The 274,948-nt window shown below is 57.6% G+C and overlaps 8 protein-coding genes across 11 annotated transcripts; 5 read left to right on the forward strand and 3 right to left on the reverse strand.

Annotated features, from left to right (window-relative positions):
• Positions 1-879: 879 nt before the first annotated feature.
• Positions 880-50,007, forward strand: SDK2 (sidekick cell adhesion molecule 2). 2 transcript variants are annotated; one of them, XM_086623899.1, is made up of 45 exons: positions 880-958; positions 20,664-20,823; positions 29,250-29,356; positions 30,575-30,722; positions 31,533-31,666; positions 32,718-32,829; positions 33,014-33,204; positions 33,371-33,454; positions 33,526-33,720; positions 33,948-34,064; positions 34,257-34,424; positions 34,695-34,797; positions 35,038-35,214; positions 35,293-35,429; positions 35,670-35,817; positions 35,887-36,027; positions 36,115-36,296; positions 36,557-36,672; positions 37,368-37,563; positions 37,826-37,924; positions 38,586-38,777; positions 38,857-38,978; positions 39,052-39,161; positions 39,251-39,401; positions 39,554-39,791; positions 39,873-39,988; positions 40,257-40,446; positions 40,645-40,743; positions 41,072-41,266; positions 41,344-41,545; positions 41,775-41,878; positions 41,990-42,060; positions 42,170-42,305; positions 42,998-43,054; positions 43,310-43,411; positions 43,644-43,759; positions 44,561-44,747; positions 45,278-45,415; positions 45,476-45,652; positions 45,792-45,917; positions 46,706-46,870; positions 47,180-47,320; positions 47,957-48,095; positions 48,451-48,577; positions 49,654-50,007. In XM_086623899.1, exons 1-45 carry the CDS (start codon positions 880-882, stop codon positions 50,005-50,007), a joined length of 6,549 nt encoding a protein of 2,182 aa, XP_086480025.1. The 2 variants fall into 2 exon arrangements, with proteins under 2 accessions (XP_086480025.1, XP_086480026.1); XM_086623900.1 differs by having other exon boundaries at positions 45,491-45,652.
• Positions 50,008-62,134: 12,127 nt separating this feature from the next.
• CDC42EP4 (CDC42 effector protein 4) lies at positions 62,135-63,061 on the forward strand. Its single transcript, XM_086624164.1, has one exon. The coding sequence runs from the start codon at positions 62,135-62,137 to the stop codon at positions 63,059-63,061; it is 927 nt and encodes a 308-aa protein (XP_086480290.1).
• A 3,575-nt stretch (positions 63,062-66,636) lies between these two features.
• On the forward strand, positions 66,637-69,876 carry CPSF4L (cleavage and polyadenylation specific factor 4 like). The gene is made up of 7 exons (XM_009992885.2): positions 66,637-66,739; positions 67,045-67,095; positions 67,575-67,727; positions 68,001-68,096; positions 68,426-68,523; positions 69,108-69,302; positions 69,808-69,876. Exons 1-7 carry the CDS (start codon positions 66,637-66,639, stop codon positions 69,874-69,876), a joined length of 765 nt encoding a protein of 254 aa, XP_009991187.2.
• A 508-nt stretch (positions 69,877-70,384) lies between these two features.
• Positions 70,385-73,665, reverse strand: MTNAP1 (mitochondrial nucleoid associated protein 1). Its single transcript, XM_086624096.1, has 4 exons — positions 72,462-73,665; positions 71,938-72,045; positions 71,618-71,734; positions 70,385-71,231 (listed from the first exon to the last, which is right to left on the reverse strand). The coding sequence occupies exons 1-4, from the start codon at positions 73,663-73,665 to the stop codon at positions 71,203-71,205; spliced, it is 1,458 nt and encodes a 485-aa protein (XP_086480222.1). The 3' UTR covers positions 70,385-71,202.
• A 242-nt stretch (positions 73,666-73,907) lies between these two features.
• On the forward strand, positions 73,908-82,869 carry VCF1 (VCP nuclear cofactor family member 1). 3 transcript variants are annotated; one of them, XM_086623874.1, is made up of 6 exons: positions 73,908-74,001; positions 75,543-75,639; positions 79,631-79,672; positions 79,947-80,009; positions 81,641-81,931; positions 82,766-82,869. In XM_086623874.1, the coding sequence occupies exons 1-5, from the start codon at positions 73,955-73,957 to the stop codon at positions 81,890-81,892; spliced, it is 501 nt and encodes a 166-aa protein (XP_086480000.1). In that variant the 5' UTR covers positions 73,908-73,954; the 3' UTR covers positions 81,893-81,931; positions 82,766-82,869. The 3 variants fall into 3 exon arrangements, with proteins under 3 accessions (XP_086480000.1, XP_086479999.1, XP_086480001.1); XM_086623873.1 differs by having other exon boundaries at positions 81,641-82,869; XM_086623875.1 differs by lacking the exon at positions 79,631-79,672 and having other exon boundaries at positions 81,641-82,869.
• A 41-nt stretch (positions 82,870-82,910) lies between these two features.
• COG1 (component of oligomeric golgi complex 1) lies at positions 82,911-91,967 on the reverse strand. Its single transcript, XM_086623872.1, is given in 15 exon segments — positions 82,911-83,078; positions 84,453-84,528; positions 84,634-84,743; positions 85,204-85,312; positions 85,867-85,897; positions 85,900-85,993; positions 86,292-86,453; positions 87,440-87,586; positions 87,910-88,695; positions 88,859-89,069; positions 89,941-90,094; positions 90,188-90,358; positions 90,714-90,895; positions 91,329-91,573; positions 91,662-91,967. Coding segments are annotated over 15 exon segments (2,925 nt in total). The 3' UTR covers positions 82,911-82,937.
• A 7,418-nt stretch (positions 91,968-99,385) lies between these two features.
• SSTR2 (somatostatin receptor 2) lies at positions 99,386-100,501 on the reverse strand. The gene has a single exon (XM_009977284.2). The coding sequence runs from the start codon at positions 100,499-100,501 to the stop codon at positions 99,386-99,388; it is 1,116 nt and encodes a 371-aa protein (XP_009975586.1).
• An 8,205-nt stretch (positions 100,502-108,706) lies between these two features.
• Positions 108,707-199,558, forward strand: SLC39A11 (solute carrier family 39 member 11). The gene is made up of 9 exons (XM_086624148.1): positions 108,707-108,814; positions 109,758-109,796; positions 117,442-117,600; positions 134,451-134,595; positions 159,304-159,474; positions 177,785-177,854; positions 197,919-198,017; positions 199,150-199,308; positions 199,480-199,558. Exons 1-9 carry the CDS (start codon positions 108,707-108,709, stop codon positions 199,556-199,558), a joined length of 1,029 nt encoding a protein of 342 aa, XP_086480274.1.
• Positions 199,559-274,948: the final 75,390 nt, after the last annotated feature.

Here is a 274,948-nt window from a genome sequence, read left to right on the forward strand (position 1 = left end):
CACCGGGGGCGCGCCGGCCCCCGCTCCCCCCGCGGCTCCGTGCGCGCCCGGCCGCGGCCGCTGGGTAGCGCTCGGAGCCGCGCCGTCTCCCCGCCTCCCCGGCTCGGGCTGCCCCCGGCTCCGCCGAGCCCCGCCGCCACGGCTCACTCCGCCGCCGCGTCGCGCAGGAGAAGCAGGCAGCCGGCCGGAGCGCCGAGAGGGGACGGCGCGGCGCCGCCAGCCCGCCCGCCGCGCACGGCCGGCGGCTCCGAGCGGAACCCTGCGCCGCTGAGCGCCGCCACCGCACTTTCGCCGGTTCCTGGCGGGTGCCGGGGCGCAGCGGGAGGCAACGGGGGGAGAGGCCCCCCCCCGCGTCGCCCGGAGCCACCGAGGCGGGGATGTCCCCAGACAGGAGCTGAGCGTTGGGAGGGGCCGCCTGTCGCCCCCTGCCCCTGGACCCCAAACTTTTCAGCGCCTGCGGTGCGCTCGGCTCCGGGAGCGGCGGGGGCCCGGCCCCCGTGGTGCCCGGGCGGGCAGGAGGGGCCGGGGGCGCACAGCCCAGCCCTTCCTGTCCCCTTCCCTGACGCGGGGCGCGACGCTTGGGGAGGAGCTCGGCTGCCGGCCCCGCTCCGGATTTGGGGGTCCTGGCTCCGCGTGTCCCCGGGGAAGTTGCACATGGTGAGGGGCTGGCTGCGGACCCCCCTCGCCCCGTGAGGAGCCTTTCACCCCATCGTCTTCGCCTTCCTCCGAGCAGCGCTGCTGCGGAGGTCCCTGCGCCGAAGCCTGGAGGACGCCCCGGTGCCCGGGCAGCAGCGGGGACCGGCGCCGCACCCGCCCGGATTATAAAGTCGGGGAAGTTCTCCCTCCCCAACCCCCCCACCTCCCCGTCTCGGCGGAGCCATGGGCCGGCTCGGGAGCTGGGGGCTGCTGTTCTTCGCGGTGCTCGCCCTGTCTAGCCCCCCGGGAGCCGGCGCCCAAGGTAAGAGGATGGGGGGTTGGGGCGGGGGGGTGCCCTTCAGCTCCGACTTTGATGCTGGAGATGGATTGCAGAGGGTTGAGGGGGTCCCCGTGCTCCCATCCTTCCGGGCTAGGGAAGCTTTGTGCCAGCCGGGGGGGCGGGAACCGAGGCGGCCCCGGAGCTGCTTCTGTAGGGGGGCCCAGCATCGATGGTGTTCAAGAAGCAACCCCGGAGCTGGGGCCCGGGGCCCGCCGGTGCTGAGCGCGGCCCGGTGTCCGGGAGGGCTCGGCGGGGGCGAGCAGCCCGACTCTGCTCTGCCTCCTCCGTCCCTCTGCCCCATAACTGCCCCCAGGCTGGGAATGGGGGAAACGTTGTTCAGAGCATGGGTTAGAGACTGCCCTGGACTGCCCTCGGGGGACTGAGCATCCCCCCAGGGATGGCAGGGGGTGAAGGCACCCATTTCACCCCCACCCGAGGGACCCCTGCTGCAGCACAAGACCTGGGTGCAAGTTTGGGGAGCTCCCTGGGAGCAGCTCTTGCTCAGGTGTTGGTCTCATCGACCTCCAGCTGGCTGGTCAGACTGGTCAGGGAGCTGGGGCTGGAGGGGGTTCTGGAGCCCTGATTCCCGGGGGTGCCCGGTTCTCCTTGTGCACCCAGCCGGCCCTTGGGGTGAGGCAGTACCGCCGGGCAGGGCGAGCTCCTCTCTGCTCCTCATCTCTGGGGCTCTGACAGTCTGGTTTTAGCTGCTTCGCTGCTGGAGAGGAATGTAGAAATAGTTTGTGGCCCTGTGGGGTGCAGCTGGGGTTCAGAGATGCCAGGGGGCTTTGGGGTCCCATCCCTTGCCCAGGAGCGAGGCTCCCTGCAGGGCTGCGGAGGAGGCTCCTGGCTGGCAGGACCATCGCATGGCCACCTCCATCCCCGCCGCTCAGACCGAGCAGATCCAGGCTGCGAAACATGGGGGGCACAGTGGGGCGCAGTGCCGGGGGTCCTTGCCCGCAGTGTTTCTTGCCCTTGTTTGCAGCAGCGAGTGGAGCCAGGAGTCCCTTTGCACTCCCGTCCTCCCGCTCCCCCTGAGCCTCCCCCAGCACTGCTATAATTTCTCAGTAATTAAGTTCAGAACATAACATCTAAAGCGGCAGTATATTATCCGGGCAGGCCCTGTGCGGGGAGCTCGGAAGGTCTTTGATTGATTCACTCCCTTGCTGAGTTTCTCTTCTCCCGGCTGCCGGGTCCCCCGTGGTCCGTTTCTTCCCCGCCTGCGAGACGGGCTCCTGGCATGACCGAATCCCCTTCCTTTTGTCCGTGGGGCTCCGGGGTCTCGCCGTGGGGTGGGAGCCAGGGAGCTGCCTGCACTTCAGCCCACCCAGGGCTGGGGAAGGGGCTTTGCTCCCCTTTCCCGCTGCAGGATCCCAGTTTTGCGGCTTCGGCTCCCTGCGGTGCGTGTCACGTCCTCGCGGTCGGCGTGACATTGCTCGGTGCCCGGCGTGGCGTGGCAGGCAGCGGCCACGGGCGAGCGCGAGCGGTGGCTGCCCGCCACAGAGTCGCGGTGGAGGGAACGTTGCCAAAGCCTGGCACGTGCCCGTCTCCCCAGCCGCGGATGGCACTGAGGACGCACCGGCAGGGTCACCTCTCTGGCTGTGGTGCCAGGCGTGCCTGGGCTGCCGACGCTTGCTGTTGCAGCCTGTTGGGGTTGACTGGGTGCTGGGGTGAGGGAGCTGGAAAAGGAGCAGGCGTGCGGGCAGGATGCCCGGCTTCGGTCTCCAGCTCAGCCCTGCTGTGGTGGGCCGGGCAGGGCGGCCCCGCGCTGGCATCCCTGCAGGGCTGGCAGCGAGGGGCAGCGGGAGCGGAGGCGGGCAGCGCTTTGTGCTGGTGCTATTGATTCAGGCAGCCAAAGAAAATGGGATCAATAGAGACGGGGAGGAGGAGGGGGGAACGGGGTGAGACCTCCCCAGCTGGGGTGCGGGGGCTCCCTGGGTGCAGGATGAAACACTTTAATACCTGCGGTTGGTAAAACAAAGGCCCCTCACTGCTGGGGAGAGGGGATGGAAGTTTAATTACAGCCCGTCTGTGCTGTGTAATTATTAATTACCCATGGCAAAAAATAACTTATTGATTAGGGGCCTCGCACTAATTACCCGGAGCCCAGTGCGGTGCTGGGTGGAAGGCTAATCAGTCAGCGCCGCCCGGGCGGGAGCCGTGTCGCAGTGCGACCTGTGCCAGGGCTGAGCGCCGGTGCCATGGCTGGGGGGCTGTGCCATGGCTGAGGGGGCACCGACAGCCCGCTGCTGCCAGCTTGGCCCTGGCCAGCCCACACCTGCAGCAAAGGCGCCTTCAACTGATGACGCAAGACAATAAATGGCCCTCCAAGAGTGGGGGGCTGGATGTCTGGGGAGGTCCAAGCCCTCTCCTCCCCACTTTTTGTTGATTTTGTGACCCCCAGGGATGCGGTTTTCCCCCCACCCAAGGCTGGGGGTGCAGCCCAGGACCCCCTGTGCTGGTACAGCACCTCTAATGGGATTGAGGAGGCTGCGGCCAGTCCCAGGAGGGATTTGGGAGGCTTAAGGTTCCAGATGGGATTTGGGGCAGGGGCCTGAGACGGGCAGCTTCCACCAAAGAGGCTTATTAGAGGCTGGAGCGGGGGAGCGCCGGCATCTTCTGGCACCCACGCGTGGTGCCTGGGCACGTCCGCATGTGTGGAGCCCCACGGGGCAAAGCAGGAGGAGGACGAGCCCCTGCTCCTTCCCGGGGATGTGACACTGGTGACAGGCTGGTGGCTTCTGTGGAGGGTGCTGCCGGTGCCCTCTGTGCCGGTGGCAACAGGGATGGCTGTATCTCCTGCCTTGGCTCCCCCTTCTCCGTGTGTGTGGCTGGCACGTTTGCTGGTGGCCTCGTGCAAAGCTCCGACGGGAAAGTGGCTTTTAGGGGAGAGGAAGGGAAGATTAAAATTTGATGCTGCTTTGGAAGCCATTAGTGACCCGGCGCGGCAATAAAATTTTGATGACCTGATAACCGTAACAGGGAGGGGGATCCGGTCCGATCCCCGCAGCCTGTGTCGCTGTGCTCAGTCCCCCGCCGGTCCCCAAAGGTTTGGGGTGCCAGTGGTCCTGGCCACAGCACTGCAGGGTTATGCCATCACGCAGGGCGAGGGCTGCCAGCGGGAAGGAGGGCAGCTGGGGGTTCATACCCACCTCCGATGCCTGGTGGTGCCGGAGCTGCCGGCATAGTTGGGCACACATCGATGGGCTGGGGGCAGCTGAGTGGCTCCCGCCCTGGTGCCAGCCAGGGGCCAGGGTGGCCGTGTCGGGTGCTGCTCATCCCTTAGTGATGGGAATTAGGCTGCGGTGGCATTTCTGCTCAGCGGGAGCGAATGAAGGAGCTGGAGGAGAGAGGGAAGGAGGGAGGCAGGCGGATGCAGGTTGCTTGCGAACATGGGAAAACGCTGATAATTAAAAATGGGAGGAGGGAGGCTGGCTCGCGGGGTGCCGGTGTGATGAGGAGTGACCCTGCGTCTAACTGCGTGGGTCTTTACAACCCGTGTCCTTGTCCCCAGCCCATGCCTGGAGCTGCTCCCTGATGTGGCTGGTTCCTGCCTGGGGATGAGCTCCAGCCACAGCACGTGATACTGTAGGCCCTACACAAACCGACTGGGAGCGCGTTGATGTTTTGCAGCAGCAGCGCAGGCTGGTACCTGGGATGAGTAGGGCCCTGCTCAGACTGGGGTGCAGAGCTGTGTGTGAGCAAAACCCTCCGGGTGCTGGGTCCCAGCTGGGATGGGTGAGTGCCAGGTCCCCGCACCTCTGAGCCCTCGTTACCTCCCCGAGCTTGTTAGTAAGTCATGTCACTGGGTGAAAAATGGCCAGTGCCAGACTGGTCATAAATGCACTGCTGTCAGTGGTGATGTGATCGCGCTAACGAAGGGCGATCCGAGCCCCTGTGGTCACGCCGGGGCTGGTGCGTGGGCGCAGGGTGGTGCGGAGGGGCCAGTGGCTGCGGTGCTCTGCTGGTGCGTGGCACCAGCCCTTGGCTTTCTGCAGCACCCGTGGGCGTCCAGCAGCCCTGTGGGGCCGTGGTGGCAGTGAGTGCTGGGGACAAAGGGATGTCCCAGGAGGTCCCAGGGACGAGAGGAGATGCTGCCCTCCTGCGCAGGGTAGCGTTGCATGGAGCTGCTGGAGAGGGCATGACGCCAGGTTGACTTGGAGCGGCATGGTGGCAATGCCAGGGACCTCCCCCATCACCTGGGCTGTTGCTCTGTTTTGGGGTTCCCTCCCTCTGCATCCCCAGGGCTGTCCCTGGGGTCAGTCTGGACTCAGGGTGTGTTCCTGCTGCCCTTTTTCCTGCCAGCAGGCAGGAACGTGCCGGTCCTGCCCGGCATCCCTCACACCCCGGGCACGCTGGCAATGCCGCTGGCATGACCACTGCTCTGAGCACCCACTCCGTGGGGCTGGGGACCAGCTGTCGGGGTGCATCCTGCCCCCCACTCCCAGCGATGCTTTGGGGGTGCATCCTGCCCCCCACTCCCAGTGATGCTTTGGGGGTACATCCCGCTCCCAGCGATGATGCTTCACCTTTCTTCCCTTCTCCCCCGCCTGACGCCGACCACCTCCGTGCGGCCGGGCCGGCCCCGGCCCCCTCGGCGGCCTCTGCCCTCGCCCCCAGCCCCGCGGGGTGCGGGAATCCTGCGCCGGGAGCGCCGGGCCGGGCTCGGGTTGCCTGGGAACTGGGTAACCTGATCCCTGGGAACGGGGCCGAGGGCAGGGGACATTCCCGGGCTGCAGCTGGTCCCCGGCCCCTTTGTCTCCTCGCTCTGATGGGGGGTGGCTGCACCCCTGCCCTCGTCCCCCCCTCTCCGAGAAGGGAGACTTGGAGTGCGGGGGGCTCTTGGGGCTCGTGCAGGGGATGCTGTGACTGGCAGCACCGGCTGCTCCGAGTTGTCACCTCCCTGCATGGATCGGTGTCACCTCCTGGCCAGCAGCCACCGTGGGCTGGGGAAGGCCCTGGGTGCTGGGACCAGCTGTCGCCGTGTGCCAGCAGCTGGGCATCCCGGCCGGCGGCGGGGACGGCGTGATGGCGATTCCAGGAATGCCGAAGCCGCCCTCCTTGCCAGCAGGCATTGTCCCCGTCATCCACTTCAGAGCGTGGCAGCTCCAGGGAGCTCTCCCGCTGCCCCTGGACAGCTGGAGGGAAACTGAGGCACCGGGCAGAGGTGGCATTGGGCACGGTGGGCAGAGGACCGGGACGCTGTGCTGTGAGCGGCTCCGTCAGCTCTCATCAATCACTGCCCGCCCGCGCGGAGATGCCGAGGCCCCCGGTGTAGGGAAACCATGATGAGTTTGACCATTAGCAGAAAGAAACCGCTGAGCTAATTTTAGCTGTGATAACTAATTGCTTCTTGCGCTGCTGGGCGAGACGACAACCTGCAAGTCCTCGGCTGTAACCTTGAGCCCTCCTGGCTCTGTGCAGCAGCGATGCCCGGGGCCTGCCGGGCGAGGAGTGGGACGTGGGTGCCTTGGTGGGAGCTGGTCCCTGGAGGGGTGTCTCCAGGGCGCTCGGGTCGGTGTGCGAAGCTGGCAGGGTCAGAGTGCCCGGCAGGGTCCTGCTGCCCCTGACTTCCAAGGGCGAGTGTCCCTTGTGTCACTCTTGGAGAGTGGGAACATGTGTGGCACAGGGTGGGACTCTGTGGCCAGCAGGTCACCTCGGCCAGTGGGAGACCCAGGCTGTGGGGTGGAGCCCCCTGGCACTCAGCAGCATGGCTGCGTTCGTGGCTCTCAGCAAGTTGGTGAAGGTAAATGCTATTTTTAGAGCCCCTTCATGGATCAGGGCACGTGTGCCCACTCCTGGGCATGCGAATCGTGAGCTAGAGGGCATTTCCCTGGGTGAGAGCAGGGGCTGGGGACCCACCTGCTCCCCTGTCACACGTCTGCAGGGCTGGGGTGCGTTCACCAGGATGGTTGGAGGAGCTTGTCCCTCTGTCCTCATCCTGCCGGGCCAGCCCCCCAGCGCATCCCGGTTCACTGGGTGAGGAAACTGGGCTGAATCCAGGGCAGGGGCTGGGCATTAACTGGGGTTTATAGGGTCGTGTATGTTCCTTATTCATCCCTTCCAGGAGCCTGTGTCTCCCTGGTGAGGAGCAACCAAGCACTGGGCTGTGCAGGTGGCTGTGCCCAATGCTCAGCCTGTGCCCGTGGATCTTGGCATGGTGGGATGCTCAGTGCTTCCCCTCCTCCTCCTCTTCCTCCTTGTCTGGGCTCGGACCATGGGTCATACTGGGAGCTTGGGGAAGGCGAAGGGGAGCGGATCCTGCACGGGTCCAGTGTCCCCATCTCCTGGCAGTCCCCGAAGGTCTGGCTGGGGCCATTGCCGGGGCGGGAGCTGGGTGCGGACATGCTGCCGGATCCTGGCGCAGCGTGTGGCCAGGATGGATGGATGGACGGACAGAGGGGGCTGGGGCGCGGTGGACACAATAGCTCTGGTTTCAGCAACCCGCCTCCTGAATGCCTGAAAAACAGCTGATGGCCGTGAAAGGGGATGAAATGGGATTAGCTGCTGTTTCCAAAGGGAGCGCGTCCTGCCGAGCCGGACAATGCGCCCGCTGTGCCCCTGCTTCCCGCCTCGGCGCTGGCTCCTGGGGCTCGGGCGATGCCTCCTGCCCCACTGTCCCTGGGGGGCCTTGGGGTCTGCTGAGCCCCTGGAGCTCCAGTGCTGGGTGCAGTGCTGGCACCCGGGGGTGCTTGTGGGGGGCTAGAGACCCTGGGGCGGGGTGGGGGGCTTCAGCCTGCCCTGCAGCAGCCCAGAGGGGCTGTGACTTGGCTTCTTGCGCTGCAGCAGCAGCAAGCAGGTTCCAGGGGACCTTGCACAACTGGTGATGGGGGCTTGGGGGTCTCCCACCCCAGCAAGCAGCAATGCTGGGTGCCCAGCCTGGAGCCTCGCAGCTGAAACAGAGGAGCAGACCTCGTGGTGCGAGGGGCTTTGCAGGGTGGGTGCCTGCTGCCCCTGCACCCCCTCGGGGCCAGCCCGTGGTGGATGCTGGAGATGGGGCGCGGAGGGGACCAGTGGCATGTCTTGGGGGTGGGAGCCGCCCGCGGCCCCAGCTGCAGCGCTGCCGGGGCGTGCGCGCGTGCGGCCCCGCGCTCGGCGGAGTGAATTGATGTTTATTTTGATAATGAGTTCTCAATGCACTCGCAAACTAATAGAATCAACTCATTAGGGTGGTGTGTTTAATTCAGAGCTGTGCCGTTGGGAGAAGCCCTCCCCGCCAGCTGCTGGGAAGCGCTGGGCACCCGGTCTCTGCCCGCACGCATGGGGCAAGGGGAGGGGGGTGATGGGTGCCTTCATCGCTCCGATTTCTCCATTTTCCTCGCTCGCACGGTGGAAAGGAGGGCCAGGGCAGGAGCCGAGCTGTGCAGTGGAGGGTGGAAATGAGGCACGTGCGGCGAGCAGGGGCGATGTGCTGCCAGTGAACTTCACCTGGGGCGGTGGCGGAGTCTCGCTCGCTTGGCTTCTCCCCATAAGCTTCACGTCAGCTGGGCAGCGGCGCTGGCTTTGCCGCTGGAATCACTGGCCCGGCATCACGGCGTTGGCTGGAAAAGCCCCTCTGGCTGGGAGAGCCACAAGTGTGTAAATAAGTGCAATGCTCAGAGTTCGCTTCTCTGCCCTGGAAATTCAGGGCTGCGGTGGATGGCTGGGGAGGGGTTGCCAGGCTGCGGGTTGTTCCCATCCCCCATCTGCAAACAGGGGTGTCTGGGAAGGAAAAGCTCTGGAAAAGGCTTTTTCCAAGGAAAACTCGTGTTCGCTGTCATGCTACAGCTATTTATGTTTCAAGTGAGCAATGCAATGACTAATTAATAGTTTGGAAAAAGGATGTCTAGGCAACACCCCAGCAAATGGGCGAGTGCCCGGTGCCCGCTGGCTTGGGGCTGTGCTGCGGGGAGGGGGACCGCGGCCGCCGGCACCCTCGTCCCGCTCGGCACGGCAGGGTGGGGAGCTGGCGAAGAGTTTTCCATCCCGCGGGGCTGGCGGCTTCGTTGCGTCAGCGCCATGGGAAAGGCTGAGTGGGGTTTTTCTTGTGGTTTCTGCCTTCTGTTTTTCTTTCCCGCTGTATCTTTTTTCGGTTGGGAAATGCTGCCTTGTTGAGATTCTCGCGGCGAGCCTGGAGAGTGGCTGCTTGTCTGGCTGCGAGGGCGGCTGCAGGGCGAGGGCTGCGCGGAGCATCCTGCGTGGCCGGGGGATGCAGGGGGGATGGTGAGGAGGGGGCACGGATGTCCCTTGCAGAAGTGACACCCTGTCGGGTCTCTGGTGATGGCTTTCCTTTCACACCTCTCCTTGGCCACGGTGGCCCCGGGAGCCACCGCAGCCCAGGGCTGTGGTCGCTCTCCAGGAATACTTGGAGGATGCACTCGACATACTCTGTGGGGTCAAATCCAGCTCGGAGCTGGACCAGGCTTGTGTGCCATCCATTGCACACGGTGCTGGGACCACGCTGGGGTTGGGGTCCAGAGCTGCCAAGACCCCCTGCCTCGCTTGGTGGCTGGACATGGAGCCTGTTCCCCCAAACCCTCGTGGGAAAGCTCCAGTCCTGGCTGTGAAGCCTTTTGGGATGGGGCTGGGAAGGGCCCCTCCAAGGCTGCGGTTGTGGGGGGATGCATGTTCACCCCCCTCTCCTGCCCAGAGAGTGTCTGGCTGGTGGCTGAGGGGGTCTGGAGGTGACGTCTGTCTGTCCGTCCTTCTCCTCCTCGCTGTTTTGGAGTCTCTCCTGGGGAAATCAGCGGCAGGATCTGGCCCCTCTCATAGTGTTGAGTCACTCTCCGGGTGTCCGTGACTCACAGCAGTGACCCAGATATGGCGGAGCTGCGTAATCGCGGGGTCGGGAGGATTTGTGGCATTGGAAGGAGTTTCAGCCGGAGCTCGTTAAAGATTCCCGGCTGAGGACAGGGCTGTGTCCTGCTTGGGGACAGGGGTCATTGCAGCCCATGGTGATGTCTGTCCCCGCAGCCAGGCAGTCCTGGGGACATGCCCGTGGGCTGGGGGTCTCCTGTCCCCCCAGGAGCATCCACGCGTGGTCCCTTTGCTGGGGTTTCCCTGCAGCTCCCCATGTTTGGGGTTGGGTTTGGAGCCCCGTGCTGGGGTGCATGTGCTTGGGACCAGGTTTGGGGTCAGGCTCCCAGGGTCCGTGCACTCATGGCCAGGCGTGGGGGTCCACCGGGGCCGCTTCAGAGCACAAAGCTCTGCTTTTCGTCCTCCTTGGGCTGGGAACACGCGCCGGTGCTGTGTGAGCATCTGTTGGGGGTTTCCCCCAAGGGAAAATGTTGTTTTTTCCAGGTGGGACGGGCAGAGGGGCTGGGTGTGCGGGGGCAGGCAGGGACGGGCAGGCACACAGCCCCGCTCTGTTCCCGGCCTCGCCGCGGGGCTCAATGAAACGCTGTTCCCTGGCCAAGGCTGACGCCTCTCCCTTGGCTCCGGCAGCATCTCCAGCCTTACCTGGCCCACCTTGGCACCGCAGGGCACCCGGGCTGGGACCCTGGTGCCACAGGGGCTGGGTGCCTCGGGCTGCCGTCCTTGGGCAGAAGTGTGGGAGCTGCTGCCGTGGACAGAGGGGGAGTCGATCACCAGGTTTGGGACCCTCGGACAGCCAGGGATGTGTGCTGGGGGTCACGCCGTGTTTGAGGAAGGGATTGCAGGATCAGACCGCAAAGGGAGGTGGCTTCATCTCCAGCATCGCTGTTGGGAGAAGGGAGGTCTGGAGCAGGCACCGTGGTGCTGCCCAGCTCCATGTCTCTTCTGCCAACACCCCTTGTCCCGGGGGAGCTGTGCCCACCCCTCTCGTGCGCCCTGTCCCCAGGGGGTTCGGCCAGGCATGGCACGGCTGCCAGCTCAGCCTGTGGCCACTGAGCCCTCTGAGAGCCCGGCTGCAGAAGAGGAGCTTGTTATGGAGCCATCCTGCTTTTAATTAACAAATTAAAATCCTAGTTAACAATCCAGCCCCAGGGCTGTTGGAGGCTGGGAGAAGCTGGAGCGTTTGTTGTGGAAACAGCAGTTAATTAACAAATAAATAAATAAGGATGGGCCTGGAGACAGATGCTGGCCGAGGAAGGGAGATGGCAGGGGTGTCCCACCGGCTTGGCGGGAGGCAGTGTGGGAGGAGGGCGCCCGTCCGTCCATCTGTCCGTCCTGGGGGATGCCATGGCCCCGGCGGGCAGCGCCAGCCCTGCTCAGAACCCCTGGGTGCGAGGAGCTGGATGTGGCCTCGTGCTGGCTGTGCCATGGCAGGTCTGGCCGCGTTCCATGCCGGGGCCACCTTGGCTGGGTTTGGGGCTCCTGGGCTTTGCCGAGTGCCGCTGGCCCCAGAAATGGCACCCGCTGCCTCTCCCCCCGCCCGAGGCCGGGAAGCGCTGCTGCAGAGCTCCGGCGGAGATGGATGGAGTGTGACACCAGCAAAACCGCTGTGTGGTTCGCAGGTGACACCAGTGCCATGCTGGGAACTGCACAAGGAGGTGGGGGACATCGTGGGTGGGCTGCTCCGTGCGTCCCTGGGGGCAGGGATTGCTGTGACCCCGTCCGTGTGCCCTCTGCCCCAGGCTGGGGCTGTGCAGGGGCATTGGGGCAGGTCCCCTGCGCTGGGTGCAGCCAGGAAGGGGGGTGCTCAGGCTGTGGACCCCCCGGCTGTGCCCTGCAGCGGTCAGCTTGCATTAACCGCAGGGTTGTCACTGGGAGCCCCGAGCCGGTGCCTGCTGCCAGCGGGGATTATCGCCACGGGTGGGTGCTGACGGGGACGTGCCGGGACTCGAGGTCACCGTGCTGCTCCCTGCGGCGCTGCGGGTGCCCAGCCAGGTCGGTGCTGCCCAAGGTGGTGCGGTGTCACCCTGCCCATCTTGGTGCCCGCGCTGAGGGCAGGGGTGGCTGTGGGGATGGATGTGGGGACGTGACCCTGCTGCCACGGGGCCCTGCAGGATGTTTGCATGGGGTGAGGAGGTGGCAGAGCCCCCATCCCTCCCACAGCTTCACCTTTCCCAAGGCTTAAGGGAAGAAAAATCAGTTTAAAAGGCAGCTCTGCAAATCCTGCCAGTGTGACACGGGCAGGAGCCGTGCTCTGCTGAGCAGCTTCTCCAGGTCTGCGTCTCAGCCTCCCACCTAATCCAGTTAACGCACCTCTGCAATCGGCTTACGGCATGTAAGAAACCCCAAATCTCCTCCAAGGGGGAGGGGGGCAGCGGTGCTGGAGCTGTGTGTGCTGCCCAGTCCAGCCTGGCTCCTGGCTGGGCAGCAGTGCCGAGTCCGGCTCCTCTCCTTCACCCAACCCCTCTTGCCGTGAGGCTGATGTGCACACACTTGCCAGGATTGGGCCCATCTCTGAGGGCTCCCCCACCACCAAGAAGACCTTTTCCTCTGCGAGGAAATGGCTAAAGCAATTGCACAAACACGCGGAGGGTTGGATGGAGATGAAGATGTGCCTGGCTCCACCCGCGTCTCTCCGGGTGGGCAGGAGCCGTGGCCCGAGCCCGAGGGGCAGCGTGCCCTTGGCTGCCAGCCGGGCTCAGCATGAGGCATCGGAGCAAAGACAGATGCGTTTCGGCAGCGAGGTTGTTGCAGGGTGCGTGCCGGCGGCAAAAGGCTGGAGGGCACCGGGTGCCCGTGCAGCTTGGGAGCACCTCGGCTTCACCATCCTGCTCCAGCTCTTTCCCCGAGGGCTGCTCCGGTGCCCGGTCGTGGCAGGACAGGCATGGTACGTGGCACGGCTCCGGGGTTCGCTGCTGGAGGGATGCAGCTGCTGCGAGATGCTCCTGTGTGTGCCGGATGACGAACTGCTCCGCTCCCACCCGCGGCCCCCCTTTTGGTGCAAAAACCCGCCGGTTTTATTGGGCGATCTGGGTGGGACGGGGCTGAGCTGGGGCTCTCCGGGCTCTCCGCCAAAAGCCCTCGGAGCTCCGCTGTGCCGTCCCCGCACGAGCCGCAGCTCCTCTTCATCGTGGCTCCTGGCCGCAGCCTCCACCATCTCTCTGCTGCACAGGGCTTGGCTCAGGCCGTCGTGCTCTGGGGGGCCCCAAGCCCCAGCCCCCCCCATACCTGTCTCAGCCTGTGCAGGATTTTCCGACGGCGAAGGAGAGGGCTGTAATTAGCAGCCGTAGGGCACTGTTTTTGGGTTTCCCACTCATGTTTGCTGCCTGGGATCCCCTGGGACTGGGGATCTGCTGCAGCATGGATGGGGCTGGAGGAGTGGGATGGGGTCAGGGTCTGCTGCACCCCCATCCCAGGGAGGGATGGTGATGTCCATGGGGCAGGGGCTGCCCTGGCGTGGTGGCATCGCCCGGGCCGTGTGTCTGGGTCCCCATCATCATCATCCTGGGGTTGCACTCGCCCTTGGGAAAGGGCAGCACTGGGGGTGTGCTGGGAAGGTGCTGTGTGAAGGGGGAGAAGGGAAACCTGGTGGGACAAGGGCAGGGATGGGGGACCGTGCTGCGGGGAGCAGGGGGACGGTGCTCTCCAGTGTGCCGCGGCGAGTGAAGCACCATGAGCTTGCAGGTCCAAGAGCATTGGTCTTGGCTGACCCCGTGAGATGCTGTGCCGCGTCTGTGCCACCATGCCATGTCCGTGCCACCTTCCCGTGTCCACAGCCCCAGCAGGAGGATTTCCCGCGATTACCTTTGCGCCGCCAGCAAGCACCGAACCCCCCGGCTCGCGCTGTGCCCTCTCAATAATGCAAGAAGGCGAGTGCCATCCGCGGGGGCTGCGGATAAACGTGGTAAATGGCTGAGAAATGGAGTGTGTCTTTTGGGAGCCACCTCCGCCGTCGGTGTGCCAGGCCCCTCTCCCTCCCTCCCGGCCGAGGCGGTGCTGCCGGGCTGGCACAGGTACAGGCGCAGGCAGGAGGAGGAGATGGAGCAGAGCTGCCGAGCCCACCGGAGCATTGGAAATTGCATTTCACGGCCGGGCAGACTGGGATACCAACCCCGGCACCGCACGCCGGGTGCTCGGAGAGGAGATAAGATTTGATTAAGAAGGCCGCTATTAATTTATGGGAAGTACACTCATGATAGCGGAGAGGTTGCTTTTAATTAATAGCCAGAAGGAGAGTTTTCAAGCTCTTGGTCTCAGTAGGGGGAGAAGGGGAGGGAGGGGAAAAGCAGGGAAGGAAGGGAGCAAAGTTAGTTGTGAGAATTAATGGACACATCTGCAATTGTAAGTCTTTTTCTTAGTAAAAATAATAAAAAAAAGCCACATTTAAAGACACACCATGGGTAGGGGTGTGCGGGGAAGCCTGACTGATCCATGGGGCTGAGCTGGGTAGGATTGTGCCCGGTGCCTTTGGCACTGTTCTTTGTGCCATTGGGAACCGGGGCTGCCCCATGGCCACCAGCCCAGCCTGGGGTGTCCCCTGTGGCTGACCCTGCGCTCCTGGGCCAGCCCTTTCCGCTGGGATCAGGGCCGAGGGCTGATTCTGGCATGGATATTGGCTTTGGTGGGTGATGGGCTGGGGACGATGGAGCCATCCTGCCCCGCTGTGCGAGCCCCAGGGAGGCTGTGGTGCGTGGCTGGGGCTGGAGCCCCCTGGCTGCCCCCTTCCCCGTGGCACTGGGGGACGTGGGGATGCTCATGGCCTCGGGGCCACCCAGTCCTGATGCAAGCAGGAAGGGGAGTCCCTTGGCTCCCAGCTGGGTCCCTGCTCTGCAGCACGCCGTGCTGCTTCAGGGGGTGCAGAGGGACCCTCCGCCTTGGGCGTGGGGCCGGGGGTCCTGGCAGAGCAGGGCTGATGCCCCGTAAAGGGCATCTTCCCCCACTGCATCCAGTGCGGCTGTGCCGCCTTTCATCCCTGGTTTCAGCGAGCTGTAGTGAAGACTGCCATGCCATGCCATGCTGTGCCTCCCTCCTGCCATGCATGGCTCCTCCTGTGGGACCATGCTGCTGCCACGCTTCGCCGGCGGCATTCGTGTGAGCCAAGCAGATTAGAGAGAAGCGAAGGTGCTTTGGCACAGTGCCGTGGCACGCTGCTGTGGGGCACCAAAACCCTTTGCTGGTGGGTTTTGCTGACGAGCCTGTGTTTGCTGGGTGAGGAGGTGAAACCTGGGCTCTGCCGAGAGCCCCGTGCTGGGGAGGTGTCACGGAAAGAGGATGAACCAAAGGGGCTGCATTGTGCCGGAACATGGCACGGCACCGCGGCATGGCTCCAGTGAGGCGGGTGCAGCCAGGGGCTGCTGTCTGCCAGTGGAGCAGCCGGGCACTGGCAAGCAGGGACTGCATGTGCAATGAGTTTGGGGGGCTGTGCTCGGTTGCTTTGTGCCTGCTCAGGTGGGACGAGGGCGAGCGGGGCTCAGCCAGGAGGATGCCCATGTCATCTCGACCCCATGCTCGGCTTTGTCCTTGGCACCCCCCGGACACCTGGGTGCCCCCCAGGATGCCTGGGTCCCCGCTCAGCAGCACGTCATGCTCCGTGGCTCTCCTGGTGCTGGGAGCATTTGGCATTTCCATTCTGTGTTTGCTTTTTATGAAGAGGCTGAAGCCTTGTCCCAGGAATACTAATGGCTCCGGCGACAGCTAATCCCCCAGCACCTGCTGGCCACCCGCCCCGCGTGGCCCCTGCCACCGGCACCGCCCCAGGAGGGGACCATGGTGGGGACCCCAGGAGCTGTGTCAGTCGCTGCCATCCCTGCAGCAGGGCTGTACCCCCAGTGCCCACCGGGCCACGCCCCCGGTGCCCGCCGGGCTGTGCGCCGTTGAACCAGCCTGATGAATTTACCGGTGGCCACTGAGAAATTGGTGCCCCCCAACCGCACGCTGGTGGCCAACAGGTGGAAAATGTCATTTAGCCAAGGGATGGCTCCCCAGGGCTTCACCTGCGCCCGGCCAGGTCCCTGGGCATGGGGCCACCTGGCTGAGGTGGCCACAGAGGGCACATAGTTTGTCCCAGGGACAGGGTGCCTTGGCCAGGGTGGGTGCCCCAGGGCCCGTCTCTCCTTGCACCCAACCAGGGCTGTGACGCTCACCTGGGCGTGCAGGAATGCCATGGTCCCCCGTGGGCGCTGTGTCCAGGGGCCATGGGGTGCCCTGGGGATGTTAACCCCTTCCCTGCCGTGCTGGCGCAGGGCCCCCCCAGCTTCCCCCCATCCCCAGATGCGGAGCGGCTGCCGCGGCGCTGGGGAACTGCGCCGCGAATCTGTTACACAAATGAATAATAAAACAAAGGAAAATTACCCTCTTTATTGAAACTCGTTTTATGAATAAAACAATTATTCTGGTAATTGAAAAAATGTGTCGTTAAATTAAATGCAGTGGTTCCTATTAAAATTTTAGTGGATTTCTTCTTCTCTGTTTCTTTTTCCCCCTTTTTCCTTCCCTCCCTCCCTCCCTCCCTGCCTCCGCTGGCGGCTAAAGGCTGGTAATTATAGCGGAGGGTTTCGCTTTCTCTTTATTGTTTTTTAATCTCTTCGTGCTGCGGAGCGCCAGCGATAGTCTGATGCAGAAGAGATTTAGCTCCATCTCCCCGTGCTGGGGGGGCACCGGGGGCCGGAGTGGGAGCCGGGGGTGCTGCTCAGTGGCAGTGCCAGGCGGCTGTGCCAGCGCTCCCGGCAGGCTGCTTTCCTGCTATCTGGGCAGGGATGCCCCAGGAGGGATGCGAGGGGGCCCTGTGAAGCCTGGGGGACAGGGGACACTGCTCTGCCCCCCCTGCCATGGTCGAGGTGCGGTGCAGACAGCACAGCGATCCCTGCCCAGGGCTGCCCCGTTGGACCAAAGAGGGTCTGGTGGGAAGGGAGGAGGTGATCGGGTTATTTTCTCCGAGGCAGATGTCAGTGCTGGGTAGCCAAGGCAGTGGGCGTGGTGGTGGGCACTGTGCTGGGGACTGGTACTTGGTGTTGGTTGGGCTGGATTCAGGGCATCCCACCAGCACTGGCGGGTGATGGTGTGGTTGGGCTGCCCAGTGCATCCCACTGTTCCTCGCCCTGGTTGATGTCAGTTTTCAGGAACGGGCGCTGGGCTGAGGAGCTTTTAATTAGCGAGCTGGGGGGGGGAGCGGCTGGTTGTCACCCCCTGTCTGATGTGCAGCGGGGTGGTGACCCTGTGCGGAACAAAGGCTGAGCCCAAGCGTGGGGGGACACCATGTTGTCCCTGGGGTCACCGTGCCAGGAGGAGGGCGACCCTCCTTGCCACGGCAAAGGTGGGAGAAGGACCCGGCAGTCCTGCGAGCCGCTGCTCCTTCGTGGGGGTTGGGGGGGGACCCGTGGAGTCAGGCCTGGAGCCCCCATCCCCATCTCCTCTCCGCTTGCCGGGGTTCGCTGAGCACAGTGAGGGGGTCGCACCCTCCTGCCCCTGTCAGCAGCTGCCTGGCAGAGCCCTGCCCTTGGCAGGCATTCCGGGATTCCTCCTGGCTTAAAACTCCCCAGCCCTTCCCATCAAGAGGGATTTGAAGCTGGAGGGGCGGGGAGGGGGGCTTAGTTCCCATTACGCCCAGGAATTAGGATCCATTACTGCTCTTTCGGTGAGCCCTGGGCCCCCTGCCCTACATCTGCACCCCCTCCCTGGCACTAATGCGCCAGCTCCTGGCAGCCCTTATGTAAATAAAGTGCAGGGGCAAAGATTCTGATCCCATTAGGCAGGATTAGTGCCTTGCGAGGCCCTGGCATTAAAATGTCAGCGGCAGTGGAGGGACAGAGCCAGGGTCGTCCCCATTCCTGTCCCCCTTCCCTGTTGCCAGCGCTTGGCATCCTATTTTTCCTGTCTGTCGTCACTGGCAGCTTGGTGGGGCTCAGCGCTGGGGTCACCGGTGCTGCGGCAACCGATGTGGGCAGGATGGGGATGGCATGGTTTGGTGGCACCTCTCTGTGCGGAGGGGACTGTGCTGGGCTGGCAGAGCTGGCACGGCATGGCATGGCGTGGCATGGCATGGCACGGCACCGGGCCGGTGGCCCCGGGAGCTCAGCGCCAGCCCGTGCCGCTGGCACATGTGCAGATGTTCCCAGGGACGCTGCTCCCTGCCGCCTGTGTTTGGAAAGTGATGAATTTCTGCACCAACTAATTAGTCTCTAATTAGCAAGTGGAGTGTAAACAGTCACAACAGATGGGGGAGAGGCGGAATTAGCAGTAATGACCCTTCGTTTCGGGGGGACGTGGCTGTCATGCACCAGGAATCCTCCCGCCGGGTCTGGGGGATGGCAGCCCTCATCTGCGCTGGTGCTGCGGTGAGGTGGTGGGCACCCCTGTGCACCCTGGACTTGGTGGTGCCATGGCCTGTCCTGCTGCTGGGGTGGTGGGAGTGGAGCTGAGATGCCAGGAAGCGGAGGGAAACTGAGGCAGGGAGGGCTGCCGGAGGGGCTGGGATGTGAGGGGGTGCAGCGCTGCTCAGCAGCAGAGCTCCCACCCTTCTCCCATCCGAGCCGTGGCACGTCGTGCTGGTGGTGAGAGCTGGCACAGGCGGCTGTCAGGGAGCTGGTGGGCCAGTGAACACCGGGAACAGCCTCACTTGTTCCTGGATATGTTGGCACTAAAGCAGCCACGTTCCCCTCCTTGGGCTCCTCCGCTCCTCCTGCCACGCCGATCCCCCCGCTGGGCTGGGGTCCAGAGCTCGGTGCCACCTTCACCCCGTGCATGGGATGCCCGGTGTGCCTGGGACCCCCGGCCCCACTGTCCCCTGCCCATGGCTGGAGTGATTTTGGTTTCCCAGAGGAGTGGAGGAGCCAGTTTGGGGCAGGGGCTCAGAGGAGCCGCTTGGTCCAAGGCTGTTGCTGTGACCTTCGTGGGCGGGCAGCGATGGCACGATCGATAGTGGCATTAGGAGCCGCCTCCCCTCCTCTGCGCCGTTTTTCACCCCTTAATGCAGAACAGATGGCTCAGGCGCTTCAGAGCGAGATGAGCCTTAGCTGCTTAAAATCAAATTAGGATGTATGCAAGCGGCGCGCGGGCCCGGGGGAAGGTGTGCCAGGAGCACCCTGCCTCCCACCCAAACGCCGCCCAAACGCTGGGCTCAGTGCTGGGCATGCACCGAATACGCCAGGTCTCAGCCCCAGTGCGCTCAGCCGGGCCCCGGCGGCACAGCCCTGCGATCCGGCTCTCCGGTGCTGCCCGTGCGTGCGTGACCACCGCCGGTGCCCGGGGATCAGCCCGTTCTGCTGTGGGTCCTCGCGGCGGCGATGCGTTGGCTGTGTCTATCCCAGCCGGACCCCGGGGCTGCTCCATGGCTCGTTTACTGGTTCTCACGCACGAGGTGTTTGGTGCTGGAGCCCGTGCTTGGCTGTGCCACGGCCCCAGCCGGGCGCTGCGGTAATCCCATGTCTCCAGCCTGCCGTGGGCGAAGCCCCAGCGATGCAGGTCGACCTCCTGCCACGCCGTGGTGGGGCCACGTGTGCACGCACACGCATGCAGAGGTGGCACATGCTGTGCACAGGCACTGATCCTGCACCTGGACGTTCCTGCGTGCCTGGCTCAGTCAGCCCCGGCAGCACTGTGTGCCCGGCTCCTTGGGCATCCCGAAAGCCGCGGCTCAGCCACCGCAGGGCTGCCACGAGCTCTGTGGACCAGCAAATCGCACGGCCATAGACTGGACTCACAGCCAGCCAGCCTCGGTGCCAGCCCCCCCAGCTGGGGCACAGAGCTGCCGTGGTGCCTGTGGGCACCCCTCTGCCCCTGCAGCGTCTGGGGCTCCCTGGGGAGCTGGGCTGCTGCGGCGTTTGGCCCCGCTGCCCTGTGTCTGCATTTGGAGGTGCCCTGATGCCCGGATCCAGCCCGGACCTGGGGCAGGGGCACTGGGATAAGGACTGCCCATGCCAGTCAGAGCTGCTGAAGGTCAGAGAGGAGAATTAAATTAAGGAGCTGTGAGCTGCTCCATCTCTGCCCAACAGCTCTCCGGGCATTTAGCACCACCGTGCCCACCCTGGGGACAGGTGGGACAAGGCAGCTGGGATGTTTCCATGTGGGTGCAGCGTGTGGGCACCCCAGGGTGTGCAGGGACTGGGCACTGCCAGCCAGGAGGGGAGAGGGACCCCCAGTGTGTGTCTGGCAGTGTCTGAGTGCCTCTGAGCTCCTGCAAACTCATCACACCCCTCCCCAGCGCAGCGGGGCACAGGAGCAGGCTGAGCCCATGGGCATGGGCACAGCTTTGGTGCCGACTCACGGTGCGGAGAGCCGTGGCAGGAATTCAGCTCGCGCACACAAGACGGCAAAGCCTTACCCCAAAGAAAAAACCCAAAGCCGTGATTGAAAGCGCACTTGAAAGCTGCTGGGGAATACGAATGTGTCTTTGAAGTAAAAGGGCTTCCATTTGTTAAGCAGAAAATGGAGCTGTGTGTTTCGATTTATGGTTTTACTTAGCAAATAAACCAGGAGAGGAGTAAGTGTTCATGTCTCGTTCCGCTCCCAGCCCCTCCGCCCCCTTCGCCCCCCGAGTTAAAAGCTCTGTGCTTCTGCAACGCTGCAAGGGCAGCCAGGAATAAAGCAAAGCAAGCAGCTTAGAGGAGCCCTCGATGGGCTAAGCTCCGCTCGATGGGCTTGTGAAATGGCTCGGTGGGGAGGGGGGAAACACCCAGTGGAGGGGGCCAGGGACCCTGGCTGCACAGGGGGATGGGGAGGTGGCCACTGGCATCCCCCTGCCCACGCGCTGCTGAGTTACGGGTCTGTGTGATGGAGCGGTCCTGATGCTGTGGGGCTGGCAGGCCATGGGGCTGGTGGGCTATGGGGCCAGCAGGCCATGGGGGTGGCAAGCTATGGGGCTGGGCATGTCTCTCACCCCCTCTCCCTCCTCTCTCCGCAGACGATGTCTCCCCATACTTTAAGACGGAGCCAGTGCGGAGCCAGGTCCACCTGGAAGGGAACCGGCTGGTGCTGACGTGCATGGCAGAGGGCAGCTGGCCCCTGGAGTTCAAGTGGCTGCACAACAGCCGGGAGCTCACCAAGTTCTCCCTGGAGTACCGGTGAGTCCCCGCCACCACCGCCACCGCCAAGCGGCCGGGGTGAATCCCGCCAGTCCGCGCCGGCAGCCGCTGCGGCACAGCGGGCATCGCTGGTCCCCCTGCCCGGGGATGCCGTGGCGGGGAAGCGGGCGGCGCGGCGGCAGCGGTGAGCGCGCCGGGAGCTGCCGGCTCTGTTTGGAGAGCAAACGGTGGGTTTAAGCAGGTCAACACCGGGGAGGAGGCGTTTGCCCAGAGCGGGATTAACACTGCGCTGCGGATCACGGCGGCTCGTGGCTCCTCGAGAACGGCTCGACCGGGGGAAGGAGCAAGAAGGGGCAGGCGGAGAGATTGCCCAGGTTTGGGCATCCGGCCTCGTGTGCCAGCCTGCCTGGAGCTCGCCTTTAAATCGAGCCGGGCACCTCTCGCCATCGCTGCTGTCTGCGTGTGTCACCCTCTCTGTTGTGATCAATAATTCAGCCCGAGACAAGCCGTTCCCGTTTAAAGGCATCAAATCCAAAGGCTTCGTGTTGCTGTAGCAACGCGGGGCTGCTCCGGGATGCCGGGAACGTAGACAATGTGGCTGGGTGACATCCCCTCCCTGGCACCGTGTGCCATGCTGGATGCCCTCCCTGCACCATGTGCCATGCTGGGTCCCCTCCCTGGCACCATGTGCCATGCTGGGTGCCCTCCCTGGCACTGTGTGCCGTGCTGAGTCCCCCCCCCGGCACCGTGTGCCGTGCTGGGTGCCCTCCCTGGCACCGTGTGCCATGCTGGGTCCCCTCCCTGGTACCATGTGCCATGCTGGGTCCCCTCCCTGGCACCATGTGCCATGCTGGGTGCCCTCCTCGGCACCATGTGCCATGCTGGGTCCCCTCCCTGGCACCATGTGCCATGCTGAGTCCCCTCCCCGGCACTGTGTGCCGTGCTGGGTCCCCCTCCCCAGCACGGTGCCATGCTGGGTGCTGGCGCAGTGGCCATCCGTGGGGACCCTGGGGGCTGTCCCCCACCAAGCCGTGGTGGCTGCAGCACTGCGATGTCCCAGGCTCGATGCTGGGTGTTTGCACTGGTACCAGGTGCCCTGTGGGATGGGTCCCTTGTCCCTCGCCCGCATGTCGATGCTGTTTGGCCCTGCAGCTCCCGCAGCTCCCACCCGTCAGGAGGCACCTTGGCTGTGGCGGGAACAATGCAAAATGTCACCCCTTAAGTGGGATTTTGAGGACGGTGGTGACAGCAAGGTGGGGGGACACAGAGCTCGTGCAGGGGCTCATCCAGGACAGCCACACAGCACTGGGCAGGAGAAAGATGTGAGGACCGTGAGCCCGGGCACTGCCCCCATCCTCGGAGCGGGTTGGCGTGCCTGGAGGGCACCTCCAAACCCAGAACAGGGACTCCTGGCTTCCTTTTCTGGGTCTCCCCCGGGTTTGCTCTGTGCCTCAGTTTACCCTTCTGTAGGAAAGGTGCCAGTGCTCGTATCTCTGCTCCGGGATGCCCAGCAGCCCCGCGTCCCCGCGCCAAGGTGACTCCCTTTCACCAGAGCCCCCAGCCCCCACCTCCAGCTCCAGCTTCCAGCCAGAAAGGATTAGGGAAGGAAGCGAGAAAACAAACAAACGCATGGGGAAAACCCGGACAAACCCAGGCGCAGCTAATGAAGCAAACAGCCTCTCTGCAAACCGCTGCCTGGCATGAACCCGCCCGTGCCACGGCGAGGACGCAACCTGCTGGCATCAGCCTCGTCCTGCCCGGCGCAGGCTGCCTGTCCCCGGGTCTCCGCGGGGATTTAATGTGCTGTGATGAGAGTTTGGACGTCTTGCCTGGAATTGAAGGCTGCTGGGGAGGAAGGCGACGTACCAAAATTAGTTATGATGGGCAGAAATTGAATTTTAATAGAGATGTCGGTGGCACGGAGCCAGCCTGCTCAGGCAGTGGGAAGGTAGTAATTAAAAGTTAACGAGTTTAGAAACAGAGTAATCCTTGGAGAGAGGAGGGCTGGTGCTGATGGTCAGGGAGGCTCAGGGATGCTCCTGTCTGTGCCAGGACCAGGGATGGCTCTGGGTGCATCGGCAGCGTAGGTGAGAGATGCGGGGTGCAGCCAGATCCCCCCAGCTCAGGGCTGGCACATGCCCCCCCAGCATGTCCCCACTCTGGGGGCAGCAGGGACCTTCCCCGGGGCTTGGCCGTGCCTGTGACAGGGTGCACTGTGCTTTGCAGCAGGGCTGGGTGCTGCAGGGTGCCTGTGCCCGCGGAGCTGGCCGGAGGTGGCATCACCTTGAGGTTCCTGGCCAGGATGGCGTGTCACTGAGTGTTTTGGCCTCAGCATCCCCTCCCGCAGCCAGGCACCCCGCTGGCACCACCGGCTGCTGTCACCCTTGCACACTGACCTGTTTTTTGGGGGGCTGCAGGCTGGGGCTCGCACCCCCTCGGCCCTGTGCTCCCCACAAGCTGCCCTGGTTCATCCTCGTCTGTTGGTCGGAGGAGCTCCTGCCGTGTTTGAAGGGAAGGAGCTGCTCTCCCAGTTTGGCAGCGTGTTTCCATGGCGACCGCCCTTTCCTTCCCGCAGCGATTCAGCCGCCAGCTTGCCACCCGAGCGACTTGTTGGCGTGTGGTGAAGGGCAAGTGGGCAATGGGCTCGGCAGGTCCCTGGCCATGGGCCAGCGAGGGCCAGGGCAGTCCTGCTGCATGCAGGTGGAGCCGACCCCTTGGGAGCATCCCTGGGGACCACAGTGAGAATCAGGGACCAGCTTGGCTCCATGCACATGCAGAGCCATCCTCCCTCCGGAGCATCCCTGGGGATCGAGTGTGATCAAGGACCAGGGAGGGATCAGGGATCAGCCTGGCTCCGTGCACACATGGAGCCATCCCCCCTTGGGAGCATCCCTGGGGGCCGTGTGGGATCAGGGACCAGCCTGGCTCTGTGCATGCATGGAGCCATCCCCCCTTGGGAGCATCCCTGGGGACGGCAGGGAATCAGGGACCAGCCTGGGAGCATCCCTGGGGACCACCCTGCCTTCACCCACTTGCTGCCTCCATTGCCTGCCGCTGGCATGGGTGTGGGAGAACCTCTCCGTGGGACCTCAGCTGCCCCCTGCTCCTGGGGACCCTGCAGCAGAGCCCCGGCCCCGCCGATGCCCAGTGTGACCTCCGTCACGGTGGCAGCAGGGTGGGCAGGCGGTGGAGGCTCGCCGGCATGCTCCGCTCCCATGCCCTGGCACGCCGGCACACTCTGCTCCCATGCCCTGGCATGCCGGCACCGCGCTCTCCAGGGCCAGCTCTGTTTTTCCATGCATAATCTCTCCGATGCCGGGCTCTCCTGCGAGCTCTCCGGAGCCTGACTTCTTCTCGTACGAGGAATCACAACATGCAAATCAGGCAGCTTGATGTCTTTAATGAAATCCTCGGAAGGAAAGCGCTTCTCTGGTGAATTGAGGATATTTATTTCTCATACAAGAAATTTAACATGCAGATTAGTTGGGGCTGGTAATTTATCACCCGAGATTGTCCTATTAAGGGGTGCATCGAGTCCTGCTGCCTTCAGAAATTACCTTACACATAGATTACCTCTGGACAGACTCCCATCTGTAGAGATGCATCTTCTACCTACTAAATCAGCCCTCTTTCCTCTCCCCACGGCCCTCCGCAGCTGGTGCCGGAGCCCAGCAGCTACTAAAGGATCCCCCGCCCCTTCCCGAGAGCCCAGATCCCCTTTGCCAGGAGCTCGGAGCTCGGGAAGGTGGAATTACATCTCCAACACTTGCTGGCTTTGCCGCCGCGGTGCTCCCCATGCCATCCCCCAGCAGGGCAGGGTTTGTGTGCCTGAGCCTCCCGGCGCTCCCCGGGGTTTCTGGGGCACCGTGCAGCCCACGGCTCCTCGCCAGGCCCCTGCCAGCCCTGCGGCACCATTACCCATCCCCGGCTGCTTCCGTGCGTGGGGCGGTGGGCAGGAGCCGCCCTCCGTGGGCTCACCAAGGAGGGGCAGATCTGGGGCTGTTGGGATGTTTCGGGGTGTGTTCCCCAGGGATGCGGGAAACACGGGATGCTGCACGCGGGACCCCACCAAGCCTTGATGGCCTTTTGAGGACCCCAGGTGTTTGATGGCTGTACTTTGTCCCCAATTATGTAAAATATGATGGCAGGACCCTCTGAAAACACGGATCTGGGGGCAGATGGGGTGGCTGACCCCCAGCTCCCTGCTGGGACCCCGACCTGTGCCGCTGCTTGCCGGGAGCACGTCCCTGCTCAGGCTGGACCGGCACTTTGCCAGCCCAGGTGTGGAGCACAGCCCTCATCCCTGGGGAGCTAATTGCCATCCAATACTATAATTAACCGGGGCTGATGAGCATCAGAGGGGTTGCAGCCAGGCTGTGTAGGAGCCCAGCAGTGAGCTCCTGGGAGCTGTGCCTCCAGCCTGGCTGGCTGCCTGTTTGGCATTGCCGTGCATGGCAAAGCCCCCTGGAGTGCTGGTGAGACAGTGCCAAGCGGGTGGTGGGCAGCACTGGGTGGGCTTCGCTGGTTGCGCTTGTGCTGCCTCCTGCCTCTCCCTGTGCCTGGTTTGGCTTTGAGGGGGACACGGTGGGATTGGCATGAGTGAGTGGTGGTGATTGCCGGGCACAGCGTGGTGTTGCTCAGCAGGCACGCGGGCATCGGTGCTGGTGGGGGAAGGCAATGGGGGAGGATTTCCTTGCTGGGACCTTACGTGGGCTCAGGCAGCTGTGGGAAGGGGGCCCTGAAGGTGCCACCTGAGCTGGGCGGTAGCAGTGGCCAAGCTCCTGGTGAGGGACGTGCTGGGACCCTCCGGATGCTGTGAGATGGATTGAGGCTTGTGTGCTCCCTCCCCTCCCCGCTCCGCAGGAAGGTGGCAGATTAATACGTGGGTATTAATTATTAAATGGCTCATTGTTCTGGCAGGGCCAATTGAGGTGACGATTTACAGGGCCACCGGCGCCCGTGAAGTTCCCCTGACCGAAGGAAAACACTTCTGGCAAGTGGTGAGGCAACAGCTTCAGCCTCGTGGGTCAAAACGGAGCCCTTTCCAATCAGGAGCTAATTGAGATCCGATAATACAGTTAACAGGGGCTGATGAAATACTGGGGGGGGTTATTTAAAACCCTATTGAGCGGCAGCCCGGCGCGGCGGCTGGGCGCGGGCGGAGGCGCCGGGCCGCGCGGCTCAGTGCTGGGAGTCGTTAAACCTTGGCTAAGTGTGTTTTAATGCTCACTTGACATTTCATTATCGCACGGGAACTATTCAAATCCACGTCCCCTCTAGAATTAATTAGTCGTTATACAGGATATTAATCAAAGGGGACTGCGCCGATGCGCTTATATCCAAAAGCCGATCCAGCTGTTGCTGTTACTGGGCGGCGTTGGAAGGGCCGTCCAGATTTCTGCGCTCTTTTGGCTTTTCAATTTGATGGATCAAATCCTTTGGCTGGTGCTTTTCCCGGCCCCTCTCCACCCCCTCCATCTAATAATAATTCGGCAGCGTCAGCCCCACGCTTCTCCGCAACCCTACAATAACAGAGCCAGGAGCATCAGGCAAGGCTGGGGCACGGCTGTGCCGGAGCGCGCGGCCCCCGTGGCACCGCCAGAGACCCTACAATAACAAGGCGGTGCGTGCAGCCTGTGTGCCAAGCGTACTGGTGCTGCCGGTGCCTTGCTGGGGTTGCATGGCAAGGGGGGGGGTTCCGGCTGATCTCAATGCCCTGCCCGGCCTCGCCACGGCGGAGCTGCCGCTGGGAACCGGGCCGGGTGGGTGGGTGGATGGATGGATGGATGGGGAGGATGCGGTTCCTGACCTGCAGCCCATCCATCTGTCAGATCGATCCGGTGCCAAAGCCTTCCGCCGGCTGCTTCTGCAAACCCGTCAGTCCCCGGCACCGGGCTCCTGGCTCCAGAGCCCCGTCCTGACCCCGGGGCCAAGCGTGGCACAGCCGCTTCCTGACTGAGCCTGGACACCGCCGCTGTTTTCCATCAGCACGTTTTTTTTTGAAGCGTGGGTCAGCCCTTGCTTCGGAAGTGCTTTTCCCCACAGACGATGCTCTGTCAGCCCATCTTTAAAAACAAACCCCTGAAACAGCAGCGTTAGCAGCGCGGGCTGCACTGGGAGCGCGGCCAGACCTCCGCCCCGGCTCCAGCGGTGCCAAACACGCCAGCAGGCTGGTGGATGGGCAGAGCCACCCGGTTTGGGGCAGTGCCCACGGGCACCGGGCGGCAGCATCAGCCCCGGGTGCAGGAGCCGCTTGGCTCGGATGGCACGGTGGAGCCAGGAGCTCCTGGCCACGGAGGAGCAGCCGTGACCATGGCTCGTGGCCGTGGCTTGTGGCCGCTCCTGCTTGCTCAAAGTGGGGGGGCTGCGTGGGGCGCTGGGGCTGCGCTCTGCGCCCCTCCTCCTGCCCGCAGCACGGGAAATCGGTCAGCACTGTGCCCGTACAGCCGGGTTTGATGGGGGGGGGGAAACCAGACCGGAGGGATCTTGGCTAAAAGCCTGCCTGGGTGGGAGCCGCGCGGCGGCGGCGAAGGACGTCTCTGCTCGTGTTTGGTTAATGACTGCGGGCCAGGCTGCGCCCGTCATCGATTCCTGTCTCCCAGCTGCTTTCAGCGGCTTAGGTGTGTGCGGGAGCTCGGCTCCCCAGTAGCTCCTTCAGCTCCGGGGGGCTTCAGTGGGAGCTCCGTTAATTGGGGCTGCAGGGGTGTCCCTGCCTGGGCGGGGGGGAAGGCTCCCCGTGCCCCCAGAGGTGTCCCAGGCCCTGGGTCCCAGCACGCAGGGACAAGGCGCTGCGGTGGGGCTGAGCGCCCGTGGGTGCTGTGTGCGCGGGTGCACGTGAGCCCCAAGGGTGGGGGCGGTTTGGGTCCCGTGGGGCGGCTTGTGGGCTGCGCCGGGGGCTTTGTGCCAGCCCCTTCCCGGGATGGGGGTTCAGAGGGGACGTGGCAGTGAGGATGGGGCAGGGGGGTGTGGGGGGGGTCCACGTGTGCCCCCCCTGCCGCTGCTGAGTGGGTGGGTGAGCGTCAGCGAGTGTCCGTCTGTCCGTCCCTCTGCCTGCACGTGTGTTCAGGAGTCACGGTGCGTGTGATTTATTAACGAGGACACCGTAAGGAGAGCGGGGCCATCATTCCTGGTGTCCGCATCCGTTCCTGACAGCTCCGGGGAATTGAAATATCTTATTTAAAGCCTCTGGGGATCATTTTTAAATATCAGCCACAACGCTCACGGACTCGTTCCCAAAGGGCATCCTCCCTTCTCCCGCAGGGACAGGTGCCCCCTGGCACAGCACAGCCTGGGCGGGTGTTGGCAGCGGGTTTGATGCCAGCTACGCCGTGCCCACCGTGGCTCAGCAGTGCCGGTGGGTGAGGTGGGAGCCCCACACCCCCGGCGCCATCTCCAGCACCAGGGGGGTGGGCACAGGGACCCACCGCGCTTCCCGGCAGAGAGAATGTGCTCCTCGTGTCTTAGGAAAGTTTAATTTACGCTCAGTTATCGAAAGAACAAACAAAGCTCTGCCGAAACAGCCCGCGGCGCGTTTTAACGCAAGATTAGATTTTGGGCGAGGGGGGCTGTGCTTGGTTATTTATTCCCTCTCTGCTTTCTCCGGGAGCATTCCCCACCGGGGGAAGAGCGATGCTGCTGCACCTGCCCAGCCCCCCGAGGGTCCCCCGTCTGCCAGGCCAGTGGGAGGTTCAGCCTGTTTTGGGGGTGATGGAGCAGCGGTGCCTGCATCCCTCCTGGGGCGGGGGCTGCTCAGGGGGGTCTGGGGGCTGGGGTGATGCTGGAGATGGTGGACGAGTCCAGACATGGTTATTTCCTTTATCTGCTTATCAGCTGCTGGCGCTGGCGGCCGATAAGAGCAGCCGCTGGGGATGATAAGGCGGCTCAGCCGCGGCTAATCGGAGCGGTGCTGGGCTCGGGGCTCCAGGGCTGAGTGACACCGGTGTGCCTCTGCCGCGCACCGCCGGAGCTCGGTGCCAGGGTCAGGACCGCGGGTGCCACGTCCCCGGCAGCTGCCTCTGCTTTTGGCAGCTCGAAGGCACTCGTCCCGCATCTCCTGCTCGCGGCGCTGAGTCACCGTCCCCCCAGCACCGGGCGGGCGATGGCCACCGGCTCGTGCCGCGTGCGTGGTGCGGTGGAAGCCGCTCCTGTGTGCATGGCCACGAGTCCCTCTGCGGCAGCGAGGGATGCTGTGTTGTCTCCTCAGCGTGCACACGCGTGTGTGTTTGCACACACACGTGCGTGCATGGACACGCACACCCGTGCACACACACCCCTCCAGCAGCTGCTCCTTGGCGAAGGAGCTGGCACCCGGCGCGGGCGTCGCGGCGCAGCAGTAAGTGGGGGGCTCGTGTAGGACCTGCAGCCTCTCCCGGGGGCTGTGATGGTCACTTGGACGTTGCCCCCCACCTCGGGGGTGGATGGCGGGGGGTCACGGCGTGTGCTGAGGTGGCTGGTCTCTCCCGCAGGTACATGATCACGTCGCTGGACCGCACGCACGCCGGCTTCTACCGCTGCATCGTCCGCAACCGGATGGGCGCCCTGCTGCAGCGGCAGACCGAGGTGCAGGTGGCCTGTAAGTGCCAGCCCTGCGCGGCGAGGGTCCAGCCGGGGGCACCAGCCCCGCGGCGCTGCGGCACGACCCAGGCGTTGGTGCAGCCCACGGCTGGCACACGCGAGGCCGGAGCATCCGTGGGGTGACGGTGGCAGGGATGGGGCTGTCGGTGCCTCTGGTCAGGCCGTGGTGGTTGGGGGTGCAGGAGGGCAGAGTGGGGGGTGCGGGCAGAGAGATCCGGGTCTGGGCAGACGGCTCCAGCTCCCTGGAGGGGTGAAGCACTTTGCGGTGTGGAAGTGTGGGAGCGGTCCCGCTCCCCCTGGCTGCAAACACCGTTTATAATCGTTGCTGAAAGCAAACAGGAGCGTGCGGGGCCGGGTGGCTGCATCCATCAGTGCGGGAGCAGCGGGGCTGGCAGCTCAGTGCCCATCTGGACCTGGTGGGTCAGACCTGGGGGGTGATGCTGGGGTGTCGCAGGGCAGGAGAGTGCTGGGACGCGGGCTCTGTGCCCCCGGGGACTCACCCCTTGCCTTTCCCTCTGGGACCGCCCCAGCCCCGTCCCCTTAAACCCCTTCCTGAGGAGCACTGACAAATCAGGGAGCTAATGAGAAATTAATAAGGCAGCTGTGCTAACAACTAATGATAATGGCAAGGTCGTTAAAAAAAGATTCTTTACATGTTTTTAATTACAGCAATTAAGGGAAGTCAATAAAAATCCCCTGCCCCCCCTGCTCCGTGCACCCTGCTTCCTTCCGCTTCCCTCCACCGCTCTGCACTTCCAGCCTGCCAACGGCCGGGCAGGATGGAGGCAGCAGGTGCCCAGCCTTGCCCATGGAGCCAAGGTTGTGCCGGGATGCTCCCAGTGCTGGGCTGTGGGTCGGGGCAGAAAGAGATGCTGGGGAATGCTGGGACTGAGCCCTCCTTGCTGCGGCTGCACCCCGTGCTCGGCAGGGCACGCACAGGGGTCCCCAGTCCAGCAGGCAGGCGCGGGGGCTGCGGGGACGGATCCTGGTGTAAGTGTAGCTCTGAGCACGCGGAAGCAGCCCGTGAGGTCTGAGTTACCCCACCACCATCCGCACCCAGGGCAGAGAGCAGCCCCTGGGGCAGCCCCTCTGCATCTGCTGGGGGAGCCCATCCCCGTGGCCTCCAGCCTGCTCCCCAACTGGACACTGCTGGGTGCCCGGAGGGGTTGCTGGCCCCTGCCCAGCCCCTGACACCGCTCTCCCGCTCATTTCACAGACATGGGAAGCTTCGAGGACAGCGAGACGCAGCAGAGCGTGTCCCACGGGGAGGCGGCCGTCATCCGTGCGCCCCGCATCGCCAGCTTCCCCCAGCCCCAGGTCACCTGGTTCCGGGATGGCCGGAAGATCTCGCCCAGCAGCCGCATGTGAGTACCCCCAGCATCCCCCCGGCACCCTCCCAGCACCCCCCAGCACCCCCCGCCATCCGGAGGGGCTGCGTTTCCCTCGGCTGCCGTTGTCCTTGCGATAAGGATGTTTAACAAGCGTCTCGAGCGCATCGTGGTAAAACCTGGGGAGAGGCTGTGCGACTCATGGCTCTGTTTGTCCCTGGGGAAATGAATTTTTTTAAAAAAAATGAAAATAAGAGGGAGGAAGATGGGTAAAAGAGGTACAGCACATGCCGGGGTGACGGAGCCGGGCACGGCACAGGCGTGTGTGCCAGGTGTCCCCTGGCGCTGGGGAGATGCAGTGAGCCTGGCGCTGGCAGACGCAGCGTGCGGGAATTGAATTTGTAACCCACATTATGCGGGAATTGAACTGGTCTCCTTTCTATTTGCAAAGCAGGATTGAGGAGATAAAACTCCTTTATCTCATATTTAATGGTAAAAAATATATTCCCCAAACCATTTTATGTTTCCAGCAGATTAAATCGTTCCATAAAAAATAAAATAAAATAAAAAAAAAAAAAGTCCTATTAATCTGCACTGTCCAACGTGCTCCTCCGCGGGGGAGTGTGGGGCTCCATCCTGGCACGGTCCCAGCTTCTGCCTGGGGCCAGGGCTGAGCCCAGCCTCTGTCCTGGGGCTGGTGCCAGGGGCAGGCGGGAGGAAGGCTGGGGGTCCTCCCCATCCTATGTGGGTGCCCTGGGGCCACTGTGGGTGCTGGGTGGGAGAACAAGGGTCCCTGCATTGGTGTCCCTGTTGGGTTCACATCCCCATCCCTGCTTGTCCCCGCAGAGCCATCACGCTGGAGAACACCCTCGTCATCCTCTCCACGGTGGCCCCGGACGCGGGACGTTACTACGTGCAGGCGGTGAACGACAAGAACGGGGACAACAAGACGAGCCAGCCCATCACGCTGACCGTGGCCAGTGAGTGGGGGGGGTTCTCCCCCCCAGCCCCGCTCCCCCTGCACCGCCTGCCTCCCCCCGCGTTTAATTTGCAGTAAATCTCTTCAGAGGCTCCGGCTTCTGCTGACTTGACAGTTCAGCTGCCTCAAAATTTATTTAGGCGCTTTGGGCTGTGCCGCTGGTGCCAATTGTATGACGGGCAGAGCCTCCCCCTGTCCCCACTGCTGGTGCTGGATCTGGCCGTGCGCTGGGACTGGGCATGGGATGGGATGGTGCTGCCAGACACCCTGCCCCGCTCCTGCCTGTGATCCCCTCTGAGCCCACGTCGCTCCGGATCAGCCCCTGCCTGAGGAACACCCCTGTGGCCGCATCCCTCCGGTCCCCTTGGACCCTGCAGGACCCAGCCGAGGGTCCCCCGGCTCCGACTCGGCTGATGATAGCCCATCCCAGGGAAGATGCCCCAAAGTGGCATCAATCCTCCTGGTACTCTCATCCCATCTCCCCTCCCGCTTCTCCTTGGGGAGGTTTATCCCTTTCCAGGAGGGCTCTGCCCATTCCCCTTCCCCTCCTGCCCCCTTAATCTGTTTTCCCGTGTCTCGGCATCCCGGTGTGCAATAAACCACCTGGAGCCCATGTTTATGGATTCAGCTATATCAGCAGCTTTCGAGCCGATCGCGTTTTTACAGCACCTACACGAGGGTTTTTTATTGTTGCAATCATTTTGCTTTATATACTCCCCTGCTCCCTCCTCCCTGCCAGCCGGCACTGCCACACAGGCCAGGGGCCGGGCCGGTGCCACGGCGTGCCATGGGCTCCCTTGGGGCGAGAGGGCTTAGGGATGGCTGTGGAGGCACCCTGATGCCGAGGTGATGGGCTGGACCTGCCTGTCCTTCCCGCGGGAGCGCGGAGCCTGTGGCCCTTTGGTCCCTGCCACCTTTGTCTCCTCCATGGCAGCAGGGGAGGGCAGAGGGCTTTGGGTGCCCCGTCAGCCTCGCTGGGGGCTGGGGCATCGCCGGGGCGAGCAGGGGGCAGGGTGTGCTGATGGCTGTCCCTCTGGCCTCCTTCTCCCCAGATGTGGGTGGTCCGGCTGATCCCATCGCACCCACCATCATTGTCCCACCCAGGAACACCAGCGTGGTGGCCGGGACCTCAGAGGTGACCATGGAGTGCGTGGCCAACGCCAGGCAAGTAGCGTTGGGGCTGATGGGATGGGGCATCTCCCCCTTGGCATCGCCCGGCCCCAGGGCTGGGTGCCCCTGGCTCCCCCCAGCTCCCTTCCCACCAGGCTCCCAGGAGATGGAGTGAGGTGGGATTCGGTGGGGTCCAGGGGGCTGGCGCTGGCTCTCAACATACTCCTGGCCCCCCCAGGCCGCTGATCAAGCTGCACATCATCTGGAAGAAGGACGGGGTGCCCCTCTCCAGCGGCATCAGCGACTACAGCCGCCGGCTCACCATCCTCAACCCTGCGCTGAGTGACAGTGGCTACTACGAGTGCGAGGCCGTGCTCCGCAGCAGCAGCGTGCCCGCCGTGGCCGAGGGCGCCTACCTCTCCGTCCTGGGTGAGGCCCTGGCCGCGGGCAGCCCAGAGCACACATGCAATGAGTTGGGGCGGTCTCAGCCCCAGGGCTGAGGTGGGAAGCAACAGGCGGGAGTCACCGGGGGTGGTTTGATGGGGGGTCTGGAGGACCCCAGCTCTGACGCCCATCACCGGGCTTCCCCTTGCAGAGCCGCCGCAGTTCGTCAAGGAGCCGGAGAGGCACATCACAGCCGAGATGGAGAAGGTGGTGGCCATCCCCTGCCAAGCCAAAGGTGAGTTGCTCCCCAGCCACCCTCCCCGTGCCACCATGGCCCCGTGCCTGACGTGGCCATGGCCCTTGCAGGTGTGCCCCCACCCGAGATGGCCTGGTACAAGGATGCTGCCCTCATCCGCCTGGAGAAACTGTCCCGCTTCCAGCTGCTGGCAGACGGCAGCCTGCAGATCAGCGGGCTGCTCCCCGACGACACCGGCATGTTCCAGTGCTTTGCCCGCAACGCGGCTGGCGAGGTGCAGACCACCACGTACCTGGCCGTGACTAGTAGGTGCCAGCCCCCTCCCCTGCACCAGAGCCCAGGGTGCCCTGTCCGGGCAGTGGGTGGGATGTGCCAAGGACCCCCTGGCTGAGCTCCACAGGGGGTTAGGGACCCCAGGAAGTCCTCCCGTGGAGATGGGACACCCCCCCCCATGCCCTGGGAGCATTTCAGCTCCAGGCTGGGCACCAGAAAAAGGGCGTCAGGGGTGGCTGTGTGTCTGTCTGCCTCGCAGGCATCGCCCCCAACATCACCAGGGGTCCCCAGGACAGCACGGTGATTGATGGCATGTCCGTAATCCTCAACTGCGAGACCTCGGGGGCTCCGCGCCCGGCCATCACATGGCAGAAAGGTAAAGGGGCTGAGGGCACCAGGGTGCCAGCGAGGCTGCCCTCCCAGCCCTGCCTCTGCCCTGCTCATCCCTATCTGCCCGCACGGCCCCACGGCATCCTCTGCCAGCTACGTGGCCACTGGGCTCTGTAGCCACCAGGCTCGGCCAGTAGCCAAGGCGCTGGGAGCTGATGGGGCTCCTCGTGTGCCCCAGGGGAGCGGGTCCTGGCCAGCGGCTCGGTGCAGCTCCCGCGCTTCACGCTGCTGGAGTCGGGCAGCCTGCTCGTCAGCCCCGCGCACCTCGCCGACGCTGGCACCTACGCCTGCCTGGCCACCAACTCCCGCGGCGTGGATGAGGCGTCTGCTGACCTGGTCGTCTGGGGTGAGTAAGGCACCTGCCAGTGTGCCCAAGGCACCCGCCAGCATGCCTGTGTCACCCGGCTCTGCCCGCACCCCTGCTTGGCTCCACGGGCAGCGGATGCTGCCGCTCCCGCCACACGTGGCATGGGATGGAGCTCTGCGGGGATGCTGAGGATGGCCTCTGGCACGTGGCTGGTCGGTTCGGATGGGTGCAAATCTGGGCTGTCCCCTGCTGATGCCACCCCCCGCAGCCCTCTGGGCAGTGCCAGTGCCTCACCCTGTCCCCCTGCAGCGAGGACCCGCATCACCGACCCACCGCAGGACCAGAGCGTCATCAAGGGGACCAAGGCTGTCATGAGCTGTGGGGTCACCCACGACCCCAGTGTGGACGTCAGGTGCGTGCGATGGGGCTGGGAGGATTGGGGGGTCTGGGCACCCCCAGGCTGCCTGCATGCCTGGGGAGGGAGGGGGCACATGGTAGGTGCCGCCATCCTGAGCACTGGCCTGGTGGTCCTGCAGTGCCACCTGGTGCCCTGCGCACGGGGAGCCTGGCACACTGGTGGGACCCCTGGTCCCCTCTCCTTGGTGGGGGGCTGCAGGGTGCCAGGACTCCTGGGTCCTCCTCCCCGGCACAGGTACATCTGGGAGAAGGACGGGGCACCGCTGAGCCCTGAGAGCGGCCCGCGGGTGCGCCTGGACGAGATGGGCACCCTCCACATCTCCCAGACCTGGTCGGGTGACATCGGCACCTACACCTGCAAGGTGGTCTCGGCTGGGGGCAACGACTCACGCAGTGCCCACCTCCGTGTCCGGTGAGACCCCCCTCACCCCCGCTGGCACCCCGGGCTGCGCCCCCTCCCTAACCGCCCCCTCCCTGCCTCCCTGTCCAGGCAGCTCCCCCATGCCCCCGAGAGCCCCACAGCTGCCCTCAGCCCCCTGGAGAAACGGGCCATCAACCTCACCTGGGCCAAGCCCTTCGATGGCAACAGCCCCCTGCTCCGCTACATCGTGGAGGTCTCCGAGAACAGTAAGGGGGTGCTCCCCCCTCCCTGGCACCACCAGCCCCGGCAACTGGCACCGGGCAAAGTCTGGTCCCTGTCATCACCTGAGGATGGTGGGCAGGGGAGGATGAGGAGGAGGGAAAGGGGATGCTGCAGGGAGCTTGGGGACCATGGGACTCATTGGCCGGTGTGCCACCGGGCAGAGGACCCCGGTGTCCTGCAGGTCGGATCCTCCACCCCACTCCTCCCCCTCTCCCGCCCCGCAGACGCGCCCTGGACCGTGCTGCTGCCCAGCGTGGACCCCGAGTCGACGTCGGTGGCGGTGCGGGGCTTGGTCCCCGCTCGCTCCTACCAGTTCCGCCTCTGTGCCGTGAACGACGTGGGCAGGGGGCAGTTCAGCAAGGACACGGAGAGGTGAGCCACGGCCGGGGGTCCTGGGGGGCCAGTGGCCCTTGGTGCTCACCCCTGCCTCGTCCCCCTCAGGGTGTCCCTGCCCGAGGAGCCCCCTTCTGCGCCCCCCCAGAACGTTATCGCCAGCGGCCGCACCAACCAGTCCATCATGATCCAGTGGCAGCCTCCTCCTGAGAGCCACCAGAACGGTGTCCTCAAGGGCTACATCATCCGGTAGGCGCCGGCGGGGGTGCGTGGGTGCCCTGGCATCCTGCGGTGCTGGTGGGGACACCAGCAGCTCTGACTGCCCCTGGTCCGCAGGTACTGCCTGGCTGGGTTGCCCGTGGGCTACCAGTTTAAGAACATCACCAATGCCGACGTCAACAACCTGCTCCTGGAGGACCTCATCATCTGGACCAACTACGAGATCGAGGTGGCAGCGTACAACAGCGCCGGCCTGGGGGTCTACAGCGTGAAGGTGACCGAGTGGACGCTGCAGGGAGGTAGGCAGGGACGGGCAGGGGTTTGGCATCTGTCACAGCAGTGACAGGCTGTGCCACGGGATGATGGGGACAGATGGCAGGAGGACGGGTGTGGGGGTCCCAGGGGAACTGGGATGTGCTGGGGAGGGGTGGGCAGGGGCTGCAGGGCTGGCCCAGCTGGGGGCATCTTGGGACACCACCCTGGGTGCCTCCCTGCTGCGGGTGATGGAGGGGACCTCGTGGAGCCGGAGCCGCTGCGAGCTGTCCCTTTGTCCTGGCAGTGCCCACGGTGCCCCCGGGGAACGTGCAGGCTGAGGCCACCAACTCCACCACCATTCGCTTCACCTGGAACCCCCCCAGCCCCCAGTTCATCAACGGCATCAACCAGGGCTACAAGGTGAGGGGCGATTCCTGCGGGTCTCCCCAAAAACGGGGCAGCCAGGTGGGGGGAAACTCCTGGGCTGCCCTTCACCCACCGCCTGGGCTCCTCCTGGCAGAAACGCCGGCGTGTAACCGGTCCTGGCCTGACTGGTGAAGTCATATTTACTGAGATTTAACACTTGCATGGGCTCGGAGTCTCCCATGCTCTGTAATTAATTCCAAATGGCAATTAATTCAAATTTACGTTAATTAAATTGAATTAAAACATTAAACTTGTTTCTTAATCCACTCAAAAGCAGTTCAGGAATCTAATTGCCGCTGAATGAGATAACTGGAGCAAGTAGGATATTTAACTTTCTTATTAAATGCCACTTAGTAGTTTTGATTAGTATTTTTAGGGCCTAATTAGTGTTTAATTAAGTTGCTGTGGGCTATCTTGCACAATACCGATTAAATGCCCAAACATCCATCCCTCCTAAACGCGGGCGAGTGGGCGCTTCCGCGCCGCTATTGATGGCAGTTCGTCACAAAACATCAGGAAACACGTGCTGGTAGAGGCATGGAGCGTTCCCTGCTCCATTAATTGATATTTTACCAGCTCCAAATAAATAAGGGGAAGCTGGAGGTGCCCGGGAATGGTGTTTGTGGTACCACGTGTGCCACGGGGATGCCAGTACCCGGCATCGTTGTCCCAGCTCCTTCTTCCCGCAGCTCATCGCCTGGGAGCCGGAGCACGAGGAGGAGGCGACGGTGGTGACGGTGCGGCCCAACTTCCAGGACAGCGTCCACGTGGGCTACGTGGCGGGGCTGCGGAAATTCGCCGAGTACTTCACCTCGGTGCTGTGCTTCACCACGCCGGGGGACGGCCCGCGCAGCCCCCCCCAGCTGGTGCGCACCCACGAGGACGGTACGGGGAGGCTCTGCGTTCCCGCGGGACGGACCCTGCCCGCCCGCGGCTCCCGGGGAGGGTGGGAGCAGCCCCGAGATGGGGCACTTGGTCCCACTGGTGCTGCTGGTGGGGATGTGGAACGGGGGTGCCATCGAGCCCCAGAGAGACCCGTCCAAGGGGAGCCCCATCCATGCTCTCTCCTTACGGGGGTCCCGTGGGTGCCAAAGGCTCCTGCCCTTGGGTGCGTGGCTGCGTGCTGAGCCTGGGCATCTTTGGGCAGTGCCCGGCCCCGTGGGACATCTCAGCTTCAGCGACATCCTGGACACGTCCCTGAAGGTCAGCTGGCAGGAGCCGCTGGAGAAGAACGGCATCCTGACGGGTGAGGGAGCACCGGCGGGTGCCCAGCTCCTGCGTCCGTCCCCTCCCCACCCCGCCCCGCAGCATCTCCCACCGGTCCTTCCCCACCCCGCAGCATCTCCCACCGGTCCTTCCCCACCCCGCAGCATCTCCCACCGGTCCTTCCCCACCCCGCAGCATCTCCCACCGGTCCTTCCCCACCCCGCAGCATCTCTCACCGGTCCTTCCCCACCCTGCAGCATCTCTCACCGGTCCTTCCCCACCCCGCAGCATCTCTCACCGGTCCTTCCCCACCCCGCAGCATCTCTCACCGGTCCTTCCCTACCCCGCAGCATCTCCCACCGGTTCCTCCCCACCCCGCAGCATCTCCCACCGGTTCCTCCCCACCCCGCAGCATCTCCCACCGGTTCCTCCCCACCCCGCAGCATCTCCCACCGGTTCCTCCCCACCCCGCAGCATCTCCCACCGGTTCCTCCCCACCCCGCAGCATCTCCCACCGGTTCCTCCCCACCCCGCAGCATCTCCCACCGGTTCCTCCCCACCCCGCAGCATCTCCCACCGGTTCCTCCCCACCCTGCAGCATCTCCCACCGGTTCCTCCCCACCCCGCAGCATCTCCCCCTGGCCCCACTCGGCTCCTCGGGGTGGGCAGCGAGGGGGCTGACGGCACAGGGAACGTTTCAGGCTACCGGATCTCCTGGGAGGAGTACAACCGCACCAACACGCGGGTGACCCATTACCTGCCCAACGTCACCCTGGAGTACCGCGTCACCGGCCTCACCGCCCTCACCACCTACACCATCGAGGTGGCTGCCATGACCTCCAAGGGCCAGGGCCAGGTCTCCTCCTCCACCATCTCCTCAGGGGTGCCACCAGGTGAGCGCGGCGGCACGGGGACTGTGGCCAGTGCTGGGGCCGAGCAGCCGGTGCCACCCACCTTGCCCTCTCCCCACAGAGCTCCCCGGTGCCCCCACCAACCTGGGCATCTCCAACATTGGACCCCGCTCCGTCACCCTCCAGTTTCGCCCGGGCTACGATGGCAAAACCTCCATCTCCCGCTGGCAGGTGGAGGCACAGGTATGGGGTGCTGCGGGGGGTTGGGAGGATGAGGAGGTTCTGGGGGGCAGCTCACCCCACTCCCATCCCGCAGGTGGGGCAGAGTGGTGAGGCTGAAGAGTGGGGGCTCGTCCACCAGCTGGCTAACGAGCCCGATGCCCGCTCCATGGAGGTGCCCAACCTGAAGCCCTACACCTACTACAGGCGAGTGCTGGGATGGTGCCGTGGTGTCCTCCCCCAGGGGACCAGAGCCCTCTTGCCCCTGCCATGACCCCCACCCTCTCCTCTCTCAGTTTCCGCATGCGGCAGGTGAACATTGTGGGCACCAGCCCCCCCAGCGTGCCCTCCCGGAGGATCCAGACCCTGCAGGCACCCCCGGACGTGGCACCTGCCAACGTCACCCTGAGGACAGCCAGCGAGACCAGCCTGTGGCTGCGCTGGATGGTGAGGGGGGGACCGTGGCCCTGGGGGGTCTGTGCCCACGGGCACGGGGCTCATGCAAGCAGACGGGAGGGTGAGAAGCCGAGCGGGGATGGAGCTGGGGTGGCTGTGGGAGATCAGGAGTGACGGTGCCCGTCTCTCCCGGCTGGGGCCAGCCCCTCCTGGAGCAGGAGTACAACGGGAACCCCGACTCGGTGGGCTACAAGATCCGGTACGCGCGCTCGGACGGGCGAGGGCAGCCGGCGGTGCACGTCATCCACGACCGCGTGGAGCGGGGGTACACCATCGAGGACCTGGAGGAGTGGACCGAGTACCGGGTGCAGGTCCAAGCCTTTAACGCCATCGGCTCGGGGCCCTGGAGCCACTCAGTGGTGGGACGCACGCGGGAGTCAGGTACTGCTGCCCACCCCGTAGCACTGGGCACCCACCCCGGCTGGATCCGGGCACTGACCCCTACTCTCATCCCTCCATCAGTGCCCTCCTCTGGTCCTGGCAACGTGTCGGCGCTGGCCACCTCCTCCAGCAGCATGCTGGTCCGATGGAGTGACATCCCTGAGGCAGACTGCAACGGCCTCGTCCTGGGCTACAAGGTGAGCACCGATCCCAGCCACGGGGCTGTGGCTCTGCCAGCCTGCAGCCCTGCCCGTGCCCTGCCCATCTGCCCTGCCCGCCTCACCCACAGACCCAGGAAACATAACTTTCCCTGGGGGAATCATGCTGCAGACTGCCAGATCCCTGGTTGTGCCACCTTCAAGAGCTGGTGCCCATCTGTGCCATTCTTTACCACACTGCTCCATCCCGGGGGGTGTCCCAGGGGCTGCGGCGCTGCCCAGCTGTGTCACACGGGGTCTTTTGCAGGTGATGTACAAGGACAAGGACTCGGACGCACGTGTCCAGTTCTGGCTGGCGGAGGGCAATGCCTCCCGCAGTGCCCAGCTGACTGGGCTGGGCAAGTACACGCTGTACGAGATCCGCGTGCTGGCCTTCACCAGGATCGGCGACGGCGTGCCCAGCCGGCCCCCGGTTCTCGAGCGGACGCTGGACGATGGTGGGTGTCAGCGCCTGGGCGGGCAGAGAGCGCTGAATGTGCCAGGGGGGTCCCCTGGGTGCCCAAGGTGTCCCCATCCCATCCCTGTACCCTGGGCAATACCTCTCCCCGCTGCCTGGGACACCCAGTGCTCCTGTTCCCAGGGAACAGGAACTGGCAGTTTGCACCCCGCAGCGAACCTCATCTCTCCCCCTCCAGTGCCCGGGCCCCCCGTGGGGATCCTCTTCCCCGAAGTGAGGACGACCTCAGTGCGGCTCGTCTGGCAGCCGCCCGCGGCACCCAATGGCATCATCCTGGGTAGGTGGGGAGCTGTCCCGGTTGTGCCATGCTGGGATGCTGTGCAGAGGGGTGCAGGGGTCCCATGGGAGCAGGGATCAACACGGCGGGGGGCAGAGACCAGCTTCCTGAGATCCTTTGAGCATCTGGGAGCCCGCTGCCCCCGGGGCTGGGCTTCCCCCTCAGCGGGCTGTGCCAGATCCCTGGCTGTGGGTGAGCTCCCCAGTGCCGGGAGCCAAAATCCCCTCGTTGCTGGCCCCGTGCGTGGGCAGGGATGGAGTCATACACCAGGGGAGCCCGGAATGGCATCCCCTTCGCCAGCCCCACCGTGCCGCTCCCTTCCCCGCAGCGTACCAGGTCACCCACAGCCTCAACACCACCACGGCCACCGCGGCGGCCACGGAGGTGCTGGAGCCCAGCGCCCGGCAGTACACGGCCACTGGCCTCCAGCCGGAGGCCACTTACCTCTTCCGCATCGCGGCGCAGACCCGCAAGGGCTGGGGCGAGGTGGCCGAAGCCCTCGTGGTGACCACGGAGAAGAGAGGTAACGAGGAGGGGTCGCGGGGGGCTGTGTGTGCCCGCGGTGTGCCCACGGTGCTCCCGGCCCCTTGCCTCTCCCAGACCGCCCGCAGCCCCCCGGGAAGCCGCTGGCACAGCAGGAGGAGGTGCGAGCCCGCAGCGTGCTGCTCTCCTGGGAGCCGGGCAGCGACGGGCTCTCCCCCGTCCGCTACTACACGGTGCAGACCCGCGAGCTGCCCGACGGCGAGTGGGCGCTGCATTCCGCCTCCGTCAGCCGCAACGCCACCGCCTTCGTCGTGGACAGGTGAGGCACGGGGCCAGCCCTGAGCGGTGCTGTGGGGTGATGGGGAGCTCTGGAGATGATGGGATCTGCTTTGGGCCGTTGCCCCGTGCCTCAGTTTCCCCATCCAATGAGAGGTGCTGGCACCGAGGTTGGGAAGCACTGGCCAACGTGCCCTGTGGGAAGGAGGGAGGGTGGCTTGTGGGGTCACCCGCTGGCTTCGCCATCCCCATCCTGCTCCGCTCCTGCACAGGCTGAAGCCCTTCACCTCCTACAAGTTCCGCGTGAAGGCGACGAACGACATCGGGGACAGCGAGTACAGCGAGGAGTCGGAGTCGCTCACCACCCTGCAGGCGGGTCAGCGCAGGCTGCGGCACCGGTGGCAGGGAGAGGGGGGTGCCCTCTGCTTGGGCATCCCCCCGTGCCTGGGGCATCTCCAGAGCCTCACTGCCCACTTCTCCCCCCCAGCCCCCGAGGAAGCCCCCACCATCCTCTCCGTCACCCCGCACACCACCACGTCGGTGCTCATCCGCTGGCAGGTACCGTCACCTCCACTTGGGAGGTGGCACCGAGGCGTACTGGGGACAGCCATCTCGGGGTGCCAGGGAGCCCCGGGCAGAGCAGCCCCTCACTGTCCTCCCCACGCAGCCCCCGGCCGAGGACAAGATCAACGGGATCCTGCTGGGTTTCCGCCTCCGCTATCGCGAGCTGGTGTACGACAGCCTGCGCGGCTTCACCCTGCGTGGCATCGGCAACCCTGGTGCCACGTGGGCCGAGCTCACCCGTGAGTGCTCGTGGCCCCACCGAGCCTGGGGACATGTGGCTGGGGGGTGGCCCAGTGGTGGCGGGTGAGGGCAGGGCAGGGCAGTATCCTGCACTCCTCAGCCTCTCCTGGGTACCAGCCCCGAGCTGTCGGGGTCAGGCTGCGCCCCGTGGAGCTGTCACTGGCCATCTTGTGCCACCAAGCCTGGTGGTCCCTAACGCGCTTATCTGCGATGTCGCGGGCTCAGTACTGCTGTGCTCAGCCCCCGTGTCCCTGTGGTGCAGGTGTTCACGTGTCTGCACCTGCCATGGGTGCTGGTGCCTGCCCGACATCCCACTGTGTGTGTCTGGGTGTGCTGCTCTCCTCGGACCCCAAAGGGAATGGGGTCACATCCACTCTGGGGACAGCAGGGACATGAGTGACAAGGGCAGAGCCCTAGGCCAGACCCTGCCTCTGCCACAGTCAGACCCCCGTAGAGATCCCGATGCCCAGACCTGGTTTGTGCCACTCAGGGGCTGGGACTGGAGGATGGAAAGACCCCTTGGTGCTGTGACAGCCCCCTTGGCACTTGGGGGTGACAGGGCCCTTGCAATGGGCCCGTGGCCCGCCCTGGGGTGGGCAGTGGTGCTGGGGTGGGTGCTCAGAGGCGGGAGCCCCCCATGCTGCGTGCGGGACTAACAGGCTGCCTGCTCTCCCTGCCCGGTGCCGTGCAGCCATCTATGCCGTGCACAACCTCAGCGAGGTCTCCCTCACCCAGTACGAGCTGGACAGTAAGTCACCACTCTCCTGCCCTTCCCCGCCTCCCCGTTCGTGTCCTCCCCACTGCTACCCCCCCCTTCACCTCCCTCTGCCATGGGGTGAACCGAATGCCCTGTGCCAGGGGAACAACCTCTGCCTGTCCGCTCCTGTTGCTCCTGGGGGACACCCCTCTCTTCCCCAGCATGGGGGGCTCTGCTGGGTCCCCCGCAGGTAGCAGGGCCCCACAGGGAGAGCCCCCTCACCCCTTCTCCCCGTTGTCCCCCAAGACCTGAGCAAGCACCGGCGCTACGAGATCCGCATGAGTGTGTACAACGCCGTGGGCGAGGGCCCCCCCAGCCCCCCCCAGGAGGTCTTCGTGGGTGAAGCGGGTGAGTCTGCTGGCACAGCCCTGCCTTGCCAGGGGCTGCCACGGCTGGGAGCTGCGGGGAGGGGGCTCCACTGCCCTGGTGCCTCGTGCTCCTACATCCCCGTGGCCCCCATCCCCTCTAAACATCCGTGATGTGCCAAGACAAGGCAGTGCATCCCCCCATATCGGGGTGGGGGGCTTTCCCCTGCTCCGGTCCTAGCAGGGCTGTCACACTGTCCCCTCCTTTGGCACAGTGCCCACCGGAGCGCCACGGAACGTGGCAGTGCAGGCAGCCACGGCCACCCAGCTGGATGTCACCTGGGACCCGCCACCCGCCGAGAGCCAGAACGGGGACATCCAGGGCTACAAGGTACCGCACCGTCACCCGGGAGCTGGCACCGACCCGGGGCACAGGGACACTGGGTGCTCTGGGAGGGTGCTGGGTTCCTGGAGGGGCACAGGGTGATGCTGGGTGCCATTGAGGGGGTGCTGAGCTCCCCTGGGAGACGCTACGTGCGTTGTTGGATCTGGGGAGATGTTGGGTGCCTTGGAGATGCTGTGGGTGCCGTTGGGGAAGGGATTCTGGGCAGATGACGCCGGGTGTCCCCGGGAAGTGTCGCGTGTCGCATCCCGGTGCCGAGCGGCTGCGGGGCGGCAGGTGGCGCCGTCGGTCCGTGGATGGGCCCGGGAAGGAGCCGGGAGGGGGCCGAGGTGGAGCCAGGATGGAGCCGGGGATGGGGCTGGGCTGGAGCCCGGGATGGAGCCGGGGCGCAGCCGGGATGGGGCTGGCGTGGAGCCGGGCTGCCCAGCCCCATGCTCTGGGCACCTCCTTGCCCACATCCGTGGAGGTTCTCCCTGCTCGGCCCCATCCTTTGAGATATAGACACAGCTCAGGGGTGAGCTCAGCGTGCCTGATCTGCGATGCTGGACCCTGAGCCACCTGTGAGCTGGGGGCCGTGTCTGATGCCCAGCACAGCTGGAGCTGTCCTGGAGAAGAGGCCAGTCCCCATCTCCAGCATGCTCAGAGCCCCCAGCTGCTGTGGGACAGGGGCTCAGGAGCCCAGGCAGGGCTGCGTGGGGTGTCTGGGCACAGCAGAGAGCTGGGGCGGGGGGTGAGATGGGCCGGATCCGTGCATCACCCGGGTCTCCATGTCCTGTCTTCCTTATGCAGATCCACTTCTGGGAGGCTCAGCGCCAGAACGAGAGTGCGCGGGTGAAGACGCTCTTCCTGCCCGAGAACGGGGTGAAGCTGAAGAACCTGACGGGGTACACCTCGTACTGGGTCAGCGTCGCCGCCTTTAACGCAGCAGGAGACGGGCCCCGCAGCCCCCCTGTCAAGGGGCGGACGCAGCAGGCAGGTGGGGCCCGTGGCATGGTTGCCCCCAGCCCTTAGCTCGGCACAGTCGCATCCAGAGGCTCCTGGCTCTGCGCTCTGCTGGGAGGTGTCTCCATGGGTCCAGCTGCACTGAAGTCCATCTGATGCCCCTTCATCCCAGCTCTATGCTGGCTCCTGCAGTCCCAAGCAGAGACAAGCCCTGGGCTCCTCCCAGAGGGTTTGTGGGTTGGGGGGAAATGGAGGTGAAGGTCTTGGCTGAAACTTGAGAAGAATCATGCAATAATAGATGGTTTAGGTTGGAAATGACCAAGAATGAAGGTGCTGGGAGGAGAGATGGGGAAGAGACTTCTTCCCCCAGTCACACATGAAGCCCTGGCAAGGTGTTTGCTGCAGTGGGGGCGGGGGCACAGGGGGGTGGCACCAGGGTGGGGTGAGATGGTGATGATGAGTGCCCCAGCCCAGTTAGGGTGGAGGCAGGGGTAGGGGCTGGCTTGGTGCTGGCGGTGTCTCCCAGAGCCCTGAGCTGGCCCCGGCCACCCTGCTCCCTCGCAGCTCCCAGCGCCCCTGGCTCCATCCGGTTCAGCGAGCTGACCACCACATCGGTGAACGTGTCCTGGGAGCCGCCACCACTGCCCAATGGCATCCTCGAGGGCTACAGGCTGGTCTACGAGCCCTGCATGCCCGTGGACGGTGAGGGCACGGCAGGGGGAGGCTGGGGGCAGTGGGGGGAGCTGGGAGGACCTGGCTCAGCCTCCGTCCCTGCAGGCGTCAGTAAGATTGTGACCGTGGACGTGAAGGGGAACAGCCCGCTGTGGATGAAGGTGAAGGACCTGGCTGAGGGTGTGACGTACCGGTTCCGAATCCGGGCCAAAACCTTCGCCTACGGGCCGGACGTTGAGGCGAACATCACCACAGGGCCCGGGGAAGGTAGGGGGGGACGTGCGGGATGCTGGGCCAGGGCGAGGGAGGAGATGTGGTGGGGACAGTTCCCCCAGTGTCACCAAAGCTGGCATGGCCCTGTGCCAGTTGGTACCCTTGTGCCTCCAGCTCTGCTCTGGGTCCCCAGGTGCCCCTGGTCCCCCCGGCGAGCCCTTCATCTCCCGCTATGGCTCAGCTATCACGATCCACTGGTCAAGTGGGGACCCCGGCCAAGGGCCCATCACCAGATACGTTATTGAAGCCCGTCCTTCAGGTACTGCAGCTCCTCTGCTTTCCATCCCCACCTTGATACCAGTGGTGCTTTGGGTTCAGGAGCACGGGAAACTGAGCAGGGGGTGCTGACCTCTCCCAGGCCACCCAACAGGCTGGGTTGGGGATCAGGACCTGGCTGTCTGTTGTGTCAGCCACATACTGGTCCACGAGGACCGCGCTGCCGAGTGGGTGCTGATCAGGGCTGATGGAAAGAGGCTGGTGAGCCGTGGAGGAGCACCCATCAGTTCTGCTGCTTTTGTGGGCACGGAGGTCCTGACGCTCCCTCAGGCAGGCAAGGGGGACTGAGGGACAGCAAGGTTATCCCAAATCAGGAGGGCCCTGCTCCTGGGCAGGCAGGGCTGGCAACTGGGACTCCCCGTCCCCGCGGCAGGGAGCCCCAGGTTAATGATTTCTCGCTGCCGCAGAGCCCGCAGCTCAGCTGACCCAATCGATCAGTAACGGGGGTCGGTTACGCTCCCCACGTCGAGGGGCAGCACCTGGGAGGGGAGCCCCTCGCTCAGCCCATGGGGTGCTCTGGGGCTGCGGTGGGAGCAGGTCCCCAGGGAGCTGCCTTGCCCTCGGCCACGAGCAGGGCAGGAGATCGATCACCGCGTGCGTCACTACAGTTTTTTAATGATGCTGCAGTGAGCCAGCTCAGGGCCCGGTGGAACTGGGAGGGCTGGGCAGATGGCGGAGGGGACATGCTCCTGGATGGAGGGACATCAGCCTCTCACCCTGGGGAGTCCCACAGAGCCGGTCCTCTCCTCCCAGGCCTTTTCTCTCTTCCAGACGAGGGGCTCTGGGACATCCTCATCAAAGACATCCCCAAGGAGGTGACCTCCTACACCTTCAGCATGGACATCCTCAAGCAGGGGGTCAGCTACGACTTCCGCGTCATCGCTGTGAACGACTACGGCTACGGGACCCCCAGCACGCCTTCCCCCTCTGTGTCAGGTAGCTGGGGGGGGCAGGATGCGGGTGTCCCCAGGGGAGCATCCCACTCCCCAGCGTTGCACTGTTCCCATGGCCATCACTCATACATGTCTCCCTGACCCTGCCTGGCTCCCACAGAGCCCCAAATCCCGCTGCCAGTGCTCCCCTTGCAAAGCCTCCTGTTATCCCCCTTTAACCCCCTCCCTCACGTGGATCCAGGTCTCACAAAGTTCCCCAGGGTGACCTCATGCCCTGCAGTGAGGTGTCCCCGTCCATACCACGTTGCCCCGCTATGCCCGTCCCCCTCTGATCCTCCCTGCTGTGCCCCAGCCCAGAAAGCCAACCCGTTCTACGAGGAGTGGTGGTTCCTGGTGGTCATCGCCCTGGTGGGGCTCATCTTCATCCTCCTGCTCGTCTTCGTGCTCATCATCCGCGGGCAGAGCAAGAAGTACGCCAAGAAGTCAGACTCGGGTGAGCGCCAGGGATTTGGTGGGTGGTGACGGGACCCTTTGGGGTGCCATCCAAGGGGTGCAGATCCCTGACCCCTTAGGACTCTCTCTGGGACCTCTTTGCCTGCCTTTGGGGTCTGAGCGGGGTGGTGGGAGCTTGTCTCAGGGCACAGCTCCTCCGGAGACCCAGTGACATCCGATAAAGATGCTGTGGGCTTCCTGGAGAGCACTGGGAGCTAAAGATTAAATAAGCGACTTGTCCCGCTGCCGGCTGCGGAGGCCGGGCAGCCCCGGGGCTCGGCGGAGGTCACTGGGATTAGTCAAACGCAGCTCTGTTTGCTTAGCTGTATCAAGGGCTCAAATTGTGGGGAAAATCCAGACCCCCTCGTTAAGCAAACAGAGCCGGGAGCCGGGGCAGGTCAGGGGTGAGCCGAGGCGGGCAGGCTCGGCACAGCCGGTGGCACTGGGCATGAGGCTGGCGCATGGCCGCTGCCCCGGGGCCGGCACCTCGTGGGCATCCCCAGGCTTTGATGTCTCCAACACTGGAACCGGCACAACCCTCCTGGGCTATTCTCAGCCCCCCTGGGCAGGGTCCGGGCACCCCCACGCTGTGCTGCCTGGGGAGGGTCTGGGGGAGGCTGAGCATCCCGTCCCGCAGGGAACGGCTCCAAGGCGACCGCCCTGAGCCACGGCGAGATGGTGAGCCTGGATGAGGGCAGCTTCCCCGCCCTGGAGCTCAACAACCGGCGCCTCTCCGTCAAGAATTCCTTCTGCCGGAAAAACGGCATCTACACCCGGTACAGACCCCCCACCGCAGCCCCCTCCCTGGGCAGGGGGGTGGTTTCTCGGATGTCATGCCCGTCCCTCCATCGTGTGCTCGCTGTGGGACGGGTGCGGGGCTGGGGAGGGCTGGCACCCCAGGGGGGTGACCCGTGAGTTGCAGCCGCTGCACCGGCCCTGATGTGCCGGGATGCTGAACAGCCTGAAAAGCTGGGAATCTCTGAGAGCACATGGACCACGGGCAGGGTCTTGGGGGGCGCTTGGGACCGTTTGGGGGTGATCCCTGTGCATGCCCCGGGGCTCAGCTGGGCTCATCCCCACATGGCATGGCCCCGAGGGGGGACTCATGCTGAGCACCCACCTCTCCCCGAGGTCCCCACCGCGACCCAGCCCCGGCAGCCTCCACTACTCGGACGAGGACGTGACCAAATACAACGACCTGATCCCCGCCGAGAGCAGCAGCCTGACAGAGAAGCCCTCCGAGGTCTCCGACTCTCAGGTGAGCACCCGGGACTGCACCGGGGACTGGGGCAGGGGGACGCAGGGGCAGGAGGGGCAGTGCTGGGAGCCCTCCCTGAGCATCAGCCCCGCTCTGCCCACCACAGTGCAGGTCCTGGTGAGCGTTTGGGAAAAGCGATGCCAGTCCCGCTCCCCTGCCCCATCCTGTTTTTTAGGCAGTGGCATCCCCTGTGGCTTATACGGCACAGAGCCAGAGCGAAGCTGGCACAGCCCCTGGCCCGTGTGCTGAGGATGTGGCACCGCAGGGGTTCCCCAAGGGCTGCTGGGGACAGGGGATGGGAGGGCAGTGGGGTTGGGGACTGTCCCGCTGCCCGGTTGCTGGTGACAACGGCAGCGGCTCTGCCAACCCCGCAAAATGGCACCTTTGTCTCCTCCCAAAGAAACGGGCAGCTGTGGCCGGGCAGGAGCACGGCCACGGGCAGCTCCCTGGGGAGGCCATGGAGCATCATCCTGGGGACAGATGCTGGATGACATCTGAAAAGATGAGGCTGAAGCCCAGGAGAAGGTCCCGGGGGTCCCCACGGCTGTCCCCGAGCAGGAGGGGGACTGTCTGCAGGGCCCCCCATCGCTGCCTGCACCGGCTGGTTCTTTTGCCATCGTGCAGTGGATGCCAGCTCTGCTCCCTCTTGCCCGAGCGGGGCTCGAGTGGCTTTTGAGGAGCTGTGAAGAGCGGCAGGAGCCGGAGCTGGCGCGGAGCAGCTTCCCCACCGCCCTCAATGGGCCCTTTGTGCGCCGCGAGGAGAAGCTGAATCCAATTACCGGCAGTGGGGAGCCAGGACCGCCAGCACCAGCCTCCCAAAAACACCCTCCCCGCCAGCCCAGGGCTATCACGGCTTCGGGGACCCCCACCAAGGGGCCCCAGGACCTTGCAACCCTGTATGAGGCTTTATTTGGCTTTAGCAAGAGGCAGAAACACTCCAGCAACGCTGCAGCCATCCCAGCCCCTAAAGTCTTGTGGGATGTGCTCACCAGCATCCCCAAAAGATCCACAGCTGGGATTTAGGATTGGTGGGTGACACCCCCCCCATACTAACCCCCCACTATCCTGTTCTTTAGGGCAGCGACAGCGAATACGAGGTGGACCCCGGCCACCAGAAAGCCCACTCCTTCGTCAACCACTACATCAGCGACCCCACCTACTACAACTCGTGGCGGCGGCAGCAGAAGGGCATCTCGCGGGCACAGGCATACAGCTACACCGAGAGCGATTCGGGGGAGCCCGACCACGCGCCCCTCTCCAACAGCACCTCCACGCAGCAGGGCAGCCTCTTCCGCCCCAAAGCCAGCAGGACTCCCACTCCTCAGACCCCCGGCAACCCCCCCAGCCAGCCTGGTACCCTCTACCGCCCGCCCAGCAGCCTGGCTCCTGGCTCCAGAGCCCCCATCGCTGGATTTTCTTCTTTCGTTTGATATTTCAACAGAAGTGAAAACACAGGAGGAAAAAAAAAAAGATTAAAAAAAAAAAAAAGGAAAAAAAAGAGCCCCAAGAAATTAAGAAAAAAGAAAAAAGCAGCGAGGGGGAGAAGAGAGGCCGAAGGGCCCCGGGGCTGGCAGCGGTGCCATGGAGGCAGCAGTCCCAGGCTCAGGCTTGGCACCGCAGCGGGTGTTTTGCTCTCTCAGCAGCGCCGGAGCAGAACGCCGGGTGCTTTCCGTGGGACTGGGGAGCAAATCCCAGCTCCTCTGCTTGGCCAAAGCCTTCTGCGTTACGGACTCCTCGGCCGCCGTGAGCTGGGGGGGGCTCGAGGTGCCAGCAGGATTGCACCGGACTTTGCCCTCAGTACCTGCTGCAGCCGCCCTTGGACTGCTGCCAGTCTCACTGGGGTCCCGTGGGTGCTGCCAGGCTGGGTGCCACGTGCCAAGTCCTGGCCCCTCTGCTTGTGGCTCCCATGGGACACAGGGACACGTGGTGACACGGAGACTGACACCTGCGGGGGAAGAGGGGCTTTGCTGATTTAAACCCTCTGGACATGAAACCCCAAAGCTGGACCCCCCCTATTCCTTGGGAGAAGAGGGCAGCCACTGCGCCAGGAACGCCAGGGGCAATTAATTCCTCCCCTTGTTTGTGCCTGGCCCAGCACAGCCCCCCCCAGAATCCAGGACTTTAAACCCCAGGAGAGCCCCCCTGGGGTGCACGCGGTGCTGATGTCCCCCCTGATTTTGCACCCCAGGACCGTGCAGGGGCTCTGGCGAGGGCTCAGCCAGGGCGATGCGGTGACCGCAGCCCCACCTCTGCATTTCTGGGGGTTTGTTTTTTTTTTTTAACAGGGTTTTGTGCAGAGGCCTGGGAGCATTAAGGGGCAGGCAGGGGCGGCGATGCCCGGAGGGGGCCGTTTTGGTGGTCTCTGCATAGCAAAACCCCCGCAGTGCCTATGGGGCTGAGCCAAGGGAGATGCCAATAAACAGCCTGAGGATCAGCCCGTCTCGCTTCTCTGTCACCCGCTGCAGCGGTGAAGGGGCTGGTGGGATGTGTCCGTCTGTCCCGCTGCCCCTGGCTGGGCTTGTGTCAGCCCTACGACACTGGGCAAGGAGCCGGGCAGAGGGTGCTGGAGGCTGCGGTGCCAGGATAGGGCCCAGAGTGGTGCGGGGAGCCGTGATGGCCGTATCCCTGTGTGTTGCCATCCCAGTGGGGTCTGTAGCTGGAGGAAAAGGGGACCCGGTGGTGGGACAGGGGAGGAGGGAGGTGACCCCCACTGCACCGAGCGCTTCCGGCATCGCCAGCAGCAGCCCCGCATTGCGGCACTGGGGATTTCTCCTGGGGCGGTTCTGCTGCTCTGCCCGTCAGGCCTGGCAGGAAAATCTGGGTGATTTGCTCGGGTGTCATCACTGTCACCCCTCCGGCTGCAAACGGTGTGGGCTGGGGCCGACTCAGCAAAGCACCAGCACCCCCTTCCTTGGCTGGGGGCTGGCCCCTGCTGCTGGCAGGGCAGGGGCTGGGAGCCCCTTGCAGGCACATGGCTGGACCCTCACCCTGGCACGGGCAAGGGGCTGGGGCAGTTGGAGGGAGTGTTTTGTAGGTGCTGAGTTTGGAGACTGCTTGGAGCTGGGGGTGCATGACGCAGTGCTGCAGCCCCCCCCCTTTGCCCATCCCCTGGGCTGGGCAGAAACCAGGGACGCTGCAGTGGCATCGCTTCCAAGCCGCGGCCACTGGCAGAAGCACTGTGCCCACTTTGGCACGTTGCCATGGCCTCAGAACTGGCAGAGCAGAGGGCATTTCTGGCAGGTGACTCATCCGACCTACTTGGGAGCTGGCACCAAAGGGAGCACGGCACCCAGGGGTGCCCGTCCCCTCCCTGGGCAGCAAAGGCAGCCCCGACACCCCGCTTGGGCAGAGACATTTGCACAGGGGCAGAGGGGGGAGTCTGTGTTTGGCCGGACAAATCCTGCCCCTCGTTTGCAGCCCGGCTCCAGCCCCGGGCAGCCCGGCTTGCGCGAGGAAGACCTTCCTCGCAGTGGGGCTGGGGCACCGAGCCAGCAGCGGCGCAGGGCAGAGCAGGGCTGGGGAGTCGAGTAGCACAGGCAAGCTCCCCGTGTGAGGGACGCTGCTTGTGCGAGGGATGCTCCTCGTGCAAGGGATGCTCCTTGTGCAAGGGACACTTTTCATGCAAGGGATGCTCCTTGTGCAATGGACGCTCCTCGTGTGAGGGATGCTCCTCGTGCGAGGGATGCTCCTTGTGCAAGGGACGCTCCTCGTGCGAGGGTCGCTCCCCTCCCATGCAGGGCATGTGCCAGCCCCTGTGAGCAGCAACGACCCAGCGAGCACCGACACGGTCCCTGGGCACGTCCCCCGTTGCAGGGACGGCGGGACGCAGGGCCCGGGAGGTGCTCGCGCGGGGTCTGCGTGTGCTCCCCGGCATGGCAGCGTGCCGCAGCCCCCACAGCCGGGGCAGAGCAGAGCCCCAGCCCCCCTCGCCCACCCGGGCCTGGCTCGTCCCTGGAGGGTGCAGCAGGCAGAGGAGAAGCCGGAGGGCGCAGCAACATCCGCTGCAGGTTTGAGGTTGGCACCGTGCCGGGAGGCGAAGCTGCTGGTGAGGCTGTGGCCAGAGTGCCCGGGGCCCTGTGGCAGCAGCGGTGGTGAAGCCAGGACGAGCCCTTTCCATTGGCGGTTTCCCAGGGCTGAAGGATGCAGCACCCGAGGAAGTGGCAGATCCCACATCCCACCACCGTGGCGGGTTCGCCCACTGCTCCTCGGGGAACCTCCTTGGGACAGTCTGGGAGCCATACAGAGCCCAGCGTGGGCACAGCAGAGATAGGCTGAGCGCCAGCAGCACTGGCAGGAGCTTTCACTTGCCTGTGCTGCCTCAGTTTCCCCACGACACAAATGCGACTGGACCGGCTGGGCCAGTGAGGGAAGGTGTACAACCCAGCACAGCCACCTCTCTCCCACCTCAGCTTTCACCACGCTGCTGCCACAACCAGCTCTTTCCGAAAGTCCCTCCTGCCACTCCAGCCCCTCTGGGCAGGTCTGGGCTGTCCGTGCCCAGCCCCACTGCTGCCTGTGCTGCCCGGTTTCCAGGCTGCTCCATGTGGCAGACGGGCAGGGCGAGCTGTCGGCAGCAATCAGCCCACAGGGACCGAATCGACCTTGGCATATCTCCCCACCCCTGCTCGGCGGTGGCCAGCGGTTGTGCCAAGGGCAGAGCACCGCTCGCTTATCAGGGCTGGCGAGTCGAAGAGGGGCAGAGGGGAGAAGCTGCACCCCCAGACCTCGCCGTGCGGATGGGGCAGCAGCGGAGCGGTGCCCGCTCACTGCTCTGGATGTGGTGGGGAGATGTTCGTGTGCCAGAAACGGGGGTTGTGACCTGTAAAGCTGGGCTGAATTCTGTGATTTATTTTTTGTTTTATTTATTTTTGCCGAAGCAGCGTCAGTGTTGGAGGAGTCAGGTAGTAACAGTTTGTTCTTCAGGTTGAGATTAGACCAAGCGAGGAGCAACCAGAGCAAAGAGAAATGCCCGGCGTGCGGTGGAAAAGCAGCCCTGCACCCCGGGCTCCCCCTTTCCTCCAGATTTCCCCCATTCCCTGCCAGCTCCCGGAGCACAGCCGAGCGTCCCCACCTTTCCCTTGCCTTGGGCCGCGGGGACAGGGACAGCCTCTCCTGCCATGCCGGGGGCTAGATGGGACTCGGCGCATCCTCAGAGCCCCACATGCCCCGGGCACTGCTGCCTCCTGTGCCGTGCCAGGCTGCGAAGCTCACAGCACGGGCAGAGCTGCTGGCCGTGGGGAGATGAGAGCGGTGGAGCAGATGGACCCAGATCTGTGCACCCTGTCCCACAGGTGTGGGAGCCTGGCATCACCGCGGTGCCCTGGCCGAAGGAGTCCCAGTGCCGAAGCTGTGCCAGGGCAGAGGGTTTCCACTGGCGCTGCCAGCTGCGGTGGGTACCCGGAGCAGCCACGCTCCAGGTGGGATCCCCCGGGGGAAGCCGGGGTGGCTGTGCTGTGGCTGGGTGATGGGTTCCCGGGCGGGCGGCGGGTTGTGTGAGCCTGTTCCCCGGCACTGCCAGCCAGGGGAGTGTGCCAGGTGGGAAAGGCAGGCAGCTGTGGGGATAATCCACCCGCAGCAGGCTCCGACCTGTGCACGGCTTGTCCTGGCGCTCACCCGGGCACCCAAGGGTGCCGGCAGCCAGCGGGCAGCCTGGTCCTGCCAAGGTGTGCCAGTTAGCCGAAGAACTGCTCACTGCTGGGCCAACAGTGTGGGAAAGGGGTGAAACCCCATGTCTGTGGGTGCACGCTGGTGTCCGTGGGGGTTAGTGGGGCTGTCGGGGAGGTTTCTGGCAGCAGCCAGCACTGAGCCCTGGGGCTGGAGGAATTTGGGGGGGACTGTAGGGGCATTGCCCCATTGCCGGCACCCTGGGATGTCTGGATGGTGATCCCCACACCTCGCTGCAGTGCTGGGGCTCAGGGAAAGCACCCGCCTCGCTCAGCAGCATCTCCCAAGTGGCCAAGGCAGCGTCGGCAGACAAAGCTGGCAGGCACTGGCAGCAGGAGGAGGGGACGGGGCTGCCGGGAAACTCAGGCGCTTCTCCTTGCCCTGCTTTTCAAAGTGCTTTTCAAGCCTTTTCTTTTTTTCTTCTCTGCTTTCAAAAGCTGCTGAGAAGCAGTAAAAGGAACCAGCGACAGGTTCAGGAAGGGTAGGAGCGATGCAGCCACCCGCTCCGTGCTCCCGAGCCTCCCAGCACCCCGACCTCGCTGCCATCTCCCCAGGGCCGCATCCAGCCCCGAGGCTCTGCCTGGCCCGAGCTGCCGTGGGGGAGAGCGGAGGGGGCCCGTCTCTCCCAGGCAGTTTTTCAAGTTGAGTGGGTGCCTGCTCTTCCCAGCCCGAGTCAGGCCAGCACGTGGGAGCCTTCCCCAGCAGCTCCCACCAGCCAGCTGATGTTAATCCCTCCTGACTGTGCTGTCTCAGCCAGCGCCGTGCTCCCGTGACAGCGTCAGGTGAGGCGAGCAGCGCTGTGCCGGTGCCGCGCCGGCCTTCGATTAACATGTGCTGGCCCCATGTGAGTGGGTAGAGCTGCCAGTGGGGGGGCTCTGGGAAATCCTCCTCCTCCTCCTCCTCACCCATCGACAAACCACCATTGCATCCAGTGATGGCTCCCAGCGGACCCCCTGCTCAACTATGGGCATGGGGCTTTGCCTCTTGCCTCAGTTTCCCCATATGGAAAGCAAGGAAAGTAAAATTTGCCGAACAAATCGGCTACGAAAATAGCACTGGTGTGAGGCGAGGAAGCAGCACGGCCTGGGAAGCAGGCTGCTGGCATCGATGGAAGCGGGGTGGTGCTGGACACCCGGGCAGTGGGCAAAGGCCATGCCCTGGGTGGTTTGGCCGTGGTGCTCAGTCTGACAGAGGCTCTCTGCCATGCCAGCCCCAGCATTTCCGCAGTGCCACGCTCGCCTCTGCTGCCCGCAGGAGCGCTGGCTCTGTGGTTATGCCCCGAACGGAGGCGTCACCGAGGTTATCCCATGGAGGGAAGCGTCTGCACCAGATGAGCCATCAAAGTGCCTGGTGCTGCCCAGCCCCGGCTGCGGCCGCAACCACGGCCACCACGTTGGTGCTGCCAAACCCGGGGAACGGAGCTCCTTGCACCGGCGACGTGAGAAATCTTCATCTCCCTGCAGCGGCGTGTCCCAGCGCCCAAGGCCCCCGGTTCTCACGGGCAGGGCACCCTGGGACCCCACTCGCCCCTCCCTTACGCCCCAGCCTGGCTCCCTGCACAGAGACGCCAGACGCTCCGGAATATGCAAGAAACGCTGCATTAGGCAGATTCGGGATAATCTTGTCTCTCCCGCCCCTTTTCTCCCACAAAGGTCTCGCCTTAATCCCCGGGAGCGGCTATGCAGCGCTGCACTCTCCCTTTCAGCGCAGCGCGGGGGCCGGGGGGCCCCCACCATCGCGTCCCGCCCGGGGACCACCGAGCCGCCCCCCGTGGGGGATGCAGCAGCGGAGCCGGCTGGGGACGAGGAGCTGGGGGGCGGTGGGGGGCGCGGGAGGGTGCTGCAGCCTCGTGGGTGTCACGGTCACGAGTGGAACGGGCACATCGCTGCTGCCCCGGGGCTGAACCCGCCTCCTCCCGGCGGCTCAGTTCGGCTCGTAAATCCCATTAATTAATTAGAGTCGGTCACCCCCCACCCCCTCACCCCCGGCCGGTCTGCCAGGGGTGCAGCCAGCCCCTGCTCTGCCCCCGGGACCCCACTCGAGACCCCACCGAGGGAAGGGATCCGGGTCCCCCCACCTTCGCGAATCCCTGCACCCCGCCCATGGAGGGGCCGGGGACCCCACTCGTGACCCCACTCGGGGACAAGCCTCCCCCGGCGGGATGCGCCCGGGACCCCCCACGGCCGGGACCGCGCCCGGGCCACGGGCCGCCCCCCCCCCCGCCCCACTCGGGTTTGAATGGCGGGTGTGGGGCTGCCCCGTGACGTCCCGCCTCGCCATTGGCCCGGGCGGGGCGATGACATCATGCCCGCGGCGGCGGTAGTGGGGGGGGCCGCTTCGCTCCGGCTCGGCTCGGCTCGGCTCGGCACGGCCATGGGCCGCCAGCGGCTCCCGGGCGCGCAGGTACGGGGGGTCCGGGGCGCGCTCGGGCTCGGCCCGGCTCGGTCCGGCTCGGCACGGCGGGAGGCAGCCGGGCCGCGGCTCGGCTATTGTCCGGCGGCGGGCGAGCGGGCGGGGTCCCCGGGGCTGCCCCGAGCCCCGCTCCGGTAGCGGGCTGGGAGCGGCGGTGATCTCCCCCCCGCCCCCTCGAACCTCACCGCCGGACCGTGGGGCGGGTCCGCGGCGCGAGTGGGCGAAGGGGTTAACAGGATGCGGAGCCGTGTTTGCCCAGCGCGGGGCACCGGCCCGGCTCACCCCGCCCCGGCGGCGATCGGCGGCCGCTCGCCCGCGGCTCCCCGAGCCCGACGGGGAGAAAGGGGGGGGCGGTTCGCGGTGCCCGGAGCCGGCGGTGGCCGCAGCCGGGGCGGTGGCTGCCCGCGGCCCTTCTCGGAAAGGTTGATCCTCCCCGCGCTGGAGCGGGTCCAGCAGCACCCCTGGGCTGGCCGGGGCTGGGCGCAGGCGGGTGCTGAGTCAGAGCCGCCCGAAATCCCCCTCCAGCCCTTCCTGCTGCAGCCCGGGGCAGGGATGAGGGCTCCCGGGCCGGCCCCCAGCCCGCCCTCCCGCACCGCTGGCCGTCCCTGGGCAGCACACGCCGGCTCCCATGGGTGCCCTGGAGAGCGGGGACCTGCCCGGCTCTGCAAGCCTGGGCACGGGGCTGGCTCCCAAACCCGCTCCGGCGCCCGGAGAGCTGGGGCTGGTGGGCAACGACCGCTCGTGGGGAGCGGGATACAGCCCGCGCCGCCCTGATTTGACCCCGGCGGTAGCGGCGTTAAGTATAGATGTTTCCAAGTGCCGAATGTATAGATCAGGAAGGCTGTTGTAAAGGGAGCTGGGATCGTTAGTGGTCTGGGGGGGAAACTGAGGCACGGGGCAAGGGAGCATGGGTCTCTGCACCCCGGGACGGGGCTTTCTCCCTAGCAGGGCACGCAGTAAACAAGTCTGTTTTGGACACCGCTCCCTCGGAGATGGTGGAGCGAATCCAGCTGAGGTTTAGCACCCAGGAGGTTCGGTGGGTTTGGGTCCTGGCGGGGGAAGAAGAGCAGGGCTGGGCTGAATCGCCATCACCAGGGCCAGCCGCCTGCCTGTGCCATGGGCTGACCCGGCAGTGGGGCTCCCTCCGTGGTGCCGACGGGCAGCCCCGCTGCCGGCAGCGTTGTGCTGACCGTGGCGGTCTCTCCCTTTGTTCCCTGGGTTTTGTCGCGAGCGCAAACAGCCGCTGCAGTCATGGGCCCCCCGAGCCGGCCAGCCGCAGGGTGCCGGGCCCGTCGGCAGGTAGGGTGCCACGGCCAAGCCGTGGGAAGCCTGTTTACTTCCCGTCCACCCCAGCGAAACCACAGGAATTTGGAGCCCGGTGGAGGTCGCGAGGTCTGTTTAGCCCCAGTATCCTGTCGGACCCTGGCCAGCCCCTGTTGTTGGGAGAGATGGAGCAGGGGCCAGCAAGGAGATAACCTTTCCCCCCGGAAACGTCCCCTCCTCGCCCTGGAGAGCCGTGGGCTGGTTCGTGGCCCCGTAGCAGGATTTATGGTCCTGTGCGTGTTCTGGCGTGTCCTGCCAATAGTTCCTCGCTGAACTCTGGCTCGCTCCCGGTCGTCGGCAGTCCCTCGGGGAGCGCTGCTCTGCTTTTGGCACTGGTGTGCCGGCGCTGGGGCGCTGAGCTCCCCAGCTTGTTGCTGCTCGGCGTGCTGATAGCCCTGGCGAGAGCTGAGCTTCGCCTCCCGCCCTGGCGAGCTGTCTCACTGGTCCCAGCTCTGACACTCACTGCCGGCTGCCTTTCCGCTTCCAGAAGCGCTGCTCCACGCATCCCACGGCTGAACTGCAGTGGCATCCCAGTGCCAGCGACAGGACCAGACCTGTCACCCACGCTGGGGAGGAAGCAGTCACCGGGGTGCCTGGGCTGCCCGCACTAACAGGACTGTCTTCCCCCAGGCCCTGGGAAGACTCTGGGGTGCCCGATGCGAGGGTGTGACAGTGGGCTGGTCCCCTCCCGGGGCTGGCGGTGGCAGGGTGTGATCCGTGCCCTGTCTCCGACAGCTGTCTGCCAGGCACCAACATCAAAGGGCCGCCCGAGCCGGATCCCTGGGGGTGCAGCACACCAGAAAGTGGGGCTGAGCAGCCGGTGTGTCCTCCCTGCCCGGCGCACGGGTTCTCCCTGGCCCCGGGCAGCACGAGGGGGGCCCAACCGGTCCAGCACAGCCCCTGCCCCAGCGCCTGGCAGGGTGGGGAGAGCATCCTCTGATCTCTGGGCCGGAGGGTGCTGCCTGGGGTGCTCTGCACAGCAAAGCCAGGGAGGCTCGTTTGGAGCCGGCCGGGCTGGCCGGGATGCTTTCCCCCTCTGTGGGTTTGGCTCTCCCAGCCCACGAGCAGGACAAGATGGGGGCAGGACGCATAGAAGCGCGGCTGGACTCGGCGTTTCCCCTGTGTGCACCCATGCACTGGCCTCTTTCCTTAAGCCACTGGTGCCCTCTGGACCCGGTGGGTGACTGGTGCTGAGCAGGATAAGATGGGGAGGATGCGAGGGGTCTTGTGGGAAGCTTACACCATCGGGGCATGTGGTCCCCGCTGCCTGTCCTGCGCCCAGCCAGGGCTGTCCCACCCTCCATGCTGGCTGCAGGACCTCACTGTCCTGCAAACAGCCACCCATTCGCAGGGGAAATCACATCCCTGGCGACTTGAGGCACCCGCTCCTTGGAGCTCGTGGTCCCAAAGGGCTGAGAGCACGATCTGCTGGTTCGCTCTATCCCTCTTGTCCTTCACCCCCTGCTTGCAGGTCCCGTCCCCTCCCCTTTGCCAAAACCCTGCTGGGACTTGGCCATGCTCTGGGCTCGCTGCCCCGGGATGGGCAGAGCTGCCAGCCTGCCTGCAAAGTCTCTCGGGTTACAGAGCAGCTTTCCCTGGTACGTAGCTGGAGAGGCGGCATCGAAGCTGCCCTGGCCTGATTTCCTTTGTGAAAGTGCCGGCAGCGGGAATGTCACAGGATCCGCTCTCCTCTCCCCGAGGAAGAGGAGGAGAAAAGGGCTCTGTGTCCTGCTTCCCCGCGGGCAGGATGGGGCCAGCAGCGGGCTGTGCGGGCAGCAGCGTCCTGCCACGCTGCCGTCACCTCTCGGGGCAAGCTGGGAGCCACGCGTCGAGGGACGGGGAGGTTTTGGCCGCTATGGAAAGCCTTTGTGGGCAGGAGCGTCCGGGGGGCACACGGCGGCTTGTTTGGAGGCTGTGACGGTGACGGAGAGCTGCTGGCCGGGGCGGCTGCCGCGGCGCGCCGGTAACGCTCCAACCTCCCGGTGGCCCCTTCGCCGCGGCTTGCGAAGTATCTCACAAATGCTGAACTTGGCCCCGAAATCTAAATACAAGGGAGGGACAGTCCCCAGATGGCCTAAATCAGCAGCACGCTTGCCTGGCGCAGCTGGGGAGCTCGCCGGGAGTGTTTGTTTTATGTAAAACCAAAGGCTGGAGGAATGCCGGCCGGAGAGGAGACCTGGCGAGGGGAAAACGTCTGTGCCACGCGCACGGTACCCACGCTCGGCTGGGCGAGCGTGAGACCCTGGCGAGGGGAGCGGGCTCCAGCAAGCTGCTTGTCTGCGTTCGATCGGGACGTGGAGGGGAAGAAGTCGAGTCGCCTCCGCGTTTGAGGGTGCGGAGAAGGCGGCGCGGCTGCTCTGCCTCTTCCCGCAGCTGCTGGGGATAAACTGGGGGGTCCCCCAGCCCGACCCCCCAAGCGCTGTCACATCCCCGTCGGGTGGTCACTCTGCTGAGAAAGGCTCACGCTGCCGCTTCCGAGGGGTGGTAGGATCCTGCGTGGGGCTGGATGGGGAGCGTGGCCGTGTGCCACGGGGCACGCCTGCTGTAGCCGGCCCCGTACGGAAGCTGCGCAGGGGAGTGCCGGGCACCGGGACTTTGCACCCATGTAGGGTCAGAGTCCATCGATGCTGTACGGGACCGGCCCGGCCGCTGCCTGGGGCCCCGCTGCTGCGGCAGGGGACGGATGGGCACTGCAGGGCAGGTTTGGGAAGGGATGGGGGGTGGGAGCCCTCCCCCAGCTGTGCCGGGAGCTGCGGGGCAGATGCTGTGGCCTTTTGTGGTGTCCGGCTGAGCGGGTACAGCACTGGGTTGTGCCAGGACTGTGCTGCCGTTGCTGCCCGTGGGCTGTGGGGCCGGGACTTGCTTCCAGCCGACCCTGCGGAGCCGTTCAGCTGCACCCTGGGACTGGGTGGGTGACGGGGGGACGTGGCCCCTATGCTGAGGCTCACTCAGAGGAGAGACATCAGTCCCTTTCCTGTGAGTGTCACGGGGCCGCGGTGTCGCCGGCAGTGCCCGAAGGGAGGAAATGGGTGGCCACGAGCTCTTCCTCCCCAGCAGCCTCTCCCGGGACCACCTGGGGCTGCCTGGCGCCAGGGGAAGCGCGGGATGCAGTGACGTGGTCGCTGTCCTTGTCCGCTCCTGCGTGGACACAGGTGCTGGGCTGGACGAGTCAGCTGGTGGCACCCAAGGTGGCCACGGGAAGGAGGAACATCCCGGTCAGCCAGGACCCTCGTCATCCCTGCCGCCAGCTGCCACCCCTGAGTCACAGTGGTGACGGTGAGGTGGCCGGGGAGGGTGGGCACAGCATGGGCTCGGCGCCGGGGTCAACGAGGAGCAGTGTGGAGAGCTTTGGGGTGCTCGAGGGCAGCAGCAAGGCTGCGTCCCCACATCCCCATCCTGCCAAACGTGAGCGTGGAGGGGTCCCCGTGGGGTGCCTGCCTGTCCCCGTCCGGCTCCCCTCAGCACGCTGCTTGGCTGGCGGTGCCTCTCGGGGCTCTACGCCCTCCTCGCACGCTTCCTGCCGTCTGTTTCCAATTCCTCCTGGCGTCTGCTCCTCCCCACTTTCTTCCAATTAAAAAAAAAATCCCAGGCATCTTCTCAACGTGCAGCTCCCAGAGGCTCGAGCGCTGCCGTGCCCCGCTCCGGCGGGCTGGGGCAGAATGGGAGGGGGCAGCGGGTGCCCGCGGTGCCCCACATCCCTTTTGGTGCCCGTTCACGTGGGGTTGAGGATCGTCCTGCAACATCCCTGTGCCCAGGTCTTTCTCCTGCTGCCCTTTCTGTGCGTCTGCTCCATGGACGGAGTCTGGGACCCGCTTGTTTAGGGGGCATAGGGAGCTTAGGGGTGTCTGGGGACCCGTCCCCCTGGGAGCGATGCCCTGCATGGAGGCTATTCCCGGGGGAGCGGAGCTGCTGGTGGGCATGGGGTTGAGTTTTGCAGCCTGCTGGGGTGAGGGCTGGTGTTGGCAGGGCCATGCCCATCCATGTCCTCGAAGACTGACCATGTCCTTCTCTCCTGTCCCCTAGGAGTGACCCATCCGTGACACCAGTGGGAGTCCGGCTGCAGAGCACGAGGTGTGAGCACCGGCCGGGTCCGTGGGACGCACGGCTCCATCTTAGCCGCCCCGGCGCAGCGCGGCGCAGTCCCTGCCCACCGCGGCGATGCCCATCCTCAAGCAACTCGTCTCCAACTCTGCCCACTCCAAGCGGCGCTCGCGGGCCGACCTGACGGCCGAGATGATCAGCGCGCCGCTGGGCGACTTCCGCCACACCATGCACGTGGGGCGGGCGGGGGACGCTTTCGGGGACACCTCCTTCCTCACCAGCAAGGCGGGGGAGCCGGGGCCGGAGGCGGGCGAGGAGCCGGGTGCCTCCAAACCCAGCCTGCTCTCCCGCCGCTTCCGCAGCAGCAAGCGCTCGCAGTCGGTGACGCGAGGCGACCGGCGGGACATGCTGGGTTCGCTGCGGGACTCGGCTCTCTTCGTGAAGAACGCCGTCTCCTTGCCCCAGCTCAACGAGAAGGAGGTGGACAGGAGCGCGGCGCAGCTGCCCAAGAGCCTCTCCTCCAGCCCGGTGAAGAAGCTGCCCGAGGAGGTGAGCCCCGAAGAGCAGCAGCGCCCAAACGGGGCGGCCGCCGGGCCGCTGAGCCCCGGCTTGGACGAGCGTGACTTCGGGGACATCACGGAGCTGCCCGTCGTGGTGGCCAAGAGCGGGGCGGGCATGAAGCACGCCGAGTCCATCATGTCCTTCCACATCGACCTGGGGCCCTCCATGCTCGGGGACGTCCTGAGCATCATGGATAAGGAGCAGTGGGAGCAGGACGAAGACCCTGAGGCAGAGGAGAGCTGCGAGGAGGAGGCGGACGCTGCCCTGCCCGGCTCCCGTGCGGCAGCAGCCCCGCCGAGCCAGAGCCCGTCCCGCGGCGCCGGCGGCCGCGGCCCCAGGGACAGCAGTTCGGCGTCCAGCTGCACCTCGGGGCCGGAGGAGCGCAGCCCTGTCCCCGGGCCACCGAGCCACCGGGCCCCCCCGAAACGCCCCGATAAGGAGTTCTCGTTTGCCGACGAAGACGACGACGAGATCAGAGTATAAAAGGCGGCCGAGCCCAGGGGTCTGGTTCTCGTTTACCGTTGCTTGGACACGGGGCCGAACACCCCGGTGCTGCAACGAGTGGCACCGGGGGAGACTCAACTCCTCACTCCTTCCTCTCCCGTGCGGCGGTGGACGCGCCGCGGCAGGACAACACTCCGCTCCCGGTGCCGGGGCATCCCTGATGCCTCTCGGCCCCTGGAGAGCTCCAGCACATCCCGGGAGGGGGAAGCAGACTTGATTTTGGTTCTTTCTGTTGGACTTTGGATATTAGCTCTTTTCTTTCCTCCCCCCCCATGTAAAGCATTATAGGATCAAACGGGACGAGGCTTTGAAGTTTTAGCCCCTTTAGTAATATATGTATTTTTTTTTCCCGCTGTACGGTTTTTACTGCTCTCTGATTTGTACTTAACTTTCTTTACTATTGCTTTTGGTTTTAACGGAGGGGAGATTCCCCATGAGGAAGGACTTGGCTCCGGTGCTCAGAGGGGACCGTGGGCAGCTCCAGCTCCCCAGATTTCTTGGGGTCTTTCTGCCTCTGGCCTCGTGCCGTGGTGGGGGCTTGCTCCCCGTCCCTCAGGATGGATCCATCCCAGATGCCTGACCCTCCAAACAGCTGAGGGTCGCAGGGATGCTCCCTGGCCAGCCCTGCCACTGGCTGCTCCCAGGGATGCTGGTGGGACCGTGGGTCTGTCCCCCGTGGGAGGAACGCCTGTGACCCTCCATGAGCCAGGGTGAGCTCCAGTGTGCCAGTCGCACAGCCAGTGTGGCAGGGCTGTGCCAACGCTGGCCTGGTGCAGGCGGGTGGAAGAGGAGGGTTTTATACCATATATGTACAAAAGCAAAGAATAAAAGGAAACGGTAGTGACAGCATGGCCTGAGTTACTAGGGGATGAGACGCGGGGGAACGTGTGTGTTTGCACCCTGCTGCATGGGGGGGACTGGCTTTCTGCGTGCTGCCACCGTCCCCAGCCCCTGACTTCCTGCCCGGCGGCCGGTCCCCTGGCTGGCATTTTGGCACCTGCGGCGGCCGTGCTTTATCTGCCCATCGCGCGGGGCTGCCTGCGGCGGGAGGAAGCAGGCGAGCTCCCGCTGGCCGGATCTGGCTCCGGGCTGGGACCCTCCGGCCAGACCAGTTCCTGCCAAGGGACAGCTCTGCCAAGATGCCGCTCTGCTCCCTGCAGCCCTGCTCCCTGCCAGCCAGGGAGGAGGGGATGGTGATGGCGAGGTGGGACGGACTGTCCCCACTCCCACGGGCTGGGGGCTATGGCTGGGGTTGCCCTGGGTGCTCCCGGCCCCGTGGGGCTGCTGTGGCCCTTGCCCACCCCAGAGGGGGTGGATGGAGGGGCCACATCTGGCGCAGTGAACAGGGTGGGTCGCTCCCATCCCATGGCTGGCTTCCCAGAGCTCAGCCCCCGGTGCGAGCGGGGCTCTGCCAGCATGGAGGGTGCCTTGCGTCCCCGTCCCCACTGATGGAGCTGGGCTGTGATGGGGCAGAGCACTGGGAGCAGCCCTGGCGCCCTTCCCCGAGCGGGTGGGGAGCCTGGCTGTGCCGGGAGGACCAGCCAGGTTCTCTCCTCGCCAGTGCTGGATGGAGAGGAAAGGATTTGGCCCTTCCAATATCTCCTGGTCCTAGGAGATGCCGCTGTCCTCCAGGAGGGATCTCCCCTGGTAAAGCCGGTGGGAGCGGGTGAGCGCTGTGCCACGGCGGGGACACAATGGGGTCCTGTGCGAGCGCCAGGCCCGACACAACGCCCTGCGGTGTGGGACATTGGGCTATTGTCCGGGACGGGGAGAACAACAGCAGCTGCAGCTGGTGGCTCTGAGCTCACCGGGCTGCCTCTGCCCTGGTTACTGCAGCACAGCCCCCTGCCGTGCCAGGGTCCCGGGGCTGCTGCCCCCTGCCCCTGCTCTGGGCATCCCTCCCCTGAGCCGATGGTCTTGGTCCCTGGGAGGTCACTAGGGTCCCGGGGGGACCTGGCTCCTTGTCCCTTACTGATGCCATGACACAAAGCAGCGGGGCTGGGCAGGTCACTGGGGTTTGCACCCCTTTCCTGGGACCCCCGCACTCTCCACGGCCTCGCTGGTGCCGTGGGGATGGGAGAGGCCCTGGAGCGACCCAGCACCGGCCGCCTGCGACCGTCACTTGGCAATCACGATCTTTGTGACGCCTGTCGGCTCCAGCCTCCCGCTCGGCAGCACCGCGCTGCCGCGAGCCGACGGGGCAGAAAGCGCGCGCTGGCTTGCTGAGAACATGGGCGACACGGCCCTGTTTGATGGGATGGGATGGTGGCTCTGGCACACCATGGGCGAGCGAGCACAGGGCCAGCGCAACGGGTCCTGGGCTAGTGGGGAGTAACGCCAGCACCGCTGCAGTGCCAGCACTGTCCAGCCAGTGCCCACTGCATAGGAGGGCAGGTCGGCTGGGCTGCACCCACAGCCTCCCAAAAACCCCTCCATCTGCACGGCACGGGGTGGGCATCCGGTGTGGGACCCGGCGTGTGCGCGGGATGCAGTTGGCACAACCGCTCGGTGCCGGGTTGGTGCACAGCACCCAGTGCAGGGCTGCGGCCACAGCACCCGCAGGCAGCGTTCCGGCAGGCGGGCAGCGCTGGTCCAGTGCATTTATAGCTAGTGACAGAATGGGAGCAGGTCTCCATCCCCGATGTGTCAGGCCACGTCGCTCCAGGCGCGTGCCAGGGACACGCGTGGCTGCGGGAGCTGCGTGATGGAGGAGGGACGGAGTGTTAGGCTAAACCCGAGGGCTATGTGGTCTTTTCTAGGTGGGCTCCCGGCAGCCGTGGGAAGCAGCGTGGCACCGTGGTCATGCCTGGCACATGCTGTAGCAGCCTGGCATGCGTGCCAGCCCCTGGCCCAGCAGCAGGGACCTTCTCACCGGGGTGCAAGATGTGACCTGGCTGTTGTCACCAGGAGCCCGGGGACGTGAGTCTGTCCTGCCGGGCACCAGGCACTGGTCAGCGGGGCTGGGGACGGTGCTGCTGTGCACCCAGCAGTGCCCAAAGCCCTCGGAGAGCAAGGAAGCCCAGGCAGGATCAGTCCCTTGTGATCCAAGCGTTTAGTTACAGCACGCAGGCACATCAAGGCTGAGCAGCAGCCCGGGTGCGAGGGGGTTAAGGCAGCTCCCAGCCAGCCCTGGGCAGCCCCCGGTGCCCCCGGGGAGCCGTGGCCCAGCGGCTCTGCCCCAGGACCAGGGCTGGAGGAAAAGCAGCTGCCGGTGCAGAGCAGCGATTGTGGGGGATGCGATGGGGGCCGGGGGCTGAGCTCCCTGCAGCTGGGCGGCCGCACCAGGCAATCACGACTGCAAATTGACATCAGATGTGGGCAGCTTCTCCCGCCCTAAATGGAGGGCTGGGGGCTGCTGCCTGTGTTGGGTTTGCTCTGGCTTGGGAAGGAGGAGGAGGAGGGTTTTTGAGTGCTGCTGGGGCCCCGGGGTGGTTGTGGTGACCTGCAGAGTGCGGTGCTCCTGTGGGAGACCTGTGTTTTCCTTGGGCAGCCCCTTTGCAGCCGTCCTCCCTGCCTGGGCCAGGCTGGAGGTGCCTCTTGCCAGAGCAGGGGCCATGCAGGAGCTGGTGGCTGGTGTGGAGAAGATCAGGTTTGACTTGGAGGCTGATGTGGAGGAGCAGCGAGGAGCTCAGCCTCTGCCCTTCCCGGGTATGGACAGTAAGTTGGGGGCAGGGTGCTGTGGAGGGTGACAGGGGTGCAGGAGGTGTTGGGGTTCTCTTCCTCGCTGGTGCTCCTCGCTCTTGCTGCACCCACCATGTGCTTGGATGCTTCTTGTCCTGCCTCCTCCCTGGGCTCCTGCCTGAGGCCAGGCTGGCTCTGGGCATTGCTCCCTCGGTGATGTGCCTGGCACAGTTTCGTAGGGGGTTGCCAACAAAGAGGGCTGAGATGCTCTTGCCCTCGATGGCACACGGTGGTCCTGGCACTGGCAGGTGAAGCTCTCCCTGCCCTGCTTTCACCTGCAGAGCTGGGGGCGGCTGTCTGCAAGTTCTTCCACCGAGGGCTGTGCACCAAGGGTGAGTGCCAGGAAGGGACGGGGATGGGACTGACAACAGCCTGTGAGATCCTGGGGACATCAGGGAGCTGGATGGGGCCCCCCTCTCTGTTCTGTGACCAGCCCATGTCTGTGGCAGATTGTTCCATGGCCCCATGGCCAGTGGGTTGGCAGGTTTTGGCCCAAAATGCTAATGCTGCTGAGTCCATCGTTCCCCCTGGCCCTGCGGACGAGCAATCCTACCCCTCCTGCATCGGGTAACCAGACCGTGGCGGTTCCTGGGGGCCCAAGCCCCGTGCACCCAGTGGGTGCTGCGAATCTCATCCGTGTCCAGGAAGGCTCTCGATGGCACGTCCCGAGCTGGATGCTGGGGTGGAGAGTTCCTGGGTGCAGGCAGGGCTGGAGGGGCTGCACGGGGCACGTCCTGGCTGCTGGGGGGCTGCGATAGCAGGGGCTGCGGGGCACAGGCGGGCTCCGACAGTGGGTGTGTGCCGGGGCCAGGTGCCCGGTGTCCCTTCCGGCACGTTGACGGGGACAAGACAGTGGTGTGCAAGCACTGGCTGCGCGGGCTCTGCAAGAAGGGCGATGGGTGTGACTTCCTGCACGAGTACGACGTGACCAAGATGCCCGAGTGCTATTTCTACTCCAAGTTCGGTAGGTGTGGGACCACGCCCGGGACCCCAGCGAGCCTCTCCCACCCCAGCACCCATGTCCCTCGGGTCTGGCCTTGAGCAAGTGCTTGATGCCACCTCCTGTCTGTGGGAAGAAATGCCGCTGGCACCCACGCAGGGCCACTGTTCCCCGGGGCCATGCCTGGGTGGTCCCAGGGCACCTCTGTTCCTCCCACCCAGCCCATCCTCGAGCGTTTTCCACCGTGTTTGGCTTGAGCGAGCGTTGTCCCACCTGTCCCACCTCTTGCTCCCGCAGGCGAGTGCAGCAACAAGGACTGTCCCTTCCTGCACGTTGATGCCACCACCAGCACCGTGGGCTGTCCCTGGTATGACCGTGGTTTCTGCAGGCACGGTGAGCTCCTGGGATGGGTGCTGGGGTGAGCAGGGGCTGCCCATGTCCCCTCTCCACCAGTGATGGGGGGGTTCGGATCCCACTGCTGGCCACCCTCCTGCCATCTCCGAGGTGACCAAACCAGAGTGGGGTGAACCACAGTGGATGTCTGGGGACTGCCGGGGAGTGGGACCAGGTGCCTGGTGGGGATTTGGGCTTGGGGCAGCAAAGACCCTACAGAGCTGGAGGAGAACGGGGCTGCTGGGGAAAGCTGGGCTTCCAAAATCCCTGTGGGGTGGGGGGTGCAGTGCTGTGTCCCTATGAATGGGAACCTCTCCTCTGCGTGGCAGGTCCCCTGTGCAAGTACAAACACACGCGGAGGGTGATGTGTGCCAACTACCTCGTCGGCTTCTGCCCAGAAGGACCCAAGTGCAAATTCATGCAGTACGTACGGGGTAGGCTGGGGGGAGCTCGGCACGCAGCTGGGGGACAGCCCCCTCTCTGAGGCTGCAGAGGTGGCCGGGGCACTTGCAGCATCTGCGTGGAGGACCAAAGCGCTTTGGGTCCCTGTCTGAACTGACTGGACCCCTCTGGTCTCTGCTGGTGTCCAGCCTGAGCTGGTGACCGCAGGGTTTGCAGCAGGTGGGCAGGGGACAGCCCCAGTTCCCATGGGGGCGCCTGTACCAGCTGCCTGAGCCCCAGGACAGCCCTGGGAGGCTGTGGGAGCCTTGGGGGGATCTGGGGGTACCACTTGTCATGTCCCAGGAGTGACAGCCTGTCCTCTGTGTCCCTCTCCAGCCTCAAGGCCGGGCTGATGACAAACAGCACGGATCCATCCAAGGTAATGCAGGGAAGGTCCTCTGTCTTTGTCTCGAGCTGAAGCCCTTTTGCTCTGTGCCTCTGCTCATCAGGGTGACCCACCACCTGCTTCTGCCCCACAGCTCATTTCCTTTGCTTTTGCCCCAGCTCTTGTGGGAGCATATGGGGGATCAGTTGCCAACTGCCTCTCCTGCCCCATTTCCCCCCCTCCAGGGAGCTGGCTGTCCTTGGGGGATGGTACAGCTGGATCTGGCTGCTGGTGGGGAGAGTGGATGCAAGGATGTGCCAGCCATGGAGCCCCCTCTACCAGTCACCGGCACTACCCAGCACCTGGCAGCGCAGTCGTGGGACACCAACAGCTGCCCCCCGGGCCCACAGAGGCTGTTTGAAGGAGGCACCTCCTTCAAGGTGAGTGTGTTTGGGACTGGGAGGACTGGGAGCAACTGTCTTGCCTTGGAGGGGAGGGTAAAGTGTTACGGTGAGGGGCAGCATGTGGCACGGGGATGGCCACAGCACTTGTGAAACAGCTTCCTTGACTGGAGATGCTCGTTTTCTCCCTGGGCTGTTTCTTGGCCCTGGAGCCTGCCCTGCCCAGGCATCCGGGCTGTGAACCGGTGGGAAGGGGGCTGTACCTGGGTTAAATATAATCTAACTGCAGGCGTAGGAATGTCTGGGGTAATAAAGGCTTGGCATGCAGTGGAACAGCCCTGGAGAGCAGCGAGCCCCTCACGTCCCTCTGGGTCGGAGGCTTGTTGCAGTTGGAGGTCTAGGGATGCTGCTCACAGGTGAGACCTGCGCTGGAACAAAGCAGTTAGCCCAGTCGCTGGGAAACGATGTGAAAATAAACACGAGGTAACATGGCCCTGGGTTGATCCAGCACAAAACTGACACCTGCCTCTCCCTGTCCCCTCAGCACGGACACAAAGGTCACTACATCAGTAAGCGTGGGGAGACTCAGCTGGAAATCCTGCTGGGGAAGTGATCGGAGTGCTCCGGCAAGGACCTTGGGAAGAGGACACTGTAAAGCGTGATGGAGACAGCGAGACGGCTACCAGGGCAGTTACTGGACTAGAAAAGCCAGTTGGTTTTGCTCAGCACTGGCTCTCACAGCTCTTTTGCACAGCAGCAGAGAAACCACAGTTTCCCTAATGCAGCTAAAACTGGACCCTTCCCAGCTCCTGGGGGTCACTGCCTGTTCCCTCCTGGGCATGGACTGGGGCAGTGGGAGCAGTCATTGCACAGTCACAGCTTTGAGGGGTGTGGGACCAGTTTGTGCTGGGGTCCTGGGCAGATGAGGGTGTGATAAGCATTGCTGATCCCCTGCAGAGGGGAGCAAGAAGCACTGTTTTTTGAGAACACGCAGTACCAAGCAGGAAAAGAAAATTCACAAAAGGTTTTTATTGCTGGTGAGAGGGAGTTTTTGGTGAGACACCTCTGACACAGTACTACTGCACCGCTTTGAATAAACAGTTCAGATTTTTTTCCTTGGCTTTTTTTTTTACCCTTCATGCCTGTACCATGACCAACCCTTTTCCAGACATGTTTGGTGATGGCAGGCTACAACTAGCACCCCTGTAAGTGTCCTCATTTGCCTGATGCAGACATGGGTTTGCCCTCCGGGCACAACAGCTAATCCAATGGATTTTTCTTCTCCCAGAAATAGGGCGCTGCGGTCTGAGCGCTGCTGCTTTAGTGCCTTCACAAAGGTCCCTCCAGCACCGTGCTGACAGTGAAGCAGGGCCTGGGGGCCCTTTGTGGACCACCCTCCTCCTGCCAGTTGGTAGCAAACTCCATCGTGCTTGCTGTGGAGGGGTAAGTAAAGGATGGGCATTGTGCCAGGCACAACACTGCTGACTTAAAGGGAATGGTTATTCTGGCCTAAGCCCACCCTGCCACAACCCATCGCAAACCTCACTGCCAAACACTGACCACAACACACACGATGAATCTATAGTAACAGCCCAGGTCAAGGAGTTGTCCTGTAGCTGGTGTCCCAAAGGGAGAGATGTGGGTTTCTGCAGACTACAGGAGCTCTGCTGCGTGCAGACCTTTGAGGGGCAGCTCTAACTCCTTCTTTCAGTACTAAATACTGCCTGAACCACGGAGCAGTGAGCACAGGCTGTCAGTGTCACCCCGCAGTTTGCAGGAGGGTAACTGAAAAGCAGCACCCTGAATGATTAAAGAACTTGTCTCTGACTGTAAACAGGCCTCTGCTGATTTGAATCCCGGTTGGAACACTGGTCCTGAGCACTTCTGCTGACTCCGGTCAAGTACTTGTGACACTTCCTCAGGTGCTGTTCCAGCTTCTTCAGTGGTATTTACGCCAGCGATGACACTCTAGAAAAAAACATAACAGTGTCAGACTGTGCTATGCTTGGGGACTACCTTGTCAGTTAGGAGTAAATCCAGGGAATGGTTGCTCAGTGTTGGAACATCTCCTCCCTTTGCTTTGTGCAGGGTTTAAAAGAGCTCCTGACAGTTCCTGGTGCTCTCCAGAGAGAAGCTGTGAAGCAGCAACTGTTATGGCCACCTTTATTAGCTAAATTCCTCTGCCAACCTAAGCCAGGTCACAATGTTGTTCTCTGAGTTCTGGTATCAGTCTTAACTGCAATGTATTTAAACTATTTCAGAGTCTGAATTAACATGAATGGCAAATAGGCTTTCCACCTGCTGCAAAAGTGACAATTCCTGGAACAAGACAGGCACCAAGAAGGAAATCTTACTGATGTGCTGATAGTTCCAGCCATAGCTGAGGAGGCAGTATCCAGCCAGCAGCATGGAGATCCCAGCTGGTCCACCCCTCTTCACGTTGATGTATTTGTTGTAATAGCTGCTCCAGGCTGTTGGAACAGAAACGCAAGGGTCAAACATGAGCAGGTCTTAGGGAGTTCGCTAGTTTCCATGTAACTTTCCAAAGCCAAATGTTTGGGTCTATTTATTTACTTCTTTATAAAGACCCAGACTGGCCACTTGGACCAGGCTGAAGCAAGTAAACCAGGTAAGTGGGACAATTCTGCCCCAAGAGCCAGGAACTGAGCCTCACCTTTCTGTACTCCTCCACGCAGCCCCTGGAGAGACAGATCGCAGGTGGCCAGCCAGGCAGGCAGCTCCCCCAGCCTCACATCCATCAGGCGCCTTTCGGAGAGGGGACCTGTGCCGTGAGAAGTCAGAGTGGTCAAAGGCAGGAAAGTGGGAGCAAGGTCAGTGGTGTTTGTGCTCCCTGTGCCGGGTGGTGAGTGTGGAGCTGGTGTCTGGGACAGCTGCAAGTGGCCTGGGCTTGCGACTGACTGCTCAGAGAGGAAAAGCAAATCATGTCTCCTGCAAAGTGAGCTGGCTCTGCCAGCCCAAACATGCAAGAGCCTGTCTTAAACCTAAATAGAAACGTAAACCACTGGTTTTGCAGGCTGGAGGGTTGGACAGTTAACTTCCTTGGATCCTTCCTGGATCCCTTTCTGGGCAAGCCCAGCAGCTTAGTGTTTCCAACCCCTCCTCTCCTATTCACAGCAGACAGTTCAGCCTGACAGTGCAGTGAATCTCAGCAACAGAGACTTTTGTTTCTCACGTTACCTTGCTGTCCCTCTGAGAAATTGCCCTTTGGTGTCTTCATTGTGATCCCCATGTCTTGTTGGAAAGGCTTCCCTGGAAAAATACTCAGCCCATCATAACCAGGATATAAGTCTGGAAACCACTCCAAGCCCATGGCACCTGCGGGCGTGCTCCTGCCAGAGACCTGGGATAGACAGATGGGTTGGCTCTTGGAGGTGTGGAGCAAGAACTGGTCCAGTGCCAGCTTGGTGCCCCTCCTGGCATTCAGGATGGGCTCGTAAACCACCGCCATCTGCTTCTTGCTCTCTCCAAGCTTTTGTGTGCCGGTTAGGTAATTCTTGGGTGCCCCTTCGTTGTGACCCCTGAAATGATCCGTCACTGGCAGATGGAGGTTCTTGGTGTGCAAAGCAGAGAGAGAGGTTTTACATTCCACACCCACTTCTGGGTACATCCGCTTCTCTCCTGCCGCAGTTTTGGCCGTTCCCTCCTGCTGGCCGAGGTCACCGGGGCTATTTCTGCAGGCAGGGCCGGGGGGATCTCGGTTTTGATTTTTGATTTTCGTTGCCTTTGAGCTGTTTCCTTTTCCTCCCTTTGAGCTCCCGGCCGCCTTCTCCGCAGCTCCAAGGCCGCACGTCTCTGCCTGTGCGGATCCCGGGATGGCTGCCCGCTCCCGCGGCTCGGGCTGGGCTGTGTCAGCGCCGCCGCCTCCATCCGGCCGTTCCACCGCCGGCCCGTCGGTGCGGCGGCTCCTCGGGGGAGCGTCCCCGCTCCGGGCGCCGCTCCTCTCCCGCACCACCCGCGCGCGGTGCTTCTCGATCACTATTTCCACTCCACGACTCAGCGTTTCGGGAATATCCGTCACCTCCTCGGGGAGCAGATCGAGGGACTCGGCGACATCCCGGACCGCCGGCTCCGCCTGCCGCTCCGCGCGGCGTCCGTCGGGCCGGGGCCGCGGGCGGGGGCCCGGCTCGGCCGCCTCCTCCCCGGGCAGCCATGTGCTGCTCTTACCGGCCTCTCCCTCCCGCGGCCCGGCGGCGGGAGCCGCTCCGTCCGGGCCAGAGCCGTTCCGGGGCGCGGCGGCGCGGCCGGGGCTTTGGCTTGCACCGGGGGCGCTCCGGGGGACCGGGCTGGGCGCGGCTTTGCAGTGCGGGAGGTGGGAGCGGAGCCGCTTGAAGGGCCGGCCGCAGTGCGGGCACAGCTCCCGCCCCGGCGGCGCCGCGGCCATGACGGCGGCGCCGCTTCCCCCCGCCCCCCTCCCCCGGGGCCGCCCCCGCGCGCCATACGCATGCGCGCCCCGCCCGCGCCGGCGCGCGCCGTGACGCCACAGAGGGGCGTGGCCGGGCCGGCGCAGCGCGCTGCGCATGCGCAGGAGGCGGAGGCGCCGGAAGCGGCGGTGGGAGCGGAGCGGAGCGGAGCGGGGGCCGTCTGTCCGCAGCGGGGGGGGGGGGGGTCGCGCCGCGCCGGTGTTTTGCGCCTCGTTCCTTTCCGCCTCACGGAGCTCAGCCCGGCCCGCCATGAGCTGCCGGCAGCCGCTGCCGAGCGAGCGGGGAGCGAGACAGAGGTGAGAGGCGGACCGGGGTGGGGGAGGGGAGCGCGGCCTGGGCGCCCGCGGCGGTCGGGGAGGGGGCGCGGGGCGAGGGGCCGGGAGGACAGCCCCTCGGGCACCGGAGGGGGAGATTTCCGAGTGGTGACCGAGGGAGCGCGGCCGGGAGGAGGGGGTGAGGGTGAGGGATGGCTCACGCTGCCCTGGAGGGGATGGCGGAGTAAGGGGGGGCGGCAGGGGGGAGCTGCGGAGGTGGGGGGTGAGGGGAACGGCGGAGCAGCGGCCCCCGGATCCCTGGAAGCGATAAACTGGGGCTGGGGGCGGTGAACGTTACCGGTGTAGCCGGTTGGCCGCGTTCGCCAGATCAAACGGGCGGAGAGATGCGGAGGCGGGGGGGGGGGGGGCGTTTGTCGGCGTGGTGGGGAAGGACGAACAGGGAGGGCCCGGAGCTGGGGGGTCGGGGTGTGGGGTTCGCCTGTGGGCTGCAGGCGTTAAGAAAAGGAGGGATCTAGGAGGGAACGTCTGTTCTGAGAGTGGTCCCAGGAGAAGGAGGACCGGTGGGCTGTGGTGGGCAGCGGTTGTGAGAGCTGTGGGCATCCCAGGGGTGGGAGAACTGGGAGGCAGCTCCTGCTCTGGACAGCCGAGTCCGCTGCAGAAGCGTGTCTGTAAGAAAGGATTCGGTGAGAAACACGTCACTCGACTCTGGTTTGACTCATTTGAGTGCTTGTGAATTTTTAGCTACCAAAACAGCTCCATCCTGTGTTTTGGGTGGTGCTCAGCACGCTGAGGTCCTGGTTGACCGATGACGTTTGCGTGGGGGAAGAAACTGTATTAGTGTTGAAATTCTGCAGACAGTGGGAGACGTCGGTTCGCAGGGATTCGAGGTGGTGGTGGTTGCTCAGCAGCACTGATGTCATAAGAGGGTGGCAAATACATCAGAAACAGGGAAGGACTGCTCTTCCGCCAGGTGTTTTCTGACAAAACTCTGTTTCTGCGTGGAAAGTGACGTTGCTCAGGAATGTGACGTGACTTCAGACGCTGTCAGAGTGGAGAGACTAAAGAAAGGCGCTGTAGGTGCTAACTGGAGGCTCGTGTGAGCAAAGTGAACGTAACTGGGTGTTCATTGAAAGGGTGGTCACTGCCACCAGTGCTTTTTTCAGCCTGTCAGGTGTCACTCAAACTCCCAGGCTCGTTTTTAGACCTGCCTGAGTCCTGAGAGCAGTTGCAAGGCTGAGAACTGTCTGATGAGTTTATTTAGAGAGCTGCTCAGTGCTGGTTTTCATGTCAGTAGGTGTGAGTCCACGTCCCTTAAACTGACATGAAAACATCAGCCTGGCTGGTTCATGAGAAATGTGATTGTTTTCCCCCAGTTCTGTGGGGAACAGCTACAAAGAGACTATGAAAGTTCGCAGCACTTCAGAGGTTTAGGTGCATCCTTCGTTAATCTGTCAGGTTTTCCTGCTTTTTTTGCAGAGTTCCCTTTAGAGAACAGAACAGAAGGTGTGTCAGTAAGCTGATGTGTTTTTTTTTTTTCTCCTTTCCCCCCGAACTTTCTTCAGGAAGAGGAGACGGAATGGTGGTGAAGATGATGGTTGTGTTCCACAGACCAAGCGTAGCACCCGGAACACTGTCCTTCAGGACACTTGGGACACTGAGGTGAGAGCCTTCTCAGGCAAATTCAGTCTCCTTTACTGCTGGGTCTAAATAACGGCTGGAATGTTCTGTGACGTTTTATTTGTGGAGAGTAGCTATTGAAAACACTTTTTTTTGCTTTGTTTATGAGGCCGTGAGGCTCGACTCTGTTGCGTGCTTCAGAGATCAAAATCTGTAAGCTGTGGTTTGGAAATCAGCGTGTTTTCCAGGGAACCTGGTTATCTTTGGACTGAATGTTTCTGTTAATAGACCTCAGATACTGATGTGCAGCACCCAAGTGAAGACACAAAACCAGCATTTGCTGCCATTTCTAGTTTTTCTGTCTGAAATGAGATGTTGAAGTGTTCAAGGCCAGGTTGGATGGGGCTTTGAGCGACATGGTGTAGTGGGGGGTGTCCCTGCCCATGGCAGGGGGGTTGGAACTGGATGGTCTTTGAGGTCCCTTCCAACCCAAACCATTCTATGTAGCGTATCCAGAACTGAGGAGGTGACTGGGGTGGATTACAGGTGTGTGTGGTCGCTTTGCCTGACCATCCATCTACTCTTCCAACATTTCCTTATAACAACGTGGTTATTTGGGGTCGGGAGTTGGAACGCATTCCAACTAGTGCCATACACAAAGTGCCCGTTGCAGGCAGTAGTACTTGTCTGGTGTTCAAAAAATGCTCTGATAGAGCTTGATACTTCCAGCAAGACTCGCTCCTTCACAGCTGGAACACTTGAGCTCAAACTATTGGGTTTCTGCTCATGTTTGCCATGATCTTTTGCTGGACGTGGGATAAACTGTCCCTTATTCTCTCGTCGCTCACACAACAGGTGTTCCACGATGGTGCAATTTGCTAGCTATGAGATTCCTTTTTCTAAAAACCGCTGGTTTCCAGGCTGCTGCCAGATTTCCTGAGTCGTTGCCTGTATTAATCATCTGAAAATTCACTGTGTGCGTTTCTAATTAGCAATGTAGTCCTGTTACAAAACGTTCGTGGAGAAGAGCGTGCAGAGCAGAGGCTCTCCGCTGGGTTTTGTGTCTCTAGAAGTTAATGAAATGGGTTTCTTTTAAAGTTTTTGAAATATCTTTCTTTGTTGTACAGCCCCCTCACTCCAAAGATTGATTGCAGTGAGTAATTACAAACTATTGCAGTTTATTGAACTGTTAACTACACTGTGCTTGCAGAAAACGTTTTGTGCTATGTAACTTTGAGCAACGTATCTTTTCTCGTATGCTAAAGGCTTCAAATGTGTGTTTACATTTAAAATGATCCATGGCTCTCTACCCAACCATTTTTTTTGTGAGGGAGACTTTCTTTTAACCAGTACACCTTTACATGTAGCTGGTGTGATAGTGATATTGTATGGAAAACGCTCTTAACAGCCAAGATGATCCTCACGAAGGAATTTGCCGTGATGGAAAACGTTCCTGGTTCCTGTATTGCTGTTTTGCCAGAAGGGAGGCTCGCTGAGATGGAGTCAGCTTTGCTGCTTGGGTATAACGGGGAGAACCATAAATATTTGCTCATTGTCTGACCCTGCATCACTTGTCCAACAGGTTAAACACCTCTTCGTGTGTAGAGTAGTTAATGGCTGAACTCCCGTGTGGCGGGAGGAGGAAGACTTGAGTGTGGAACGAGGGATGGAAGTAGGAGTAAGGAAATTAAGCAAATCAGGAAAAACCTTCCTGGTGAGTGGCAGAAGCACCTTTGCTTGGCATTTGATGGGGCAAAGCCACTAAAATGCAGAGATAGAACCAGCCTTGTTGTAGCCACACAAGAGTGGGTTAACTCAGTCCGTGATGGCGGGTTTGTTCGGAGTGCCCACGGGGGGATGGCATGGGCACGGGCACCAGCCAGACCAGCGCAGAGCTTGGCTGCTGAGGCTGTTCCATGCATGCACTCGTGTTGTAAAAAAGTGTGTTTTAACACATTAAACCACGACTGTGGGCGAGGAGAATCTCTTGCTGTTGATGCCAAGTGGAGGAATGTGCCCACGGGACGCAGAGTTACAAAAATCAGTGTTCCCTTCTCAAGGGAAGAAAGTTCCCAACGTCAGCTACTGATGAATAAAGCTTGCTTTTTTTTTTCCTTTTTGCTTGTTTTCTTGCAATGTTGGATCGCTGGATTGAGCATGCCCAGAAATTCGAGCCAGGAGTTGAAATCAGTATTAGTTGAATGTTTCATTAAGGACTTCCTGCGCCAAATGGAGAAGCTGTTGTGCTTATCCTGCACAAGTGCTTCCGATTGATGTCACTTGGACATTTTTGGCCGTTTGTAAAACTTTTGTTCAGTTTCCTGACACTTTGCCATTTGCACAGGCAGCTCTTGCTGATGAAGAGTCCTCACTAGGTGTGAGATATTGAACTAGGAGAGAAGGGGGGTGTGTAGGTGCAATTTCTAACTTGAAAGAGTACAGGAGGAGAGAATTGCTTTTCGTCTGAGGGCGTGCACACACCTCCTTTTCGTGAGATATTAGCTGGAGTACTGAGTCCTTTTGCCTTCCTCAGTCGAAGTTGACTGTTTTCTCTTCCTGAGCGTGGTTTGCTTGAGAACACAACCTCGGTGTGCAAATCAGGCAGCCGTGTTACTCAACCTGAACCTGGATTTTGTCAGGATCTCTTTCCAATTATTTTTGTCTTCCTCTTCATAGCTGGCAGCAATATGTGTAAGATGAAGAGAGTGGTTTGGTTTGTCCTTAGTGGCGGGTCAAACGGGGGCTGTTCTGTGATGTTATCCCTCAGTCCTTCAGTTTGAATCCTACATGAGCTAGATGGGATGTAAGGGGGGGTGGAACTGGATGATCTTTGAGGTCCCTCCCAACCCTGACCATTCTGTGATTCTATGATAAAAGGTTTTTGCTGTTTTTTCCCGCTGGATTGTCCTTTCATTCAGGGTAAACATCATACTTGATGCTGACGGACTTTTACAGGAGGGAGACAGGTTCTCTTTGATCTGGCAGCGCTGCTTTTTGGCAGATTTCTGTAATGGTGTGCAATTTCTGCTCCCCTTGGAACAAACCACTCCCAGGCGACAGCTTCCCTGGGGATCACAGTGAACTTCTGCTTTGCAGTTCAGTCCGTGAGCAGCACGGGATGAAGAGGCTGCACTAGAGCTACGCTAAACATTAGCCAGGCAGAGCATTTCCCGCTGCATTTCGCTTCCTGGTGGGCCTGTCCTGCGTTTACCCAGAGGTTAGCTGTGGTGTTTTCCTTGCCACCTGCCTATAAATTCAGGAAAAGCCCTTTCTGCTCTCCTGCTGTTGCAGCTGGAGCTGCAGTGCATCCTCGGAGGGGCTGGCTGCAAGCAGCCGCTCCAGGAATTCCAGGAATCTGCAGTTGTGCTCTGCCACCTGGGGAATCACCGACGAAAAGCCTTTTGCTCCGATTTTCCCTGGGAAGGAAGGGAGTCTGCAGTGTTCTGACCAGCTCTTTTCCTTCCTGAAGAACTTTCTTTGGTAAAACATCGTTTCTGGTGGTTCCTCACTGTTGTGGCTGATGACAGGGTTCCCCAGAGCTCAGAAACACTGCTGTTTTATCCGGGGGGGATTGCTGGGGCACAGCAGCACTTGCTTCCCTCAAATCGAAGTTTTTTCTCCTTTTGCACCTGTGCCACTCTGCAGTAATACACTACTGAGGAAGGGCTGGTCTGAAATTCTGGTTAAAACCACGTTACACCTCTGTTAAACTCATCTTGAAAGATTTTTCAGAGCAGAGGGTCTGAATCCTAAGTCCCTGTCGTGAATGATCAAGATGCTACATCACACATCACAGACTAATACGTTTAACAGGACATTTGTTTGGAAATTATTTAAAGCTTCTCCGTAGCTCCTCAGCGTGATGTTAAGGGGGACAAAAGAGGTGAAGATATCCTGTTGATACTTGAAGTACTCCGAGACTTTCGCTGGGCTGCTCTCCTTTGCCCTTTTGCTGAGAACTTTGTTTCGTTGTGTAGATGCCTGTCGTTGCTGACATGATGACTTTAAGGATTCTTTTTTTGTCTGATTGTAGTCCAAATGCGTAACAGAATGTGCACCACAGCCTGGGGAAATGGTAGGTCTTCGACGTGCTTTGGGCAACAAACGGGCTTCACGTGCTAGTGAGTTTTTGCTGTAGAGAAATGGAAATAAAGAAGAGTGTGACAAACCAGGTCTGCCAACAGCCTTAGATGTAGGAAGCACGTCCCAGGACACTATCTCGGTGTTAAAAAAAAGTCAGACATGCACAAAATAATCACTACTAACAGCTCTAAAATGTTCGTTAAGATGTGAAACTTCAGCAGTAAGTGACGCTAGGTTCTCATTTTGATTTTTACCTTGATTTTCAGAAGGTGGCTGTAACGAAAACCAGTAAGGAACACAGACTAAAAGGAAACAAAGTGTCCTGTGCGGTGGGTTTCTCTCCAAGGCTGCTTTGGCTTGTTGAGCGTGACTTGTGCTTCTGTGCAAAATGGGGTGGGCTAGCAAGCACCATTTCGTGGCTCCTCTCCGTCCTTCTGGTGTTCCCCCCCTCTCTGATGTCCGCAGCATTAGGAAGAGGAGCTGGTTGCTTGTGTAGTTACGTCTGCTGCTTCCTCCAGAGCGACCTCCCCGTGTGTTCCGTGTTTTCTCTGCGCTAGCTGAAGCCAACGCCAGCGCGGGTGCCCCCCGGCGCCCCGGTCCTGCCCGCTGTACTGCGGCACAACCGGGGCGTTGTTGGTGCTTAGCAAAACAAGGCAGTTTGTGTGGCTGAATTGTCACGATCGGTTGTGGAATCAGTGCTGGGGGGTTTTCCAGTCGGCACTGGGATGTCATCCACCTCCGGGATTCCTGCAGTGCTTCCCGGGCCCTTCTGGCTGCTCGTTGATAGACGTGTCAGGCGCAGTTTGCGCCGGTCTTCACGTTCGCTCCAAAGTGGGGCCTTTCTGGATGTGGTGCTGACTGTTAAATTACTGTGGACTTCTTAAAATTTGTCTTCCTCTGCTGTGCCCACTGAGCTTTGACTTCTGTGGTTTTAGTTTATTACTTACAAAAATGTGGGGGAAGGTTTGACTGCTGTCACTTAACGCAGGCTGCTTTTGTGAATTTTCTTCCTATGGGATGGCAAAGTAGCCATTCTCTGATTCTTAAGCACCCAAATATTTGCAGTGTTGTCCTGAGCAGCATATCACACAGTAATGAAATATTCCAGCTGTAACTCATGGAACCTTTCATTAGCAGCCCTTAAAATGATGTAAACCAAACAGTTTTATGTCTTTGAAACACTGAAAATGATGGCTAATGCTTTTCCAGTCGTTACTGGGAAATGAGCCCTGTCCTCTCTGCGAGCTAAATCATGAATTCTCTTTTCTGCATGTGGAATCTTCGATGCCTGTCACTCTTTTGCTGTTGTGTGAAGTAAATTGTTATGGAAAACTACCAGTTACCATTGCAATCCCAGTGCTTAACTGGGAGGAGAGTAGTCGTACGTATGTCAAGGTGTTCAAAGACTTAAAACGGGTATTGTGTTGCATTTGATTTTAGCAGCCTGTTGCTTTAGATGCTTCAGGTATCATTTTAGAAAGATTGACTTGTAGGAAAATGCTTTGCATGGTGCTTACCTGCAACCTCTGCTGGAGCAGCAGCGATGAAGCGTTCCTCCTGCCCTGCCCGCCTTTCCTGACACATGCAGTCAGCAGGAACGCTCTTTATTTCCCAATTCTCTGATGAATCCAGCAACTTCACTAGTGCCAATGTGGGTCATGGGGGCAGAGCCGGTGGGCCTCAACCCGAAAGATTGAAATCCGAGGAACTGGAGGTCAGTGAGCCTCCGGGTGAAGGATGGCTCATCCCTTCAGCTCTGTTGTCGTGCGTTGGCAGGAACGGGGGTGACGAATGCCAAGAAAGCACTTGGTGGATTTACGTTAGTCCATCAGGCTGGATGTGAGCCCGAAAATCGGGGAGGGAGGGACTTACTGTAAAGATGGTTTGCTTAACTGAGGGGTTCATTATGGACAGGAGAGAAAACCGTGTGATTTTGCTCTTCGTCTTCTCTTCGTTTCAGTCCTCCTGCAGCGACAGCGGCAGCAGCAGCAGCTGCAGCAGCAGCAGCAGCAGCAGCAGCATCCACAGTCCCGACAGAGCATGTGGTGCGGACAGCAGCCTCCACCCGAGCGCAGCGGGCTCCAGCCCCGTCTCCTGCCAGTCGTTCCACGAGCAGTCCGCGCTCAGCCAGGGCCCCTACTTCCGAATTAACCAGATCCTGAAGGAAGCACATTTCCACAGCCTACAGAGCCGGGGGCGCCTGCCGACATGAGGGACCAGAGTTCCCTCCCTTCTGTGAAGGGACAGCACTGTGGGATTTGATATTTCAACTTCAAAGTTTGTTAAAATGAAATTGCACAAAACGCCTGTTGCCTTTTCAGTCTATATTTGAAATAACAGGTTAACAGGGAATTGTTTACTTGTGGTCTGCTGCACTATTGCAATGCAAAAGGGGCTTTGAAGCAATTTTTACAGGAGTCTTTTTTGGGGTGGTTCTAACAATACCTGTCAGGAGGAGACTGAGGAGTCCACATCTGTGTTATAGGGTTGCAAAACGTCCAGTTTCCATCAACTGCCTAATCTGTTAGCGATTTGTTGCTTTATGTAAAGTTCTCTCAAACGTTCATCTTAAGTTTTATAAGTCTTTTTTTTTTTTTTAATTTCAATAAACTAGTAAAAAATTTATTCAGTAACAATTTTTTTGAGCATTTAGAGTTAGTAAGACAGTAAGAGAAGGTGCTGTCACTGGAATCCCTTAGGACTGCCCCAGCTGTGAGCTTCCCACCAGCTTGGTGTGTGATGAGCCTTATCTTGCATGATCTGTACTGCTGCAGTACTGAAAAAAAATGTGAAAGTAGAACCAGGAAAGCTTAGGCAGCTGTAGCCAAAATGTCAGGTGCCTGCTGGGCTCACTGAGAGAGCAGATTCGTGGTGCCTATGGGGAAGAGTATAGAGTAGCCTGGGGAGGGGCTTTTGAAGGAGGAGAGGAGTCTTACATAGCTCCACTACCCCCTTCTAGCTGTAAAATGTTTTGGTTTCTGTTACAGTGTATAGTTGGTGTTTTTTTTTTATTTAATTTTACTTTAAGGTTAACAACTTCTAAGAAAGAGGAGGTATAAGTGTAGCTACAACTCTGTTTCAGCAGCCAGAGGACAAGGACAATCCTGACCTGTGCCTGGTTCAAGGGGTGTACTATGGTCTGGACAAGTACTTCTCTTCTGACGATACCCACAGAGGTGCCACCGGTCTCTGCCAAGGGGAAGAGAGCGATTTCAGTGAAGACAGATACACAGGCAAACTTCTTATTTTTTATTGCCTCACTTGGTCATGCCAGAAAGCCACCCCAGCTTGAAGAGAGAAGGTGCAGCTGTGTCTTCCTCTTCAGTTACAAGCTGCCTGAACAAAGAGCCAGGGCGTGATGCCTCGTCGTCTGCTCTTGTGAGTGCCGGAGCTGGAACCTGTCAGTTTTTAAAAACAGAAGCGTCAGTAACTATTACAGCGTACCTTTGACTTACTCTGTACCCTCATCTCTAGCAGCTGCAACAAGACGTAGACTACAGCAGAACAGCTCTTCCTAGGCAACTTGAGCTTGAACCACAACCTCAGCAGTGTCACTCTGGGGTTAGTGCCAGGCAGACAGAGGCAGCTGAGTGGCACAAGCACAGCGTCTGGCTGCTGTTAGCAACAGGTAACTTCCCAGATGTCGTTCAATGCTCAAAAAAAAAAAAAAAAAAATCATTCTGAACTGCAGGAGAGAGGCTGTTGTGCTCAGAGCAAGGGGATAATGGCACAGCAGAAGTACAGCTGCTGCCCTTGCAGAGAGTAACTACGTTCCTGAGTAACTATGGACTTTAACCTCTCCTCAACTGTTTGCATAAAAGAAGGAGCAAGCACCTGTCAGGGATTCTGAGGAGCGTGGCTAGTGCAGATCATACCTGTGCCACCACAGCAGGCGAGGGGAGTGGCAGGAGCGAGCCAAACATCACTGCACACTTCTACACTCTACTACAGCTGAGGTGTAAGAGGTAAAGAATACCTTTATGGGGAAGCTTTGGGCTTCTGAACAACCCTCATCCTATGTCTGGTCCTTAGTGCTTCTGAGTAATAGAGAAAAAGAGGTGCAGAGAAACTGCACTCCACTCTGATAAAACCAGACCTTCACTCTTCTGTCCCAGTTGAAAAGACATCACCACAAATGGATTATTGGGTTAATAATAGCTCAAGGAAACAGACTACTCATGACTGCTCCCTGTAGTGGTGAGGTATTCCTTAGCTCTCAAGCCTCAGCACAGAGAACTCCATCTAAGCAGATGTTTTAAACGGGGAAAAGCAGCAACATAGTGGTTGTCTACTGATAAAACTCGGAAACAGGACAGCACGGAGCCCTTGCAAGAGGAGCAAGCCACTCTGGTCACCCAGGCTTCAGTACCCAGCCAGGCTTCGGCAGGAGTTAAAGGTCAGCATCGCACTGGAAAGGAGTTCAAACAATTAGCCAGCATCCTTCAGTGTTTCTTGCAGCCATCTTAAATTAATTGTCTTTTATTGACCTCCAAACGCCTCATCTGCACGAGTCTTCCCTGCGTTTCCACAGTGGTTATTGCCTATGTTTTGCCACACAGCAGCGGGCCCCAAAAATGCAGGGGCCAGCAGAGTTTTTCTGAGGGTCAAGGGGAAATCCAAACCATCTCATGCTGTAATGATTCTCTTTTTACCGAAAATAAAAATCGGGTTAAATATTAACTGTTTGGCTACTTTCTTCTTTCCCCGCAAGCTCTACTGTTGGTGGGAGAACAAGTACTGGCAAAAAGTTAGTGCAGCTCAGTTTTACCAACCTGAACTCCTTCTGTGCTCCTGGCAGCAGACTTGCTCTTTCGTGAGCTCGACATACTCAGCGGCAGAAGGCCAAATCTTAAAAGGTGGAAGAAAGAAACGCAGCCGGTCACAGGGAAGCAACAATTCCAGACCCGCTTCCCAAAGAGACACAAAAATGCGCGGAAGAGCTGAGGACCTTACCTGATCTGGCTGGATGCTAACGGCAGGATGTTGTGGAGCTCCTGGGAGCTCAGTGTGCCACTCCTGCTCGTGTACTGGTTCTCCGTCCCGGTCAGCAAGCCGAAGAGAACCTGGAAGGCACGGAGGAGCCGTTTGTGTTGGGGGCAGCTGCAGAGGCACCCACATGGTACATTGCTGGCACATCTGCTGGCACGCCGCTTGGCTTTCAGGTTGAACACCAAGTGTCTCTCTTCCCCCTCTAACTCTTGCTTTTAATTGGTGCTGTTCATTATTACTGTAGCTGAGTTCTAGGCCTGTTTCAGCACTGCTTAACCCAACTGGAACCGCACAGGCTCCAGTGAATCCTCTTAGCTAAAGTTCAGCCAACTTCATGCACGATTATGTGTCATGCAGCTGGCTCAGCAAGCTCCTCTTATCTTCAGCTGGCGTTAAATACTCTTCCCGTTGCTGAGTAAGTGCCAGCAGTTATCTTTAGGCACTAAGCAGCTTATAAAGCCACCCCAGCTGCCCTGTAACAAGTGTTTGGCAGCCCTGCTTCCTCATCCATCCCTTCCTTTTCCTTGAGCTTACGGAGGTTCGCTGAACCAGCCGATTAAGGTTGCTGTTCAAGTGCGGAGTGAAAACGTCCAAGTCAAAAGGATCAATGTGTCCCTCCAGGAAGTCGGTCACCTTCTCGATCCTGCAAGGAGAGCAGAGTCCTGTCAGGGGTCACCTCCGAGGGACGGCTGCTGATGCCAACAGGGCAGTTTCACTGTTCCCTCTGAAACAGCGAGGGACTTGCTCCTAAGAAGTGACTGAGCAAAACAGGAATTACTCAGAAGAACAGCAGCTGCCCAGAGGGTTTCCAGCTATTACACAACCTACGACATCTGCTCCTGCAGAGGAGCCTCCTCCCTGTGGTGCACCTCAGAGGGAGATGCCTCAGGTCTCTCCAGGGGCATCCCCTAACAGTATCCCTGCCACCGTAGGGACACGCTGTATACGCAAGCAGAGGGGGCCACCCTGCTGCCTGCGAGCTCTCAGCCACAGAATCCCACCTCTCCTGTGTTTTGAGGATGAGCTTAGCGTCGGTGAAGACATCAGGGCTTAGAGTCTGCATTGCCTTCCTCCCGCAAGGCCCAAGGGCACCGCTCCTGCGGGCGTCCTCCTGGCAGCCGCTAAGGCTGTTGGTTTAAACCGTTTTAGGGCCCCACAAACTACTGCTGGTACCTGAACCCCAGAACTGCACCACACCTGGAGTCATGCTTGATCCTGCTGGTTTTGCTTCCTCGCTCTTCGCCGTCAAGATGATGCTCAGGTACCGCAGATCGTAGAGTAACTGCAGCGCCCTGTTCTGGGTCACGGGGAAGCCGCCGGCTTTCTGCAAACAGGACAGTCAGGAACAGGGCTCCTCGCTCACACAGAGGGCTGTCAAAGAACTGCCTCCGGGGAAATATTTAAACACACCAGCACTGAGAAACAACCACCCTACTCGAACCATTCTGAGCATGCAATCTGGTGTCTGATCCCCTTTTTTTTGCCTCGTTTTTGGAGTAGGGCAGGGGAAGAACGTACGCGGCCTTCCTGCACAGGCACACGTTTTCTGTTCCAAGGGATGGAAGCGTACGCATTGCCGTGTGCCCAGTGACCCTCCTGCCCCGCTGATCCTACTCACGGACCTTCTCCTGTTTCTCTTCCATGAGTTTTTCATAGGCAGCAAGCACCTCTGCCATGCAGCTCCTCAGCAGCTCCTGCAAGGTGACTTTCGGAAGAGTGTGGCCACCGACCCGGTTCACCTCTTGGCAGAGGCTGAAGAGGAGGCATTGGACGTACCAGGACGGCTGTTTAGGAAAACAGTGTTATTTTCACGTGGTCTGTAAGCCACGTTAGCTTTATCAGCAGCACAACATCGCTTCGGTTCTTGTGATGTGAGCTTCGAGCTTCCTACTTCCTCAGCGACCACAAAGCCCTGCCACCGAGACCGACCTGCCCCCATAGTATGGCTCAAGTATTTCATGGGTTTTTATTTACTGGCACACCACCCTTGTGGTTACAGCAGTCCTCAGAGTCCCACGAGTACTCTTACCAGAGGTATTCACCTGAGTGTAGTCAGAATAGAATTGCTCGTTGTGCCTTTTCTGTCACCACTGACTCTGCTCTGACCACCCACTACCTGGGCTCGTTATTTGCCCTCTTGCTCTTCTCCTGGGCCTCCCAGCTGTCCTGAGCACTCATCTGGCTGTTTTGTCCTTCAGAATCAACAAAATTCACCTTATGAGGTTCACTGCAGGAGGCTGTTGCCTTGTCCAGCCTCTCCCATACAGTGCAAACACAGAACTCGCTCTTGCCCTGACCCTCCTTCCCCTCCACGCGATCACCACCTGCTTTGTCACTGCGAGAGTCGTCCCTGCACCACCACCACGCCTACGGAACGCTGCCAGCCTCGGTTCTCTCAGGCTTTGCACTGCTGTTGCAGCCCTGTCCTCCAGTGCATCCAGCTTCCAGGAAATCTCTCTCCTGGGGACCTCTGTCTATACGCCAGGCACAAGTCCTTCTTTGGCTCAGTTTTACAGGATCTGGGCCAATCTTATTCATTCAAATATACAGCAGCAACTATCTAATTTCCTTCCTCTGACCTCTGTCCTTAGGAGGTGAGTATCTCAAAGAGCAAATATGAGCACCCGAGAGCGTTTCCCTGTGTTCCTGACACCAAGCAGACTCCACAGCAAGTCAGCACCATTTGACAAAGTGGTGATTTTGGAAACCAGCACTTGTCTCCTCCCAGCAGATCATTTCTCTGTGTTTACCCAGAGGACATTTCTCATACCTGTACGGGCAGCCGGATCTTTGACGTTACGCTGTTTCCAGACTCTGTCTCCTCCTGAATTTCAATCTCATCCCAGTTGGTGGCTGTGGCCAAGACAGAGCCAGCTGTGTCGAGCAGCAACGTGCGGGTAAAGCACTGGACCAGACCCTGGAGCACAGAACACGGGAGCACCCGGTCACAGCCAGCCAGCCCTAACGGAGCACCAAAAGACCAGCCGCCTGCTCCCACCAGCAGAGACCAACCTCCCGCATCCCCCTGCATCCCCCCCAGGTGAATTTATGGAGACCATCCCACTGGATGCCACCTCCCAAGCTACTGCCACCTCCTCTCCCTGCAGGCTGACTGAGCAGCATGGCAGCAGCACAGCGACCTCTCCGCAGCCAGCTAAGGAGCAGCAGCGCTGACCGCAGGGAGCCGAGCAAGCAAAACCCACGCAGGAAGCAGCTGTGATGAGAGCAGCAGCTCCTTACTTTGGTGACAGCTGAGCTCCAGATCTGGTAAGCGAACAGGCTCTGCTGCAGGAGCTCTGCCTTCACCTCCTGCCACTTGGCCTGCACGGGTGTCACTTCCTGGGCCTTCCCCTTCCCCAGCTTCTTGGCCGAGCGGGTTTCCTTCAGCGCCGTCTCCGTGCTGCCCGACTGGCCCAGGATACACTGCTTCAGGTGAGGGCAGAGCTCGGTCAGGGACTGGCAGAGCCTCGCCATGAAGAGGACGGCATTGAGCCTGGCATCACTGGGAGCGTCCACCTGCCCCAGCAGGCTCTGGGCACTCTGGAGCTCTTCCCGCACACAGCCCAGCACGTGGTGGATGCAGGCGACGCAGCGGTCGCGGAGCAGCCCCTCCACCGTGCCGGCGTCGGCGTAGCGGTCGAAGGCAGAGCGCGGCTGCGCTGTGGGAGCCGCCTCCTTGGCGGCCGAGGAGTCTGCGGGAAGGTAGGACAGGAGATCATCCAACTTGGCCTTCAGCTTCGAGTCCAGAGCCGAGCAGAAGCTCTGCACGCACGGCGTGAGCGCCTGCGCCTTCATGGACAGGCCGCTCTTGGTGAACGGGCCGCGGTTGGCCACGCTGACCCAAGCGGCGTCGGAAGGCAGGTCGCTGGAGCTCTCCGACCACAGGAACAGGGCCACGTTGTGTTCAAACTGGATGTGCTTGCTCAGCGCAGAGGTGCTGGGTTTGACTTCTAGTTCCTGCAGAGCTAAGGTGAGAAGCTGTTTGGAGCTGCTTGAGATGGAGTCAAACCCTTCTTTGGTCAGCGTCTGGAAAATAAATGAGGAAGGAGAAAAGAACCTTTTACACGTGCCTCCTGCCACCCAGCACCTAAAATACACACTTAGTGGTGCTAACAGGCACCACAGTCTGAGAGGGTGAGACGGGGCACGGAGCAAGGCTGCCCATGAGGTACCACGGCAGCGCACTCACCTCCAGCCTGTCCAGGAACAGCTGCTGCAGGAGGTCTTCCCAGAAGGAAACAGGCTTGTCCAAAAGGCGCCGGCACACTGCCTCCCAGTTCTGGCTAACGGACTCGCTCGTGAGCAGCTCCCACACCGCGTCGCGAATCCCCGCGAGGCCCTTCATGCTCTTCACGTAGACGAGCAGGTTGCTGACCCCGGCCCTGATGTCCTCGCTGCACCTGAGGGCAACGTTTCATTTCGGTCTGACTTGCTCAGGCACAGCCCCGGGGAAGGCCGGGAAGAACATCGGCTACATCGAGGTGGGAGAATTCTTAACCTGTCGGTAAGAGACTCTGCCTGCAGAATCACCTGCGGGGCTGAGGGTACCTCTGCCTCTCGGAGAGGCAGCTGCACCCTGGATCCCACACCAGGGCCCCACGGGAAAGCCATGTGCCCACCGGCAGCAACCCTGGGCTGTGGTGGGTGTCGAAGCCAGGAGCGTGGCACCCCAGGAATGCCAGCAGGCAGGGAGGGGAGCTGGGGGATCTAGGAAGGGTTGCTGGGAAAACATCCCATGGCCAGCGAGCACATCCTGGGGGGCTGCAGCTGACAGCAGGGACCAGCTGGCTCCAAAGGGTAAGGACACAGGACTGACAAGGGGCAGGCAGGGCTGCCAGGCTGTTTCCATCCGCAGGACAAGGCATGGTGGGAAGGGGTGGAGCTGGCAACGACACAAAGCAGGGTCTGGCTGCCCCACACAGTCCAGGGAAGAGCAGCGAGGAGGAAGGAGGTGCTGGACCAGGAGCCAAATAAGGGTTTTTCTTCTTATTTAATCTGGGCTTGTTTGCTGGTGGCTACGGCAGCATAAAGCAGCTCTGAACAAATATCTTTGTGCAGACCAGGCGGTCCGTTACATCGGAGCGTTACAGCCTGGCTGTTAGGACGGTGCTGGGGAGAGGGCATGCTGGGCAAGCAGCCAGCAGAAGGTCCAGCCGGGCTGGAGTGAGTGAGGAATTAGGTGAGTCTGGGTTTGCTCTGTGTGGCTGCCTTGGCACAGAGACTGTGCAGTGTCTGGGAGCACGCTGCAGAGGGGGAGGCTGTCACACTCACATGGCGATCCACTTCTGCAGCGTGTCTCTGAGGTAGTCCTGGCTGATGGGGTGTGCCAGGGTCCGCAGGGCTGGCTGGAACTCCACCACGGACTCCGGGAGGTACCTGAACCAGCTGCTCAGCTTCACCTCGTCCTCCAGAACTCCACCTTTCCCTAGAAGCACATAGGGTTGGGGGGGAACCAGCCTGGCACAGGAGCAGCCTCCTGCCTGCGCACCTGGGCCTAATGCAATGCCTGGGCACTCACCTGTTGGGTGCTGCCCTGTGGAGCTCTCCAGGGTCGAGAAGAGCAAGCCGCAGGGCAGGGCTGGATCTGGCAGCATCCCTTCAGGCACGGTGTAGAAGAGAGCATGAGCCTGGTACAGGGTGGTGGTTAGCAGCTCCATCAGCGAACAGACCTGAGCTTTTATCCCTGCACCTGCAGAGAAATGCCTTTCAGCCAGGGCAGCCCCTTCAACAGAGGCGCGAGCAGCCCTGCGTTTCAAGCTTCTAAGGAAACCTTCTGGGGAAAGGCTGGAGGACAAAGGACTCAGCCCCAGGCACCACCTGCTTCCCCATTACAGACGAGCTTGGCTCAAGACCTTCAGCACTGTTAATTTTCGTGTTGTTTTGCTGCTGTGGCAAAACGCTGCCAGCAGTGGTGCAGTGTGGCTGCATCCCCACCATCGTGAGCTTTATGGGACTCACTTATCTGCTCTTTTGTGGGGCAGGAGGGAGATGAGGTGAAGGGGGCTACCCTGACTTTAAAAAAAGAGGCAGCCCCTCGTACTGACCGTGGTGTGGCTGGTTGAGAAGCTGCTGAACGGCCAGCTTCCTGGCCAGAAGGAAGTCAGCAAGGGCCTGGCGCGGAGAGCTGTCCTCCAGGAGCATGATGGCACACAGGGCTTCCGCCACCGCCTGGTCTGCCACGGTCTGGCTCTTCAGCAGGGACTTGCTCTCCTGCAGGATGGTGGATCTGGCACGGGAATGAGGCGGACAGTCACTATTCCCGCTGCTGGACTGATACATTCAGGTGTGGTTATGTGACAACCCACCAAGTGAGGATGTTATTTTCCCCGGGCAGAAACGGGGCTCTCTGGGTGTTACGGGTGAGGTCCTTGTCCTGCGGCTGGCATGGGGCATGGCAGCTGGCAGCCAGAGCCCCAGGGTCTGGGGTCACAGAATGATCAAATGGTTTGGGTCGGAAGGGACCTCAAAGATCATCCAGTTCCACCCCCCTGCCATGGGCAGGGACACCCTCCACTACACCAGGTTGTCCAAAGCCCCATCCAACCTGGCCTTGGACACTTCCAGGGATGGGGCAGCCACAGCTTCCCTGGGAAAGTCTCCCACCGCCCGCCCCGTACAGCATCTCTTCCCGGTGCCCGCCGAGGAGCCCACGGGCCCACCTGAGGTGGCTGTCGGCGGCCACCTGCCGCAGCAGGATGGGGAAGCGGAGCAGGACGGGGCCGCCGCGGGCGCGGGGCGCGTCGAGCCGCAGCTGGCGGCGGAGGTGACGGCCGAGCAGGTGCAGCCGGGCGGCGGGCAGGTACCGGCCGGCCTCCACGGCGCCCCACACCCGCTCGGGGACGTCCAGCAGCAGCTTCAGCTGCGCCGCCGCCCGGTAGAAGCCCTCCCGCGGCGGCGGCCGGGCCTGCAGGAGGGAGAAGACGGGAAAAGAGGGGGTCAGCGCGGCCCCGCGGCCGCCCCCCCGCCCCGCCGCAGCCCCTCGCCCCTCTCACCGGCGCCGCGGGGCCGGGCCGCGCCGCGCCGCCCCGCTGCAGGCCCCGCACGGCGCCCAGGAGGCGCTCGGCGCTGAGGCGCATCTCGGCGATGGTGTCGGCCGCCTCGATGAGGTCGCGGTACCGCTCGCCCACCATCTGCCGCAGCTCCTCCCGCTTCTGCTCGATGCCGGCCCGCAGCCGCCGCTCCACCGCCCGCAGCTCGGCCGCCGTGTGCGCCTCGAACAGGGCCTCGGCCTCGGCCTCCGCGCCCCGCGCCGCCATGGCCCGCACCGGGGCCGGCGCCGACGTGGGCGCCGTCGCCATCTTTGCGACGGGAAGGGGAGGGCGCTTCCGGCTTGGCCGCCATCTTTGTGCGGGGCAGAGCCGCGCCCAGGCGTCGTTGCCATGGCGACGCGGCCCGGGGCAAGCGGGAGGCGGAGAAAACACCGATTTATTTTTTATTTATTTAGATTTTTTTTTTTTTTTTTGGTCCGTTTCCCGGGGAAATGGGGCCGGCCACCGCTTCCTGCGGGTGCCGCTCTCGCTCCGCACACCCCGCTCTCGCTCCGCTTCCCCTAACGGAGCGGGCGGCGGCCGTGCCTCAGCCCCGGGGAGCGGGGCCGGGGCCCCTGGGGGGCTCTCGCTGAGTCCCCGCGACCCCCGGTCTGCCCTGGAGGGGAACGTCCGCCGCGCCCCCACGCCCGCGACCCGCCGCCGCCGCCCGGCAGCGCTGGAGGGAGACAGCGGGATGGCGGAGGGCGGCGCGGGGCTGCGGGTGGGCCCGGCCGAGCCCCGCGGAGCCCCCGCTCGTCCTGGCGGTGCTTTTCGGTTTAAGAGGGCTCCGATCAAACACGGCGAGGGGTTTAGGCAGGGTCCGCTCAAACAGCTGCCTGGGAGCGCCCTCCGATAGCCCTGCTCTGCCCACCGAGGTTTCCCCCCCAAAAAAAAATGCCGCTGACCCCATCTGATGTGGTTTTAATAAAAAAAAAAAATTAAAAAGTGCTCCTTTGGCTCGGGTTTGGCAAAATCACGCTGAGTGAAAGCGTGCCTGCGGGGGGCACAGCTGGAATGTGCCCACTGGAAACAGAAAGGCCCCTCTGAATCGCGATTTATTTCTCCCTCGCTCTCTTTTTTCATGTCGCTCCACCTTGCAATACCTACACCTTCCATCATCTGGCATGTTTTCAGCCTATGGAGGCAGAAGGAAATCAGCATGCCCTGGTTTTTGTTTGCAAAAATCTTCCCTGGGCAGTTACTGACTTTCTCCTGTCAGCCTTCGTGTAAAGACTTAATATTTTCTGACTGGAAACGTACTGGTGCGTCCATATAGTTATTTATAAATCCGACCAGGAGAACTCCCCGGAGCCAACGTACCTCTTTGGGACTTCATGCTGACTTAGCCAGCTCCAACGCGGTGTAGCAACAAGCGTGGTAATGGTTTTCTTACAACCACTGGTTCCCAGAGGAGAGTCCTGCCCCAGCTCCCTGCTGCTCCCCCCGAGAGGCAGCTCCAGGGGCAGGGCTGGAGCATCCAGCTCCACGGGAGATGCTGGTGGGACCAGAGCGCGTGGTCTTGGGGGGAGAGGCTGTGCTGGGGCTTTGCTGGTAGAGGCTGTATTCAAATCCCATAATATGCTGTTTGTGCTGCAAATTGGCGGGGGGGGGGATGTGGAGAAAAAAATCATAGATGTTTTGGAGTGAAGGAAGGGGTGTATTTGCATGAAAGCAGCTGAGGGCAAAGCTGGCCTGTGCAGCTGGTCAGAGCTGAACTTTCAGTTTAGAGCAGAGCCAATTTCTTTACATCAGTGTGTTTCCCTGGAAATGTACTTCTGTAAGCACACACACCCCCCTCCCACCGCCTGTTTCTCCAGCAGATTAAACCTCCAGCACTTTACATGCCCTTGATCTCATCAAAACCAGCCTGGAGGTGCCATCTTGGGAAGAGATGCTTCTCCCGTCCAACTGTTCTGACTGTTTCTGCGACCCCTTGCACTCAAAGAGCTATTTGTGGTCGTGCTTCATCCGTGACCCACCTAGTTTAGGGGTTGACGCTGGCACAGACATGCCTGTACCTCAGTGCCGCGAGTCTGTGCTGACCAGGGAGTCATCTTGTGGGGTTTTTTTGGGCGAAAGCAGCCCTCCTGCTGCACGGACCCTCCAAAGCTGAGACAACCCTGCGGGTGGAGAACCGCACGTGTTGCTCACCAAAGGGGAGATGGATGCAGAGAAGAACTGGTTTTGTGAGAGGGACTGAGTGCCAGTCATCCAGTATTGGTGCTGCTTCTCCTCCCAGGGAAGAATCCAGTGCTGGGTTACACCCCGCTGCTCCCGCCCTGCTCCGACACACACACACACAGAGTCAGAAACTGTAGGAAAACTCTTTTATTTCCCTCCCACCCCATCTGCGGCTCCCTCCCCGTGGCACAGACCGTGGCAGTCGGGCGCCTTCGCCACGGGAAGGCTTAGTTCCACACCGAGACGCTGCGAAACAACTGCTACGGAGGAAAGCAAGACCTAAAGAAGAGAAATGCTCTCCGACGTGTTCCAGTGCCAGTGTGTCGCGCAGCAGACCCACGCACTATACAGAGCACAGCTATAGATACAGAGTGTATGTACAGGAGGTGGGCAGCACGGCGCAGTGCTGCTGGGGAGGGGGACAACTCCCGGATCGCTACAGCCCCGGCTTGGCAGGGAAGGCTCTTGCTTTTAAAAGCTCACCCTCCCTTGCCCTGCGAGATGCCTGTCAATGTGGGAGCAGCCTCCTCGGTCCCTTTTGGCTTGTGCACGGTGCCACCAGCCCCATGGCACACGGGAAGCCAAGGGACCCTCACGGGGCTGGGTCTGACTCGCTCCTGTGTGCACGAGGAGGGGCTGATCCAGCAGCCGCAGCAAAACACAGGTTGCAGAGCGTCTCTGCAGTGCCAGTGTAATGAACCCCTTCGCTGGCATGTCCAGTATATACATTTATGTACAATCACCCACCCCTTCCCTCCTGGCCGTGCCGTGTGGGGTGGGATGGCTGGGGCACCCAGGCTTTGCACCCCTTGTCTCCTTCTGGTCAGGACACAGCTTGAGGCTGAGCTCCCTGAAACTCACCGGAAGTCTGGCTGTCCTGCCCAGGCTTTTTGCAGTCCAGGTCCTGGAGCGAGCAGGGAATGGGGCTGAAAAGCAGCAGGAGACAGGAGCGCAAGGCTGGGGGGGGTCGGAGACTGGCAGGGAACAGCAGAGATGTCCTTGTGCCAGGAAGCAGCAGCTCTCGTTTCAGATCCAGTAGTGGGAAGGCTGGTTTGGGGTCTGCTGTGCCCTTTGCTCATGCCTTGCTGGCGATTCCCCCTTTGAGCAGCCCTGGGCAGGGTGTGCAGCCGGTGCAGCCCTGGCAGAGGGGACGGACACTCTCCCCGAGCGGTTTGAAATCAGCTCGTTCACAGCAAGAGCTGAAATAACCCCGAGATGTGAGAGTGGAGCTCTGCTCCGAAGCAACGGCACGGATCTGGAGCCTGGGAGCTCTCAGTGCACGGGACGGAGCTGGCTGGGAACCGCTGGCTGCACAACAGCCCACGAGGCCACCTGCATCCGTGTAGGTCTGGGAGCGAAGGGACCCCTCCATGGAGTCTCCATCAAAGAGAAGGCTCCTCCCGTGGAGATGGAGAGTCAGGGAAGCCCTCCAGAGACAGGACAGTGCAGTTCATCGGGAGATTGTTATTTTAAAGAAGTCCAAGGCAGCTTTGGTGCTGGTATGAGGAGCTGTAGAGATGCAACAGGAAGGCTCCAGGTCCAAACTCAGCCTTTCCCAGCCCATCGGAGTGGGGTTTGGCTGTCGAGCACCGGGAGGGCACTGGCCATCACAGTGCCAGGAGCCAGGCTCGGTCCGAAGTGGGCACACTCAGAAGCGCACCCGGGGCGATACTCAGCCCAGCCACAGAACCAGGTTTCACGGCCCCGGCCCTCGAGGGCTGAGGAAGTGGGGACAGCAAGGATGCTTCCACGCAGGTCAATCCCACGGGGGCTCGGGAGAGCTGCGGAGCTGCCCTCAGCTTTGCTGGGGTTCCTTGTCTGCACAGGGCGGGCACTAGCGGCAAGGAGGGCAAGGGGAGTTGGTTTCTCACGGGCTTTGGGGGGGCCACACGGGTGCTGGGACTGGCAATGTCTTGCAAGAGTGACCCGCTGCAAAGACCCCTGGTGACAGCCCCACCAGCGACGGCAGCCCCAGCCGAGGCAGCACCATCGCAGCAAAGCGACCAGCCCCAGCCCTGCTCCGGGGAACGCGGGGCCGGATCCGTGCTGCCGGCGTACAGGGCAGCTCTACGGGACACGCAGGTCTCTGCTTCCCATCACCTTCCATTTGTGATAGAGCTGTTCCTGCTGCTCCGGGTGGGCGGGCGGGAGCTGTAATTAATCTGCCAGCCCGGGGCCAGCCTGCGTGTGAAGTGGCAGCGGAGCCGCTCCAGCACTTGCACGATCAGCTTATTCACTCTGCAATAACGGGAGAGATTTCTCATTACGCAGCCAGCAGCCTTGCGAGGCTTTTCAGAGCAGATCCAATATAAGGTCAAGTTCCCACTAAAATCAAGTGGCTGGGAAGGAAAACTTTGTTACTCACAAGCAGCAACGATGCTGCTGTTTATTAGTCAGCAATGAACCAGCAGAAGGTTTTATTTTGCTGGTTTTACTGCCAGCGTTGGGCTGCGGCTGCGGCTCCCTCCCTGCCCGCTCCACCATGGCATGTTTGGCTCTCCTGCCCTTTCCCCTGGGGTGAGCTCTAGCAGGGTGGCCGTGGGGTGCCCTGGGAGCCACCTCGTGCTCCTGCCCAGCAGCATCCCACCTCAGTGGCCTTTGGCATGCCGGTGGCAGCCCTCCACAGCCCTCGCTCCTACCTGCAGCCCCATTATCCCCAGCCCTAGAGACCCCCTGGGTGCAAAGGGGAGAGGGGGTATTTCAGATCACAGCCCCTTCTACGCTCGGAGCTCTCAGAAATGTCACTGCCAGGGGGGTTTGCCAGCACAAAGCCAACCTGGGCACACATGGTGCTGGGCACAGGTCCTTCCCAGGGCTAGGAAGCCGAGCTTTCCATATTTTCCACATTAAACCAGCACAGAGAGGAGATGCTCTCCAGGTGAGTGCTGGGGGCTGTGAACTTCAGCTCCCATGATGGGCAAGGGGCTCCACACCCCACCACCACCACCACCTCCCCTGCTTTCCGCACAAATAACTCCTTCACTGCCCACCAAAGATGAACTACCCAAAGCCCCGCTGACGCAGCGCTGCGGCTACGACACTGGAGCCTTCTCCTACCGAGGGGCTCCGCTGGCACCAGGCTGGTATTTCACCGGAGTGTGACACGCTGCTCTTGGTTTAATTCCTGCAGCACCAGCAGGGCAGCCTGCGCTGCTCAGAGCCCGTGTTCGGCTCCACTTAACGAAGCCGGTTCAGGGATGCGCTCGGCGAGCAGCTGCCTGCACAGCCTGGCGCGGGCAGCGAGGGCACAGGCAGGTGCCCGCTCAGCACTGAGCCCACATGGTGCCTTTGTGCATTCCTTGGAGGAGCAGTAAATGGTTAAAAGCAAATAAATGCTGACAGTGCTCTGCTGTGCCCCTCAGAAAGCCTCTGAGCCCTGCGCTGTGTTCCCAGTGCCGGTGCCACTGTGCCGGAGCTGGTGTCTGACAGAGCTGTGCTGGGGAGCAGGCATGGAGCCTGGCACTGAGCCCTTTTTGGGGGCTGGTGGGGGGTGCTGGGGTGGCACAGCAGGACGTGTGGTGCCCTGGGCAGAGACTTGCTGCAAGGGCTGGGCAGAGCCATGGGAAAATTCCTCCCAGAGCCGGTGGTCCCGGAGCATCACGTCGGGGGATGCAGTTGAGCAAGACGGCACCCCAAAGCGGGCGGCACCCCAAAGCGGATGGCACCTCCTGGGCAACGCTCATCCTCGCCTCCTGCATTGCTGGTAGCATGAGGTGAAGGCTCCGCGTCTGCTGGTGACGGGGCCGATGTGGAGATGCCAGGGTGGGATGGGAAGGGGAGGGTGAGCAAGACCAGGCTGTTTTCCCCACCTAAACCACTGTATTCCCACGGCTCGGCTCTGGAGCAAGACCCTGTGAACAGAGTCTGGCCTCTGGCACAGAAACTGCTCCGGGTGCTCTGGCAGGAAGACGGCACTTCTCTTTCTCCCCCTCCCCTGGGCTTTGCTCCGTGCTCCCACCGTGCCGGCTCCCGAGCCCCGGGATTCTGCGCTGAGCTGGAGGGGCAGGGACAGAGCCGATCGCTCCCGGGTGGTCTGGAGCAGCTACACGCAACGGGTGCCAGGCCAGACCTGCCACCCCCCTCCCCGCACTGGACTGTACCCTGTGTCACCCCCTACCCACGCTGGGTACAGGAGAGGGACAAGGGGGACACGTGCTGCCCTGCTCTTCCTCCCGGACTGGTGCTGGAAGCCCTGTCATCTGCTCTGCCCAGTCCCTTCCACTCAGACAAGGTTCGGGGCTGTGTCCCCAGCACCCCCCACCTCCCGTCCCCCATCCTCTCCATCACCCCTTCCTCCGGTGTGACTTGCCTGGACGGAGCAGGGCAGGTGTCACCGACGGGCGGTCGATGCTCGCTCCCCGTGCGCCGTGGGGCTGGCAGCCCCAGAGATCCTTGGAGCTGGGGCACAACCAGCCCGTCTCACCCAGATGCAGGCGCCATCGGCAGCGGGATGTGCCGCAGCCTGTGCCAGGGCGCTCCAAAGCCCTGGTGTTTCTCTGCTGTTTAAATGCTGACGAGGATTTCCCACCAGGGACTGGTGCCGGGCGATCGTGCCGTGGCTGCTCAGCCAGCCGGGGAGAGCAGCGGTCTTGGCCGCCGGCGCAGCCTGGGACTAACCACGAGCGGATGTGAGTGGCTACTGGGGAGGGAAAAGGGCTACTGGGGAGGGAAAAGGAGGAAATCCTCCATCCGAAGAGAAAACCTGTGGGCAGGCGACGTCATGGTGGGAGGAGGGAAGGGGCTCTCCTGCAGCTGCAGACGGAGGAGGCAGGATAGGAGCGTGGTGGGACCAGAGGGGCTGCAGGCTGCCGGGGTGGCAGAGCTGCTTCCCATGGGTGGCTGCCTCCGTCCTGGCGTGCCACGTCCGGGCAGGGCGGCCTTCGCAATCCATGCAGTCAAACAGCAGCCGGGAGGCTTCAGGGGAGGCCACGGAGTAACTTATAAGCCGGGCAAAATGCAACCCCAAATATCCTTGTCTCCTCGGGGAGGGTGACTGCAGGAGCACGCGTGGACTCTCCGGGGAGCTCCCGCGGGGTTTTGGCCATAAGACGGAGCATCTCTGCGGTGGCACACGTGTTGGCACACACCCATGGCCTCGGCCCCTCTGGAGGTCACCCTGTCACATGTGTGTGCCCGCGTGCGAGCGCTTGTTCTGGGACAGAGCACCCAAAGCCAGCCAGCCCCGCGGGCAGGACCGGGGAAGCCAGCGGAGCCGCCCCAGCGATGGCTGTGGCCGTGGTGGCACTTTGGTGTTGAAACGCGCTGCATTGCTACAAGTTGTCTTTGTTTTCCTGGCGAGGCAGCTCCTCTTGAACCGTATCCTTCCCAGCACTTGAAAGCCAACCCACCAGCAGCTCAGGAGGAGCCCCGCCGAGGACTCCCATGCCCATCGGTGTGCGCACCGCCGTCCCCTACGCTGGCTCTCGTGCCCTGACTCCGTACATGCCACTGCCGGTTGGGAGCAAGTGGGGAGAGGAGAGCGAAGGAAGGACAACCCCGCTGTCCTCTCAGATGCTGGTCTGCAGGTCACCATTGAGCAGGGTCCTTTGGGTTTCTGTGGTCTCATTGAGCCTGGATTTGTCCTGCTTGCTGTCGCTCCGGTCTGCCTCATCCATGCCACTGACCTTCACCAGGCAGAGGACGTTCTGAAAGCTCTTCTTGAAGTTGTCGGACAAGAAGGCATAAAGGATGGGGTTGGCACAGCTGTTGGCATAACTGAGGACCACCACAAAGTCGAACATGCCCTTGAGGACAGGCGTGGGCACGATCAGGACGGAGACCGAGGAGACGTTAAAGATATAGAAGGGAAGCCAGCAGAAGATGAAGACAGCGACCACGATGGAGACCATCCTGGTGACTTTCTTTTCGGACTTTTTCCTCTTGGAGGAGCCCACTCTGATGCCCGAGGACTTGACTTTGATAATAATGAACAAGTAGCAAAGGCAGATAATGGTGAGAGGCACCAGAAAGCCCAGGATGAAGGCGTAGATGATGAAGCCCGTGTACCAGGCACCCGACTCTCCCGGCCAGATGATGGTGCAGCTACTCCTGCCGTGATTGTGCTGCACCCCAGCATAAATCATGATGGGCATGATCACCAACAGGGAGACACCCCAAACGGCCACATTGATCATTTTGGCTGTCCTGGGCCGCCTCCACTTGGCAGATTTAATAGGATGGACGACAGCCAGGTACCGGTCAACGCTCATAACCGTCAAGCAGAAGATACTAGTGAACTGGTTGATCCCATCCACTGTCATGACAATTCTGCAGATGGCTTTGCCAAAGGGCCAGTGTACCAGGGCGACCTGCATGGCCAGGAAGGGCAAGCCAAGCATGAACAGCTCGTCTGCAATGGCCAGGTTGAGGATGTAGATGTTGGTGATGGTCTTCATCTTGGCATAACGAAGGATGACGTATATCACCAGCGTGTTGCCGCACAGCCCGATGATGCAGACCACGAAGTAGATGAAGGTGAGGATGGCATTGCTGGTCAGGTCGAAGTGCTGTCCCGTGGCATTCTGTGATGCATTGGTGGGTGCCTCCACAGAGAAGTTGTCGAAGGGAGAAGCTGGAGAGAACCAGAACGCGGTGGCGTTGGGCAGCTCGTATTCCAGCTCCATGGTTGTGCTGGTCCCCGGGCACTGCCAGTTCAGAGGAGCCGAGATGTCATCTTCCCTTGCTCTGGGGAGGGAGGAGAAGATTCTAGAAATCAAAGAATAAATAGAAATGAAGAGATTCCTGGGGAAGGTTTGCCCATCCTGCTGCCAGGCTCCGTGGGAGAGATGGTCCGTGGAGGGGCTTTCCCCAACCGACCTCCCCCATCTCCCCTTCGGAGCCTGCGGTGCCGAGCAGCCTCCCCCGGACACACCGCAGCTCCTCCTGACTCCGGCGATACCGGAGTCCCTGCGACTCCCCAAATCCAACCGGTGGGTGCGACTGACACCCGGAGCACCGAGCGCTGGGGGGATAAACCTTTCCCCTTGCCTCGCCTTTCGGCGGGGCGCCAGCCCTTCCTCCCCAGCCGGGACGCGCACCCTGAGCCGGGACGGCCCCCGTGGACCGTGAGCTCGGGACCGGGGAGCAGCCCCCCCATCCCCCGCCGGGTCCCATCCCGCCGCTGCAGCCGCCGACGGGCACCGGGGCGGTGGTGCCCCCGCCGCTCACCTGCTCCCTCCGCCGCGCCCCGGCCCGGCGGCAGCGGGGACGTGCCGGCAGCGCCCGCCGCTCCGCTCCGCTCCGCTCGGCTCCGCGCACCCGCCGGCCCCGGTGCGGCTCCGCTGCCGGACCCACCGCACCGGCTGCGCCCCGCCCCGCGCGGGGCGGCTCTGCGGGGCCGGGGCGGGGACAGCCCTGCCCGCGCTGCCCACCCTGCTCTGCCTTCCCCTGCCCGCCCTGCCCACCCTGCTCTGCCTTCCCCTGCCCGTGCTGCCTGCTCCCCTCCCTGCCTGCGCTGCCCACCCTGCCGTGCCCCCCGTGCAGTGCCCACCCTGCCCTCTGCCCTGCCAGCACCCGGCCAGCTCGGCTGCCTGCGGCTCTGGGTGCTGCTCCTCGAGGTGCATCCAGCCGTGCGGTCCCCGGCTTTGCATCTGGGAGCGGAGCCTCTCGGGCTCGCAGAGGCTGTTGGTGCACGGCGAAGGGTGCCCAAAACCAGGGGGCCAGAGGAGGGGCCCAGGGGCATGTGCTGGAGGTGCTGTGCAGCACGCAGCGTGGGTGCAGGGACCCCGGTGGGACCTGCCCGGCTACTGCGGGGCTTCCAGCAGAAGAGACCCCACAGGGCCGCTCACCCCTCGGCTCCTTCCCCTTCCACGCACGACCTTGGCCCCCTGCTGCAGAAGCAACATTTTGGTTCCAGCGATGGTGCAAAGGGCTCAGGTTTTCCTGATGTCTCCAGAGCCACCAGAGGGGAGGGACAGGGCAGGGCAATGACAGCGTGGTGGCCACGCTGTGACCCTGCTGGAGACCCCCAAAAGGTGTCTGAGAGTCCCAAAGTCTCCTGGGAATCTTGGCTCCAGGATTTAAAGGCAAGGCAGGTCCTTGCTGGCCTGGCACAGCCTGGGAGAGGTGGGAAGGTGATGCAGCTTTGGGATCTCTGGGGACGTGCACAGTACGGGTGGCTACTGCTGCAGCCTCTCCTTCTGTTACCCAGTAACAATGACAGGAGGAGGAAGACCAAAAAAGAGAGGTTTGGGAGAGATAACCTCTGCTCTGGTTTGTTTGAGATCTTGAAAGCAATTAAATAATAGCTATTCCTGTGTGATCCCCCCCCTTCCATCACTTATCGAAGAGACAATAGAAAGCAGGAAATTACGAGTGACTTGGAACAAAGAGCCTGGATGGAGGCTGCTGATTGCGGCAAGAAGGGCTGGGAGGGTCTCGTTTGCACTTAGCCATCCACTTCCCAAGGTGGATCTGAAGTCACAGGGTCCTGGAGCATGAGCGAGAGTCATTGTCAGCCTCATAAATCTTTAGGAGGCTGGAAAAAGCTTCTTCTGGTATAGATGAGGTGGAAATGAACATCCCAGTAAAAGCGCATGAGGAGGGAGGACAGGGAAGAAGATGGTTTAGCAGATGCAGAAGGGGGATCAGGTCTCTGCCAGGTGCTGCCCGTTGGGGTTGGGGTGTCCCGTTGTGTTACCTGTGCAAGCCCCGAGGGCAGCTCCCTGGCATGCTGCTCTGGGCAGGGGGCCTGCACGTGGCCCCAGGACCACCACCGTGCTCTGCCTGCCGTTCCCCAACACCGGGGATGGGGAGCGCAGCACACCGGTGTGGCACAGGAGAGGGTTCTGATGCCTCGTGACCTTTTCACAGCCGTTTTATCCTCCCTCGGCTGGTTCCTGTGCCCAGGAGGGATGTCCTGACTGTGCCCTTCCTTCAAAGCTGCGTCGGCAGCTGTCACCGGCAGCGGGAAGGGCAGCATAAAACCTTACTGGGAGTGTTTCCAGCGCTGCCTCCTTGAATTTCTCCCCTGAATAGGTGACACTGCCACATCCCTCCCTTGGGTCCCTCGGTGCCTGGTCCCTGCGGTCGGCAAGCCCTGCTCATGGCAGGTCATCCTGCTGTGGTCCTCCCTCACCCCAACCCTCAGCCTGGTTGCGCCCAGCGCCCAGCGTGGTGCTGAGCATCATCTTCCCACTGTGCTGCGGGGCTGGAGTGGAGGGCAACTGGGGCAGGGCGAGTGCGGGGATCCTGGGGTGCCTCCCACCCGCTGCAGGGCTGCTCGGGGCTGCTCAGGGCTGCCTGCGGAGCGTCAGGGCTTCAGCCACCCTCTGCCCTTTGCTTCCACCTCCGTGGGCAGCGGGTGTTGGATGCAGAGGCCAGGGAGCTGTGTGAATTCAGCCAGCAAACTTGCTTGGCTAAAACCAGAGCTGATCTTCAGAAAAAAAAACCAAACTAATGAAATGATGGGCTGGTGCGTATTAAGAGGATGATTTGAGGAGCGCAGCAGCAGCTAGCTGAATCAGGAAGCCATGCTTGAGCTGTTTGAAGATATTTTCTTTATTCTGCTTAGATTTAGGGTTGAATTAAAGCCTAGTGTAGAGTCTGATCTGTATCTCTGCGTGGTCACTGGTTCAGAGAGATGTTGTACCTCAGCAGCTGGTTTGGTGCTGGCAGATCAACCCCTCTTTGTCCTTTAGCCTGGGAAGCATCCACTCTGCTGCAAAGCAATTTACTGGCAGGGCTGGATATAGGAGAAGTGCACGGCCTCTTCCCACACGGCTCCGACGGCCGATATAACCCCTAGGAGAGGGGCATGGGGATTATGTGGTAACAAAGTGGTTTTTAAAGTCCTTCCAAGTTTCCTGCCATCCAGTCTCAGCTGTTCTGCAAGACTCCCTGTGGAAAACAGCGCTGCCGACCCCTGTCCTGGAAACAAGTGTTGTAAGGAGCTGGGGGTTTGGCTGCCAAAAGAGGGGCAGGGTGAGCCGGCCTTTCTCCCCGATACGTGGAGGGGAGGCAGCGAGATCTCCGGCATCCTGCAGGAATGAAGGAGGCTGCGTTGGGCTGCTGGGGCGCTCTGGTCTCCCCAGCAGTTGGGAGGGGAAGGATTTGCAGCTTGCCCTGTGCTTGCTCCTCCTGTGCTCCACTCACCCGCAGCCACCCCGAGGTGCTGGGGGAGACTTGGGGGTGCACGGGGCCAGTCACCCACTTTTGGGTCCCTAATGGGTGCCACAGGGTCCCTGCACATGCCCTGCCTGTCTCAGTCCTGCCCATTGGTGTCTTCAGCAGTACCCCCACCCACGTCCCTTCTGCTGGTCTCTCCTGTTACATCTGTTAACGACTGATGGCAAAAATGCCGGGTCATCGCTCTGGACCTTGTTTGTGCTGCGGGACAGGTTGCTGCAGGTTAAAGCTGCCTCTCACCCCCTTTCCACTGGGTGCCCGGCTGCGGTGCCCTGTGGCGGGGTTGAAGGACCTTCACAGGGAGCAAAGTGACACCGTGCAGCCTCACTGGCCCCGTCACTGTCCTCGCTCCCAGTGTGTAGGGCATGATGCCAGCCCGGGGAGCCCCACAGCTCATCGTCACCTTTGCAGAGTGATGAGCTGCCCCGAGCAGCTCTGCCTTGTGCATGGGGCAGCCATGCCCGAGCCCTCTCCTTCTCAGCACGCTGCCCTCGGGGGGACCCTGCTGTCCCCTAGGGCCGCAGGGACAAGGCCAGCGCTGGCAGAGATGACTGCAGTGCTTCCTCTCCCACGGGCACTTGGGGTGGCACTGCTGTTTCCCTGGCTGTCTCCAGCCAACAGCCACGAGCAGCTTTGGTGGCTCTGCTGACGCCTGGCTGGAGGCTGCCTGGCTCCATTACAGGGATGCCTGGGCTGGGGGAGGCTTTGCTGTCTGCTAATTAGCCAGACAAACAGGCCTGGACCCCCGAGGCAGGGCCAAAACAGGCTGGTTGCTGCCGGACGACGTGATCTAATCGGGGAGCGTCTGCGGCGGTGATTGATGGGGATGGAGAGGCGCTGGTGCCTTCACCTGCAGCCAGGACGGGCGGCAGCATCCCCACACACCCCGCAGCATCCAGACCCCGTGGGATGCAGGTTTCTCTGCAGCCCCGGCGGATCGGAGGCTCTCCCCGGGGACCCCCGCACCCTCCCTGAGGCTGCTTCCCACTCCCACCAGACCCCCCTGCAGCCGCTCCTTCCTCTTGCTCCCGCCTCTCCCATTCTCTCCCTGCCGTTATTTGCCTCCGTAATTAGTTTATTGATCTCTGCCAAGGGTGCCGGGGCTGGGCTGCGGTGAAAGCTGCCGCGCACGTTCCCCGTGAATCATATCGCTAAACCCCTGACGCTAATGAGCCTTTGGCAACCACGGACTGAAATCTCTGCTCCTGCCTGCGCCTCTCCCCGCTGTGCCCGCCTTGTTGGAGGGTCGTGCGCATTAAATCGGGAATAAACAGTTTGGCAGTCGGGTTCCCTGCACCAGGTGGAGATGTCAGGGTTGGTTACAGCACGTGCCGATCCGCTGGTACTCGCATCCCCTCCCGTTCAAAGCAGCCGCGGGTCGTAGCCCGGTGCTGGTGGCACTCTGCCCTCCCTCGGCCTTGCCCTGCGTCCATCGTGTCTCTCACGGAGAGCCTAAAGCCAGTGGAGAAGCGTAAAGCTGCCACTTTGTGCCCTGTGGCTAACGAGGTGCCATCAGCTCGTGGGATGGAGATGGCGTGCCCCTTCCCGGTGCTGCCTGCTGGCTGCTCCAATGCCCAGTCCCTGTGACATCTCCGGATGTCCTCGTTCCCTCGACTTGGCAGCCGCCTTGGTGTGGGTTCAGGCTGGCTCCATCCACCGCCCCAGCTTGACATGGATGAATTTGCACTGGGAAAGAGCCCGGCCACAAGCCCAGCCTGCGCAAAGGGGACACGGGGCAGGAGCAGAGGGACCCCCCTTGCTGTGCCTGGCGAGAGGCACGTCTGGGGCATCTCCAAGCCTGCGCCAGCCTGTGGTGCCCTGGGCCCATCACTGTGCTGGGATGTGTCTCTCTGCACCTTCTGCCTGCCGCAGCTACCCCAGACATCGCTAAGGAGTTTTATTGCAAAAACCCAAAGGAATTTGGATCCTGGCTGCCCAGCAGCCCCAGGGCTCTCCGGAGCCAGGACCGTGATGCTGTCCCTTGCAGCATCTCACACACCTTAATGAGAGAGATTGCACAAGAATTTGTGTGCCTTTTCTTGTTTTAAAATGCGTTTTGGGGACTCTGGGTATATGGTTGCGACTGCAGGTCTCATCCTTCCTGGTGCTGTGACAGGCAGGGCCCCCGCAGGAGCTGCCACCCCTCCCTGCTGCTGCCTTCACCTGATTGCACTGGGGCATGGAATGTGGGGTAACTGCCCGTCTGCCTGGCATGGAACTGACCCTGTCCCCATCCCTCGCCAGGGCTGAGCTGTAAAGGATAGACAGGACAGCGCAGGCAGGAGGATGAGCGGCTGGTGCGAGGGCAGCCCTGTTCTCCTGGGAAAGATGACATGGAGATGTCCTCGCATGCAGAAATGACCCCGGGGAAGAGGGGGTGTGAGCTGATTATGCTGATGCTTCTGCACAGAGTCTCACTGCCATCACGACTGTCCCCGTTACCCGGGGCTGTCCACACGTCCCCAGGCAGGGACGTCCCACCAGCTGTCCCCAGCCCTGTGTCCCCAGGCTCTGTGTCAGCAGTGTCCCCGCAGCCAGCCCCGCCGGCTCTCCAGCTGTCCCCAGCCCTGCCAGCACCTCCATCACGGCTGGCCGGGGTGCCCCGGGGTGGCAGGGGGAAGCTCTGTTTGCTTTGTCCCCACGTCCTTCCCAGCTGGCACCTCACGCTGCATCTGCCTTGTTACGGGAGCTAATGAAGGATGCTGGCAATTACAGGGGGAGATTGATTAAATCCTAAATCAGGGAGGTTTCAAATGGCCTTGACCTTTCCCAGCTGTGGCAGGGGAGGCTGATCAAAGGCTATTAAAAGATAAACACTCTAATAAAGAAGGGTTGTGTTGCAGACAAACTGGATATGTCCTTCTGCCACCCCCTGCACCTTCTGGCATGGCACACGCAGGAGGCACCGGCAAGAACGGAGGCTGGCCCAGACCCTCTCCCTCCTGCCAACACTGCTGAGCTGCCGGGCAGGAATCACTGCTGGAGCTGCTTCTGCGATCAGCCCATCCGGGGGTGGTGGCTTGGCCACCGTGTGCCCCGTGATGATGCTTTGAGGGGACATCAAAGGGTGGGAGAGGACACGGGGATGCCCTGTGCCCTCGCCAAAGGTTGTGCTGGGATGGATGCCAGCTGTGACGGGTTGGGGGTTGTTTCCGGCAGACTGCCACGTGCTGATCATTAAGGTGCAGCCCCCGGTTGTTTATGAGCACGGCTAATTGCACAGCACAGCTCAGCACACCAATGCCAGGGCCACGCTCAGGAGTGGCAGGAAGGGGCACTCCCAGGGCACCCCACTTCAAAGACCAGGAACTGCCTTTCTGAAGCCCTGCCCGGGGGTCACCTTGCAGCTGGGGGGTGGGGGGGTTGCGGCACCCCCGGGAGTAGCAGCGGCAGTGACCGATTCCCCCGCACCTTGCCGCGCCCGCCCGCACCGCCCGCCCGCGCCGCTCTCCCGCCGCCGCGCCCGCGCGAAACGCAGAGCCGCGGGCGTCCCGCCCCCGCCGCGCTCCCATTGGCGGAGGCCGCAGCAGTGGGCGGGGCGGCGGCGGCGACACGTGTGCCGGTACCAGGAAGTGGCGGCGGGGCGGCCGCGGCGGGGAGCGCCGGGCGGTGAGCGGGGGGCTCCGGGGGCTCCCGGTTCGCGTGGTGCAGGAGCTCTGGGCCCGGCTGGGCGGCGGTAGGGCCCGGAGGTGCAGGGTGGCGGTGCTAGAGCCGGGGTGCCCGCGGTGGGGTTGGGGGGGGCTCGGTCGGGTGTTGGGGTCCATCCCTTTGGGGCCCGGGGTGGGCGCGGGAGCGGAGGGGTCTCCCTTTCCCCGGGGCTGGACAGTCGGGGAGCCGGGGGGGGGGTGGTCTCAGCCAGGCACCTACCCCGCAGGGTTTGGGAGCGGTCGTGGGGCAAGGCTGGTGGCCCAGGAGGGTCTTCGAGGGGTGAAGAAGGCAGTAGTGTGTGTATTTCTTATCTTTTTCTATCTAAGTGTCTAAATACATGTGTGTTTATATATTTGCATATAAATATATGTGAATTTATATGTCTATATTTATACACATGTGTGTATTTTCTCAGCAGGGCAGCTCCCTGGGCCGTTCTCCGGTGCACGGAGCACGGGGCGCGCAGAGAACCCTCCCCTGATCCTCGGCAGCCCCTCAGGTGCAGCCCTGAGCCATGTTCGGGTGCCCCATCCTGGGATTCGTTCCCTGTTTTCCTTGGTCCTGGGGCACCTCGAGCTGGGCGCCGCGAGGGCGTTTGCCTGTGGCGTGAATGAAATTGGTTTTCGGCACAAACAAGTGCCACCGAGAAGTGGGACGTGATGCACGTGCCAGGGAGCTGCCTGAGGATGTGGGACAAAGCGTCCCCTCGCTCCGGGAGGTTTAAGTGCTGTTTCTTTGTGTTTCTCTGGAGCTGCTCTGCCCTGGTGCTGGCTCGGGGCGCTGAGCCCAAAACCGGCATGGGGTAGTGCACTGGGATGGGATGCACCACATCCCATCCATCTGTCCTCTGAGCTCGGATTAAATTGCAAAGCCTTACTCAGAAGGAAAAGAGAACCTTGGAGAGGTGATGCAGAGAGGATGCTTGAGCTAACCCTGCCCGCTTTGGTGAGGAGGGGTTTGGGGTCCCCCCCATTAACCAGGAGGAATTTGGGGGTTATTCTTTGTCTTTAAACACCAGGTGCTTTCCTGACGCACCCCGTCTCTCCTAGGTCAGCATGATCCCGGGGCACGGGCCGGTGATCCAGTCGGTGCTGGGGACCTTCCTGACCTGGGGGCTGACAGCAGCTGGCTCGGCGCTGGTGTTCGTGTTTTCCAGCGGGCAGGTGAGTGCCAGGATCGTGCCCTCTGTCCCCAGGAGGTGACTGGGTTCCGAGGAGCGCCATGATGTGCTCGCAGGTGGGTTTGGCTGAGTGGTCCCAAGTGTGAGGAAATTGAGGTTGGCCCTGGGAGGTCCTGGGGCAGGAGGAGGAAAAATCCAGCTCATTTCTCTCCCGTGTGTCAACACAGAAGAGGAGAAGGAAATCAGATTCCTGTCCCCGGGCTGTGGTATGTGCTGTAGCACAGCTCATGGTGTTCAGGAGATGGGGCACAGCCGCAGGCAGGGCTCTGCGTTTGGAACAGCAGGTTCTCCTGTAACCTGGTTTGGCTGCCGTGTCTCCAGTGCAAGATTTGGGTCAGCCTATGCTCAGAACAAGCAAAGTGCAGGTTGTTAAGTCATCTTGTATTCCAAAATTAGAGGCTCCCCTTGATGCTGTGTGCAGAATTGCCCGGATGAATGTATTATTTATGCCTCTCTCTTCTGATGATTTATTCAGGAGTTTGTTGCAAAGTGAGATTCCCTTTGCAGTTGCACGTTAGTTTTTCTTTCTGGGGGAGGGTGACGTGCTACAGAAGAACGACTGCCCTGGAAGTGAAATGGGCAGGATATGTGCTGGGTGACTGGAAGATGAGTGACTGACTTTGTAGCAGCCTGTTTAGAAGGATCACAATCTTCGAGGGGAGGAAATGCAGGGCAGCGTGCCCTGGTGATGGGGGGTGCCATCACCCCAGGGTGGTGGGCTTCCCTGCGTGGGGAGCGCGGCTCTTGCCTCGAAGCACGGAAACCACTTGGGCTGCAGAGTTGGGAAGAAGGAAGTCGCATCCGTGTGGCAGCGGGGCAGCTTCCCCTGTGCACGGTTTGTGGTGGGGCAGCACTTTGCTGCTTCTGCCAGGAGTAAATGGTGTGTTTTGTGTGTGTCTTTGTTTTGTTTGTTTGTTTTTTTGCAGAGGCGGATCCTAGATGGGAGCTTAGGCTTTGCTGCGGGGGTAAGTACAGCATCCTTCTACTCCACGTCTCTGCCTGCGTTCTCCTGCTGACACCTCTGAAGCCCTGCCACGCTTCGTTTGGTTGCCTGCTCATGTTAATGTTTCTTGGATAATTGCCTGAGGTGCAGGTGGGGCAGAGAAGAGCACGGTGTGGCGCTGGTCATGCCTTGCCATGTCTCCGTGCCTCTTGGGTGAGGGTGGAGGTGGCACGAGGCAGGACACGAGGATGTCGAGCTGCCCATGCTGGATTTGGCTCTTGAGTTAAACTCTTCTCGCTTCCTTGGGCTTCTGAATCATTCCTCCTGGAGCGCTGGTGCGATGAAGATGAGCGAGAGAGCCCTTGTCTTGGAGGCTGATATGTGTAGCTTGCTTCGTGCTTCTTGCTCTCCTCTCAAGGGCTTAAAGCACCCACGCTCTGCAGAAGGGGGAACAAAGACAGCGCAGCTCTACGTCAAGGGTGTACAGTAAACGTGGGGCTTATTGCATCCTTCTTGAAGGAAGACATGAAACTGTGTGGCTTGAAATTGTGTTGGGGCTTGTGGATGTAGACCTTCTCCTGCTGCCCGGACTCTGGGCTGATGCGGAGCAGGTGGAGGCTCGTTGGGACCCGATGAATCACACTTGTTTTCCTTCAGGTGCTGTTGTGTGCCTGGAAGGTGACCCAGGGGATGTGTTCTGGGTGGGAAGTGCACCTGCCCAGGGCATGTGATGGGTGTGCTGGGGCACAGGGCTCTTCCAGGTCCCGCTCGCTGTGTCCCAGCTGGGTAGCTGGTACCTGGGGTGTGGGCAATGCTGCCAGATTTTGGGGTGAACCACGAGCCCAGCAGCATGGGTGATCTGTCCTGCAGCGTGCAGTAAAGCTGCTTGTGCCGAAGCTGTGCGTGGAGTGAGACTCCTTCTTCCCTGTGCACCCCCAGACGCAGCAACGCGGCTGATTGAGGTGAATTTTGACTGTTTGCAGCTCTGGAGATCACAGATCTTCTGTGCCTGAAGCAAACCCAGCTGCACCGAGCAAGAGCCTGCCATGGTGGGTGACGTGAAACGCTGCAGAGCTCGGTTTGCTCCCTAGCAAGCTTTCCTGGAACGTGTCTGCGACCTGTTAATGATGTGAATAATTCAAGTCATCTGTCGTAGCGGGTTCTCGGGCCATCATTTATAAATGAATCGCTTGCGTTAGGAATTGCTCATTCTGGAGCTTTCCTCTGTGGTTGGATTTCTGAGCTGTTTTTCTCTGGAAGACACACTCTTGTCCCTGCAAGCCGAGTCAGAGCCGCTTGTGTGGTGTTGGGGAGATGCTGCTGGGGACAGCACGGGCTGGGCTGTCCCTGTGCTGTGGCATTGCTGCCTCCCAAAGCAGCCAGTGTGACCATCCCATCGCTGGGGAGGTACTGGGGCATGGTGGGGTGTTTGCCCTGGCACGGTGCAGTGCCATCCTTGCCACAGCCACTGCGTCACCTTGCCAGGAGCACTGAGTTATCCCTGTGTGCAGAGGTGTGGCTCAGCGGGCGAAGCAGAAGTCCTGTGAACGCTTACTTGTCCCCCAGCTTCTTCCAGTTTGCTGTGCTCGGGGTGGGAAAGGGGAGTTTTTTTCTGCCTTGGTTGCTGCAGTGTCTGGAGGGGAATGTCAGCGAGGAAACCGGCGGTGCCAAGGTCCTGCTGGCAGAAGGTGCTGCCACATAAACCGCCCGCGAGCTGCGATTCCTGAAGGTTTCTAGGCTGCGTTTTTGAGCCTGAGCTGCCGAAGCAGATGCTGGGGTGAGCTGCCTGTGTCACCTGCAGCCCTGCCCTGGCACTGCATGGCCAGGACCGGCTCTTTCGGAGGAAGATGGCAGAGATCCACGGGTGATGATGCCATGGTTGCTTCTAGGGCTGCTGGGCTCGCTGGGAGCGGGTCCTTGCTCAGTGGTCGAGTCTTTGGGTGGCAGCGATGTGGCAAAAGCACCAGGGGTTGGAGCTTTTATTGTCCTTTTTGCTTGGTGTGCTCCAGATGTGCCTGTAGCATCTGCCAAGGGGCTGGTGTATCCCCTTCCGAGGGCTGCGTTCGACTCCACATCCTGGCGTGTCCCCTGGGCAGCATCCCAGGGCTGGGAAGGGATTTGCTCGATGTTACTCCCAGGCAACAGGATCCCCCTGAGTTTTTAGGAGAGTTTTTCTTTTCCCAGCTGGCCAATGTTGTAATGGCCTGACTGGCAGTGTGACCAGCTATGTCTCTGTCTTATCCTTACCTGAAAGGGTTTAATAATGGGAGAAGTGTTTTCCTCCCTCTCTAGACAGGGAAAGTGCTAGTGCTTGGTGGCTTTGCGAAGAGTCCATGGAGAAGCTGGAGGAGAAACCACCTCCTGACCCAGCCCGGGAGCAAGAGGGACCGTGGCCGACTCGCAGCTCCTGCACGCGGGTGGAAGTGGGACGGTGGAGACGGGACGTGATGCTGGGGCTGAGCAGGTGACAAGCCTGAGCCTGGCTCTGCTGGGAGAGGGGACCCAAATGGGCTGTGAAGTCCTGGCTGGCTGGGACCGGGGGCTGTTCCTGCCTCATCCAGCTCGTGCTGCAAAGCCAGAGTCAGCGGAAGCTCAGGAGCAGGGCAGGCTCTCTCTGCTTTGGCAGGCTGGCTGCGTGTAGGGGAAAAGGCAGGATGTGGAGCAGATGGTTTTAAAACCTATTTCTACTGTTTTCTCCCTCTTCCTCCCTGTAAGACGTGTTTCTTCAGACAGCGACGTTGCTCTGATCGTGGACTACTTGCTCCAAGGGATTTCTGTTTAAAACACTGTCTTTGATGTAGATCTCTTGCAGATCTGTATGGTCTGTTTCTCTGGGCGCTGGGGTGGAGAAAGGCAGAACTGAACTTCCTCTTTATCTCTGCTCTGTGATCTGGGCTGGTGGGTTTCTTTAAACTTCCCTTGTGCTCTGTCAGACCCAGCAAACCTCCTTCTGTGCTTTTGGAGGCAGGTATTTCTTCTAACTTTGCTGTTTTAGTGCTTGGCTTGTGATCCCTGGTAGTCATCTGGATACCAGGGAGCGTGTATGGTGCTCTCTGAGACCAGGATCGTGGGTGAAACAGGGTATAATGGATGGTTTTCTCTCCTGGTGGTAAGGGTTTACCTGCTCGTCTTCTGAGAGCTTGCAAAGTGAAATAAAACCAGGATTAATTAAAGTTTCTCTACTGCTGACAAGCCAGAAGGAGGACATGGAACAGGGATCTCTAGGCGGCCTCGAGGAGGATGGTCTGGGACATTGAGTGTTAGTTTGGGATCCAGAAAGCTGCAGCTCGGTGCTGCCTTCACTGCAGATACGCCATCTGATCCAGGAGGAGCTGGTGTAAGCCTGGGCACATGGTCAAATTGCTGTGCCCTGAGCTGGGACATGCTGGGAGAGCTGCCTGTGTGTGCTGGGAGCATCCTGACAGCAAAGCAACGTGCCTTTTGGTACTGCTCAAGCTGGCCACGTCTGATGGCACAAGTGTCATCTCGGTTGAAGGGCACCCATGTGACTGGTCGCTGTGGCACTGGAGAGCTCAACTTCTTCCAGCCTGGTACCTCCGCTCCGGTGTCTGAGTGTTTAGCTTCTCTCTGCCTCAGTTCCCTTTCTGGAAATTGTGGATAATAGAGGGTTTTGTATGTGAAAGCCTCCGAGGTGATGTGTTTCTATGGAGACAAGGCTTTGCTTGCTTGGGCATCTGATGTGGAATTCTGGCTTTTCTCTTAATCTTGATATTCTTAAATAAGACCTTTTTTTTAAGATTGTTCTCTGTTATCTCGGTGTTGTCTGGGAGGTGCTCTCAGACATCATAAACACTCGCAGTCTCCCTTCCCTGCAGCCTCCTGTGGCTATTCCTCCTACTGGGTTGCAGTTTGATTCCTTCTTCTGTCCCAGGTGAAGCAGAAAATCATAAAGACACGCTCTTTAAACTGCACCAGGCACGTCTGCATTGAATATTCCCCTTCAGTGCTGCTTAAAACAGCATTGGTAATTTACACAGCTCTACTGAGGCTGCTGCTTGTTCTTGGAGCCTTAATGAAGTCAAGCGAAAAAGTTTGGCAGGGAAAGCGCCCTGCCAGTCTCTCACCTTCCACTTTTCTTTCCCGTCCTGCCAAGGGGATCTTCTTCGCTCCGAAGTGGCTTTGGTTTTCGATTAAAGCAGCCGTTTCCCTCGAAGCCGCCGTTCCCATCTCATCCCGCAGGATTGCGGTGAGAGGCTGCCAGCTTGCACTGGATGAGACGAGAGGGCTTTAATTTTCATTTTAATGCGATGGTGTGGTACCAGACTCGGATGTGCAGGGACCCTCCTCCTCGCCCTGGGGTCCAGCAAGGCCAGCTGTGTTTGGGGACAGTTTATTGCCCTGTTTGCTCTGTATTTGCAGGAAAAAAGCTCCTGCGTGGGCTGGGCTGGTGCTGGCTCCATGGTCTGCGTGGGGAGGAGTGGTGGGTACCGCAGCATTTGGGAGAGCCCGGACTGGGCACCCACATCGAGTCCCTGCCTGGAAGGAGATGCTGGTGCCCAGGGGTCAGCGATGGAGACCAGTCAAGCCCTGGGAGAGGTGTTGGGGCACAGTGTGGTTGTAAATCCTGCTGCCTGGCGTGTTTCAAATGCTTCCCATCAGCCTGAGGACACAGACCTGGGTTGTCGTTTTCTGTGGTTTGAAGCAGTTGGGTTTTGAGCCTGGGTTTTGTCTCTGGTTATGCTGATGTATCCCAAGGAAACGTTTGAGCTCCCCTCAACCCAGGGATGCTTTAGATATGCAGCTGCCTTCTGCGTGCTTTCTCCTCCCCCATCAACTGCAGCTTGTTTTCCCAAGAGCTGGTGGATTTATGACGTTGTTGCACCTTGGCTCTGGAGCACGAAGTCTCTTTGCAAAGATGTCCAAACCTGGTTTGGCAGGAGGTGTGTGTCCTGGTGCCAGCGAGCTGGTGTGCTGTGGGTCCCCTGCTCCCCGTCCTGGCTGGGCTGATGCGATGGGAAGGCTTCGTGCAGAAAGTCGTACCCTCTGCCGAAGTGGCTTCATGTTTTATTGATGTGAGGAGAGCCCAGGCAGGCTTTTTCTCTTTTATTCCTGCCTTTGACACCAGCTTGGTGACATTGGTGGAGTTTGGATTCCTGTCCCTGGCTGGACAATTACAAAGATTTGAAACGGTGTAAATTTTGTTACTTAGATCAGATCGCTGGCAGAAATCCTCCCCCTTTTGTTAGCTCATGAGCATCACCTGATAAGGGACGGATGCTGCACCAGAGGGGTAAGTGCCAGCTCTGATGCAGAACAGGGTGGGCAGGAGCTGCTGGGCAGGAGCCCTTGAGCAGGACCTTGGCTGCTCCCAGGCAAACCCATGTCCCTAACCCCACACCTGAGCTTGGTGCTGGGCTGCGGGGAGGCACAGGGACCTTGTCCCTCCTGCTGGCTGCTGCAGGGCAGTGACTTCCAGCTCCCCCATCAAGTGGGGTCAGAGAGGGGGTTCCTTTGTGTAAAAGGGTGTGGGAATAAATCGCTTTTCCTTCCCAAGCAAGTGAGGTTGGATGGTGCAGCCCTGCAGTTTGCTCCGTCAGCTGATGAGGCTGGGGTGGCTTTAAGCTCCGTCATCTTCTTCCCCCGGAGCCCCTTTATGGCAAAGCTGGTGGGAGCTTCGTTGCTGACTTCGGTGGTGACGGGGATCTGGAGGCTGAGCTGTGTCAGGCCTCTGTTTTCCATGGGGAAATGATATCTTAACATAAGATGACAATATAATTCTGCAAAGCCTTTCCCTGTTGCTTGTATTTCCATGTTGGGGTGTGTGGTTGTTTTTTAAAGGAGGTGGCATTTGAAATATGAAGTTTGACAGCCGTGGTTAAGCCTGACATGACAGCCTGCTTTCTTCTTACTCATAGTGAGCTGAGGTTTACACAATCCCTCAGGGACTGGTGTCTACAGCAATAGGCATCTCATTCCTTTGTTAAAAATGATTTAAAATGTAGTAGTTTGTTACGCACTTCTCTTTCATGGGTGAGTGCTCGTGCTGTGAGAGTGAGCTGAGCCGCATCTCTGCTGAGCATCCTGCCAATGGGACCTTGGGGGGCACGGGGGGTTGCTGAACGGAGAGATGGGGGTCACCTTTCCTGACAGCATCCCTCCCGCTGCTGTCTCTGGGATCAGTTCCTGCTGGATCCTGATCCCACACCCCTTTCTCAGTTGAAAGCTCCCCTTTGATGTGCTTCCCTTCGGACTCGGAGAGAGCTTGGAGCATCGCCTTGTCCACCCTGAGGCGATGCAGACCCTGCCCACCCATGGCAGGGCAGCGGGTGCCACTGCTTCCCTGCCCCTGCTGGTCCAGGGTGGTTCCCAAAGCCTATTACAGATCCCAGGGTGATTTTTAAGCCCAACCATGCTTCTCTCGCTGACTCGCTTCCTCCCAGCGTGTGATGGGACCCGTCCTCCAAGCTGGTCGCAGCTGAGCTCCCATGGAGCTGAACGGCTGCAGGGAGAGAAACCAGGGCCAAGGCTGCTGCTGAGGGTGTTGTGCTGGGCTGATGGCTTTTTAATTAAGCCAGCCCAGTACGTCTGGCAGCAGAGGGGAGGAAGAGATAAGGTGATAAAATGCACAGTAATATAATATTCTTTAGTATAAGCTTGTGAAACCGGTGCCTTGCTTGGCTTTCTGTTCTCTACACCGAGTAACACCCTGAGCAACCAACTCTGAACAGGGCTGGAGATCCCCGTAAGTCCCAAATTCTGTTTTTCTGCGGTCTTTTTTTTGGGTAGCTGTTCCTTCTCCTTCCCTGCTAAGCAGCAAGCAAGGAAAAAAGCACTCTGCTACTTGAAAGGCTTATTTTCCTGGTGCAAACTGTGTTGGTGAAACACTTTGGTAGCGCTGGTCTGTGCTGGGAGCTGGCATATTGCTGTTTGGGATGAGAACTTGTTCTCCTCCCAGCCTGGGCGCTCTGGCTTGCATGTTGGGACAGGAGTGATCTGAGTGTTGGTCCGTGCAGAAGCAGAGGAGTTGCAAAGCCTTCGTGCCGTGGTCGCCTTGGTCCGGGGCGGCGAGGTGGGAACCTTGGCAGCTAAACCACAGCGTGGCAAAGCCGAGGTGTGCCCTCAGCTGGCCTGGAAATGGTGCTTTGGCTCCAGGCGTTATCCAATATTTATTCTTTTCCTGCATGAGATCCCAGCTGTGTTTTCCTTCCTCCCCTGCCCGCTCTGCGGAGAAGCCCAGAGCTGGGTGCAGGTAGGATTTGGTTCACGGTGGCTTTGGCTGGGGCGAGGTGGCCGGTGGGGACATGGACCCACTTGTGTTGCTGCAAAACACCCGAGGGGAGGGCGGTTTTTCTGCTCCTGTGCTGCTGCCATTCCCATTTGAAGGGCTGTTGTGGCTCTGCTATTCCCACAGAAAATCACCCCAATGAGCTCGTGTGGTTCACGTGCTACCTTGGACTTTTGAGCCCAGAAAAGCACCTTTGGTGAAAACAGGGGGGAAAAAAACCTCACTTCTCCATCCTTCAGTGATTTGTGCTGTCGGGAGGTGGGTTTGGTGGCTCTGCTGGGTTACAGCAGCCACGCAGCCCATGGTGGTGGGCGTAGGGGTTTCCTTGGCCAGAGGGTGGGCTGGTGCTGGTGGTGCTGGTGTCAGGTCCTCGCGGCATCGGTGCCTACGTGGTTCTCACCGCTCCCCTTCTGTCTCCCAGGTCATGCTGGCAGCTTCCTACTGGTCCCTCCTGGCCCCAGCTATCGACATGGCTGAGGAGTCCGGCAGCTTTGGAGCCTTCGCTTTCTTCCCAGTGGCCGTGGGCTTTGCACTGGGAGCAGCATTCGTGTACTTCGCCGACCTGCTCATCCCGGCGCTGGTAAGTAGGTGCTCCTGGGCTGGGGGGCTTCTGCTCTTCCTTCAACTCTGCCATGACAGAAGCTGGATACAGATTGGTTTCTATCCCGGATTTAATGAAACCCTGTTTTCTCCGAGACCCCGGGTGGCTTTACCAGTGCTGAATGCAGCTTCAGGCTGTCTGAGCTCTTTTTTTCTTCCTTTTCTCTCTCTTTTTTTTTACCTTTCATGCTTCTGCGTTTGTTCTTTTCACTGGCAACACTTTGCAAACAGTTCAGGTGTGACCTTCTGTTTCAGCCTGAAGGTTTAATTTTGCAGAGCTGCCAACCCTCTAAGCATTTCAAAATTGAATGAGCCATCCTACTGTCTAAGAGTATTATTAAAAAAAATAAATAAATCAGAAGCTGTTGTATTTTTACAGCTGAAAACAGAAGAATGGCTAGGTTGGTAAATATCTTCAAAAACTTCTGAAGAGCTTTTTAAATCTATTTATTTGAGTGGGAGGAGGGGGTTATCTGTGGTTATGAGTAAGGAGTGTGAGGTTTTCCATTCGAAGAGCGGTACAGCTGGTACCGCTCCCCAGTGGTACACACTCCCTGGTGTCCAGGGGAGCCCGTGGCATCAGCCCCCCCGGCTCCTGTGCTTCTGGAGCCTCTCATACCAGGTACAGCCACACGTATCCTCAGCTGGGAAGGAAATCGCTTGATGTTGCGGCGTGTGGCTTCCAGTGCAAATGGGTGCATTAGAGTCAAGAACAAATAAATGAGACGACAGCGGTGTCGGATGGCTGACACCTGTCCCCCTGGTGCACTCTGCCTGCCCGTGTCCTGCCTCTTCTCGGGGCTCCCAAACTCTTCACCGGACCTGGTGGGGGGGCTGGGGACTGCCATCGGGTTGCTGGATCTCTTGGAAGCTGGTTGCCATCAAATCTGGCTTTTTTTTTTTTTTCCCTTCTGCTCTCAGTAACCCGAAGTCCAAACACCCTCGTGACGGTGCCGGATGGGGCCCGGGATGTGTTTGATCAGCTGCCCAAAGCTGCTGTTTCCCAACAGGGGAGATAAACAGTTGCACCACAGAACTGGCTTCTTCCTGATGGCCGGTGTTCTTCTCCGCGGCGTTTCGAAACGGGAGCGTGTGGAGGGGGAAGAGCTTCAGGGAAATGAAATTTTTGCGTTGCGGAGAGCAGGGTGGAACGGTGACGAGGGTGACTGGTGTGTGTGGTGGTGAGGACGACGGTCTGGAGGGGAGCAGAGCAATATATATGTGAGAAAATAAATATACAATTATATATTGTTTTAAATCCAGGTTGGGTGAGGCTTTGAGCAACCTGGGGTAGTGGAGGGTGTCCCTGCCCATGGCAGGGGGGTTGGAACTAGGTGATCTTTGAGGTCCCTTCAACCCAAACCATTCCATGATTCTATGAAATCCGGTATAAATACCACTGGGAGAGGAGCTGTTGCCTCCTCTGGCTTGGCACAGCTGTTTGCACCGTGCGGGAGAGCATGTGCCACCACATTCTGGTCCTGTGGGACTTCTGGTAGCTGGTCCGTGTGCTAAAACGGAGCTCAGAGAGGGTTTACACCCCATGGCTAATGCTGCTGCTTGTGTGTTTTGCTTCCTGCAAAATCAGGTGAGTCTTGAGCCATCCCTGGAGCTGTACTGGCTGGGGAATTTGGCTCAGGATGCATCTTCGTTTACTTGGAGCCCAGACAAGGTTTAAGCCATTGCACTTCGCTTCCAACAAGCCTTGCTTCTTTCTAAATCGGTTAAAATCTCAGAGTTGTTGTTTTGTTGGTGTGGTTTTTTTTCCACCCCCACTTAAAGTCGGGCGGGAAGGGATGTTGGCGAGACCGTGGGGCACACTGTCCCTGGGAGGGCAGGACGAGGGACCCATTTTTAGGCTGCTCTTCATGCAGAGAGCTCTCTCTCCCTGCCTGGCACTCCTGCATAATTGGTTTGCTGGATAACAGCAGGTAGTAAAAGCTTTTAATGACTCCTTATCACCCCAGCCCCACTCTCTGGGGAGGGAGTAAGGCTTCACCGTGGCACCACCGGAGCTGGGCAGCTCTGGTGGTGCCCAAATGTTTGCTCAGTGGCAGAGCTGGGCCAGCAGGAGGGTTAAACCTCCAAGACAATCTGGTTAATGATGCTGAACAGCCATAGCCATTAAATTCCTTACGAAAGGGAGATCTAATCTATGACATCTTTATCTTTGCGGAGCCTTTAACATGTTTGTTCATCCTTCAGCTGAGTTTTACGGAGGAGGAGATGCCGGCCTGGGAACACTCAGTTGGGCTGGTGCAGGACAGCAAACGGCAACAGGGCCTTTGGGTGTGCTTGGAGAGTGGGATTGTTGCAGAACCAGACCTCAGGAGTTTTAAAAAAGGGATTCTCCCTTTTTTTGGCAACCGTCTCCTCGCAGAGTGTGTCTTTCCTGGCTCACTGGAGTGACTGGGGAGGTGGTGGCAGAGCTGGTTTCGCCGCTGGATGTTGCTTTAGTTTCTGGAATCTCCTAAAGCACTAATGAACACCCTGCCTGTCTCCTGGTGATGTTCCAACAGGTTGCTCTCCTTTCTTCCCTCTAGTTTAACCTGATGGCTACTTTTTAAATAATTTTTAAATATGGCTTTCAGCTGGTGTTTGGGGTGGCTTCTGGGTGGGAGGGGGCAGGTGATGGGTGGGTGTACGAGATGCTGTTGCCCTTACTGAAAAGGGTTGAGGCTGAGGGTCTTTGATGCCAAGACCCAAAGCCTTTGTGGGAGAGTTTACTTAAAAATACCGCTCAGCGCAGTAGGTCCCCGATCGCTGAGTAGCTATTTTGGGTCTACTGTAACGCATGAAAGTGCTGGAATTAAGTGTTGTTATTATTCTCATCCTTCAAATCTATCTCGCAGCTCTGCTGACTTGGCTGGGTTTTGTTCAGTGTGATGTTTTATTGGGTTTCCGTGATGAGTTTCTTGCTCCAGCCTCCCTCTTCCTGGAGGAATCCCACAAGAGTCCAGAGGACGCATCCAGCCCTGGCTCTGGTTTTCAGACAGTCCTTGGCTGCTTTTGCTCCTGAATTTTCACGTGCTGGATCCCCCAAGACCTCTCCTGGCGGTGGTGCAGGCTGTCGGAGTTCTCAACGAGCGTTCTTGTGTCCATGTGGGTAGATTTTGGGTGGGATGCTGGGTGTGGGCGAAGTGGAGCTCCCTCGCTCCGGCCTTTTCCAGATCACTGCCCTTAAACGCTTCTCTGAGGAAGCAGGAATTCACAGCCATGGTGCTGGTGGGATTGGGAAGGTGGCATGGGCAGGGAAGAGGGGAAAGCCATCTGGAGATGATGAACCCCTCGGGGGCTGCGCGGCAGCTCGGCCGTACACGTGCCTACGTACGTCTATTAACCGCCTTATTCTTTCCGCTCCCCGGCTGCGTGACGTCCTCTCGACTCCGCCATCATTACGCTAAATAGGATAATGAGGCTTAATCAGCTTCATCTCCTCTACCTCTAGGCTTCGTTTTGCTCAGAAACATCTGTTGGTGTACAGAGAGCAGCTCCCACGGCGGTGGGTGCGGGTCTGCGGCTGGAGCTGAGCTCCGTCCAGGACCCGGATGGGTGCTGCGGCATGCGGGGGTCTGGGACAACCCCGGGGTCTCCACTGGGAGAGCTGATCCATGTCGAAGGTGGCTCTAGGGGAGGGAGAGGAGGGCAGATGTTGCAGGAGAACCAGGAGTTAATATATAATCCAGGGAGAGCGCTGATGGGCCGTTACTCAGTGAGAACGAGGAGCTTGCCAATACTTCTCGTGTAAAGAAGATTGGGGACGGGGAGCCAGGGCTGTAATTCTGTCCTGGAAATACCATCTCAATTGGATTTTAATTTTTTTTCTTGTCAGCTAGATACAGGGTTTGGTGGGGTTTTTTTGTGTGTGTGTGGTTTTTTTTTTTCTGAGAACTGAGTAAATCAATAAAGCAGCATGTTACAGGTGGACCGTTCCTTAGATTTAAAACAAATAGTAACTAAAGTGCCTTTTAAAAGCCTTTTTCCTGGGTTGGTGTGTGCTCCTCATGCTGCAGGAAGGACCAGCACAGCCAAAACTCCTGCCTGGGGTCCAGGGCTTGTGTTTCATAACTGTTTTGAAATGTTTTGGGCTGTGGTTTGCAGCGACATAATGGTTTTCATGAGCAGGCTGAGGGTCCGCACGTGGATGGATGAGCGTGGAGTGGGTGCGTGTGTGTGGATGTTGGTAGGAGGAGGCTGGATCCCATTAACCCCCTCAAAACGTAATTGTGTTGTACTCCTGCCCTCTTCTATTTTTGCAAATCGAGGCTCGAAAGCTTTTTTTTGGAATATAGTCTGGGACTGGGCATTTTGCACAGTGAATTTTAGGCTATTTTTGGCGTGCACCCTTGGGAACGATTAGAGAACTTGATAAACAGATATCCAAGGGATACTCTCCCCTTTAATAACAGTGGTGTCTGTCATTTGGCTCAGAATGTGCCTCGAGGATGTGTATTTCTTCCTTTCTAAATCTGTGCAAGTCACGTATCGGGAAAGCTGAGAATAGTGAGTGGATGGTGAAGCTGCAGGAGGGGGAGGAGGGACCATCACACCCACTCCAGGCGTAGTTGCATGTTACTTAAAATTGGAATTTCTTTCTTGGGGTTAAACTGCAGCTGGATTAGACCATGGGAAACATCTTTTTTTTGGGGGAAAGTGATTCCTAGCACACACCTGGTGTACTGGGGTAACGAGGCAGGGCAGTCATTGGTGCCATGGGTCCAGTTGGAGGATGTTGGTGATCCTCCCGGCTCAGCGCCGGCAGCATACGTGCTTCCACCCAGCGAAGATGGAAAGCTTTTAATACTGCTTTCCCTTCTGATTTGCATGGAGCTGGATTTGATGGGTTCATTATTTCATGAGGCTGGAAAAATGTGCTGGGTCTTGTCGCTGGTGTTAATTTATAATCGGAATAAAGGTTCCTCTTATGCAATTTGCTAATTCCTCCGAGACGTGCCCGTCACAAGTTCCCGTTCTTAATGTGCTTTTTCCTGTTCATCTGTGACTCCTAGGAAGTTAATTAGCTGCACATCCTCGTTGCTGGAGTAGGTAGAGGCTTTTTCGATGGGAGCAGTAACCGAGGGACATGCCTGTGTGGGGTGTGTGTATTTCCTGGCTTGTTGAATCGTTGAGCATGGGACTGAGACACTGTCCGGAGCAGCACGGGGACCTGGGCACGGTGGCATGGGTGGCATCTTGCTGAGCTCAGCCTGGCAGCTGTCTGTCTTGGGCCACATAATCTGGGGAAAACGATCAAATAAAAGGGTTCCAGTGAGGTGGTTTTGGTGGTCTGGGCCATGCAAAGTGACCCTACCCTTTTTTTACATCCAGACTGTGTTTGATCCCTCCTGGTCCATGCTCCAGCAGCCCTGCCTGCTGCCTGCAAAGCCTTCCCACACCTCGGCGTTGCCCTCCGGCGGGAGCTGAGCTGGCATGGGGATACCTCAATGCCAAGAGTGGGAATGGGCAGACGCACGAACGCACCGTTGCCAAGCTGTGTGGGTGCCAAGCTCGTGCTGCCCCGAGCCAAGGGCTTGTCCCCCCTCCAAGTGGGGCCAATGCAGCCCCTCCGGAGCTGGGCAGCCCCGCTGCCATCACTTTCACACCCCCTGGCAGATCTACACTGCACCAAATCCAGCGTGAATCGGTGTTTTTGTGCAGGGGCTGCCTTTGCCCCGCGGTGGGGTGAGGAGGGACAGGGAGGACTCGGTTGACATGGGCTTACGTGAGCCGCAGCTTGACTCGTGCATTCCTGGTTTGCTCTGATTTCCTTTGCTTAGGGGAAAATAAATAGCAGCCCTTCTGTTTGTTTTGGTTTGTGGCATTCTGGCCCCTTTTCCACTGGCTTGGGAAGAAGGGAAGGATCTGGCTCTGATTGAGGAAGGGAAATCTTTTTTGGGAGCCTAATCTGGGAACGCAACAAAACCTTCTGTTGGGAAAGCTCCTTCCCCTTCCAGCTCTAAATAAACAGGAGTACCTGGGCATGAGTTTTATTAACTTACCAAATAAACCCAACCCAACTCTCTCCCAAGGCCAGCTGTGGAAGGTTATGGATCTGTGTGGGACTGATGCCTGGGACCAGCTCCCCCATGTCCTGTCCCAGGCAGGTGGCAAGGGCAGGATTTCAAACGTGGTCCCTGGTGCTGACCACGAAGCACACCCATGGGATCCTCTGAAAGTCTCTTGTTAGTCCCAGCTCTCAAGGATGGCACCTGGAAACTCCTAGAAGTTTGTTTAAAATCTGTTTGCCCGTATGATCCGTGGAAAGCCTGCCTGCCTCCCACCCCTTCCCTGCCCGTCTGCAGTGGTTTTAGTGATTCAAAACCAGTTGTTGCTAGATAGGGTGAAATTATTTGCAGAAAAAGCACAAAGCTGTAATTATACTAATTTTTAGAAAAGCATTTTGTTTTATTAATGGAGGTAAAGAGTTATTTACTTCCAGAGTGCAATTTGTCAGCTGCTCTTAATTATAATTCTCTGTCTTGTTATGCATTAAGCATTTCAAAAAAGCATTGCGTTTGAAGCCCCAAAGCTAAAGAGCAGAGATGCTTTGAAGCCAAGTCAGGGCTGAATCCCCCTCCCACTCTTTTTAGGTTTATGGGGACAACCACCAACTTTGCTGACAGTGGATGAAATCTGGAGCAGTTTGCTGGCACTGGCAGCACCATGGGGATAGAGGAGGTGAAAAAAATCCTGCTATGAAAAATCCTGCTGTAAAAAAAGCAGGGACTGAGAAAACCTGCCTGAATTCTTCGTTCAATGAGCTCCTGCACTAGATAGACATTTCTCCACCTCTCCCTTCTCCGTAGGTACCTGTGCCCATGATAAAGCACCTCTTTCCCTGCCAGTTACCTCGAGCGGGTATTACCGGCTGATCAGGCTGGCGATGTAACATGGGCTTCTCTCTCCTCCGTGGCTCAGCCTTTGCTGATTGAATTTCAATTGCTGCTTGGGGCCTGGCTCAGAATCGTAAAAGAGGATAAATTTTCCTGATTGAGCTTCAGCACGTTTTTTTCTTTAAGTTTTAGCTGTGGAATGAGCAGCAAGAGAGCAGAGTGTGGGTGCTGACCCGCTGCTGCGCAGACCGGAGGGGATGTGGGTGCTCGGAGTGCCCCAGGGTTGCACCTGTGTTGCAGGTTGGATGGTCTATGTTGGTGGGAGCCTTCTGGGATCTAAAAGCTGGTGGTGATGCCAGAGAAACTTCGAGCCTGTTTCCTTGTTGCAGTGATGCTCTGCACCCTGCTTGAGTCCAGGCGGGCTCGGGGAAGGAGTGGGGAGTCCTCTGCCTCCCTTTCCTGCAACCACGGTGCCAGTTCATAGGGAAGAGCCAGCTGCCCTGAGATGGCATCACCTGTAAGACTCACTCCCATAGCATCCATGCTTTATACTCTGAACAAGATCCCGTTTCTCCGTGGGCATGCTAAGTGTTATGGATGGCTCCTCAGCTGTTCTTTGATCTTAAAATCTGCCTTTGAATTCACTCATAGCATAACCCCAAATTAATGCCTCCGCTGTGAAAAGTAAACCTGCCATTAAAATGACAGGCGGAGCAGCGAGTGAGGCTGCAGTTGGTTGGGTGGTGAATGTCAGGGAGAGGAAGGCTGCTTTCACGGAGATCACGGAAGATGTGTATGCACAGGTCTGTAACTGCAGCACGGTGCCAGCTCGCTCTTGGGATCAACTCTGACTCACCCAGACTGACTTGATGCTGCTGTCTGCTTTGAAGACGAGCTGTGAAGAGGCAGTTTTGTGCCTCGTGCCTGTGTGTCCCCAGGAAGGACGGTGCCCTCTGTGCCAGGGGGTGCAGGCAGAGGGGGAAGTCGCTGCTGTGGGTTGCTCAGTGGGCGCCGGCAAGCAAGCGGTGCCATCCGGCTCGTAGGAGTCGTGGCTGCTGCTGGTGAGTGGTGTAAAACAGATGTTTGCTCTTCGTCCAGTGGAGCTCGTGCCTTGTTAATGGGCTGATGACCCTGCTGGAGAGGGGCTTGCTGATGGAGAACTGGGGGGGGAAAAACGGCTTGTTTGTTCGTCCTGGGGGCGTGTGTTGGGATGTGTTACACTCAGGGTGTGAAAATCTTCGTGGTGTGTTTTCCTGTCTCCCCCCATCATGCTCTAATTATCAACGAGGCCGTGGAAGTGATGTGACTTTAATCTGTTGTCCACAGGCTTCGGAGCTGATGCAAACTGAAAAAGTGACTGGGTGAGTCTCCTTTTTGGGTTTCGGGCTGTTTGCAGGCTTGGGGAGGCGTCTTGCTGTTGGTTTGCATTTCATGTGTGGTTTTTAAGGCTTCTCAAGGCTTTATAGGGGAGGTACATACTGCACGTATAAATAAATGCTATGGGGCCGGTTTCAGAGCTCGATTTCTGGGCTGTAGGTTGTTTTGGTTGGAGTCCAGTGCCCAAACGAGTTCCCCATGAAAGCTTAGGATGAGCCCTGCCCGTGGGGCTGGTTGGAGGGGAACCAGCCTGTTCCCCAGCTCGGAATTCAGCTGTGCCCCAGGGACCAGTCCTGGATTTACTGTCCTGAGCTTCCAAAGGAAGAGAAATTGGTTAGCTTCTCGGTGGTGGTAATCAGGAAGTGCCTTGTCCCTTATTACGCCTCTTTTCTGTAATGAAGTAACGAATTAATTGCACCAGCTGAACAGAACGAAGGGCCTCCCATGGATTCATCATGCCAGGCTGCAGGAAGGGGTTTGGGGCTCCCCTGGCTCTGCTGTGGCTCCTGCAGAGGAGTCGGTGTCTCTCTTGGGCTTTGGTGCTATTTCGGTAATTATGGGATGTGCCAGACGTGGTGAGGAGGAGAAGAGGAGAAATCTGTGGCCTTGGGGATGAGCGGGGTCCCGGGGGGATGCAGGAGAAGGGGCTGTGCCCCAGCAGTGCTGCTCCTCCATCCATCTGCATCGCTAACTGCGGGTCTAAAGGAGGTTGTGTTTTACCATAACGTAATCAGGCAACGCTGGTGTGGCTCGTCCTCGGAGGGGTGACGGGGTGCTGAGCCCCACCGTGTCCCACCAGCCCTCCCCGGGCTCCCCACATCCCACCCCGCAGCAGCAGCCGCCCGCTTTGTTCTCCCGCTCCCATTAATTCAATCCTCGCTGATAGCAAATCGTTACTGAGGGGTATATTGTGTAAAAATGAGCTGTTAATTGAAGTTTTGTTTGCTTTTTCTCTTACCCTTGCAAAAAGCCTTGCATAAGAAAGGACTGTAAAAATACATGTTGCCATGCTACAAATATACAAGGTGGGAAGGGGGCAGGGAGAGATAAAAGAGGCGAAGCTGGTCTCCATTAGACTTTAATAAACATGTGGAAGAAAAAGCTCTTGTTAATCCCATCTGAGGCTTAAAGGTTTATTGCTGACAATTAAAACCTCATATCGTAGTGCTGACTCGATGCCACAAACCTCTCTGCCGTGTCCTGCTGCGGGCATCGGGGTGGTGCCGAGGTGTGGGGCAGTCCTTAGGAAAACATCCCGTAGGAAAATAGCCCGTAGGATCTGGCTGCGAGCTTGGCTCTAACAGGCAAGTTTCCTCCCAGCAAACAACTGGAAGTATATATGTCTCCTGACTGGTTTTGGTGGGCAGCACATGTGTGCTCAAATCTGCTTGGAGCAACTGGTCCTTTGAAAAATAAATGTATAGGTTGTGTGTTGAGGTTTCTCAGAGCTTCCTGGTGGACAGGAGGTTGGTGACATGAAACTCGTCTCCTGCTGTTGCCGAGGTGGGTTTTGTTTGTTTAATAAGTTGTTTGATTATTTTTTGGTTTTTTTTTTGTTTGTGTGGGGTTTTTTTTGCGAGGTTGCGTGGCAAAAGCAGCGCCAACACTCCTGTGCTTTTGTTTTTGCCATGGCAAAGGTTACAAAAACGGCCCCCTTTCTGCCCCGGGCAGCACTGCTATTGCAAAACATCACGTTTCGTAACAAAGCTCCGGGGTTTCCGAGGAGCCTGGGAATTGCGTGTGCCTTCCCTGCTCCCGGGCAGCTCTCGGCCAGCCCCACGCCGCAGGGGTCACTGGTGCCAGCAACATTCCTGCTGGTTGTTTTTTCCCCTTCCCTCCTGGAAAGCCCCAAACATGCCAACGAGGCAAAAATCCGTACGTTTCTTTTTAATATGAACGTTGCTTTGGCCAAAAAGATGGATTTGCCTGTCTCTTGCTCCCCTCGGAGTGTGGCTCGTTGTGGGTCTGGGGCAGCTGCTGCTTTCCTGGGCTGGTGGCCTGTGCCCAGGGGGTCCACAGCAGCGATGCCCTCGGACACGCAGCTTGTGCTGTTACACCAGCTGGGAGCGGGTACCCCAGCAGCCTCTGATGGGAAGGGCTGTGTTTGCCGGGGGCTGCGTTCCTCTTCTTCCTTTTGGAGGATGGACATGGTTTATTTGAGGGTTTGGGGTGGGGTTTGATAAATTCACCTTCCTCCCTTCCTGGGGTCACCAGATTTAGTGTTTCTGGGTGTTCTTGGTGCTGCCAGCTCATGAGCACTGTGGGTTTTGGCACTGCCACGGATCTCACGTTGCTGCTGTGGGACGAGGCGGCTCCCAGGGGACACCCCGTAGCTGAGGCTGCTCTGGGGTCACCCCGCAGGACACCCCGGCTGTCCCCATGCTCCTGGTGACACAGGAGACAGGTGATTTATTCCTGCTGCCCTCGCAGCTTGTCAGCAGAGGCCGGTGATTAAAGCTGCTGTTTGCAATTTTCGAGAATTATGAGTTATCAAAGTGGCTGATAATTAGCAGTGAATAAAACGGACTTGGGATAATATTACATTAGTTACAGATAAACTGATACCAGCCTTCCTTAATATTCACTTAAGCTTTCCTGTTTGCAGTTATTAGGGAAGGCTCTGGTGGTGTGTCACTGCCAGCTGCACTGTCAGGACCAGAAAAGCCTCCCAGCCTGATGTGACCTGCTCGTGAGACGCTGCCGGAGCAGATCCACCGCCAAAACATGGCAATCTTTGTCTATGGATGAACCTTTCCTTCCCAATTCCCGCGGCAGCGCTGCCATAGCTACGAGCCTGCCGCAGGCAGGGCTGCGTGCGGGGCCGGGGGAGGATCAGGGCTGGAGGAGCCAGATGGAAGATGCTCCACGTGGGAAGCGGGGAGCTCCCGGGCCTCTCCCCATGCCTCCTGCCACGGCTCCGGGAAAAACATCCATGGTCCTGGTGCAGGCAGTGGGGCTGGCATGGGGAGGGCTGTGGTGGTTGGCGTGTTGCAGGATTGGGCCCTCGGGGGCGGTTCCTCCTTGGGAAGTTGGGTTTCATGAGGATGGTATCGTGGTTGCCAGGTTGGTCATTTGGCTCTTAGGCTGAACCGTGCCCCTGCTCAGGGTCACCCCGCTCCTGCCAGGCGCTGAGCGAGCCACTGCCGGTGCATTTCCATAGGGGCTCCGGCCGTCATCGAGGAGCGATTCCCTTCCAGCCCCATCACTGGTGCGGGAAGCGATGCCAATGTGCCGGTGCCACAGCTCACTGCTCTGGAGCTGCTTCTGCCACTGGCGTTGTTGGGGGACAAGGACGCATTTGGGACCTGCCTGTTGGGCGAGGGCTTGGCTTGGATTTGCAGCTGATGTCCACCAGCAGCACCAGTGCTCATGCGATGCTTCCCGCATGCAAATCTTTTCCGTTTGTCGGAATTTGTCACTGAGGGTTTGGGGTTTCTGGCTGTCACTGGCAGCCGGAGCCGCAGCGGTGCTCCGGGACGTGCTGGGTGTCCCCGGGTGTGTTCCCAATTTACGAGGGTGCAGCCTGTGTGATCAAAGGGGTTTGGGTGCTGCTGGTGGGACCCTGTTGCGACCCCGAGCAGCTGGACTGGGCTGTGCTGGGGCACGGGGCTGCAGGGTACCACAGGAATTGAAACGAGCAACTTGCTCGCGTCCCTGAGCTGTGTGTTGGATGCTGTTAATCATAACTGTGGCTGCACCCACTTCAGGGTTGAGAAGGGCCTTTTTTATCACATGGAGTATTTAAAGTTGCACTTGAGTTGTTGATTTTAATATTTCGAGTGGGGGATTGCCAGTGATCCCTGGCTTTGAGGGAAACCATAATGCAAGTCCCCTTCCCTGAACCCATCCCTTCATCCAAGGTCGGTATTGACCAAACCCATGCTTTTTATCCCAGAAGAGGTATGAAGGCACATCGCTTTTGGGGATGCTGTGCTGGGGGAACATGGAGCTGGCTGATGGTTTTTTTTGGTGGGATGCCTGGTTGCATCCAGGTTTTTGGCAGCACAACTCACCACCACGTCCTTACTGCCCGGCTGCTTGTCCTCTTCTGGCGAGCGCTGGCTTCTGGTCCCCATGGAACACCACGGAACCTCGGTAAGGAGCCCTAGCCCGGTGTCTGCTCCGGCACGGTGCTGGGATGGGAAGCGATGTGGCCGAGTGGTGTTTTAGCTTTTTTTTTTTTTTTAAAAAAAATTATTATAAAATAAATGTAGTTTGAAGTGAGGAGGGCTTTCGAGAAGCATGGGTGTGAGCTGGAGGACCTGCCTCCTGCACCCTCGGCTGGTGGGGTGCTGGTGCAGGGTGCTGCTTCCTGGGGAGTGGGGCTGTGGGGGGGCTTGGCGCATCCCGTGGGGCACCGGCTTCCCTGGGGATTGCTGGTGCTGTCCTCGGACCCCCCTCCGAGGGGCTTCAGGAGCAGCGTGACCGGCTGAGGTCTCGACAGGTGAAACCAGAGGATGGGACAGCGCGGGGCAGCTCGCCGTCGCTCGCGCCTTCGTCGGCTCTCGGTGGGTTACGGACCGGGATTCGCATCCGGCGGAGGTTCGCTTGGGACCGTCGAGCCCTCAATACGTTATTTCAGATAACAAAATTTTGTTGTTTTACATGCAGATGGGCGCTCTCGGATAACAAAGTGCTTTCTAAGGGAGCTCTCTTCCCATCCCATCCGATTTCATGTGTTTAACATAAATCTGTTTATCCGCCTCAGAAAAGCCGGGGACTCGCTGCGTCGTTGCTGCACAAGCTCCGTGTCCGTCCCCAGCGGAGCTGTGCTCTGTGCAGCCGTGCAGGAGCGGCGAAGCCGAGCGAGCGGCCGATGCACGGAGCTGGCCGGGGGCACGGGGGGGCTGCAGAGATGGGCTGGGGACGTGCAACATCTCCCCTTCCTCTCCTCGCTGCCCACCCCTCTTTTCTTTCTGTTATCGCTTTCCAGCCTCCAAGCTGTTATCACTTTCTCTCTTTTAATAAGTGTGAAATGGGAGCCTCTGGGCACCATGAAACCATGACTCCTTATTGTCTCTGTGTTAGCTCCTGGACAGTTAGAAATGTTTTTAATGTCATTTTTTTTAATAAGATGGTAAAATTGATTCTGTTTCTCTTTCCCATTGAGGTGCTTTCTGCCGTTAGTTGATGTGTTATGGTCTTTGTTTCCTGTGGCTTTGCTGAGCCTGTTCCAGGGCGTTTGCTGGGTTAAAACCAGTAAGATATTGCATGGGAAGAGCAGCGTCACCAACCTTCCCAGACAAGCAGCACCTCCAGATTTGATACCAAGTGATCTACCCAAGGCCAGGCCATCAGGTTTTGTCATCATGATTTCTTTATTAATTTTTTCTCCTTCATTGGTCAGGTGGGGAAGAGCAGATTGTTTCTTAAAAACATCACTCGCTCTTCATTTCTTTTTAAAATTGGATTTGGTTCAATCAGCGATTTGTGCAAGAGGTCGGCCGGGCAGCAGGATGCAATCCAAAATCCTTGCTTTGTCTAAAAGCAAGCAGCTGCTGCCTCCTCCCTGTTTCACCCCTTTACCCTGTGATGCCAGGGCGATACCCTGATACCAGGGTGATGGCCGCACTGCCAAGATGCTCGCAGGAGAGGGGCACATTTCCATGTGGATTAATCTGGGATTGCTGCAGCTTTTGGGTAACAAAAGCAGGATCTGCCTGTTTAGGCGGGTGCTGTGTGGAGTGGGGTGCTTCTCTGCTGTCTGCAGATACCAATTTTTTCACACGCGGGGCCGTGACGATCTAACGACCTTTGTTTTAACTCTGCGAGCAGAGACGAGTGCGGCAGGGACTCCCGCATCCCAGAATAGTTTTCCTCCAAGCTCCACAGGTCTTGCTGTCCAAGTCTCTTGTTGCATCGGGCTTTTTGAAATAATCAGCCCCCGTGGTTATTTCAGTTAACGCTAATTAGTGGCATGAACTAATTAACGTGGGTTGACTTTCCTCTTCTCTTTCTAATGCTTTTTTAACCCACCGACACGTTCCAATTAAGGGACTCATGCAGGGACCGGGCTGAAATGACTCAGAGCAATCACAGTTGGAATAAATTGTGTGCTTTACTGAAGGTCACTCATATTTTTTCAAATTGCTGGTGCTGCGTATTTGTGCCTCCCAACAGGGAGGTGCCCTGACCTTACAATAAGCATCTGAAATATCTTCAAGTTTGCCTCCGTTCCGGCGCGAGCAGATGTGCGGGTACCACGTTTGATGTGTCGAGAACGGTGGCACAGAAAACAGCCGTGGGAGGGTCCTCATCAGGACTGCAGACCTTGAGACAAGTGGGCTTGACCTTGCACGGGCCTTGCTTGTTCATCCATGCAGCTGTGCGGTGGTGAAAGAGCATTTGCTGAACGGTACCCGCCTGCTCGTGCTCGTACGGGTGACTTCTTTTCCCCTTGGTTGGGTGGTTGTGACTCGCAGAGCCCCGCGGGCTCTGGCCGTGCCCTGGGCTCGCTGCCCTGCCTCTGCTGACAAGACCCCGTGGAGAGGCAGCTGCCTCTGGGCTGGGGGAAAGCCACGAATCCGCTGGTGATAAAGCTGCAAAGCTGCTGTTGCAGTGTTGGTAGCTCGTTGAATAATCTGCTGGTAGGAGCTGCGTGGAAGGAGAGGCTTCTGCTCTGTAAAACCCAGCGTTCCCCAGGTCCGAGGTGAGAGCAGTGGCAGGGGGGAGGCAGCTGGCAGCTGGAGCGGGGCTGGAGAGCCCTGTGCAGCACTTGCAAATCCTTCCTGTGTCCTTAAAGTTGAGACTTTACTTCTGCAGCTTCAAATTTCCATCCTTGCCTCATCTTGGGTTGGTGTTTTCCAGAAAGCGATGCTACTCGCTTTCCAGAGATGAAACCCTTTTAGCTTCAGCAGAGCTGGACTCTCCTGGATAACAGGAGACCACGCTGCAGAAGAACCAGCAGCAGAGTGAGCCTGTGAGTTTCCATCCTTGGTCTCTTCCTGCCTTATCTGAGTCGGGGCATGATGCTGAAGTTCCCATCTTTCCTCGCTATGTCATGTCATCCAGGTTTTGCTGGAAAACGCTTGTGTTTCTACCTGCTCTTCCAGCTACTGCTGGTGAGATGAGGTGCAGAGCTGCCGGTGTCTCCCGTGGGCAGGGACGGTGGGGTGGGTCTCCCTTGTCTCGGGGGGGATTTAAACCTGAGCACCTCATCCGTGCATCCTGTAATTGCTGGGTTAACGGAGGTGAAAGCACTCTGATTCAACTGCAGTAGAGAGCAGATAGCAAATATGTCATTAGTATTAATAGCCCTGGTCAGACTAGATTATGTAAATGATGGGAGACTAGACGATTTGGTTATTCATCTTTAACCTTTATTTTTGTTGAATGTGACCTTACCCATCGCATCTCTCGTTACCGTCTCTGACTGTTCAGCGTATGGTCGTTTATTCTGCTGCCATCAATCCAACAGCTACACCCATGTTCCCAGCTGATGATGCTGGGTGCAGCCTGGACACCCTCCTTCCAGGTGCTCCCGGGGGCCGGTTCCCTGCCCTGCGAGGAGACGGGTGCTCGGGGTCCCGCTCCCCGTGTTTTGGGTAGAGCTGGTTACACCAGGGCGTACAGCTGCTGCTGTGGGACACGTTCCCTTCTCTCAGCTGTGCTGTTATGCCTCTAACCCCGTGTTTCCTATTGGTTTTGTAGCTATCTCCAGTGAGTTTGAGCAGCCTGTGGACATCCGGAGATGTGCACCTTTCTACCGCGTGTCTGGCACCGCGGGGGAAAGGCAGAAACAGTGTTTGCCAGGTTTTGGTGTTTGTTTGTTTCTTTTTTTTGGCTGATGCAGATGAAGTGTCTGGTGCATCCTTGAGTCACGGCTGGTTTTCACAAGCCGTGTCCAGGGTGGCAGGGAATTACTGGTGGGAGCAGCGTGGTCCCTCTTGCCGTGGGCTGTCTGCTCCTGTTCCTTGTGGACTTCACACATCGCTGGACAGCATTGGTTTTGGCTGTCCCTCTCTGCTTTCTGGAGGTTACAAGTGGTGTAGGAATATATTCCAAGTGAGTCTGAGTTGCATCGGGCCATCTGGATGAGTCCCACTGGAATAACACTGGGTGGTTGTGAACGTTGTGTTCCCTTTGATGCTCGAACGGGTTCAATTTTGAAGGAACTATTTCCCTTGCAAACTCAATCCGTATGAAAGATACGGTACCCTGCTGCAAACTAAACTTCTGCAGAGGTCAGCCCAGCAGCCCGACCCTCTGCCAGCAGCTCAGCAGTGCTGATGGCAGTGAATGTCCCTCCTTGTCTGCTGGTCTCCTCCAGGTTGACTTTGGAGGGAGCTGCCTTTATGGAATTGCATTTCCTGCTGTTAATGCACCTGAATTTTGGCTTTCCCTTTTTAGCCCCGTGCTTCTTGGCCCACAGCTCCTCCTAACTCTGTTCTTGATGTTTCTGCTGGAAATGCACGTTTAAATCTAAACGTCTAGACAGTGTGGAGAGAGAGGGGGGGTACCCAAAAGACACGTGTCCCTGCAGCCCTGAGAAGCTGCTGTGGCACGTGCCCCGATCGGCTCCGCAACCGCACAGATGCCAGAGCAGTCCCCGAGGATGGGGCTGGGAGAAGGCTGATGGGGAGGGGTGGGAAAAGCCTTAAATTTGTCTCTTGCCTTGCAGGGTTTCAGCGGACCCCCCCACGCTGCCTTTGCCTTGAGCTGCGACCAACGAGCGGCGAAAGAAAAATATGAGCATGAATCTGCCCATCAGCTGGACTACGAGAGCGAGTTGTCCATCCGGATAGGTAGAGCTGGGCTCCATCCAGGCAAGCATCCTGTCATATACCAGCCACAGAGTGCACGGGGAAAATACCCCTGTTAAACTGTCACGTATGTGATTGAAATTAGATTGGTTTTGACATGTGCATGCAAAGTGCACCTTCTCTTCCTTCTCTGGATCTGTCTCCCTGCTGGCTCTTATTCCAAGAATCATTACTTCTGTTTCTACTTCAGTTCTCAAAACCACTTGCACATCTGCCTGTGCCTGTGAATTATTGATAATTAGATATCTCATTCACCAGGGAAATGAAATCATCAGCTTAGCCTGAGATAAGTTTATTTTCAGCGTGGGCACAGCGAGCGCTAACCCTGCCCTTGCCAAGTTATGCCACGGTGAAGGTGTCCCACCACGCTGACCCTCGGTGGCCCTCCCTAATTACAGCCTAGGACTGGCAGTCCTGCTGTCACTCCTTGTTTTGGAGGTCAATAGGATTGTAGCTGCCAAAGCCTGGAATAAAACGTCTTGTTGGCAGCTATTTCCTCCTTAAATAGACATTGAAGAAAGAACTTCTGAGTCAAGGTGGTGGAACCTCATCAGGCTTCCCCAGGCCCAGGGTGTGGACATGGGACGGGTGGTGGCCACCCCTGTGCCTGGCTGCAGTTTTCTATTCCTCTACTTAACAGCAGCTTTTCAATAGACAAAGAAAATGTAATTTAGTCAATTAATCTTATTGCTCCTCTGCTTTTTCTTAGTTGGAGAGAAACTGAAATAGCAGTTTATGATATCTTGAGTACAATTGGGAGCAGACTGAGATGAAGGAAGGATCCTTCTTTTCACAAAGAATAGTGCTTAGCTGCCTAAATCAGGCTCCGTTATTTAACTGCACTGCTTAATTGCATGTTTCATAAAATGTTTCAAATCCACAGGATTTTTCAGGACTTGAAATACCCGCTTGGGTTTTTCCAGAGAGATGGAAGGAAGTTTTCTGCCAGACTCAATGGGCTTTGAGTCCTGAATGTCTTTTAGCTCCTGGGGCAAGTGCAACCTTAAAGCCTGCTCCAGCTGTGCAGGCTGGAAGGCTGTTGCAAGGTTTTAGATATTTTTGTAAGGTGGAAACTTTACATCCCAGGTGCAATTTAATTTTATTCTTCAAGAAAAAAAAAGTGGGCAGCCCTGCGATTTTCAGAAACTTAAGCTGCTGAGTTTTATGTTTTCATCTTCTCTTAGTTGCAAACAATAACAGTGCAAATGGTTTTGAGAATAGAAGATTTCCGTTAGACTTTGTTGGTTTTTCTCTCTCTGGGGAAATGATATTAAGAATCTACAATACATTAATTCTTTTGTTGTCTCTTGCTATTTTTTTTTTATTTTATTTTTTCCTTACGGAAATGAACTCAGTATTTTCACAAGATACTTCAAGCCTTCCAAGAAGGCAGCTTTCCCCAGCTCTGGGTACTGCTTGGCTGCACTCTGGGGAACGCTCTGGAAACATAATGGGTATTTTCGAAGTCTAATGGGTAGTAAGTGGAATATTTCAGACTTAATCACTGTTGAATCATTGACCCTTCCTTCATATTTACATGTTTGAAAATCGCTAAAGCTGTGAAAACAACAAGAAAAAAAAAAAAAATCCCAAAGCGCACCGCTGCCTTGTTTTGCAGTTGTCTTTGCTGCCTGGGGATGGTGGTGAGGAGCAGGGGAGCTGGGACAGGGGTGGCTGGAGAACGTGTGAACACGCAGCTCTCCAGGGCCCTGCGTGGCTGAGGTCTTTGCTGTTGGAGATTTAAACATGTATTTAACGTGGCTGCGTGAGAGGTCGGGAGCAGAAGCGACTGTGCGGACACGCCGGGGCGGTGGGATCCTTGTAGCTAAGTAAGTGAGAAGGTTTGTTTTAAACCTGTGGGAATGGAGATGGAGGAAATGTAATAGTTCAACCTATCCTTTATCTACTCTGTTGGGAGGAAAAAAATTCTCATTCCGCTTTTCCCCCTAGTCAGCAGCGTGCTTGGGTGCCTCTGTTCTTCCCCATCATCCCAAATCCCTCGGTTTCCCATCGCTTGTGAGTTGTTTGTAGGGAGCGAGGGAACACAGTACCATCTGGACGGGGCTGGGAGCCCCCTCTCTCCCTCCTCTGCTCCCCTTGTCCTCCAGCTCCTCTCCAGCCTGCTGCCACCGTGCCAGCGTGGGCATCGATGCTGAATTGAAACGAGGTGTTTTTTGGGTTTTTTTGGGAGTTACTAACAGCTGGCTGCCTCGTGGATGCGGGAAGTAAGGCACACGTATCCATGTGGAATGGAGTACGGGTGGGTTTGGTATGAATTGCAGTGAAGAGTCTGTCTAGACTCGGTATTTGACGAGTAGGATAATCACTCGGCTTTAATTACTGCAAATGAGAGAGAACCCAGACGTGTCTTTAATATATCTGGGTAGGCAAGGGACGTAATCCGTGTTTCTCTGCCTCCCTTGGAACAGGTTGGGATAAGGCTGAGGAGGGTTTGCTCGTTCCTCTGGGTGCAGGTGGAGCCCTCGCCGGAGCCGTGGAGGGACCTGCGGGCTGTGCCCTCCCTGCTGTGGGGGCTGCGGGCTGCCCTGGTCCCTAAATCTCCTCCTGTGGCCCCAAGGATTGAGTCCGTAGACATTAAAACCCGTGGAAATAGTTTCAGCAGGGTCACCGCGGGCTGCGGGGCCGGGAGGCCAGGTTTGACCCCCGGAATCGTAGCTACGTGCGCGGTGTTCTTGGGTAGTTCTCCGAAAGGATTTACATACAGCATCGCGCCTCGAAACCTGAGCCGTGACTCACGCTCCTACAAACTGTCTATTCAACAGCGAGGCATGTTGGTTCTTCGTCGTGTCCTGGTGCCAACTGATTCACGTCGCTCCAAATCAGATCACGGAGTGGGAACGCAATGATGCTCCCCAGCAGCCTCCTCCCCTCTTGCTTCGACATCCTCACCACCCTATTGCGGGTGGGAGATCTCGTGTCCAAGGAGATGCTTCCCAGGTGTGCTGGGGCATGGGATTTCTCAGCGATGTCTGTGCCAGGGGCACGTGCAGCGCTGCCAGCGCTGTGAAGTCACTGACACTATTAAGGGGAATCTGGGTTCGTTTTGATGTCTGGATTGACTTTTGGCAGGGTGTGGTGTAGGAAATGGTGCTGCAGCGTTCCTGCATAGATGTTCGGTACGTAAATCCGGATGGGCTTAGTAATTGGAAAGAGATACTGGTGTTTGAAATAGCGTACTCAAGAAATGAAATTTCATTCAACTTCTTATTTAAATGAGCCATGAGGTTTGGGGGAATCTTAGAGAAACCTCGTTGCATAGAATTTGTGGTTTTTTCCTAAAATTTGAATGGCTGCATCAAGCCAGCTGCAATGTCACAGAGGCTTGGGCGGCATTTCAGCCGGGGAAGCCCCTGGCACAGGGGAGGTGGGTGGGCTCGGGGCACCACTGGCACCAGACCCAGTGTGGGTTTGTCCTGCCGCGCTGCCTGAGACCCTCTGGACCCATTTCAGCAGCATCACTCAGCCTCTGCTCTAATTTTCTACCTCCTTCCTGAGGCTGTCATTCTTTCTCCATTTGTGCTTTATTTTTCCCCTTCAAAGGAAGTTACCGTGTACTGGGGCTGCTGGAGCGGATGGCACGGGGAGGGAGCAGACCCGGCTCACGCAGCATCTCTTTCATCAGTGCCCAGGCGGTTCAAGTCCTGTAATGATGTAGTAAACTGATGAAAGGGAGGAAGGGAGCTGGGGAGATAAAAGAAGAGGCAAAACCCCTTAGGGTGTGTGAGCTGAGCTGTGGAATTGGTACCGGCGCATCAGGCAGAGTATGGGTATGGTTTGCCTCTGTCTCTGGTTGTGTCCCTGCAGCCAGAAAATTCACTTTTTGCTCTGTTATTGCTACGGTACCGGCTGGTTTCAGAAAGTCCAGCCTGATTCCAGCTTTTCAGGCTCCTCTGATCCACAGCCTTGCCCTGGTGCCAAGGGGAAAACTCCTCCATAGAAATGGCCAGTTGCCATCATAAGAGCATGAGTGGTTTGCTGACACTTACCCTGTAAATTTTCTCCTTGTTCCCTCCTTCCCTGAGCAGAAGCAGAGGCCATGAAGGAGGGATGATGTATAAAGCCTCTCCAGCCATGAAACCCGTCGTGATTCATTGGGGTAATATTCAGCCGGAGCCCCGCGCGCGCATCCGAAAGGTTCATTAACTCATTGCAACGTATATAACGCGAGGCTCCTCCTGCAAAATGGGCTCTTCACCAGTTCTGGATGGTTTCAACTTTATTTGTAATAATGTTGACACATTCGCGCTGTGCTTGGTCCAGAAAACTGCTGCTTTCAAAAGGCATCAATTCATTTTGAGTTTTAATAGCCAGCCTCGATGGCGAACGCCTCTGGCAACGTCTGTATTGATTTAAAAACATCCTAATGCCCCTTTCTGGGATGTTTCAAATGGTTATTGACCATCCTTGTCAGGCTGGGTTCCATGGTTGGTTTTTTATAGTTATGACTAAATGTGAATTCATGTACACAGAGCTTCAGATAAATAAGTGAAATCAGGGCATGTAATCCCTCATAAACTGATGAAATGTCTTCTTCACACCTAGGTCTGTACCCCCGTTATCCTGGTCGCAGCCTGACTCCGTGGATTAGGAGTTTTGACCTTACAGGGTTAAATGCAGCCTGGTGGTTCGTTCGCCTTTACTCTTGGTTGTTGTCGTCACCGGGCGTAAACGTCTTTTTTTTTTTATTATTATTTCGCTTTCCAAAATGTGTGTAAAAATGTTTTGGATATATTTGCAGAGGACCCAGTTCTGCACACCTACACTTATCACAGCCTGCAGTAAACAAACCACCCAGTTCAGGCGGTTGCTCTGGGTGGAAGTCATTCGGATTTCCAACTCCAGACAGCCTGACCCTAAGGAAATGTCACCCCGTGACCTGCTGGGACAGAGCCCTGGCTCTGGGTGACAGGTGCTGTGTCAGGACTGCCCTTCTCCATCCCGAGGGCTCTCAAGATGGGATCTTTGTGTCGCATATCCCATCTGTTTGCTGTTGCTCATTTCCACCTTGCCGGGGAGCAGAGCCTGTTTTCACACATTGCGGTGCTTATGTTATTCCTAATAGGGAGGAGGAGGAGGAGAACCAGGCTGCAGCAGCACTGCCAAAATGACTTCCAAATTCCTTGGGTGGACTTTGGTTTTGGTTTTGTGTTGTTTTTTTTTTTCCCTGAGATACTCTTGAGTTAGTGGTTAGTGGTAGGTCTTTGAAGAGTTCAGCTGCCTTTTGAAGAGGAGGAGAAATCTTGAGTTGGAAGGTTGTCAGACCCTTCGATGAGAAGAAGGCTTGAGTTGGAAGGCTGTTGGAGGTTGGGGGCACTTGAGGAACAGCTCCTCGGGATAAGCATGGCATAACATTTGGTTGCTTTGTCCTTTGCTTCATTCCCAGTTGAACAGTGCTGTAATGAGTGTGAGAGCTGCTGGGAGGTGCAGACAGCTGCTTCATCTGCCCGTAGAGGCATGAGCTGTCTCCACACTTGCTGCTTTCACGACCGCTTGGACAGGGAGAAGTGCTGTGCCGAGAGGAAAAGACATCCCTCTCTGCAGATGACATCTGCTCCTGTGAAATGTGCTCTTGGCATCGTGTACTGCTTCCTGCTGTTCTTTGCAAGTGTTATCTTTCATGGCTTCTCGTTAATGTGTTCTTCTTCCCTGGGCTTCATCCAGTGTCCTCCTAAATGAAACGTGGCCAGAAGGGCTTAGCCTAGCTGCAGGCTTCTCTCTTTAATTCTGTTCTACTACTAGAGTTGCAGGAGAGCTACAGCCTTGTTTCCATCACCTCCCTTTGAAGACGAAGACCCTTCAGTGGGACCTGCGGGTGGCATTTCAGCTTTCCGAGGTGGAAGAGGCCGACACAAAATTAGCTTGTTAGGGATTCGGTGTACACCAGTGCTGGTGGCATCGGTGGGGGATTGAGTTGTGCCCTGCAGGTATTGCCGTGGAGGATGCGCAGTGCAGCGATGCCCCGTGCTGTGCACGGGGCATGGAAGGGTTCAGACGCTACCCAAGAGCTGGAAGGGCTTTTGTCTGTGAAGTGGCTTTTCCCATAAGCCTCTCACCCTGCTGTTGTCAACACAGGCACAGATTTAACAGCACGAGGACGTGGCTTTCCTGCTCTGCCGTTTGCTGTAGGGTCTATCCATGCCTAGAAACATGAAGTTAGTGAGCAGAGAGGGCTGGCCAGGTCCATGAACGCAGCAGGGTTCCTCGTCTGAAGTCCCTGGTGGCAGATGAGCAAGTGTCTTCGTGATGGTGCAGGAGGGGCAGCTCCTTGGGACGCCTTCCCAGCCGGCACTGGGACCAGCCCACGGGACTGGGGGTGTCGGGGATGCAGGTAGCATCATGCTACGTCTGCTCGCTGCTCTGCGCTCGTCTCCTTTCGGGGTGATTTGTTAATCTATGAGGCTTATTAAAGTCTGGTGAGTGACATGCTGGTTAGGACCCACGCTCTGAAATCAGGTTTATCGGCAAGCGTGGAAGCTGCAGAGAGGATTTCTGTGGTGCTTTATGGCCATTAATCACAGGAGTCATTTCCCAAATTGAGCCTCGTTAACTTTGTGCAATATTGTCAAGGAGCTTTAATTTCCTGGCTACACCTGACAATCTGTTAAGTCTCTTTAATCCTGCAGCTGTATGAAATAGGTTACTCAGAAACTCATTTCCATCCTCAGCCTGTCGATGCCGACAGCTCTGGCTGCTGCGCGGTGCTGAAGAAGGGGTGATGGTGCAGGGGTCGCACCAGTGTGTGCACACACGTGTGCAGGGGTGGGCACTGGTGCTGTAATTAGTCCTTTTTTAATAACTCTCCTGACTTAGCAAGGTAATAGGGCATTTAAACGTCCCCTGAGGAACATCTCCAGAGATGTGTTGTATCAAATCCGTGTCTTCCTGGAGTGGCTGTCCTGCGGCTCCGGAGCTGGCTGGAGGGCTGAAATCCTGTCTCAGCCCACTTCCAGGCTGGAAGGGGATTAGCACAAGTGAAGCTTGGGAGAAACACCATTCCAGTGCAGCTGCGTGCGGGAAACCCTTACATTTCAAGGTTTATTAAATGGAACTAACAATCAGAATGATTGCCTCTGGAGTGGATGTTGTTTTGGCTTCATTCAATAAGCACAGTAATTCATTTATTTTCCAGCTATGGTTCTTCAGTTGAATGGGGATGGGAATAATTTTTAGTCACCCTAAGGATGCTTTGGAAGAGCGAAATGAAAATCAGGAGCTCTAGCAGTCACTCTGCGTTACGGCAGCGATATTAGCCGAGGAGCGATGCCAAGGCATGTACCATGAAGTGTAGGAAGGCCATCATCATTACTTCAAAGGAAAGGGAATAAACAGCATCAAAAAAAACCACCAAAAGGGCTATTCCCCACGCTCAAACTAAACAAACATTTTAAGGATAACGAAGTGTGTAAAAGCCGTAGCCCAGCTGTGTCATCCGGGATTGACCGTGGCTTCCAGAGCGTCAGGGGGTTTGCAACGATGGGCTGGGATCGGAGCAATCCCAGCCTGGAGTTGGGGGGCACTGAAGGGGTCCCCAGCACATCTGTGCAGAGCGAGTTGACCACATTATGGAGACAGAGAGATATCTATATGTGTATATATGAGTGTGTGTATATATCTCCATATATACAGTAATTTGCTGTGTGGGTCTGGTCACGGTTTCTGGTGACCTGTTCTCTGCAACGTGGCCACCAGGGGATTTGTTTAGGTAAAAGCTTGTGCTGCTTTGGGATTTTTTTTTTTTTTTAAATTGTTGCCTTGTGCCTAGTGTGCTGGGAGCATCCTGGCTCTGCTTCTGCTTCGAGTCAGCTCTGGGCAAGCGCAAACCTCCTCAGCAAAGCTGCAGCTCTTCTCTGGGTGCGGAGAGGGGCCCGGGGGGATGCCACAAACCATGGGTTTATTGCCTAAAGCATGAAGGGGGTCCTTGTGCGGGGCTTTCTGTCTCTGCAAGGCTGCGGGAATGGTTCCTGAGCTGCTGAGAGATGGCAAGAGGTTTGGCAGCACCCACCGGAACGGGCAGGCACCCCGTGTCCCGGCTGAGATGGTGGGTGCTTGAGTGCTTGAATGCCTTTGTGGAGCTGAGCCTGCACCCCGAAAAGCTGAATAAATTAAATGTTTGATCTTGTTTCTGATTTGGAGCCGGCGAGCGGTGGTTGGCAGCTCTCATTGGGTCTCCCATGCCACTGCTGCTGGAGGGGGCTGAGCCCGGTGGGTTTTGCTCTTGCAGACCAGTTCAGCTCCAGTTTAGATCACAGCTGAGCAGTCAGGGAAGCTGCTGGGACAGAGCTCGTCCTCCTCCGGAGCAGGGGCAGGAACCTTTTTTCCTTCTGAAGGCAGTGGGTTCATTTTCCCTGATCACTGGTTCTGGTGTGATTCGTACTGGTGATTTCTTTCCCATCTGATTTCAATTTCAACACATTTTCCTTTCAGTTCACTGTGTCCTGAGACAGTTGTTCATGTCCAGGCCTCTCTTTTATCCTTTTCCATGTGGTATATGGCACAGGATGATGGAATATGCCTCTTCACTAAAAATCAATGTTTTATTTCCTCCCTCCTCCCACCAGGATGCTTTCCCAGTTGCAAATATTGATTGTTCAGATAAAAGCCACGTTTACACTGTAATTGCTCTTTAAATCAGTGGGGCTGGTGGGTTTACACTATAATTGCTCTTTAAACCAGCGTGGAGCTGGTGGGTGCTGGGTGGGTGCTGCGGGACGGAGCTGCTCCTTGGGGAAAGATGTCTGGAGACGTGCCAAGCGTGGTCATCGGAAGCCCTTGGATAATATTTTAAATCTGCTGCTGTTCTTGGCCAGGTCACGCACAACAGGGAGGTGCCGCGGCGCAGCCGTCACCTCCTGCGTGCCAGGTTCCGGTGCCATCGGGGTGACTTCTGCAGTACTGCTGTTTTCGGTGTTATTTTCAGGGCAGGCACATCCCGACAGGCTCCCGAGAGGACGGCTGGGCAGGAGGGAGATGCTGCTACGGGATGGGGCAAAGAGCCAGCGGTGCTCCGTGGTGGAGGAGGTCCCTGTGCCCAGAGGTGGCACCCAGCCATGGGGAGCCCACGGGTGCCCCGATCCCTGTGGGATGTGGGAGGATGGCTCCTGCCCCTGGCCACGCAGGGTGGTGGTGTGGAGCCACGGAGGGTGTCTGATGCAGGAAGGAAACATTCAGGCCTTTCCAAATCGTGATTTTTTAATTTATTTTTTTTTACCATAAAAGTCCCACGGTGCTTGTCAGCAGCTGGTTTCTCTCCATCTCCAGGAACAGCGATGCCCGGTGGGGTCAGCAATGTGTGTGCACCCACCTTCAGCTGTGCAGGGGTTAGTGGCGTCTTCCTGAACCAACCCAGGCTGTGTTTCCCCAAAATGTACCCTGATTCCGGCTCTGTGCCACCACCTGCAACCCAGGGGCACCAGGAGACCAGAAGCACTGGGATCTGGTCCATCACTCCCATGGGGTGACCATGGGTTCAAACTGCTCCCTGGGGCTGGAGAGACGGTGCCTGGGGTTGGAGCAGGAGATGCCACGTGGTTACAGGGGGATTTTTTTACATATTGGAAGGCAAAAAAGCTCTGCGAGGGGCAGAGGTAACGAGGGCTGTGCTCCTGCCTCGCCTGGAGTCCCTGCAGCCGGATAAGACAGAGGCTGATTGCAGCTTTGTGGGTGCCTGGGCCTTTGCAATGGCTCTATTTAATTTGAATTTTTCAGCATCTGAAGAGGGTGAGCTCCTGCTGGTGCCGTTCCAGAGGAGGGAACCCTAAGAGCAGAGCATCCCCCTCCTCGTCTGCCTGTTTCCTTGAAAGGGAAAATAGCTTTGAAGCAGCTGCCCTCCCTTCCCTGCCTGCGACCTGCCTGCTGCTGCCTGCTGCATCCCAAAGCCATTCCGTGATGCCCAGGGGACCTGGTTGAAAAGGTTCTTTGTGGCTGGGGCACGAGGAGGGGGATGCGGGGCTGGGTGGGAGATCCTCGCCCGGGCTGGGGCAGGTCCACGCACCAGTGATCCCCGTCTGCGCAGCCGCCGGGAGAGATGCTGGATAAATAATCCCAATTAGAGAGTGTCTTTCTGCTTCTCACGTAGGCACCGCTGGGCCGAAACGACTTTGGGTTTCCAGCTGAGCCCGTGTAATGAGTTAGCTGCTTAAACATCACATAACGTCCCTCTCGGTGGGCTGTTGAAGTGAGGGCTTTATTTCAGCCCCAGACGGAGGCAAACAGCGTTCAGCCTGGCTGGCTGGGTTATTGTTGGGCTCGTGGTTGGTTTTTTCCTTGGCTCGCTGCTCGGCGCAGAGATAGGCTGTTCCTGGCTCGAGCAGGGTCTGGAGAAGTGGTGCTGTCCTCCCCTTCGGAGGCTGCTCCGGGGGTTACTTCATCCGGGTTTGGATGCGGCATTGCTGCAGCATCTGAGCAGAGATCTCAAATTGGGCTTTTTCTCCCTTATTTTCTAGTAGGCTGTGGGAGCAGGAGGGCTGGGGGTGCTGGAACAGCCCCAGCACCCGGGGCAGGAGCCAAGCCTGGCAGCTGCCTGCGTGGGCGGCGTGATGAGAACGTGCCCACCGGAACATCCCTATCCCAGTGCTGGGGCTGCAGTGGGAGGGACTGGTGGCAGTGGGGCCGGACCCACTGCTGCCTGCGAAGGCAGCGCAGCCGCTGCGGGGATGGAGGTGCCAGCGGGGCTTGGCACTCAGCTTCTGGGGAGCTCTGCAGAAAAAGGGCTTTTATTTTTCCTTTTTCAAGACTTGGTGGTTTCTCATCTGTATTTGTTGTAAGCTCGAATTAAGTCTCTCTGTTTTTTTTAAACTGTTACCTGCAAGTCCTAAAGCTCGAGCATACTCAGTGCCATCTGTGTAACAGCAGAGCGCTCGCCCCGGGCCCCAGTTTTGCCCTCCCAGGTGGGTGATGCCCTCCCCAGCACGTGCGACGATAACCCCATCCTCGGGGGCATCCGCGGAGAGGTGGCAAAGCTGGGATTGATTCTCTTCAAAGCCCTGGGATGTGTCTGTGGCAGCAGATGGTGCGAACCGCCTGGAAGTCGGTATGAAACAGCGCTGAATTCGCAACGACGTGGCATGAAAACGGTGCTTGTTTGTTTATTTTGCTGCTAATGGGTGGCTCCCCCCTGTGCGAGGGGCTCCGGCCGCGGGCTGCGCCGTGGCGCGTTCCCTGCAAGTGGTCAGTGGGAGTTTACGGCATCCGCAAGCGACACTCTGATTTAAAAATAATTGGTGAAAGATTTTTTTTTAGGCTCTTTCCATCTGGGAGTGTCCCTCCAGTGTGCAAAGGGGGACTGTCCCCTACTGTCCCATCTCAAGAAGATGTGATTTGTAGAATAACTACTTTTTTTTTTTCTTTTTTTGAAGTTGCACATCCTTTTCCAGGTGGACTTCAGCAGCTTTCCCAGAGCACAGCACAGAGGATGATGCACTTGACTCTTAACATTTCATTAGCTTCAGAGGAGACCTCAGCCTTCTGCAAGTCGCAGCCGTGCCAGGCTCGGGGGTATCAGCTGCCCCTGGGAAGGTGCATCGCTGCCGGGTGCGAGGGCTCTGCGGAACATCAGGCATTTCACACACTGCATCAGTTCTTTGCTGGTTGGGTTCTGGGGTCGGTCTTTGGGGAAAGCAGGACCAGCCCCAGCACCACATCTCTGCATGTCGTAGGCATTGGGGTCCCACTCGTGTAGGGCTCAGGAATACCTTCATCTGGGAGCAGGAGTTGTCTGGGAGGCTTAGGGCTGAGGGCCTTTCCATGAAAAGGCAGATACAGGCTGTTTGAAATAATCCTTTACTGAAATACTAGAGGAAAATTTAAGAAATGGATTTTTTTCATGTATGTGTATGTGCTTCCCAACTGAATTCCCGTGCCGCAGTGGAGGAAGCAGAGCTTAGCACCGTTCTGCTGGCTGAGTCATCCCCCTCTTCCCACCCTGGGCTGAGAGAGATCAATTTGCTTTGGATTCAAGGGAGAAAAAAAGAACCCAGCTCCTTCCTGTCATAAACACCAGTTGTGCTTCAGATCCCTTTTTTTTAAAAATTGGTTGTCGAGAGGTATTTTGAGACCCAGCTCCAGGTCTCCGTGCGAGCAGAGAGCAGCCCCCGGGACATGGGCTCCTTGGATCTTCTAGACATTGAGTGTCAGACACCCGCCGGAGCATCCCCTCTGCCCCGTCCCCACCGACTGCAGTGAGCTCGAGCCTGCTTGATGGTGAGGATGATGATGGGCACAGCCTCATGCTCTGCGTGGCCAGGGCTGTGTGATAACCCTCTGCAGGGGCAGATGTGGTTAAAGCCCTGGAAAACTGGCTTGTCCTTGCTGCAGGGCTTGGGGTGAGTGCAGGAGAATCCCAGTGTGGGTTGGGCTGTCCAGACCCCCCCGAGACATCCCGGACGCTTGGGCTGGAGCCGAAGGCTTTAGCCACGCAGCCTGTTTCTACTTAAACTCTGCTAGAGACAGGAGTTTTCATTTGAGATATTCATCCCAGATCCATAAATCAGAATTTATTGAAGGAAAGAAGCCCAGACCCTGAGCTAAGTCTCGTCTTGCAGCTGAGGCTGTTGCTGGATCCTCGGCTTCACAACACAATGCTGCCCGTCAAGTCCTGGTTTTGCCCTAAGGACTACCTAAAATAGGAAAATTAAAAATTTAGTAGTAGGCTGGAGAGTGCTGTCACGCAGAAGAAAGACTGGGATTCTTTCATTAACGTGGGAAGGCGTCTCCTGCTCCTCTGGCAGGGCTCAGTTCAGATCCGTTTTCTTCCCCTTGGGTGTTGCCGTGCTGCGATGGATGGTGGGGAGAAGTGAGATCTGCTCTCCTTCCCAGTGCTCGTTACACACCGGCTAACGAGCATCCCTCGGTCATGGAGCGGCTGTTGGGGTGGGAGCAACTCCTCTCCAGGCTGCCAGCCAGGTTCCTTTCCATCCCGCGATCTGTTTGAAATCTGCTTTATTTGCGAAAAATACTGTTGTGCTGGAATTTGTTTCTGTGGATCAAAGAGGTGACTCGTGTCTGCGATGCCGTTGCGATGTCACGCTCTGAAACCCGGCTCCGTGGCACGAGCGAGCGGGGAATGACGGATCACGCTCTTGGAAGCAGCCCGATGGTTTGGTTTTGCCAGGAGAGAGGGCAAAAATCCAATCCGCTTGTCCCTTTGGAGAGAGACAGGATTGATTTTTTTAAGTCCGAGGGCTGAGCTGCTGAGAACAAAGGAGCACTTTATTTATTTTCCCGGGAAATTGATTATTTATTCTTTTTATTTTTCAGACTCTGAGAACAGCCCCTTTTCCCAACGTGCATTCGGTCTGGTCTGGCCTGGCCATGACAGTGGCAGCCCCGGAGGGGTCGGTGCCTTTCCCTCACGCCGGGCTGTGGCTGGAGGGGGACGAGGGTGGGAACCCCAGCTGTGTCCCTCCAGATGTGGCTTTATTGCAGAGCACGCGTGAAGCCACCGAACAGCCGATGCAACCTGCGACTGGGGAAACTCTCCAGGAGCTGCTTTGTGAGGAGCTGGCGCACACCGGGGACGTGTCACCATCTGCGGCTCGCTGGTGTGAAGTGCCATCTCCGGTGCCACCCGTTAAGCGTGAGGGCAGCCTGAGGTTGCCCAGAGACGCTGTGGCTGCCCCATCCCTGGAAGTGTTCAAGGCCAGGTTGGATGGGGCTTTGAGCAACCTGGTGTAGTGGAGGGTGTCCCTGCCCATGGCAGGGGGGTTGGAACTGGATGGTCTTGAAGGTCCCTTCCAACCCAAACCATTCCATGATTCTATGGTGTGTGGCTCCGCAGCTCAAGGGAATGGGACTGAGAGGAGGCTGGATCCTGCCTGCCTTTCCGGGTGTGTAAATCCCAGAAAAAAGCAGCTGGTGGAGGATGGTACTCTGAGCACCAGAGCCCACCAAAGCTGCTCCGCAGGGGCTGCCAGTGGAGTCCCCCGAGACGTGTGCATGGCTGAGGAGGGGTCTGTGGGTACCGGACCCCATGGAGCGGCACGGGTGAGGGAGGGCGAGGGGAAGGAGCCCTCTTCCCTTCTGGGGGGTTCTCGCTCAGACCGTTAGAGAGGATGCAAGGGGTCTCTGCACCCCTGGATTTGATAAGTTGTTGCTTTATAATTTCTCCTAACTGTCCCCTGCCCCTCATCTGCAAAAGCAAGGCGATAATTTGGGAAAGATGCTGCTTGGAGAAGCACTGGGTTTGGAGCGAGGCAGTTCCTGCCTGTAACTCGGTGCCAACAGCATCGCTTGGCTGTCGTTACGGGCACTGCTCCGTGGTGCTGCTTCCATCTCTAAACCTCTGGGCTCTAATGCATTTATTCATTGATTTTTTTGTTTTCAAACGAATTTAATTAATTGGCAAAGAGAATTTCTCTAGCCGAAGCCACCGTGTGCTTTCTGAATAAATAAGAGGAGCAGGCAACTTTGAATAATGGGTGTGCTGGAGTGAAAGAACAGGAGAAATAACGGAGGGGAAGAAGTGAGCTGAGCAACTCAGCGTGCTTGTCTCTGGTTTGGTGTCTGGAAGTGCTGGAAAAGGGATATCATGATAAAAAGCAAGCGGTTCTGCTCTTTGGGATGCCAACTTTGTGTTCACATTTGTGCCAATAGCTGCTCCTGGAGCCTGTGCCAGCCTTAGTTTCTGCTCCGTGGATTTCCATACGTTCATTCAGTTCTAATTAAAAAAAAAAGATAGGCAGGAGAAGTGCATGGGAAGAAGCTCCTGATAACAATTCGGTTTTAAGCAGGTAACGAGATTATATTTATTTTCTTCCTTTGGAGATTTGCAGCGTCTGATCTCGCTCAGATCAGAAGCTCTTCCCTGCCAAGGATCAGGGATCCGAACGTCGCTCAGCCCTCTGAAATGAAGTTATTAAATGAACTCAAACGTGTAAAATTTCAGTATAAAGTGATTCAGCGATGCACTTTATCTACTGGGAACTCTTTAAAGAGCTTTTGGAAGTTAGCGTGGATTAGTTTGCTTAAAAGGACCTGGTGCATGTAATTACGTTTAAATTGTGCTGTCGCTCTCGCCCGAGAAATTAACCTTTAAACCCCGCAACGGTGGAGCGGGGAGGCGTTGGCATTCCTCCTGCCCCGACATCGGGCAATCTGTGTCGCCCGAGGGGCGAGCAGCGCCTTGGCCGTGTCGTTGCTGCGGGTTGCCACCACGTGCTCGGCCGATGCCATGTCACTTCTGTCACTTGCGTTTTGGCTCTTCACCGGGAAGCAGCCTTGGTGGCACAGCTCACCATCAGGTCCCATGCCTCACCGGGGAGATTTCCCAACAATTTCTGGGGCAGGAGCGTGTGGTGACGGGGTTCTGGTGGTTCCCAGTGCCGGGATCTCCCTGCTGAGCATCCTCCTCCGACAGATCCAGCTTCAGAGCCTGTGCCACGGCCGTCATCCTCCACGTCCTTGTGGCAGAGGCTGCCGTGGCATCGACGTTGCTGTGAACGGGGGGTTTGGTGTTGGTGACAGTGAGTCCCTGTGGCTCTGGAGGAATAAGGTGCTGGTTTAATGCAGCTGGTGGAGATTCCAGGGGGTTGGTTTGTCTGGGCCAACTTTGGCCAACCTGTGCTGTTCCTTCCCTTTATTGCATCTCTCCAGCGCCTTTCCCTCTGAACGAAGAGCTGCGTTACGGGTTCCTTTTCCCCTACAGAAGTGCATCCCAATGCACGCTGGGCGCTCTCTGGGGTGATGGGAGCTTTCCCAGGTGCAAGAATTTCCCAGCGGTGGGAGATCAAGTGGGACAGCAGGAAAGACCTGTGCATTGCCGGCCCGCCTGTACGTCTCTGCTCGGAGTGCCGTGGGTAAGCGATGGCACACAGAGGGCTGGAGCAGCGATTTCACAGGAGGCTCCGTGATGGATCGCTGGAGAAGTTTGTGCGTTAGGATCAAGATTTGGGGGACAAAGGTGGCACTTGTAAAGCAGGGGGAGGCTGGGAAGGGAGATGAAGTGCTGCAGCCCCAGCAAGGATGCTGTGGAGCACTAGCTGGGGATGTTGCAAGGAGGTGCCCTGGGTCCCTAGGGGGCAGTGGGGCAGCACTGAAAGCGTGCCAGGTCCCTTTTCAGGTCAGATTGTTACTGGTGTGATGTTTGAGCTGCAGGTTTTGGGTATCAGGCTCCCCTTTGCTCAGTAGTGGATGCTCTCTTTGAAAATGGGGTGGAGGAGGGACCCGTCGGGGCTGGTGCTGGCGCAGGGCAGGCTGGCACGCTCCAGCATCCGCCTGACTCCAAACTTCAGACGGATCCTGGCAATAATCGTGTGTCTGAGAGCAAGTGGTAGTCAGTCATGCTGAATTAAACAACCTTTTATGAAAGCTCCTGTGCACGCTTGGGTAAATGAAGGCGCCTAATAGACAGTGAGTCATGACACTCTATTTATCTTCCTTGCTGAAAGCCTGAGCAGATGCAGGGACCTCTTTTATCTGCCAGAAACATTGGAAAATGAATTTGTTACGTACGGGGGGCTGGAGGGGTGAGATCATGCCAGCAGGCTGGGGTTGCAGTGACCACAATGTGCAGATGGGCGTCACGGGTGTCCTGCTCCCGTCCCTGCCGCAGCACCCGGCGCGGTGGCGGGGTCGATGGCACTGGGCTCTGCTTGGGCACCTGGAGCCTGGGCAGCCTGTGCTCTCTGCTCTAGCTGAGCTTTTGCTAGCAGTAAATAAATATTCTTTTTTTAAAGTACATCCTTATTTTGACCATAGTTGGGCATCTCCAAGGAGCTGCTTGTTCAGTAGCTTTGTTCTCTGCGTGCAGGCTTTCCAGGAGCTGGATCTTCCCTGCTTTGGGGACTCATTCCTTAAAAGAGAACCTTTTTCCTTGGCATTTCCAGCTCCTCTGGCGCTGCCAGACCCGGTGGGAGCAGACGTGCGACCCAGGGCTGCCGCCTGCTCCCCTCCGCCCGCCTCGGAGCCCGCGGCACTCGCTGCTCTCCCCGTACCTGCCTGCGAAGGGGATGGCAGTTATCCCATAAGGGGTGCTGTGCTTAATTACTCGCAGTAATTAAAGCCTCTTATGGAGGTGTTAGATAAGAGCAGCGTGCCTGCGCGGCGGCAGGGAGCAGATGCTCACTAACACCCATCTGCTCCTTAGCACCGAGGCCCTTCTGTGCTCCCTGAAATTCCTGCTGCAGCGGCACAAGGAGGACGAGGAAAACGAGGATGTGGAGAAGTTTAGGAGGGGGGATGAGCTCCCATTGCTCGAAGGAATAGCTTCGATTACTTTGTACGTACTATGGGATGGGCACTCGGTGCCAGGGAGAGCAGCTGGACTGATGGCTTCAGACCCAGGTGCTGCCAGTGACCCTTGAAAAGTCTTTAAAAATGGGAAAAGATGGTGGAGAAAGATAAGGGTGGTGTCCTGGGAAAGCAGAGTGAGCTGTTGCTGTAACGCGGACGATGCGTGGGCGCTGCTGAGAGCGTGCGCGTGTCTGGCTCCGCTTCCCCGAGGGCTGTGCCTGGTGATTGTGATGCAGTTTCTTTTCTGGGACTTCCTCATGGTCAAAAAATGGAGGAAAACGAGAGGCTGGGGAGAAGGGGATGGCGCACACCAGTCTGTGTGTTCAGGGCTGTGCTGGGGAGCGGTGCTCCCTGCCTCCTGCGGGCAGCACCGGCTGCCTTCTGTAGCCTTTGGACCACGGAGGGATGCTCCGTGCCGGGGTGGTCCGTCTGTGCCCCCCTGCCCAGGGTCTCTGCAGACCCATGGACATGTTCCGCTGTCCGGCTGCGGCTGTTGGCACTGCACAGGAGCAGCGAGCCAGCACAAAGGTGTTGCAGCAAGAGGTGGAGTCCAGGGTGGATTTTGCAGAGTGGAAGCACAGATGGGACCTGTGTGCCGCAGGGATGAAGCTCAACTGCCACGAAGCTTTTGTTGCTTCCAGCTAACGGAGCATCGAGGGTTTATGGAGACGAGCAGAGCCAGGAAAGAGCTTGGATTTGCCGACTGAGAGACGTTAACAGCGTCGTGCTCGCTGTCCAGGAGAGCGTTTGCGTACGGGGCTTGGATTGACTCTCGGACCTTTGGGAATCTTAGAAATTTTCCGAGTAATTTTGATTTCTCAGCCATGTGGGGAGAGAATTTAACATGCAGTTATTTTCTGCACCTTGAGAAGGGATGTCAGCTACTCGTGTTACCGTTTTCTTTCGTGAAAGGTTCTTCCCTACCCCACCGCAGACAAGGCTGGGACCGAGCTTGCTCAGCTCACCTGCTTTTCATGGAGCAGCTCTAATGTGTAACACAGACTTCCAGCTGCCAACGGGCAGGTGCTGGCAACAACGAGATGGTGTGTGGTGTGGGGCTCGGAGGAGCCGAGAGGAATTTGGCAGCAGGTTTGCTGGAGCTGGGCCGGCCGCTGGCCCCGCGGGTGCGATTAGAACACGTGTCATAGGAGATTGTAACACAGGGCCAGGTTGGATGGGGCTTTGGGCAACCTGGTGTAGTGGAGGGTGTCCCTGCCCATGGCAGGGGAGTTGGAACTGGATGATCTTTGAGGTCCTTTCCAACCCAAACCGTTCTATAACACATATCGCAGAAGATTGTAACACATATCGTGGAAACAGATGAGAGAGCCAGAGACGTGGCTGGGTGGAGGCTTTCAAAATGAATATTTGATGCTTTTCTTCCTGTGCACATCAACACCAACCAACTTTTGCAAATAATCGGTGAGCAGCGGTTAATTATAGATTTTAATAAGTCTGTTGTGCATCCGTGCTTGGCACTGTCTCTCCTTCCCTTCTCCCACACTTCAGAGATGGGAGCTGACAAATTTTTATAAATGAAGTTTTACAAATTCATCCCTTGCAAGTTTCATCTGAAGGAAGAAACCCCGGAGCCCCAGGCGTGGGACTCGCATTGCTGTGAGAGCCCGGAGATCCCTCCCTCGCTGCTGGCAGAGCCGGATCCCTTCTCGGTGAGGCAGAGTCTTGTTGCAAGAATTTGATGGGGGAGATGATGGAGAAGGATTTTGGAGCTGTGAATGATTTTTCCTTCCAGCATCTTCAGCCAAGGAAGGCTCCAGATTCCCATGGACGTGGAGAAAGCAGGAGATGCAGGGATGCTGCATGGCAGAGTGTGCCTTTGCCGGGGGGTACCGGCTCCCTCCAGCCCCCCCTATATTCCTGCCTTTCCAGTGCCCTGGAGCTCCCTGGTGCTGTGGGGCTGGGCTGGAGCTGGGGGGTTTGCAGCTGAATCAAGACCAAAATGGGTCTTAGGCTGCCTAAGAGGGGTTGCAAAAGAGACTTTGCCAACGGGGGAATTCAGTAGCCCCATCCGTGGCTCAGCTGCCTGGTTGAGCACTTTTAACACGGAGTGTTTGAGAGCTGTAGGAGGAGGGAGGCAGGGCTGAAGCCAGGCCTAATTAGAGAGGAGAAGGGCTCTAACGCAGATGTGAAAAGCCAGAGAGCTCCACAGATTTTTGGTTTGAATTTGGGAGCTCAAGTGCTGCAGTGAAGAGGGGTTTTTTTGAGCACAGAGGGTAAACAGTGTATTGGTCTGTTTGTGCACCGCTTGCGAGTGCAATAAAGCTGAGCTCACAGCTAATGCAAACACTTTCATTAAGAAATAATCAAAAATAAAAAGCTGTTTCACATGCTGATAAGAAGCCAGTTCGTTTTTGTATTTCACCAGCAGTTTAAGCCCCACTCAAAGCCATTTATCTTTTTCCAGTGCTGGCTGCAGAGGATATGAAAAATGCAGCAGGCTGCACATATGTAATTAAACTTTTGGCAGAATCTTTGCCCTACAGCTTTACTAAGAAATTCAATAATGATAAATCAAGTAGAATATATAGAGGACTTTTTGTGAACAAGATTTAAAATAATGTATGTGGCACAGATAATTATTTGCCACATAATTGTCTTGGCAACGTTCTTGCGAGTACCCTTGTCTGATTGTGCCAGCTATTCTTTAAAAACCACCCCTTGTTCTGCCCTTATCACTACTCCGATTTTCTATTGAGGCTTTCCTGATTTCCAGCCAAGTCTGTGTTTAGCCATAATTATTGTTTTGTTCCCCTCAGCCTGTGCAAGATGCAGCTTTTCAAGCTGGGAGCACTTTGGGTGCTGCATTTGGTGTGACAGCCGCACGAATCCCCTCCCGTGCTCTGTCCACCGTGAGCTGGTATCAGCAGTCCACTGTAATTAGATATTTTTATTTTTTTTTCCCTTTCCCCACAGCAAAACTCATCGCTTGACCCGTGTGTGGTTTGTAGTCTCCCTGTTAGATGTGACACTACTGGGAAAATTACGCTGGGGTTGTCTCCCTGGTTTTGGTGTTGCCTTTATCCTCTGTTAATGCACCGATAATTTGTATGAGAGGCAATTTTGTGTTCAAACTGTCCATCTAAACCACTCTCTGCGCTTCCTCTGTGAAAGCTGCATCTATTCTGCTCATTTCCCACAGATTTCCCCCGTTTGCAGGGTGGGGAGCGGGGCTCCTGGCTCCCATGGGCACCATGGCATCCCCCTGTCCTTTGTCTCCACTGTCCTCGGAGGCACATCAAATACGCTTGTAATAAGTCTAATTTTCATCCAGAGTTTTTTTGATAGTACCAAGCAGACAACCTGTAAGTAAAGTAAAATAATAATTCAAAAAGGTGTCTAATAGAAGTGACACCTGTGTGCTGGGAACGAACGGCTCGTGTTAAGCCATGGAGCTGGTCTGGGCATTTTGCTTTTGTTAGTGAGAGCTGTGAAATGGATCTTCTTCTGGAAATTGGATAATGGGGCGGGAACGCTGCCGAAACGCCGTGGGAATTCCCGACAGAATGGGAATAGCTCAAACTTCCCCAGTTCTGCGGGATGAGGAGATGAACACTGGCCGTTGCATCCATCGCTCCGCTCCTCTGTGGAGCCAGGGAAGCCGGATGCCTGTGAGCCAAGTGGGATGTTCGTGTCTGGTGCTCTCGGGCATCTGGTTTTCCGCAGGTACGGGCAGCCCCGAGGTGCACCTGGGTCCCTCAGCAGCATTCTTAGCTCCTCTCTGGGCTCTCCCCTGAGCTCGTGGCCAAGCGTTCAGCCAAGCGTGCTTTTTCTCCATGAAAATTCACCTACAAATAGGAGTCGGGGGAGCTGAGCTCAAAGCCTGGAAGAGGGAACTGGAAAGGCTTCGCTTTGATGCTTTAAACGCCGGTGAAAGCCTTGCTCTGCCGTGCCGCAGGGGTCCGGGGGGTCCGCGTGGCTTTATGGTGAACCCATCGAATCCAGGGACAAGGGCAATAAGGAGAAAGTTCGACTGGGATAAGGCAATGGAAAGCCAGATAAACCAACAGCTCAAAGCACTGGGAGTTTCCGTGCATGAGCGCATCGCCAGGATCGCGTTGGACAGCTGGGTCCAGCTGGAGCAGGAGGTGGCTCTTCGCTTCCTGGGGGATCTGCGTGTGTCCCGAGGGGAGAGCGAGCGATCCTGGGCATGGTGCCACTGCTGGTGGTCCCCTCCCTGCCGCCAGCCTGGGGAGAGCAGCAATTCCCAGGAAACAGCCGAAAGGGAGAGAGAGAGAGGAGTGTAATGGCAGGGGACGAATTAATGTCCTTGCAAGCAGAGCAGATGCCAAAGCAGATTTGTTTTGTTTAGAGCCCTAAAGTTAGATTTTTGGGAATGCTGATGACATTTGGTTTATGGGTTCCACTAAGTGCCAAGTGAAAAGGAGCTGGGAGGTTTTGATTTTTTTGGCTCATTCTGCCTAAACCGTGGAGACAAGAATTGAGACATCTGAGGTTTCCACCCGTGGTTGTGGGTGAGGTCCTGCCTCCCGTGCCGGTCCCCTGCCCGGGAGCACATGGGCATCAACTGTGCTGTAATGATCAGATCTCTGGAGCCGTGCTATGACTTTCTCTCCTTTTGGGAAAGGGTCAAAGTCCTCTGTGGACCAGCAAAGGGTTAAACACATTATTCATCTTCCCCTTTCTCATTGCACGCAAGGATCCGTGACCAGTGAGCGCTGTCGTCCTGCGGGACCGGAGAAGCTCGTTTTGTTTAGTTTATCCCAGAGAAGATGAGGGTGATGTGGTCAAGAACTTGGCCAGGGCAGCCACATCAGTGGGGTGCCGGATGAGTCCGGAACTTGGTGTATTGTTACATGTCCTGCTGTGACTGGAAGCAGAGGCAGGATCAAGCCAGGGAGGAGGCAAGCTCCAGCCTGAGCCTGGTCCCGGGATGGAGCTGGGGTAGGTGAGAAAGATCTTAGAAGGTTGCAGAGGAAGATGTGTTGGACACAAGCTCGTACTTGCTTGGATGGCACGTGCTTCTCTTGAGTCAGACAGCTGGGTTTGGTTTTAAGCACAGTCTTCAAGTCAGAAACACTAAGGGTGGGCTGGACTCGGCCACGTAACGACATGAACAACAAGAAAAAGACAAAAAATTGCAGAGAATTGTCAGTGATGGAGTGCCGTGCCCGGTGTAACGCCGCTCCGAGCTGGTGCTGTGGGGTGAGAGCACAGCGGAGGTGCCGCTGCGCTGTCAGAGGCAGCTTTTTTTGGCCTCCTTTAAGAAAAACCAAGTCACTGATATTCCCCAAATACCAAAGCTTCCCCAGCAGGCACCGAAACCTCTGTGTTCAGCAGTCACCTTCCATTTGCACCTCGCAGAAACCACCCCAAGAGCCGCTGCTGTCGCAGTGTGGTGGTCGCTCGTGCTTTTATTTTACACCAGTTGCTTTCTGTAAAGGGAGAAACGCTGGTGTTTTGTCACTTCCGTGTAAGTGTTCTTCTCGACATGGCACGTAATCCGTTTTCCGTTTCCCTGGAAAGCCCTTGACCCTGGAGGAGGATTCCTGCACCCTTCTGTGTCCTCGCATCACCCTGGTTTTCATGTAGGTGGTCCTGCAGTGCAAGCGATGCTGGGAGCACTGGGGCAGCACGGGGATGGTGCCACGGTGCAAACCTGTGTCCGTCCCGCTGTCGTGATGGGGCTGCTGGCGGCTGAGTGTGGGTCTATGGGTCAGCATCGGTGGCCAGGGCAGGGTCAGCTGAGGATAATGCTGTTTGCAGGGCCAGGGGCACATGAGCCAAGCAATTAACTAAGGCAGGGGTCTGGCAGAAGAAGGGAATTCCATCTATAAGTGGCTTTAGCCTTGGCTACCCCTTTGCCAGCGGTCTGCTGTGCCAGCCTTCCTGCAGAGAGTTGGGCAAAGCCGCTCCACTGGATCTGGTTGTCTTTGCAATTGCTTAAAAAAATATTTATCTCTGTCCCCGCGGGCTGGAATGAAGCTCTGCCATCAAATGTTGCCACATGTTATTGGCTGGGCTAGGATTTGGGGACAGAAAGTGTCTGGCTCCGTACGGCTAACGACAGCGGCAGTGTTTATCTGCGTGGCACCTCGCTCTGTTTGCCAAGCGGCTGCGGTGGGACCGTCTGGGGACGGTGCAAGAGCCATGGTGCCATGGTGTGCAGCCGTGGGCAATCCGCTGGGAGCCGTCCGGCCCTGCTGCTGCCACGTGGGGTTTTAGTCTTTGCCCTGTTTTTTTGGTACCAAAAACTATATTAAATTCTCGGTTTGATTTTCTTTGGTGTCGAGGTCCGTTTCAGGATGCCTTTACGTGACACCTCTGCCTTCCCAAGGTGACCCCGTGTGTCGATTTGCATGAGCCCTCCTACGCTGAGGTTCTTAATTGGTGCTGAAAATGCACGTGGTGCGATGTGTGATGTGATGGTCGGGCATCATCCTGCCTCCGATGGCACGGGAAGCAACTGGCGTTTGGTCAGTGTGGTTTCAGACAGCTCCTTACGCCGTGTCTGCAAAAAAAAATAAAAATCTTGGAGTGGGTGGGTCAAGGGACAGGAAAGAGAATTATATAAATCCAGGAGGAGAGCGTTATATTGTCCAAATGTCACATCTTTAATACAGAGCTGTAGCTGTTGCCGTGTAAGGTTGAGGAGTTCGTGCTCCTCGTTTCTTGGCTTCCCTTCACCTTTTCAAGCTCAAGGTGAGCAGTGAAGGTCTGGGTGTGCGTAGGCTTTATTATGGTGCTGCCTGGTGCTCATTCCACCCCTCACAGCCCTAATTGAGGCTTGGGTTTTAAATAACTGGTTGAAATAGAGCTGATAGTAATGGTCCTGCTGGGAGCAGAGGTCCGGGAAAGCCCGGGGTTATCCGGTGATGTCTTAGCAAATGGCAGCAGCAAATCTTTTGGTAGCAGAACAAATAGTTGCTAAATATGGCTCAGTGCACTCATTTTGTGACCGGAGCGAAATCAAAATGAAATGTTAGTGGGGTTTCTTTCATCAGCAGAGACAATGGAACTACAGACCTGCCAGGTTTGGGGTTGGTGGGGGGGACGATCTCACTGCGGGTCCCGGCAGCTGTTGCCCTGCAGCTCTGTCCTCATCATCCTCATCAGGCACCGACCCCAGAGCTCGTCCCCACCAGATTGGGACTTTGGGGTTGCAGGTGGGTGTGAACCCAGGGATGATGCTGGGGAGCTGCACAGGGCTGGGAACGTGTCCCACGAGGAGGCAGAGGACGAACTTCTGCTTTGTCCCAGGATCTCCCTGGCCTGTGGGCTCTGCATTCTGCGTGGGGGGGAACCCCCTACCCTAATCTGAAACAAAGGGGAACGGGGTGGGGGGGCGATGCACACGCCTTCATCCCTGCTCTGGTCGGTGTTTTTCCTTCTCTCTGCTTTTTCCTTCTGGGAGGGGAGGCAGGGGATGCCCAGCTGTCCGTCTGTCTCCCTCCCAGCTGACCTGGCTGTTTTTTGTACCCCTAGACAAAGGTGAGAACGGGGAGCCCTATCAGCGGAGGAAGGGTGCGGGGGCCAGCCTGCCAGACACCCCCCCGGCGTTCCCTGTGCCCAGGGACGGTGCCCCGACGGCCAGCAGCAGCAGCTGGAGGCGGATTCTGCTGATGATCCTCGCTATAACCATCCACAACATCCCAGGTGAGTCCTGTCCGTCTGTCCATCCCTCCTGGCTCTTCCCGGCACTGTCCCGGGAGGATGGCACAGGCTGCCACCTTCTCTCCCTCCCTTCTTCTTGCCACTCGCAGATGGCACTTGCCGAGCGGGTTTCTGACGAGGTCTGTCGCATCACGGCTCGCTCTTGGTGGGGCTGGAATGTGTAAGGTCTTTGGCAGCAAAACCCCTGCGAGGAGGGGGCTCGGGGTGGGGGGGGCTGTGGGCTCAGACTGGAACATCCTCAGCCTCCCTCGCTGTTGCCAGCCTGTCGTGGCATGAAAACTGTAAATCCGAGAGTATATTGAGAAAGATGTCGCTGTAAAGACAACAAATTCTCATCTATTTTCATTTCTCTTCCGGTCTGTGTACTGCCTAGAGATGCGTTTTAAAGCGCAGCTTCTCTGCGGGAACACCTATAATTGGGGTTTTCTTATTCCAAGGATGGACTTTGGCAATAGATGGAAAACTGCAGAGCCCTGAGCCTGGGAGGGCTGCATCCTGCTGGGGGCTGGGCTTTGAGACTATGGAAAAAGACGCGATTCAAAAAAGGAAGATGAGATAAACTTGTAACAGCTGAGGACACTCGGCTGCTTTGCAATTCTTGGTGATGTTGAAAGTCATATAAGGGAACCTTTTCAAACGCTTGCTGTCCTGGTTTCCTCTCCCTTCCCTCCTCCCACTCTTCTCCTTCCCTTTACATTCTCCTTTCCCAGCTCAGTCTCTGCCTGTCTCAGGCTGTAGCCTGGATGGGGGATTGATGCGGGGGGAGTAGGAAAAGGCTTTTCTGCGTAATTTGGACCTGTAAACTTGGGGAAAAACGACGAGTGCCTTTGGAAGAGCCGTGGTTTCCGAGCTGGCGCGGCCACGTGGCTCGTTGGCAAGGAGGTGGCTATTGTCAGCCGCGAGAGCTGCTGCAGCGGGGCGTGCTGTGGCCATCGGAGCAGGGGAGGGGGAGCTGCCTTCCGTCGCCACGTGTGCTTTTCCATTTCCAGAGCGACTTTTATCCCATGCCAGGGCATCTGTCTTAAATCCCGGCACTGGGTAGGCTTCCCGGGTGAGAAGGCTCCGTTATGGGTCTGTAATCACAGATCCCATGTTTTCCCCCCCTGCAAGAGCACCCCAGGATTGAGCAGCAGGAAAACAAACCAAAGCAGACGCGCAACGAGCTGCCTCGGCGTTGGAGTCGGGATGCGCGTGGGCGTTCCCCTCCTCCAGCGTTTCGGAGCTGCCGTCCCTCCCAGCCGTGCTGCTGCTCGCTTGTCTCTGGGCAGGAATCACTTCGTTCCAGCTGGTCATCAGTTCCCAGCACCCTTGGGTGCTCCTGGTCCTGCAACTCAGGGCACCCACCTGTCCAGGCTGTCGTTACCTCGATGAGAGCGTGCAGCTTCACTGTACCTGTTGTGGGTGATCTGTCTGTGCATCGCCAGCATGGGCTATTTCTGCACATTAATGCTGCTCTAGTCTCGTTGACCAAATTATTTTCCTCTTTTCATCTCTTTTTTTTTTTTAAATTTTAATTATAGGTGGATAACACTGATGCCTTAGTTCAGCTCTATGTATCGCCGGGGGAGGCAGATGAGGCAAGTAGGGAGCGTTAAATTAGCCGTTCGCACAAAAAACGGGGACGGGTTTGCACCGAGCAAACAGTAATTGGATTTCATCCTTCAAACGAGGTGTCAGGGAGCCCGGGGTGAAGAGGCAGGTGGGCGGCGTGTGCCTCTCATTGTCCCTGGCAATGTCAGCTGGGGATTCCTGTCTCTGTCACTGGGAAAAAAAAAAAAAAAAAACCCACAAAGTTTTGTAGAGGAGTGAACAAAGTGTCACCCGTAGCAATAGGTTAATGGTGACACGGCCCTGGCTGCCGTGGAGATGCTGGTCTAACCTTTCATTGCTTCTGCAGGAGCACAAAGCCACCCTGGGATGGTTTCAGAGGCTCAGAAATTCTCTCTTGCATCCTAAAGGTCACAATATTAAAGCTGAATATCGAGGGGTGTGTGACAGCGGGTGGCTCTGCTGCTCGACCCCTGCTGGGGGGCTCGGCTCAGCTCAGCGGTGGGTCTCTGGGTCACGGGGGGGTCTGTCCCTGCCAAGCCCTGTCCCCAAAGTCCCCCTCCTGCTCTTTTCCAGTTGCTGCGTCCCTTTCCAGCAGCCGTAGGGCCGGGTGGGCGGCAGCGGCTGTTTGTGCTCGGTGGGGGCCGCTCAGCGATGGCAAAGCCCCCCCTGTCCCACTGCCCTCGTTTCCACAGGGGTTTGCCCAAAGCCGTCAGAGGTTTCAAGTCGCAGAGGTTGGCGGTGTGCCCACATCTGCCATCGTGCTCCCCAGCGCCCTGTCTGCAGGTCACAGGATGCCGGCATCGATTTCGCCCTAATAAATGATTCGGATCGTGATTAAAACGGGAGCTCGTGACCTGCCCTGCTTGTTACTGGGCTCTCCAGTCTTTCCAGCGTGAAGAAGCAGGTGCTGGTCCAGCCTCTGGGTGAGCAGCGGGATGGGGCTCGGCTTGGCTTTCCCCAAAGTCCTTTTGCTTGCCCAGCAAAGTGCCGGCAGCGCCGGTGGCACTTCTCGGATGTGCTGCGGGCCCTGCCTGGGGTGGGGGGTTTGGAAACGCTGGAATGCTCCACCCCAGTTATCATCCCCGCCAGCGGAAAGGCTGATGCTATAATTAGCGCGGGCTCCTGCAGCGTAACGACACCTCGGGTGGCAAGCGGGCGGCAGCGCCGGTGCCAGTGCCAGGGGAGGAGGCGGGGGGTGCCGAGCCGAGAAGTTGGGGATGCTCAGCACCTTGGCACAGCTGGCAGCTCGCTGGAACCCTGGGCTTGCACAATTACTCGGTGGTCACTTTGGCAGAAGCGCGCGGCTCTGGTGCCACGTCTGGTGCTCGCCCCGCTTCCCTGCGAGCCCAACGTGCTTGTGGGGAGCACATCGTCAGAGGGTGTCCGGGTGGCTCCCAAGGGTTTTCTGCCCTACCCTTGTCTTCATAAGGCTTCCTGAAACATCCCATCCCTCGGGGGATGCAGTGCTCTGGCGCTGCAGCAAGGAGGATGCTCCAGTCCGTGCTCACCTCGCTGGATCTCTGCGCTGCCCAAGGGCCTCTGACGGACTGGGGGTGGTCTCGCTCCTGGGAAACCTGCGGTGTGTCACATCCCAGCCCAGACCCTACCCCGTCCCTCCACCCAATGGTTAAAACCCTCGCAAGGACTGGGTCTGCCGTTCTCCACCGTTGGTGGGGAATGGGCTCCCTCTTCCCTTGCCATCAGGGAGCTGTTTTATTTACTTTGAGCGCCGTTTAGGAACGAACATGTTTTGGTCTTGGCAACGCGTCTGTCTCTGGGTTCAGGCAAACGTGCTGGAAGCTGGTTAATGTGTGGGTGAGATAATTGAAGGCAAAGACCAGCCGCTCGCGTTGGGTTTGTGTTTAGTGGGCTCTGCCGGCAAGAGGAAGGTTTGTTAATTTGTTTCAAGGCTGGGGCTGGCAATGTAAAGAATAAATTGATAATGACAGGAGATGCCAAACTGCAGAGTATGCCTACTAATTAATATTCATATATGCCGGGTTTAGTGGAACATTAATTATGTATTTAATCAAGCCCTGTTTATTCTGGTTTATCTTTGTACCTTGGGTGGCTGTTACGCTGAAGACTTCGGATTAATTAAAACGTTACTGGTGTATCACAAATAACAATTAGTGAGGTGCGAGTGGAGCCGCCTTTCTCTTTGTGCTCGTGTCGAGGGAGGAGGAGAGCGCAGCAGGATGGAGCTGGTGGGTCTGCTGCTGGTTCCCTTGGACGTGGGATCCTCCTGGAGGGGTCTGCTCTGAGCTGAGCCATGGTGGGGTGCAGGCAGGGGTGTCCCTGGTGCGTGAGATCGGGGGATCCTCCGGTGTGGGGATGCTCCATCCCTGCCCCTAACGCTCATACTGCTACAGGTGAGACGGAGGACAGGATCAGGGCCATGTTCTGCAACTGTTCTTCATGCCCCGGGGCTCTCCCTGGAGCCACGGTGCTCACATGGGGGTCTGCGCCTGCCTGGAACCTTTGGTGGCTTAACCAGAGCCCTTTGTTTGCTGGTGGGTGTCCGTGTGTGGCGGTGGGCACAGGGAAAGGGCTGCAGATGTCTCCTGTGCCGGGTTGTGGCAATGCCCGGCCGTGCTTTCCTGCGGCAGTTGAGAAACTCCGGTTTCTCATCTGCAAACACCGCTCAGCCCGTGGCAGGTACCTGGCTGGGATCCCCCTCGTTGCAGGGACCCCAATGTCCCACTCCTCCGTCACCCCAAGGACCATCCTCGCCGGCACACCCTCCTCCGCTGCCGCCTGCTCCTGGGGGAGCCGCGGGGCTGATGCCAGGGCGGCTGCTGGCAGGCACGAGGTGATGCTTCCAGCCACCCTAATGTTGCCAAGGAAACCAGAATTTTCCCTTTTTCTTTGCGATGCGGTGGGCAGAGCGGGGCGGCCCCAGACCCTGGCACACGCCGTGAAGCCCACCCCCAGGAGCTGCATGCAGAGCTGGGCTCATCCACTTCGCTCCAGCCCCTTCCTTCCTGCCAGAAAATATCTTGCTTTTCCATGTTCGGTCCTATCACTCCGTGTTTGCTCCCCAGTCCGATTGCGGCAATGTTTCTGCAGCAAGTGCCACCATTAAGCAGGGGTGTCTGGGAGGGAGCAAACAGGCCATGGCAGCGGCGCCACGGCATGCGCAGAGCCACCGGGTCACGGTGCGAGGTGGCACCGACGTCCCCTGCTCGCCCCCCGAATCTCACGTGGCTCCACCTGAGGTTTTCTCTCCAGTTCCCGTTGCCAGAAACCCATTAACAAGCTGGAATTTTATTTTTTTTTTTCCTTTAATGAGAAGGAACAAAGCGAGGAGCAGGACAACGTGTGAGCTAAATACGGAACGAGTTCACCCTGGGTGGCAAAGGTGCTGCGGGGAGGAGGGAGGGATGGTGAGGTACCGCTACAGGCAGGAGGGAAAACATTGGAAATAGAGAAACTTTTAGGTGGTGATGTCTGTGAGAAGGATGAGCAAATTTCCCGGGAAGCTGTGCTGAGCTGGGGGGAAACGTCCCTGCACCCACAGGTGACTGTGCTTGGAGATGGCAGCAAGAGGTTCCCAGCAGCACTGCGCTTTGGCACGCAGCGGTGGTTTTTTGGGACCCTCCTTCACTGCATGCCCAGGAGGGAGAGATTTAGCCCCAAAACTCGTAGGTTGGGTTCTGGCCAACACTTGGGGTGGGAGCGAGACAATGCCCAGGGTAAGACATGGGCCAGGGCTGGCGCGGAAGAGAGGCTGCAGCATTTGCAATGCTGGCACCCGGCTTGTGTGCCCCTGTCACCAGGCTGGCATCAAAGCACGCCTGAGTACTTTACTTATGGTGGTGGTTCCTCGCGATGGTGATGGATTCAGGCCAGGTGCCTCCTGCCCGTCCCTGTGGCAGCTCTGCATCACCTCTCCATCCCTAAGGAAGGTGCAGAGCCTGGCAGCCAGTGCTGCTGCTGCTTCCTTTCATCCCGAGGAAAAGGAGGGAGAAGGGAAGCCTGCACCAAAGCATGGGAAACGTCAAATCGATGTGAAACACGCTTGTTTACAGCTTCGCCTGGGAAGGAGAACGGTTCAGCTGAGTGCCCATGGGCTGGATAGCCTGAGACCTGCCTGCTGCCCTCTGCTCCGTGGGATTGGGCTCAGGACAGGAGCGACCACTGCCCGCTGAGATGTGGCACTGCCTGGAGACTCGCTTTTCTTTATGGCTTCTTACAGCTCTAACTGGTTTTAATGTCCTTTTATGCGTCTCCTGCTTTACAACTGTCTGGGGAGCGGAGCAGACAGCGGGTTTTGGTTCTGGTTGTTGGCTCGTGAGTGTTTTTGGGCAGGCAGCTCGCGCTGCAGATGGAGCCGAACCCCTGCGCTGCCGTCACCCCGCACGATGGGCAGGATCCGCAGGTGGAGGAAGATGGTGGGGACCCCAGCGTTGTCACCCCCTTGGCCCAGTCCTCCGTTGTGGGCATCTCCAGTGGTGGATGGTGATTGAGTCCCATCCGTCGCTCCTCGGCTGCCCTGTCTGCACATCTGCCACGACCAGCTCCTGGCATTGAGGGCCGGAGGTGTGGCATGTGCTGCTTAATCGTTAGCTGGCGGAGACATGTCCAAAACCAAAGGGTTATCTTCCTGCTGGTGAGGAGGGAGCTTCATGATGAGGTTTCTACCTAAACCATGGAGTGGTTTGAGCTCTCCCAGGTGAGCACCCCACAGTAGTGTTTTCTTACCGTGGCATTGCAGTGGTTGAGTCCCAGTTCAATGTGCTCCGCTGGCGAGTGTGAGGTAGGATGCTGGAGGCTGCAGCTTTTTACACCATAAACCAAGTCAGCAAGGTTCAGCTGGAGCTTGTCCATCAGATCCAAACCAGAGCTGGTATTTTCTGTTGTGGAGCCAGTTCCCAGATGATGGAGAATTCGAGGATGCAAAGAGATGACTTGTTGCTGAAGGGGAGGGTATGGAGAGAGGGGTTTGTGGGTGCTGCAGCAGCGCAGAGGTTGCGTACTGTGCTGTCAACTGGTGTTCCTTGGGAGGGGGTGATTTCCAGGCTGGTTACTTCGGCATTAGCAAAAATTGATTGAATTCCTTCTCCTGTCCCAGGCGCTCCCGTGCACTCAGCCTCCCGAGAGAAGGCTGCGGCACCGAGTGTGGTACTGCATCTCAATTACAAAGAAAAGTGGTTATTTGTCTGAATATTCTCAGAGATCCATCAAAGGTTGCTAACATTCATTTTGAATGATGGGAGTTTTTGCTGGTTGATTGAAATTGAGACTGTTTTACAATTGTTGACTTTGATACGCGATTGGTACCCACTGGGCTCGGCAGAGCGTGCCAACAGGAGCCGTTTAGCTGCGCCCATTAATCTGTGTCTCGTCTGTATGATGCCTCATTCTGCAATTACAGCAGACCTGCTTCCACTCTCTCTTTTGCTGGCTGCCTGGCTAGTCATGGTTATTCCTGGGCACTCTTGGAGCACCTTTGATTTCTACCGAAAGGCGTTACTTTTAGTAAGAAAAAGGAGGAAAAGGTTTCTCTGCAGCTTGGGTTTCAGACAAGAGGATGCAAAGGAAGAGGCGGGTAAGGGCAGAGGTCTGCAGCAGTGCTGGGCACGTTGTGCAGCAGTTTGGTGGAGTTCAAGTGCTGCGGAGGGTGAAGGGGAGCCGAGGGGAGCGCCGGCCCTGGCACCGGCTCAGCCTGCACCCGCCACTCAGACGGGTGGAAAGCTGCAAATTTGAACAGCCATGAATTTTTCACAGCTTTTTCTGCTCCGAGGAGTAAAAGCAGCCTGGGATGTGGCTTTCCGAGCCTGCTGCCTGTCGCATCTCCGATTCGATTTCCCAAGGGACCCTTCGGGCGCGGACGCGTCAGGGATGGAGCGGCGGTTGTTTGCCATGGTGCTGCGACGTGATGGCCCTGGGAGCAGCGGCGGGGAGAGGAGAAAGGTCAGATCGGATGCAGCCCACGAAGACAGAGCTGGGTGTTCGATGCGAACCGGAGTGTTTCGCACGGCAGTGACTCATGCGGGATCAGGAGGAGCGCGGCCGCACGCGCTCACACTCGCGCTAGGAAAGGTTGCTTTAACCTTTCATTAAACCTCCCATTAATTGTCGCCTCACCAGCACGTATTTTGACATTTTCATCTATTAAGCACCTCGATGGATTGAAACAACTCGCTCAAAGTTGTTAAGCTTCTGTGCCAAGGGGGTGGAAAGGGTGGGGAGGCAGCTGGGGGAGATGCCGGCACCGGGCGAAGGATGTGGGTGATGGTCTCCGCAGTCACAGGATGGCTCTGCCCCACTTCTCCAGTCGAGGCGAGATGCCACCAGCAAAAACTCCATCCTGTAAAGGCAGAGGCTGAAAAGAAATCCTCCTCTGGGAACAACGGGGCTCTTCTGGATGCCTGTGCACGTTGTGCATCGCCGTTTCCAGGGATGGGAAGGGACCCTGCCCTTGGGTTCTGGGCTGCTTTTGGCTCCATGACCACTGGCTCAGCTCCCTTGGGACCTCTCCTTGCTCCTTCTGAGCAGATGGAGACTGAGGCTTGGGGTCCGGGATGCCTCGGGAAACGGTGCGTGAATAACAGTCTGACATAAATGTAATTTCATGTATCACGTGGGCACGGCTGGGAAGTCCTCCTCTGCATCCCGGGGGTGTCACAGCCCCGCACGGTGGCACCGTTAAGGGAGGGGAGAATGTGGGCAGGGAGAGTGAGAGTTGAGGGGGGGGTCTCTAATGCCCTGCTGACAGTGGCTCATATTTCAAAAAACCCATTTGTAGGCAGACACCTGGAAAGCCAGCAGAGAACTGATAATGTACATTTATCTGTGCAGCATCGTTTTGAGTTGGCGATCGGTGTTTTGTAAGCGATAACAGCCACAAAGGTGACAAAAGCCAATTAAACACGGTATTTTCACCGGCTGGAATGAAAATCCACTGAAATATGCATGTGGAAGCTCCTTTTCTTCCTTGTCCCAGTTAGATCTCACAGATCTGTTGCATCAAACATCGGTGAGTGGTGGCCTGAGAAATCATTTGGGTGCTAGAAATGAAACACGGAATATCCGTGATGGATTCACGTTGTGCGAGGTCGGGGAGAGCGACTTTCCAGCACAGGTCGGTCCCTGCTTTTAGGGTAGTTCTGGGTTCTTAATGTGGGAGAGTGTTTTCTTCTTCCAGAGAAGTGTTCCCATGACGAAGGAGTTTTGGGATGTTGGGCAGTTGATGCCAGCACCTTTAATTCTTTAAAATCAGGTCTCGTGGTGTAAGCAGTGGCCGTACGCTGCACGACGATTTATTCCACATCATTGTGTTTCGGTGAAAGGGGGAGAAAAGCGGATCAGGATGGGACGTAGATGGTCTGGCTCCTGTGGGGTAGATCAGCAGATGATGTAGGGGAATTGCCTCGTGCTACCCAAATTCCACCTTGTTTAACGGGCGCAAACCCTCAAGCAAATCCATGAGCTTTTCTTGGGCTGGTTTTTCCCCGTGTCTGTTACCGTGAGTTGCCCAGAGTCTCCCTGTGTCACATCCTACCAGGTTTGCTCTGAGCAGCTCGAGCTCGCTGGTCCCATTCTTGTTTCAAACCCAACCCAACCCCTTCAGCTCAGCTGGTTGCGCACAGGTGGGTTCACTGCTGCGAGCACCCAATTCTGGAGGCTTTTTTCAGACAAAGTGAAATTGCCTGGGACCCCCCCAGGGTAAGGCATTTTCTAGCCTGTTGGGGCTTAAAATCCCCTTTTAACAGCATCTTAACTCCATGGCATCGCACACAGCGATTTGTTTGGCTTTCTTCGTGTCCGTCATGCTGCTCAGCACCAGCGAGCTGGGGGTTCCGGCTGTTTGCTTTGCCAGGTGATGGGTGGCTCGGCGCCGTCGTCGTCTGCTGTTTTTCATTGCCTCTTGTATAACCTTGATGGGATCTGTCTGCAAATCCCTGGAAAACTTGGAGGCAAAGCCACACCATTAGGTTTTTTTTTTTTTTAATCTTTTGAAATCAAAGCGGCAGAGTTGAGCTGTCTGGGCATGTCAGAAGCTTTTGAGATGTTTTACCTTCTTTCAGCTCAGTGTGTGCACGTCACGGGCCCCAGCTGCTGCTGAGTCGGTCCTTTATTAATGCCTCTAATGAGTAAACTCCAGAGTCATTTATAGAGCTGTCCCCGGAGCAGGAGAGCGGGGCTGAGCTAGCGTGCGATGCCGAAGCAGGTCTGCGGTGGCTTTCCTGCCATTCCCTACCCAGAAAGGCAATTTCTTTCCATTTACTCCCTTTTCAAACTGCCTGGCTTTGCTGTGCTTTCCTGCTGCCGCCGTCCCCACAAACCTTTATTAGGTTTCTCCCCCGCACACCTTTCCCCTCGCTCCCCAACCGTGGCATTACCTGAGCAGGCACTGCCAGGCTTCCCGTCGGTACCAGCCATGCCAGAGCTGGCAGCTCTGCACGATGTGCCCAGCCACGTGCATGTGTTTTAGTTGTTTGCCCCCTCTGGGGTGTTACGGTGTAAGACAGCACCAAAACGGGCTTATTTCTCCTATTGCTTTTTTCATGGCCAGCGTCTCGGGTGGGTATCGTGGTGGGGCTCAGCTGGGCAGGATCCGCAGGGCTTGGCATCTCTGCATGCCCGCTGCCTGCCTCTGCCCGCGGTTGCAAATAGTCGTGAGAATAACAATTGCCCCGGACTGCTTCGTCTGAGCAGATTAATCCAGCTGGTGCCTCGGGTTTTGTTTTCTCTGTCCTGTCATCATCTGTTGGCAGGGCCAGGATGTGAGCGCCGCGTGGGCTGCGGTGTCCGAATCCACTGGGAAAAGGGGGCCGGAGCCACCTCCCCGTCCCACCACACGTTCCCTCGCACAAAAGCTCTTGTTTGTCGGGAACCCCGGGGAGGAGAGGGGAACGAGTGAGTAATTCATACCACAAATAATACTACATGCCACTGTAAACTGCAAATTAATCATTTAAATTTTGTCTTTGTGTTCTGCTGAAAGCGTTTTTGGTTGGGGTAATAATTAGGAGTGATCTGGCCTCGTTAGTTGGCTTCTCCCGCAGGGAAGGGATAAAACGTGTTGAAATCCTGCTTGGCCAGTGTGACTGTGTCACAGCTCCTGTTGGCACTGGGGTCTCTGCGGACAGGTCGTACGCGTGGCCGAGGGGCTGCCTTCGGGTCGAGCACGCGGGCACCGCTTAGTAATAACTCGTGACAAGGTGGTGCTCGAGGGACTTCTCTGTCCACACCACCATCTGTTGCTGCTCCCCAGATCCTCTTCACAAGTGGGTTTAGAGGACAAGGACTTCTCCACGGTGATCTCCCACCGTGACAAACCTGGGGAGCTGTTTCCCACCTGGGGGAGCTGAATTGTAGAATCATCATAGAATCACAGAATGGTTTGGGCTGGAAGGGACCTCAAAGATCACCCAGTTCCAGCCCCCCTTGCCGTGGGCAGGGACACCCTCTACTACACCAGGTTGCCCAAAGCCCCATCCAACCTGGCCTTGAACACTTCCAGGGATGGGGCAGCCACAGCTTCTCTGGGCAACTTGTGCCAGTGCCTCACCACCCTCAGTGTAAAAAACTTCTTCCTTAGATCTAATTCATGCGGGTTTGGGAAAGGTGCTTTTCTTAATGCGTTTGAGGGAATTGGGGCTGGGGGCTTTCTTGTGCAGTAATGGCAAAATGATGTTGCCTAGAGGGAACTGGAGTTTGATCTTGGGGGAAAAAAATCCTTAGAGTTTGAATCGTGGCGACAGGGACATGCTTAAACTCTCATAGAAATACAAACCTCATTATAGCAAGATTAATTTCCCACTAGGAATTTAACAGTTCTTCAAAGAGCAGGATGAATAATTGATGACACGTTGGCATCCGTAGTACCTTCCTAAAGGAAGCATGTTCATTTGCTGACCCAGGAGATTTAGCTTCATAAATCCTCGCAGGAGGAGACAACGTCGCTCACGGCTCCGTTAGCGCAGCTGCCAGGCTCGAGGTGCTGGTGAGGGACGCCTGGCCCCGGCTTGCGGGTGGAACATGGGTCAATGGGGCACGTGTAGGTGTCACCATACCTGGTACAAGCAAGGAGAAGGACTTGGGCAGCCGTTTCTCAGCCCAGCAGCGTTTGCCTCATTTCATCAGCGGACGCTTTCGCGATGAACCCGGCGAGCGTGTCCCTGGCCTGGCACCCGCGTTGGCACCCGCAGTCCCGCGTTGCACCGGGTGTGCCTTAGCTCGTGCAAAGGGTGTTCTCAGCAGCACAGACACTTCCCTTTACTTGCAAAGAAAGGCTTTTTCTGCTGTTAAATCCATAATTCTTTGCGTTTCTTTCAAAGCTCCGCAGGGACGAACCTCCGCTGAGCCATGCCCCACAAATCTGATGTTCCTGACTGGCAGAGCTGCGGTATTTCTTGCTGTAGGTAGAAGTTATTTACAAACCCTGCTTTTCCTCTAATCTTTGCCCTTCCTTCAAGCCCAAGATTGTGCCTCCACTCAGACCGCGGGTTCTTTGAGTTGCTTCTTGTTTTATCATCACCGTAAATCCTTCTTCTCCTCCCCTGCCCGTCTGGGAGGGCCGTGCTGCATCCCCAGAGGAGTTTCCTGCAAGGGTATTTTTTTAGGCAAAGACCCCCACGGGTGGCCAATGGGTGGGCTGTGCTGCCAGCACCCTGCCGAGTGCATCCTCTCGGAGAGTGGGAGGCATGGGATAAACTAACGGATAACGAGCGGGTCTGTGTTCCCCCATCACTGCCATCCTAACCTGCCGTACATCCAGAGAAGGGGGGGAAAACCCCAAAGCCCGAACCCCTCTGATGCTGTGGCACAAGAGTGGGCTGTCAGGTCTGCCTGGAACATCCCAGCATGGCTCTGCACAGGGCACGAGCTCTGGGATGCTGCGACATCATTTTCTTTATTCCTGAAATCCCGCCTGCGGGACGGCGAACTGATGCAGAGAGAAAAGTGAATTTGGTTTAGTGGATTTTTTTTTTTTCCAATGTTCCTGTAGGATTGTTGTTCTCTAACCGCTGCTTGTTTTCTTGCTCTTTATGGCATACGAGGGTAACACAGTAACTAGGGCTAATTTACTTGCCGCTGTAATTTATCGAGGCCCCGTGAGCGACGCTTGCTATTTACTTGTTTGGATTTCTAGGGAATCTGAAGGGCTTTTATTTTCGGTTGTTTTTGTGAGCAGGCCTTCCCCCGAGGATGATGAGTGGCTTCCCGCAGCGACTGCGAAGCTCATTTCGTGCTCGAAAGCGGAGCTGGCGAGGGCAGGATGTGGGCGAGCGCCGGGAACCCGGGCCCTGGGGTTGCAGGAGGGTTTTTCTGGCTGCTGATGGAGATGGGGGGGTGATCCCTGCCTGGCCGTGGAAGCTGCCCTGAATAGGATCTAAAATCACAGCCTGCTTAATTTCACCCGGTCCTTTCAGCTTGCCAAGCTCTCGCGGACCCGGTGGTGGGTGATAAGGGAGAGGTTTGATGGGATGGAATCAGCTGTTCCATTTTCAAGTTGATCCTTTGAACTTAGGGCTCGCACGGCATTCGCAGCCGGAGGTGCTGGGGAACGAGCCCCGCTATGTGAGCGTGGAACTGGGCGCTGGAGCTGGTGCTTCTTGGAAAATAGATATCGGAGTAAAGTGAGAGCGAAGAAAGAGCATTCAGCGCTGCGGGCGGCGGCAGAAGATGAGCTCAGAGCAGGGAACGTGGGTAAAACTCGATTTCAGGCTGGGGAAAGCAGCTTGCTGGGTGAGTTTGATCTCTCCCAGTTTCCCAACTTCTGCGTAGTTTGAGGTTTCCTTCTCCTTTGACCGAACGCGTACGGCACCCTCGGTGTGCAGCTGAGCAGTGAGTCCGGGCTGCGCGGAGCTGTCTCCATTAATGACCGAACCTTCTGCTTTCAGAGGAGCATCTCTCCAGCAAACCTCTTCTTTTTAAAGTTGTTTGTATATTACGTGCCTTATCCTCGCCCAGGTCTTTGGTATCAGGGCTGGTTAGGAACTGGCAGCACAGAGCCCTGTCCAGGTGCCCCAGGACCATCTCACATCTACCACGGCTTGTTTTGATGGGGCCGGGCTGCCTCGATGCCAGTACCTCTCTCCTGCCTGAGCAGACCTTCCTTTCCTCCCTGCCAAGGAGAAGAGTTCCCTGAAAAGTGCAGCACTAGATGCTTTTTTTGGGCTATCCCGAAGGCAAGACACCCTTCTGTAGCCCAGAGCACCATGGTAATGCACCATCTCATGTGGTCCCTTGGGGCTGGAGAGCTTTGGCCTCCCCAGGAACACCCCAGCATGGGGTGGGAGTGTGGTGCTTTCCACACCGAGGAGGAGGATGTGGATCAGTGCTGGGCCTCATCCCAGAGCCCATCCCAGCCAATTCCTGTGCTCCTGTGGATTTGAGCAGACGCGAATGTTCTCACTGTCCTCCTGGCTCAATGAGACGGAACATCTTGTGCTGTTTTGCAGCTCTACTGATGGGGCACTGAAGTGAAATTAAAGTAAAAATAAAACCAGAGCTGTAACAGCATGCCATATGTGTCTGAGTCCCCTCTGCTCACCGGTGCTTGAACGTTGGCGGAGCTGGGGACCTCAGGCCAAGCGTGAAGGTGTCAGAGGTGTGCTGGGAGCAGCGTGGCCTTTGCTTTGCTCCCGTGGCTGACGTCCTCCTTGCCAGCTTCTCATGCGCTGTGTAACTCTCTCCTCGGCTGCTCTGCTCAGTGCTGTGGCCGTCGTGTCGTACCGTGGTGTCATCTTCTGCCATGACATGACTCTGTGCTCATCTAGCTTTGCTCTGCTCCCATTTCCATGCTCCTTCCCTTGGCACCGACTTCTCCTTGCTGTGGCGTTCCCTCTTGGCTTTTCCTTTCTGAATTTCGTGCTGGCTGTCTTCCCTGTGATGTTGCTCTGAGCTCGAAAAGCATCTTCCTTGCTAGACCTGTCCTTGCTGTCCCCGCTCCCATGTGGTCCTCTCCTGCTGTGCCCGTGGCCACCATCCACGTTGTTCCGACCGTGTCCTCTGAGGCTGCGGAGGAGGGAGCTGATCCTGCCCACAGCAGCAGCCAGAAGCTAAGGGAGAGTGGAGGAGGATGACCCAGCGATGGGATGAGCTCCCAAAGCAGAGAGAACAGGTTCCCCTTGGCTTTGGGGTTGGTAGGTTGTCCATGGTGCTATGAAGGTGCCCTGGTTTAGATCTTTGCCCCCCAACTCTTCCATATCTGACCTTGTGTATAAGGAGACCTGTGGATATCATGCTTTTGCCCTTGCCACCGCGCTCATCGGGATGCCATAACGTATCCCGTAGCCATCCAGCATTAACAGAAGTCTCTGTAGTGACCCTCCAGCACGTTTATCGCTTTGCAGGTTGAGATTTTGAAACTTTTTCTTCTTTTCTCAGAAAACAAGCAGAGGAAAACGTGCCTTTGCAGTGAGTGCTGCCGGCTGAGAGGTTTGCAGCTGAGCCTTAAGTTAGTGTAGGATTAGTCTGATCCCTGGGTAATGCCTTATCAGGATGAAGCGCCTTGAATTGTAAAGCCAAGGAAGCCCAAGAGAGGCAAAATCTCTTTGTTTAGGTTAAATAGAAGCAATTTCTTGACAGTGGCTGAGACTGGTCATATCTTTTTTTCCTTCTTTGTTCTGTAACTCTGCAAAGACACCGAATTAACACCCCAACCTGGTGCCTTCACCGTGCGAGCCCTCCAGCTAACAGGGTTGTGTGGAGCTGCCGGTTTTTCCAGTTTCGTCACTGGTTGCAAGAGGGACTGACAGCTGCTTCAGCCACTGAAATCCTCGGGAAAACCCTCTCTGACATGGCCAGGTTTCCTGTGGGACATGGCACACCTGCCTTCCGCCCTCTTTCATGTCCCACGCCTTGGGGCTTTTGCCTTGCCCTCCGCAGAGCCGTGGCCCACCGTAAATCCTTCAGTTGCTCGGGGTTGCCCAGGACTCTGCTCCTCTTTGCCTTTGCTCGTGGTGGTGCCAGGAACCAGAAATCGCTGGTGGCTGAGCCTTCAGTGGGTGGGGAGATCTGCTCTGCCATACCCACCTCCAGCGACCCAACGTCCTAGTCATCCGTTTGCAGAGCCTTTGGTGCAGCATATCTGAAAGCGGTTGACGTAGAAGCATTAACCTTTCTCCTTTTGTGTCTTTTCCCACCTGAAGAAGCTTCTTGAGCTATTTATCATTTGAGTATGTGCAGAATACTCAGGAGAGGGGCTGCAACCAGAGCGCTGAGCTGGCTGTGAGCTTTGAGCGTGGGCAAACTGGCAGCGAGCTCTTTCTGTTTGTTTTCCGTGTAAATCTTTGCGTATCTGCTTGCTTAGCTGCCAAACAGAGGCGTTTGGAGGTTTGACATCTTCTTCCAAAGAGCCTGAACCTGTGTGATTGAAGAGATGAAGTTTTTGTGTGATCTTGCTAGGCTTTTCTAAAGGAAATAGTTGAAACAGCTCAGCGATGGGCTGAGCACGTCACACGATACCTACTATATAATTAGTGGCTTCCCAAGCATCGGCACTGTCCGTGGGACGTACTGGGGTCCCTGCTGCTGCTGGATCACGTGTGACACCAGACTTGCTTGGCTGCGAGTTGCCATCAGATGCTCTGGGGTCACCAGCCCCGTGGTCAATTTGTGGTCATACTCGTCCTGCCCCAGCGCTCGTGTCCTCTCATGGGAAGCGAGGACCTGGCCGGAGGCTGCTGTGTCACCTCCTCCTCTCCGTGCTGCTGAGCATCTCCACCATCCCGCAGCTTCCACCATCGGCTGCTTCTCCCTCTCCAAATAAGCAGTTCACTACGCACCATCTGTTGATTTTAATTTCCCATAATTTGTTTCCACGTACGTGTAACTTGTACTTTCATTAATTGCGCTGCCGAGTTTCTATTCCGTGCGACTCGCTTTGCAGCGAGGTTGCTTGTGGTTTTTCCCCCTCTGTCAAAGCTATTTGCATTATTCACACAAACGAGCACTTTTGTCCTTTGAATTTTGCTCTCTGGGCAAGTCTTGCTGAAAAAGAAATCTTTCGGAAGAGCAGTGCCAGACCCATTTGTGCAGGGTTTCCTGACGTCCTCGTAGCCGTACTGAGCACAGCCAGGAAAAGTCTTTAAAAAGATCTTCCTCAAAGTTTGCTTGAGTGCCTGCAGAGCAGAGACCTTCACAGCCATCAGCAGGTGCAGCCTCTTTGGCCACCCAGCCCTCCCGGCTCTGCTTCTGCCCTGGGTGCTCGCCCATCTCCCTGGTGGGTGGTGTTGGGGCAGCGTGAGAGCTTTGCACAAGAGCTTTGCACAAGCGTGTGATCCCTCCTGGGTCTGGCGTGTGCCCTGGTTCCTCTGGCTCTTTCACTAGATGGATTTATCAGCCCATCGTGGTGTTTTGGGGATAATTTGGAGTCTCCTTACCCCGTAACTCTGCGTGAAGGTCGATGGCTGCTGTTGTTTTCCCAGTCTCCATCCTGAGCCTTGGCACAAGCCTTGGATCGGGGCTCTGAGGAGCCGTCGAGTGTTTCAGTTCCCCGTGCTCAGCCTGGACTCAAGGATGCAAATGCCATCATTACCCGAGTTAGTGCTGCTTTTTATGGTGTGTTTCCACGGCAACTGGAAATTCAGAGGACCACAAACACACACGGTCCCCTTCTTCTGAGACCTCATCCTCCAGCACACAGGTAAACACTCTCGGTGACATTTTCAACCTGTTTGAACGCTCATCTGAGCGGTCCCCACTGTCCTCTCCACGGGTAATTGCCTCCCATGAAGGCTGTAAAACCCAACCAGTTACACAAACAGCTCTGCTTTTGTTCTTCGACTGGTTTTGCCCCCTCCCATGTTGCTCAGAGGGGAGTGAACCCAGAGAGGCTGAAAAACCAAAAATGGGCATTTTGAACCAAGGAAAAAAAACTGGCAGTAGTTTGATGCTTTCTGAAAATAAGATTTAATTTTGTTCTGGGAGAGATGAGGGAGCTGTGCCAGCGGTGGGAGGGTAAGAGAAGTTTGAGAAAGGGCAGGAGGGGAGCGGGGAAGGATGGAGCAGTTATCCCCAAGGAGCTGCATGGAGCAGGCAGTGGCGGATCACAGATCTCCTGCTGCTGCTGCCCTCCTGGGAAGGCTCCTCGGCTGGTTTTCTTTGGGGTTTATGGGAATAACCGTAATCTAAAATGATGGGATTAACTGTAATCTAAAATAATCTGCAAGGTGGAGATTTTCTCATGGAGTTTGGGTTTCTTTCTGCTTCGGATGCTGTCCGTACAGGCGTTGTGCTGGTGTTTGGGCATGGGGAGACTGGAAAGCGGGGAGGTGGCATTGCTGGGAGCCTGGTCCTGGCTTAGCACAACCCCCGGGCAGTTTATGGGAGAAGTTGGTGTTTGGTTCCCGTGACACCAGTTTGTCTGCACCGTACAGAGGCGGCTCTCTGCACAGAGGTTTGCCAAGCGGAGTCCTTGTGCACACACCTTGGTGTTCTGCACTGCTATGCCCCTCATTAAAATCACGTTTTAGCTCTTGAAGATTGTGATCTTTTCCCCTCCAGTGCACTCGTGAACACAGAAACCTCTCCTCTCTGCGTGGGCTTCCCAAGAAGCGCTTGGTCTGGGTTCATAGAGGGGATGTACCCCAGGCAGCGTGGCAGGCTCTGGCATTGAGCTTAGATTAAATGCATTTAGATTAAAATGAGAAGGGTAATGACCTGGCCTGGCATCCTGCTTCCTTGCTCGTGCCAGTCTTTGCTCCGTTGGAGTCTCGGAGAACAGACAGTCTCGGGGCTGTTGTAGGGTTTGACCTTACTGGTGTTTTCCTTCCTGTTTCAGAGGGTCTGGCAGTGGGAGTTGGATTCGGGGCTGTTGGAAAATCAGCATCTGCGACCTTCCAAAGCGCCAGGTAAGCCACAACGCTGCTTCTGCTCTGCGTGCATCATGTTCTGGGCACGACTTTGCCCCTTGGAGGTTGTCTGTCTGTCCCACATCATTCCCATGCCAGGGTAGTTGGAGATGCGTCCCACTAGATTTGTGGTGAGAAAAGCAGGATGCACCAGCTCGAAACACTGCGCTTCTCTAACCTTTTGAAATAAAGGCTCTTCAATAAAGTCTGCAGAGGCTCTAGAGATGCTTGAACAAAAGGACTCTTTTTCATCAGCTGCTCGGCAGAAGCTAAGAAGCCAGAAGCAGCTGGTTCTTTCTCTGTATTTACAACAGCATTAATCATGTTAGATGAAAGGTGGAGTCTGTACCATGAAAATACCAATGCAAATTTAGTCAGCTGCGAAAGGAGACAAAATAAGTTCGTTGCCATCAATCTGTCTGTCACTGTCATCTGCGGGCAGCCCAAAAATCACTCAGTGTAGCCGCTCCGCCGTGAAGCCGTTCGGAAATACCCAAGAGTAAAATTTCAGGTGGCTGGTTTGTCTTCTGTAGGTTTCAAAAATAGCAGTGGAATGATATTTGATGTGAGCTAACGTGAGAAACAGAGCTAGATCTTTTGAGGCATCCAAAGGGGAAACTGCTCCTTGGCCAACTCAGCTCTTGGGGGACATGGCAGTCCTGATCCTGCTCGTGTCCGTTATTTTGAAATAGCGAATGAAACAGCTGTATGACTCAGTTTACCTCTTTCATTCTTCTTCTGCTCCCACCTGGGTGTGAGTAACCGTGTTAGCACTGGGGTGAGCTGCCTCTTGGGGACGTTTCTTCCTTCAAACCTTAGATCTTGAAAAAGTATTTATGAATCCTCCAACGCGCTCGGAGCCCGAGCTAAAGATGCAGGTGGTTGGGAGATGTTGCCAGGGCTGGCTGTGACTTGCCCACACTAACCAGAGGACCTTCCTTGCTCCCTCGTGCTCGCTGGATAAATGCTGGCTTGCTTGGGGGAGCACTGCCTGATTGCATTGCTCCCGGAGCGGGGACATCTCGGCAGGAGCCTGAATTCGTTCCAGCTCGCTGTAGGGCAGTGGTGAGACATGGCGTGGTGAGACACGGCCGTGCTGTGTCCTGAAGGGCCGTTTTTGGAGCCACAGGCCTTGCAAATGAGCAGCGTGTTTGCAGAGAGACGTTAGGAAGAAGGGGAGAGCGCCAGCCGCTCTGCAAACCGCAGCTTTTCCTGGGCCGAGGACTTCCCCCTGTGCCAGCAGTTGGAAGGTTTCTGGGTGCTGCCCGCTCCTGCCTGCCCATGGCAGGAGGGTGCTGCGGGGTCCTGCCCAGGCCATGCCAGTGTGGAGCTCAGCCCCTGAGCACGGCGAGGGACTCTTTTGGGGTTTTAAAGCACAGTGGGGCTGGGTGTGCTGCAGAGACGGGGCTGGGTGGGAGCTGTGGGGCCAGTGAGCGCTGGCGTGGGTGGTGTAAGCAGAGCAGTGCAGGTGTAGACCCGTAGCTGGTGGTCCAAGTCAAGGGGACGCTTCGGGATTTGGTTAAAAAACAACAAAAAAAGGATGATTAGGAAGCAGTGTGGGATTCTCACCTCTGAAAACACCCCGGGCTTTGCATGTGCTGGCATCACCTCTGCCGTTCCCCGACTCTCTGGACTCAGGGAGGGTCCTGCCCCTCACCTCTGTGCTCGCAGGATCCTGCCCTCTGGGCTCCACCATGCTCCCCGATCTTCCCGGAGCATCCCGGTGCTGCCTGCCCGGCCCCTGCCCGCGCTCGTCCGTGTTTCTTTGCTGCCACCGGGTGTGCAGGCTCCGTTCCTGCGAGCTCGCTCCTCCGCAGCTCCTCTCCGCCCGTGGCAGGGCTCGCCCGTGCATTACAGCCTTGCTGGTTGTTCCACTTAAGGATTGCAGCGTGGGGAGAACCCGCTTCATTCGACCTGCCAGGGGACTCCAGTGAAACGCAGTCCCGTGCCCGAGGAGGATGAGGGTCTTGGCAGCGGGTGGGTATCGGTGCTCCTTCGGCTGGGCAGCACGCTCGAGCCTTTTTCGAAGGTGATGTAGGTTTTATGGAAGTTTAGACTGGACTTAGGATGAGCTAACCTCTACTTTTGGGGTGTGTCCATGGGGGGCTGAGCCTCTGCTTGTCCTCGGGCGGGAGCATCCCTCGCTGCAGCGGGTCTGCAGTTCTCCTGCCCGGTTCCTCTCAAGGATGAAAACATTGGAAAGTCCCACGGGCTGGAAATAGCAGCTCAAGACAAAGCTGCTGCAGTGACAGAAGAGGAGCGAGACCCTTGTGCTCTGCCACCCAGCCCCAGTGCAGAGTGAGTGTGTGCCCGGGGTGGAGGAGCGATGCCCGTGCAGAGGTGCCTGGCATGAGGTGTGCCGCGAGCCCCGGGAGGGGAAGATCCCCTCCAGATGTGAGCAGGGAGGCGTGAGCCACTCCTGGCTGCCTTCCAGGCAGGAAGGTAAAGAGAAGGGCAGCCATGTCTTTAAAAAGCTGCTTTACCTCCCTCTCTTTGCACGCTATAGCACGGGGGGAGGAAACCCTTCCCACCTCGTGTGGCTGATTTAACAGGAACCAGATGGGGCTGGAGCTGCTGAGATCAGGATGGCCTGAATTTGCATTTCCCTCGGCTGCTCTGGGGATGCAGAGCGGGCAGGAGCGTGGGCAGGGCTGCCCAACAACAGTGCATAGTCAGTGGCTTCGCTGGGGCTGGTGCCCGCTGCTGGCCATGCTCCACATGTCTCCGTGTGCCGGGGCTGTGCTGCAGGGAAGTAGCGTGTGTCGGGGTGGTCTCCCTCTCTCCAAGTCCCTGCTGTGTCTTTTAGAGGACAAAAGCCCCTCACAATGAACCCTGGGGGCACCCTGAGCCCCTCATCCTATGGGGGTGATGCCTGCCAGGCTGGGCAGTGGCGAGGTGGGATCTGGGGCTAGCAGGGAGGAGATCTCGTGTGGCCACTCTGCCAGCCCCTCCGGACCGCATCCCTTCCTGTGTTGGCACCCAGGACCCTGCAGCAGCTCCGCTCCTGCATCCCGTGCCCACGCGGTGGGAGCTCGTGCCTTGGCTGGAAACACGAGGGGGAGGGGGGGGGTCCCAGGACACCAATCTTTTTCTCTCCTTCTCCCATCAGAGTCTCTTACTTTGAGAAGCGACACTGGGGGCTCGTTATTCCCTCTCCGTCCCACTGGCAGCGTGCTGGTGCCTTGGCATGATGTTCAGGTTTGGGGGGAGCCCGGCGGGGAGCAGAGGGGGGTCCTGGGTGGGGGAGTGGGGATGTAGGAGCCAGGTTCTGCTTCTTGCCCCCTTATAAATCCTGCCCGTGCTATTTGCTTTGTGAAAGCAGGAGGCAGCGGGTAAGCGTGCCGCACGCAAGCACACGAAAGCCAAATCCTTTTTCTTAATGGTGTTGCTTCTTCCTGCACATTTTTTTCTGTCAAAGAGGAATTCAGCATAAAATTAATTTTCTTGGAAAGGATTGCAGGAATTCCTGACTGTACCTGTGTTATACTGCAGTGGAGTGAACAGAAAACTACCGTAAAAAGCCTGTGTCAGCGATTTTGCTTTTAACAAGAAAAAGGTTTGGATGGAGGGGGAGGGCTTCGCCTCCGGACGGCAGCGGTGGGGGAAGATGGGGGTGAGCGGTGAAAGCGGGACAGTTTCTGTAACCAGTCTCATCTGTGTGGTGAGCGGTGCCTGGACTCGGGTGGCTTCCTTGGCTGGCTAATTTGGGGAGAAAAAGGGAATCTGTTGCACAATTAACTTTGACCCGTCTGGATTTTCTCTGCCGCTTCCTCTTTGGTCAATCTGTCCCTCTGTAAGGGGTCACAGCGCCGCCTTTCCAGGAGTTGGGATATTCACTGTGCCACCGGCTGCCAGCGCAGGTGATGGGCGATTCATAGATTCATAGATTTCTAGGTTGGAAAAGACCTTAGAGATCATCGAGTCCAACCATCCCTAATCCCCATTAAACCATATCCTCAAGTAGCTCATCCACCCTATTCTTAAACACATCCAGGGATGGGGACTCAACCACCTCCCTGGGCAGCCTATTCCAGTGGCTGACAACCCTTTCAGAGAAGAAATACTTCCTAACATCCAACCTGAATCTCCCCTGACTAAGCTTATGCCCATTTCCTCTTGTTCTATCACCCATCACTAATGTAAAGAGCCCTTCCCCCACCTCCAGCTGAAAACCATTCACCAGCTGGTATTCATGGTTTTCCCCTGGCTGAGCTGCTTTCCAGCTGGGATGTGAAGCCTGTGCTTTAGGGATGCTCCTCCAGCAGAAATAATCTCCGCGTGCCGGTTCCGCCTCGAGCACGGCTGCGCAGGGGCTCTCCCCGCCGGTCTCCGCGTCCCGGGTGGTGTGTCTGCACGGCCGTAACCTCGGAGTGTTTCATTTTGCAGTCTCAGTATTATTTCAGTGTTGTTTCTGTGTATAATTTCAAAAATTTGATCAAAGGTTATTATTAAGGCTGGAAAACCAAGCCCATAGCTACTGGGAGATGCTGGAAACAGGGTCGCTGGCGCGGTTTTTGCTGGGATCTTTGTGAGCACCCAGTGCACGCCCTGCTCTTTGCCTGGATGTCGTCTCTTCTCCCTCTCCAGCTCCTGCCCCTGCCATCTGGCTCGTGGCTCTGTGCGGTTCAGTTCAGGCTTCCTCCCCGTCACAGGACAGAGGGTACGTGAACACCGCGGTGCCAGCTGCAGCCCTGGGCACCCCACAGGGACAGAGCATCCTCCGAGGATGGGGGTCCCTGGGGCGACGGGGGTCTCTGGGGGCCGGAGCTGCTGCCTGTTCTCACGCAGGAGCCGTGGGGCCACGGCGCGCTGCAGCCATAACTGTAAGAACGTGGCTTTTGTCACGGCACGAGGCGAAGTCCGGTCACAAGGCACAGTATGTGCCAGAAAATAAAATATATTAAAAAAAAAAAAGATAATTTCAACTGCAGCAATGTTTTCAGGTCCTGAGTAATCAGTGAGGTCTACATTTGACAGAGAGACCGTTTAATTTTCATTTCAGCCAGTGCTGCGAGCTGGCCCCAGCCCGGGGCCGGAGCTCCTGCCCGCACCGGTGGACCTGCAGCTTTTTGGCTTTGCCATGATGCATGCCAGGCTCACCGCGCTGGCACGGCGGGTGACTCCTGCCATGTCTGGCAAAGCGTTTGGCTCCGTTGGTGTACGTTTGCTGTGCGTGTTTCACTAAATACCTCCCCGTGCGATGGTTTGAACGGCCGAGCCTGGTGCTCCATCCCCACGGGTCTGTGATGTTCTGCGGTTTCGTTGCTGGTTCGTCTCTGTGCTGGCTGCTCCGGGCACCTTCCCTGTGTTCCTGGCATGGATGGGGCAGAGCTGCTCCTCAACATATCCTGTCAAAAACAGGAGACGAATTAGTGCAACGTGGACCTGGGTGTTACAGTGAATAACGTGGCTGGGCACAGGTGAGAAACGGGCAATACCTTTACGTCTGACTCGAACTGAATCATAGAATCATAGAATGGTTTGGGTTGGAAGGGACCTCAAAGATCATCTAGTTCCAACCCCCCTGCCATGGGCAGGGAAATCCTCCACTATACCAGGTTGCCCAAAGCCTCATCCAACCTGGCCTTGAAGAGACAGAATAAAACAGGGATGGGATTTTTTGGCACTTCTCAAAAGGAGGAGAATTTTTATTTTTAAGTCCCTCCCTGTTACAGGGGTAGGAAGCTCACGTCCCTGCTGATGGCTGGGAAGGCAGAGGTGCCCGGGATGACCTGCGGGCTCTGGGCTCGCCCAGTCCCAACCAGTGGGTTCTGCAGAGCAGGAGCTGCGGCTGAGCCATCCTCATCCCTGTTCCTTGCTGCTCCTCTCCCGTCTGACACTAGGTGGTAACATCCATGTTCCTATCAGCCTTTCCTCAGCAGATTCGGGGCTGGTTGAAGGTCTCCCGTGGCTGTAGGGCCAGCCCTGGAGCTAACGGGACTCCCAGACGTGGCTTTTTCGCTGGCAAACGCCTGGCAGAGGGGCTGCTGTGCCAAATGCGGGAGAATGTTCAAATAAGTGAAACCAGTATCAAGTTAAATGCTATAAATTACTTTGAGCAGATGAGATAGATATATATATAAAAAAAGGACTAAAAGTTTGAAAAATAAAGTGAAGTGTTTTGTTAAGCCATGGGTGGTCTGGGCTCCAGGTCCTCATAGGACACCGCGAACGCAGATAAATTAGAGAGGTTAAAAACAGTGTGGGCAAATTTTTGGCAAACCTCTGCCTGAGGATGAAGCTGAGTCCGTTCAGGGGTGGGGGGCTGCGGGGGTGTCGGTTGCTGCCTTTGATTTAAAGTGGAGGGAGTTGGGGGGTTCATGCTGGTGGTGGCAACTTTCCCTGCGTGGCTGGGGAGCAATTTTTCGGGGTTCACGTGGACCCCCTTCAGCAGCCGTGGCAGTCGGAGGGTGAGCTGGTGGCAGGGGAGCCCCTTGGCACTCGGGCAGGGAGCAGAGCTGTCTCCCCTGCTGCAGGTTTCACCCCTCCAGCACCCTCTTTTCCTGGGCACGTGGGGCTGGGACCCTCCCAGGCGAGGTGGACCCGCACCCAGCAAGCATTTCTCACCTGAACCCCAAGCTCCTCGGGCCAGGGACGGATTCCTTCCCTTCCAGCAGCTCCAGGGCAATCCAGTCCCACCAAAGAGGTTGTAACGTTGTGTGTGGGGTTAGAGCCCTGCTGGGTGCGGGTGCAGGGAAGGGGAGAAGCGCCCGAGTTTGTGGGTGTCACGTTTGACTTGGGCTCGCCCTTCCCAGCACAGCTCGACTTGCAAAGCGCTTTCGGTGCCCACGGACCATCACATCATGGCACCGGAGCTCCCCCCAGCAGCCCACCTGCCCTGGGTATCTCCTGAGCGAAAGGTGCTATTTAGGGCAGCTGGAGAGCGGGTGAGAGGGTGGAAGTGATGTAAACAGATACGGGTTTTTTTTATTATTATTTCCTCCTCCCCCCAATGATGATGGTGATGTTTCCTCCACCGCAGCACAATGGTTCCCATTCATTGGCCCTTTTGCTGGGAATGCTGTCCTTGTTTTGATCTGTTGTGCTCGCAGATTGTTTCCTGTCCAGCTTTGGTAAAACAGACAGAAAAGAGGCTTCGAGTTGACAGGCAGACTTTGACTATGGCTTGGAAAATATTATTTCATGGGACAGCCTGTGCCTCCCACGCTGCGTGTCTCAGGCTGGAGGGAAAAAAAAAAAAAAAAAAGGCTTGATTAATGTACGGAGATTGAAACCAGGCAAAAATTTTATACTGTGTTTTCTTTGAATGAATGGAAATCATTGTGGTCTGAGAGGCAGCAGAAGACACGCTGGATTTTTCTCTCGTTCGCACACATGCAACCTCCGTCTCCTGCTTAAGAATAGATCCACAGTGCAGCTAATAAAGAGGTTGCTGGGGTAGGATCAGAAGGTGGGGTTGGATCCTGACCTCTTTATCGGATCAAAGGTGTGCACAGAAACACCTAATGGAAAAAACCCACCGTCGGTGGGAGGTGGTAGGGCTGGACGGGGATTTCCACGTTTCCCCGGGATCCCAGACAAACGCTGCTCCTGCCCCGGGTGCAGAACAAAGCTCGGAGCTGCCGCTGGTTACAAAACAAAACTGTTGGAAGCTGCTTATTAAGCACATTTTAATTAACCTCTCCTGAAGGCAGGTGGTTATTACTGAGAGTTAATGAGTGGGGTAGGTTTCTCGAGGGCTTTTGTGGACGGTGGGCATGGTACCCGGGTGCGTTTCCCCCACGGCTGGTGCTCTGGAAGGGTTTGGTGAGCCATGAAATGCAGCTCCTCAGCTGCTGCGTTTCTCATCGTGGCTAATTAACCTCAGCAGCGATGGCTGAAGGATGGGGAGGAGAGGAGGCTGGTGATGGCATCTTCCCAGTGGATGAAGATGTCCCAGCCCCCATGTACGAACGTGCATGTTGGCTTTAAGAGAAGAAATGTGCAATGTAGGCAGAAGAGCTGGTCCCAGTGCCAGATGAAATGAGGCTGTGTGGATGTTTGGAAAGCGCTTTCCTCCATGGCTTGCTGGGAGAGCAGGGCAATGGTTTGGGAAGGAGGCAGATGCCCTGTGCCTGCCCGCGGCAGCACGTGCGCTGTCCCTGCCCAAGCCTTGTCATTGTCCCTCTGCCCATGGGAAAACAGTGTTTTATTGTAAACAGGTACCATAGCTCTTCGAGGTCTTCAGGAAAAGGAAGCAGGTGGCTGGGAATTGGGGTCTGCCTGAGAAGCAAGGCGAGGTAGGCTCGAACTGCATCCCCCCTCCTCGGAGATGTTGGCAGGGCTGTGCTGGATCAGGCAGCGCCTCTGCCTGCTCTTCCCCTTCCCAAGGGCTTTCCCAGCATCTCTGTCATCTCAGATGGAGCTTCCCAGCTCCTGTTTGAAGCCTTAGCAGATGCCATGGGGCTGCTTCCATGCGCTTGGTTTGCGGAGGCGAGATGTCGCGAGGCTGAACGGAGAACGCCGCGCTGTGCGGAGCGGCACGGCCTCCCTTCCCGCTCCTCATCCTCGGCAAACAAACCCACACCACCGACAAGACAGCAGTCAGGCTGACCACCACGTCTTGGCTTTGTCCTTATCCAAGAAAAATTATTCACTGCATCAATAACGAAATCAGCATGACCCTGAATACAACAGCGTGTCCAGCCTCTCCCGGAGCAGCTCCGGAGCTACCGATGGCTCCCAGCATCTTGCGTGGCCGGGTCTGTGGGATGGACAAAACAAATGCGGTGGGAAGACTGTGTGGCCTGCAGTGTTTGTATTGAGCTGCCTTCAAAGCTACCAGATGTTTTCCTCACCAGGAAAACATTTGTTCTCCTGCAGCCTGGATAGTCTGTCGTCCTGCAGACGGACCTGCTTCCCGCTTTGGTGCAATGCCGGGGAGTTAAATCTGGGGTCTTACGGTGCTTTGCTGCTCAGTCCCTGATGCAGAGAGACACGGGCAGGAGCAGAGACCTTGTTTTCCAGTCCTGGGATCGGGAGCAGAATGCAAACATATCCCTGGTCCTCAAAAGATGTGGTAGCTCGGTTTGGTCACAGCAATCCAGGTTGCTGGAGAGTGATTTTAAATTTGTGGGGGAAACTTCCCCAGTGCAAACCAGGTCTCTGGACCCCCGCAAGGACCCTTGCCTGCCTGCAGCACCACGGGTCCCCCAGGTGATGGACCCAGGGTGGGAAGGTGCTCGTGTCCCACCGCTGAGCAGGCGTGGGGGGAGCTGTGCTGAGCACCCCCTGGCAAAGGGAACCTGTGTCGGATTCACAGCTGCCATCAGGCAGGGCTCCGGCCGCAAGAGCGGCTCCTCGGTAGATCTTGGCAGCAAACCCTGTCTTGAATGGTTTATCTTGGCCACAACGCTGGTGCTGCCTCCTGCCAGGCTGGGGAGGTCGGGGTGGGTCCGTCCCCCCCATCCTTGTGCACTGGTGCAGGGTTAGGGCTCAGCTCCGGGGCTGGGGAGCAGCAGGCAGCTGCCCATTTTGGAGGATCCTTTTTTTTCCTCTTGGAGTCTTGCAAACAGGTGCTGGCCGGGGATGGTTGCCCGTTGCCTGGCTGTGTTCAGCGGCAGCTGCTCTTTCCGAGGCAGCCGACGCTGCTGGGGAGCACGTGGAGACACCGAGGAGGGAATGGCGGAGCGGAGCTGTGCACCGGCTGCTGCGGCCCCTCGGGGAGCCGGGCAGGGGGTGAGGGAGACGGGCAACATCTTCCAAAAGCAGCCACGTTGCAGGAGGTGGAGGGCTTTGAGGGAAAATGGGCGCTTTGTGCTTTGCTGAAATTCAGAAACCAAAATTCGAGGCACTCGAGGTCGGTGCCACAGCAGGGAAAACCTGTCCGAAGCGGTGCAGCTGCAGCTCATGGTGGTGCCAGGCTGAGCAGCATCCCTTGGGCTCCGTGGCACGTGTCTGCGTGTCAGAGGCTCCTTCGCCGCGTTGATGCCAGCAGGTTTGGTGGCAGCACTGGTCCTTTTTCCCTTGCCTGTCCCTTATCCGAAACAGGCTGTTAGAAAGCCCCTGGCAGCCCAACTCCACTGGGCCCCATCCTGGGCCTGGATGAGTCCTGCAGCCTTATTTATTGCCCCAGGCTGGAGGAGGAGAAGACCTCTGGAGTCAGCAGGGAGGTCTCCAAAGGCTGGCTGGGAGCCGAGCTGCTGGCTGCAAATCCCTTGCTGGCTGTTGGCGTTTACATCACCATTTGTTTGAATAGTCTCCCCTCCTCTCTCACTTCTTCCTTCTCCCTTACTCAAGTGTCTAGACCGAGGAGGGTTTTTGGTCGATTTGTAATACTTACAAGAGACAGCTGGCCTCCCAAAAACATCTGGCTCCATGGAAAGTCTGGGTAACGCTTGCTTTCTTCTCTTCCTGTGGTGGTCACTGCGTCTGTGGATACAGCCTGAAGGACAGGGGATGATGCTCGGAGCAGCCCCCGCCTGAAGCTCTTTGGCTTCTCACCTCCTTGGGAGAGCGTCTGCATCATCCTCCAGCGTTCTGCAGGAGAGCAGCTGGGGAGGCTGCTGCGAGCTGGGGGGGTCCTGGGGCCGGCACTCCGTGGTGGTCCAGGCTGTGCGTGATGCTCTGTATGGAGGACGGATATCGGTGCGATCGCAGCGGGCACTGGAGAGGATGGGTTAGTCGGGAGGTGAGCTGGGGCTGGCAGGGCCAGGCTGCCCGAGCGCCTGCCCCTGAACCTGGTCCCTGCTCCCTCCCCAGCCCCAAAAGCCAAAACCTGGCAGTCGTGGGTTCTCCGGGACCGTATTGCAAAGGTCTCTCCTGCCCCAGCTTTAATCTGCAAAGCGCACTCATTCAGTTCCTGTTCACCTTAAAATGAAAGAAAGAGGGCAAAGAAAAAAGCAGAGACAGAAAAAGCCATTATCCCTGTTTATTTTATCAAGATAATGCCAAACAAGGCTCGCTTTGAACACCGGTTCGGTCTTCGCAGCCCCAGTGGCCCGCTCCTCTCTTTAGCAGCCTGGTTTAAAACTGCACCCTGCGAGGAGGGGAAGCGGTTTGAATGCAGACATTGTTACTGTACACGGTGTGATAATGGGGCCTTTTATAGCTACAGCTGTTAGTAAATTGTTTAGTTCCAGGTTTTTGGGTTGCATAAAGGAGCCGCTCCGGTGCTTTCACGCTCTCCCCCGGCACGTTTTGGCAGCGATGCTGCAGGAGGGGGAAGAGGACAAACCGTTTCAGTACTTTTAATTTTGCTGTTTGCTGATCATCCCCGTCAGGACGGGAATGTGGATGTGCAGGAATCGTTTGTGAGCCCCTCTGGGTGCTCCCCCCGCCCCCAGCAGCAGCTCTGCTTGCGGGGCCGGGGAGCTGCCACGGTGCGCTGGGAGGGAGCGTGATGCTGAGCTCCATCCCAGTGTTACTGGGAGAGGAGGAGGGAAATACGTGTGTATGTTTATCTATGGGTATAGCTGGGCTTCGGTTCCCTTCAGGTTCTCTTCTCCCCCTGGCAGGGAACAAGAATAGTGGCTTTATGAAGTGCCCTTATCCTTCTTCCCTTGCCTTGCTTGAGGCTTTTGTTTTCCGTACCGATGGGTGGCTGCCTGGCTCTGGAGGACACGACACAAAAAACCACTAAAAAATGCCCCCCTAAACCATTCCCCTGCCCCAGCGTGTCATTGGCACTGAGATTTCCATGGCGTAGAAAATTATTTTACATGTGAAACGTGCTTATGATTTGAAGATTCGTACAAAGGGGAGAAGGTTGGTGGTTTTGCATGAAGCCATAAACATTAATTGGCAGGTATTATTGGGAATTTTTATAGGTGGGCCATAAGCCCAGCCCTGCTTCTAGACCACCCAGCTTCTGTGCGTGTGTTTAATTTTTAAAAAAGTATTTAATAACCTTTATAAGGTTCTATATCTCCCTCCAGCTCTAGCCCTACCCGAGATCAATGCAGCCACATCATTAAATCCTGCCTTATTTATGGGCGTGCCTGTATGAATATGTAAAAATTTAAATTTTCTGCTGCCTGCTGCTGTTTAAAATAGAGTTTAACGAGGTCTCACATGATGGTGGTCTTCAGGTATTTAAAAATAGATGCTTCTGACTTGTAGGGTCTTAACCAAAACCTCCTGCTGATGGCTGGAGTTGGAAGGTGCTGCGTGCAGCTCCTCAGCAGCTCCTGGGGAAGGATGGTCTTGGTTTCTGCTCAAAAATGGAGGAATTTCGGTCCAAGCCATCTCGTTTGGGAGCCAGCTCTGATGAGGTGAGAGCTCTCACCGTCCCCGCAGACTCGGCGTTTCATGGTCGGTGCCGTTCTGCTGGTAACGGTTTGGTGGGATTTGCTGGGTGTCTGCAGGGCTCGGGGTGGCCCCGAACGATGCACAGCTTTTCTCCGAAGACGCTCCTGAAAACGGAAAGATGCCGTAAAAACCAGCAACGTCAGAGTCCTGCAGCTCTGCGTGCGGCTCTTTAATGCTGCCTTCCCGTCCTTACCTTAGGAACAGGGAAACTGAGGCAGCTCCCTGCTACGTGGGCGGAGGGGAGCCCGTTGCAGGGGCTGAGCCTCTCCCAGGGCTCACCCATCCGTCTGGAGCCAGAGCATCATCCCACCTCCCCGCAGAGCTGGGGACTGCCCGCGGCTGCGTGGGTGATGTCACTGGTGTCAGACCCGGCGATAATTGGGTCTCGTGCTGGTCCCTTTCCTTGAGCATGAGCTTAACCCCAGTAAACACGATGGAGACGCGATGCTGAGAACGGGAAGTGATGTTTTCATCCGTTTACAAGTATCTGTGAACTTTTTTCCTAGATAGACCGTAACTCGGCATGCGTAAGAGAGATATTGAGCTCCTGGAGCGAGTCCAAAGAAGGGCGACTAAACTGGTCAAGGGGCTGGAAAATAAAACTTATGGGGAGCGGCTGAGGGAGTTGGGGCTGTTCAGCCTGGAGAAGAGGAGGCTGAGGGGAGACCTGATTGCAGCCTACAAATACTTGAGAAGGGATGGTGGGGAGGTAGGGGAAGGGCTCTTTACATTAGTGATGGGTGACAGAACAAGAGGAAATGGGTACAAGCTTAGTCAGGGGAGGTTCAGGTTGGATGTTAGGAAGTATTTCTTCTCTGAAAGGGTTGTCAGCCCCTGGAATAGGCTGCCCAGGGAGATGGTTGAGTCCCCATCCCTGGATGTGTTTAAGAATAGGGTGGATGATCTACTTAGGGATATGGTTTAATGGGGATTAGGGACGGTTGGACTCGATGATCTCTGAGGTCTTTTCCAACCTAGAAATCTATGAAATTCACCTGTGCAATGCATCCTGCTTTTCCGTACGTGCCGTGAGAGCAGCGGCAGGACAAGGGCGATCGCTCCCGGCTTGTGCCTCCTGCAGCGGTGGTTTTGCAGGGAGCCAGGCTGGCGCCCGGTCACGTCTCCTGCTCGTTTTGCAGATACAGCCTTGGGGAGCCGGAGCCGGGGGAGGCTCAGCCGACACCGGCCGCATCCTGCGCTCGCAGGTCGCGTTCACACTCTCACCTGGCAGCAGGAGAAGGTGCGGAGGCTGCCGGAGCCTTTCCTGGCGAAAGAGCGAAGGGAGCTCGTGAAACACGTCTTTGTGCTTCCCAGACCGGGGGAGAAGTGAACTTTTACCCCGTGCGTGAGCCTGACTCATAAATCAAACAGCTGCATAAATAACCGGGCAGATAAGAATAAAGATTTTTAAAACCCTGGAGGAATAGATAGCCCCCAGACAGCGGGACCCCTCCGTGCGATCCGACGGCACGTACGCGCCTGCCGTAACGGAGCACGGCCCGCCAGCCCGCCCCGCGCGACGTCCAGGTTTTGAACTTGACGTTGTGGCAGCCACTCACATCAGGGCACGGCTGGAGGGGGGTGTCCGGACTCGTGGCCTTTCAGCTGAGCCCCTCCTGGCTTCGCTGGGATGGGGAGGAGATGCCCCAGCCCCGCGGGCATCCGAGCTGGGCTGGCAGCGCCGGTACCCACTGTGATCACCCGCACTTGCACCATGTACCTTGTGGGATGTTCTTGCACCCTTAGCCAGCCGCATCCGAGGGCTTGGCCACCTTCTCCTGCCATTCCCTATTTTCCTCGGCCAATTAAGCTGTAACGATAACGACGTGGTGGTTCACGCGGGAAGGGTTTGGAGAGTCGGTCCTCCCCGGGGAGCGTGGGAGGATGCAGTGAGATCGGGGTAGGGGGAGCTGAGCTCTGTGTTTGGTGTTGGTTGAACTGGGATTTGAGAGGGGAAGTCGGACAGGGCCTTGGTGCTTGTGCAGGTCAAGGGAAGACTCGTGGGTAGGACACAGAGCTCACCAACGTGCAGGTTGGGGGAAAGGAAAGAAGGAAAAAAAAATAAAATCCAGTGTGTTTTAGCTAAGTGATGGAGCCTGAAGATGGAACTATCTCAGGCGCGTGAATGTGTTTGGATTCTTCATGCACAGACCCATCCCCATCCCCTCTGTGTGCAGGATACGGGTGGCAGGGGGGCTTCCCTGCTTTGCTGGAGGGGGGAGATGGGTGGCAGCCCCATCCCCAGCTGGCCTGGCACCGGTGGGCATTTGTGTTGGGAAAGCTGGAGAATTTCCTGCTCTTCAGCTAAAGTTCACATCCCGGCTGCCGCAGTCAGAGGGCAGAGCAGGTTTTATGACTTTGAACTCAGCGTATGTGCCTTTGGGATAAATTAAGGGTAAAATTTCCTAAAATTGTAAATGTTTACTGCGTGCGGATCCAGAGCAGTGCGTGTTTGAGGCTGGCAGAGGGCCAGGCAGGCAGATGTGACCCAGCCCAGGCGGCATGCTGCTCGGGAGCCGAGGGAGGGAAGGGGATGGAAGTGGCTACCAGGGAGCTGCACCAAAAGGGCCAAGCACCGGGGACGCGGGTATTGATTCCTTGGGATGCGCCTGCCGTGCCCGGCTCTAGCAGACCTGACACAAGCTCTGTTCCCAGGAGCAGGCTGGCAGAGCAGCTCGTGCCCAGGCTCCATAGCTGCTCCACACTGTGCCCCTTTTGTCTTGTGCTTTGGTGGTTCTCCCTCGAGATGGGTGTCTGTGCCCATTCCTGCCACCTGATCTCTGCAGTAATTCCCCTGGTTTGTACCCAAATTCTTTCCTGCCGCTTCCCCTCTTCCCTCTGCCTCCTTTCACACGTACCAGTTGTCTTTGGGGCCGTTTGGAAAGCACCTTGCTGGTGGCACCGTTTGCATGGAGGCTTTGCTGTCGACTTCCAAAGGAAAACAGGGCGCCTGGTTTTTTTCGGATTTCGTTCAGATACAATTTCCAATCTGTCTGTGTGCCCGTAGAGCTTGAAAATTCTGCAGTGGTTGTTTCTTTGTCAGTGGGGAGGACAGCTGAGGGCTCACAGGCTCAGGGCATTGTGCAATGGGCAGCATGTCCTGCATCCCTGACCCGGGATGGGAGTACGTGCTGCATCCCCTGCCTAGGATGGGGGTACGTGCTGCATCCCTGACCCGGGATGGGGGTACGTGCTGCATCCCCTGCCCGGGGCAGGTTCCCATGTCGCTCTGTGCGTTTCCCTGTCCCCATGGGTAATGGGGCTGGTGGCTGCACTCAAGAGGAGGACGCATGGTAGGTTTGTATCCACTTCTTTTTTTCAAATGGTTTTGAGTGTTTGAGATGAAAGATGATGTATTATCAAAGGATAAATCTGGGAGGGTAACATCCTCCTACCTGCTTTTGCAGGTTTGGCCTTTGAAATGCCAAGCACCTAAAGCAACGGAGTCACCAGGAGCCCTGTGTGCCCACGGATGGGTCAGATGGCTGCTTGGGGTGGAAGCGTGGGCCGGTGGGCATCAGGGCTGGCGGAGGGCACCACTGCCACCCCTCTCCCCCCAACCTCCTCCTCCTCCTCGCGTGAGAGCCTCCCGTAAGGCCGGGGCAGAGCGTGCCGGCAGCTGTGTTTAACAGGTAGGGCAGGTATGGGGAAACGCTGCGGGCCCCGCGCTCGCCGCAGAGCTCCTTCCCACCTGCGAGCCCTGATCAAACACCTCGACGGGCGGCCCGAGTGGGAGCCATGATGTAATCTTGGGAACCCAAAACAATCGGCCCTTTCATGGCAAGACGATAACAATCAAAACAGTATGTAAGGGCCTGCCATGCAAGAATACACATGCACATTATACACTGGAGGGAATTGAAAGCCGTAGTGAAAAGGGGCTTGTTAAGAATATGTAGCCTGCTTTCATAATCAGTTTGTAAAAGAATAGGCCCTTGAAAACAAGGGTTTAGGCTTATAGAAGGCTTTCTGTGCCTTGACCTTGCAAATATGCAGAGATGCCAACTTTTTTTTGAAAGTGAACTTGGAGTCTCCCAGCGTGGTGCCATAGCAGTTGGCAGGCAAGCTGGGGGTAGGAGGTCCAGCCCCAGTATGTTCCCGGGGGACGCAGAGACTTTCGCTCTCACCACGAGGAGCTGCTCCTCGGTGGAGCTCTGCCAGGATGCCACAGTTTTACCTTTTCATCCTTAAAACTGTAGCACTGGGCTCTGCTGCAGAAGGGGATCGGCTGACGCAGGGCAGACCCGTCGTGGCATCGTGGGCTCTCTGCAGAGCTCACGTGTGGATGGTGTGTGTCCTAGTGACGTTTCTGTTCTCAGGTCGAGAAGGTTATGGAGGACGTCACCATCATCACCCCAAGTTACAGATGGGGAAGTTGAGGCAGAGAGCTGGGAAAGGTAACGTGTCCAACGCGTGTTGGCTCTTTGATCCTTCCAAGGACACCTGAGTCCACTGTGCCCCGGCAGCAGAGACACCCAAGTGACATTCCCACTTCGGCCAGGGTGCTGGTGGCAGAGCCATGAACAGGACACACGCATCCCCGGCAGAGACCGGTGCGGTTTCCCCTGGGTGCTCTTTCTTTACATCAATGCACGTTTGTCGGTTGGGGATGAGCCGCAGGTTACGCGCCGTGTCTGCAAAATGTCTCCGAGCTGGACCTGGGTGACCCATCGGACAAGATGGGATCTGCTTCTACCACCTCTCTATCAGTTATTCCCCACCTTCCTTGCTTTAGAGACGTCTCTAAACATCTCCTTCTGATGGTCAGCCCTCTGGCTACATTGCCTCGTGTCCCCATTGTCATCTCCTCCGTGTCCCGCAGCTCTCCGTGGGCACCCCGAGTTTCGGCTCCCCTGGGCTGGGCTGCTCCCCCCTGTCTTTGTGCATCTGTTTTACAATGTGTTCCTTTGCAGTCGGGGGAAGCCTTCCAAGAATCCCCACCTATTTCCGTAATAAGGACGCCTTTGTTTTCCTCACGCACAATGCAGCTTTGATTCCGTTGCTTTCTCACCGACCGCGTTGCCGTCAGCTCGACACGGGACCTACGGAGGAGGTGTGAGGTGTGCGCGGCTCGGCGGGGAGAGGAACATCCCCTGGAAGGGTTTTGTTCCCAGTTGGGGCATCAGAGGTAAATCTGCTTTGCCTTAGCACCCAGACATCTCCCGAGACGCCGCACTGGGCCAGCGGAGGTGGCCCCGGAGCAGCGAGCGGAGGTACCCTCCGTGTAGTGAACCGAGGCAAAGCAAATAGGAAGGCTTACGTGTTCCTGGGCTCCATGTTGTCATGGAGTTATCCTCATCCTGATGAGATTAGTGTCCCTGGGAAGGGCTCAAAAGGCCCCAAAGTCCCAGAAATGTTCAGGCAGAGCTGCAGTGGGAGGAAGCATCGAAGGAACGAGTGGTCCTTGGGGGGTGTGATGCTGGCACCCGCGTTTCTTGGGAAAACAGGTTAAAATCTTGGCCTGGGAGGGGGCAGACGTTGCTGCCTCTGTGCCAAGGGCTGGGGGAAGAGGGTGACCCGGCTGTGGCGGGTCCCCGTTGGCATTGAGCGCATCGTGACCCGTTGCACGCTGTCGCGCATTCCGTGCTGCGGTGCGTGCGTGCCGTGGCACGTGGCACGCTGCTGGCCGTGGCACGTTGCTCGCCGTGGCGTGTGCGTGCCACGGCACATGGCGTGTTGCTCCCCGCAGCCCGTTGCTCGCTCTACTTGCCGAGCCGGCTGCAGCCCCGTCCCCGGCACGTGCCAGACCCGCTGGGCATCCGGCGCTGCCGTGGAGGTGGCTCAGGCTGTAGGGCCAGGGCTGGTTTTTGCTTTTGGGGAGCCCTGATGGGTTTTACTGGGGGGGGTATGTGGGAGACAGAGGAAGAAGGGAGCAGGGGCAAACCCACCCATCTGGGCTTCTGCTGGATCTTTCCCCACGTTAAATTCCCTTTCCTCCTGCCTCGCGGGGCTTCCTCTCCCGGGGCTGCTGCAGGGTAAGGGGTCAGTGTGGGGTTCCCTCCTCCTGGTGGGACATGGGGCGAGGAGGGGTCTGGCCACCCTTCCCGTACAGACCCCTCCATTCACACCTCCCTCTCCCACCCCATTAATTTGTTGTGGTTGGGGCCAGTAAGAGCCGCTTTGTGCAAAGGCGAGGGAAGGAGGGGGGGGGAAAAAAAAGCCCAGCGCACAGACAGCGGCTCCAGTGTTTTCGAAAAGGATGTTTTTCCCCCCTCCGTTCTCTCTCTCTTTCCCTTGAATAATGTTTTTGATTGTAATAGCCTGTCCTGGTTAGGGAAACCCACAGCCTCTCCCCCTTCCCCTCCCCTCTTCTGTAAACCCTGGTAGAAGTTTAAACAACCCGGAGAGATTTTTCTCACCAGTCTTATTTTACTAATAGGAAACAAGTGTTTAAAGCGGCAAAAGGAGCTTGCAGCTGCTGGCAAAGGGATAACTGACCTGGCACCGAGGCGCTGGGGTCCTGCTCGGAGCCGTGGGCCGGGGCAGGTCGCAGCCTGGCACTCGCTGCCGGAGCTTGGAGCCCCCCGGGGTGGTCGCCCTCTCGGTGGCGAAGCCACGGAATGCTCCAGCCGTGGAACGAGTCACCGGTGGCTCTGGCGGAGCCGCTCAGCCCGAGGAGCCCACGCCGTGAAATAACGGTCCACGTTTGGTTGGGTGCTTGCAACACCTCTGTTCCTTCAGCGGAGGAGAAAAAAACCCATATCCCGAATTCCTGGTTTTCACTTAAATTTCCAAAACTCAGCGCTGAGCTGGAAGGGAGGGAAAAGGACCGTTCCCAAGGCTGGAGCAAATCCTGGCTGAGGATGGGTGATGGTGTGGGTGCGGGGTGCCGGGGGCAGCCGCTGCTCGATCACCCCCAGCACGGAGCTGGGGTGCAGCTGCCTCCCACGGAGATCTGACAAACCCTCCCGCTGCAAATCCAGCTGTTGGCAGTGCTGCTTCCATTTGGGATAAGCTCTGGATGACAGGGTGGTCCCACCACGGGGTCCCTGTGTGGGAGAGGCTCCTGGGGGTGGATGCTGAAGTAGGTGTTGGGAAACCTCCCCTAATTCTCTGCCCTGGGACATCCCTCCAAACAGCCCTGCAGCTGTCAGCTCCAGGAGCCGTGTTTTCTGCCACTGGAGACGTGGGGCTTTACCCGGAGCGGTTCAAGTTGGCCATCCTGCCTGACCCCCGTTATCCACCTTTTTATCCCTTGTGCTGGGAGAACATTCCCGCAGCAGCCTGCCGCCTCCTCTGCTGCGTTACTGCTGGACAGACCAGCTCTCTGCCCCGGCTGCCCTTGGCTCTGGAAGTCCACGTGCTGCCTTTCCATGGGATGCGAGAGTTGGGGGGAAAAGAGAAAAAACAAAATCTCGTGGCTAAAATATGTTTCTTGTCTTCTGGCGAGCCGCCCAGCTGGAAGCTTGTGGAGGGGTGGTTGTGGTTCAGGATGGAGCTGGGGTCCAGGGATGCTGGAGCTGGGGTCCAGGGATGCTGTGGCTCCCGGGAAGCCTCGGGCTGGAAATGCCTGGTGGGGCCTCCCTGGCCAGGTCTATTCTCCTCTGTCTGGTCCCTGTCACTCCCAGGGCTGGGGCTGAAGCTGATTAAACGCTGTGGAGCTCTTTGAAGATGAAGTTTGCTGTGTTGGTGTTAAATATTCACATGACTAGCCCCAGGGCTGGCTGCACCGCCATTCAAAAGGCAAATCTTTAATAATGTCTTTTTTCTTCCCCAGCTCCCAGCAGCCTGCCCCAGGCTGTGCTTTCCACCTTTTATCTATCTATCTATCTAGAAAAACCCAAACATATGTTTTTTTTTTTTTTGTGCGGGTAGGAACCTAGCAATCGGGATTGGGATTCAGAATTTCCCGGAGGGCCTGGCCGTCAGCCTGCCTTTGCGCGGCGCTGGATTTTCAACGTGGAAGGCGTTCTGGTAAGCTAATCATGGACTGGTTTGGGTTGGTAGGGACCTCAAAGACCACCTAGTTCCAACCCCCCTGCCATGGGCAGGGACACCCTCCACTACACCAGGTTGCTCAAAGCCTCATCTAACCTGACCTTGAACACTGCCAGGGATGGGGCAGCCACAGCTTCTCTGGGCAACCTGTGCCAGTGCCTCAGCACCCTCAGAGAGAAGAATTTCTCCCTTAGATCTCATCGAAATCTCCCCTTTCAGTTTAAAGCCATTGCCCCTTGTCCTGTCACTACATGCCCTTGTCCAAAGCCCCCTTGCCACCCCATCCCACGTCAGCTGCTGAGCGCCTGTGATGAACTCTCAGGTCCTGCGCTAAACAGTTTTATTTTTAATTTTTTTAACAAAATGTCTTTTATTTCACTTTTTCTCTCACTTCGCTCAGTGCTGGCTTTCAAACCCACTTCTTATTTTCCCTTTTCCCTTTTCCCTGAGGTGGAAAAGCCAAGGGCATGAACTCCGTGAGCGCAGGGCTGCGTTCCTGCCCGCGCACGTGTGCTCGGCCGGGTGATGGATGGGAGGGCAGGGGGGCGGCTTGGGAACGGCTCCCGCCAAAGCTTTGTTTTCTTTCCCTCCCACCCACCTCCAACTCAGTAAGCGCAGCCGGTGCCGAGACTTGCACCGGGATTGCTGCTGCCGGGAAGGGAGTTCCCATGGTCCGCAGAGTTTTCTGCATTAAAACAGTCCCAGAAGGAAAGAAAACGAGGGGGAAGAGCACGATTTCATCCCGATTGAGGCTGTGGCCAGATGTGGGATCGGGCTACGATGGTTGGAAATGTTTCCTCTCTGACCCATCCGGGCCTGCGAGCTGCATCCCTGAATCCCGCAGAGCTGTTGGGGGAAGGAATCGGATCGTGCCTTAATTCCCTTCCTGGGAAAATCAGCTGGGTTAGGTCAAATCACCTTCGGCGCCTGTTTAAAATAACGCAGGTGGCTTGGCTTGGCGTGGCCGGGTAGCAGAATCCCCTGGGACACGGCGCCCTTGGGGAGATTGGTGGGGATGGGGAGCTTTGGAGCCCTGGCAGTGCCAGGGGAGAGCTGTGCCACCCCTCATGCCGCGTCCCCAGTGGCTTTTAGTCTCGGTCTTTGGCAGGTACGGGCAGCTGAGCGGCATGGTGGAGCCCTTGGCCGGCGTCTTCGGTGCCTTCGCCGTGGTGGTGGCCGAGCCTCTCCTCCCCTACGCCCTGGGCTTTGCGGCCGGAGCGATGGTCTACGTGGTGATGGACGATATCATCCCTGAGGCACAGACCAGGTGAGAGCCCCCCGGTGACCACCACCAAATGCAGATAGACCCAGGGGGGAGCGCAGAGGACTCGGGCAAATCCCTTCCCTTGCCTGGATGAGATAGAAAGCGGCACTTCCCGCATCCCAAAAGTCGGTCCCGGCTCCCGGGAGCTCACGCCCTCCCCTTCTCTCCCCACAGCGGCAACGGGAAGCTGGCATCCTGGACCTCGATATTGGGGTTTGTGGTGATGATGTCCCTGGACGTTGGGCTCGGGTAGGGCAGCACGACGCTTCCCAGGAGAAGACCTCAGAGCCATTCGTGCAGCGGCGTTTGGAACTGGACACGTGTTATCCTCTGGACTATTTTTTGTATCTGTATTTTTTTGAATCTGGTTTGGTTGTTGATTTCCTATAATTTTATACCTCTTCCTCCCCTCCAACGTCATGTCGATGGTTTTCAAAGCACAAATACGGGTGGTTCCTCATGTATCCTGGTTTCCTTTTTGCCACCAGGTTTTCTTTTCCTCTTGGAAGGTCATCGGACGGCGTGTTGGCCGGGCTGCAGGTCACCCTGTCCCTTCCCTTCCGCGCTGGGCCAGTTTCTCCGAGTCAGGCCGCTCTGGTTTTGATCATCTTTGTTCTGTAGAAGATTAGAAATTCACTGTCATCTATTTAAGCTGGTCTGTGGTTAAGTACTAAGGCATGTGAGTGGAGTAAACTCCTCATGGAGTCTCAATTCCCACGCTTTTTTCCGACAGGCAGGTGGGAGGCATTAGGGCTGAGATAACACATCCAGCGCTGGGCAGGATCGCAGGTCTCGGATATCCTGCTGGTCCTTGGGAATGTTTTAGGGTGTTAGTTTTGATGGGTGCAAATAGTCAAGGCAAATAAAAATGAATTTTCTTGGGATCTCTGTGAGAGGGAACTGTCATTTTTTTTCCCTAAATTTGTCTCCTAAGTGGGGCATTGATCCAATGCATTATCTCAAGGTTTTCTCTGAAAAACAAAGCCAGGAAAGAAGGAACATTTTTGTTTTCTAGCATGAACTCTTTGAAAAGGCAAGGTGTGGTCATCCACGTCGCCGATGATGCGCTGGGTTACGTTTTCCTGTGGGCCCATGACTGTGTCTGGCCTTTCCAAGCAGTTGCTGCTCTACAGCTGCTGGTTCCAATGGTTCATAACTCCCCGAGGAGCCAACGCAGGTTTTTCCCAGCCTTGGTCCGCAGAAGAGCTCGGAGCCGAGTCCGGAGCTGAGTGTGCCGGGAGCTCCCGTCTTCCTGAGCAGCAGCAAGATGAAATAATTCATCAGGATGAATTAATTATCCTCCCTGAAGAGCCTGAAGTTGGAAGGATGCTGCAAACCACCTCTCCCTCTTCACTAAAGGATGCTTCTGTCTGCAGTGGAAAGGGGTTCCTGGGACCCTTCATGGGAATAACTGGATCGCCCGGTGCCACCTGCACCACAGCCCCTCCGCAGCCGCGGGGCTCCGGGGGTGCCGGACCATCGCCCGGTCCTGCTGGAGGAGCTGCAGGAAGGGCAGCCAAAGGGAGCAGGCTTGAATAACTCAGCTAGAGCCATGTGCTTTTGTTTGGTTCTGTATTTTTTTTTTGGTTGGATTTCATTTGTACTTTGTTTGTGTGTCGCTCTGGATGATACAAAACTACTGTTTGCTGATGGATTTGACCTTTTAACTGTGATTGGTTTCAATAAATGGGAAATTGAGAGTTTGCACTGATTTATTTTCGTGCTGTAAAGCCATAGCTTTGCTTCTCCCTCTGTTCTGCTCCGCTTCTTTTCTCCAGCTTGATTGTTCCTGGCTTGTCAAAGGTTCTGCCTCTCAACCAGGAAGGCAGCCTCTTGGGGGGAGAAAAAAAAAAGGGGAAAAAAGGTCCCTAAGGATCCTCTTTTCCAAACCAGTGGGTGAGAGCTGTCCCTGTCATCCCAGGGCAGGAACGGGCTGGGAGAGGGAAGGCACCTGCTGCGGCCAGGACCAAGAGTCCTTTTCTCCTTCCCAGTGCCACCAGTGGAAAGGCTGAGCAATCTCCCATTGCTCTTCACCTCATTTCTAGACATGCTAGAAGCGTTTGTAAAGCTTTTTTAGCCCTCTGTTTTCAGCCAAAACTTAAAAAACTGAAGGAGTGCCCACGGGTTGGGATTTCTCTCAGGCTGCTGCTGCTGTTTTCTTATTTGATTTCTGGCGCGTGGTGTAAGTTGGTACAAAAAACCCCACATTATACATTTAAAGGCAGCCTTGTAATCAGTTTGCTGTGAGATAACATCACGTAAAGCATTTAATCCCGCTCAGATGCAGCCAGCCGAGATAATTATGTACATCGGACCCGTAGGAAGCGAGTGGGGAGCCTGATGCAGAAAGCACATACGAAAATCCTCCTTTTCTGTTTGTATCCCGGAGGTAAATGAAATTATTTATCTGTTCCTTGGTAGGACTGAAAAGCTGGCCGGGGGCCAGGCCTGACATTACCCGTGGAAACAACAGCTGTCAATGGAAAGGTGGAGTTCGGAGGCGAAGGTGATCTGAAGCCCCACGAAACAGAGCCGGGGGGAGGGAAAAGACGATGGCTACCCTATGGTTGGAGCTGCGTTTTGGGATACCGGGGTGTGCTTCGCCCCAGACTCTTGCCTGGATGCGTGTGCTGGGGTGCAGCTGGGGCTGTGCCCCCCTGGGGGGCTCTGGCAGCGGTGAGTCCCTTCCCCATCCCGGGCAGCGGCTGCTGAGCCCCCTCGGTACAGCTGCCCCGTGTCCTCTGCGAAACGGAGAGGAACCCCCGGCCCGTGGCACACCAGGATGCGCGGTCACGGTGGGCATGGGGAGGGGGGGGTCTGTCCATCCTTTTGATGGGTGGCAGTCAGCTGTTGGAGGTGCCTGGACTGGTTTGAAATGTCCTTTGAGCCCTTTAGGAGTGTAGTAATAAATTGTAGTGTCAGTGCTGATGATTTCTTCCCCCCTCTACTAATTTTTCAGTAAAGCCTCACATATACAAAAACCTTTAGATTCTTGAGTTTTATCTTAAAACGATAATAACTTTTTCCATTGGCTGGAGGAAAACTTAAACTGAGCCTCCTCTCCATCCGAAAGCTTCAAACCCCAACAGGTAAAGAGAAAGATCTTTTTCTCAACAGCGCATGAGAAAAATCCCCGTCTAAGTTTGGGACCTGCTTGCTGATGCTTTCGTGGATGTTTTGGGGTTTGCAAGCCCTGCTGGTGACAGAGGGTGCCCTGAGCCTTTAGCTGAGACCTGAAAAATCCCCCAATTCTTCACAGCCCCGGGGGTGGCTGCATTTGGCAGCGGGCGCAGCTGGGAGGTGGTTCAGCGCTGCGTGTGCCAGCACGTGTGCCCTGGGTGCGGAGCTGGTGCCCGGAGAGCTTCGCCAAGCAAAGTTGCTGCGAAAAAAAACCAGCAATGCAGCGTGTGTTGTATTTTGCTGCTTCTCTTGTGCTTTTCTTGCAAAGGCTGAACCACTGAGACGCTGTCCTGTGGTGAAGGGCTGGCGAGATGGTGGAGGAGCCCATGGGGAACTCCTCTGCGACCAGGAGAGCTCCCGGGACAAGTGTGGGGTTGTGCTTATGACTAAGTGGTGGATGGAGAGGCTGCTGATAGCCGGGATGTGCAGCGCTGCCCACGTGTTTGCCAGGGGATTAGGGCTTTGGAGAGGGGATTATTTGGGGCTACGAGTGTGAAACGCAAAGTGCCAGGCTTCTCCGCTTGGGATATGGGATGCTCCGTCCCACCCGGAGCTGTGGTGCACGGAGAAACCACCATCCCCTTTGCTCCGAGCAAATCCCACCTTACCCCCTGCCTCTGCGTGATGCCAGGCAGGTCCCGACGGATGCCAGGGTGGCACATGGTGGGCATGGAGGTTGGCACCGCGGCACAATGGCTGCTCGGTGGCCGCTCTTCCCTCCCCAGCAGCTCCTTCGCCCTGCCCAGCTCACTCCCAGAGTTACGGTTGTGCAAGCGGGGCAGGGAAAGCAGCCTTTCCCCGCGCCGGCATGACGCAGCTCACGTCGCCCCGCGCGCGGGGCCGTGAGTCAGGGAGCAGGAATGGGCGGGTGGGCCCTCCGTGGGTGCCAGGCGCTCGCCGGCCCGCGCCGGGGTGCTGGGGAAGGGGAAGGCGGCTGCGGTTTGCAGGGCTGGGCGGGGACAGAAAAACCCCAAGCGAGGGCTTTGCACGCAACCGAACAATAATCCCATTCTTCGGGCTCGCGCCGTCACGCACAGCGCGGCACAAAACATTACTCGGGCTTGCGAGATGCGCGCCCGGGGTAGGTCGTAGCACCTGAGTCACTGCTCATAAAGGAATGGGTTTCACCTCCCGCCCCTCCCCGTAGGAAAGAAACAATTCCAACCTGAAGACAAAATGACTTCTATTCTTCGTACGCGGACTTTGTTGTACTTGGCAACGAGGCTGCAATTAAAATCGAGATGTTCGCCCTCTCTCGTGCGCACACACGCAGCTCCCGGCTCCGAGCTCCGCAGCAAATGTACGGCTCCTCTCGCTGCTCCGAGCTTGCTCCCATGCTCCAAGCCCATCGCAGCCCTGGCCGTGCCACGTTGCCTTGCTTCATCCTCAGTGTGGACTCCCCAACCTCAGGAAGGAGCCTGGTTCTGGGGGACCAGAGGGAAGAAGAGGAATTATGGCTCAGGGAGCCCTTTTCCTAGGGCAGATATTGTGGGGTCATTGAGTTTCCAGCAGAGATTTAATGCCAGCCTCTCCATTTAGGTATATACTGGCATGCTCTAAGTACATGTGTTTAGTCTTGCATGGCCAACCAGCCCTCGAAAGCTACGTGCTCGTGTCTGTACTGGGCTGCTGGGTCTGTAGCTCCTGGATTATCCCCCGCTTCTCTTTCTCCTTGTTGCTTTACTTAAAAAAACTTTGTTTCAGCTGACCGATAGAAAGGTGGTGACTGCAGAAAGGTCCCTCTCTGCTGTCCCAGAGGGACGATCTCCCTGTGAGAACATTCTTCAGTGTAGAGGGTTGTTCCAAACGGGAAAAGAGGGAAAATTACACACTGTGGGATCTCCATATTGCACAGCTCCGATCTTAGTATCTCTTTTCTCGTTTTAAGTCTTTTACAGTGCGGAGGGCAGTCGTTTGTGCGAGAATAGGGAGAAAATATTCCTACTATGTCCTTGGTTGAGAGTTCTGGGATATGTTTCTGTGCCTTATAATCCTACGAGGGGACTCTTGAGAGCAGGAAACCAAGCCCGAAGCTTTATTTTAGCATAATCTTACAAAATGCTGATGATAACTAAGAAGGTTTTGTGTCCAGAGCTGGTTTTCATGGGGGAATTGTTTAAATCTCTCGCTGTTGCGGTCTCGTGTTCGTACAGGAACAAGGAAAGCGTTACGGACCCGACACACGCTCCCTCCCCATCTCACCTCGCACAATCCTTCTGCTGTGCCTCAAGCAGAAAACAAAACCACTGCTCCAAACCCCGTATGAAAACCGGAGGGAAGAGAACGGCCGGGATCTGCTTGCCTTTTACTGCGAAATGATTTCCCTGCCATAAAACTACCCGCGAGAGCCAAGGGAAGATTAGGTCATACGGAGAAACGCCGGTTGGGAAACAATGGAGGGAGGTGCTGGTAACGGCCGGGGTGCGGGACTCCCCGCCGCCTCGGGCTTCCCCAGGGACCCCCACCTCCTGCTGGGACCCCCGCTTGTGCTGGGACCTCCGCCTCTGCTGGGACCCCCACTTCTACCAGAACTCCCACCTCCACCGGCCCCCAGCCCCAGCGCTGCTCCTCCAGCTCCGCTCAGGATGGGCAAAAGGCTTCAGCATCCCCAGCCCTTTTTTATTTCCCTTTCTTTCCCGAGGTTAAAAGGACAGCGAGGGCTGGAGCATCCCAGTTTCCCTATCCAGGCGTTCCAGTCTGGGCTGGCAGTGGAGGCAGGTGTAAGATGGGACGTGGAGCACGAAGCAGCATCTCAGGATGTGCTTTATTTTCCCCCTTCCTTCCCAGGCCGTGATTTATCCCGGAGCTGCTCTGCCTCCATCCCTACCGCCCGGCTCAGCTCTGCCAGTGGATGCACCAACCCTCTGGGAGGGTTTAAAGGTCCTATTCCCTGAATCTGGTGTCACTGGTTTGTCCCTGGAGGTCAGAGACCCCTGGGAATTCGGGAGAGATGTCTTAAAACTTCGTTTCACCGAAGCCCTTGGTGCGGGTTTTGGGTGGTGGCTGCCTGCACCAGGGAGAAAAACCTTTCGGAGACCAGGGAAACAAATCCAGACAACAAGGGGGCCCCGGGGGCCTCCCAAGTCATTAAACAAATTAAGTTGTTTAGCAGAAGGAGGCCCAGGTGACTGGGTGTGAAAGCCCCCGAGGCCTCGGTAATTGCTGTGTAAAAGCAGCGCTGGTGGGTGGAAAGGAGACAAAGGGACTTTGGGGGATTTTTCCTCCCACCCGCTGCCCCCGCCCAGCAGCAGCAGCTCCAGCACCCTTTGGCTTCTCGGGGTGCGCAGGGTCTTGGCCACGCTGGCACCGGGAGCCAGGGCTGGGACCCCTGACTGATGCTGCGGTCCAGCGAGGAGCCAGCCTGTCCCTGGGCTCAGGGATGGGGTGGAGGGAGGGACCCCCCAGCCCCACCTCGGCTCCAAACCCCCCAGGTGTTTTGTTTCCTCTGGGATGCTCCTGCTCTCGCTGCTTCCCCAGGCTCAGAAGGGGCCGGTGAGCAAAAGGGATTATTTTTTTCCTGGTGCAAATCTGTTTCCCTTCTGCTTTGAGCAAGGGAGAGCTGGGAGTGTCCCCCCACCCCAAACCACTGGCACGGGGGTCTCAACCAGCAGCAAAGAGAGGAGGGGGTGCCATGCCTTGCCTTTCGTCCAAGGGAAGATGCAACATTCCCCAACAGGATTTCCCTGGTTAGACACGTGCTGTGCTCAGCCCAGATGACGAGTGGGTAACGTGGAGCATCGCAGCTCCCGTGGCGAGTGGGAGCCTCCGCCAGGCCCGGGGACCCCCAGCTCCAGCTTCCCTGAGCCCCCTGTGCTCGGCGCTGGCCGTGTAGCATGGGCTGGGCATTCATTTCTCAAGGACATCAACTTTTCGTGCCCTTTTTAATTATTCTTTGATCAGCACTTCTTAAATCAAGAAATCTGACGATACCAGCGGGAAGCACCACCTTCTGCTGCAAAGCTGTGAGTCGGGAGGGGACGATGTCCCTTCTGGAGCCAAATACGGAGTATTTAGTCACAATGATTTAGCACGGCCAGGACCAGCTCCATGGGGCTGTTCAGCACCATGTACCTCTGCTCGGGCACGGCTGGGCTGAGAGACCCCGTCTGCCAAGGGTTCAGGCACAGTGAACACGGAGGGGTCCCTGCGGGGTCTCGGGATGCTGTTCCCGCAGCGAGACACCCCTCACCGCACGGACAATGCTGGTGAGACTCCAGAAGAGCCCTGAGGTTCCTCCTCCAGTGGGGGTGACTTCTCTCTTTTTTTTTTTCCCTCCCCTTCCCCCTCTTCTTGAAACTCTCCGAAACAAGTGCTGTTTTATTGCAGATAATTTACCAGCGGCACAAAGGCTGCCTTGTACCGCTGAGCTCCAGATGTTTAACATTTCACCAAAAAAAAAAAGCCCCTAATCAGAAGGTACCTGTTTCGCTGGAGCACCAGCTGCCATGGCTGGGGACAGCGAGCTGCCTTCCAGCCTTCGCCTTCCCTTTCACGGGCAGCTGCCGGCAGATCCCGGCCCTGGAGCAGAGCAGATCCTACCTGGTGCATCGTAGGTGATTCGTGGCACAGGGGCTGCGGAGCGGAGCCAGCGTGGCTTTGCCCGAGACCTGTTTGGCAGGAGCAGCTGCAGGAGCTGCTGCCTTTTGCTAAATCCTCTTGCAGGGGCTCTCTGCAGTGGATCTGCCTCCGACGGCTCTGTTGGATGGTGCCTACAGGGATATCTGCATCCCACCTCTGACCCCTGCTCGTGGGATACGGGCATCTCCGGGATGGGAGATGCTGCCTCGGCAGGAGCAGCACGTGCTGCAAGGGGTTCCAGGGGGGAGAGCTGCGAGGGCTCGGACTGGGGATTTTGTCAGCCCTGGGGACAGCGGTTTGCACATCTGGATTGTCCCAAGGGCTCTGGCACAGCCCCGGGTGTCCGGCTGCTCCCTGGCCATGTGCCGAGGCTCTGCCCTCGCCGTGCTGCCACAGTGCTGGGGGTGCTGGGCTCCTCCAGGAGAAGGTGGCCCCAAGCCCCCGTGCTCAGCTCGGGATGGATCCTGCAAAGTCCTGAGGACTGTGGTCCTGCAGGAGAGCGGTTGCCTGGCTCCGCTCCATCCCCACCCCATTCCTTTGACTGCAATCCCTTAATTGTTTCAGAAAAGCACATGACAAAAGGCAGGGAGATAATTACAGCCCCTTGCCCCCCCCTTATCTCTGGGGAGAGCGTGCTGGGCAAATAGAAAACAGAGCATTGATTCTGGTGGTGGCCGAGGCTCCGTGGACCAGGCTCTGAATGGCAGCCAGGGCTGATTTACTGCTGCTGTTCGCAGCTATATTCAGCGTTTTATTGCAGCTATAATTATTGTTCTCCGTCAGGATGTCACGGAGACGTCAGGCTGGCACCAGCCGTTCCCGCTCCCGTGGGCCGAGCAGGCAGGGCTGCCCTGGCGCATCCCACCTTGGCGGAGGAGGGCGGGCGATGCTGCCCGCCGTCCCCAGGCATTCGGGGACACTCCGCCTTGCCACAGAGCTGGCATGGGCATCAGTGTGTGTTTCTGGGATGGGGAGCCGTGCTGCCTTCCTCCCCAAAACCCACGGCTGGGGGCTATGAGAAACGATGGTGCAGCCAGCCCAGGGCTGCAGGTGCCCTGTGCCCTGGGGAAGTATTTTCCACGAAGGGTTGTGGTGGAGGGAGCAGGAAAGAGGCGGCGATGGCCAGCAGAGCGACTGGTCTCACGCAGAATCCGACCCACCCTTTGGCTGGGGGAGGCATCTCCTGTTTTAAGACCCCGCATGAGAACCAGCGCTGGCTCCGCGGTGGTGGAGGTGGAACCTCGGGCGCAGGCGAGTGCTGGGGAGGCAGGAGAAGACCTGCCCGTCCTCCTCCTCCTCCAGGAGGGCCACTTCGCCGCGGGACAGCGGAGCGGGCGACCGGCTCTCCTGGCAGCTGAGAGGCCTCGGGAGCAGCCTGACCCCCCGGAAAGTGCTCCCCAGCCAAAGCAGCCCCTCATTCTCATGCAAAACGTGCGGGGGGAAGGAATGAATCCCTCCTTTGGGGAGCAGAGCCGGGCAATGAAGTAATCCTCCCCCGGCACCCTGAGCATATAAAGCACCGCGGAGCACAAGTGCCTCTCTGTCCCGTCTCTTTCTTCTCTTTCCCTTTAATAATCTTACTCTTTTGTCCCCATACGTTTGCCCTTCGTGTCATTGTCCCCTTCTGCTCCGGTAGCTGGCTGCCCGTGGCGGCCGGACCCTCTGCCCTGGAGGTGCTCACGGTGCCACCTGTTTTTTCCACTTTATTTTCCAGGACACCTGATGTATTTATTTTCTTTATTATTTTTTTTCCCCTCTGTTTTAGGGTCTATTAAGTTTACTCCTTCTTCCCCTGCCCTGGGAGACCCGGTTAATGAGTAACCATAGCGTGCTTGGAGGCAGCTGTCTCAGACAAACTGACGGAGACTTTTTTGGAGCTGCATAAGGGAACGTTTGTTCTGCAGCTTCTCAATAGATCCTTGTGCAGGAGGCAAGAAGTGTGGGGAGAGAAAGAAAGAGACACTAAATCACTGGTCTCCTTGAAAATCTCACTGCGTGTGTGTGTGTTTTTATTCCTTTTCATAATAGATGGTAGATGAGTCACCTTTTCAAGTTTAAATAATGAATTTATCTTCACAACGGAGCACACAATGTACTTTTTTAACAGCGTTTTGGCTTTAAAGTTCTTTTTAAGTAACTTAAGTATAAACCACACAGCCCATATATACACTGGCATGGGGTTAGTGTCACGGGAGTGTGGGTTTTCCTTGTCCCAGCCCCAATGCAGAACAGATTTTGCTCTTAGAGTTCATAATTTTACCTGTTCCCTTCCTTTGCTTTTGTCATACAGAGACATTTTGGGGGTTTTACCAAATCTTTGCCATCTGGGTTAAAGGCTGGTTTGTCTTCCCTAGGACACCTGGGTGACGGGCCAGGTGGGAGATGGAGGCCTGTGGATCGTGGCGCGGAGCAGCCCGGGCGAGCGGGTCCTGTGCCCTGGATCTCCTGCGTGACCTTGGCGATGGCATTTAACCCTCTCTTCCCCGCTTTGCTTTTGTCCCTGTGCAAACAGGTGACAGATGTGCCTTTTATCAGTCTTGCAGCTGCCTTTTTCCTTCCTAGCGTGCCGGAAAGCTGGTGGAGGGAGGATGGGATGTTGTGAGCAGGCAGAAAACCGCGGGAGCAGGGCACCGAATTGCTCCTGCTTCTCTTGACGTGTCTCCCCCTCTATCCATGGCTCTGTTGTTCGTTGGTTCATGTCCACCCACGAGTTTCTGGTGGCCAGCTGTGCCCCTGGCAGGGCTTGCTGTGTGCCAGGGAGCATCACACCGACATTCCCGCGCCGCTCCGGACACGGTCCCTGCTCCTCATCTCCGCAGCCACACTGGGATGTCGCTGCTTCGCAGCTCAGCGCCGTGCTCTCACTCTTCCTCTGAGGTCCCGGGCATCCTGTGTGCCCCCTCGACATACCATGTGGTGCAGGATGGGACCACCTGGCCCTGCATCTCCCGTCCATCACGTGGTGCCAGCGCTCCAAGCCCCCAGCCCCCAGCCAGCTGTGGCACCTCTCGTGTACCAGGACTGGCGATGGCAGCGAGATCCTTCGTGTGTTCTCTACACGTGCTGGGGTCAAACCCCCCGTGTGCCACGGCCCCCGCGTTGCCCGGCGCGGCTCTGTGCCTCGCACACCTCACGCTCACACCATCGGCAGCGGTGCGGAGGGAAAAGGAGCGTTTCTCCAGGCGAAGCCATCCTTCCCCGTGGCCCCTCGGCTGCTCTCAGCGACAGCTTTGCTCCAGCTCCCTCCCAGGAGGTTTCCCACCGCTCTCGCAGCCGGACGAGGCAGCCGGAGCGTGCGGAGCCGTGTCCGTGCGGGAGCAGCCCGTCCTTCCCAGGGACGCACCGGCGCGCGCTTGTGGTCCAGGCTGCGATCCAGCAGCGGGGAGAGAACTGAAAACACGTAACCACACTTTTCCTCCTCTTTTACAAAACCTCAGGGTTGTGTTTTTTGGGTTTTTTTTTTGAACTTTGGGATCGGTTCAAGTTTTGGGTAAAGATTCAGGTTGTTTGTGTTTTACCTGAAACGCAGCTCCCCGTTCCCCGGAGCAATGGTTCTTTATTGGCTCTTGCAGACACTTGGCACCCTCAGTGCATGAAATAAAAAAGCTTTTTGTTTCCGTATTTCAATATATTTATCTATATTTAACTGGTTTGGGGAGGTTATTTGAAGGTCAGAGGACTCTCAGAGGTTACAGTGCTGGCCAGGCCCTGGGAACAGCCGTCCTGTGGGAACTCATTCCCAGCTCCCCCTTCCCGAGTCTCTTTTATTTTGCCAACGCTGGTCCCCATCACTAAACGCCTTTTCTTTCTGTAAAAACCAACAGCAAAAGTCAATGGTGAACTTTATAGATGGGCCGTTCACCAACTGACGTGGTAAAAGTAACACGACCTCGGGCTGTGAACCCAACCGAGAAGGTGTTTGTGCTAACAGAGCTTTTACAAGAATAAGCAGCTTTTCGGGCTCCACCCTCCCACGAAAGGCTGGTGTAGCTGCAGGTTAGGGCAGACGGGCTCCGGTCGCCTCGTCGTGCCTTCCTTGGCTGTCTGGAGGAGGCATCAACCCAGTTTTTTTCTCCCTGACCATTGGCATTTCAGTATCCTGAGGATATTTGCAGCTGGAGAAGAATCAGTGCCCATCCATCCTCCTGTTTCAGCCCCATTTGGGAGCGTGGTTGTGCTGCAGAGACCCGAACCCCCCCAGCCACCTCCGGAGCGAGGCGCAGAACCTGCCTCTCCAGCAAAACCCTCTCCGTTTTCCATCCGGCGTTGTGCTGAGGATTTCCTCTGCTTAAAAGCTTTCACAAAACATCTCGGAGCCAGCAGAGCCAGCGGCTGCGGGTGGTTTTGCCCCGTGTGTGGCAGCCCTTGGACCAAACCCCTTGTCCTCTTAACCAAGGAATGTCCCCAGCCCCTGCCCTCGTGGGATGAAGGATGCTTTCAGCTGCTCTAAGCGGATCTGTTGGGAAACCACCGATTTTCTGTGACTTGGAAACATCTGGTTGACATTCTTCCATCCACAGGCTCTTGTGTAATTACCCTTATTACCTGATCCACATGCACTTTATCTCACTTTATAGGCACTTCTGCTCTCCCTGCCTGCCCGCACCACCCACCACCATCACACAAGCACACAGGGCCACTTTCCCAATTAAAACTTTGTGCTTTCTTCCGCTGGCTCAGGTCTCCCCTCCCCATCTCAGCAGTGGCTGAGGAATGCGAGACAGGAATGCTGTCCTCTCCCAAGGAGCCGGGGAAGGGGGGAGCGGCTATCACTTAAAAACAATGTCTTTGTGTTTCCAGCCAGTTGTAGTCACGCAAGGCCGTGCCCGGGTGTGCACGGCTGCCTGCCTCGTGCCCGCTCGTCTGCTGCCTCACCTGGCACCGACATGGCACAGTTCAGCATCTTCCAAAACCTTTTACCGTCACGTCATATTCTTGCAAAACCAGGGCTGGGAGCATCCCAGAAACCAATGCCAAGCTCTTCTATGAATGAGTAGCTCACCTTTCCATCTCAATTCCTTCCCCAGACCGTCCTCGGAGCCCGACTGGGAGTCTCTGTGCAGAGCAGAGGTGCCTCAAGGGCACCCGGGTACTTTGCACGGTCCTTCACGCCGGTCAGACGTCGCTGGGAAAAGCCCGCGGAGCCGCGGCAGAGCCTCACAGCGCTGCGAGTCGCTTCGGGTGGCCATGTCTAACAGCGCCGTGTCCTGTGGGCACGTGGCTCTGAAGGAAACGCCACTAGAAAAGGGAGCAAAGCTTCTTAATTAAGTTATGAAAATGGTAATTTGCCTTCTGAAATCCCAGGCCATGTAGCCCCACAGCTCCGTGCTCCCAGCCCGAGCCCGCTGATGGGAGCCCTTTGGAGACCCACTTCAGGTGTTGTGGGGGCAGCAAGAGGCGGTGACTCCGGCGAGCTTCGGGGTTCATCCTGCCCATGAGCATCACAAGGCCAAGTGCTCCCATCCCACCCAGTGCCATGGGTCGTTGCTGCAGAGCGGTTGGGCTGGTTCTGCACCCGTATGTCTGTCTGTCCATCTGCAGTCCTGGGTTAATGGTCTGAGCTGCATTCAGGGGGTTTTTGGGCTAAGCCAGGTAAGGGACAGCATGCCCGACCTCGGCACGTCCAGCACCTCTCTCCCTGCTATAAATACCTAATTAGCATCTGCTGGTTTTGGTGCCGACACTATTATTTTCCACGCTCGTTAGGTGCTCCCGAGGTGTCTCACCTGGCACAGGCTGCCTGCCCGTATTTCTCATTTGCGGGTTCAAGTCCTGCCACATTTGGGAAGGTGCAACCTCTTATGGGTGAGGGATTCCTAAAAGCAGAGGGAAGCTGGAGCCGAGCGGGGATCCGGAGAGGAGAGGAGAGGAGCTCCGCGAGTGACTCAGAGGAGAGCAGCGAGCCTCTGCTCACACGCAGGCAGACGGAGGAAAATAATCTCCATCCTTTTACTGACTGGCAAGAAAAGGCAGAAAAAAGGAGCAGCCAAGTTTCTGTGCTTGGATAGAAGCAGGGAAGCTCTCGGAGGCTGGAATCAGGACTTTCCTGCCACTTCCCAACAGCGAAGGATCGTCAGACAGACAGTGCTGCACCCGCTCGGGCCCCGAAGCTGCAGAGACTTGCAGGGGCACAGTGCTGGGCTGGCACGGGCAGCCCCCGTGGGCTGGAGAACCCCGTGGGAGCAGGGCCTGGAGCTCCGCTGCTCTGCACCAGCATCGCCCCGGCAGCCGAGGGACGGTGCTGGGACGGGGTGGCTCGGGGGGACACGCGGGGGCTGCGGCAGAGCCCCGCATCGGCGTGTTTTCCCGGCTCCGCTCTTCGCTGCGAGTCATGCTCGGGCGCTTGCCAAACAGGTTTTAATTTCCAGAACGGGGGTATGAAAAAGCAACACAACCCCCTCATCCGCAGCGCTAAAATATTATTTTTTTCCTTTTTAATATACCATAAACGATGACCTTTTACCTCCTTAAGAAGGCAGCCAACACAAGCACAACAATGTGATTTGTGCAGCGTTTCAGTTGCGGTTTCTTCAAGAAATTCATCTGGGCTCGAAGCAATTAAGGGAAGGGAAGCATTTCCACTCCGGCTTCGGGCCCTGAAAAACTGCCAGGAGGGTTTTTTTCCCTTCCCCTTCGCTCGCTCTCTTTCTCCCCCAGCCCCCCTTGCTCACTTGTCCTAGAAAACTTCTGTGGTTTCACTTCAGCAGCTCTCCTGGGCGCAGGAGGATAAATCCCGACCTGGCGCAGGTGGGAAGATGCTGGATCTGGGTCCCTGCTCCCGCGCAGCTGGTGGGGTGGGACATAACCCACATGGAGCTGAGCCCAGTGGCCAGTGGGACAAGGGATGTTCTGGATCATCCCCCCGCAGCTGCACCTTCTGCACTCTCCACCCTCTTCCCTGCCCCAAATTCAGTTGTCTCTCTGGCAGAGGGGCTGTGCCTGGACAGGCCATGGTGCACAGTGGCATTGGCCCTGCTGTTGCCACCGGCCTCGCAGCTGGGGTGCCCTTTAGGGCATTTCCCTGGATGGGGCCAAAAGCACATGGGGTTCGTCGAGCAGCAGGGAAACACGTGGGACAAGGCACCGTCCTGCGAGGACGTACAGGTGACTTTGTCTGGCCGGAGCGTGCTTGCAAGAACGGGCCTTAAATTAGCCCCTAAGTCAACAGCACAGTTAATTGCTCATTCATTCCACAGACGGGTTAATAATTAAGTTAAATTAATAATTGGGACAATAATTAAACTAAACAATAACCAATACACGGGACAATTGAAGTAATCGGTCTTCGCACTAAGTATTTGGAGGGGTTACTCATTTACCCAGCAGTTTACGGGACGGATTCTGCCCTCGGCCGGTTTGGCGCTGGGCCGGCTGTGCCGCGCCACGGCGGGATGCGACTTCTGGAGTCCCGTGAACTGCGGGGCTTTTCCAGGCAAAACCACCGGCATCTCCCGCTCCGGGGACCGCGGGGAGCAGCGGGGTCCCCGGTGAGGATCAAAATTGCCTCCGACCCGGGGCCTCCCCCACTGCCTGCGCCGTCCCCTCCCCGCGGCGGGCCGGGCCGGACGGACGGAGGGAGGGACGGAAGGACGGCGGGAGGCGGCTCCCGGCCCGAGGGGGGAGGAACTACAAGTCCCGTGAAGCCGCGCCGCCCGCCCGCCGCCGCCGGGGCTATATAAGGGCGGAATGGCCCGGCCGTTGCAGTCGGAGCATCCCTGGCTGCGGTAGTGCCGGTCCCGTCCCCCGGCCACCTGCGCGCTCCACGCCGGCTCCTGCTCCGGTAGCCCCGGGGTCGCCCTTTCTCCGCGCCGGGGGCGGGTTGGGAGCGGGATGCGGATATGGAGGAGGAGGAGGATGATGATGATGCCGCCGCGCCGGGCGCCCCGGAGCCCGGGAGTTTCGGAGATGCGGGAGGGAGCGGCCGGAGGTAGGTGCCCTGTTCGGCCCGCGGAGGGGGGGGAGAAGCGGGTACGGGGGCTCGGGCCCCCCCTCGGCTGGGCTGCGGGAGCCCGCACGGGGCCCCTCCGCCGTGCACTTGTTCCTGCCGCGGCGCTTCCCGGTGCCGTTACTCGGTGCAGCCCCCCCCGAGCGGGGTGCGTGTGTGGATGCGCCCCGGGGGTACCGGCACGGGGGGGCTGAGCGGGCTGCGGCCCCCCCCTCGCCGCTCCCTGGGCCAGCTCCTTCCCCGAACCATCCGCCTTTGTGTCCCGCCGGCTCCGGGCTGCCCCCTGCTACCCCGGGACAAGGGGCTCGGACCGGGGATGCTCCTCGTCCGGGGGGTGAGTGCCCGGTCCCGGCTAGTGGAGAGGGAAGGAATCCTCTTCTCTCTAAGAAAAACGGTGTGGACGTTATTTTTCCTCGAGGGTTTTTTTTTTTTTGAGGGGGGGAGATGGAACGGGACGACACGACTTTTCCATTCTCCTCCCGTGGGAAAACCTTGTTGGAAAGGTTCGGAATGGCTTCGTGTGCCCTGGGCAGGTGCCCGGCTGAGGTGATGGGTGAGGTATGGCCCTGGGGAGCCCGGCAGCCCCTTCCCTGGCTCTGCTGGGGCCCGAGGGGTCTCCCAGCCTTTGGTGCTGGCATGAGCCTGGCGGTGAGGAACACTTGATCGAGGTCAGTGATGCAAGGTATCTGTGATGCACAAGAGCACTTTTGTGTGAATTCTGGAAAAATATGAATGACTCTCTTATTTTGCTCGCTACAACAAAAAGACCACACCAGTCTAGACCTGCAACCAGTAACACACATGAAAATTAGTGCTGTCTGCTCCAAGGGACCTGGTGTGTTGAGGACAACACCAGCCCTTCCAGCGTGCGAGCCCGCTGGTCCATATGGAGGGTGAGGGATGCTTGTTTGGGGAATGGATGTTTGAGGTTACTTTGACATAAACAAGAGAAGCTTTTATTGCCCAGACAATGTTAGTGTTGCTCTTTGCTGGCTCGGAATGTGTTTCCTCTGAAGGGTTTTGAGTCTAGAGGAATTGCTCAGCTCTTGCTAATTGAGACATCTTTTTATAATCACGGTCACAGCTGGTGGGAGGGAAGTGGGGGGAGAGGGCTGATGTGCAGTGACTCAGCCTTGGGAACAAACTTGCCTGGCATGGCAAAGGGAAGATTCCAGTGTGGAGGCTGGAGCAGTGTACGCAAGAACGCCGTTCTTCCTGACCCGCTCTCTGCTGTTGGGTAGATGATGTTTTCAGGACATCAGCTTTCTCATTTCCCTGTAAAATTAGGGATGGGTGGAAAAATCTTCCCAGGTTTCCCCAGTTTACCTCAATCCTTCCCACAGATGTGTGGGATCCAACATGTGTGGCGAGTTTGAGCCTCCTGATGGAGACATCGTGGGGCAGAAGGGTGCTGGAATATTTTTGTGCTCTCCTTTCTCAAAGGCTTTGCTGCAAAAAGAGCCAGAAGTGCTTGGACTTGCTCTTTCTGTAAAGCTGCTTGTTAACCGGTTGCTTTCCATGTTCAGGTGTCTCAAACAAAAGGTAGTATGAGACATGGCACCCCTCAAGCTTGGTTTGGTGTGTTGGTGATAACCTTTCTTGGGGTGCTGTTGAATGGCAGTGGGGTCCCTGTCTGCAGCCCCCCTCACTGCGGGGATAGAAAGCTTTCTGATGGGAAGAGGGTCTGTAACTGAAGTGTGAAGGTTCTTTGCAAGCACAGCATAAGGAAAGAGAAATCCAATCCATGTCTTGCACTGGCAGGAGGAGGCAAACCCACACTTATGGCCAAGTGTCTTCCCTTTGTGGTGTCTCACATGCTGTGGGGCAGGAGGGCTGTGCTGTGGGCTGGGGGGTTTCATCTCCTTTTGCACAGCAGAAGCCTTCTGCGTGGCTGTGGCAGCCTGAAGCTGGTAGGATGAGATGCTGCTGCTGTGGTCATGGTGCTTTTTTCAGCAGGGCTCAGGTGCTGTGCTCTGGTGGATTCAGTTACAGCAGCTGGAGATGCTGGTGCTGCAGCTGCTTCTCCTGCTCAATGGGCTGGGAGCTGGAGTGTGTGCCCCTGCCCTGCTGCCTCCCCTGAGCCATTCCTCCAGAATGGACCCTCCTCCCTGCAGTGACAGGGCTGTAAGGGCTATGGGAGAAACAACCCAACCTGAAATCAGGTCTCAACCTGAAATCTATTGGATTTTGTCAGGACCCACTTCAGAGGCATTGAATTGGGGCTGCTCCTGGGCTGCTTCTCCTGGGCACGGACCCTGGCAGAGCCCTCTGCCACGGCTGTGCTGGAGCGGTGACCTGGGGATGGTGGGTTCACCCCTTCTGGGCTGGCAGAGGAGGGATGCCCTAAGACAGACTGGGAAAACTGGTGGTCGCACTGTGACTTGAAATGGACATCATGAACTGCTTGAGGGCCTGCTAGAAATTAAACTACATATTGTGGGGTTTTCAGTAGTCCCTGAACCAGGCTCAGGTGCCGTCTCGTCTACACTTGCCTGACATGGGGCTCAGTGTGTTGCAGGGTGCAGGGCAGAGAGGACTTGGGGGATGCTGGGACCTGACTCTTTCCTAAGCAAATGCTGCTGTCTGCAGCAAAGCAGAGCTGTGAAATCTGGAAGCCCTGAGCTCTGACCCGTCTCTTCTGAGGGCTGGATTTTGGTGTGTGCTCCTCCTGTGCTCGATTTTGAATACATTTGATATAGTAGCATCTTTTCTCCTTCGTGGTGGGTGTTTTTTGGTAGCGACTGGCTCAGGTCTGGACTGTTTTGAACTCGAGCTCTTCTATCTGGGGGTTCTTCTGTATAAGAAATTATGAAAGTGCCTTAAATTTTAGGAGATCAAATGTCTTGGGCCACACCCGCTCCCCCTCCCTCTGGCTCTCTGAGCCGCAGACAATGGGGGGATAATGCCAGGCGCACAATGCCGCTTGCTGGGGGGTTTTTTGTTTGTTTGAACTTTGAACAGAAAAGCAAAGCAACAAAAGAGAGGGCGAGAAAAGCACAGTGTTTTGCCAGTTACCAGGGCTGGCCAGAAAGTTATAACTACATTACAAAGGGTGGCCTTGTTCAGACTGGCTTGCTTCATCAGAAAGATGTATTTAAAACAAAAACGAAGGGGCAAATGCTGGCATAAAGTCCCCCATGTTAGTATAAACACTGCATGAAAACACTTTTATTGCCTCCTATAACTCCCTAATAAATACTGTTCCTTTTTGATGAAAGCTCTTAACACAGGATTAGGGTTTACAGTGCGTTGCCTTATTGGCCCCTGGAGACAGAGCCCATGTTCAGTGTGGCTTCGTGTCCTGCTCTGCAGCCTGGTTGCAGAGCTTCAAGGCTTCCCCTTTTCTTATTTTTGGGTTTTTCCCCCCTGTGGCAGCATCTGAATTGCAGGCAGTGCTTTCCTGGACTGGCACACAAGAGGAAGACTGGGATGAGTGTGGTTAGGGAGGTTGTTCTCTTGCTTCTAGTTCATCTGGAAGTGTCTTCTCCTGAACAGAGCTGGTGAGGTGCGAAGACCTTGGCCCCAGGGCTGTGCCATAAGACAGTAACGCTTTTTCTTCAATTGACTGGGTCTTTCTGCCAAGTCACAGATGTTTTTTGAGGGTTAAACCTTGAGCCTTTAAATAAGTGTTTGATCCCTAGATGGTTGTGTAGCTTTACTGCAAAAAAATGAAAGCCCAGAATGGGGTTTTGTATCAGGAGCAAATGTTATCCAGTCCAGCTCTTTCTAAAGCTTCTTCCTCTGGGGTTTTGTTCTTGCCTTTTGTCCCTGGGAGGGGATCAGAGCTGTCATCTGTCCAGTACGGCTGCAGCATAAACCTGTGGTCTCACAAAGGAGGAAACCAACAGTGATGACTCTGTTCTAAGTAAAGCTCTGCCTAAGACAACCTTGAACCTCTTGAGCAATGTGACTTGGTCACAAGGGCCAAAAGGTTTTTGTGTCATACTGTATGAGAGCTTTAGACTGGCTTTGAAGTGCTGCCATGGACTGCTTAGATGTGTCCTGTGCTGGGTCAGATGGAGGTAGGATGCTTTGGGACCTCAGTGTCATCCTCTCCAGTCTGGGATGGGTGGGGGCTTCACTGCTATCATCTGAGTTAGCTTCAGCTCGTGCTGGTGCTCCTTTAAACTGCACTTGCAGGCCCGTGTGTTTCAGGAGTGGCTTCTGAATTTTGGAAGTTTATTCTGAAGTTGGTATGAGAAAATACGTTTCTGGTGTGTGGGGCTCACGCTGGCAGCCACAAGGTGCGGAGAAGGTCCCTTCAGGATTTGTAGGTTGAATGATCATGGTGTTTCTTTGTCAGGTGGCATTCTCCTCTGCCCATCTTTGTTCTCTGTAGATAAGCTCAGCACTTGGACTGGCACATGTCCAGGTTAGGCTGTATTGCTGCTGAGGGAAGCAGGAACCTGCTGCCAGCATCTGGGACCTGAGGTGTCAGTGACACCAAGAGGCAGTCGGGCTCGTTCTGTAGCTGGATGGCCAAATGCCTGTCTTTGATGTGATGAACTTGGAAGTAAACTCCAGGAATTAAAGCTGACAGGAGCTTCTCTACACTTCCAAGACTATGGAGAATAGGTCCCCTTGTCTGCTGGGGAGGGATTGTGCATGAGCTCGAGCAGACTTCTTCATGGTCAGCAACAGCTGTGCTGTGGACTTGATGGTGCACAAGTGAGCTGGAGGTGAGGAAACGAGGGAGCCTGGTAGAGCAGGGTCCTGGTGAGAGGCTTGCACACCTCTGGGGTGACAGTGTGATGCGCATGGCTCAGTTTGGGGGTGGGAAGTTGTCAACATCAGGGCTGTGGCTGCTCCTGTGTGAGATGCCAGAAATGCTGCGACGCAGCCCTTGGCGTGTGCAGGAGCGTCCTGCTTGCCTGCACTTTGGAGGGGACGTGCTCACCAGTGGACATGAGGGTGGTGAGAGCTGGTATTGGTCACTCTGGAAGTGGTTGGGACCTGTGCTGGTGCGAAGCTGGAGCTGAACCAGGCTGCTGGGGTTTGGGCTCCTCTTTCTGGGCTGTGTAAGACTGCAGCGAATTCTCCATCGCAGCTGGGGAGGAAGAGCTGCTCACCAAGAGCTGGCTGGAGAGTCTCTCCATCCATGTGAGTGGTGGGCAGGCTGTGTGTTAGCCGTGGAATTGCCATGCTCTCTGCATGCATATGGTGCAGGCTTGCATCTCTGGGGCGTGGGGGTACACACAGTGGCTCCTGTGTCACTGGCAGGACGGTGGCATCCTGCTCCATCCAGGGATGGTTGAGTCAAATGTTCCTGGGGGTTCCCTTCTCTGCAGCTTATTGCTTCTGAGGCAGGGGGACCTAGAGACAGCAGAGCAGCTGGTCCTGGGGAGGAGAAGGTGGCACATGTAACTGGTGCCTGTCTGTGAGAGGGAGGAGGACATCTGCTTGCATGGTCCAGGCAGCTCCCTCAGCAAAGGGGCACTGGACAGGGACCATCGTCCCACCTCTTCTGTTTGTCCGAAGGGTATATGTCAAATCCTCTCAGCTGAGGACTCGGGGTGGGGAGGGGGAGGGCTTCCCAGCCCAGCAGACTGGATGGGAAATAATGATCCCCTTTTTATGGCTTCTTCAATTGTTCCTGAAAATCCTTTTTAAAAGGAGGAAAGTTCCTTCCTTCCTTTCAGCTCCTGGTATCTTTAAGAATTCACTCTATTGTGAGCCCAGGACAGAGACCCTTCTATGAAGGCTGCATAGGCGCTCTTCGGAGGCCCCCTCCCCGCACCCCCTCCCACCCATCCCAACAAGCCCCCATTCTCCTCTGAAGAGGGTCCCTCTGTCTAACGCCAAGTAACTCTTAAGGGTAGCATTTATCCTCGGGCACTCAGTTCACAAAGAGTGCTGGAGTGTCAAATAAACTCACTCCAGCCTGCAAAGAGAAGAGGAAGAAAATACAAAACCCCCTTTATTTCCACCCCTGCAGGGGAAACAAATACGGACTTTGTGCCGGGGAGCAGCAGCGCCCTAACGAAGCGGGGCAGTGCGCGTACTAATGTATCTCTAATAAAACTGTGTGTGCGTGCACACGTGATGGTGTGTGTGCGGAGCTGGCAGACGAGCAATAAATCAAAATCCCTCCGAAGAAGCGCTGGCTGTCCTGCGTGCCCGCTGCTTTCTAGGCAGAGCCCATCACCGTGAGCTCTGACAGCGTGGGGGTGACTTCTGTGGGTTTGCTGTTGGAGAGGGGTGCGGGGAGAGAGATGCTGGTTCTGTCCTGGGTCCTCTGCTGAGGTTGTCACCAAAGGTAAGGGACAGTGTGGGGGTCTGTGCTTGGCCACATCTTCAGCAGACCCTTTCAAGTCTGACCAGACCTTTGGAAGGGCTCAGCATGGCTGAGCTCTGCTGCAGGTGCTGATTTCATCAGGAAGCTCTTGCAGGAGGGGATTCAGCTCCTTGCCTTGCTGCGGGGGGTTTCTCCGTGGGAGCTGGCTGTGCTGCACACCCTTGCAGCTGGTGTGCCGTTATCGGTGTGAATCGTCGCCGTTTGATGAACCTTGTGGCTGCATTTGTCACTGCCGCTGTGCGGAGGAGACCTGCTGCCCTGCAAAGAAATCGTCGTCCTCCTTCTGTGGATGGATTTAAACTGTGGTTCTACATGTCAGAAACCAGCGTGACCAGTACTGACCAAACAACTGGGACAGTAACATCTAAGCAAGGACTTGGCCAGCGATGCCTGCTCCCTGGGGATGTGCCCAGCAGCATGGCCGGTACCTCTGCTCAGCAGCAGCAAGAAAATCCTGCTTTGTGGTCCTTCATCTTGGCATGATCCTGGCTTCTTCATGCTGAATTTGGGAATATCTTGCAGCTGTGCTACATGGGATGTGCTCAGATGCCCTCAGGTCTTCCTGCAGCTGACAGCAGACCTGGAGAACAAGGTGCAACTCTGGCTGTGCAGTAGTGGCTGAGGGTCACTGCTGTCCCCTCGTCCTGATGCTTGTTTCTCTACAGGTTTTGGCAGCTTGTCCTTACTGCAAAGGGCAGACACCATCAGCCGCAATAGCTGTTGGACTGTCCTGATGCCTAGAGGTGAGGAGATAAGAGTCTGGCCACGCGTGACCTTGGGACTTCTCCCCCTCCACTGAGCAAATGGTCCTGAGCCGAGAGGATTTGTCTCTGGATGGTTTCTCTCTACTGGGATCTCTGGAGTGATAAGCCCTTGTGAACCGGTGTGGGTTTTGGATGCTCCCTTCTGTCTGTAGCTGGGAATGTCACAGCTGGAAGGCTGCAGGCACCTGCTTCTCTCAAAATCTGGTGGATTACTTCTTTTGGTGTTATTCTGCTGGTGCTGTGGCTTTAACTAGTCTGGTGGAACTGGCTTCGCTATGTGAAATCTCCCAACTGACAGATGTGGAAAAGCAGCAGTTACAGCCCAGTGCTGCAGTCCCCTCTTTCTGGGCTACTCGTTCTGAGCATCATGGCTCTGGAGGAGGAAGGAGTCCACGTGTAGGACAAATCCTGCTGGTCTTAGGTGAGTCAAGAATATGTACTTCTCTTTCCTTTTTTTTTTAAAAAAAAGTATCTTCCTGTGGGACTAGCTTCTTAGAAAATTTAAAATGCCAAATATAGTGACCTGCCACTCCAGGGGGAATAGGAGAGTCGGTAGGCTTGTTTCTGCAAGCCAAAGTGGCTTTCCCCTCCTGCTTTAATCAAAGCACTAACTTTTTAGTACCATTTGAGCCTGAAATCCCTAATAAGAGTTTTCTTCCTGGAGTTATATTGCTGAGTAATGGATAAAGGAGTTAAAGCGAGGCAGCCTCAAGCAGGTTTTTCTTTCTTTCCCCAGCGAGGGGGAACCCCGCTGACTTTCTGCACTTTAAAGCGTGTCAAAGCAAGTGGTGGGAGCCTGCTGCTTGTTAGGTTCACTGGGAACAATGTGTGGCTTGTTTGGAGGGTACCACGGGGCTCCCGGTGCCTGGGTGGGTGCAGGGGGTGAGCCCAAAGGCTCCCTTTGGAGGGGAGCGCGGTGTAAGCTGCCTCGCAATGGAAAAATCTGTTTTCCTGGGGGAGGTGAGGGACTGGTAGAAAATGATGCCAGGGCTTTGGATTTTGAGGGGATTTCTATCAGCATTGACATCTCGGGGTGTGATGCTGGGGAGTGTGGCCAAGGGGCCTTGCAGGAGCAGCCGTGGATGCGTGAGGGTGTGTGGCCTGGGAGAATGAGATAAAATGTGATGATTCCTGCTTGGGTGGAGAATGAGCTGGTGACTCCTGTGCTGGTGAAGATGGGGTTTGCCCTCACCAGCCCTTTGTGCTGTTTGTTGTCCAGAGGTAAACGCAATGGTCCTGTCTTGGCTTTTCTCTGGGACTGGTCTGCTAGGGACACCTAGTTTTGTGGTCCTTGTGTTTTGGTGAGGACTTTCCTCTTCAGTCTCCATTCCCTGTGCAGCTGCTGGGGCCTTTTGCTCTGAGCTGGTGTGGGTCCAGCTTGGTTTTGGGGCATGGACATGAACTGACTCTTTCTCTTGGGAAGGTGCTGCAGTTCACCCAGCCCAGACTGCATCCTCATGTGTTTCTCTTTTTGTAGTGAGCTTTCCTCTGAGAGAACAAGGCTGAGAAATGTGGTGAATGAAGGGAAAACTGCTGCTGGGAAAGACTTGGGGTTTGTTTTAAAGTGTGTTTCTGGTTTTGGTTAGAGCTCATCTGTTCTTGTTTGCTGGTGATCAGTCAGTCCAAGAAGTCTGATGCAGGCTGGCAGGAATGTGAGGTTTATGCTAGTGTCCATCTAGGAGCAGCACAGCTGTGGACATGTGCAGCAGCTGAGCAGTGGGTGTGCCAGGATGGCTGAAGGGAAACTGAGAGGAGCTGTAAAGCTGCCATTCTTCCCTTTTGCTGACTGCAGATCCAGGAGGATGTGGTGTGCCCTCCCCAGAGAGACAGCTCTGCCAGCTGGGTTCTTGTCAGGATGGATGGACATGGCAAATGCCAACCTGAACAGCCAAGTGGCTGAAGCTCACTTGGTTTCTGCTCTACTGAACTGCAGACTTGCAACTGCGTGAACAGAGCTGGGATGTGTTTTAGCTTCCCTCCTGTGTCAATGTCTGGTGTTACAGCTCAGTCTCTTCCCAGACCCTTGGGATTGTGGTTTTCCATTGAGCATCTGCATGTACTGAGCACTTGACTTCATCCCTTTGCAACATGAGTCTCTTGGCTTCCTGTCCTGTCTCTGCCTCTGAAACACAGGGAGGAGGAGGAGAGATGATGCTCTGTTGTGCTACCAGCGAGAGCATGTGCGCATTCTCGAGTGCTGAGCTCCTTGGGTTAAGGTGAGGCAGAGGCTTTGCACCCTGAACTGGTGTAACGCAGCTCAGACCCACTTGGCTCTGCACCAGCTTCTGTCTGGTACTCGGAGTTTGGTTTTATTTTTTTGCATCTTCAGCTTTTTCTCAGGGATGTCCAGTGAAGGGTGCCTTTGCTTGGTTGCTCTCTGTGTGTGAGTAATAAGTGATGCACTGAGCTCTGCTTGCTCCGTGGACCCTGCTGGGGGCTGCTGGCTGCATGGCAAGGCAGGCTCAGGTGGCTGAGTCAGTCCTGTCCTGGTACTGCGCTGCTTCCCGGGTCCTGCGGGAAGGATCCTTTGGGATCCAGCTGCGGACATCCTTGCCTTTAGTTGCAGGTGGGAAAAGCTTTTTAATATGATCTTAAACAGCAATCCCTTGTCATGTGCTCTGGCCTAGACACTGCTCCTTGTTAGAGGCACTTCCTCACCTTCAATTGCTCCGTGGAGAGCATGTCCCCTGGGCGACCATGGTGCAGAACCTGTTCGGGGAATTCCCAGCTTTGGCTCAGGGAAACCTTTGTGCCAGTTGCCAAAAAATAAAAGTTTTAGGGGACTTATCGGCGCTGCTCGCCCTGCACGTGCCTTCCACTCGGCCGGGGGCTTTCCCGTGGGTGCCCCCCCACGGAGGGGGGGTGGGTACACGCTCTCCGAGGGCAGCCGAGCGACTCCGCGCTCCCGGGAGCGGGGGGTGCGGCGGGCGCGCGCTGACACCTGCCGGCGGCACCGGGCAGCGGCACCGGGCAGCACCGGGCGGCGCCGGCAGGGGGCGCGCGAGGGCAGGCGGCGGCGGGAGACCCGGGTTCGAGGCCCGGGGGAGCCGGGTTTTGTCCCGTCCCCCCCCATCGTTCTGGGTAAACGGCCCCGAATCCTGCGCCTTCCCCCTCCCGCGGGTGGGGCCCCCCCGCAGCCGCGGCTCCGTGGGCCCAACTGTGGAATGTCCCGGTCTGGCACAGTGCACGGTGTGGCTTGTTGGAGGGGCTGGAAGGAGGATGGAGAAAGGAGGGGGTGATTGCTGGTGGGGGATGCTTATCCGAGGGGTTCTTAGCAGATTTGGGCTGGAAGTTTGATTTAGGCTCTTCAGACGGTAGGAGAGGAGAGAAGGGGGCTGTGGAGTGCACGGGGTGCCTGGAAACTGTGAATGTCAACACACGGGAGTGGCAGAGGAAATTTGGGTTTTTATGCACTGGATTTCTAAGGTGAATCTCTACTCAAAAAAAAGGCTGAGAGCGTGCTCTTTGTGATGCTTATTGGTGCTTTGACAAGTGGAACAGACTCTCCCTGTGTCCCCTTCCTCTTGATATCTCCTTCTCCCAGCTTTGAGCACTGTCTGGGAGGCTTGGTTCAGCTACCAAATGATTGCTTCCCCTCCAAAAAGTCAGCAAGCAAAGAGCTCTTCCTGCTGCTGCCAGCTTCAGGTGGTGAATGGCAGCAGTTCTGGAAAGGGGCTGGGGACCGTGGGCAGCCTCTGCTGTGCCTGAGAGCCTGGAGAACATCTCGGGAGCCTTCCTCATCCTCTCTCTTCTGCTTCTCAGCCCCTCCGGTGCATATCAGCAGAAACTCGTGGCTGCTCTTGTCCTGGCTGTACATGAGGAGCCCGTGGCTGGGCTTCTTTTAGCACAGAGAAGCCAATCCCCCTGCTGAGGGCCTGGAGCCACTGCAGAAGGAGCCTGAACTCTTTCTTAGCTTGTTCTCAGTGGCAAGTAGGTGGCAAACTGGAAGGTGGGGAATTATTAGGAGAGGAAAAGAAATCAAAGCAAACTTGCTGCTGCTGTGTATAAGCTCATCCCTGCTGTGAATGCCACATGCTGACCTTCTTCCCTTTGGTCCTTCTCTGAGCTGAAAAAGTTGGGGAAAAAGCTGTGGAGACGCCATGGAGCAAGCAGAGGCGAAACGGGGCAGGGCTGCTCCATCCAGACAATTCCCTGGGTTATGGTGGGGGGGACTCAAAGCGGTGTCTGCTATGCAAAAGGTCGGACAGGGAGTGATGGTCACTTCTGGGCGTACCGGGAGGCAGAGGCTTCCGGGGCGGCGGGGGCTGCCCGGCTCCGGTGCCGGCCCCGCGGCCGCTGGATGGCAGCGGCGCTCCGCCGCATCCCCCGCTGCATCCCCCGCGGCCGCGCTCCGCTTCGCGGGTGGCTTTTGCCGCCCGTCCCTTCCCCGGCCGCCCCCACGAAACGGCTGGTCTGCGGGGGAGGGGGTGCTGACCCCGGGGGGAGGGGGAAGCGGGTGCTGCTGCTGTCGGGGTTCAGCGGAGGCTGGAGCCGCACGGTGGGTGAGATGTCCCCGGTCCCTCCTGCTCCCCAAAATTGCTGCCCAGATTGAGCACAGCCCGTGCAGTCGTGTTGGCATCGCTGCAGCGGCGGGGTGCAAGGGTGCAGCTGGCAAAGCCGTGCTCGGGGTCTGGTTTCCCTTTAGATGTGGCTGTGGAGAGATGGAGGATGGCTTTGTAAGGCAGGAGAAGGTAATTCTGGGTTAGGCACATCCCCGTGCTGGCTGGAGTGGAGGATACAGGGTGGTAGTGCCCAGGGTGTGCTTGGTCGGTGGCTGACCCGCTGCTGGGGGCACTTGCTGGTGCTTTGAGACCTGAATTAAATCCCATATGAGGGCATCCTCCATGATGGTGGGCACCTGCATAGGCCACGCCAGGGCTGTGTCTCTGTGCCTCATTTCTTCAAGCTTTTGGGGCTCCTAGCAGTTCCTAACCTCCTGTGGTGCTCGTGGAGGTCCATACCCAAAAGAAATCTGCTGAGATCAAGGTGTCAAGGCAATAAGGAGGCAAGTCAAGGAGGAGGCTGGGGAGGGAGAAGAACTGGGGCTGTAAATGTGACTCTTGTGGATCTGGGTTTAGCCAAAAGCACTTGACACTTCAGAGTACTGTTAAGCTGTGTCTAAAAAGCTGCTGATCCATGAGTGTGACCTGGAAATGTGGGTGCTGAGGGTAGGGCTGGTCTTGAAGGTGCTTCATATCATAACTCTGGGCCATCACCTTGGCAATTGGGGCTGGTGTGTGCAGGGGCAGGGGGACACTGGGAGAACCAGAGGCTGATGTTTGGGTGATGACCATCATAGGCGTGTGATGCAGAGGCATCTGCTGTCCCTGCCTGTCTCCAGCACACTCCAAGTGAGCCACCTACACAGTGTTCCTGGAGCTGTGCGGCTGACATGGGGATGGTTTGACGTGCTGTGTTCCTCAAAGAAAAGGTGTTGGAAACCTCCTGCTCTACCTCTCCCTTTCTCATTGTCCTTTTCCGACTCCCCGGGGAAAAGAGGGGTTGGGAGTGTTGTCTGGCTCTGCTTCCACATCGCTCTGTCTGGAAGTGAGTGAATTATTGCTGGATAAACCAGTGTGTTTGGCTGCCTTGAAAAGCACTTCCCGAGCAGTTACAGACTACTTGGTCGGCACCATTCACGTTGAAGGGTTTCACTGTCCGGGCTGCCTCCTCGATAGCTGGAGCCAATCGCAAATTCCACCAGTGCTACCAGCCTTAGAGCCAGGTTTCCATGGTGAATGCATTTTGGTTCTGCACCTAAAAGCCTGGAGCTTTTGGGAAGCTTTTTTTTTGCCACAAGAGTCCTAGTTTGTCTGTTGCTCCATCTTGCTTTGCTGAGGATGTCCTCTGGCTCTCCCTGGCTGGCTGCTGCCTTTGGAGGGGGGAGAGATGCTTTAAGTGCCTCTGACAGCCGATGCCTTGGGGACAGGCTCACGAGCTTTGTTCTCACGCTGCTGTGGACTCCAGCACACCCCTCTGCCTCTGGGGTGCTGTGTAAGGCTGAGGTATGGGTCTGTCCTGGGACCTGTTTTTTCTCACGCCAGGACCTGTCCCTGCACTCCTTCTGTGCATGCCTCGTGCCTTCTGCTCCTTCTGCTCATTGTTGGAAACCACGATAAACCCAGTTTAATTTGCCAAGGTGCCTAGTTCAAGCCCTTCTGACATGACTTGCTCTAAACCCAAATGAAATGTTCATACAGGGACTTTGCATTGAATGAGCTGCAAGTTGCACCTTCATGGAAATGGGTGTGAGTGTGTGTGCCCACCCCACCGCTCTGCCCGGCCACAACCTCGTTCTGCACCACGCTCCTGCCTCCTTCCCAGCCTTGTGCATATTGGCTGCAAGGCAAAAAAATTGTTTAAAGACTTTATCTGGGCTTTTCGTGCATTTCCTTGCATGCCTTTATAATGCAAAGGAGGTTTTGGAGTTTATGTATTTGCCCTTCCTCGGGGGTGCGTCTGCCCAGCTGCTCCGCAGGGACGTCCCCGGTGCGCTGGGAGCTGCGCTGCACCCTTGGCCTCTGGAATGCTCTTTTCATTGATATTTTCTGAGAAGAAAAATGCCTGCTTTGTATCCACTGCCCCTTTCTTTCCCTACGCAGAAGGGGAGGGAGAAAATGACTAAAATATTTTCTTGTAACAAAAGGCTGAGGGTGAATCTAGATCAGCCATTCTGATCCATTTAAGGCAAAATCTCCAGGGTTTTCAGCAGAGAAATTAAAACACTGAGGCTTTCTCTTTTCTTCAGAAGAACAAACAGGAGCGGTTACCACTTCCTCTAGCTCATAAACAAAACCAGCCCGACGTCTCCAGGAGAAACCCTGCCAAGAGACTTTCCTTCCTAATTGTTTGATATTTTTTTCAGTTCTGATTAGTATTCGGGAGTGCCTGGCACACAAGTAGGAAGTTTCAGGAACAGGCTGTAGGTCTTGCTTCATGCAGATCCTACCCTCTTTTTCCACCTCTTGCTCTCCTTGTCTGGCGCCCTCTCCTTCCCTCCTGGTTCATCCTGCCTTACTTTCCTTCATCTGCCAGACTTCCAGGGCTGGTGCTAGAGGTGTCTTTTGGCCATCAGACTCTGGTGCTTGCTTTTCCTTTTGGAGCTTTGCTGTGTTTGCAGGAACTGTATCAAGGGCTCTAAAGGCTTTTATTGACCTGCTCTTCTGCAGTTCCTTCGATTTCAGGCTTTGCTCTTGGGAAGGAGCTCTGGCTGGACCGGCTGCAGGGGCAATCACTTTTCCCTGAAAGAAGGAGCAGGTTGGCATTTGGACTAAACTTAGTAAATGCTATAGAAGAACTGAGGGTGCAGCTGCCTCTGTGTCCCACAGAGATGCAGTTTGCTGCAGAGCTGCTCCCACCTATGCACAGCAAGATCTCCTCTACCTGCCCCAGCATCCTCGTAATGCTGTCACCAGGAAAAGTCCTTTCTGTGGAAGGACAGAAAGCTCCAGCTGGCCTTAGAGCTCCCTGGCTGCTCGCTTCATCCCCTGTCATGGGACAGTGATTCATTTGAGATGGTCCCGGGGGAGGCAGGGAAAAGCAATTTGTGTGTCTTTTTTTTTTAACCTCTGCCATCCTTCCCTAGGCAGCCAGTCTGGGGCTGTGCATGCTGCCAGTGCTCCTGCCCAGGGAGACGAGCTGCTGCCCTCGTCCTGCTTTTCCAAGTTACTTTATTGCGTGGAGAAGAGCTTTCCCACATCTTGGTTTTGTGGCTGGGTTTTAACGTGTAACACTGTTCTGAGTTCTGTTCTTGCATCATGTGCTGGAGATTAGGAAATCGGTAGCGATAATAAATATTGCTGAATGAGTGGGTGTGGGCAGGAGGGAGGGAGAAGAGTGATTTAAAGGGCAAGGGAAATAGTGTGCTCCCTATGAGCAATGTTCTTTCTGCAGGGATGAGTCCAAGCTCCCATGTCTTCTGTTGCAGGAAGCACTCGCCTGATAAAATAACTGATTTGGAGCGTGTGGTTGGAAACGCTGGCCTGTGATGCTGCTGTCTTGTGCATGGGGTGCTCAGGGGACGCGCACCACATCCATGTCCCCTGCAAGGGATGGCCAAAAATCTCCCCCCAGCCCTGCTGGGGCTGGTGCTGGGCTGAGGGGCACCTCAAAATGTGGGGTCCCTGTTAGCCGTGTGCTGTTACTCTGTCCCTTCTGGGATGAGTGTTGCAGTCCCTTCTTTGGAAACCAGTTTGCAGAGTGCCCGGTGCACGCTCCCTGCCTCTGGGAATACACAGCCCTGGCTCTGTGACTCAGACTGAATTTCTTCATCATAAAGAAACAAGCATCGTGTCTTGGGCTTTTCTCACGCTTTCCTTGCTGTGGTTTCCAAGTGTTTTGTAAACCACTGGTGGACTCAGGCTGGTAAAGCCTCTGAGCAGGCAGGTGAAATGGTGTTTGCTCCTCTTTCATTTTTAAAACGGGAAAATTGAGGCTTTTAACTTATCCAGGGTTGTGCAGGGAAATGATGGCAAAGCACAGAGCCCCATTCCATGTGCCTTTGCTCCTGGGGTGGCTGAGCTGATGGCTTTGCTCTGTGCTCTGTTTGAGACAGGGACAAAGCAGCCACCCTGCCTTGCTGTTTCTGGTCTTGAGCAAGATGTGCTGGTGTCTCTGTGTGCAGTTTTCCTCTTCCCATGAACGCTGTAGCTGCTGGGCCGGAGGGATGCCCTTCCCAAAGCAGAGGCAGTGCTGAAACTGTGCTGGGGGAGCAGACAGACCCTTGCAGGGCCCAGCTCGTTACAGGGCTCTTATCACCGCGGCGTCCAAGGAGTTGGAACACAGTGTTAGTGATGTTCCTCTGGGGCAGGAAGATATTATCCCCTTTTTTACAGAAGGGAAGGGTGGCTAATGCAGCACAGAAGGATTAGGGCTGGGATTTTCTAAAGCCTGCTAGTTAAGAAGACTGGAACTTGCAAGTCACTGAAGTTACTCAGGAGCCCATGTGTAAAACTTCTGGCTGAAGCAGAACATTGAACTCAGGGCTATGATGGTCCAATACCTCCAAGCTCTTCAGCAGCAGAAGCAGTAAGGCTTGTGAATCCATCAAGACATTTTCAGAGCACAACTTCTTCCTCCTTGACTTTCAGCTGATGAGGTTTCCATCTTATTTTTTTTCCTCCTCTTTCCTGATATTTACCCCATGACCGAGCTGGGAGGGAGTGGGAGAGGCTCAGCAGGAGCTGGGGGGAGATGCCACGGGAGGGAGGTGATAAGCCAATCTTTGAAAACAAAGTTCAGGCAAATATATGCTGGAGTGGGGAGCAGGTTCCCTCGTGTTGCAGCATGTGAGGATGAAGGGAGTAGCTGGGAGCAGCATCTTGCCTCGCTACAGCTTCTTGCTGTGTTGTAGCCATCGCACTCCTGCTGCATTCTTGGGGAAGGTCAGCTTCCTGTAGGAGCTTTGTATCTCCCAGCACTTTTTTCTTTTATGTGAAAGTGCAACTTTTTACTTTGAGGGTGTCGTGGTTCTACCTGGCTGGCAATGAAATGCCACGTGGCTTCTCACTCACTCTCATCCATGCCTGGGGGAATGTGGAAGAGAATTAAAGAGGAAAAGGGAAGGAGACTTGTGGGTTGAGATAAGAACAATTTAATAATAATATAAAATTAAAAGCAATAATGATAATGTATGAATATATATAAAATGATAATAAATTATACAAATGAGTGATGCACAGTGTAATTGCTCACTATCTGGTGACAAATGCCTGTCCTGCCAAGTGATCCTGAAACAGATAAGTCCTTGCACTGCAGTCCTGGACAAGAGAGAGGCCAGAAAGGAGAGAGAGGGAGAACTCTGAGTCCAAGAGTCCCCTGAAAGAGAAGGAGAATGAATTCCCCAGCTGTCCAGTCAACCCTCATCTACATACTGGGCATGATGCTGCATGATATGGAATAGTCCATTGGCTGATTTGGCCCTCAGTCCTGTGTCTCAGTTCAAATCACAAGGGGAGTTGTGGCACCTTTGTCCTGGCCATACCCCCCCAGCCTGCTGTGCTCCTGCACACCAGCAAAAACATGGGAAGCTGGAAGGTCCTTGATGTCTCAGCACCAACTATAAACATCAGTGTGTTATCCATGTTCTTCTCATAACAAATCCCAGACCAAATCCAAAATACAGAGCTCTTCTAGCTGATAGAAAGAAAAACTCACTCTGTCCCAGCTGAAACCAGCACGCAGGGCTGTTGTACTCTGGTTTTTGCAGCTGGTTTGTGTTCCAAGTGCCTGCTTGAATCAAGGTGCCAGAGCTGGGCGTGCAACTTTATCAAAGTAAACTTGAAATCAGTTTTTAGTGTGGGCCCTTTTTCCAGCTGGGATATGGGAACTGCTGACCGTGGAGCCTGGCAGCCTGGGCATGGGCAGTGCTGCATGGGGATAGTCTCCCTTCAGTCCTGGGAAGTGCTTTGCTGTGGGGGTGTTGTAGATGGGAATGGTCTGACTTGTCATTAACGAGTTGGGAGGGTTTGGCCTTTTCTTTCGTAGTGTCTTGTTGGGACTAGGTGAGAGGAAACAGCTGCTGCTGGCAGCAGTGGGGCTGGGTATCTGGCAAATAACTCTGGTTTGTATAGTTAAAACCCGAAAGGGGCAGGGGCAGAGCAGCCTGCAGACAGGAGGGGGAGAGACCGGGGTGTTGTATGTTCCTGCCGTGGCATCTCCTGGTCCAATGCTTGGGTAAAGTTGCCTGCGTAAGAGCTGGATTTTGTTTCGGTGTTTTTTGGCATCCCCTCCAGCACTTGGAAGAGGGATGGTGTGATGTCAGTACAGGTAGAGCGAGCTCTGTGCTGACCTCCCCTTCTTGGCGAGGACTTATCCGGATGCTCATAAAACCTGTGTTCTCCAACTCCTGAAACTTTTTCCAAGAGGTTTTGGCTGGTTTTGGAAGGCGTGAGCGTTTGCAAGACAACAGGGAGCTGCGTCTGGAGGGTGGTAGCTCTGCATGAAGCCCTCCCTGTCCTCCCCAGCTGCAGCTCTGCCCAGCAGCTCGCTCAACCCCGTCCCTGGTTGCAGAAGGGAGCTCAGCTGTGTGCTGCTTCCCCGGAGCCCAGAGTGGGGGCAGAGAGAGCTGTTTTGGTAAAGCATCTAACAAGCAGTTCCTTATTCTTCTTAAAATGAATTGAGACCTGCTGAGAGCATCCTCGTTAGGATGCTGGTGGAGAGGCTGTGTGGGTCTCCACGCCAGCCCAAGCCCAGCTGCTGGGAAGGAGCTGGGTGACCTCAGATGTGCTGTTCACGAAGTGGTGATGCTGGGAAGCTCAAGGTCAGCAGCATGGGCATCTGCAAAGGGATTTCACCAGGAAATCCCCTTTGAGCAGGACCCTGCTGGCAGTTCCTCCCCTGGACATGATGCATCTTGAGTTCCGAGTGGGAGCTACGTGACAAACATCTGAATACTGGTGTTCCTCACTTTTTTTTTTTCCCAATCCCCCTGATTACCTGTGGTCTGACCTCAAAATGCCACGTGGCCGTTGAGCCCCACTGGGTGATGGGAGAAGGTGGCACCAACGAGGCCGATGGGTTTCTGCGGGATTCAGGGATTCCTGCCCAAGTGCCTCTGTGCTGCCGCAGGGACTCCTCGCTCGTAAAGAGCAGCGCTACCAGAGGATTAATGGTTAATCGGGTGTTCGTGGAGGGTTATAAACAACCTGTCGGGCTCTTTAACACCTTTTGCTGATGTGCTCGTTGCCCTGCGTAGCACATTCCTGTCTGTCTGGTGCAGCCTCGTAACCTCTATTAATCACTCGTCAGCTCCTGCTGCCCAACGCCACTCGGATGGTGCTCAGCAGCCCGTGGACCTCACCTGCTGTGCCAGGATTTCCAGACTCCTTGGGGGACGTGGCGAGGGCCCCACAGCCCACATGAAGAACAGGGAGCCCTCGTGCTCGGTGCTGTGCCCACCCTGTGCTCTGCTCTTCCTTGGGAGCTGGGGACGGGGGAGCTGCTGGGAAAGGTTTTAGGGTGCCAACAAAAACACTTCAAAGGGCAGGTCCAAGGAAGATCTTCTGGTTGGCCCCACCGAGAGGGGGATCCAGCACTGAAGGTTTCTGGATCCATCAAGCTGATGTAGGAGGGACCCTGCTCTGCCCGGGGTGAGCCCTGGCCCCATGCTGCTCCCTGCCTGGCACAGCAGGAACGCCCAGCACTCCTGTGCCCGCTTTGGTGCTCCCTCCTGGTGTTTGGGATACAGCGTGCACCCTTCCTCGGGCTGCCAGGGTGCTCACCTGGTTAAACAAACACTGCTGGGATATGACCTGTCTGTTCACCTGTCAGCGCTGTTCTGCAGCTCCGTTTAATCTCCTGGTGTGGAATTTCCCCTGCAGTTTCTGCCTCCCCCCTTGCTGCCCCCTTCCCACGATCAGGGTAATTAAATATTGTCCCAGTCCCGTCACTTAATGGCCTGGCTGTTTGCCAAGGGGAGATAACTGAATGTTTGCTCTCTGCGGACCAAGGACACGGGCAGCTCGTGCCCACAGAGGGCATGTGACCAGGGCACAGTGTGACGCTCGCAGGTGGCATCTGGCTGCGGTGGCAGAGCTTTTCCCATGGCACAGCTGGCACCTGTGGCCGGTGCTTGAAAGGGACGTGTCTGAGCAACCTCTGCCCTTCTGCTATGGCCTGACTCAGATACCAATGTCGCTGTGTTTTCAGAAACTTTGGTCAAAGGAAAGGTCCAGCCATGAAAGAAGGTTCTAATTTTTATTTTTTTTTTAATATTTTCAACTTTTTATGTATTTCTTTTTTCCTTCTTGTCCTAAGCTGCTGTTTGAATTTTATTTTTTTTCTTGCTGAAGCTTGAGGCTGTTGGTAGATGCTCACCCAAGTCTAGGACAGGAGAGTGCTGGTGTCCACACTGTCCCCCTGCCTGTAATGGGCTGGGAGTGGGAGACAGCAGGTGGTTCTGGGTGGAGGAAACAGAGACCAAATGTTCGTCACTGGGAAGGCTGGGGGGTCCTGGGCCCAGCAGTGTGCCAGGGTTGGAGTGGCTGAGCTGGGAGCTGCTGTGCCTGGTGAACCTGTGCTCCCTCGCAGAGGCTGGTCCCTCCTGGACAGGTCTCTGCCGTGCGGTGGGGGTCGGTGGTTCTCCACCTGTGTGAAATGGTCCCACAGCCAGCCCAGGGGCTGGGCTCTCCCACCTGCCCAGTGCCCCGCAGGGACCCTGAGCGGGAGACAAGGGCCGGATCCTTCCTTTGTGAAATGGTGATGGGGCTCTGGCAGTCGAGTGCGCCCTCCCCAGTGCCATCCTTAATCCCGTGGGACAGGGGATGTGGTGTGTGTGCCAGGAGAGCCCAGCTTGCCTTCCTGCGCCCAGCGGATGGATGCTGGGGAGGAAAAAAAATCCCAAGGACCCCACCAGCCTGAAAGCTCATCCAAACCAAAAGTATTGGGTTTTTGTGTTGGTTTTTTTTTGGTTTTTTTTAACATTGTGCTTGAGTCTTTGCCAGGGTTGAAGCTGAGCTGGGTGCCTGGGGATGAAAGTGAGCTGCCCCATCTGGAGCACACCTGGGGAGAGCAGCGGTGATGGGCTACAGCTGTCACCTACCAGACATGCAAACCGCTGGCACTGCTTTATTGCTGTGCCATGGGGAGATAAGGCTTGCTGGCCATCGGGGAGGGCAGAGGGCTGGTGGCATGGCTGGTGGCCCTGGGCATTGTCCTGTCCCCTTGCCTGGGGCTGGCTGCCTTGCGGTGCTGGGTCGGGTGCCTGTGGCTCTGGTTTGAACACCTCGGTGCTGGAGAGCTTCACGCTTGGACAGAAGGAAGAGGTTCAGAGACCTGCTGCTACTTCTAAGCAAACAGGCAAGTCAGGTTTTGGATCCCAGGAGCTCTGAAGGGTCTGCCCAGGAGGTGGAGTCTCCTTTGCAGAGGGCTTTGGGACCCTCTGGGGTGATGAGCTGTATGTCAGTGCTGGATCTAATTCTGACTTAAGGCTGTCTGTGACAGCCAACTTTCTTAAGCCAGAAACAAAGTCCTCTAGTGGAAAGCTCAGAAGGAAGAAAACTCCCAAACTATGATTTCTGGATACCCTTTAATTTTAGGGATTAGGAGTCCAATTTCTGCGTTTCTCCAAGGTTACCGTGAGCGCGGTTATAAATTAAAATTGCTGCAGAACTGAACGCTGCTGCCAGAGCTCTCGAAGCCTGGATGCCGCTTGGCTGCAGATGTCCTTGCTTCACCTTTCCACAGTCGAGGGGAAAAACTGTTTACACTTGGCCAGAGAAAAGAGCAGTGACACACTGAGCTGGTGCCCTGTGAATCCCATCACGTAGCCAGGCTCCCCAGCCCGGCCCCACTCCGCTCGCTCCGGCTGGGCTCCCAACGGGCTCAGCGTACGGAGCCGGGCTGGCCCCGGAGCCTCGTTGGTGCCGAGACTTTCTCCCAGTGCAGACCTGGCTCTTGGCTGGTGCCTGACACGTGGGATGGATCCCGAGACACGGCGATGCTGGACCTGCTGCCGAGGGGTTTGCCCCAGGCTGGAGCTGCCCGTGCTCCTGCTGTGCCAGGTGGCTGAAGAGCAAATTGAAGACAGCACTGGATGGCATCTGTTTCCTCTGCCACCGGTGAGACCACCCATCTCATTTTTTTTTCAGTTAAAGCCGATTTCTATGCCACATTACCAAGGTCTGTCCCGTGATGCCAGAGCTGTGTCTCCGGGGCTTTCCTCGCCGCCTCTGACAGCGTTTTTGCCCCCCAGCTCCAGAAGGAGCCGTGCAGCGGGTTGGGTGACGCATGGCCCTTCTGCAGCTGCGTGGAATCCAGCGGTTAACCAGCCCTCCTCCTCCTCCTCCTCCCGTGAGATAAGCCCGTAATTCCGTGTGTTGTGTTCCGGAGCCTGGGCCGTGGGGCTTTTCTGCTATAGCTTTGTGGGTGCTGGGGGGCGAAAGCCCGGCGCGGTGCATCCAGGAACCACCTGGGAGGGAGCCAGTGGCTCCCCCAGCATCCCACCGCTGCGGGCAGGAGCTCCACCAGCGCTTCCTCTGTTTCCCCCAGCCCCTCTGAGCTGTTTGGTACCTCGAAGGGCTCCAGTAGCAGCCCCCCCCCAGCTCCCCCTGCCCCTACACTTGAGATGAAGTCGCTGGGACTGTTGGATGCTTTTTGTCTTCCTCTCACCGCACTGGTGTTGCCTCTTGAGCCACCTCAAAGGCTCTGCTCCAGGGAGGCTCAACAGACACTACAGAGAAACGAGAGGAGGAAATTAAACACGGTGGGTGTTGGGCCAGCACCCTGGAATCAGCTCCATGACCAGGCTGCCAAAGACCCCGGGCTCTGCTCGGTGGCTCAGAAGTCCCTCAGTGGGGGGCAGAAAGGGGAGCAAAGAGCTTTTGTTTAACAACCTGCAGCAGGATCCTGCCCAGACAGGATGCGAGATGCAGCCAGACCCCGAGCCTGGTCCCCAGCAGTGCTGTAGGGGGGATGGAGGGGCTAGCCCCGTCCGAGGTCTTGAGGCCAAAGTGCTTTGGGCAGGATGGATCCGTGTGTCAAAAAATGTACGTGGTTAATGTCCCTCTCGTTGAGGATGAGGTCCTGGTGCTGGCATGCTTGGGAGTGCGGGGGGCCGGAGCCCCGCTGTCATAGGTACCGCATCCCTGGTGCTCAGGAAAATTCGTATTAAAAATACTTCAGCGTTGGCTTCGGGTGGTGCATCTCCCCCTCGTTCTGGTGGTCACAGAGATTTTGGTAACACAGGCAAGTTTGGGGATGCTTCTGAGCAGTGTCACTGCTCGGGGGTGTCGTGCCCCATACGGTCCATGTACCCTGCACCTCTCCGAGCAGAGCGGGGAGGGCTGCAGTGATGGCAAATTCTGGAACTTTATGCTAATAAGGTTTGGAAATACTTGAGTTTTGCTTAAAATTTGAGGTCTGGGTGCACTGTAATCTCACTTTTGGTTTTTTATTAGGTAACATTATAGCTCTTCTCTTTGTAAAGTCAACTTTGAAAACACGACCCTGAAGTTTCGAAAGCCAGAAAGCAAAGAAAAAGGAATGTAAACAATTTTTTCTTTATGTTGAAATCTCAGGATTTTATTTTAAAGCTGCCTTATGATTTTCAGGGAGCAATAAGCTTGAGGAGTGATACAATTACTGTACGCTGGTGGTGTCCTCCAGTGCCTGGGGATGCCTGCTGTTGATGTTGGGTAATCCTGGAGATGCCTAATTAAGATTAATTTAAATAAGAGCTGCTTCTGCTGGAGCTGGCGGCGTATTAACTTCCCTTTCATGTACCACAAGCTTGAAAGTTTTTTGGGAGGACTTTTGAAGGATGCTTCTATGGCTGAGTGGTGTCATCGTGCCAAAAAGGCAGAACCCCAGCCTTGCTCAAGCTGGTGCCCTGCTTTAGCGTACATCAGGCGAGCAAGGAGCAGAGGTGCTGCCCGTTTTGGGACGAGGTGACACATCCCATCGAGGTGACATCTTGATGTCAGAGGTGGCCGTAACCTCTCCACCATCCCAAGCAGGAGCTGTTGGAGTCCGGGTGCTCGCTCAGGGGCATGGGCAACGTTGGGGCACGCGGCAGGGTTGCTCCAGTCTAATCCTGGCCTGGCCTTTCTCCTCAAATCTCTTTTAAGATTTTATTTTTTTTTTTTTTGAAGTAGTGGATTCTGTCTGGGGCCGTTTTAGAGGATTAAGGTCCCCGAGTGCGTGCTGCTCTGCGGCTGTACGGGCGCGGGGCTGGCTTACCTATAGCGGCTCATTACTGGGGACAGAGAGATTTTGGGTTTTTGCTCTTGCCCTCAGCCACGTGAACAGCCTGGCTGGCACTGTATGATTAAATTAGTTTCTAGGAGAACAAATCCCGGATTAGCGTAGCCATTTGCCATGCTGAAAGCGGAGCCCTGCTAATTAGGTTTATGTAACGGGCTCGCATGGCGTTCTGCAATCGGGCAGGGGCGCAGGGGGGAGAGCTGGGGCGGCAGCACTGGTTAATTGGGAAGCACGCAGGGGTCCCTGGTGACCACTGGAGCTGCTGAAGTCTGGGCTGAACTTCTGTGAATTAAAAAAAAAAAAACAAAACAAGAAAAAAATAGCATTGCAAAGCATTGCTTCCAGCAGCACCGAGAAGCGTGAGCTGCGCGGTCGGAGTGCGTGTTGCCGGGACCGGAGGGGTCTCCGGCTTCTTGTCCTGTATCGCAAGTGCCTTTTCCTCGGGACCACGGCTGCTCCCTGGCCATGCTGGCAACCCCTGCCCGTCTTGTGGGATTGGGTTTCTGTGCACTGGGAAGGTGAAGGAGGGGGTCAGGAGGTGGGGGTCCCACCGCCGTCTCCTCCTTTTGTGGCATTAACCAAAGTGGCCGTGGCACGGCGATGCCGTGCCGGGTGTGTGCCGTGCCGTGCAGCAGCCAGCCCGTGGTGGGACCCCTCGTACGGTTCAGTGCCCGATGGCGAGCGAGGTCTGGGCTCTGCCAGGGCCCCAGCTGTGGGCAGGTTCCTGCGGGAGATGCTTTGTTTCCCAGAGCTGGGAAGCAGATCCCAGATCTGGATGGCTCGGCCAGCCCGCGCCCTCCTGCCGAACAAACCCTTGTAAAAATTGCCCAGCGAACCTCAGTAAAAGTTAATGGAGTAGTCAAAGGCTAATCCATCCCAGGGAAATGTAGATTAAATCCCTGCAGCAATGAGAGACTTTTCCTTCCAGCTGTGATGGAATTGTGAATTTTTTTCCCTTTGCCTTCCCAGCTGCTGTTCCCTCCCTCTTCCACAGGCAGTGGCAAGGGAGGGTGGCACAAAGGGATGTGGCTGGCATCACGGTGACAGGGGGAGGTAGCTGGATGTGTAACAGCTTGGTGGGATCTATAGCAGGAGGCTGAGCTGCCACTCCTGGGATAGGAGAGATGGAGATTTGGGGGATTTGAATTGGGGCATGTCTAGAAACAGCAGGTCTGGTGGGAATGTGATGACTGCCCTCCAGGAAAACATCCCCGCTCCGGGTTTAATCCCGGGGGGATCCGATCACCCCCACTGCCAGTTGTGCCCCCAAAGGAGCTGAATGGGCTAGAGCAGGAGCAGAAACGGTGGCCGTGGGTGGAGGTTGAGGTGCCTGTTAATGACATGTGTTAATGGCTGTTGGTGGGAGCCGTGGCCAGCACGCACCTCTCCTGCGGGTCCGAGCACCGGCGGTGGGTTGGGAAGCAGAGGGTGGTCTGAACCAGGGTGTCCTCGGAGCGGTGGGTCGGTCAGGCTGATGCTGTGGTGGCAGAGTGGGGGTGCAGAGGAGGGTCTCTGTGGCCCTGAGCCTTCTCCATTGGGAGCGGCGGTGGCTCGTCCTCCCCCTCCGCCGGCGTTTCCATCCTCGGGGCCAGCGCTAAGCCCAGCTGATGGCTTCGGATCGCAGGCAGAGACCGCTCCACTCCACCTCCTGCGGAGATCCGGCATCCTGCGGAGAGACAACCCCCATGGGCAGCGACGTCCCGGGAACAGCGGGGTGGGTGTGCATCGTACGGGCTTTCCCTGCTCCTCGCGCTCCGTGCACGTCGCATCCATCCTCTGCTTTATCCCTGCGTGTCCGGCCCCACCACCACTAGTGCTGCGGAGCTTTGATCTGCTCCGAGTGATTAAATTCATATCATCCAGACTGACAGCTTAATATAGCTCAGTGAGGCCGTGCTAAATTAGTTGTGTCTGTCTTGCCAAAGCTGCAGAAATGCTTTCTGACAGTTACAGGCACTTGATACTTTTTTTTTTTTCCTTATTATACAGTAGGAGTTGCCTTTGCTCTATTCGGGGCATCCTTCCTGGAGTTTCCTAGAAACTGCTCCGCCGCAGCTGTATATATACGTCTTAGTTTGGGTTGAATTTTTGTGAAAACTTTGTGAAAACGATGTGCTGGCTGAGTCTGGAGCAGCAGGATCGAGCCGAACTCGCCCTGTGCCCAGAGGTCCCCTGGGCATCGGTGCTTAGCCACCGGGCTGGTCGACCACGGCTCACGCTGTGTCATGACCGTGGGTCTGAGATAGTGGTGTTGCTTTGGGGCCTCCAATTCAGCACCAGGTCCCTTCAGCTGTGACGTCAAACCCTGAAAACCACCCGTGAGAAGTGAGATTAGCGCGCTCTCTCTGTATGGATCATAAAGGCACGTTTTCCAGCTCATCCCTGCATCCCCAGTGATGAGGAGGTCGCTGCTTCTTCCTTCCAGGTGAAACTTGTGGTCATGGCTCCAGCAGCAGCTCCCAAGGTGGTCAAGCCCAAGGGATGGGAATTACCCTCAGTTGGCAGCGGCCATCTGGCATCGGAGCCCGCAGCAGCGGTGGGGTTGGGGAGGGCTGTCCCCAGGGCCAGTCCCTTCTGGCGTTGGCAGAGGTAACGGAATGCCTCTTGGTTTTGGGATCCCTTGGAGTAGGTGATGCCTTTCGTCTCCCCATGGATGCTCCAGGCCTGGCTTCTTCCACCCATTTTGGGGTGAAATATGGCACTTTGCTGGTTCCCGAGCCCAGTGGAGGAGGAGCAATTAAAATACCTTTGATGAGGATCTGCCAGCAGCACGTCTGCTCCACAGTGTTAGATTTGTGGACCAAATTTTCTCCCAGCGGGACCGGGACAGTTTCTCCTTCCTTGTTTCAGAAATGGACTGTACCTTCAGATTTTCACGTGCGTGATGACAGGCTGGGCTGTGAGCCAGGGGACATCCCCTTGTGCAAGAGGCTCCCGTGGGTTTGATCAGAGAGGGAAAGTGAGACTCGAGATCCACTTTTGACTAACCCTTTTCAGCCAACTTGGAGAAAACCTTCTCCTTGCCAAGAGCTTAAAGAAGAAGGGAAAGAAAAAAAAAAAACCACCAAAACCAAATCACCCTTCATAATTGCCACATTTAGAGGAAGGAATTCTAAATAAAAAGTTAATCTCCTCCAAGGATTAGCAAAGCATGCGGCGTCTTGTCGGATGTGGAAGCAAAGCAGAGGCCTTAATTTTTTAAGACAAGAGAGACGTTTCTGCTGGAGCCTGCCTTCGCCGCGTGCCGGCCAAGGGACTCGTGCAGGGCCTGTGGGCTGGAAGGGGCTGAGGTCCCTTGTCCCGTCCGAGGAGGACGAGCTGGCCCTGGTGAGGCCGCATCTGGAATATTGTGTCCAGTTCTGGGCCTCTCAGTTCAAGAAGGACAAGGAACTGCTGGAGAGAGTCCAGCGCAGGGCCACAAAGATGATGGACTGGAGCATCTCCCTTCTGAGGAAAGGCTGAGGGAGCTGTACTGGGCTGTACGGGGCTGTACCAGGCTGTACTGGTCTCTTTAGCTTGGAGAAGAGGAGACTGAGGGGGGACCTCATTAATGTTTATAAATATGTAAAGGATGGCTGTCATGAGGATGGAGCCAGGCTCTTCTCAGTGGCATCCAATGACAGGACAAGGGGAAATGGATATAAGCTGGAACATAGGAGGTTCCGCTTAAACATGAGGAAGAACTTCCCAGTAAGGGTACCAGAACACTGGAACAGGCTGCCCAGAGAGGTTGTGGAGTCTCCTTCTCTGGAGATGTTTAAAACCCACCTGGACATGTTCTTGTGTGATCTGATCTAGGTGGTCCTGCTCCAGCAGGGGGATTGGACTAGGTGATCCTTTGAGGTCCCTTCCAATCCCTGACATTCTGGGATTCTGTGTTGCTCTTGGGCTGTGCGTGGCTGTGGCGAAAGGCAGCAACCTGGTGGGTGGCTGAGCCGCCTCCTCCAGCTCCGGCTCTTCTGTATCAATAACTTCTTCTGGCAGAGAATCCCTCCTACGACGACGTGCCAGAGATCGAGGTGCTGCTCGTTGTACCAGGGTCTTCCGTCTCCTGGGAAAGAGACATTGCTGCAGCATCTTTGCAGCCCAGGAAAGAAGAGCTTAATGCATCAACTTTGGGCAGGAATCGGTGGCCACCAGCTTTGGGAGTTGCTGGTTTTGGCAGCTGAGCTGTGGTGGCTCCCGCACGGTTGGGTTTCGTAGGGCCGCAGCGCACGGGGTAATTAGTCGCTGTTAATTGCAGTAGGCGGTTTGGGAGTTGAGCACGTTTGGTGCCTGGATGTGGATGTGTGGAATGAAAAGCTGCTGTTTCCAGACACGGGAGTTCTGGTGAAATTCCTGGGTTTCCTGGGTCGGTGGGGATGCTTTCCAGTACAGGATGGGGGAGCTGCCACGTGTCCCCCCATGTCCTGAAAACAAGCAGCAGCTTGCCGTAGGCTGGGTTCCTTCCCTGCCTGTTGGGTGGTTGTAGTTTGTCCATTATCTGCTCCATCTTTGCTCCATCACTGAGAACGGCGTACGCAAACCCCGGGCTTGGCGTTCGGAACACGGATGCAAATGGGATGGGGATGACGACTGGCAGATGTTGTCTGTGCCGTGCAGGAGGTTGGGTCCACCCGCAGCCCGGGTGCCCGAGCGCCACCGTGGCGGGCACAGGGCTGACGGCACCGGCAGCTGCGGGAATCGCCCGTCATCTCCTCTGCGGCACAACCGGGCACGGATGATCCGGTGCTGAGCAGAAAGGGAACAGTTGAGCCGGAGTTTGCTTTGCTATCCCCAAATCCCTGCAGCCTGCCCAGCATCTCGGGGAGTCAGCAATGCCCACGCTCTGGTTCGTTTAATATTTTCCTGAAAAACGCTCTCCGTTCTGGGAGAACCTGGGTGAGCCACGATTCTCCATCCTGAACGCGGACACAGGAACACCGCAGCGGGCAACGCGCATCTCCGCTGCTCATCCCCTGTTTTCCATCGCTCCCCACCTCTCCAGCGTTGCGTGCTGGCTGGGACAGGCAACCTGTCCTATTACTTTGTATTTATTTATGATTTTTTTTTACTATTATTTATGGATTGCCATCGATTGGTGCATCAGCTGAAGATGCCTGAAGACATCAGCGTGGGCTGGATGGTGGGGTTGATGCTCGAACGCTGAGCTGCCTCATCCCTGCTCAGAGCTCGTGGGGGGAGGACCTGGAGGAAGATGCTTTTGCTGCTGGTCATTTGCACCTGAGCCTGCCTCGGTGGGGGAGAGGCTCTGCGACTGCAAGAGGTTAAAACTTTGCCCCTGTGTTTACTTTAGTTGGCTGCCACGCTGCATAATAACCTGTCAGCACTTCAGGTGGGGATTTATTTGTGCATTAAAAATGGCCTGGGGCGGGCGGATGCAGACACTCTGCAGCACGCTGGAAAATGTGCCTCCAGCGTAAAAACAGCCTCTCCAAATATTTCACCCTTTTAATAAGTGCATTTAATTAAAGTCATATAACTTTTTTTATTATTATTAAAAAGGAGGGAGGGGAGGGGAAAAAAAAAGACGTGGGGCCTGCTGAGGCTGCGAGCGAAGGCTGGAACACAAAGAGGGGGTTTAAACGCGCGTGTTTAATGGAAAAGTCATCAACAACATGTTGTGTTTCTCTTTATTTCCCAGCCTCGCTTTTGATTGTGGATAGGAAGTTTGACGGGAGTTCCTGGATTTCCAGACTGCCTTTTCTCTCCCTCCCTCTGTCCGCTTCCCTTCCCTTGAAACGTCGCAGCATTATTAATTTTTCCGAACAAAGTCGCCAGATGATGTTGCTCTTGGATGGACCCGCAGTTGCTTTCCCTTTGCTCGTTGAACCTTCTGTTGCTTCAAATTGGATCCGGGTGAATCTTTGCTTTCATCGTGGGCGCCTCGAGGACTGTGCAGAGCGGGTCCCTGCGGAGGAGAGGAACAGGAGGGGCTTTGGGAAGGGGTAGTGAGGTGGATGGTACTTTGAGATCCTTTGGGAAGATGCTTATCCGGGTGAGGCTGCGTGCTCACCCCCAGCCCAGTGTGGCTGGGGGGATCGGGGGGACCCCAGTGCACACCAGCCCTGCAGGACGGGAGCCACGAGGCCACCGCAGCCCCGACTGTGCCCACCCTGAGCCAAGGTTACGCTGGGCTTAATCTTTCACTTAGGAGCATCGCTCCCCTCCTGCGGCTGGGCCAGTGATGCCAGGGCTGCCAGCGTGCCAGGGCTGCCGGCGTGCCAGCTGCCCTTTAATGTCACAGCCGACATCTGCAGCTGTGTCAGGAGCGGGGGGGATGTCAAAGCTCTGCTCAGATAAGTCCAATTTGATCAAATTCCATATGGGAAGGTGTTGAGAGACGTGCGTTACACAAAGCTCCTTTATCCCGCCGCAGGTGGTATGAGTGCGAGATGCGCTTTGGTGCGGTATGGCCAAGGGTAGGGCACGGCTGCTCCGTGGGCGCACGCGATGCCCTGGGATGCAGCTGGGCAATAGCAATTTTTAAGGATAATCCTGCCTTTTCTTTTCCTTTTTTTCCCCAGAGCTAAGGAGAGGAGATGGGGGGACAGCTTTTCGTAGCAAAAGCTGCTGATGCTCTTGAAACGTGCTGCTCTTACGCCTGCGAGCGTAGGACAAGCTCAGTGAGAGCCCTACACGCATCGTTAGTGGCAGCATCCCTGAAACGGGTGAAGGCAGGGGACCAGGTTCATCCCGAGTGGTGATGTCTGTACTGGTGGGGACAGGATGTTGTGACACACGCTTTCTTCTCCCTCCAAGGAGGATAAGACTTGCAGAAAGAAAGAAAAAAAAGTCCTTTTTCACTGCAGGGCAGCTGGTCTCTGCAGGTGCCAAACACTCCTGGGCTTTGCTGCGGAGCAGGATCGTTGTGCGTCGCGTTTCCCAACCCGGCACCCGATGAGCTCTCCCCAAATGCTCCTCCGAAATGCCATTTTGCAAGATTTCGGTCCTGCTGTTTCTTTGCGTGCTCTCGTGTCCTGCTCCCTTCTCTCTCTGAGGATTGATTTTTCTTTCTTTCTGAAGAAGAAAAAAAATCTGGTGGATTTGAAACCTGAGGAAGGGCAGAAATGTGTGGATAATAACGGATGCCGTCCTTGGTGCTGCGGTCTTGCTGGTGATGAGGAGGTTTATGGGGAGGGGAAGCTTTGCAGCCCTGCTGATAGAGAGCAAAATGGTTTTTAATAGCACAGAGGGTGGGTAAAGGGTGGGGAAATGCAGTGTGCTTCCCCCTCCTCCGCCAAGGCATTGCCCTGGCCCCCAGAGCGTGTCCCTGCAGGCAGCTTGTCCAGTGCCTCACCACCCTCAATGTAAAAAATTTCTTCCTTAGATCTAATCGAAATCTCCCCTCTTTCAGTTTAAAGCCATTGCCCCTTGTCCTGTCACTGCACACCCGTGTCCAAAGCTCCTCTCCAGCTTTCCTGTAGCCCCTTTAGGTACTGGAAGGCTGCTGGAGCCTTCTCTTCTCCAGGCTGAACAGCCCCAACTCTCCCAGCCTGTCTCCATAGCAGAGGTGCTCCAGCCCTTGCATCATCTCCGTGGCCTCCTCTGGACCCGCTCCAACAGCTCCATGTCCTTCTTGTGCTGGGGACCCCAGAGCTGAGTGCAGCATTGCAGGGGGGGGTCTCTTGATAGCAGAGGGGCAGAACCCTCTCCCTTGACCTGCTGGCTTTGTCAGTCCTGGTGGCTTCATCCAGCTTCTCCTTCTACACGGGCTGTAGGCACTGTCCTGGCAGCCCATCCCGCTGGTGCTGCCGTGTCCTGGCACTGGCGTGGGCAGCGCGTTGTCTCTTTCCTCGTCGTATCAGCCTTTTGCATATTTGATGCTCATGAACCTGTCTCCCTCCAGCCCGCTCCTCTCCCGAGCGGTCGGGCAGAGGGCACCCGTGCCAGCCCTGCACGTGCGGGTGCAGGGATGTGATGGCTCCAGCCGTGCCTCCTAAAAACAGGGTCTGTTCACCCCCTTGGCAGCCCTGGCTGCTCCAGTGGGACCACAGTGCTGCAGGGGATGTTCTACAGGACTCGGCAAAGTTTACAGGACTTCTTAAATTTCACTCAAACCTTTTTCTTCCCCTTCTTGCCTCATTTCTCCCCCCTCTTCTTTTCTGTTAAACAAAATTTCAAGTTGGAGCCACCAAAAACAGTCTGTCCTTTTAAAACTCAACTTTGCTACAGTGCTAAAATAAACACGGGGTAACTGCTGCTCGCATGGAGCTGTGCTCAGCTGCTGTGTAAAGAGAATAGAAAATGTGGCGTCAGGTTTTGTCGGGCAGGCATGTGCCTTAGAGGTATGAAAGTGTGTCTGCAGAGGGGCATCTGTCCAGGCATGGGGGTGGCAGCTCCGTCCGTCCCCGCAGGCGTTTGCTTTGCAGGCAGCTGCTCACACCCCATCGCCTATATCCTGGCTCACAGCTTTGCCCTTGCAGGATTCAGTAAAAAAGAAATATTTTTTTTTAAAAAATATGTATTTTTTCACACCAGCAGTTTCTAGCCCAGTTCACAGCAGCTGCAGGCCGTGGGTCTCGGTGCCAAAATGCACCCTTGGCTTGCCAGGGCTGCGGTGAGCTGCTCCCAGCCTGGCGCTGTGCCGGTGGTGCTGAGCCGCGGGGAAGGGGCAGCTCTTATGGCTGCTTTTTGCTGGAGAGGGGACAATAAATTCATCTTTTGGCTTTTGGAAGAGATGAGGCTGCTCTTGCAGTCTGCAACATCTCAAATAGATATTTTCCTTCCTAAGGTACCCCCAAGGGGACTCCGGGTCCCCCCTAAGCTTCCCGTTGCCTCTGATTCCGGGGAGGGAGGGATGCGCTGTTCAACGTCAGCAGGGTGGATGAGGCCCCAGAGTACAAACCCCTGGGGAGGGGGAGAGGGGAGCCTCTGCGATTTGGGCTGTTCCTGCTGAAAGCAGAGGCAGAACGATGGGTGTGCGGGCACAGAGCGGGAACTCGGTGGGAATCCCACCAGCGCGGCGATGGGGGCAAGCTGGGGGAATGCGTCAACCTAGGAAGGACAAAGGGGCTGGAGGGGTTTAATGCTGGGCGTGGGCCAGGACAGCAGGAATGGAGGATGGCACACTGGCAGGGTGTTTGGGATCAAGTTTTCCCTAAGTATGTGAAGGACGGAGAACCTCCACGGAGAGCAAGGGCGTTGGGATGCCCGTGGGGGAAAAGGAAGGAGCGCAGCCGTAATGCAGGGTCAACCCTTCCCGTCCTCTCAGCTGGGCGTCATGTGGGGCTATGACGGTCAGACTGGGCTGGCTCAGAGGGAGGACTGGGAGAGCCCAGGACCGGGGTGCGATGCCGAACCCACCGGGGGATGGCGGCTGCGATGCTGCTCGGCCGCGTGTAAATCACTCGGGGCGTGTGGGTTTGGGATCTGCCCTCCCCGCCGTCCCACACACCCAGCCCGCCGCTAAAAGGGTTTATTATTCAGGCCACAGATGCCAGGTAGGCTCCGCTCCTCCATAAAACTCCGGCAGGCGCTAGGAAAACACGGTCCTGCCAGGTCTGTCTGCTCCGGGCGAGGGGAGGGCGAGTGTTGGTGGGGAGAGCTACGCCTTCACCAGGCTCCTTTTCCAGCAGTGCCACCACGGGGAGCTTTTTCCCACCTGGCAAGAGGAGCAGGACAGGAAGGCAGGAGCTGTCTCTTCCGGGGCGCAGAGCAGAGCGTTTCCAAGGTCTCTCCCGATGTGCCAGTGAGCGGCTTGCGGAGCCGTCCTGCTCTACCCGCCCGGCCAGGCAGTGCTCGGGGCAGGGTTGGCGATGGGTTACAGGCTCCTTTTCAAAAATCACTGGTGTGGTTTGAGCGAGCGCTGCGAGCATCCCGCACGCCCCGGTTTGCACGAGTACCCTACGTAGAATCTTAGAATGGTTTGGGTCAGAAGGGACCTTGAAGATCACCCAGCTCCAGCCCCCCTGCCATGGGCAGGGACACCCTCCACTACACCAGGTTGCCCAAAGCCTCATCCAACCTGGCCTTGGACATCCCCAGCCCCATCGTCTCTGCCCTTTGCCTGCTGGCAATCGTGGGTGAGGCTCATCTTTTTTTGCCAATTATGCTCCTGGAGAGGCCAAGGCCAGCCCCGCGAGCAGCCCCAGCGCGGGGGCTCCTCTCCTGCCTCTCCAGATGTTGCGCCATGTTTTAGGAGGAGGGATGGGTTTGGTGTAGCTGATTTATTGATTTACCCAAGGGGACTGGCTGGGGACAAAACATTTTGGCTCCTGGGGGAGCCGGCGCGATGCTCGGAAGGACTCAGTGGTTTTTGCACCCGCGGCGAGCAGGGAAGGGCCAGGGGGGCTGGCATGGGGGGTGCCTGCTGTAGGTGTGGGTGGGCACTGCCGCGCCGGTGGGACGGGAGCATGGCCCGTGCTGCAGGTATGGACATGCAGATGTGCGGTTGGGCGAGGGAGGCGTGCAGATGTTCCTGGAATTCCCAAGCCGGATACGAAGCAGTGAACAGGATGCGTCAGGGGGAGCTTGCCAAGAGCTTGACATAAGGAGAGGATCGTTCTCTGCCCTCGCGCCGGCTGCGCGGGGCTGTGGTGATGTCCAGGCCCGCTGGCTCTGGGAGATGTGGGATGCAGGATGTGCCCTGAGCACCCAGCACCACTCGCGGGCATCGCGTGGGGCTTGGTCCCCTCCCCAGCCCCACCGTCGCTCTGTCCCTCTGCTCTCTTACTCCTCTGTGGTTTCTCCTCTTGGTTTTCCTGCTGATTTTTCAGGACAATAAGCTGCTCTCGTGCAAACTAAGTCGACCGGCCAAGCAGGTTGCCTCACTGCGGAGCTCCCTTCCTCTGCCCTTCCCTACGGTTCCCGGCTCGCAGCGTTTCCGACCGTTTCTGCTCGGCTTGTCTGCGCTGCCGATTGCAGCCGGCGGGTTGCTGCAGGTGATGCTCTGGCTCTGGACCATCCCTGCTCGTGTGTGCCCAGGACCGAATTAATTAGCAAACACACACCAGCACGATGGAAATCCCGCAGGTGGCACGGATTTGCTGTGCCCCGCTCCTGGGTGTCGCTCTGCCATGCACGGCGCTGCTCGCACGGACGGCTGTGCACCCCCGAGTGCGGGTACGGGGCTTCGCAAACGTGTGCAGCCAAAGCCTGCACTCGGGAGAGTTTTCCAGAGTACCTCGGGGAGCGCATTTCAGGTCTCTGCCAAGAATTCAACATCTGCACAATTGATACTGGCAGGAAATTTTAAAATTCATGCGTGTTCCCTGAGGTGAGGAGGGAAAGTGCCTGGATCTGCACATCCGTCTCCGCTCTGTCCCCAGGCCAGGAAGGAGCAAGACCAAAATCCATAAGCCCGAGAGACGTGGGACTGTGTGAGGTCCCAGGGTGATTTGGCATCTGGGTGTCCTCCTGCCTCGTGGCCTGGACTTTCTTCTAAATTTCAAGTGTCAATGGCGTGTGCCAGCGTCTGAAGGGTGGCAAATGGTGCTGAGCAGCACAGCTCAGGGCACGGGAGGCCCTTCGCTCCAGCAGTGATGGAGAGAAGGTTTTGACTTGGCGAGGCAGCCTGGACACGTTCACAGGTCTCATTGCGTCAGCCCATCCGTGGTACCCCGCTGCCCGCAGGCTCCTGACCTGAGTCCCCGGAGGCTCCGTGGGCAGCGATGGGCTCTCTGCCTGCTTCACCCCAGCCCGGGGCTGCTGCAGGGTCGGGGAATGACCTGCCGTCACGCTTCTGCGTGGAAATGGAGGCAGGAAAACCCACCGTGGCTCTCAGGGGTAGGAAGCGGCTGCGGTGGCATCTCAGGCTCCTTGTGCAGGTTTGCCATGCACGATGGCTGGGGTGGCACAGGGTGTCAGGAGCCCAGCCAGGCTTTCTCCAGCAGCTGCAGCAGCTTTAAGACCCCCTGTGCTCTGACCATGGGGCTGTCAGCCAAAACGGGCTCCTGGGTGTTGCAAAGCAGATGTTTAAAGCCTGCAAAGCTGTCCCCTCAGCCCAGTGCAGAAACTCTTCCTTCCCAGATCATCATTTCTGATGAAAAAAGCAGCTTGGTCTGTTGTTGTCTTGGCCTTAAAAAAGTCTCCGCTCAAGCGCAGCTGGTAGATGCCCTCCGCTTGTAAGAGCTGATTTTGATCCCACTCGGGACGACGGCCCCGTTCCTGCTCCCAGCCATGCGCTTGCCCTGGGTGGCAGGTGGGTTTTCTGCCGCCGTCAGCTGGAGATGGCCGGGGCGATAATCCTCCCCGAAACAAAAATAAAGAGCAGAACCGGTTGGACAGAAAGTGGAGCGGCGGAGGGGGAGCGCAGAGGGCACCCGGGGCGTGCGCGGAGCTGGCGCCGGCAGGGAAGTGCTGCAGCATCTAATTAATAGGTTAATATTATTATTACTGTCGTGCATGGGATGAAGCTGGTTGCTTTAGGAGAGCTCTCCTGGCTTAATCATGGGAGTTGGGGTAAGGCAAGTCCATGGCACTGGCAGTGCTGAGCGTGGCTGTAGCTGTGGAGCCGGGAGCTGATGGCCCTGGGCAGCCTTTCCAGGTCCAGGGCAAATGTTCTGGAGTTGACCACCTCCCTGTGCCTCAGTTTCCCCATCTGTGTGATGTGGACAGTGACGCTGCTGCTTCGTAAAGCAGCGAGAGGAGCTGGAGTTTTATCCCTTGCCCAAGTGAAAACCTGGGGAATCCAGTGACCGGGGAGGAAGGTGCAAATAAAAAAAAAAAAAGCTGGATTGAATGTTTTGGAAGGAAACAAACCAGCGGGTGAGAGCGCAGGATTTTTGTCCTACCACCTCTTAAAGCATGACAGCTGCTGGGCTGGTATTCAGTTCTTTCTGAAGGACCACCGCTAAGTGACAGCTCGGGGAGCCCCAGCCCGCGTTCGCCTGGGTGGTCTCCCCATCCAACGGTGTGGAGGGCGAAACTCCATCCTGGGACATGTTCTCCATCGTGGGGTGGAGGCAAGAGTGGGCTCTTGGCCATGCTCTGCCCGCCTCGGAGATGGACGCTGCTGCAAGGTTTGGTGCCCGGCGTGCCGCTGGCGTGAGCAGGGGCTGCAGCACGGCACGGTGCCCCCAGCCGCCGCAGCCCGGAGTGACCCCTGTGCCAGGATAAACACAGGCGAACAACTCGCAGGGTCTGCTGATGACTTCTCCAGCAGTAATGAGCTGGGACACAGTGAAAACCTGAGGGCTTTTGCTGTTTCTGGGCTGTACAGCCGTTTCCGCGCTCTCTCCCGTGTCCTGGCTGGTGGTCCTCTCCTCGCTGATCCAATGCCAGGACATCGGTGGCTGTTGCTTATTATCACTGTGGCTACAGGAGACACAATGGCTTTGGTTTCATAGATTTCATAGATTTCTAGGTTGGAAAAGACCTTAGAGATCATCGAGTCCAACCATCCCTAATCCCCATTAAACCATATCCTCAAGTAGATCATCCACCCTATTCTTAAACACATCCAGGGATGGGGACTCAACCACCTCCCTGGGCAGCCTATTCCAGTGGCTGACAACCCTTTCAGAGAAGAAATACTTCCTAGGTTTCCCCAGGTCTATCCCTCCTGGAGCTTGTGGATGTGGGTAGCTCAGTCCCAAAGAGGATAAGAAAGCACCCAGGAGCTGCTCCATCCATGAAGCCCCAGCTCCCTGAACTGGGGGACCCCCCTTTTCCCGGAGCACCCTGCCCTCTGTGGGGTGTCAGAAGTGTTTGGTCTGTCCTCCCCTTTCTTGGAGAGGTGGGAGTGAAGGGACACGGTCGTCTTTGTCCTCCTCAGGCTCAAGAGGAGATGTGAGCAGGGAATTGTACCGTCCAGGAAAAATCCTCTTCCCCTTGACCGAACCGCAGGGAACTCGCCGGGCTCGTGACTTGGATGGAGCAACAGGGCTTGTGGGTTTTCCTTCTTTCCCTCCTGCCTGCCTTTCCAGCGTCTCTCTGTCCTGCCTGGCTCATATTTTGGGTAAACCCCAAGAACACTGAGTTTACTTTGAGAACCGTCCCCCTGGGTGGACGCGGCTGGAGGAGGGTGGCTGGGGGGGACTGTGCCTGCCCTGTTCAGGGGAACCGTTTGAAGGTTTCTGTGGTCTGCACGGAGGTTGCCCGCACGGCCCCGAGGATGTTTGCTGTGAGATCATCTGGCTGCTTATTTAGGGACCACCAGCGAGTCGCCGAGCACCTCGGGAGTCGGGCTGCGGCCGCCTTTTGATACGGCAAAGGCAAATATTGAGAAACCCTTTTGGGTGGGGGGAGCCAGGCTGGGCGTTTCTCGGGTGCTGGTGGCCACCGAGTGCGGGCTGCAGCCGGGGCGAAACGCTTGATGTGTTTCAGTGGGGTGGCACATAAAAGGTGTGGAGAGGTCATTAAACCCGGGACCTGGAGCCCCTGCCTGGCTCCGGGAGCCCACCGCAGCTCTGCGGGGTGTGGGGTGTTTGGACAGGGCAGCACGTATTCCTCCTCCTCCTCCCTTCATCTTTAAATACCACCCCGCAGATTTCAAGGAAAAAATAAACGCACTTAAAATGGCATCATTTTGTGGTGCCTTGAGGACTATTTATATTTTTATTGCTCCCACAATTTTTATATAACAGCCTTTTTCATGAAAACATCGGGGGGGGTGTAATTAATCCGTGCATCATCTTCAGCAAGCGACTTTATAGCTGGATTTAGGGCAGTGGCACACGGTGGTTGGGATCCCGCTGCCATCAGGCCCTTCGCCGCGCTCTCCCATGCCAGCTCCAGCTGGTCTCCAGCTTTTCACCCCATTCGGAGCTAATCTGAGCTCCTGTTTTCCAGGCTGCTGCTCTGAGCTTGGTTGGGTGAGTTCTTCTCTCCTGGAAGTCCCATAATGTCCCATGAAAATACATTTCTCAGCGGTGAAATAAACTCAGAAAGCCGGTGCACGGAGTGAACCAGACGGACGTCGTGCGAGCCAGGTTTTTCCCTGGGGGTTTTGAGGACAGAAGGTGGGTTTTGAGGGCAGAGGTGGCTTTTGCATTCCCTGGTGGCAGAGCTCTGGGGCGCAGCTGGCAGCTCCGCTCTCCGCTGGCAGACTCGCCTCTCCCGTTCCCCGTGGAAAATGAACCAAATCTCTCAACTTCCGACTGAAACGTGAGACGTGAGATAAGTGTTTACTGGAAGGGCTCCCGTTGCCAAATAGCCTGGAGACCCTTTCCTTCCTCCTCCGTCGAACAAGACGGTCCAGGTGTTAACGGCATCTCTGTGAGATGTGGTACTAAGCACGTCCTGGTCTGAAATGAGATTTTTCACCTTCGTCACAGTAGTAACTGCCTCGAACCATGCACAAACCACTGGCTTGGATCAAGTGTCTTCTAGCAGGTTCCGTGCCCCCTCCTCCCGGTGTTTGCTGGGGGTTGCTGATGTTTCGGGGTCTCGAGAGTAAAGGAAACGAAACGGTGGCTTCTCTGAGATGAACCAGCTCGGCAGGGCCTCATTTCTGCAAAATTCCGAAGTGTGGCCCTCGCCAGATCAGCACCGTGAGCCACAGCGGTGGTCGTGGTTGATGCCATGATGCTGTTCCTCCACCCTGTCCCGCATCCGTCCCGCCGCACTGGTGGCTCAGGCTGGGCAGAGGGGACCCTGGTGAGCTCCAGCTGCTCACCTTCCGTGAAGACCCACCTGTAGACACCTGTGGCTCTTGTGGGGGGTATTTCTTCATGGCAAAGCTGGTGAGGATTCAGCGACGGTGCGTGCGGGGCAGAGGCGAGGGGGGATGTGGGTGGGCAGAGCGCGGAGCCTGGCTGCAAAGTGCCAACGGAGCCAGCTCCAGCTCCAGTGTGTTTGTCTTGGACATTACATCTGGAGAGCCTCTGGTCTCCAAGTCCGTGATGTGCTGGGAAAAGAGTGGCGAGGAGGGAGGGGAGCCCAGCCCTGAGGGTGCACACACCTTTTTAACCCTTTGAAAGCTGCTGCCTGGCTTGGAAACGCAGGGTTAGAGGGCAAGTGCAGGTAGAGAGGGGAAAGGGTGGGGAAGCACCGGTCTTTGAAATAGCTTCCAAAAAACTGGCACAGCCTGAGCTGTTGCACCTGCTTGTGAAGTTTTTTGCGGGCAGGAACCTTCCCTTGCTCTGTCCGTGAGACGAAGCGTTACGGCGGGGCCGGTCGGTGATGCTGACACCAGGAGCGTTTGTCCTGCGAACGGAATAGCTGCACCTCGTTCGTGAGACCTCGGTCCTGCCTTTCCCATAGCTCGTGACTTTTTCTTGCAGCTCTTTTTGTGCCTGTCCAGAGGGCTGGGACCGACGCTGCCTGCTCCACCGCATCCCGCCTAGTGGCACTGCCACCTCCCCAGATGGCACCCCAGCAGGTGTATGCAGCCTGGAGGCTTCTCCAGCCACCTGTCCTGGACCCTCAAGGTGGCTGAGAGCATCCCAGGCTGCAGGACACCATCCTCCCCCTGCTGCGCCGTGCCTGGGGTTGCCTTTAAGGCAGGAGGGAGAGAAAGCATCTCCCCCCACCTCAGCATCAGTTGCAGTGATGTTCCCCAACACTTCATCTGGTGTTGGGTGCGTGCTACAAGCGTTCCTGCAGTGCTCGGGGCTGTTCTTGCAGTGCTGTTTATATAAGCGATCGCGCACGGTGCCTGCATGCGTCTGGCACTTCCAAACCCAGGTAGGCTGTGTTTATCCTGGGGATTGGCCCCAGTTGCAGTCAGCTGGGGCTCAGCCAGCCGCCTAGCTACACTGAGATATATATTATTTAAAAAAAGGCTCTGGTTGTCAGGAGGCCAAGCCTGCTTGCTGCGCCGATGAAAAAAAAACGTGGCTCCGAGCAGTTTTACCCAGTGTGAAGCGGTGGAACCGTGCCAGCGGGCAGGTGGGAGCTGGGGGACGTACCCGCTCCTCTGCGGGGTGCAGAGCAGGTTTAGCATCACCGTCCTCAGTGAGATGCTTTAAGGAGCCTTGAGTGGCTGGAGGCTGGGGCTGGTGGGTCCCCCCTTGTCGCAGAGGCTGGAGAAGGGGCGTGGGTACGGGTGGATTTCCAGTGGAAAACTCTTACTCTCATGGCTTGAGGTCCCACATGTTGCAGTGTGGTTTCCAGCTTCTCTTAATGGGGTGGTGATCTGTGACTGCCCGGTCCCGGTCTGGAATTGGGGACAATCTGCAGAAGAGGGACCATAAAGCTGGTGAAAAGCTGCAAAACCACAGGGCTGTCCCCTCCACAACTGGTTTTGTGGGGTCTTCCCCTGCCTTCAGCAACCCAACCCCTGATGCGTGGGATGGGTTAGCTGGGTTGGACGTGGATCGCCGACTGTAAAGGATGCGTTTTCACCCGTCCTTCCTGGCCATGTATCCAAAGGTCTCCAGTTCTTCTGAACATCCTGTTGGATACTGGGTCAACCTCTTCTCCAGGTTCTGCATCCAACTGGAGAAGGAAAACACAGCGGGCTCAGGGCTTGGTGGCTGGCTGGCTCTACTCCTCCAGCCCTTGGCTGGGCAGAGTCCTCTTATTTGATCTAAAAGAGAAAATTTAATTAAATGAGATGTAGATCTCATCTGCTGGGAATTCTCCTCGTGGGCATGGTGCCCTGGATCATGCCCAAGGCAACAGTGGAAGCTGGGCGAGGAGGAGGGCGGTGGGAGGAAGGCTGGGCAGTGCCAGGCTCCTCTCACCTTCCTCTGACACTGGCCAGGTTTCTCTCCTCACCTGCTCTAAAGATGGGGCTGAGATGAAGCTGCTCTGCCCTTGGGTTCCCCTCCCAGACCCTGATTTGGAGGATTCAACCAGAAAAGCCCACCCAGGAGGACGGGGGGAACCTGATGGGTTCACCAGGGCTGATGGGGAGACGCGTGCTCGTGCTGCTCCCGGGGCACTGGTGCTCTGGGTCGTGCCTGGGGACCGTGCTGGCACCGTGTCCGGGTGTATTTAGTGCCGCTCTGGTTTTCCGAGGTGTTTAAAAGCGGGTGGTGTGTGCTGGAGTGAGCCGCCTCTGAAAGCTCGACCGCGTTCATCTTCTGTGCAGAAGCGCGTGTTTGTGTTCCAAAATGAAGCGAATTCAGGGAAGTTCAACTACGTTTATAAATCCGAAGCATCTCTTGCAAACTCCCCAGGTGCCTCGGTTTTACGCAGCTCTTGGACGTTCGAGTCTCAGCTGTTTGCTGTGGGACGGGGGGGTCGGGTTTCTGGGAGCACCGGCAGCTTTTTGTCCCTGAGAAAAGAGGATGGATTTTAAAGCAACTCAGAAGTGGGCGCAGCTTTGAAAAAAATTGTGTTTTGTGCCTGTGATCCTCTTGTTATCATGTGAAAATATCTGTCTTGGAAGCTTTTGCTGTAGATCTTCGTTTGAATGCTGAGAAGTGGGAGCAGAGACCCGAAAGGTCCCTGCAAGGGGGCAGATGTGATGGGAAGGGCTGGACCATGACTGGGATGGAGGTTGCAGCGACATCCGGCTGGGATGCAGCTGCACCCAACCTCCTTCCTCCTCCCACCAAAGTGATGCTGCTGGGGACCAGGTCTCATTGCTGGGGGCAGGAGGGGCCCTGACCTGGGACCCCCCCGAGCCGCAGTGCGCGCAGCCTTCCTGCGGGAAACACCCCGGGAAGAGCCTATTAAAAGGGAATAGACCAATCAATAAATCAAAGCACCTGAAAAATGAAACCAGGGGGCTGGGAGAGGGATTTTTTTTCTTCTTTTTCTGTTTTTTCTTTTTTTCCCTTTTTCCTTTCTCAATTAAAGCAAACAAAAACGAAGTCGCAGGAGGCGGCTGTGGCCGCGTGCTGCAGAGCGCCCGGCTGGCGCGGGTGCCGTGTGGTTCAGCGAGCCCCGTAAATCACCGCTGCCCTACGCCGAGGTGTCGAAAGGGGAGCAGCTATTCCCCGGCTCGGGAGGGGCGAGGGCCGGGGGTGCCCCACCATTGCTGGGGCAACCAGCCACTTTTTCTGGAAAGTGGATTTTCTCTGAAAATCTCGCTCTTAACGCAGATTGTGTTGGACATCGAAGAGGGGAAGAAGATGCTGGGTGGATCGAGCCGAAGGGTTTATCCCGGAGTGCCGTACGGCATCGCCGCTGCTTGCTGTCAGGGTTTGGGTGACACTACTTGGGTGCCAAAACCCCTCTTTGGCGCTGGGGTGCTTTCGGACTCTTTAATGGGGCATTATATTACTGCCTTTATATCCCAACTAGTGGGTTTTTGGGATCACACGCCAGGATGCTGTTCGAGGGGTGGTCTCACCGCCCTGGTTGCATTTAATATTGAGTTGGGAAATCGCTGCCTTTCACCATTCCCCTCCCTGCTTTGCCCCAGGGCACGCTGAAAAACTGAAAACTCCAGGCTGAGTTTTGTCCCCACGCTGGGCGCAGGCGTTTACCTCTTGGCTGCAATCCTTGCCTTAAACCGGAGAGCAGAGTACCCGGAATAACTGGGAAAGACGTAGAAATTGTACAAAATCAGTGTCTGCCCTGTGGCTGAGGACAAGCCGGGGCGGGCTGAGCGTGCCCTGGCAGCGCGAGCCCCACCGCAGCGGCACCGCCGATGCCTGCCGTCCCCTGGCACCGCAGAACTGGCTCCTTTGCCCTGGAAAAAAACTGAGGTTTGAGCTATTTTCCAGGTGCCCATCGCGCCGAGCCCTCCCCGAGCCTTTCGCCCCGGCGACGGCACCGCAGGGCCGGTCGGCCGAGGCGTCGCACCGAGGAACAAGGAGCTTTTCACTCCGATGCTTTTTTTCCTGACCTACATTTTTATATTCCTGCATCAAGTTTAAGTTTCAACCAATTGGCGTTTCTCAGCCGGTAACATTTTCAAAAAATTCCTGGCTGATTCTAGGAAACGCTGGGCTGAAAGTACCCATCCGCGTGCCCTCTGCCGAGGTCACCCGCGGGTGCTGTTTGCTTTCCTTCCTGCTGGGAACGGTCCCAAGGGACTTTCAGGGGTCATCAAACCCTCCCCTTGAACCTTCGCTGCCCCAGGACTGAATCTGGGAGCCCTCCTGCCCGGCATGGCAGCGCAGAAATCCCTCGGATGGATTGTTACCACTTGGCACTGCCCATGGGACATGCGACACGGCATCCCTGGGCGATGCTGAGCCCAAATTAGTCCCTGCCGTGCGTGGTTAAGTTTCACTTATAGAATGCTCAGAAATAGATTTGTGCTAGAGAGGGCGTAATAAAAACAGTATTTTATTTTCTTTTTTTAAGTGCATTAAAATGATTTTTGAAAAAACTTGCTTTTCCCCACTTTCAACAGATGGGAATTAAAACAAAGACCTTTTTCTTGCACTTTTGCCCTTTCACTTCCAGCCCGGCGGGGCAGGAGATGGGGGTTTGTTCCTGTATCTCTGTTCGCCGTCGGTTTTAGGCTGAGATCGAGGAGGGCCCGGGGTGGTGCGGGGGGACAGGGGGCCCTGCCCCGACACCCCTGGGGTGAGGATGGGCTTTGGGAGATGTGTGTGTTTGAAGGGGGGTTATTTTGTTCCATCAGCTGCATGTCCTTGGGTCGGACTGGACCCACCATGAGACTTGGTTGTTTGATGCATCTTCTTCATTCTGCTTAAAGAGAAGTTATTTAAATGCAGTAATTTAAAAAAAAAAATCCCCGATTTTTATGCCTTACATAAAAATTTCTGTTTTATTTGAAAACAGAAGATCAGTGAATTTATGGTTCAGACTTCTGCCTTGATTTAGGCACGTAAAGGGCTTTCCTTGTTGCTCTCCAGTTTCAAGCGTCCAGAAGGGTCAAACAACCCAACTTCGCCCCTCTCCAACGGCCAAATTGGGGGTGAGGGCAGTCGCTGGGCTTCCCCCCTCCCTCAGCAAGAAGCCCTAATCCTGACCCGGGGGCCCACCTCACTGCAGGTAAGAGATAATTTTGCCTCTTGATCCGGTGTTGAGGATCCATTGTGAGAATTACACAGTGTTTTGCTGTGCTAATTTACCGCTGCAGATTGTGTAATTACCTTTTTATAGGGGTGGGTGTGTTCCGGGCTTTCCTGCCGTGCGAGGGATGTCCTGGCGTACCTGGCTCCTGCTCTGTGATTTTGGGCAGTGAACTGGGGATTATTTTCTGTGACAGATCTCCATCCGCAGCGCCGGGGTGCTGGGGCTCGAGGGAGCCGGGTGATGCTGTGGATGCGGTACCGTGGGGAGAGGTGGATGGATCAATGTTTGGTGGTTCCCATGGGAAGGCGACTGGATTTGAGGGGTGTGGAAACGTGTCTAAGATGCCAAAGGGTTAATCTGGCTGGGTGTGATGGATCAGCTCTGGGAGGGAACCTCCCCCCCCCTCCCAGCCCCTGACCCTTCCCAGTTCCTCTCTTCAAGAGCAGCAACCCCTGGTGCATCCAGTGGTGCTGGGCTGCGGGCACCAGTGCTCGGATGGAGAGGCTGGATCGTGCCCGGGCACGTTTCGCCGCTCTGGGATAAGCCCCTGCGCCAGCATCTCTGGTTGTTTCTGTTGCACCAGGAAAACGTGGTGCTGGTGCCAACGGGCCTCATCCTGACCAGCTGGGATCAGCGGGCACGGAGGTTTCTCACCTCCCTCGGGGATATTGGTTCCTGTGTGCCGTGGGGTGAACCTGAGTGTGCAGCCGGTGCGGAGAGCTCACCGCGCCGCAGGGGAGCAGGATCGGGCCCACGGTGGGCTGGGGGAGCATCATTGCTTCGCTGGGCTCGTGCTGGGTGGCTGCGGTCCGGCTCTCTGCCTGGCTCTGCCTTGGCACGCTTTGCCCGCATCTCATATTCCTCATTTTTTTTTGTGCGAAAGGAAGGACGGGAAGAGGGGGAGAAGGAGGGCACAGCGAATTAATCAGCTTAGGGTCAGAACAGGAAAAAACACTGCTTAAATTGGTAATCCCTGGGGACAGAAATCAGCTCAAAGCTGCAAAATCAATGTGCAGCCGGATGGTTTTTCTCTCCCTCCCTGCCCTCCCCTGCGAGGCTGGTCTCCGAGGGCAGGGGGTTGCCACAGGGATTCTGCCTCCAGCAGGGGCAGGACTCCAGGGAGGGGGATTCACTCCCTGGTTCAAAGCTTTCCAGAAAACACCTTGACCCAGCTGTGAGGACTTTGAACTTTCCCAGCTCGTCCTCGGGCTGGGACCCTGCGGGGTGCATGGCCGACCCCACCACCTCCCTGGAGCCAAACGAGGAGGTTTTGCAGCATTTTTCCCATCCTGTGAGCCAGCGCATCGCTGTGCCAGGATGGGAGCACAGAGGGGTGTGGGAGAATAAGGACGGTGCCCCCCTGTGATCCCTTTTATCCTGGGGATCCATCCTCGATCGCCTCTGCTTGGATGCAGGAGGTGCTGCAGAGCAGCCTGGGGGGACGTTGGCAGCGCCATGGGGTCGACGGGCAGATCGGGCAGCCCCTGCCTTGAGAGCCACGGGTGTTCAGGGCTGTCTTGTGCAAACGTGGGGTGCGGAGCCCCAGGAAAGGGCTTGGGCAGGGCACGGGGATGTGCCCTGGTGCCAGGAGCGATGTCTGGGGCTGCACCTCCATCCTCGGCCGGCGGACAGCTGCGTCTCTCCTGGACCCTCATCCTCTCGGACGCAGCCGGGTGCTCTGGCTGTGCCAGCTGTTCCTTTCCATGTCCCTGGGGAGCGGGAGGTGGCTGCGATGCCAGCGGCAGATGCGGGGCCCGTTCTGCAAATTCTACCTGTTGCATCTCAACCATGCAAGAGTTTCTGGGGTGTTGTGCCTTAGAACGAGCTCTCAGTAGATACCCTGTGCCATCTTTGGGTTAAATAGCCAGGACTTGAGGGGGGGTCTCATACAATCTGACCCCTCCCACCAGCACTGAGCATCCCCGCTCACCCCGTGGGGCTCGGCGGGTGCCTGGCCGTGCGTTCGGTGGAAGGGACCGCGTCTCGGTGGCTCACGGCGCTTTGCACCGTGGCAGGTCGGTGACTCACGGCGGCTCCGCCGCGAAGCTGCCAGCACCTGTCTGGGCCCCGGTTAGTTATTAACGCGTTGGCAGGAGGGGTGGCATGGGAATGAGCCGCTTGCTTCGCTTCCTCCGGCTCGGGAGGTTTAATGGCCCCTCCGCCGAGGCTGGCTGGGGTGGTGGCAGGGCTTTTCGTGGCGCATGCTTGGGTTAGTGAACGGAGATAATCTCTTCGGACTGAAACTCCGGGGAATTAGGTTGGCTCTTGCAGCAGAGTCTGGTGGTTTAAGGAGAAGGCTCGTTCGCGTTGCACCGAGCCTGAGGGCTCCTTTGGAGACGCTTTAAAGCCACGTTGAGTGAGATGTGGCTCCAGGGACGTGTCTGAGGAGGCAGGAAGGGAGATGGGAAGAAGCTGTTTGCCAGGAGCACGAGGCCGGGCAGAGCTCGGGGCAGGCTGGGCTCCCCATCCCACCCTGCCACTTTTTCCTCTGGATCACTTAGATTCCCTATGGGAAGGATCCCTTCTGAGTGCGGTTTTCACGCAGCTCCAGATGCTGAAACCTCATTGTGTGTTCATTTGTGGGGTGGGGACAGCTGGGACGGGGTCGCACGGGTTGCTCACTGCCGGGCTCCTTTCCTCCACCACTCGTGGGGCTCAGTGCCCATGATGAGATATGGCCAAGTTGGCTCCTCGCTGGAGGAAGGGGCCCCGTGGCATTGGTGCTTGTGGGTTATTGCCACGTCTGCCCACCCACGCGCACTGGGGTGGGATTTACCCAGTCCATGGCAGGGCTGCCTGGTGGTCTGTGGCTAGAGCGTGCCGCTTCCAGCAGCTGGAGCTGTGAGATGCCATCGGGGGCCACGGAGTCCCTAGGACCAGCCTGAGCCCCCATGGAGCCCTGTGGCCGCCCCACCACTGCGTGGGAGCAGATAGCTGGAGGCAGCAGTTTCAGACGGGGGTGCCGGGCATGTCACCATGTGCCACACCGGGATGCGGCACATCTCACAGCTCTGCTGATGGAGCAGGCAGCATGGCAGAGCTGGCAGGGAGGAGAGGAGGTACGAGCTGTGAGGAGCCCCACGGAGATGGGACACGATCAGAGAGTGATGGACGGGTCCCCTCGGCAGCACCGGGGTTGCTCCCAGCCCCGACCTGCCTGGGGGGGCTGCTTGCATGGGGGGGCGGTGGCGGCAGGGGTCCCTTTGCAGGGGTCTGGCTGTGCCCTGCGCAGGAAGCTGCCGAGCTTGGGAGGGCAGCGCAGGTTGGCACACACAGGCTATGACTCAACGGGCCCGTTTCATCTCTCAGATCTTTTGCCTTTTTTTTTCTTCTTTAATCCACTTGCCTCATTGACTTTATTTTACAATCCGTCGCTGGGTTCACTGAAGAGCACTTTGGTCATTAAGCACGTCGGGGCATGTGAATAAACCTGCATCTCTAAACTGTAAATGGCTTTAAAGCCGGTATCGAATCACCGCTGGGATGCGAAGGGCACGGCACGACCCCCGTGGGTCCCTCCCGCTGCCCCTCACTGCTGTCTGCCCCCACCTCCACAGTTTGGAAGTTCGGAAGGGGTGAGGGCAACCAGGGTGTGCGGGTGTGAAGCCCCATCCCTGTATGAGTCATAGATCATAGAATCACAGAATGGTTTGGGCTGGAAGGGACCTCAAAGATCATCCAGTTCCAACCCCCCTGCCATGGGAAGGGACACCCTCCACTACACCAGGTTGCCCAAAGCCTCATCCAACCTGGCCTTGAACACTTCCAGGGATGGGGCAGCCACAGCTTCTCTGAGCAACCTGTGCCAGTGCCTCACCACCCTCAATGTAAAAAATTTCTTCCTTTTATCTAATCTAAATCCCCCTCTTTCAGTTTAAAGCCATTGCCCCATGTCCTGTCACTACACGCCCTTGTCCAAAGCCCTTCTCCAGCTTTCCTGTAGCTCCTTTAGGCACTGGAAGGTGCTGGAAGGTCTCCCGGAGCCTTCTCTTCTCCAGGCTGAACAGCCCCAACTCTCCCAGCCTGTCTCCATAGCAGAGGTGCTCCAGCCCTTGGATCATCTCCATGGCCTCCTCTGGACCCGCTCCAACAGCTCCATGTCCTTCTGATGCTGGGGACCCCAGAGCTGAAGGCAGCACTGCAGGGGGGTCTCAGGAGAGCAGAGCAGAGGGGCAGAATCCCCTCCCTCGACCTGCTGCCCACGCTGCTTTGGATGCAGCCCAGGATGTGCCCAGGTACCCCTTCCCTGCTTTGGAAGCGTTTGGGGGGGTTTGGGGCCAGGCTGAGCCGTGCCTGGGTGCGCGTGCAAGGACAGTGCAGCGAGGTGCTGAGCTGGCCACGCTGGGACCGGTTCCTGCAAACAGGCTCTAGCTCTCCAGCTGCATTTTTCTAACTCCAGCCCTTCGGATGGGAAGCGTTTCGGCAGTAAAAGTGGAATTGGGGCATGTCTGAGCAGGGCGAGGGGTCCGAGGGAGGGACACCGGAGAGAGGGAGCAGCAGGGAGGTACGAGCGCTGAGCGAGCCATAGCGTGAGCGCTGCCAGGATCGTTTCCCTGCCGGTTGGTTTCCTTTCCTGTTTGGCTTTGCTGCCCACGCAGTTTGTGCTCAGGCTGCCTGTAGACGTGATGCTCCCGTCCTCCGTAGCCAAAAGTCCTGTTTCTATGCCTGCGCTTTGCTCCTGGCCAGCACGTGTTTGGAGGTGGGGTGGGACAGGGCAGGAGGCAGCTCCCCATCTCCAAATGCACAGATGATCATCATTCCTGCTGCAAACTCAACACCTCCTGCTCTGTTTGCTCCAGATGGCTGTAATCGCCTTCCTGGGCTGCTGCTGAGCGTGGAGGCAGCTCGTGCCCTTGATCCAGCACCTGACGCATCCCTGCTGCTCTCCCGGGGTGTTGCGGTGGGCTCGCGGAGACGAGAACGGTGTGGGGGCTGGTGTCCAGGAGGCAGCGGTGGCCTCGGGGCTGACGGTGTGTGGCCTGGCTCTGCTGCTGCTGCTGGTCCTCCCGGGGCTGGAGCGGGCCAGGGCGCGGGGAAGCAGATGACGCCTCGATGGGGAACGTGGGGTTTGTGGGAGGCAGCCAGCCCGGGGAGAAAAAAAATAAATTGCACCTGGGATGTTATGCTCTGTGTAGGTTTAGTGCTGGGGGATGTGCAGATGGTGGGGGAGGTGGGAGGTTTGTCCTGAGTGGGGTTTGTTCAGGTCACCGGGGTCCAGGGAGGATGGTCCTTTGTGGGGGGTGTCTCTGGGATTAACCAAGGTGCTGCGTGGTTAAACTGGGGCAGCCGCGTGGCATTGAACCTGCCTGGGCTCCGTTTCCCTGCCCGAAGGGTGACAACAAACAGCATATCTAATCCATGGAGTAAGGACGTGGTAACACCCCGACGCGGGCAGGGGGACATCCTGCAGCAGCCACCCCGGCCGGACGCATCACCCTCATTCCCGGTGCCTCCATCCTTGTGGTGCTCCGGCTGCGTCCCGGCCCGAGGAGGGACCGTGCTGGCCAAAAGTCTTCGCCGAGGTGGAACGCATCAGGAAGCGCCTTTGATCTCCGGGCACTAACACATTTTCAAATGAGCCGCAGCAGTGACCGCCCTCCTGCCCTGCCCGGGAGGGGAGATAACAGATCAGAGCCTGTGCCCGCCGCGATACCGCGCCTTGGTGGGGCTTTGATTGCCACCAACCATGAGCTCCCTCCAGGGAACTTCAAAAGCAGCGCCCTGGCCCTGCAACGCCTTGTGCAAAGAGCCCCGAGCCCGGCTCTCTGCACACACACGTCCGTGCCCGGCTGCGCCCAGTTTGCCCCGTCGCATCCTTACACCAGCAGCGGGTTGGTTTTGGTGGACCTTCGGGGCCCACCGAGGTGGATGTGGAGTTGGATGCGTGCACTGAGCGCGGTGGGCTGGGACCCTCTGGACCTTCTCGCTCGGCATGTACTGGTGGGCACTGGGTGCCTCTGGGGTGCCACCACTCATGTCTGCTCCCGTCTCCGTCCTCGCTGTGCAGAGGTTCCCAGTGCCTGGGCGTTTGGGGTCTGTGCCTTGCAAGCCCTGGTGGGTGATGGTTGCAAGGCGGGGAGATGCTCGGAGCGGGAGGGAGGATTTGCGGTGGCTCTCGGCGCCTTCGCCAGCAGCGTGGGAGTTAACAGGGAAAGTGGGGGGAAAGAGGAGGAAAAGGGTTCGGAGCTCCTCCACTCCCCCCGCCCCCGTCCTCCTTGGCTGCCGCAATTTCATTGAGGCTGAGTATTGGCCTCGGGAGGACGGAGCTGGGTAACACCACAACATAAACAGAACATCTGGAAGCTCTTAAAGGGTTTTATTTTTTAACACATTTACAAGAGCCAGGGACACTCGCGCACAGCGTTCTGCAAACTCGGAGACGCCGCGCTCGCTCCGTCCCAAAAAGCCCGAAGCTGATTGTCGGGCTTTCCCCCGGGGGAAGGGGCACGGGGCTGGTTTACACCTCACACCGTGTACCTGGGGTGTGATATCTCGGCCAGGAGGTGCCAATCTTGCCTGCATATTCCTCGCGAAGTCCAAAGCAAACAGATGATAAGTGTGGCACGATAAATGAGTATAAACCTCTACCCTTCTTTCCGTGTGCCCCGAGTTAATGCTGGAGCAGGACGGGGAGTTGGGCAGGGTTTGCTTGGGAGAAAAGCTGTTTAATGATCTAATGGAGTGAGCAGGGTGAGAAGCAAAGAGGAAAGCAAAGGTTTAATCTCCCCAAACGGGCCAAGGGCTTGTCTGAGCCAAATGGGAGCTGGTTGTGCCATGCTCAACAGTGGAGTTTGGATCCTCCAGTACGTTGCAGCTCATTTGAGAGGTGGTAGGTGGGGACCCACGGACAGAGAGGGATAAATGAGATCCATTCCTGCTCTGCTGTCTGACTGTGTTTTCCTCTCCCCATCCCTGGAAGTGTTCAAGGCCAGGTTGGATGAGGCTTTGAGCAACCTTGTCTAGTGGAAGGTGTCCCTGCCCATGGCAGAGGAGTTGGAACTAGATGATCTTTAAGGTCCCTTCCAACCCAAACCATTCCATGATTCTATGATCTCCTTCCAAACATCTGTGGCAGCTTGGGAAAAGGAGCCCCTTTCTGCCAGCTCCTCTGGGGCAGCCCAGGACAGCAGTGAGGGCACGGTGATGGGCACGGGGTAGCTGCAACCTCTGTGGTGGGTAGAGGAGGTAGAGCTCAGGCAGAACTACCCAAGCTGCCCGTATCCCTGATGGGGAGCGCTCCTCCTGTCCATCCTCCCTGCCAGCACGGTGGTTGCCCTGCGTCCCAGCTTGGCGCTGGTTTAACCAGTGACTTGCACGTCCCTTGGGCCGTGTAACGCAGCCCACGTGCACACGAGCAGTTCGAGCTGCTTTCCCAGATGCTGTCGTTTTGCCTGTCGCATGGAAATGGCCGTTTGATTTTCTTCCGTCGGCCCCCCAGCTATGTCTCTTACCCACCCTCGTGCTCTCCCGCACCCCGATCTGACGCCTCCTGATCCCGTGGGAGCTCAGCTTGGGGCTGCCGCTGCTTTTGGGCTCTGGAGCGACGTGGCTGAGTCCCGCTGGTTTTCCCATGGATGTTGTCAGCACGTCCTCTGCTCTCGCCGTCCCAATGGCAGCGCCAGCGTCTCGGCTGTCACTGAGCGTTGCTGTGGATGGAGATCTCCCACTCACCTGGACCATAACAAGTTCCCACCAGCCGCAGGGCTTGGGAAGAGCTCCAGCCCCAAAGTGTGGAGCTCTCGGTGCTGCTGAGCATAAGGTGAGCTCCAAGGCACTGATGCGAAAGGTGCTTTTGGGGCAGGCGTTGGGGCTGCTGCTACGTCTCCTCTTTTCCCAAACGTTTCATTTGGTGACAAAGAGGAATCACGATTTGCTCCATCACAACCAGCTGGACCTTCCATTAACGCCATGTTTTACCTTCGCAGGGTCCGTGGCGACAGCTCGGAGTGTGGGAACCTGAGAGGAGGCAGCCAAGATGCTGAAACCCCCAGGAGCACCCTCCCGAGGATGGAGAGAGGGACAGCCGGGACCAGCAGCTCCCTGGGGAGCGATGGAACATCAGGGCTGCGGTGAGCTCCTTCACCCACTGCCCAAACCAGCTTCCCACCAGCTGCCCCCTCACCCCTGCGCGTCCCCAGCCCGGCAAGGGGGTTTTCCTCCCGACAGTGACCTTGCTCCCCACTCCCACACGGAGCCGAAAGGACTTAATGAGCTGCTTCCACTGGGATTTGGTATCCTCTTGCCCGGGAAGTACTGGCGATGGATGGTGAAGTGCTCTTGGGTCAACTGGTAGCTTGATGGTTTTCCCTGCGAAGGACCAAGTTCTTGCCCAGTTCCAAGGAACCAGCTGTGGATTTTTTTTTTCTTTTTTTACCCCTCTGCTCTTCTTTTTGATGCCTTTTGGGTTCTTGGGCTTTTCATGAGGACATGTGGGCTCAGCCTGCAGCACGTGGCTTTCACAAAGTGCCGATGCCTGCAGCGGGACCTGGAGAGGCGAAAGCCTTCGGAGGAGCCATGGGGTGAAAGCTGAGTTGGCAGTCGTGGTGCCCTGGGGTTTAGAACTGTGTTGTCTTGTGCCAGGGGTGCTGGGTAGCCTCGGGGGGTGTCCTTCTGCCGCGGGCAGCTGAGCACCCTCGGCCCCATCGCATCGCCCAGGCGGGGCTGGGGAGCGGGCGCAGGAGCGGGAGATGCCAAACCCCAGCGAGGGGAACGTCAAGAAGGGGTGGGGGGGATGGAAAACATCACCCTCGGAAACGATTAAAGTTCTTAATAAAGCCCGTTGCCTCTGTGAGTGCTCGGTGTTCTGTTCCGTTTGCCTTGGCTCAGCCACGCTTACATCACGGCGCGAGCGCGGGGCGGCCGGGGGGATGCGTGTGGTTGTACAGGAAACCCGTGCCTTGGCAAACTGCGCTGCCCTAACGAGAGATCAGTGCCTTTGCTTTGCCGAAACGTTCTCCCCTGCCCTTTCCCCCTTCCCTTTCGGCAACGTGTAACCGGCACGGCCCGCCGGCACGGCCGGGTGCGCCGCCCCTCGCACCCCTCCTGCTCCGACGGTGACTGAAATGCCAATTAGTTCCCCTTAAATCATGTTGTTTCCCATCCCTGGACTCTGTGTTCCCTCCCACCCTGTAGACTGGATGAGAAGCACCCGAAGGTGCCATGTGGAAATACAACGTAAAAAGGATATTTATGCAACGGAAATATCCTTTTATCGTTTTTTGTCTGAAAGATGTAGACCATAATAATAATAAAAAAAAAGGTGTCCTTTCATGTAAAAAGCACAGTGGCCTCATGAGTGTGGATTCAATATAACTGTGCCAGGTGTGCAGCCACGGTGACTCGATGTCCATCTCCCTGGTGGGATTGGTAGGGTCTCCGCGTGGCCCTGACTTTGTGTCTCTGCACGGTGAGTCCCCACTGGGACAAACTTGCAGAAACTTGGTCAGAAACACAGAGTCCTGGGTCCTTCCCTTTGAAACCCGTTCCTCAGCTCAGAAGCACCTCGGAGAGTTGAAGAACCACGTCATGCCCTTGGGCAAAACTATGAGAGAACAGCAAAGCCCAGAAATGCATGAAACTTCACTTGATTTTTGGTTTGGTAATGATGGGTTTTGGGAGACTCTTATGAAAGTTGATGTCAAGCTTATTTGCATCAATTAAATGACCCTGGAGGGGCAGGTGAGCAGCGGCCACGGCTGGTTGCTGCATGCCATCGCAGCCCCGCTGGTGTGCACGGACCCCCCGGAGTGTGTGGGGTGGAGGTGACGCTCTGTCCTTTGCTGCTGCTCGTTTTGAGGTAGGTCCAAAGCAGGGGGCCTGCTGTCACTGGGTGCACTGGGCTGCCCTGGACTCTCTCCCTGGTTGTTTCTCCTCCCAGGTCTAAGAGCTGCAGTGATTACATTATATTTCAATTAGATCTAAGGAAGAAATTCTTCCCTCTGAGGTGGTGAGGCGCTGGACCAGGTTGCGCAGAGAAGCTGTGGCTGCCCCATCCCTGGCAGTGTTCAAGGCCAGGTTGGATGGGGCTTTGAGCAACCTGGTGTAGTGGAGGGTGTCCCTGCCCGTGGCAGGGGGGTTGGAACTAGATGGTCATTAAGGTTCCTTCCAACCCAAATTATGGCTGGAACCATATGGTTCTATGACGCCAGGGCTGTGCCCCAGACAGCAGCAGTGCGTAGGAGCGGTCCTTGGGCAAAAGACAGGGTTCCCACCCATGGGTCAAACCTGGATGTTGGGTGTAGCTGTGAGACACGTTGTCGCAGCTCGCTGGGGAGCCGCAGCGTTCCTCTCCTGCTGAAAATACCGACTGTGGCTACGGGGAGATGCCTCAAGCGATGGCCCCGTGGTTACGCCCAGGGAGTGTAAGACGCGATGCCGGCTGCCACGGTGCTGCCACGGGCCAAACTCTGTTTTCAGCTCCGTGTGTGAATCCCCGCGATGTCTGCGCAGGAGGGCTGGCGTGAAAGGGGCTTGAATTCCCGCGGGAGAAGAGGCAAAGGCTTTGGATCACCCAGACCCGCCGGCCCCGGTGCACACCAGCAATGCCACAGCCAACGCTCCCACCGGGGTATCCTTTTTTAAAGGATAAAAAACTTAAAAGGATAAAAAACTTAAAAGGATAAAACTTAAAAGGATAAAAAACTCCTCGTTAATCCCAGCCTGCGCAGACCTGCCGATGGGCACCGGTGCTGCCCGTCCTCCGGCCCCGCGGCTGCAGACCGCGCTCTGGGGATGGAGAGGGAAGCTCAGCGCTTGGATATGGACCTTGTTGGCGTTCAAAACTAATATTTACTTCAAAGGCCGGTTCCTTTAGTGTCGGTCAGTCGTATAGTCCCGGCTTGTTCGGCGAGCAAACAGAGCGCCCGGCCGTTAGAAAGGGGAAGGGTGTGGGAGCCACATTGCTATTTACCTGCGTAACCGGGAGGAAAACCTGCCCGTCATTCTTCCTAATAAATACAAACTGGAAGCGCGGATAAACTCATGGGGATTTATTAGTTTGCTTTGCCAAGTGCAAATATTAAGACTGGTTGGCTCGGCCCAAGGGCTGCCTTTAGCCCTTTGTGTGCGCTGCAGCGCCTGGCGCCTATGGGTGCCGATAAGGGTGCGCGCGGTGCTGAGCCGGTTACGCTCAAGGAGTTTCTTTTGAGCTGCTTCTGTCTCTCTTTTGCTCAGGCCTGATCCTGCACGGGGCTGAGCACCTGCCCGGGTCTGTCCTGCTCCAGCCCCCCCAGCCCTGACCCGCAGCATCTCCCCGTGCTGGGCACGCTGCCCACCAACAGGTCTCGAGCTGCCACGTGCCCTGGGATGGTTTTCAGCAGGTGGTTGGATTTGTAGGGCCAACCCGGAGCAGGGGGAAGCTCTTGTGCTTATTTGCACCCTAAAGGGTATCTCACGACCCTGCCCTATTGATTGTGGCCCTTTTACCCCAGCGCTGAAAGCAGCAAGAAGAGCTGCTGGTCCAGCTTGGCTTGTACGTGTGGCCACACAAGTTCAGCGTTAAAGAGCCCCTTTTTGCTACTCCGGTGCCGAATTATTTCCTCTTTCCCCTCCTCATCCATCCCCTTCCTAGCGCCCGCTTCGCTTTCGCTCATCCCAGCTCATCGACACCCGCCTCCATTCCCGGGGGCACCAGAGGCAGAGGGGGCTTCGCAGCCACCTCCTTCACCAGGAAAACCAACCTCCAGCTCAGTAATTCCCAGCAGGGTAAGCCCCAAGCCTGAGCTAGAGCCGTCTCCAGAAAAAACCATCCGTGACCACAGCAGGCGTGGACTGAGGTGCGGATGCTGTTCGGAGCAGGGCTGGCACAGGGCTGCGATGCGCCCCAGGGCTCAGGGTATGGATGCTGGCAGCAATCCCGCTGGGGACAAATGGATGTGGGCGCTGGCCTGGAGAAGCAGGATTTGGTTTTCCTGGGGTTGGTAACGTGGGGATCCTGTTCTGTAGAAAACATAGCAGTTGGGGGGCCCCTTGCTTGCTTTCATCCTACTGCTTGGGAAAAAGGGGCAGCTGAGTCCAGCCGGGATGGGGGGGCTCGGGGACAGTTAATTTTGTTTGCTTCACGTTGAACAAATACAAAGTTAGAAGCCAGGAGCCATTGCAGGGAGAAGGAGGAGGAGGAGGAAGGGAGGCAGGTGGGCAAGCGGCTAGGGGGAGCACAGGACAGCCCCGGTCATCTCCCCCGCTTCCAGTTTTCCATCCTCATCCCTTCTCTGCCTTATTTCATCTGTCCCTGCATCATCTGGTGTGTATTTACAGGCAGTTAGAGATGCTCGTCTAGATGTTATTTTTCCTCCAGGGCTCGTAAAACCCATCTGCCGGAGCTGCCGGCCAGCTCGGGGGGGATTTCCAGGCCCTGCCGGGGTCCCGGCGCCGATGGTGTGCGGATTTGCGGATTTGGAGGCTGCGTGCGCTTTGTTCCGTGTTTGTTTTCACAGCTTAGCAGAGTCGGGCGGCAGCTGCAGGTGTGTGCAGGATGTGTCCCACCCGGGATGCTGCAGGGGCACACGGACAGGGACCCACCAGTCCTCCCAGCAGAGACCTCGGGGGCTTCCAGCAGATGCCTTCGTGGATGGAGTGTGGGTGGTTGGGCTTTTCTGGAGATGCGGTTTTTCCCTATTTCTCAATTTTTTTCAGATTTTCTTGCTTGCCTTGCCCTGAAATCGCGAAACACTCACGAAACATCAGAAATCTGCACAACAGTGGCTGGAAATAATAGTTTTCCTACATAATTCTCTGACTGTGCTTGTGTGCATCAGACACGGACCCTTTGCTCAAGCAGTTGGCACGGGGAGCTCAAGGCTTCTCTGCAATCAGGGAACCAGGGATGGAGCCCTTGGGCATCCCCCCGCTCCCAGCCTCCAGGCACCGGTCCCGAGCACCCCGGGAGATGCCTCAGGGCTCTTCCCTTCTGGTCCCAGTTTGCCAGAGGTCCTGGGCCAGCAGTCCTCCATGAAGATGCACCAGCCAGGAGAACCTCCAGCACCACTCCTTTGGGAAATGAAAGCACTTCAACCCCTCAGCTGTTCAGCGAGGGCCATGATGGCTCTGGTCAGAGCTGGATGAACCCAAAGCCACCTCCAGTCCCCTCGGTCACAGCGATGCTGACTTTGAGCTGTGCAGAGCCATCGGAACGCTGCTTCTGCAGGATGGTCCTGCCACCCCCCTGGGCTGCTGCTGAGGCTGGGCCAGGTCATCGCTCCATGGAAATCTACCACGTCCACTTGCAGGTGGTTTCTGCAGCTCTAACAATCCTGCTAATGCTCGGTTTGTTGGTTGGTTTTGTGTTTTTTTTTTTCAGTGGCACATGAAAAAGATACAAAAGTCTCTAGGTTTGTTTTCTAAGCTCTTTGACTTTGCTAGAATAGCTGGAAGTATCGGTGGAGATACAAAAGGAGACCCTGTGCTGCCTGTGCTTTCTCAGCACCACATATCTCGGGCACCTACAGAGCTCCCTGCAGTTGTGCTATGCAAATGACAGTGATTAACCAGAACATTTGTGATTAATAAGAGTACTTTGATTAATAAGAATACTTGTGATTGCCATACATGTTTGAAACAAGCACGGGCTCTCTACAGAACAGCACCTTCACCCCCTGCAAGATGCACTTTTGGGTCACACACAGCTCTACTTCACTTGTTTAATTCTCACTTGTAGCAAACGCACCAGGCTGAGCACCTGGGGGCAATTTTTGACACCACCTCCCAACAGTTTCCCAGCTTTCTTAGCAGCTCTCAAAGCCCATCCAGGTGTCCCTAGTTCTGGTATCAGTTAAAAACTCCCTGCAGAGCCTGAGCCCTGTTTATGTGATGGGGCTTTGCAGGAGAAGCAGCAGCTTGATGCTGGGAGCCTGAGCTGAGCACTTTCCTTCATGCTAGAGGAGATGGAGGAGGAGGAGGTAGGTGAGGCTGCACCTCTTCTCCTGGTTTTTGTGTGTTGTACTGGGTTCCTGGACTTGACTGAGGTCTGTGTAGGCTGTGGATAAATGGGATTGAGGCTTAGATGCCTCGGCTATCGTGTCGGTGTGATGTTGCCAAGGGATTTGGCGTGTGAAGAGGGCTGAACCCAGGACCAAAATAGCTGATTATTGTTTTTCGTTCTTCAGACAACACAGCTGAGCAAATCCAAGCCTGCTGTCTGTTCATTAAGGGACTAATCCTTTGTTTTCCCCTGGAAAAATCCTTTCCAGGAATCCCAAGATTTTTTAAGTAGGGCCAAGCTTAGAAAATATGTCCCTTTCCCATTACAGCAGGTATTTCTCAGTTATTTCTTCAATTCTTCCCCCTCCTCGTTTGTCCCTGTGTGCTTCCCTCCTCTCTCCCCCCTTCTGCACAGAAGCTCACCTGGGGAATTCCGAGCTCCCTTGAGAGCAGCAGCGAGGCCTGTTGCCCTGCAAGTGATGAGACTTGGGGTGCCTCCAGAGCCATCCCCCCAGAATGCCCATTAGCCCAAGAAGCCACTTGGTCACTGATGCTCAAAGCTAAACTCGTTTTTCCCTCTAAGCCTTTGTGTTTGGTTGCCCTCAAGGAGAGGAAATTCTCCTGCTGGAGGTATCTCCATTCCCTTCCAGCAGAGCAGTTTTTTTGGTGCACACAAGTCAACCCTTGGTGTTGGGAGTGGGATGCACTGGCCCCTGCTCCGGCGGTGTGTTCCTGCGCTCTGGGGGGGCTGGTTCTGCTCCCCACTGCCCGTGCTGTGCCTGGTGCCACAAGCTGGGTGCTTGTAATGGCAAACCCTTCCTGGAGCGTCGTCCGACGTCCTTCCCCCCCTTTAAATTAACGTGCCAGCCGTGTCTCACCCTAATTAAAACCAGCCAAGAGGACTGGTCCAGGACGTAGCTTTGGAGGCTGTAAAATTCTGGGACAGTTTTATGTAGCGCAATTAAAAGGAAGGTAAAAAAAAATTGTTAAGAAATTAAACGCTAATTACTTTTTTTTTTGCATCTGAACTGTTTTGGCAGTGGGATGCAAAGACCTGGGATGGCTGGTTCCCTGCTGCTGTAAATCATGTTGATCAAATGTCCCCTCGCTCTTTAGCAGTGTAACTCATCTGCTGTCAATTAGCCTAAATCACATTTTTTCAATTAAACAGGCTTAGAGGCCTGATAGTCAAGTCTAGTGGGGAGGGGGGAGGGAAAGGCAAAGCCTGGTTGTAGGCAGCGAGGTGGAAATATCTTTTTAAAAGGTGTGATCCCATTTTAGTGTTTTCCATATAAAATGCAATATTATTGTCCGTGCTCTGGGGAGCAATAGGAGCTGGGAGCAGCGTGGGCAGCCCCATGGTGGGTCCGAGGTGGCCCAAGGGATTGGATTGGGCAATCCCAACCGGGATGCTCGCAGGCGTGATGGCGAGTTACCAACTGCAAGAAAAATACTCCTTTGGGATGGATTTCAGATGTTCCCTTGAACTCC

Source organism: Tauraco erythrolophus, chromosome 20, assembly GCF_009769465.1.
Source record: "Tauraco erythrolophus isolate bTauEry1 chromosome 20, bTauEry1.pri, whole genome shotgun sequence".
NCBI classification, from domain to species: domain Eukaryota; kingdom Metazoa; phylum Chordata; class Aves; order Musophagiformes; family Musophagidae; genus Tauraco; species Tauraco erythrolophus.

Coding starts and splice junctions, on each gene's coding strand:
- SDK2 (XM_086623899.1), top strand. CDS start 880: ATGGGCCGGCTCGGGAGCTGGGGGCTGCTGTTCTTCGCGGTGCTCGCC. Junction 20,824..29,249: donor AAGTTCTCCCTGGAGTACCG/GTGAGTCCCCGC, acceptor TCTCTCCCGCAG/GTACATGATCACGTCGCTGG. Junction 46,871..47,179: donor GCCTTCCCCCTCTGTGTCAG/GTAGCTGGGGGG, acceptor GCTGTGCCCCAG/CCCAGAAAGCCAACCCGTTC.
- CDC42EP4 (XM_086624164.1), top strand. CDS start 62,135: ATGCCCATCCTCAAGCAACTCGTCTCCAACTCTGCCCACTCCAAGCGG.
- CPSF4L (XM_009992885.2), top strand. CDS start 66,637: ATGCAGGAGCTGGTGGCTGGTGTGGAGAAGATCAGGTTTGACTTGGAG. Junction 67,096..67,574: donor CCGAGGGCTGTGCACCAAGG/GTGAGTGCCAGG, acceptor TGCCGGGGCCAG/GTGCCCGGTGTCCCTTCCGG. Junction 69,303..69,807: donor AAGGAGGCACCTCCTTCAAG/GTGAGTGTGTTT, acceptor CTGTCCCCTCAG/CACGGACACAAAGGTCACTA.
- MTNAP1 (XM_086624096.1), bottom strand. CDS start 73,665: ATGGCCGCGGCGCCGCCGGGGCGGGAGCTGTGCCCGCACTGCGGCCGG. Junction 71,735..71,937: donor GCGTGGAGGAGTACAGAAAG/GTGAGGCTCAGT, acceptor CTGTTCCAACAG/CCTGGAGCAGCTATTACAAC. Junction 71,232..71,617: donor CTGGAACTATCAGCACATCA/GTAAGATTTCCT, acceptor GTTTTTTTCTAG/AGTGTCATCGCTGGCGTAAA.
- VCF1 (XM_086623873.1), top strand. CDS start 73,955: ATGAGCTGCCGGCAGCCGCTGCCGAGCGAGCGGGGAGCGAGACAGAG. Junction 74,002..75,542: donor GAGCGGGGAGCGAGACAGAG/GTGAGAGGCGGA, acceptor AACTTTCTTCAG/GAAGAGGAGACGGAATGGTG. Junction 80,010..81,640: donor GAAACAAAGTGTCCTGTGCG/GTGGGTTTCTCT, acceptor TCTTCGTTTCAG/TCCTCCTGCAGCGACAGCGG.
- SSTR2 (XM_009977284.2), bottom strand. CDS start 100,501: ATGGAGCTGGAATACGAGCTGCCCAACGCCACCGCGTTCTGGTTCTCT.
- SLC39A11 (XM_086624148.1), top strand. CDS start 108,707: ATGATCCCGGGGCACGGGCCGGTGATCCAGTCGGTGCTGGGGACCTTC. Junction 108,815..109,757: donor TCGTGTTTTCCAGCGGGCAG/GTGAGTGCCAGG, acceptor GTTTTTTTGCAG/AGGCGGATCCTAGATGGGAG. Junction 159,475..177,784: donor AACCATCCACAACATCCCAG/GTGAGTCCTGTC, acceptor TTCCTGTTTCAG/AGGGTCTGGCAGTGGGAGTT.